At 37.1% G+C, this 270,228-nt stretch overlaps 4 protein-coding genes and 1 long non-coding RNA gene across 12 annotated transcripts; 4 read left to right on the forward strand and 1 right to left on the reverse strand.

Annotated features, from left to right (window-relative positions):
* Positions 1-202: 202 nt before the first annotated feature.
* On the reverse strand, positions 203-86,055 carry CAMSAP2 (calmodulin regulated spectrin associated protein family member 2). Of its 5 annotated transcripts, none has more exons than XM_057429276.1 (18): positions 85,285-86,052; positions 74,045-74,304; positions 44,262-44,423; positions 43,513-43,596; positions 37,774-37,806; positions 33,562-33,703; positions 30,242-30,381; positions 21,002-21,095; positions 19,853-19,946; positions 15,540-15,610; positions 14,989-15,058; positions 11,791-14,002; positions 10,533-10,669; positions 9,767-9,987; positions 8,649-8,748; positions 6,598-6,713; positions 4,943-5,061; positions 203-3,432 (listed from the first exon to the last, which is right to left on the reverse strand). In XM_057429276.1, exons 1-18 carry the CDS (start codon positions 85,421-85,423, stop codon positions 3,127-3,129), a joined length of 4,500 nt encoding a protein of 1,499 aa, XP_057285259.1. In that variant the 5' UTR covers positions 85,424-86,052; the 3' UTR covers positions 203-3,126. The 5 variants fall into 5 exon arrangements, 4 of the variants coding, with proteins under 4 accessions (XP_057285259.1, XP_057285260.1, XP_057285261.1 ...); XM_057429277.1 differs by having other exon boundaries at positions 8,649-8,721; positions 85,285-86,051; XM_057429278.1 differs by lacking the exon at positions 37,774-37,806.
* A 5,868-nt stretch (positions 86,056-91,923) lies between these two features.
* Positions 91,924-102,780, forward strand: LOC130609777 (uncharacterized). 2 transcript variants are annotated; one of them, XR_008974868.1, is made up of 3 exons: positions 91,924-91,986; positions 96,726-96,892; positions 102,712-102,780. It is a non-coding gene; the product is annotated as an uncharacterized LOC130609777 (long non-coding RNA). The 2 variants fall into 2 exon arrangements; XR_008974867.1 differs by lacking the exon at positions 102,712-102,780 and adding an exon at positions 100,089-100,425.
* A 2,017-nt stretch (positions 102,781-104,797) lies between these two features.
* DDX59 (DEAD-box helicase 59) lies at positions 104,798-116,026 on the forward strand. Of its 3 annotated transcripts, none has more exons than XM_057429081.1 (8): positions 104,798-104,919; positions 107,384-108,210; positions 111,243-111,410; positions 111,817-111,906; positions 112,310-112,561; positions 113,347-113,499; positions 113,950-114,078; positions 115,688-116,026. In XM_057429081.1, exons 2-8 carry the CDS (start codon positions 107,395-107,397, stop codon positions 115,949-115,951), a joined length of 1,872 nt encoding a protein of 623 aa, XP_057285064.1. In that variant the 5' UTR covers positions 104,798-104,919; positions 107,384-107,394; the 3' UTR covers positions 115,952-116,026. The 3 variants fall into 3 exon arrangements, with proteins under 3 accessions (XP_057285064.1, XP_057285065.1, XP_057285066.1); XM_057429082.1 differs by lacking the exon at positions 104,798-104,919 and adding an exon at positions 105,648-105,820; XM_057429083.1 differs by lacking the exon at positions 104,798-104,919 and adding an exon at positions 106,262-106,336.
* A 3,535-nt stretch (positions 116,027-119,561) lies between these two features.
* Positions 119,562-145,232, forward strand: KIF14 (kinesin family member 14). The gene is made up of 29 exons (XM_057429167.1): positions 119,562-120,721; positions 121,072-121,326; positions 122,833-122,920; positions 124,234-124,332; positions 125,777-125,829; positions 126,175-126,205; positions 126,554-126,661; positions 127,745-127,861; positions 128,518-128,636; positions 128,948-129,120; positions 129,462-129,609; positions 129,713-129,776; positions 129,928-130,112; positions 130,867-130,969; positions 131,198-131,355; positions 132,578-132,725; positions 133,509-133,661; positions 134,301-134,427; positions 135,060-135,153; positions 136,233-136,371; positions 138,411-138,511; positions 139,344-139,438; positions 140,180-140,401; positions 140,532-140,716; positions 141,295-141,453; positions 142,007-142,126; positions 143,780-143,854; positions 144,454-144,589; positions 144,728-145,232. Exons 1-29 carry the CDS (start codon positions 119,628-119,630, stop codon positions 145,117-145,119), a joined length of 4,941 nt encoding a protein of 1,646 aa, XP_057285150.1. The 5' UTR covers positions 119,562-119,627; the 3' UTR covers positions 145,120-145,232.
* Positions 145,233-187,541: 42,309 nt separating this feature from the next.
* On the forward strand, positions 187,542-192,653 carry ZNF281 (zinc finger protein 281). The gene has a single exon (XM_057429109.1). It carries the CDS (start codon positions 187,833-187,835, stop codon positions 190,494-190,496), a length of 2,664 nt encoding a protein of 887 aa, XP_057285092.1. The 5' UTR covers positions 187,542-187,832; the 3' UTR covers positions 190,497-192,653.
* Positions 192,654-270,228: the final 77,575 nt, after the last annotated feature.

Here is a 270,228-nt window from a genome sequence, read left to right on the forward strand (position 1 = left end):
AATGGTCTCCTCCAATAACATCTGAAAACTAAACTGTCTGTGAAAGAAAGACAACGGGGAACAAAAGGAGAAATGAAAATGGTACAGATTTCCTACAAGTTCTATGTTGCTGAAATATGAGAAGAAAAAAAGATCTAAATATTAATGTGAAGTATTTATGGTTTCAGTTTATATTTAGATGTAAGCAAGAAAACAAAAAATGTAGTTTGGGTGCCATGCTTTTATTTAAATGAAAGGAAAAAACTACACTGTACCACATAAGTAGCAATGACAATATTTTACAGCACAGCATTTGAAAAAATATGGAAGCTATGCTCCATAGAAGTGGACAAGTAAGCACACAATACACTGTACATTATTCAACAGTGCCCATTAAATCATAATTAAATAAGCTGAATTTGGCTTTAAACAGCCAAATAATAAAAACTAACAGTCATACTAACATAAAAAAAAAAAAATTCAGTAGCTATTATGACTGTTAGAATATGAAAGTCTACTCCAAAAACTAAGACAGGAGTTTGGCAATACAATTGTAGCAACAATAATAATACCCCTGATGAAAGCACCAGTGTGTTCTGAAAAGGTCAGTGATAAATACTGGCCTTTATGGAAAGCTTTTTTTTTTCTTTTTCTTTTTTTTAAACATGATCCCAACCAAAGATCCACTGGAATTAGAAAAGTTGCAGGCTTAAAAAGGAAAAGTGTATCTAGCTTTACTTTTCCTGTGGTAAGTAAAACTTTATACTGCGAGCAATGAAATTTTCAACTGCATTATTCACATTCTACTTTTCAACATTGCACAAATCTTTAACCTGTTGACAAATGTAAATTTCATGATACATTCAGGTATATTTAAAATTACTTGGAGAATATTCCTGTCATTTAAGCTCACTTTGATTAGATTGAAGCGTGTGTCTTTGTGGTGTTGCAAATCTTCAGTTAAATCAGAGTACAGGTTTTAGAAATAAAAAGCCTCCAATGATAAAACTTCTTTTGAAGTTGTTCACCGCACGTGTTTCACTTAATTCCAACCTCCGGGTCTTTTGAATCACTGTATATTGTACACAGTTTCATACTTTTATTCAGGATGTTCCTACTTAGTGTTTGTAGGAACTGTCTAACAGGCAGAATGTGCAAACCCTCTTCCCCCATTTTTAATATTATTTATATCCTATATACATGATCTGTATACACTTGAAATATGAGTTACATATCCTGGTGATATACATGCAAACAGTAGGAATCTGCTAACCACAAACAGTTTTGAGCCACATACATATTAAACATGTATTTTAAAGTGTTTTTCTTTTTTTTACAGTTTTAACAAATATACATAAGAACATAAATTACAGTAAAACCGACAGCATTTTTGAGAAAATGTTGATAATCAGATGCATTGATGCCTAAGGCCTTATAATAATTTAAAAAAAGTACTGTTCTAACCTGCTTAATGATATCTCATTCCTGTGCATCTTTTGTAGAAGTAAATGAGTACATCATCGTAGTGAGGCAGTTTCTCTCAAAGCAGTTTAATGAGAGAAATATGGACATAGTTTTAGTCTCCTCATGAAACAGAATGGACTACATACTTACAGCACAATACTGTCTTATGTTTATGTAGTTGTCACAACACTGAAACAGAACAGAATCACAAATCATTCAAGTCTTTTCCTGAGAATGAGATTTTTTCCCCCAGCAAATCCTCTGGTGTACACTGTGTACATTATGGAAACAGCCACAGATTTAAGGGAGGTTTCAAGTTTGTAGTTTCTTTTTGTTTTTTTCTTTTTCTCCCAGAACAGTGCTATGTTAAAAGCAAATTATAAGAGAAACAAACACTGAAACGGAGTAGTGATCTATAAAATAATCAAATACTGTTTTGACAGAAAATGCAGCCCTTGGTAAATAATACTGAAGTATGCCTAGAATTTGGTTTTGTAATTGGCCATATTATACATTACTGAAATGTCATTTAGGCTTTTTTTGCCACGTATTTAAAATCACTCAGTGTCACAAGACATCGGCTATTAGATCGTGTCAAGAAAACAGTTTACTAGGACATACTGAAAATTCTTGTCAGATGTACTTGTCTGAGCTGGTGGGTCTGAAGGCAGGAAGAACAGACAGTGGCCTGGATAGTAAAATCAATGGGAATAAGATAAATGACTTCTGAAAGATCTGTGACTTAGTGAATTCTGTGATTCTTCTGAATATTTTTAGTGTTCTGTCAGGCAAACATCAGGGACCTAATTCACAAGTTCCTATTCCTTCCCTGGAGAAGAAGTACCTGACTCTGTGCTCGCTCTTCATCTGGCACAATGCAGAATAAAGCACATTTGCTTCAACTGTTTTAGAGGCCCATCAAATTTTTTGCTTTACATTTTAATGCTATTGTGAACACACACATGTTCAGTCATTACATCTCTCAGATGGCAACTTACTGAAACAGGAATAACTGCATCACCAAACTATACCCTGAGTTGTTAAATAATTTATCTGAAGGAAGCTTCAAGCAGTTCAAAGGGTTTTCCTTTACTGTTTAGTCTATGAGCAAATCAGTATTATTTAATTGAAAAAGAATTGTAAATACTAAGGGGAATGAATCTTGATTTTGTTATAACATACAATAAGGATATTGCAGAACAGACCCATTCAGCTGTTCTTCGGTAATACACAACTTCTCATTTATTCTTTACTGTAAGCCTGTATGCAAAGTTCAATGGTATTGAGAATATTAAGAAGTATTCTTTTAGTGAAAGAAAAAATATTTCAAGACAAGCACAAATACAAACATATAAGGCAACAGATGTAAAAAAAATGTAGTTTGAGTCACTAAAGAGGAACATTCAGTGCTTCAGTGTTTCTAATCAAAATACAGAGCAAATATACTCTGTATTAGCACATACAAATCTCCACACAAGTCAAACATTTCTGTAATCACCTAAGCGATAATCTTCTGCACTCCTAAACACTGTGTTTACATTCCAGTTGGACATGATAATAGAACTTGGGTGTCCAGTTTAAGTTCTAAGAGTCTTGTTGGCAACTAGAAATCTATTTCCTATAGGCAGTAAAGATGAAGTGCAAGTTTATCATAATTGTCTGAAGGAAATTTTTTCCCATCTACTATGCCTTGGTTGGTAGAAGTTTCTTAGGAGTTACTGGTCTCTTGGTTTGCCACAAATGGCTGTGAATGGTAATTGCATCAACACTGGCAGACAAAGTTTTAGCAGGTATGTGGCTAAATTGCTTCCTGTCAGAGTTGTATTTATACAGTCCCTCTATCATTTTCTTTGTGATAGATTTGGGACCTATTCCTGTTAATTTATTGATTTCTTCAGTATCAGGGCAGTATGTATACAGAGATCTGAACTGGCAGCCTGAATCCCGGAACAAGATTAAGAAGTTATTGGCATCGGATTTTTCCATTTCCTTTAAAAGAAAGAAAGAAAAAGATTCACAAAATGAATTTTGCATCGTCATTACAAAACAACCAGAATCATTGGATTGTCATTTTCAATTTGCTTTCTACCAGAGCTGAAACTTGTGTCTAACTCTATCCACTAAAAGACCTTATTTTCCATTATTAGAATTTACTAAGCCTCCCCTACCTGGATTTTGATAAGGCAGTTATCTTTCTCAAGCAAAATCTTATTTACTTAGACAATTTCACCTAGAGGTGTTTAGTTACACCTCAAGGACAGACATCCTAGCTAATTTTTTACAGACCCAATGAAAATCCTTACATCCATTTCATTAAGCAGGTCTAATAGTTCCAAGTTTGGGAACAGTAAATTTAGATAAATCTAGATGTGCATGGAAGATCCTCCAGTGCCAAAATGAGATTTCAGACCTCCCTAAATCCATCCAAGTTTGGTCAAACCATAAAGTCAGTTGAGGTGTACTAAGTAAAAGTTCTTTATTAGATGAAATCTTCAGATTCCTATTCCACCCAACACAACTTCTGCTATATGGGATATGTGCCCTGAACATGTACAGCTTCTATCAAGTGATATATTCTGCATCCTAGAGTTAAGCATGATCTTTTAACAGCTGTTTTTTTCCGGGATTTCTGGGGGTTCTTACGCTCTCAGTTACTTGAACTGAAAGAGGCTGTCTTGATTTCTCACTTATTTCCAAAAAAGTAGCTGGAAAGACAGAGAAGGCAGCATCTAGATGTGAATGCAGAAGAATCATGAAGAGAAAAAAGGGCAAGAAATACTGTTGTGAAATTTGTTCCAGAAAAGAAATTAAATCCAGATTCCAAGTACCTGTATTCTTTGATGTATTTAATCTGTCAAATTTGTTGCAGTTGGTAAAAAGGAACAGTCCCATTACTCTTAATGCTTATATTATCTGTTATTCCTTTTGCAGGGAAACATATTGGTCTCCGAGTTCTCACCCTTACAGTGTTTGTGTATATTCAGAAAGGTTTGTACCAGGGTAACAGAAAAGGTTGGAAGGCACCTTTTTTTAGCAGAACTCCTGAATTTGTCCTACTGCTTGGAAACTGGAGAAAAGCCTAGGAGTGATGTTTTTCAGTTCCTTCTGTTCATGAGTGAGCTATCCCACTGTTGTAAAGGTCCTAATCTGAGCAGCTGTGTAAGATGGGTATTTTTCATGTTAGGTAGAACAAGTTCGTAAGCAAATTACAAAATTCTACATATTGAAGTTCCCACATTAAGCAAGCAGTAATGATTAATCAACATGTCAATTAATTCAGCTTCCTATGCTGCATGTACAATGCTATTGTTTCTACAGTACTAGAGAACCTCTGTCTACACAGGAAGTAAGGTACAGAAGTTACTTAAGCCTTTAGATAAGAGCTGGCATAACCTCAGAAAGACTCCTTTCTATATCCGCATTTATACTTGAGTGCCTTCCTAATGCCTGACTATGGTTTGACTCAGGTGTTTATGCTTTCAGGGGAATATATCCTTACCTCCAGTATCTTTTTCTTTTGACCTTCATTTACTTTTCCAGCCAAGCAGCAATGTGCCAGTGCATTCTGAATTATATACTTATTGGATTTAGCACTGGGTTCTTTGAAGAGCTTTGGTCCTATGGAGGAAGAATGACAAATAAGCTAAGTTAATGAACAAGCCACCAAAGAGTTACTTGAAATGCTGTGAAGCACCTCTGGTATGGATCTTATGCATGCATGAAAATACAAATACAGGAGTAAAACAGAATTAGACTAGAGACCACAAGTTTCACAAGCAGGTAAAATGTCATTGTTTCAACTGTTACTGATTTTGCTTACAAATATACCTTTCATTATTAAATCATCATTATTGGCAGTCTTGGTAAATATATTTTTTCTCAGAAGACCTTTTCTGTGAACAATAAAATGTTTTGCATTTTCTTACTAACATTTCAGTCTTTCAGGAGGGAGCAAATTCTTTCATTTTCTTCACATACACTTGTGATTTCAAGGGTGAGGGGAATAACAATGAAACTGATGTGGTGATCAGAGTTACTGTAAGCTATCCACCCTGTATTCCAGAAATGTTTTACCCAAAACCAGGGATGAGATCTGGCCCGACCCTGGCCAGATTATTCTGTTTGTAAAGAGATTTGATTCATCTGGTTGAAAGAGAAATCTCCTCTATTTTAATTTCTGAAAGATACGTGCACTTGTATCAAGACCATTTAAAAATACCACCAAAACCATGTAAGTACAAATTTGAAGTCTTAGAAAGGAATATTATACATAAGCAATTACCAGTTAAATTTAAGATAAAATCTCAAGTTTGTCTAGGCTTTGAGGAAAAAAGCCTAGAATCAACACAAAAGATCCATATGATATCTGACTGAGTGAAGATATTAAAACATGTGAAAAAAGCTGCCTGTTCCAATTCCTAGGAACTCCGTATTCCTTCATTTAAAAATAAGCTCTACACAGTAGCTATTAAAAGATGTTCTTCAACAGTATGGGTCTTTACGAGAAAACTGAGCAAGACCACCCAGGCAAAATCTTGCTATCTGTCCTGTAATTTAATTTCACGTGCAAGTGGCACAAACTGACACAAACTGACTGAAGTTTCATGATTCAAAACTAGTTAAGTAGTTTCTGATGTTCAGAATGTACAATTTGCCCTCCCAGACTGTAGTAAAAAAAGCAGAAAGGAGATAAGATTATTTTCAACACTAACACTTGCCAGCAGGCCCATCCGTCAAACCTGATCTCCATAAAAGTTTATTGAAAACACCAACATTACTCTTTTATCAACCAATGAGATATTACGTGGGCAAGAAAAGAAGCTTTTGTTTCCTGCTGCAATTTGGTTTTAGCCTTTTGTAACTCTAATCTAAATTTAGCTTAAATTTCAACTCCTCTTGCCTTGCTGGAGTGCCCAGTGGTATGTGAGCCCGGTTGCTGTTTTGAGCCAAACTGCAGTTTATTCTGGTTAGTACAAATGCTACTGACTCGGTACTTTTATTTTGGATTTAAAATTTTAACCTTGTGTTGTTCCCATCTTCACATTTCTATGAAAAGCTCTCAATCAAGTTTTATTAAACCAAAGATAATTAAAAACTTTTCATGCATAGAACCACTAATAGTCAGGTTCTTTTCTGAATACTGCTGCCCCTGACCTGTGTATTCTGTAGCAGAGGCGACTGAAGAAGTTGTAGATGCGTTTTCCCAATCTTTTTCTCCGTTACGACTACCACAGCGACTTGGAGATAAGAATCCTTCCACCGACTCGGACCTAAACATTAATTTTAAAGTCTATTAAAGAAATTACAATGTTCAGCAGAGATGCCTTCTAATATGAAAGGAAAGCAAACTGTATTAAGGTAGAACACAATTATTTGAAGTGTAGACTATAAACCTAAATGTACAATATTTACAGAAGAAATTAATGGATAACTGAGTTCATGTTCCATATAAAGTGTTTTGAGTGATCCAAGAAGTTGGTATTTACATGAGGTGGATGTTAGTAAATTTTCGGGTTACATCTGAGAAAAGAAACCCAATAGATAATCTAAGCTATGGAATATTATTACTAAGTGGGAATCAAGGTTACATTTACATTGATACTAACAAAACAAACAAAGCAGTTCTTGATAGAATGGTGAATGTGAAGTAAAAATTTAGTTCATTTATACTTATTACAACAACTGGCAGCGAGAACTGCTGTATTTAAGAAAGCAAAACGATTTCCTTTCTAATTTTTGTTTTCACAAGCAGTAACTTCTGGTGCTGTAATTCTTCAGGCTGTGCTTGCACTCAAATGTGAGTAGCAAGATTTTCAAGTTATTATTAAATTGTTATAAGATATTTAAACATTTTTTTGACTGCAGCTACTGCAAAAGCCAGCCAAATTTGCAGCTTGTAAATGAAAACTTTTCTAAGTGAGAAAGCACTACCAGCACAGAATACAAAAAAGTAGTATTATAATAGCATTTATATACATGCTAACTTCCAGTAAAATAAGAAATAGATGAAAATTCCATCTTTTATATATCCTACACCTTTTTTGGGATTAGCACCTGCATGAAGGAGACCTCAAACTTATCACTGAAATTCACTCGGTGTGATCATCAAAAGATAATTCTGATGCAACAAAAAGCTGATAGCATGCGTCTGGAAAGATACTGAAAATTCCTTCAACTCTGTTCCTTTCAGCAATTTGTACTGAATTTTATCATATTTTAAAAGTCTCAACTCCGTAAATCAAATACAAAGTACTGTTCATTACAAGCATAGCACAGCACTATACAACTAAAACTACGTAGATAAGGGCCATCTCCTTTAAGTTCTGTGTAGATAAGCTACATCAATCCTTTTCTAATAGCTAATACAGTTGGGAGAAATCCTCCTATCAGTTAAAACAGATAATTTTTAAGAGATGTTAGAATACTTGGGTCATTTTATTACAGTTTCTAATGTAATAACCAGTTCTCAAGTCAGTTCTCAAGACATCCAGGAAATTGAAAAGTCAACTGAAACCAGATGCAGGCATGTCAGAGTTGGTAAGTGATGCATATTGGCCATGAAAACTTGTTTTCCTAGTTTCCCTTTCTTCTCTAGTTCTTTCCTATATATATAAAAAAGTATTCCCTGAGTATAATTACATAGTTACACAGAAATAATAATTTTCATCTGAATCATAGTATAGATTTTGGAAATAAAATTTAAAAAAGTATCTTATTTTAATCTCTTCTTATTTAATTTCCACATGGTTTGTAATGCAAACTAAATTTGGGTGTTTGGAAAAGGCTGAAGTCCTACTGAATGTTTAATACTTCCCTGTGCGACTGCTAAGGGGAAAAAAAGCCCAGCAAAGAATGTTAAAATAAAGGAAAGAAGCTATGTGGCTGCACGTAGCATATAGGTTTAATGAAATATCCACAAGTTGAGACTTAAATCCAAGCAGGTGAATTAGAGAGGCTGTGTGAATAGCATTTTGCTTTGACCTCATTTATAGTTGCTCAACTGGTTTACTTAGTAAAATTTGTAAAACAAATGATCATGGCTTGGTTACCAAATGCCTGACAGTGGAAATTATCAATGTTTCAAATCAGGAAAACATACCTGTTCCTGGAGTACACAATATATACATGACCTCTTTAAAATTCATGCTAGTTTTACATAGCTGATTATCAAATTTTATTAAATGAAACTGTTATTTTAGCTTTACCTTGGTGTTCTCTTGCCTGACTGCACACTCTCATTGTCCCCTGTATTCAGCGATGCCAATGAAAGACTAGATACTGAAAAAACACGATAAAGCTGTGAACCTGGATAAAAACAAAGTTAAGGCGTATAAACCTAAGCAATAGAGTCTGTTCATTAGACCCAACACCAGCATCAGAAAGTCAGTAAGAGCTTTTATACATGAGACTCTTACACCCATACATGATATACCTGCATGCATATGTGGTGCACTGCATCTAAATACTTGCTGACACCCAGCCATTTGCAGCCACCTGGGATGGTCTCAAACTAAGCATTAACATGAAGCATGGATGTAGGAATACTGGCACTATGCAAATTGAAGAATGCAATCAAAGTTAGTAAGTCCTCATGAAAGAGAGCTTAAGAGACTTAATTTAAAGCTTGGAATGGAGTCTTTGGAAGGTGTTAAAAAACTTCAAAGTATACTGGAAGATGGAGGGAAGCAGCTAGAGAAATTACAGCAGAATAACAAGGCTATACAATGCTATAACAAAAAGGATCACTGAGCAGTCTGGTTACTTTTTCTCCAGTTGTAAATGGGCAATATTTTTTCCAATCAATACTGCAGAAATGTGGTATCTTGAAGAATGCCAAATTGTTCCATGCGATTAGGGCTACGTGCAGTAGCTAAGTGAGCAAAGTAGAAAAACTTAAAATACAAAATTTACTTTTTATTTTCATTTTGCCTGCATCAAGTGGAAGTTTAAGTACTCTTACCTTATAATCACCATTTTATTAATTGATCTCTTATCTCCCAACTGTTATTCATTCTGAGCTCTACAGGTGTAAGAAGAAATTAGTGAACAATACATGGGTGTGTATGAAACTTGCAACACACATTAGTGCTTCCACTGGGTTTTCATACAGTTAACCTTTTTGTTTGTCGATATATGCATGCACGCATAGCAGGTAAGTGACATTCATCTTTTTGTTTCTATTGGCAGATTTTGCTTTCCAGTTGAGTCACGTGCAGCTTCAGCTTAGCCCAAGACACGAATAAACGCACGTGCTTGTTAGTACCAAACCCCAAGCTGGTGTTTTAGCATGAACAGACTCTTTTTCCACATGAACATTTGTTACCTGGTGGACCTTTGATTGGTGTCTTAGGTGATTCAATATGATCTCTATGAATAGATTTTGGACGTGGCTTTTTTTGTTTGATTGAGAGGGAACGTGGCTTTATGACAGTGTCCATGTCTTCCATTAGCTTTAATTGTTTCCTTCTCATATATTCCTGCTTAATAAATTCACGCCGTGCTCGCTCATCCTCCTTTTTCTGACGTTCTTCTTCTGTTTTTCGTCTAAAACAAAAAAAAAAATCATCAACTAAATTTAGCAGTAGGAACTTTCCACATTAACAGTTTTAGCAGTGAGGGCAACACAGGCATTGGACTTTTTTCAACTTTAAGATCCTCAGACAGCAGTAAGAGGAACTTGCTTTTATGATTTTCAGTTTATTTAAGTTTTTCGGCATACTTTTACTAGTAGAATCAAAACCATGTTTATTAACTTGACTGCTGTGAGTAAGCATTTTGCATTTGTGCAGAAAGAAGCCCAAAGTGATCTGCTTTCCCTCAGAATAGAAGGTACACGGTGGGGTAGTGCTCTGAGCAACTTCACCCAGGCCAGCAGGACACAAGCGTTGAGTCTGAGCTACAGACTGATGCACCTGCTCATTTTGCAGGGCCAGCTGACATGTGTCTTCAGCTGAAATCCTCAGCACATCTGGATTAAATATCTTGGATATTAAAATGGAATTTTTTGACATGAAGTTACGCTTTTAACTGAAGCAGATATTTCTACATTCACTGTTACTGATCATTTGCATCAGGACATGTAGTTTTACCTTGTCTCTTCCTTCTTATGTTCTAGTTCAGCTTCCAGCTGCTGCTTTCGAAGCAGAGTCTCTCTTTCTCTTCTCAAACGCTTCTCCAACAATGCTGCTCTTTTCATTGCCATATCATTTTCTGCCTTTTGATCATCCTGGCAGCAACAGTATTTGAAGAAAAAAGACCCAAAAATATCAAGATCTCTGAATGCAGCAACTGATTTTGCCAAGTCATAAGACACTTAATTCTATACACTGGGTTGCAATACCATAACATACTTATACAGTATTTGAAACTAGTTTATTTTAAAAGATTTCTCTTAAGACTACGGAAAACTTTTCATATAGGAATTTTTCCTTCCCAAGTCAAACATAAAATTCAGCTCCAATAGGAAAAAAATTATTATGTGAAATATTTAAGTTTACTGTCAGATCCCACAGTGCATAAACTTCTGTGTTCAGCTTTGGAAGACTGTATCTGTATACAGATGAAGGCAATTTATCACAAAAAGCAGTAACTATGTAACATATAGAAATAATTTATGCTAAGACAGCTGTTATGTTAGAACTGAGGAATGCTTCCAGAGAAGCAAGGCACATCTCAGATGTGTGACACAAGATTTTGAGGCATTCCAAGACAGAAAAATCAGTGTCTGTCCATTACAGTTAAATGCACAATACAATGTGCATCATAGTTAAAAGCCTGTCTGAATATAACTCTTCAGAAAGACAACAGGGAGTGCTCCCAAAGACCAACTTTAAAAGGGAGTCTTGGAAGACTATACTTCCTTAGCCAGCCAAGAGAGGCAAAAAAGGCTCTCCCAAGTGCAACCTGGAGACATTCAACATTTAAAAAAATGTGTATGTTATGTACTTCAAAAACCTGTAGTTGAGTTTGGGGGTAGGGTGGGGAAGTGACTGTGAGATGTGAGCATATTTGTTTAAGGTCACCAAAGCTTATGCTATAAAGAAATCTTTCTCCATGCATCTTCATTCATTCAGCATTCATCTTCTTCACAGAAAACTCCAAGTGCTCTTCAACAGCTATGAATGGAAAGGGATACTCTGGTATGCTCAGAACTGCAGTACAGTAGAATCTCACCACTCTTATGATGTCAAATTAATCAAGTGCAAAGATATGCTTGTACATTTAGAGTTGCAGAACTATCTGCTTTGACATCAACAGAAAATCATCACTGAAATCTTCATGTTAATTAAGAAGTGCCCTTTCAAAGGAAGCTTAATAGCAAACATACACATCCACTAGTTCTCTTACCTTAAAAAAGAATCCACAACAGACTTTCTGGTCATCCTCAAATTGCTCTCTGTCACTCTCACCTTCATATTTCTCAACAGATACTTCATTTTTTTCTGGTGGCTTCAAATCTGATAGAGAAACTTCAATTAAATTAGCTGTTTTGGGAGCTGGTGGTGGTAGAATCGGTTGGCTTAGCTGATCTTCATTAGGGGTGAGGCAGACCGTTTCTGTGATAGGCTGAGATAATACTTCAGAAACATTAGATTCTATAGGCTTAATCTCCTTTTCCTCCAAATTCTTTTCACACTGTTTAAGCAATTTTGGTCCTTCTTCTTTTGCTACTTCTTCTGTAGGTTTGACTTCCTTTGAAAGATTTCCTCTTAACTGAGGTTCACTTATTTGTTCACCATCGTCTCCAAAGCAAACAAATGATCTAGTTTGAATGGGAACCTGACTTGGAGAAAATCTCCTCAGACGAGGAAGACTATCCACAGACCGCGGGGCAGTCAAGGTACGATTGAGAGGTGTTATTTTCAGTTCATTTGGCCTAGGAGTCCTTTGCATTTTAATGTGAAAAGAGGCATTCTTCCTGTTGGAAGACTGTGGAGACTGATGTGTAGAGCGAGGAGATTCCTGTGAGAAAGGCGCAATCGGAGCTGGCGTTCCCGTTTGCCTTGATGAAGACTTAAAATCCCGAATCTGCTTCTGAGGAGAAGGCTGAGGAGGAGAAATAACCCAAGCCTGTTGCTCTCTCATCTGCATCAACATCTCCTGTTGAAGGGACAGACGTTGCATTTCTTGTTGCAAAAAGTGTAGGGAAGAGTTTAGTTTTTCAATAGATTTCGTATATTCTAATATATCTCCTTCATTCAAGTTTTCTTCTGAGGGGCTTGCTAAACTCCATTGCTTTTCAGCATCCATAGGAGTAGCAGGAGATTTGAACCATTTACTATGAGAGTTTTCAGGGGTTTCTTTTATTAATTCTGAAGTCTTACTAGTTTGTTCATCTGATTTTTGAGTTTCTTTGTCTTTCAACTGATTACTGTCAGTGAATACCTTCTCATCTTCAGCTCCTGCTGCTTCTTCTCGCAGAGGTGATACTCCATCACCTTTCTTTTTCACAACATTAAGAAATGCTGTTCTTCCCATCTTCTGACGCTGCTTCGTGAATGCAGCTTCAACTTTCTTCTTCTGTGCTTCAATGGCTCGCCTCTTTTCCTCTAGCTTCATCCTAAGATGTACCATTTCAGAAGCCAGTAACTGGGTAGTGTCTCTTCCTTGAGGAACAGATGCCTCCTCAGGAATATTAGTCCAAGCAACTACATGAGGGATGTTCAGCTCAGAACCTTCTGGTGTGGTTTTCTGAGAACTACTTCCACTGCTTCTACTATCTGTGTGATTCAACTTCCTGAATTTCTGCTCTGCAAAGCTAGTCATCTTAACCCCCGAACTTGAAGAAGCGCTGCTGCCTGCCTGTGATTTAGTACTTACTGAGCTGGGGCAGGGACTTAACTGATCTCTGTGATTGCTAGCCCGCATGTCGTAATCCTGGAGAAATTTAGATGGTTCTTCCATGTCAGAGTCCATGCTTACAGTATAGTCTCTCAAAGAAGAATCCTCATCCATTGTCTCTGGAATATCTTCTGAAGGGACATGTATTCCAGTATCTACTTCTGTAGTGTCAGTCATAGGACTTAGAGCACCTTTTGTGTCTGTAATTACATCAGGAGTAGACTGATTTGGTTTAATGTTTGAATTCAAGATGCTCATTTCCTGATTGTGAAGAAAGAACCCATTTGTAATTTGGTCTGATGGGATAACTCTGGGAGATTTTTCAGTGTTATGAATTATCTGCAAAGCCTCTTCAATGCTTGGTGGCTCAATCCGATTGCCAAAATCATCCAGAACTGCCCTGTTTTGCAGAGCTCCGTTTGGAAACCTGTAGTGGCTACTCTCATTGGCATTTTTTTGATTTGTATTAAGAGACTGATTTGCCCTCCTGTCTTTATGAGCTACTGTGTCCTTTTCCTCTTCAATATCTTGATTTTCCTCCTCTCCATTTACTGGTTTGAAGGACAGATTTTTTCTAGTATGTTTTGGCATGCGGTTGGTGTTTAGTGTAAGGCCTTCATTGCTCACAGATCTAGTAATTCCTTTGTCTGGAGTAGATACTGGAATGCTTTTTTCTTTGTCAAAAGAAATATCAAATGAAACTCCATGCAGCGATGACCTAATAGAGATTAAAGGAAAGAACTGAGCAACTCATGATTATTACTACTACTACTACTACTGAAACATTCATATTTGGGTTTAAAATTACTTTAAGACTGTAGTATTAAAGGCACTGTTAAGTATACTATATATGCCTATCTTCAAATACAGTATCATAATTATACATAAGTACATATATTTGATAAATATAAATAGAATAAATAAAAATGCACATCAAAATGGAATATAACAACATTTTCTTCAGAGACAGACGGTGCTTCATATTACTTTGGAATAAATTCTGAGCATTTTAGGAACATAGGGATTACCACAGCAGATGAGAAGGAAGGTGTGAAGAGATGCAATTTACACTTACTGAATAACCCATCACTGTAACTCTTACCATTTTAACTTTGGTTTACACCTGACAGATTATTTATGACCAGCCTAAAACTCAAAATATTCAACTTGATTGTTATTACTATTCACAAAATAATACAAGCCCTGAGCTTGTATTTACTGAGCTCATTAGGGATGTTACTCTTACCACTCTTAGCTGATTGCAATTAGTAAATGTGAACATATTTACTGTCAACAATTCAAATACCTAATGCAAACAATTCAAATACATTGTGGCTGCCCCATCCCTGCAGTATTCAAGGCCAGGATGGACAAGGCTTTGAGCAACCTGGTCTAGTGGAAGGTGTTGCTGCCCATGGCATGGGGTTCGAATTAAATGAGCTTTAAGGTCCCTTGTATCCTAAAACCATTCTATGATCTCAACTATATCTCATTTCAACGTAAAAGCCTTACATTGGTTTATTTCTGACGTTTGTTTCCTGTTACTGAGTTCTTAATCCATGATACATTTTCTACTTCTGCAAGTCACTTACAAGAACTCTTATTAGGGGATTCTGAAAATCCGAACTACTATGGAGCATTTACTACTATTTATGACAAATAAGTAATATCTTTTTAACCAACTTGTACAGTAAGACTACTTACCTTTTTTCTTTGGGCCATGTCCCTACATACCCATCTACGTAAGACATTGATGTGGACCTTCTGATGATTCCTAAGTGAAATTAAAATAGAACCCAAAGTAATTGCTATGAAAAATGATTTTAACATCACCTTCTGTTACTTTAATAAAATTAGTTTGCTTCACTACTTAGAACACTGTGATGACAAAAAAGTGTTTCTATACTGAGATTACAAGTAGAACAACTGAGTCAATTTCATTCTGAATATATATTATACCCCTCATTCCTCAAAGAATTTACTATAAAAATATACTACAAATACTTGTTGTAAGCCATATTCTACAAAATCAAAACAGAAGTGAAATAAAAAAAAAATCATGCACAACAGGTATGAACATGAACCTCCCATCCAAACATTTTAGAGATTACAGAACTCATTAATTAGCCTCTCATGTGAAGCTTTCCCAGTAATTTCTGCATAAATAATGTTTGAATAAACATAAGCAAGATAGCAATTAACTCAGAAGACAACATCTTTTCTCACTGCCTCTTCCACCCACTTTAAATTGTTACCTGGAACAGATGAATGAGGCTGCTGGGGTGTATGCAGTTGATGAGATGGTGTATAAGTTGGACTTTCTAATCTATAAAGCAAGAGACATTAACTTAGAAGTAATGCATCAAAAGCCACATTACAAAAGGACAACCAGACTTCATGTCCTGGACCAACACAAAACCAGACACATTTTTTGTGACAAGGAAGAAAGAGAGGTATAATTCTCTCCTGGAAATATTAATTTATTCACTAAAAAGAGAACACTGTAATTACTTTTAACTGGACCTACTGCAGATAGATCAAGAAGTCAAAAAGGTGTTTGTTTCTCCTACACAGGCAGCCACAGAGTGCCATAGTTTTGTTAACATTTTGTCTCCCCATATATTCCATATGAATGTCATTATTAGAAGATTCTCATTTTTAGGTTTTATTTTAGCAAAAACCCCAAACATAAAAACGAGTCAGAACCTGCTGGCCTCAGAACTAAGTATCAGATGCAGGTAGTATCATATACTTTTCATGCACCTCCCTTTTCATTTGCTTAGTCTGAAAATCCTACTTAGTGTCTGGACTGCAATATGCAGTAGAAGTGGATAAAGGAGATTTTGTAACAGATGTGACTTTATAAATACGAACAATATATTCATTACTGAACCACTAATTACAAAGATTTCCTCTGTTTCTACTTACAACAGATACTTTACTTTTTTTTTTTTTTTGCTTCATAGAGAAGGTCTGTAATAGATTGTGTCAATCCTGAATAGGATTAACATGATTTCATGTTTCGATGAAGGTGGTTCTTCAGTAACAAAGACACATGCATAAAGATGCATGCATCTGTATGTAAAACACTTTTAAAGAAGCCAGACTTCACAACCACACTGGATTAAATCCTTTCATGTTTTCAGTTTTGTTCACCGAGTTGAAGAACACACTCCTTAAGTCCCTTTTTTAATCAGTAATTTTCAAACTATTTGTTTACTGCTTCTATAGTTTACATACAGTGTGCTGTAGGAATGTTTCTAAATATCTGTGGGAAGGATATTCACATCAATTTAAGAAAAATACTCATCTGACAATTACAACAATTGCAAAAGCACCTTTCATAAGTATATGTTAAATTACTCAAAATAAGTTCTCATAAATTCCTCATTTTTTGTGTTAGTAACACGACACACTAGCTACATGACCTATCTTTTAAATGGCATTTGAGATGTCTGTGGAGGTTTCAAAGTCGGAGATATAACTCTAAGTTATATTTAAAGAAAAGCATGCTTTCAAAATTTCATCCAGCAGCCTCTGAAAATTTACTACCACAAAGAAAATCTGTATACTTTATTTTTTTCTCAAGACATGACTGATTTGGCACCATGACTGTAGTTCCATGGCAACATCCTAACTACTCGCCGCCACAGTCCCACTCCCTCCTCTGTGCTGGATCTGGATCTCCACCCAATCCTCTGAGCCAGCTAAACCAGCAGAAAAACACTCACTTTTTCCAGCAGTTAGTTTTTAACTTTGTGCACTGAAATGACAGTGTCAGACACTCAAGGGGGTGGAAGCGTGCAATTGTTGTCCCACTTTTCCTGGAGAAAGGCCAGGACCTGCAGGGAACAGGATCCTACAGGGAACCTGCAGCCTGTGTGTTAGATTTCTGTCATCTGAGGTTAACTTCTCAGGCCCCTCCTTTGTCCTACAATGCAGTTAAGTATCACCAAGCTGGGTGAAGTACATTGGTTTATAAGGAAAGGTACAGCTCTTTATATTACTCATGGCTTGCTCTCATAATACTCCAACACGAAACCATACCCATCAGTTGTAAAGATACTAAAACAGTGCTGTGATGAGCTAGTACAATATGCAAAACACCACCCATAAGGGGTTCAACCAATGGTTTTTACTGTATCTCAGGAAACATGAGCAATTTGACAAAACATGTTGGTGGTAATTTACAGACTTGATAGTTAAGTTTGGAATGGTAATGGCATTAAGAAACATAAAGGGTTTTGTAAGTGTTTATGATTTGAATTCAGATGCTTATCGTAAAACTTCCCATAAGCCCTTTTAAGTTTAGAGGCCAAAAATCACCTGCACAGACAAAATGTACACATTTAGAGAAAAGGTAAGTTTATTTGGATGAAGAAGGTATTATGTTACTGGCAGAAATTTGTAAGAGCAAGGATAAATGCACAAAGTTAATGCCTTCAGCTGTGGGGATTTTTTTATGGTCAAGGTTACAGACAGACTTCTCTTGTGTTGTCCAGTATCCTTCAACTAACTTCATTTACATTTAAAGAAAATCTTCTCCACAGTTCTCTACAGCACAAGAATAAGTATGGCACAAAATTCTTCAGTTTATTTTGGCTTAAAGTGTAACTGACACATGATTTGCTGTCTTCATAGACCTTCTAAAAGATAAGCCACTCAAGTTTTGTTCATGAAGAGCTCTAAAAGGGGGACATCAGGTTGAAAGCCACGTACAAACAGTGATTTTTACTGCTGTCCTGGGTTCAGCAGTAGCAGTCATGTTTCTCCTCCTTGGTAGCTGGTGCAGTGCAGTGTTTTGACTTTCAGCTCGGGAACAGAGCTGATAACAATGATGTTTTGGTTTGGCCAAGGACTTTGTGAGGCTCATGCTCTGCCAGGGAGGAGGGGAAGCCAGGAGGAAGCAGAGACAGGACACCTGACCCAAACTGACCAAAGAGGTATTCCATACCACAGCACGTCATGCCCAGGAGGTAACTGGGAGTTAGCCAGAAGGGCTGGGGGACTGCAGGGTTGGAGGAGGTATCGGTCAGAGCTTGGTCGGGCTTGGGGGGTGAGTTATCGGTCGGCTGGTGGTGAGGTGTTGTATTCTGTTCCCTTGTTATTTCCTTTATCATTATTATCATTGGTGGTAGCAGTAGTGATCTGTGTTATACCTTAGTTACTAAACTGTTCTTATCTCAACCCGTGGGAGTTGCATTCTTTTCGATTCTCCTCTCCGTCCCTCCGAGAGCAGGGGGAGGGCAAGAAAGGGGGGGGAAGTGAGCGAACGAATTACCTGACTGGGTTTAAACCACGACAACTGCAAACCTTTCTTTGTTCTGTATGACAGTCACAGTTACAAGCCCTCTGTCAGACTGTATGCAGTGGCTCTGCAATTTGCAAACTGCCTTGGGAACCCCTGTTGCAAAAGACTGCTTCTTACTCTTCTGGATTTCAAGCTCTGTTTATACTTTAAAGGCTTTTTTTACCATGTCAAAGAAAGATTAAAAAGAAGGCCTAACATACAATTTCTGCCCCTTATCATAGGATTGTTTAGGTTGGAAAAGTCCCATAAGATCGAGTCCTACCATTAAGCTGGCACTGCCAAGTCCACCGCTACACCTAAACACCGCATCTACACATCATTTAAATACCTCTAGGGATGGTGACTCCACCACTTCCCAGGGCAGCCTGTCCCAATGCTTGACAGCACTTTTGGTGAAGAATTGTCCCCTAATATCCAGTCTAAGCCTCTCCTGGAGCAGTTTGAGGCCATCTCCTCTTGTCCTACAGCTTGATATTTGGGAAAGAGACCGACTCCCACCTCATTACAACCTCCTTTCAGATAGTTGTAAAGAGCAATAAGGTCTTCTCTGAGAAATGAATCAAAAGTATGATCAGCTAGAGAACACAAGAAAAACAGGATGTTTCTACATTGCTTCCAAATCTGTAACAGTAATACTAAAAATAATGTTTCACATAGACTTATAAAAAATACAAAACATGCAAAACATTTAATAAAGCAGTTAGCTTTCCATTTCTGATGCTTACAACACTTGGGAAGTCCATCATAGCATAAGTGTCTACTTTTTCCTATTTGACCTACATGGTAGTTAAATAATGTTCTCAGACCAAACTAAACTCATCACTCGCTGGTTTTCTTGCCGTTATCTGTTCACTTTCTTCAGTTTTGGAAAATTTGCTGTGAATTGAAGAAAAACGCTTATTTCAGAGCAGATTTGGTCAGCAGCCCCACATGGAACTGAGGAGAAGGAGGCCGTGTGACACGTGCCGAATGGTAAGGGTTATTTTGGAAAGTGGCAAAACAATAGCACGCTGTCCAAGTAGCAAGTATGAACTGTACAAACATGAACGCGTAGCCTGCCATGCAACAGGGCAGTGCAGGAAACAGCCGAACTATAGCACCTTCCACAAAATTCTACAGATTGGTAATTCAACCCCTGAGCACTGCAAAGAAGCAACAAAACTAAACAAAAACCTCTGGGTTTTATGTGATTTGTGTGGTTTTTGTGTGATTCTGAATAGAAAGGATAAGATTGTGAAATAGTACTAGTGACATTACCTGGCTACAAAGTCAGAACCAGATGGGCCATCCACATAATTTCTTCTGTTAGCATTCAAGCTGTGAGCAGAAGCTGCATCTTTTGCAGGCTCAGCTGCCAGAAAGAACAAAGCTCAAGTTATTACAGTTCAGTATTCAGTTAAAATACATAGTCAAAAACCTGTCTGAAATAAATTGAAGTAATGATTTCCAAAGATTTAAGACTTTTCATTGGTTCAATTATTTAGATTAAAACTCAGTCACTTCCTTTCAGCTCTACCTCCTCCCAAGTTCCCATATTGGCACTATTTAAGGGAATGGAGAATGACAAAAATGACTAGAAAAGGAAAGGGAAGACAGAGAAAAAAACTGAAAAAAAGCAACAAAATTAAAAACAAGCAATCTTTTTAGAAACAATAAATATGCTGCTTCTGGAAGAAATTTTTCTGATAAATTTTCCCCAAAACTCTTGGACTGACTTTTCAGCTAGAAAATAGTATTTTGGTCATACCCTGAATTAATTAGCAATACTTAGAAGATTTAAATCAGATCTCTATGTGCTATAAAGCATATAAATTAAAAAAGGTATAAAAGTCACATAATGAAAATCTCTCCCTAGCTCTTGGAGACACAGTGCTAGCCCTGTTGTATGAATGTTTAAGTTACCATGACTCTGGACTCATTAGCAGATGTGAAGATCTAACCTAGAGGTGGATTTTTAAATTTGAGAATTTACTGATGGAACACTGTGCCTTTGTACCGAGGTACAAATGCAATTTTAAATTAACTATCTGTTTAGTTTCCCCAGATTTATAGTCCTTTCTCTTGGTATCTTTTCCTCAGCAATAAATTCTGTTCTTGGCTCCCTATTGTGTCTGTAATCCCTATATAAGCATAAATGGATTCCAGGCTTGTTTAGGTCAGGAAAATTTGCAAGTGATTATACCACAACAATTTGCATGAGTTTTTGGTAATAGACAACAAAACCTAATTATGGTTTATGAGATGAGACGAAGATTAACACAAAGAAAGAGTACTTTGCTCCTTCTTTAAGGGGGTTGTACATTGCCAAATCCTGTTAACTAAAATACTCACTGTATTTGTGAACACAATGGCAATCTATTCACATACATACAAAACCCATGGATGTTAAAATCAATCCTTAATTACCTTGAGGATGCACAACAACACGAGGCTGTACAAATGATGGCTTTACCACCTCAAACCACCAGAACAATTCTGCCATGAACACCATGTAGTTGCTCTAGCAATTAAACAGAGAGAGAGAGAAATTCATATTAAAACACAATCCTGCAAATAAATAGACTAAGCAGCATTCTGGATATGCCTCTCCATTTCATCCAGTTTAGAATCTCTTCTCTACTGATTTCTTAGAAAATGAGGTCAGTAAGTCCAACCCCCAGCACCAACTATCCAATACACATAACTTGACCAGATTTTAACTTGTTGGGTTGAAGTGTTTCATAATAAGCATATGCTCAGGCCTGATGTCTTGCAGGGCAAAGAGTACAGAATGGGTGGAAACAGATGCTGTCAAAAATATTATCCATTTCCATAAAAAAAAAAAAAGTAGTGAAAAGCCCACTGTTTTGCAAGGCTAGGAATTAAATTTTCAGAGCTTTTTATCATGAAAAACTGTGGTTGCCCTTAGTTCCAGTGTAGGAATTTTGAACCTGATTTAGACTTTTGTGTCAAGTATGTGCTTTTTGCCACATTTGTAAAGATTTACCCAAATTTACAAGTCTTTAATGCAAAACAGCATTTAACACTACCAGCAGCAGCATTTGTTCAATGCAGGTCAGAAGAAGGTTTTAGCTCCAAAGATCTATGCACACTTAAAATTTTGTGGATGTATCTTTCTACCGTATTTTACATTACACAGCTATGAATCACAAATGTGGGAGACATGACATTTAAATCTGGGGAAGAAAAGGCGTAAAGGAAGAAACAACAGGAGACATGAACTGCAACAAGAGGAAGAACGATCAAGAGAGGAAAACCAGGCAGAAGCAGTAGTTTTTGCTGCAAGAGTATATAATAAGGAGTGAAAAAAGTCCAGAAGGCTGGTTGACTGGTGGATGAAGAATTCAAAGGCTAAATGATCACAGTCCTAAGGTGCTACATCCATATGGTTCAGTGCTACTTCCTATCTAGAATATCAGCGAGCAACCAGGCCTGAGCTGGCTCAAGCAGGTGCTCAGACTTGACTTGTTTTACAAAGTCTGAAAACAGTACAAGAGAAGAATACAAACGTCTACTTAAGCATTAAATTGAGAAACCATAATTAAACGACTCTGTAAAAACTGTTTGTTTAAAACTGGATGAAGAGTTTCAAATGGCAGCAATGTCTCTTCTAGGTTTTGTGGCAACAAAGAAATCAGAGCTGACTTAGAAAAATGTGAACAATTACCTAATTTCTCTCTTTTTAAACAAAGATAAGGAGAAATCTACTTATAAATAAAGGATATTAGTTGAGAACTTAATATTTGTTGGTATGGGACAGAATTCTTAAACCTATTTATGATAAAACCTGTGGCTTTCCCTGGTCTTCTCTACTTCCTCTGGCTTCTGCCATTGCTGAACTGTTGTACGAAACGGCATAGAGTGCCTGGGTGATGTTTACTTTGAGCAAGGACAGCTGTAATTTTGGTTTTGGTTTTATTTTTTTTAATAGATTTGGCTTCCACATTTTCTATAGGACTCAAGATGATCTTCAGCATAGACTTTGCTATTATAGATGTTAAGAGAGCTATGTTTATACATATAAAACATTCTCATAGCAGAGCATGGGATATTTTCCTAATTTCCAGCCCTTTGTTAGCCATAAGACCTTCAACTTGTCTCCAAGAAAACCTTGCTGCAGATTAAGAATTGCATTTGGGCTCCTTAAATAAATGCAGAGAGTCTTTTAAAATTAAACTTAAAAATAGTTTACTCATTCAATTTCACAGAAAGAAAGATGTGATTCTGAGAAAGTAAAGCCAGTGGTAGACAGTTTCTATATTAGCTTTCTCTTTGTCCAACAAAAAATGTTCTGGTTGATTGAGGCATATACGGCTGCAAAGTCTAAGCTTTCTGCTGTCAATTCACCAGAGAAAAATCTAAGCAGGAAGATGAAGCTTTTTGTGATGCATTAGGAAAAAGAAGAAAACTGCTTTGTATTTGGTGATGGACACATTAACTTTCCATTCCATAACTACATAAATAGGCAAGACTGCTCATATTCAATGTTCAACACTATATTCAAACACACCTGGTGTGTGCCCACAAAGGATATACTCAAATTAAAGATTGTATTGACACTATGTGAGACTTCCATTTCAGACTTCTTTTGACAGCTTCGTTATGTTTTCAGTCTCTAAAATGTCAAATTCCATTGTAGCCGTAACTTTACTGCCTTAAAAATGCATACTCAAATCTTGGAGTGTGAGCAAATGTATGCCAAAATTATGAACAAAATGCTATTTTATTTCAGAAATACACCACAGGCATAGGGCTAAGAAGCATTTTTTTCTTCCTTTTTAAATAAAACCACAACAGAAATATTTAATAATAAATGAGATAACCTCAAATCTGGATCAGTAAACTGAAAAAATTTATTTTCAATATCTGACACTTTTGATTCAGATTTATTTTCTGAATATTTCTAATGTAGATAAATCTTTACTCCAGCAAAGAGTTACTCTTAAACTGAAAGCTGCTCAGACTCTTCAGTACGTGGTGAGGGGATCAACCAGATGTTGCCATAGTTATTACATATAAGCTATAAATAGACTAGGAAAAACCCTGTCTCTGCTTATATAGCATAGAGTAATTGAATGAGGAAAAGTTCATAGCAAAATCTTTTCCACTGATTTCATCAGGAAGTAATTTACATAAAGAAAAATATCAGATGTACTTCTCAGACAAAATATGATTTTTAATACCCTTTTTGAATATTACAATTTCTACAATTTCTTTTAGCATTTCCTGCTCCCCTTTTCTCCCCTCAAACTTCTAACTTGATTTTTTTAAACACAAAAAATGAATTATAAAATGTTCTAATCATAGCTTGTCCCCATCTGAAATAATACAGGTTTTAACACTCCAATTCTTATGTTTATGTTGAAATGCTGCCTTTAATAGTGTGACTGTTCTATGAAGGACTCAGACATTCCTTCTGAGATTATCTTCTACACAGTCTTGAGCTACTGCAGGACACCTCGTTCTGCCAAAAGTCACCTAAGCGCTGTTTACTAAAATGAAACTGCTGGTTGCATAGCAGCTTAGAACTGAGGCTACTCTAGATGTTTGATGGTGAAATGTCATGATGGAAACTGCATTTTCTCAAAAGTTATTATTAGTCAGAAAGGAATGTTAATCTTGGTGATCAAAGGGGAAGACTGATGATCAGTAACTTAATCTTTTGGAAAAGCTAATTGTGTGTCTGTAGCAGTCCTGCTACCCAGGGCTAAAAAGCACATAGGTATTATTTCCACAGATTTTGTCTTGATTATGCCAACAGAACTTCTAAAAGCTAATCATGATTATCACATGCACATATATACAAAAATACTCAGAAGCATAACGGTATTTTCATAGTAGTAAAAGCAAAACCCTAAGCTCTGAACAGTTCAGACAGGCTCAAAATCACTTAACAGCAGATGGCAGACTTGCAGCTTTATAGATGCTTTATTTGCTAACCATCCTGATTTAATTTTTCCAGTTTGTTATGTGCAGACTTTTCATTGGATGTACGCAGTCAGCTGTACTACTGCTTACATTTTATGTATTCCATCTTCTGGTGCTGTGCCATAAAAATCCTTCTGTTTAACTGCTTACCAAATTTTGGAAGGCTATCTTTTGGAAAACAAAACAAAACTACCTCCCGTATTCTGAGTATAAAATCTAAAGTCATTACTTGCTTCTGTAACAAAGAGGTATCAGCTAGCTTGCTTTGTAAAATTATATACAAAGAAAAGTTATTTTAATACATCTATTACTCTTCCATAATTTTAAAATAATGATTAATTTTTAAATCAAATGAGCTAACAAAAATAGTACTTCCAATCTTGCCACTTATAATAATTTTTAACCCTTCTAATATTTATAGGTTCTAGATCTGCATATTTATAGAATAGTAACTACAAGGTCATATATACAAATGACATAAATAATTTCTAATTGGGCTTTAAACCACTAGAATTAAATGCAAAAGCACCCATAGATGCTTGTAGAAATTTTCTCAAAATGAACGTAAGTATACATTGTAAAATTTCTACCACAATGCACATTAAAATCTCTCTTCAGTAGGCCAGGAAAGTGAGTTACATCAAATGCAAATCCATAGTTTCTATGTTATGGAATTGCCAACATAAATGGCATCAAGACTCAAGGAAATTGGAGTGTTTTCAAACTATCTTGACAAGGCCATATTACAGTTCTGTGTATGATCCCTGCACTACCAGTTTCTCGTATCTCCTGCTACGGGTTAATAAATGCCACAGCAACTCAAGTTGAAAACTCCCGTATATCTTGTTTCAGACCAGAACAAAGAAGAGGGAAAACTGGCTGATTAACATAGGTGAAAGCAAACCATGCTGCTTCTCTTTAAATAATGAGTCAGGAACATTTGGTCCCTCTCAGGAGAGACATCTCCTCTTACAGAACTGTTCCCTGGTTGAATCTTCCTCTTCGTTCCTGATCCTGAATCCTTCTGAACCAGACAGATGGGAAACAAATCATGACTCCCACCATGCATACCTAACTGCCTCACCAAACAGCCAGCTGCTCTCCCAGGTCCTTAAGGAATACATATGTATGCTTACAGGGACTTCAACTGTAAATTCAGGCTTGGGTTAGCAGCCTGATTGCAGTGGCTTTTTTCATTGAGATTGGAGGGAAAGCTGCACATGTGTGGTTATTGTTTAGCACTTAATTTCTAGGATTTATCTATATGATGAATCATATAAAAACTGAACACAATTTTTCACATCTCAGAGGACATGATGCTGATTCCATCTTCTACTTATGTCATCTGTGAAGTCGCCATCAACATTACATCAGAAAGTGCAAGTATTCAAAACTGCTCAAGTGCAATAAATATTTTCAGCATAAAACAATCCTTTAGATATTATATTCTCCTGTGCAATTTGGGGGGGGGGGGGGGGGGGGCAAAAAAAGGAAGAAGAAAGCTCAGGAACTAGCCTCTCCATCTTTGACAGTACATGTTTGTTCTGTCTGCTCTGGTTAGTAACTTACTGCAAAAATAAGGTACCTATTCCATGTGCTTAGCTGTGGTTCTGCACAATTTAGAGTCTGGTTCACATTTAGGTCAGAGGAAAACCCTTCACAGACAAGAAACAGCAATCATCTCTCAGACTTGCTTCATTTCACACTCAGAAAGCTTTCATTCTGAACAAATGTGCCTTCTGCATGAAACAGCAGGCCAAAGACAGGGAGCATCCATCCTGTGACCACAGGACAGTACCTCTTACATGCAGACAGAGAGTACAAGATTCTATGCAAATACACACGTGAAGAGACAACTGAACACCTTGTGGGAGTTTCTAGACACCTTCCCCAAAGCTACTGGTGGGCCAGTATGACCCCTTACTTCTGGGAGGCCACTGGGTTTGACCCTAGCTCAGTAAAAATTATTGACAGTGTGAACTGTGTGAGCAAATTAGTGCATTGTTTGACTAGTTCTCTTATTAATAATGGATTCATTCTATTGATAACAGCCCTCAAATTACTAAAAGGTCTTCTAATATTAGTTGTGATCTGTGTCTCATCCTGACTCAATCTTGTGTCAGTGAAAAGACAATGTACAGTATGTGTAGATTAAATGAGTAACACAAGTTTAAGATCACTATTTAAAAAAACCAAAACAAAACAAAACACCCAAACCCACATGTTTTTGACAGCTCAGCTAAAGAAACACTTACAAAACACGATTTAACTGTGCGTCAACTGATTCAATGCCAAGTTCCTATGTGCGCTCTCAAATCATGGCAAACATCAAATAATTTAATCTGTCAGTATCCACTTTGAAAGTTAACCTCAGAAATCACTTCCTAGACTCAGTTTTTAGATCTGAAATCTATGGTCCTACTGACACAAATTAGCAGAGAATGATCTAAAAATATGAAAAGTTTAACCAAATACTATCAAAGATGTGTTTTTCCTCTTATAGAAATACTTTCAACATGCATCTCATGACAAATGGAACATATGAGATGGACTTTCTCTTCAGGGACCATACATGTCCATTATAACATCCCTTCAGGAATCACAGATTCCATTCAAACCAGAAATACTAAATACTACTACACTGCAATGCTAATAAACAGTCAGGGCAAAATTAGTAAGTAGTCTCAACCGTTCTGCAGGGTGGTTTGTGCTTCCTGTGATAGCACTTCATGCAAGTTCTTCTATTTCTACAAAATTGTTCTTTGCATTGGCTGAACATGTGTGTGTCAAGACACAACAAACCAGCTCTTTAAGTTCTATGCAATTTCCTATATGTAGGTGAAGAACAAGATACATAAAAAGAGAAAAATCCCATCTCAGGATAAAACTTCTTAGAAGGGAAGAGGGAGGATCAGGTCAAAAAAGCAATCTGCACAACTGGGGAGAGATACAAGATTTTCTATTCTTTCCTCTTGTTAAGTATGCAGAGAGGACTCAGAAAATACTGTGATTATTTCTGTGTAATCTCTCTTGACTTGTGTTTGCCTGTCTCAAAGGCAAACAACCAGGAACCAGTACAGTCCCTTGGTGGTGCCTCCAGCATCCATGGAATGTATTCAATATTTTTTCTTGAACCTTAGTAGCCCTGCCTTAGTAAACATCTTATGAAGAACTTCACTAATGTATTTTTCTCAGGGGAGGAGAAACGGGCAAGTGAGAAGCGAGAAAACTTACTTTCTATTTCCTTTGATTACGACACATTAAAGCTGTCTAGAAATCCAGACAAAGCCTATTTCTTCTCTGTGCCAAAGCAGAACTAAGCAACCAGTTTCATCTGCTGCAAAATCTGAGCGCCTACATTAAAGGCTCTGGATGCTTAAATAAAGTTTTAAATTAACCTTTGTTTCTGTGCATTTTGATGGGAAAGCCAAAAGCAGGCACAGTCACCTTGGTCAAGTCCTGCACTAAATTTCTGTATCTTGTAGTATCTACAACCTACCTTGATTTAATGTAATTGGACAGTGAAGTGTGCCAAGTGAAGAATGTAAGGTATGCACTTTCTGCTTGATCACTTTAAGAGAAAGAGGCGCTGCTCTCTTCCTTCTCAAGGACTAGCATCAAGTCAGGACACTCAGTGTAATTTCTAGGACCACACAAGGCACAGCACTGTAATTTGAAAAACTCAACTGTATTTTTTTCTCTTGAGGCTTTTCACAGTAACATATCAGCAGTTTCGTTCTTTTTATTCTTTCTGTCACCACTATGACACATAGCAGACTTCTAAACGAAAGCACAGTGCCACCTACTGTGCTTATGGGTCACTCTGAAAACAAATAGACATTTTTGTTGATAAACAAAGTCACCTGAATATAAAGACCAATGCTTCTACAAATCTTAAAACTTGGTATGTATTTTGTAGATGGAGATAAAGGTGACTGCTACTAAGCAGTTTAATTCAATGTGTAATATTTAAAATATAAATTTAAAATGCAAGTTTTTTCAAAGTGACAATAAAATTCTTTGGCGAGTATGTACATTTATTAAAACTTACTCTAATCAGATGCATTGGAAAACTAAGAAAGAGCTCCTTTAACTCTGAATTTATTTGGAAAGCAAATTAATTCTCAAAACTGGAAAAACAGAGTTTAGCACTAGCCAAAGTTTACGTGCCAAGCTTCAGAAGAAAAAATTGGCAGCTTTTCTTTGTAGCATTTACGTCTAAGTAAGTAACCACACCACAGCAACTTGTAAGAACATGATCACAAAAAGGCTTTCTCAGTTGCAGAAATACTCTAAAATATTTGAAAAAACTCTAAACCCCCTCTAAAAACAGTGTTCAGAAACAGCAAAATTACTAAGTCAAACCATTACTATAAAAATGGTATTATTGTCACAAATGAAACTGAGGAATAATGAATTCCATTTATTCCACGTATCTGTAATCAGAGACAAACAATCAAAATGCAGTGAAGGAGTCTTACTCAAGATCACTGAATATGGTTGCAGGACCATGTGCTGGGAAACTACAAACAAGAGGTTGCAATGCAGCAGACATTTTACAAGGATGTAGGTAATCACTGAATTAAAAACCCCCAAAAGCTGACTGAAAGCTGTCACTAGGCAACTTTGCATATACAATATAAAAAAGCAACAGCTAAGTAGTCTACACTTAAGTCTTACTGCCCTTACTCGCACTGTCAGCTCGAAAAGGATTGGGTTCAACCCTACAGAAGACAAAGCTATATTCAAGCTCTGGCCTCTGTGGCTCTGCTTCTGAGATAGCTATAAAAGCATTGAAATGGCTCTAATATCTCGAAACCCGTTACATCCCATCTGCAGTGGATATAACTCCTCCATAAAAATAATATTTCATTCCCTAAAGGCAGACCAACAAGAATCTTAAGCAAACAAAGGTTATTTTATATAGAAGAAAGTCTTATAGAAACACAAAACTGAAAAACTAAAGTTACAATCAGGCAAGAAATAATTTGATTACGCCTTGTCCTTTCACACAGGCTTAAAAATGATAGAATAAGCAAAATCAGTGTGTTCCCCCCCCCCTTCTAAAAGAGTGAAATCTTAGAATGACTGAAAACACTTAACTGCTTATTCAAACAACTATAGTTCTTGGGATCATGTTCCTGCTGTGTTCCAGGCATAAAGCCGTTAGATATTATAATGAAATTAACTCAGAAGTTTACATTTTCAGAAAAGTGAGAAAAAAAGCTTTAAGGTTTAAAATCATAAAGTTATTCTGTATGCAGAAATGATTAAGAAGAGTAATAATTCCATAAACAACTCTTAAATATTCTGTCCTTTTGTTAAAGCTTTAATAAATTTAAACTAATGCAGAACATTATTACATGTTAACAGATATACCACAGGTTACATTCTTTAGCTAAAAATGAAATTATAAGAAAAGAGACAAAATGTGAAATAGTTTCCCCAAAATCAAAGGTTTTTATAAATACTGTCACAAGTGCTTTTTAAAAATATTTCAGAACTACTATAACAACATAACTGCCAAACAAAGCTGCAAGTTTTACTTGCTGCTGGAATCTACATGTTGCATGCAGTGCCACACTTTTTCATTTAGCAGAAGACCAAAAAAGACTAAATATATCATTAGCAAAACAGTCCTGTGGACACTGCTCTCAGTTTCACTTATCTATTTACTGGTTTTTGTTGTTTTTGGTTTTGTTTTTTTTTTTTTTTTACCTTTATTGAAGAAGCTGCATAGAGCATATCCTCAAGACTGAAATGGCAGCACTGGTTAAGGTATTCCTGGCAAAATTCTTGAATCAACTGTAGATTATACAGACTGTCAGCCAAAGACATTGTCTCTTTCAAACAAATATCTAGAAAGGAAGAACAGAAGCAAGGATTAGATACAGGTGCAGATTTGCAAAAAGTACTTTTTGCTTTGCTGGATTCTTGAGCATTTTCTGGATAAATTCCGGCCTCTGGCCCCTACAGCTTTTATTTTTCTATTTCAGAAACTTAAGAAATGATGACTATATTTTATCTTTGCAGTATTATATTTTTAGACATTTTTCTAAGCATTAATTTTTTTACCCCCTATTAACAAGTTGTTGGGTTTTTTTTTCCTGTTTTGCCTTTTGTGAAAATGGGAGTTACACTCTAACTTCTGCTATTCCCATATAATGAAAACCCATGTCTGATCACAATGTAAGTTTTTTTCAATTAGCTTTCCTATACGACAACAGCAGTAGGAAACGTAATCTTTTTCACAAAGTTCTCCATACATCCTTGCTCTCTGTCTTTGCATACAGACCTAAGAGTACAATTTAGTGCTATTAATCCCAAATCTTCCCAAAAATACCAGTATTTGATTTTGTGTATTTAGATGTTTGATATGAGATTATACAAGGATCATGAATTATCACCTTTTGTTTTAAAGTGCCATTTAAAGACACGGAAGTGGCAGCAGTGAACAGACTAGTGAAGTTATAAAGTAGTATCTGAATACTATTTTTGCCCAGCTAACCTCCTCCTGCTCTCTTTTCATAACTGCTTCTTGGAAAATTCAGTAGCTATAATTTCCAAGAAAAAAAAAAGTCCTTGAAAAAAGGACAGAAGAAAATTACTGTACTTCCAGAGCATGCATCAGATTTTATTCTTAAAGCAACAGTGTATGACAGAACTCCACTTAACTTTTAAAGTGTTTAGGATAAAAGGTTTCTTCAGACTAGGAACCTATTTTGACGCTATCAGGATAAAGATTCCCATCCTGAGGATATCGGACATATTCCATCATCCCAACCCCACAGATGATGATCAATATAAAAAAAAAAGTTTGACTAAACTAACAAAATGGGATTAGGTTTAGTAATACTAAATGTGAAATCATGCATTCTGATCTAACAAATTCTAATGTGATTCACTGGTTGCAAGTGATAGAGAGTAAGAAGATACCATGTATTAGCCAATGTAAAGATGTTTATGAGCTTTCCATGCAGCTACGAAAACCAGCAAACATGATGCTAAAATGTATCAGAAGATCTATTTCCAGAAGTGACAAAGAAGCACTGTATGAAGTAGTATTGAGATGCCAGTCTGGGTACAATTATGACCATCCATATTCAAGGAAGATAAATTGAAACTGGACTAGTTGCAGAGAAAGACTACTGAGGATAATAATGAGAATGGAAATCCACCTCGGAAGGGGAGACTGAAGAGGGTTGGTTCAGTAGCCAGGGCAGAACAAGGAAAAGAAAATATATCATAAATGTAGACATCAGATTAGAAGCTATTGAAGCCAAAGGGCACTGCTGGAAGAGCAATAAAAAGGCAGGTAGACAGGCTACAAGCACATTTGGGTAGGAAACCAGAGTACGATTTAAAACCTTGTCAAAAAACATGGAGCCCTGCAACACTGGGTAAGAAAAAGTACAGATTTTAAAGAGCTAGACAATTTTAAAGTAGAACATTATAAACATGATAAATTCATGAAAGTGATTATATAATTTCATACAATAGCCAATTTCTTGACACACTGACATAACGAGTCCTTTCTAATCCTGTATTCCTTGAAGGAAACCTAGATTTGAAAGTTAAATAAAGTCTTGATGAGAAGAAACACTATTTCAGACTACAAAGAACTCTAGATTAGTATTTTTTCTTTTTTGTTAATGCATTTTTAAGCATTTTTGCATATGTATTTTTGTTAGCTGCCTTCCTCAGTTCTAACACAGAACCAAATCTCAATGAAATTAAACATGCATCAAAAATTGTATTATTTAAATACAGGGAAAATGGGCAGTCTTTTTGAAAAGCTGCTAGTCACTTCAGAGTACCTTTGAATTTACTTCTGAGACAATGACAGGCACATTTATGTATATTTAGGGAAGACATTGTCAGGACACCTAACAACATTAACACGAAAGTTCCAAAGACAACATATGCCTTGTCTGTTTAAAGTCAGATGCTGGAGCAATCTGCTGGTAAGTATGTATGTGGTCATGCGAGGTATACAAGATCTTTCAGACTGTCCATATTTTCAGCTATGCTAAAACAGTAAGATGGAATTAGGTGTTAGCCCTATTCAACATTATCCCAAGTTCTAATTCTTGCCTAATCATGTACAACAGTATTTGGCTACAACATTTATGTAAATTGGAAGTTACATTTTTCAAAATTCACAAGACTAAGAAGAATGGTGAATGCGTGCATCTTGGTGTCTTTCATCTTCAATGTCTACTGCACTGCAAGCTTCCTACAAAGTGGTTGTGTATACGAATTCCAATTTGAGTCCTTAGCAAGCTTTATACTCTTGTTCGTATTCCTGGATTTCTCAGGATGCTTCTTTCAAAGTGTTCCCACGACATCAAAGGCATTATGGACAGAACACAGGAAGAAAATGATGGGTGTTAGCTGACAAGACATTTTATAACTACATGAGGCTCTCAGTTGCCAAGATATGACTTTAACTAGGACACTGAGCAAAAGAACAAGATGAAGCTGCTTATTATCAGAGACAACTGTTGTTATAGAACAGCACATCACCAATATGTACTAGACTGCATGTTTTTGTTTACTTTATAAATTATATAGTTAACTATCAGATGAAGTAAACGCCCCCCCCCCCCAGAGAGCAACTATCTGCCATGCACTGCAACTATGCTGGGCTTGACTAACTCATTTTCCATGTTTTAAATCTGTAACTTCTCAGATTCACAAGAAAGCTTACGCAGCTTCAAGAATAAAAGTTTTCCAGGTGGTTTTAAGTTTCAGACACAAAGGCAAATATGTTGTCACAGTCAGATTCTATAATCATATGACCTACTATGTTTATATTAGTGTGATAACATAAGCACAACATGGAAGGACACCTTGGTTGCTTTTATTTAAATGTAAAAATAAATGGGTACAAAGGTAGTATTAAATAAAACCCCACTCAAATTTTGCCTCTTCTGTATCACATTTAAGCACCTTTTTTTTCCCACATAATTATCAAAGACAGACATTTAAACTTTCATGGACATAATTTTACAAGCATAGAGACATGTTAGACGTACCCTCTAGTTTAACAATATCTGGACAGTAGAAGTGAATCAGAGCTGCTAGAGCACAACCATCTGTGCCATCTTTAAGCAGATTCTCCACCAACGGAATGCAGGGCAGCTGTTTAAGCAATGTCTGCTCCTTCCTGTAACGAGCCTACAATACAGAATGAAGAAATTCAGAGAGACAAAGACTCTGAAACATATGAAGAAACATTTATACTGTAGGTTTTATGCCCTGTTAGTGGAAAAGCAGTATTCGAACAACTGAATATTCTCAGTGTTAAAACCCTTTAAACTATTCATGTTATGCCCCCTTGTGAATGGCAGAAATAATACTTAAAATGAAAGGAACCTACTATGCTAATATTGAGCCTCTCCTTCAAAACTACCAAATTTTGATGATCTCTGTATAGCACGCTGAATTAAATCATATTTTAAGCCTTATGTAACATTCAATACTCATTGTTATACAATCAGAAATGATCTGTGTGTAAACACAGTGAGACAAATCCTTAGCTGGTGTATAACTTCAGTTTACTGGCAAGTCAAATGACTCTGTGAACTTAACACACTTAAGAACCTTGCCCAAATCTCATTCATATGACAAATTCAGAAACTAGGAAATCTGCATTTGATCAACTCTATTTTTATTACTGGCATTTGCACTACAAGTAGTCATAAATATAGAGAAGCATTAATGGTCAAGTGTGAGGACCATGCAGTGGCCCATTATAAAATGAAAGCATTTTGAAAACAACTTGATGTATAAAGAGATCATTAGTTCAGAATACCAAGATAGCATTTATCTGCAGTGAATATATTTTTCATGGGGTTTTTTTGGAGGGGGGAGAGGGAGGCTTACTTAAAAAAAGATATTCATTTCCCTTATTTTTTCACTTCTTCCTGGGAAAACAAATGGAGGTGGAAGAAAGTGATACAGATTTTAATTGGTTAATATAATTTCCTAAGATTTATTTTAAAACAATATGAAAGATTACTGTTGCATTCATATCACAGATGCCAAGAGGATGCCAAGGTATTTCTAAGTTAAATTTACACTATTTTTGTTCATCTATACATAATAAACTGGAACATTTTGTGCAGGGACTCTGAAAAATCTTCATGGATGTTACTTTTCCAGCAAAGCTGAAGCTGACAGTCCCTATCTCCTACTCTCCACCTTTTAGATATGCTGGAGCAATTGCTGATGGGGCTGCCTGGCAAGACCATTGATGCAGCTACAACATCTCTCTTCTCCTTTGTTTCAGCTGTGAATGAGTGAGCACAGCTGGAGGTTTTACAGGTGAGAATTGTTTAAGCTAACTTTGCTAGTGTGGAACCACAGACTAACCCTGAAGGCTTTACTTACTGTCACTGGATTTCTGTCAAGAATCACATGCGATTATCTCTAGTGCATGTTAGTCTCCTCTAAGTGGCTCAAGAAGTACGAGTCTAACCTGGCAGCAGCAGACACACCAGTTCCAGAAAAATAAAGGGCTTGTATTTAGCCCACAGAACTTAGCCTTTACCCAATTAAAATAATTATAAAAAAAAAAGCCCAACCCTGAGAGTTAGTCTTTATTTCATACTTGTCACATCCTGGTGCTTGCATGTCAAGTATACTGTATAAATATGAAAATGCCATTTTTGCATTCTATTGGAAATATTCACTAACACCAAACAAAATCATGTTAATGTTTCATGCATTATTAATATTCCTTTCTCCACATTAGTAATACTCCCTACTATTTCTAACAAAATAGACCACTTATCCTTGCAGCAAAAGTTTGTTCTTTTTCACCCTATGCCAATCCAATGCCCCACTGTAAGTTTCAAATACCAACCTAATATATCCAAGTACTTCCTCCTCAAAATGACTAAAATTAAGTCTAGGAAATATTACATCATAAAAAATACAGAATACAGATGGACTCAAACCATGGTCCAACAAGCCCTGTGTAATTTATATTATTTTGAATAGTGTCTTTTTATTGGAATATTCAAAAATACTAGAAATGGATAATACAGTGGTCTTGTACACTAAATCCTGTGAAAAAGTCTACTGCCACTTTAACGATGCTTTGACTGGCCTTATAAACAGTGCCTGCAGATGCTGGAAACTGTGTCTTATCATTAAAGAGCTAGAAAGAGAAATTAATTCATTGGAGAGTGTATGCCAGGCATGTTACTTCAAGAAAAATAAACTTATATAACCCAACATGCTATGTTCATTAGGGTGTAACAGGCATCATGTTTCAATTTGCCTGAAAAGATAAAAGTAGTTATACTGAAAAAGAAGAGACACTGATAATCACACTGCATTTTAAATAAACTTCTTTTTTGAAGAAACCTCTCATCAGTTGTAATGCTTGCTATTAAATATGGATGCAATAATGCAAAAGATGAACTTCTACGTTTATTATAAAGCTTTAGTGCTAACTGAAATATAAATGATAACACAGACATCTTGTTTCTGAGATCCTAAACAATCCTGATTTAACATCTTTGAGCTTATTCCACTTAAAACAAGTTTAGGTGTAGTTGAGACACTTGGATATGAACAAGGTCAGTTAGAGATGAACCAACAGCACACCAGCTACTCTGTCTTAAGTGCTCATGTGTATTCCAAGTTAATCATTAATAATGAATGCTCTTATCCACTTACCATACAGTAGATAACATGTTATAAATTTACTTCTCAAAGTTTTCAGCTGCCTGTATGCTCAGGAATATCTCACTATGAAACACTTGCTCTACATAAAAGGAAGAGATCAGAAGCCTGGCTGCACTGTTAGAGTAGCCTGAGCCACTGTCTTCCTACTATATTATCAGTAGCACCTGCATTTCAACTGTATCTACTAAACTAACAAGCTCAAAGTAACATAAACATCACTACTTCAAATTGTTTATATATAGCTGGCAGGCAAACTGGAGTTAGCTTTTCAGGAGATGAAATACCTTCTATTTGGCATCATTTTTATGCAATGGAAGAGAACCATTAGTAAACTAACACTTTTGGCAAAAATAGAACAAAAACATATTCTGAAACTACTCTGAAGTAGCACTTATTTTGTAGGAATGAAACAAAAAAAATGTGTCTAAATTTGTGATCAGTTTTTTTTTTTGGGGGGGTGTTCCATTTTTATCTCCTTTTAATTATGCTATCTTAACTAAAAAAAAAAATAATTAATTCAGGGACTATACCGTGAAGAGCAGTGTATTTGTGTGTCACAACTGTAACAGATAGCACTACAGAGAAATTGCCTACATAGCATAAACTGTTATGAATTGGAATACTGACTAGTCTGCTGAATACAGCACTCAAAACTGATTTTCCAGACACCAAGTAATTTCTGTTACCTACATGCAATTGCCTTGTTATTTTTAATTCTTTTTGCAATGTATGAACAATCTTTTACCAGTTATGACAACAAATACCTGAAGGATTGCTAGACCAGTTATTTGGTAACCCTTAAAGATAGATCAATATTAGTTCTTTGGAATTCAGACCAGAAGTATCTATATACCTAAACAGCTGACTATTTTGTTCCCAGCCAAACCTGTTAAAGTATAAACAGTCTGAATGCTTTCAGGGGTGAACTATATGATGAGGAAAGTAACCCAAGGTGACACAGCACAGCGAACACAAACTTTATTATTGTTGCAGACCTTAACAGTTAACTTTTTATCACTTTTAGTATAGTCTCACTAAAAGTAGACTGCTTTGGGTTACTTTGTGTTGGGAGAGATTAAGAGTAGTCTTGAATCAGATGATAAATAAAGCAATTCTAGAGAAATGGTGTGATGGCTGCATATTGTTAAATCAGAAAATTTCAGAGTCCATGTAGCATAAACAATCAAAAACTATTTCTGCATGTCTCTTACAACAGAGTCAGAATCGAACAGAGTATGTCTACTGAAAGCTGATGAAAAAGTAGTTTGCAAAAAACTTGATCATTTGACATTAGTTAGTAACAGGTAGCACTGCCTTATACAAACCCATGAAGAACTTGACTGCCTTATCCAGCATCACATCTTACATTTATTTTGCACAGACTACCTTGCAAAATAAGCTCCTGAATTATGCACACCTTTGGTAGAACAATCTCTTATAAAATTATCTTGTAGAGACAAATGAAATGAATGCCTAGACCAGCATGACATGGACAAAGCCATTCCCAAAATAAGCTATTTGATCAAAGTGAAGCAGTTGGGCAAACTTACAGGAACCAGTTTCCAAAACCATTTGGTAGGAGACTTCAGAGGAAGCAGTAGAAAAAAGAATAAAAGCAAAAAGCAAAAAAAAAAACAAAAAGGAACATTTTATCAGATTTCATAAATTAATTTTACAAAGCAATTTTTTTAACATTCTCAGTTTTATATAACAGTGAATTTTAATTTAACATAAGCATTAGTGCACTGTAGCCTCAGTGTATTGATCTAATTAGCAGAAATAACACTGGTGAAATGTCTTCAGTCTTTATAGATGAACATTGTAATTTTCCCACATGAACAGGTAAGACTGTCAGATGAATGCCATTTAATATTTTCACCCAGCTAATTGTACCCTACATATGCAATCTGACTGAAGAATTCATTTGAGACTTTAAGTCATGATATCACAAGTATCAAAATGAACTCCAACAGCACATACGGGAAAGCAGGGAAGCTAAAGCAATGGAAAAAAGGTATAAACACACTGTAGTATATAGTACAACCAATTGCAGTGAAGTTTGCATTAGCTACTTCAAGCCAAACAGTTGTTTATAACATTCAACAATATTTTTTAACAAAGCATATGACAGTTTTCAGAACAAGAAGAGGTGCAGGCAGTTATATTTTTGCAGTGACAAATCACATTAGCATCAGCTGCATGATGTGCAATGACCTGAAATGCAGACGGGGTTTTGGCTACTGGCAGAGAAATTATCAGAAAGCATATATAAAAATCTAAACTCTAACGTGATAAAAAAAATCTAAATGAAAGTTTTGCAAAAAAAAAGTTTTACTTAAAAGCTTAATCCTAAGTACAATGAAGTCAGTGATTTTTTCTGTAAGTCTATACACTAGTCTGGCATAATACTTTTACTATTAAGAAAAAACCATCATGTAACAGTATTATAAATACACATAGAAAACATCAACACTGTTGGTTTAATTATAGGAATGAAAAAAAAATACTAATGTGTAGAAAAGCAGTTCTTTCTGGGTTTTTCTTAAAAGAAATACTTTCTGGAAATGGTGAAAAAGTTTTTTAGTATGGAAAAAACTGTTATGGAAGCTTATTATTTTACATAGTTGTCAAAATACTGGGCTTCTATAAGCCCTCTGAAGTAACCACAGCAATGAACCAAGCTTTTATGTAAAAAAGCAATCGTACACAAAAGGGTGTGTATGTGTGCATAGTAACATGACTATTCTCAACATTATTCTCCTCCATTCAACCGGACTGTTACAGTGGAAAACCCCAAAGCCACTTAGAATGTACTACAGAATGCATGCTCATGTGTGGCTCTAGACATTTACCCAATTTTTCACCAGTTTCTTGTCACCTTACTGAAATATAGTCAAAATATGGACAAGTACATGAATTTGAAAACAAGCTGTCTTAACTCTCAAATGCCATCAGGAATTCTAAAACGTATCATAAAGCAAAGTTTTAGATAAATTGGGTGAGATCAGATCTGGGCTGCCTATTGGTCCCGGATAGAAAAATTCTTTGATTTATCAAGGTGAAGTGTATTTCATACCTGGACTCAAAAGGTCTGTCGATACCTATGTAATGGTAGGCTGAAGAACTACTCTTTGAAAAAAAACCCCACATATTTGTTTCAATTCCAAAGACAAGCTCTCTGTAGCAGTACAGACTGAACTCAAAACTAGCAATGAAATATAAATTTTTACTTGCCACTTGGCTGAAACTATGGTGGAGATGACTATGAATATGCTTCAAGAGGCTGAAAGACTCAAGATAATGAAGTTTAAATTCAAACATACTGTAAGATTTATAAATACATACTTTGTAAATGCACTTGGAAAGAGATAAAGAAAAGCTGAAATCGTTTGGAGAACATAAAGGGGATTCAATGGCTGCTGAATTGGTACTTTATGCCAACAGGAAAAAAAACGTTTTTCCCCTGAACTTTGTAAAAAATAACATATTATAAACCAGATCAAAGAATCCTGACTTCTCAAAAAAAACAAAAACAAAACCCCAAGCAATAAAAACCTGAAAAACCTAAACATAGAGCCCCCCCAAAACTAACCAACCCTCCCCCCCCCCCAAAAAAAAACACAAAAACAACCCACAACAGAATAAACAATAACTCAGGTTGAGGGCTTACAGTTTTACAAGATTGTTTAATCCCCCTAAAAAAAAGTTTTAAGCATGACTATTATAAATTTAGCTCAGTATAAATTCATTCTATGATGCCAAAAAGTGGTAGTCCTGTCCTTCATTAAACACTTGTTTATGCTGTCTTCCTTGCACCATCATTTGTGTTCATGCAGCTGTGCATTAGTTGCATTAATTGGATCAAGCTGATCCGGCTGCAAAGTTTTCTTTTTGACAGGTTAGCTTTTGCTAGCAGTGTGGATTTATGACACATTGAATTGAAAGTAGAACTATGGAGTTAGTGTTTTACCTTCACACAAGAAGTTGCACTGTTTAAACTATTAAAAAGATCCAACAACCCACATTTAAGGGATCCATGTCTTTGGAAGAATACTCTTACATTTGTTTCTCTCACAAGATTTGCATAGATTTGGCTTAAATCTTTTAAAATGGATTCAGTGTAAATCATAAAAGCAGATGGAAAAGTTACAGGTTTTTGAGAAAGCTTCAACTACATTAAGAATCAGTAGTTTAACCAGTGCAACCATACACTCACTGGATATTACTCAAGGGAAGTCTGAAAACCAAAATCTATTCACTACAAAACTTGAAATCCTAATTCTGAAAGAAGATGCAGAGACACTACCAGAGAAAGATGAGGTTACCACAAATCACCAGCTGATCAAGATCCACAGAGGACTACCTGGAACTAAAAATCATGCATACTGGTTCCTCTCTTATCTTCTACAGAAAGCTAGTGGCAGAAGAAAGTGAAAGAAAACAAAAGAACATCTCATGATCAATTAATACTGGTTTTATCTATCCAGAAATAGAAAATAGGTGTATCTTATCAGTTTTGTCATCTATTAGTCTGTGTAAATAATGTTGACAATTTTTTAGAAATGTAGAGATTTACTATTTATTGCAAAAAGATAGTAAAGCATTAATTTGGCAGGCTTGAGGATTATGTTGAAATTATTTTTCCACAACTGATAAATTGGTGAATTTATGCCAGTAGGAAGTCATAACATAATTAAAAAGTTCACATATTAACCTTTGGTCACCTTTTAGGCATGCAACTTTGCTGCTTCTTGGCCAGAAGCTAGAACTAAAGAAAAGCTTTCCCTAATGACTAGAATGACCCATTCTCCCTATGTTTGTTTGGCTGTGTCTGTAAATCAGCGTAAGAAACATCCTTAAATTTAGTTCGGGTTCAAAACCTGACCACACCTTAGAAATTCTGAAACTTAAATATCCGAAGGTGTTTGTTTGGCTAGAGCAGAAGGGAGACTGCAAACTTTCTTTAATTTTAGAATGGAATCATCACTTTTTGAACTGCTGTTGGTAACAAAAGACCTAAATTACAAACGAGAGCCCCAGCCTGGTGGAAGGATGGTGGAAGGCAGAAAAGATGAATAAAGAAACATTCCAGTTCCCCTTCATGCCAAGTTTTAAAATAAAAATAGAAGCAGCAGTTAGGAGTTTGAAAACACCAAAAAAAGAAAATAAAACAAATGAATTCAGGTACTGAGAATTAAGCTACAACTGAAATGCGAGCATGGAAATGCTATACTTAATATATAGAAGTATAATTTAATTTACCCATAAAAATGGAAAACCATGCAATATTACTACTTCAGTTAATACAAAGGCAGAATACAATCCCCCCTGATTAGTATCTGCTGATACTAATAACTAACCCAGGCATAGCATGAAGGAAAAATAAAAGGAAATCATACTAATTATTATTCAGATTAAAATATAGACATATTTCAGCAATACTGAAACCTGATAGAGGAATTTAGCTATAAATATTTCACAGCTCTGCTGACATATAAAAGGTAAGGTAAATTCCATAAAGTAACAGGCCATATCACTGATTCTGAGCTATAAAAAGAAAAATGCATGGCCTGATGCAGTATGAAGACAGTTAGGGAAAAACACCTGGGTATCTGGGAATAAATACTAGGAGATGCTTGACAGGAGCCACAAATGCATTTGTATATCGACCAACAGACTAGGGCTTTGATTGTGTTACAGCTTCACAATTCATACGAAAATACTACAAATGCATATACCATTTTTATGTGAATTTGTCCCATTTATGCATTCAGAGGTACAGACTACACAAGTCTCAAGAGTTGTTTCAAGAATGTTGACAATAAAGTTATAAACTAAAATTTATAAAGTTTATAAACTAGAAATTTTATCTTGCTATTCCTAATATAAAATGCAAACTATAAAGGAACATAAACATTACTGAATGTTTACAAATACAGATAATTTTATGACATTGCTCTGAATTTTCCCTTTGATATATATTTGTTTACCAAATTAAGACTCCCAAGCGTTCTATTTTAAAAACTATTATCATATTTCAAAGTGACCTAAAATCCACACAAAACTTCCCACTATTATTTTCAGGATAAAGAAAAATCACTAGAGGACAGAGGACCACAGGTTATCTCCCTATCCCCCATTTACTTTGTTTTATCTAAATTTGAGAGATGAACTGGTCAATGATATCTTATTCTCCAGATTTCTATGCTATTATCACTACTAAATACAGGTTAAATTTTCCATATCAAGATATACGCAGTAGGATCACACTATATTGTGAAAAATACCATTTTCTTTTGCTGAGTCACGTACATAGCAATTAGCTTTCAATTATTCCTTATATTTAAAAAGAAGCCACAAGTGGAAAGCCATTCCTTGCATTTATACTTTTTGAAGCTGAGCTTCTAATCTAGCCAGGTATCCCACAACTCCTTCACAGTAGCATTCAAACTGAGGTAGCTGCTTACATGAAAATGGAGCTAGGATTACAGCTTTGCAGTAGCTAGGAGATTTGTTCTGCATTCAAGAGCAGGGTTAATACCAAAGGGTGTTCAAATTGATTACCAATTCCCCAATACTAATTATATCACAATAGGATAAATGATCTCATTCTGAAGCAAGCATTTTAACATACTCTGGAACAGTATTATATCCTTCTGTGTTTTGATGGGTATAATGCTTTTTAATTAACTGAGTTCCACAAACAAAAGGAAAGAACATCCTGTTAGGAAAGAGAATCCAATGTAATCTGTTTTTTATCATATATATAAAACCTGTAATCAACCAGTATTTTGGATCATAGCCACAGCAATGCTTCCCATGATGCAACGCACAGAATTTTCTTTTGAGGTACATGCAACTCACAAGAAAAAAAACATTAAAAACGATGAGTAAAAATGTAGGTTTTTTTTAATTAAAAGATCTGACTACAGTTTTAATTAATTAAATAAATAATAAATAAGGTTATTTAAATTATAAATAACCTTAATACATTCCTTAGGACTAACATAAAAGATGTTTCCCTGATATGAAATATTTATTTGTCAAAAAGGATAACTGGGAATAAAAAGTGCAACTTGATTTGTGTTACATTTAAATGGGTATATTCATGGAAACAATAAAACTAATAGCAAAATGACTGAATACTAAAACTTTGCTTTCTTTCACGTGCAGTCAAAAGTTCAATGTCTGCAAATGTATATTTACCTGTACGTACTACATGCAAGTAGTTTTTGTTGACAGATGAAATGCTTATTCTTTTTTTAAAGGATTTTAAGTCTTACTCCTACCTTTTGAACTCCTGCAGATTCTGCACCATGATGCTCTTTTAGTTTTTGTTCCTGTTCCATTATGTCTTTCAAATGCTCATTTACCTAGACACAAAACAGTTCATTCAGTGGTCTGTTCTAAGAAAGAAGTAGAAATTACAAGTTTCCAAAAGATCTCTAGATCACCACCACCACCAACTGAAAAGATGAAACAAAATTTTCAGACTATAGCCCTGAAGCCAGATCAGAAAACATCAGTTCAGATACAGTCTGGGGTCACTACTTGTTAGCTTTACATTGTACAAACTAACCTGCCCCTTATTATGTTTAATCATATTTGATTAACAGCACATCCTTGTTACTTCATTTGATTATGCAGTGAAGGGAGATCGCTTCAAGCAACATGTGTTTGAGTACAAACAGAATACCTTGCTTTTAAATCATGATAAATTACACAATGAGGTAACAACTCTCTGAGCCAGAGAATCTTAAGCAGCTGCTGTCATGACATCTCAACATGACAATGATTGCTAAGATGTCGTATGTAATGCGTATGACAGTGTTTTATTTAGACGTCCCACTTTTTTTGTTCACTTAACTTGTTTATTCCTTGAAACTTTGCTTTTTATTATCCAAACACAGCAGATGTAGGAACAGTCTATCAGACAGTCTTCATATACCTACATACATACATATCCTACCCACTAATCTCTAACTGAATCATATAGACTACAAAGAAAAATCACAGCTTGCTTTTCCAGTACTCATACCTTGTTTATCCAGTACATGACAGCATCTTCAATGTCATAAGGTAGATCTGTAGGTTGGAAGAAGGATGAATACTGCTGACTGCATGCAATGACTTTGTCAACGCTGATCATCTCTACAGTGTATGCCATCATAAGAGTATCGATCATGGCCAAGTGAGCACTCTACAAAGAGAAGCAGCAATTGAAAACTACCTAATTAGTTTGCAAATCAAAAGATCACTTTCTTATAAGTCATTTCTGAACACAGCTAGAAGCTTTCCGTCTGGTTGTCAGCATTTGAATGAAAGACAAACGAAGACAAACATACATAACAGATTTGAGAACGCAGCACGGAACACAAGGACATAAATAAAAAAAAAAGCTGATTGCAAATTATAAATTCTGCAACAATATTAACACCAAAAGTAAGGAACTGGAAATGGAAAGAACAAGCAATTTTAATGATTCAAAAATTACTTCACTTTTAATGAAGCTGAAGAGCTCTCTTAAGCTTGCTACCTGAGTAAAAACAAAAAGCCCCTGCCTGATGAGTGTTACTAGTACTGGAAATAAAAGCTGAGACTGACTGGTAAACAACCTTCATCATCATGAAAATGCTGCATTAATAAGTGGAAGTTGATCTGGTTTTAAAGGCATAATACAGGAAGAAGATGCAATTATACTATTCTTGAGTAAAACCCCAACATTTTAGAAAGCATTAAGTTTTCTTCTAGTAAACTGATTATGTTATGCAGATGCACCTCTACATGCAACAGTAGATTTAAAATAAGAAGATACTGATAAATAAAATGCAGCTGCTGTTAAAAGAGGAGATATATTTCTCCTGGTGTCATTATTGAAAGACAATGGCTATTTCATAATTTGCAATAATTAAAAATACCCCCCAGAAGTAAAAAAGCCAAAGCCAAAGCCAAACCCAAAACAACAAAAAAAGATGACAACCAGGATTTACTTTAGATTCTTATGACTGAATAAGAAAATAATGGCTGTGTGTAGAGGCAGTGCCTACAGCTAAACAGATTTGCTCCTGCTTCACAGTAAGAACAGCAACAGCTAAGTATTAAGCAACATCTCCCACAAGCCAGAACAATTTCAAAAGACAGTATTTTTTTTTAAAAACTGGCTTTAAACAGCTCATGATGCAAACAAGATCCCAAACACTTAACACCATCACTTCAATTCTATTAACAAAATATTCATATAAACATCTCCCAAGGTAGCTGTAACAGCCATGGCAACAGCAATGAACAACATGAGTCACACAGCAATATGTTATCTAATCATTATAGTTAAGGTAGTATATGCACAGCATTTATTCCAGAATGCCCAACAGGAAAAAGATGCATAGACCCAACCTGTGCTGCCCTTGGTGCTTGTACCGCCAATGAAAGTGATGATGCTTGCCTCAGAAGCAAGCACCACACATTTAAGTTTCTTTGTTTGACCAAAACCAGGGGCAATCATTTTATCTACTAAAGACATTCACAAAACTGTTCCTGACAGCCAGCCTTCCTGGGATAAGCTCATTCTCTTTGGACCCTGGATGTGACCCGAGTGCCCCATCTGCCACACACCCCCATCCATGCTCTTAGCACAAATAGCAGAGCTGAGCTGTGCCTCTTAACTCATGCCACCAAAGACCAGCTTATTCAGAATAAACTCTTTTCACCAAATTTATCTGCCTTATGGATTTATTTACAGACCTTCAGTTGACAACTACTGATATGAGTTCTTATGAGTGAATGAAAGAAAGAGCTGGGGAGCTGGATTCTTGTCACCCAAAGTATTTAAGAAGGAAAAGACAGAGTATTGCCCATTAAGAGCCTCCTGAAGAAACTGCACCCCAGTGTGAAATGTGACAATTCTATACACAGATACAAAAGAGTCACTCCTTTGTTGTCCCAGCAATGCAGTGCAGAGAAGGAATTCAGGTAAGAGAATCACATTTACTATTAATAAAGTCCTAAAACCTTGTGAGGGATTGCGGAGCTTGGGTGAACCATACAAATCCATGCAGTTTTACAGCAGTTTCCAGCTCAGATTGCAGTATCTTCAGAGTATCAAAAATGACTTAATTATTTTCTTTAAAATCCAGGCAGGATTCTCAAAAGGAGATATTTAAAAAAAAATAGTAATAAAATGAAGAATCTGAGTCAACTCCCATGTTATCACCCTGAGAAACAAACTGCAAACCTGCTGTTTTTCATTTAGACACCCCCCCCCCTTATAAGTAATTTAATACTAAAAAAATTAAAAACTGCTAACATCTATGGATTTCTCCCCTAGAAAATAGCAAGCAACAATTGAGCACGAGATACCTTATACTTAAAAAAGTTGTGGTTTTGCATTTTTAAGGAGGTACAATACAAGAGAGAAAACCATTTAATTCCACAAACAACTCTGCTGAGTTTCTTCCAATTATTCTGCAAAGAGTAAGATAAACTGCATTCTTTTACATCTTTTAATTCACTAAGCTCAACAAGACAGACTAAATTAAAAACTGCACTACAAAAATAGTATCCCACTCTTCCAGATATAGGGGTTTATCAGCAGTAAATAGTACATAAAGATCCTATTTTTTGGTACATCTCTCACTGAACAGTATATTTTAGATACAGCTAAAAATGCAGAGGGAGAGGTCACTTTTACTAGTTGGATCCAGAGTTCTGACTGAATTATATCACAAGGAAGCAACTAAGGGGATACTGAGGGGAAAACAAAGATTCTGTTCTGAGCTGGGCAGAAACTAGAATCAGTTGCTCAGCAATATCTTCTTTTTCTGGACAGGCCTGTAATACAGTGCTTGAAGGATCTCCCCTGGCACTGCTGATGACTGGTAACAATATGGTACCCTAAATGCTGCCATTTCCTCCAAGATGTCAGAATTCTGATGTACAGCATAAAAAAAAAAAGCCCCAAGGCAGGATTTCACGCTGTCACACACCTCCCACATCCAGAACTGCAGCAAGGAAAATTTGAATAAGGACACATGATTTTGAATATACATATATATATATATATTAGAGAAATAATAATAAAAAAAAATCAGTAACATATTAACTTACACAGAATAGGATACAAGTCCAGTAGAGAAATATCTTAAGAAAATCAACCTCAACACAGCAGTAGTAAACAGCACAGGAAGTAATACACTGTTTTATCACGAAGCTGTTATGCAGAGATTTGGTTTAATCCAATTAAAAAGAAATCTTTTCTTTCTTTGCTCAGTATACTGCAATGGTGCAAAGTACTAAAGTCTTACATGGCACACCACAAAATATAAAAGAAATAAAATACCAGATGCTGGATTTTTTGAGATACTTTTCCTAAGACACAAACATGGCTTTGTCTTTCCCAGCTACACCCTGCACAGAACACAAGGGTTTTAATTTACTAATCTTTACAATCTCATGTAATTACTCATTAGTTTCTGTCCTGTAATGTAGGTTACACAGCACTTAAGCAGCTTACTGAACTGTAGAAGAAAAATTATTCTGAGCACGACTGCCGATCTGCCTAATTTTTGATTACAGAGGTTGCTCCATCTCCCTTGAAGGACTGCAAACAACTTCATTAAAAACTGTACTAAGCAAAAGGTGTATGTATTACAGTACATGCAGAGACATATGGATAAATATCACATATTATATGCAGCTCTTACATTAATACTTACTGCTAAGGATATTTCTCATATTCCATTAAACAATATTCAAGACAGGAATTCTCTTTTGACCTGCCCTCATAGACAACACCATTTTCCACTATGGTACTTGAAGAAAGGGGTAGAAAGAAAACTGAGGATATAACTGTTATCCTCGTGCTGAAATAAATGACTCTTGAGCCTTTAACTGAAAGAAAAAGTCCCATAATTTCACTATGCTTTGGAAAGATTTGATCTTTGACAGAAGAGTACAGGGATGTTGTCCAAGAAGCTAGGGACCAGGTTAGGAAACCTAAGGCTCAGTTAGAATTAAATTTAGCTAGAGGTATTAAAGATAACAGGAAGGGATTCTACAGGTACATAGCAAATAAAAAACAGACTAGGGAGAATGTAGGCCCCCTCAGGAAGCTCTCAGAACTGGCTACACAGGATTTGGAGAAGGCTGAGGTTCTGAATGACTTCTTTGCTTCAGTCTTCACTGCCAAAGGCTCTGACTGCACCACCCAAGTCTTGGAAGACAGATGCAGGGACTGTGAGAATGAAGACCTTGCGCCCACTGTAGGAGAGGAACTGGTTCGAGACCATCTTAAAAATCTGAACATGCACAAGTCCATGGGAAGTGATGAAATCCATCCGCGGGTCCTGAAGGAGCTGGCAAATGAAGTTGTGAAGCCGCTGGTCATCATATTTGAGAAATCATGGCAGTCAGGTGAAGTTCCCAATGATTGGAAAAAGGGAAATATAACCCCCATTTTCAAGAAAGGGAAAATGGATGACCCGGGGAATTACAGACCAGTCTGTCTCACCTCTGTGCCTGGCAAAATCTTGGAGCAGATTCTCCTGGAAGGCATTCTAAGGCATATGAAAATCAACAAGGTGCTTGGTGACAGCCAGCATGGCTTCACTAAGAGGAAATCCTGCCTGACCAACTTGGTGGCCTTCTATGATGGGACTACAGAACTGATGGACAGGGGTAGAGCAGTTGATGTCATCTACCTGGACTTGTGCAAAGCATTCGACACTGTCCCACACGACATCCTTGTCTCTAAATTGGAGAGACATCAATTTGATGGATGGACCACTTGGTGGATAAAGAACTGGCTGGATGGCCACACGCAAAGAGTTGTGGTCAATGGTTCAATGTCCGGCTGGAGACCAGTAACGAGTGGTGTCCCTCAGGGATCAGTGTTGGGACCGGTCTTGTTTAACATCTTCATCGCTGACATGGACAGGGGAATTGAGTGTGCCCTCAGCCAGTTTGCTGATGACACCAAGCTGTGTGGTTCGGTTGATACGCTGGAGGGAAAGAATGCCATCCAGAGGGACCTTGCCACACTTGTGAGGTGGGCTGATGCCAGCCTCATGAAGTTTAACCATGCCAAGTGCAAGGTCCTACACCTGGGTCGGAGCAATCCCAGGCACAGCTACAGGTTGGGCAAAGAAGAGATTCAGAGCAGCCCTGCGGAGAAGGACTTGGGGGTGCTGGTCGATGAGAAAATGAACATGAGCCGGCAGTGTGCGCTTGCAGCCCAGAAAGCCAAGCGTATCCTGGGCTGCATCAAAAGGAGCGTGACCAGCAGGTCGAAGGAGGAGATCCTGCCCCTCTACTCTGCTCTTGTGAGACCTCACCTGGAGTATTGTGTGCAGTTCTGGTGTCCTCAACATAAAAAGGACATGGAACTGTTGGAACAAGTCCAGAGAAGGGCCACGAGGATGATCAGGGGACTGGAGCACCTCCTGTATGAAGACAGGCTGAGGAAGTTGGGGCTGTTCAGCCTGGAGAAGAGAAGGCTGCGTGGAGACCTCATAGCAGCCTTCCAGTACCTGAAGGGGGCCTATAGGGATGCTGGGGAGGGACTCTTCATTAGGGACTGTAGTGATAGGACAAGGGGTAACGGGTTAAAACTTAAACAGGGGAAGTTTAGGTTGGATATAAGGAGTAAATTCTTTCCTGTTAGGGTGGTGAGGGCACTGGAATAGGTTGCCCAGGGAGGTTGTGAATGCTCCATCCCTGGCAGTGTTCAAGGCCAGGCTGGACGAGGCCTTGGGTGATATGGTTTAGTGTGAGGTGTCCCTGCCCACGGCAGGGGGGTTGGAACTAGATGATCTTAAGGTCCTTTCCAACCCTAACGATTCTATGATTCTATGATCCTATGTAAGCATGCATTTCTGTTCTTACTGAAGCTAGTCATGTTTCAGTAATTTATTTTTTTTGAAGATTTTTTATGAAGGAACTTGGCCTTCAAAACAAAACAAATAAGGGCCTTCACACCAGTTCTCACTTGCACAGTAAGCACATATTATTTCTAGCTAAATTCCCTGAAGATTTTGCCTACAGTAGATCAGGCACTTAAGCAAAGAACAGAGATGAGATCCCTATAATTAGCTTGGTATACATTTTTATCACCTTTGTATCAATGGCTTTCCATGTTACCAACTATTTCTACCTGCTGAGAAAAGGGGCTCTGGATCCAGATACTTCTCACAGTACAGTTTGAAACAGTAACTTGAAACAGTTACTTCGAGTTAACAGTAAGGTACAGATTAAATATAATGGGCCTCATGAAACTTAGTCTGAAGATACTATACACAAGTAAGCACTAAGATTACAGATATGTTGAATGTTCCTAACAATAATTTGTCTGTTAATGCTAACTTTAAGTAATATTTCTTAAACTGAAATTCCCATAATGTTCTGCCAGTATATGCTAGTTCTTAAATTAACATGACATTTCCTTGTATGATTATTACCACAGATTGTTATCAAGACAGAGCAAAGATAACTAGAAAGAAACAAAGCAAGAAGAAGAATACAATAATTAAAAGACAGGGATCACCCCACAAAAACAGGCACTGAATTTATAACTGCTAGAATGTGCAGATCACATGGAATAACCATTACAGGACACATACTTGAGGAGAAAAGGAAGTAAAAACAAAGTTGTTGATATACAAAATAAAACAAAGACAGGAACAATAGGCAAGTAAGGGATTAAACATGCACAACAATGCTGTTTAAGGAGGCTGAGTAGCTTTAGTCCCCAGGCACCCTTTTCCAAAGACCCTCCCTTAGATAACCAAAGTCTCAAAATGAGATACCACCTAAATTCCAAATCTCAACTAAGAGTGGAAAACTGCAGAATTCCATCTCAGGGAAAGCACAGGCCAAGTCTTGATTCCACAGGAGGCAAGGAAGAAATTAGTGAGCAGAGCCAAGAGGTGATTACTACAACCTTCAAAGCTACTGCTTCATTTCATCAACATTCTTATGGTAAAATCAAGATTGCGCCGGTACTATAAAGGAAACAACAGCTTAAAAAGATTTCAATCAACAAAACAGAGCAGTCTGAAGTAGTCAGTTCCACCCTTTGTGATGATTTTCAGACCTAGTTCTTCTCTATCTTTACAGAGTACTTATGCCTTGCACAATTCTAAAATAACCTCAATTGTCTAGTTATTCTTGTCCTGCAATGGAATGATCACATCGAATTACCTCCTTGCTGTATTTTCATGAAGAACAAGCCCTTGACTCTGATAAGATGCTTGTTCAACAAGAACAGGCATTACTGAGTCATGTTCAACATATCGTAGCAGGTTCTGCAAGGTTTTTACCTTCAATATTTATTATAGCCATCTGTTTTTTGTTAACTTTTAAAATTTAGTAATCAATTCTATAAATATCTATAAAACAAACAAATAAAAGGATTTGTTAATGAGATACTTGCTGAGATAAGCATTTTGACAGCACTTTTAAGTTTTTTTACCTAAGGTTTCTTCGTTATGCTTGCCAGGGAATTGAATAATTTGATCTATTAGCTCAATCCTAACTAAATACATAACAGAGATTCCCAGATTCCTTCTGAATCACATAACCAAGCAAGACCTTGCCCCACTCTAGGCCATAATGATACAAAATACCTGCATGACTTGCACGGGAATCAAGAACCAGCAAATGGTGCTAATCACATTATTTTCATTTTGGCACATTTTATAGTTTCACACTACCCACTTGGGATTTTTCTCCCCCTTTTAAAATATATTTAATTACTCCAGAAGTTGCATATTATTTACTGGAAAAAGCAAGTGCCTAATTAATGGCTAAGACCATGAAGGCATTTCAGTGCCTTTATGCCAAGTGTTAAATGTTCAAACATACGATATTTCTAGTCAAAGTAAAATGAGAAATTAATGAAGGATCAGTAATAACAAGATAATTATAAACATTTAGATGAACAAATACCACTGGCCTCAAACTTCCCAGAGTATTTTGGTTTTGCAGATAATTAAGGACTTTCCCAGGTCACACAGTCAAATCCTGTCCAAATAAACCAGAAACAAAAATCTCTTACAAAAAATTACATTCTGTTACATAGGTGCATTTTCTCCCTGATCTTAGACACTTAAACCAAGAACAAGCAGTAGACATAAAAAAATATCATCAGAATTTTTTCTGCCACAACAATCTCCACCAATCTTTGATGAATACAGGAGTGGGATAAAGAGAAACAGGGTTCCATTTATAAACCAAGTATATCCATATATAAATAAAAAATAGTTCCTTCTTCCTGACTCACTCATACCTGCATAGTAATGACACTGAAAGCAGTGTTTTAACTTCTCTGGCAGCTCAGCTAAAATACCTGCAGAGGCAGTTATCATCAACTAGTATCCAAGCCTGTTCTTTTCAAAACATCTGCTCCAGGAACACAGCCTTAGGAGAGGTGCAGAACTACCACTTCCTTGTGGAGATGCAGGAGCAATGACCAAGACAAGCTGGGTTGCTACAAAATTTGGGGTTAAGAGTTCAGGTTTGAGGGATGTGCTGTAAGTACATAACAAAGGAAGCTTGAAAGGAAGAGAGAAAAGAGGCTGTGGTCCTCCCCCCCCCCCCCCCCAATATATGTAAGGCTGGGATATTAATTCATAGAGATGAGAGTGGAGGAGGAAAGAGACATGTCTTCTCCAGTGTATGACTTGTCCTGGCACTGTGTCACAGTATGCTACAAGTCCCACCAATAAAGTCACTCAGAACCACTGCTTAGTATGTTATCAGAACAGACTAGTTTTGAAACTCTGCAACATAAGACTTGTAGTTAATTGTCTTCTAAGTTAAATATTGATGGCCATTTTTGAACAGCATCTTTTTTGCCCAGGTAACTGATAAAACATGCTGACTAATCTACATTTCTGTTTTGTCTTTTTCTTAATAAGAAACTAGTTAGCTACTGTCACACTTTATCTCAGAATCCTTATAAAGGATTAATGTAAAACGATAATCTGGTGGAAGTCATGCCATCAACTTGATATTACAACAATAATTTATGAGATTTTCCCTAAAGTAACACAGACGATGATATTTTACATAATTCTCAACATTTAACACATCTCCTACTGCCAGAGACCTTGGGTTCTTATGAGCTAAGTTTTAGTAATGAGCTTTTTGGCACATAGTACTAATAAGGAAGAGAAACTTGATGCTTAAATTAGTACAACAGTACTAATAGTAAAATATCCTGGTTTGTTCAGGTTACTTCATTTGACACAAGAGAGATTGGAAGGTTGATTACTCACTGCAATAAAGGATGAGTCTGTTTGAGATGGAATGTAACAAGTTGTTACTTTCTACCGTTTGTTGGAGAGAAACCCATAAAATCTGACAGAAAGAGCTTAAAAACTTAGAAAAACTTGTATCAAGCCCCTTACCAAAGGAGGTCCAACTATCTCAGGTTTCAGGGATTTCTCCAGCACTTGAAATACCAGAGAATCTACAGCCACTCTGGGTCATCACCTAATGTCTCCCATCATGTTTAAGTTAGCTGGTATTAGCACAAAATCCTTCCTCATAGTAAATAAATGGCTAAACTAAAATGTAGAGAAAGACTCCACAGCTCTCATTTGCTTCAAATACTTAGATCTCAACATCACTATATTTGTATTGAGGTTTGTTGTTTTTTTTTCTAATAAAGTTAAACTCAGAATGCTGCTTTCCTGCAAACAGAGAGATGAAGTTAGCTGCAGTTCCCTTATTTCTCAAACCACAAAATGATCAAATTATGAATGGATATCTCCAACTAAATTCCAGGATTGTTTAAAAAAACCCTGCAACTCACATAAAGCCCAGCTGAACACTGAAATTGCCATACTCCTCTGATATAGTATAAATGCAGAACACCTTTACTAGAAGTGTAGAAACATGCAGACTTTAAATTAACATAACTGAGCCTACCATATTGACCTCATCAGACATTTTCTTCTAAAATAACAGCCAAGGTTAAAATTTCCCAGTGTCTTACTTAGATTAACTCTATCAGCAGCATTAAAAAAATTAAAACAGACACAGAAAATCATACTCAGCACCTGCTTTCCTATGGCTGTTAATGTAGTAAAACCTTGTAAGTGACAAGCTGCTAACTAAAGCATAACTAAATTAAACAGCTGATCAACATTTTTTTTGGTCTAATTGTTAAAGGATTGTGACAGGCTAGCCACAACAGTTGTCTGCTAAACAAGGACATGAGGACACGGTCCACAGTGGTGTTATAGTAGAAGTGCATTATGATCGTTTTGATAAAAATATTCAAATATTCAAAAGCCTTTCCACTTGTTAGGTTACTCTGGACTAGAAGCCAAGCTTTGAATGTATCTCAATCCTCTAAAGTAAGGTAGGGCTCCTTCAGAGAAAGACTCATCATGTACATGCACACACACAGGGAGAACAATTATTTTACTGTAACAATTATTTTATATATAACTTATAAAGAAAGAGCAATCCACACACCATCACAGAGATCATTCTGCTCTACCAATAATCCTTCTTAACAGATGATTTGCGCCCAGGAATGTTAACTTCATCCACTGCTGTAGATTTCTGCAGGACATCTGGCTGTAGCTCCCATCACTTAAAGCTTCTGCTAAGCATGGGGTCATACAGGCTATGCCTGCATCAGGAACTGCTGCAGATCAATAGGAGCAGATTGGTAGACAGAAAAGGGTTGTGCTGAGGACAAGATACCTACGATACAGGCTTCTGTTGTTAACCATTAATCCACTTTGAGAATAATCTGGAATTTTAGCAGTCTACTAGTAAGGCAACGGACTGTCCTATCAGTTTTCACAAAAATGGGAAGGTGAATGAAATCATAACTAAAGCTTTTCTTAAAAAATACTTTGGTGAAGGCATAAAAAATAGTTACAGGTACGGTACCATCTTCAGGAAGTACATTTTCTTTCTGTTCAAAAATGAAAAGGGTAACTAGCTTGTGGCCTACACGAAGACTAGAAAGTTCTTTTCCGAAGAACTAAGAACTAGAAGCTACTTCTCACTTAACTGGCAACCAAAGTAAAATGATGCCAGTTTTCATCCTTCACAAATACCCGTTTGCAAACTGGTACATTTTATGGCAGGAGAACAAAGTGGAAAAGTCTCTTTCTCCCACCTCCCTTTGGTAATGAAATAACTCCCAGTTTTCTATGTCTATTTAAGGATTAAAACAATAAACCAGACAATCATGTTCTCATTTCTCATGCCTTTTTGGTTCATAATGTTATTCCAGGAGGTGTTGCATGATGAATAGCTCTCAAAACAGTAAAGTCAGTTGCAGCAATAACCTATTCACATTGTAATAAACAACTGTTTTCTTTGGTAAAACATCACTCCTTTTCTTCCCAACTTAGCCAAGCTGAGTAAAGAGGACACTGTGATAAATGGAACAAAACAGAGAAAACAGCTCAGCGGAAAAAAACAATAAAGAAACATGAAAAATGGTTAACTCCTTTTGTTCTTGAAGTAATACATTCCAATGATCTAAGATGGTGATTACTAGATTGTAAGTATTTGCTGTGCTCCCATGAACAGGAGTAAATACCAACAGTATTATTTGAAACCTCTGCTACAAGCACAAGATATGCCAATGCATGCTGTCCAGAAACCACACAACCCCTTCTCATAATGATAAAACGTTTGTTTTAGCAAAAGGAATGACCCCCATTTATGAACCTCAACTATTAAATCACCTTGTTAACCAGAAAGTGGAGGGGAAATAAAGGGAGGAATGAGCAAGTATTTTATAGCTGCCTTTGAATGACAGATTTGGAGACCACCAAGTATAAACATCAAGTCCCATCAGCAGTGACATATACTGCCATGGAAGGGTCAGTACAGGCCCCATGCAAGTAATAGGTAGGGGTGTAGCACGTTTCATTGATTAGCTACACGATTTTTTGACAGTCAGTAGGGTACAACCACAACACAAAGATCATTGCTGAGCAGTTTGGGTGTGGAACATTTAATGGAACTAAAACCAGGTTTTTTTTGGAAGAGTTGCAGAATAAGATGGTGTGAATAGCAAGGACTGCAGAGCAATGGTATCACGCCAGGCCAAAATCTGGGGAGAGGTACTGCTTTAAGAACTTAATTGATGGGGTTTTTGACTGGACTAAATAAAGCAGGAATTCTTGTTTCCCGATTTTTCTTAATGCCTTTTTTTTGCTCTGTGCTTTAAGTCTGTTTGTGGTTTGGTTTTTTTTTTAACTCTCTCTCCCCCCTCCCTTGTTCTAATTAAAATTATAAATTGACATCTGTTCTTTCTTTTCAAGCATCCAAACACTGTAATCCCATAATCCTTAACTAGGGTGGACAATTAATGAGAAACTTCTGTGAACTGTGTGTGAGGCAAATTGCTGGACATTTTAGCAAACAATTTAAAGTCACCAGACTCAAATATGTTACATCAGAATTGAAGGCAGCATCTGTAACTTCTGTTACCTAAATACCCAAAAGACTGTTTATCTAACTGAAACAGCTGGCTGTCTGCATAGGCAGGTCAATCTGTAGTATTTAAAAAAGTAAAAATCAATATTGTGAGTACAAGATATAATGGACACTTAGAAAAGCTGGTATATAATCCTCAGTAAGAAAGAAATATTATAGCACATTTACTGGTCACAGCTAACAGGCAGTATACATCACAGTCCCTACCCGATCATTGAAAACTTGTGATAAATCTAAACCAGTAAGCAATTTTAGCAAAGAAAATTCTTACAGTACCCATTATAGATATAAAGATGGGTCAGAAGAACTTAATCTGTGTTAAAAATAAAATCTTTTCAATATTTTAAAGCTTGCTTTATAAAATAATTTAGACAATTTGGGGAATCGCTTCATAATGTTAACTATTCTCAATAATAGGAGGCATAACGGTAAGTTGAACTGTGGTTGCTCAGCTGGTTTCTTACATCTTAGTATTTTACCCTATTATAAACAATGACGATTTTTATTTACTTATTTCCTATACTTTTCAATTGCTGGCAAAAATTAATCTTATAGCCAGTGAAAAATACAAACATACCCCCAAACTACCATACAACTGAATGCCCAGTGATACAGATTTTGATGCTAATCCATCCTTCGGTGAAATTGCCATCTGCAGCATTTTCATGGTAATTGAAATTATTTTTCAAATCATTATTAACATGGACATACACCTCACTGCATTCATGCTCAAACACTGAGTAGGTGCCATTTTGAGACTTATTACTTAAGAACTATAATAAAAATTCTTTTCCAAGTTGTGTTGGATATATATGCACACGCAGCAAGCAAGGCAAAGAGGTGCTACAGAGCTCCAAGAAACATAACAGGCTAGATGAACGCCAAGCCTACAAGAGAACGTACACATGGTCTCTCCCTAAACAGAGGGCATTGTGATATTTTAGCTTCCAATAATGTGTACCTAGTATATTAAATGCAGCTACAGTGGATATAATTAAAACTTCATTTTATTATCCCACAGCAAATCAAAGGAACAGGTACAGAAGCGAGAGATCTCAGAACAACTATTTCACAAACTTATAATTATTGACAGAGATCAATCACACATGCACCTATAGCATTACTTTAAGTATTAAGTTTCATTTCATAAAGACAATTTCAAATTTTCATATTGCTGCAAAGGAAAATGACAAGAGGGGACTATAGGGACTATAGTGACAGGACAAGGGGTAACGGGTTAAAACTTAAACAGGGGAAGTTTAGATTGGATATAAGGAGGAAATTCTTTCCTGTTAGGGTGGTGAGGCACTGGAATAGGCTGCCCAGGGAGGCTGTGAATGCTCCATCCCTGGCAGTGTTCAAGGCCAGGCTGGACAAAGCCTTGGGTGAGATGGTTTAGTGTGAGGTGTCCCTGCCCATGGCAGGGATTTGGAACTAGATGATCTTAAGGTGCTTTCCAACCCTAACTATTCTATGATTCTATAAAACGAACTGATAAAAACATTCATATCAGTACACACACCTTATGCTGTGTCTGGCATTCTTCCCATTCTCTTTGCACCTGAGTACAAAATAAATACTGGCCATCAAAAAAGCATATGGTGTAACACTTGTATAGTTCAGGTACTTCAAAATGAAGTATCAAATCCAAATCACTTCATTTTGATTGTGGCTTTTGCAGATAAGAAAGTAGCTGTTTAATTCAAGTTACTCATTGAAGAAAATAGACAAAACAAAAATCAGTTTTGCACTTGCAGTGAACAAGCACACAGAAGTTGATCTGACCAGACACTACAGACGAAAGGAACATTAACATCTTTCACTCCTTTGTGCTTTATCACTTTCAACTTCCTTGTACTATCCCAGGATGTGTTGTCACACAACAGGAAATATGCTTCCAGCTCCATCCTTCACCCAGGCTAGAGACCAGCAAATCAGGCTGCATGCTGGGACTTCACGGCTGTGGCAGGAAGTACTTTGAACACAGTTTGCTGTTCAGATACCAGTTTCCCATGTCCACTGCAGAAAAGGCTGCAAGCTAGCTGGCAGCTAAGTGGACCATACTGATCTACCAGACAGCCTTGACTTAACTATAAAATGAATCAAAGTAAAGAAAAGGCATGATAAAAGTGATTCTTCAAGCTTTTCACTTAGATTCTACTTAAAATACTTTTATCATTCATTAACACAACCTTTACAATGGCTTTTGAATTAATCTCTAACGGACTATACTGGGATTCTCTTCACAAACTATAAATTCTTTCGGCAATTCTAGGTGTATCAATGACAGAACACAAAAGTTACTTTGAATGCTGTCTTTACCTTAACTCTTTTGGTTTTGAACAAAAGTGAAAAGGATATTACAGTGTAGGACAGGCCATGGACTGGAAAAAATAGGTACTGGCCCTAGTAAAGGAAACGTGCTGTCACTAAAACACACTAATCTGAACAAGCCAATATAAAATCCAAGATTCCTTAAGATTCACCACTAAGGGTATGCCAAACACAATCTGCAGATGCCTCTCTATTAAATGATGTACAAGGCACATGACAACCTACTACTCCATCAGTTACTGAATTAAATCAAAAAGTATAGATTCACACTGTGTCAAAAGTTCTGATGATGGATGAAGTGCATGCTCATCTAACTTAATGCAACAGGATTTCAGATCTTGTTTTTATTGCTGTTCTAAGATTATGATGGGAGGGTAAGGAAAAAGAAAATAAATTCATGACTTTCTCAGAAATCCCCTGGTAGACAGCTCATAGCTTCACTCCTGTGTTCAGTAATTTAGTGATCTTTAACTCCTGGATGCTTGCCTTCAGACGATCATGTCTGTCTTAACACCTCATATTGCAGACACAATCAAAAGTCAATAGAAGCTAGTTTTAATACGTTACAAGAGCTACCTAATGCTAAATGAACTAAAAAATAATGTTCTTTGCATTGTTAATGTCTTATTTCCCTACTTGCAGATTCAGCCCAGTGACACAGTTGTTCATATATACACACGTACAAATATATCTATAGGAGTAAGATGTCAAAGTAGCTTTTAATGCACATAGAAAATCATCATAGAATCATAGAATAGTTAGGGTTGGAAAGGACCTTAAGATCATCTAGTTCCAGCCCCCCTGCCATGGGCAGGGACACCTCACACTAAACCATATCACCCAAGGCCTCGTCCAACCTGGTCTTGAGCACCGTTACAATAGGTTTTAAAGAGAATGAATGAGTCATTCAGACATCTTTATCAGTATCCCCTTGGGACGTGCATGAGATATGTTGTCATATTCAGGGACTAATAATCACAGAACGAAATCAACATCATGTTTTTGCCAGTGCCTCAAGACTACTAGTGAAAATGTCACTCCAGCTTCCTTAGCTTTCCAATATTTGGTATTGCCATTTTTTACTTTTTTTGTGCACAGTAAGTTATAGAAATAATATTCCCAATTCAGTTTTTACAGATACTGGTGTCTATATTAAAACTTCTTTGGTTTTAAACAGATTATTTTTACAGAGTAATCAATCATTACAAACACCAGTTGCTTATATTTCCAGACATTTGCTTAATAAGTCTTGTTCACCTGTTTATGAACTCGGGACCTTTTCATTCCACTGCTACCCTGGTCCAATATGAAAACTTATTACACTCTGGTATTTCAACAAGACAGTGTATACAATTATTTAAATAACAAAAACTCTGTCATAAAGACTGATAATCAATGTATTGCCAAGATATAGTACCGAATATATCTGTATTTTGAAATATACTGCATGTAACTACAGTAAAATATGCTGCTTGATGAGATAAAGACAAACCATTCTTTCACAAAAATAAATAAAAATTATATATAGGCCAAATCATAGTTTTCTCTCTCAGTTTCCAGATTTTATTCTGTATTTGAAGATTATAATAAACATTTTCAGTGAAATAGTAATAAACCCTACCTTAGCTACACAATCTAATCCGGGGAAAACAAGTGACCTACCAACTTTTCAAATTTCACCTCAAAATATCACTCAGGTCTTTCAATGAAAAATGTCACAGTTGGGGGTAAAAAGAAGGGAAAACAAGTGAAGTTGTGGGGTAGACATAAAAAAAGGAAGAATAGCTTCAAAATCCAAGAACTGTAGATGAAGCTTGTTGAAATTTCTTCAGCTAAAAATATTGTAGAAAACAGTGATTAGCATGTAGTCACAGTATTTGTAAACACATTTTAAACACCAACTAAAACTTAATTGTTAATTTCAGCTGGAATAAAACTGGAAAAGTTCAGAAAAGGAAACAAGCTGGTATGTTGTTTTAGAAAATGCTATCTGCATAAAAACATTCAGCCTTTTCAAGTGAAAATTAAGTAGCAGTTTTAAAGTCTACGTGAACTGTACAACTTTGTACAATTGTTAATGTATTTGTCACACTAAAACAAAGTACAAATCTGTTATTTTAAATTAGTTTTTCTAATAGATCTTATTTGAAGAGTTTGGTAATACCAATTCCAGGTCATAGATAAGATCTGGGATAAACATTCACTTATATTTTCTAGTACTTAAACATAGATTTACATAACATTATCTTTTCCTCAGCAAAGCTTACACCTTGAGACAGTTTTTAGCATATTTGTAGGCTTGAGACAGTACTTAGTGGGGAAAAAAAAAAAGAAATCCCACCCCAAAAAAAAAAAATCAACAAAAAAACCCACAATAATAATTTACTCCTCACTTCAAGGTTTTTTATTCCTCATATTGAAGCAATACTTCAAGATTAACTTCTCTGAAAGCTTCTAACACTCTTGACAAATATTCCCATTTGTCAGTGTCAGTTTTTCTGTTCACAGAAGACTTCTAATAAATCTTCCTATATATGGACCTGCTACGAGTACAGTGAATGGAAGTCCTGAAGGTACTTTACTACTACTAAACTTGAAAAGCAATTTCATCATTTTGTAGGTCCTGTACTTTGCTATTTAAAAATAGAACAGGTTCCACACACACACCCCCCCCCGCCCCCGCACAGTGCACATCAGCTGCACACTTATTCAGTGGAAGTCCTGAGCTATGGACTTCATCTTGTTACTTCACAAAGTTAACCTTTGCTTAAACATTTTGTGACTGAACTCCACTTGAAATTGGTGCAATACTAGTAAGTGGTACCAGTTATCAGTTTAATGTATTACTAAACTAACATTAATAAAATTTAGAAAGTTCAATTATTATAATCCATAGTTCTCTTTAGTATTTTCCTGTTTTAATCAAAATCCATTATTTTGCCCCCAGAAATTATGACAATAAGGTAAGAGATAATGGCAGGTCTAGCTGCCAACACATTAGCAATGTATTATTTTAATCTGTAAAGTACCACATACGCTGATGCCACTGCAAGAAGCAGAGGAGGAGAGGTGGGAGTTATGCTGTGGGAGAGAAAAAAAAATTATCATCCTTCTGGAAAAAGATATTCCTGGCAATAGGTTTTATCACACCATGCCTACGTATAGATCTTGAAGTCTCTGCTTTATTGGGGTTGTCACAGATTGATGGTGCCCTTTAGATAACATAACTGAAGCACTTTCAGGAAGAAGCTCTACACACTTGACTCTGGTTAACCTTTAGTTTCAAAAAGGAAGAAAGTGGAAAGAAGTTAAGTTGCTCTGTGACAATGAAGCTTTGTGCATTGATGGACTGTGTGTTCTGGTCTCAGTAACTTCACTTCCTTTCCCACCCAGCCATCACTCTAAATTTCCCCAAAGATCCAGTTCCCATTGCAAGCGCTTTGATATCTCCCATTTTTACTCAGACCTATATCTTGAGGGTTTGCCTTTAACTTACTTCAATATGTAGTAGCTCAGGAATTAAGCTCATGAGAGTCTATAGCTGTTTGATCTGCACTCCAGCCTTTGCTTTGGCAAAGGGGTGAATTTGACTCACCTTTAGTTCAGAGTTTATCTCCAATAAGACCATGTACAAGAAAGAATTTGTAAAATAAATAACCAACAGAACATACATATAGGCCATCCTTAAGTGGAATAAAAGACAAAATTAAAATACCATTTAACTAGGATTAAACTTGCAAAATCAGATAATCTTTTAAATATCTTTTCAAAGAAAGGTACAGAAGCAATGCAGAGAACAAGAAATCTGTAGTGCATGCCTCCAGGAAAACTTAAAGGCAAATTTAGTCGGTGGTTATATGAAAATAATGGTATGGTTCCAGATAAAATAACTAGCAGGAAAAAAAATTCTAGATGGCTACAGTCTGGGTAAGACAACAAAAGTGACAATATGATAAAAAAAATATACTTAGAAAAAATACAAAAAATAGTCTTGCATGATTTCGACTTCAACTTAGCCATCAAGATGGTAGCCAAGATGAATATTCTCTAAACGTAACTATGAACCAAGAGCTCTGTGCAGTAAAAAAACAATATAACTGGTAGGAGAGACATTAAGGTATCACCCCAGTGAATGGAGTACCTTCTTATGTGACACTAAGTGCTGGAAGGCTTTTGTGTTGCTGTCCAAGGTTTCAGCCTTAAAAAGATGGCTGCTAGCTCAGTTCTTTGGTTAACTGAGGACTCTCATTGTGTTTAAGGATAGGAAATAACAGCCTACAGAGAAACACCTTGCTTCTATATACAAGTATAGTGACCTCCAAGCTGTTACTAGTACCTTTCACTTTATTCAAGAGAGTTCTAACTCCGCCTTCCAAAATGTTTATTAATTACTGATAACCTTTGGATTATCTGTAAATCTGCCAATTTCAGGTATAACCTAATCTTTATCTCAGAGTCTAGAGCAAATAAAGAAAAAGTATTATATTTTTAAACTCACAAAAAGATGTAAAGACAAGTTCGCTGTGCATATTGAGCTATTCTTTCCATACCTAAGAACACTGGGAGCATTCCAAAAGACTAGAAGAAATGCAACTATAGATATATTTTTTCTTCAAAGTCAAACCGAACACAAATAATTCAGGCCCCACATCCTTCTTCTGATCTCATGCAAAATGATTTCAAAGGCAATATACAGCTTGATATAGATATATATATATAAATGATTAATATAAAGATAATGCTAATTAAAACATGAATTTATAGAACATAAGACATGTTTTCAATTCACTCATAAGCGTAACTGAGAAGTTTAAGACTGCCATTATGAGTGCAATGCATTTAACATGATACTAATACATTCTGATTAAATAGGATTTTTAATGCTAGATACATTAAACTTTTCTATAATCTTGTTAACTAAGCTGAAAACATAACTCTGAGCACAGAATCACCAATGAGTATTTCCAAGAAAACTCATCCCTGTGGTGTAGAAGCCTGACGTTTCTTACTATTTTTACCAGTGACCGGGAAAGAAAACCTCACTGCTGATCAGGTTTAAAGAGAAGGCAATTTATGGGTAAAGCAGCTAAGGAGGAAGATGAATCAGAGGAGTAGAGGGATCAGTTCTCCCTCTAAATTTGGGAGGGTAAGAAGAGAATCAAATAAGGCACATGGAAATGGAACCACCTTACCTGAAAAAAAAATAAAAAAAGCAAGCTATAGTAATCAAAAAGGTACCATCTACTCTAGTAGAGGAAAGGTTTAAAGTTGTTTAAGTAACCTAAAATAATTCACACTACAGCCGTATGTACGATAGGAGCTTAGCTGTATTTAAGTCATTAAGACATTAGATCTTGTTAGAACAAGCAAGGCTGCATTATCCTTCACCCTCCTCCATAATCAGTACAAGCCAATAATACCAAGCCACATGCACCCTGTGACATAAATTCTCAGTTTCCCCATGTTTAGGGAACACCAGAGAAATTATCTCTATGCCTAGAGGCATGCAGGTATTATTACTTTAATCTTTTTGTTTTGTTTTGTGGTGGAGAGTACATACGACTTCAGCAGGTTTGGTTTTTCCACCCACAGCTTTGACTTGGAAAAATAAGAATTTTTAGGCATACGCATGTGCTGACTTAGAGAAAAGACAATTCAGGATGCTAACTAGCAATACAGAGAACAAAAAAAAAAAAAAAATGTACTAGAGACTACCTGCGGACACCCTTAACACCTTAGAAGACACTGGAATAATTTGACTGATGCCATTATTGCCTAGTTATTATACTAGAACTGACAGCAAGTTCAGCAGGTTAATTAACTGGGAGGACTTCCAGCATCAGAATTTTCTTCTCTCTAGCAGTTTTTTTGCTAGTGTCTATATACATATTTCTTCAACAACTCCATCATTACCATACTATTTTAAGTTTTTTCTCTATTTGTTCCTGTTGCTGAAGAAAAATAATAAAAGCAAGAATTTAAAGAATCTATTTCTTTGCAGGTACCTATCTATTACACACATTTTACCATGAAGAAGGGCAGTCACACCATTTTTGATTTGTTTTACCCAACATACACAAACATGTCTTTACAGGGAACATCTAAATATCATTAGACAGGTCTGGTTTTGCTTCTGGGAGTGGGGGAGTTGAGGGTAAGGAGGAAAAAAGAACCCCAAAATATTAAAAAAAAAAAAAAAAAAGAGTAAAACCTGTTCAAAATTGTGAGCTGTAACCCCACGTAGTCCTGTATTCCACTTTAATTTTATTTCGGTTTTGCACAGAACAAAGGTGTTAATGTAACATGATTCTAAAAAGTGAATCAAGCTCCTTATAAAAGCTGGCTGCCTCCACAAAACTGTACTACAGAAACATAGCACACAGATTTACAGGATTCTTTCTATGGAATTGACAACTCTGACAAATGCTTCAAAGCATGCCCTTAAAAAGAGAAATCAAACACAGGGTATTTTCCACCAAAGCACATGTCACTAATATATGATATATTCCATTTCAAAATAATCTTATTATGATGGAGAAAACTCAAAGTCTGCATTAAGCTCCCACGTGGAGAACATGTAAGTAAATCACTGATCAGGTGACACTATCTGACATCAGCCAGTATAACCACTCACATGTGGGCATACAATGAATGCCATGCTCTCACAGCAGGGGCAGCTCACATACAGGTCACTGGCAACTGCAGATACTAGTTAGCAAAAAATGCATCAGTATCCATTGTGCCCTACAAGCCCTGACAAGGTCCAGTTAGAATCCTGGGTCCAGGGTTCAGCACAATCTATTAAGACAGACTAGCACCAAATGGAGGACACCTGGAATGAAGATAAGGTTTGGGAAAACAAGTGAGGGAGAGAAATTACCCACTCACACATCAAAGGCTGATGCAAAAAGGAAGGGAATAAGCCTGTTTGTGTTCATAGTAGACACAAGATAAAACAAAGGGCTGATACTGCAGAAAATATTTTAGAAGAAGGAGATGGCAGAGTTCTTCTGACTGTTGATATGACAAAATAGAGCCCTCACTGCCCCCGAGTCCCAGAGATTCATTTTTAACCTGCCACTTCTTTATCAAACCACTTTAAAGAAATTTCAATACACACTTCACATTGTACATCCTAATTTCATAAATACGATTAGATATTCTAAATTGTGTTTCAAACATCCAACTTACACTGTATAAAGAGCTCTTTTGCGCTTCCAATTTTTGGGAGATGTCACCAGTCTTGACAACTGACTGATCTGGATCTCTAGCTACTGCTAAATGATTATGTAAGTTACGATAAAGATAGCTTTCTCCAATACACAAAAAAAACAACAGGTTAAGTTGTAGGACATCTTTCTGATACAGACTTTTCTATTTATCCACTGGTCATAGATTCATGGCTCAGGAAAGCTAAAATATGTTTTATATTGAGAAATACCCTTCCTAATGACTTTCTGATGGATGGGAAAAGCTAACAATCTTCCACATTTGTAGCAGACAGACAATTTGTTAAACAGCCAATTTATAACTCAAATAGTTTAACAAGTTACCAGATAAGGTTTTAATACAAGTGTCAAAATGGTTTATTTACATAGAACCGATTCTACTGCATTTTGCTTTGGGTAATTAGGAGATATATTTCTGCAAGGTAATAAAAGCTTCCTACTAGCTCACTGAAAACCTACTACTTCATATAAATGACTCAAGTGCACTGCTATTTCCCTAAGTGTCAAACAAAGACCAGACATATTACGTAGACCTTGCAACATTTTGTTCATTCAACTTCAGGGAAAAAAAAAGATAATCCCATAATGTTGTTAAATTCCACAGTTCTTAAGAACAAAGATTTTAATGTTATGATGCATCCACTGCGATGACAGTGTGCTCTTTGCTGACAAATGAGGGCAGAGTGCCAGGACTCTGTGTGTAGATTAACGAATGCACATTCGCAGTGTTCTTTTGTACTGTAACTGGAGCAGCTGCTGGATTATGGTGAGAACAAACTACATTCCCTCAACAGCCAGTACAGTTTTGTCCCCTGGTTGCTCTATGTACTACAGGGAGCTGGTAGTGAAGCTCTCCTTATGTTTACATGACAGACACACACCTCCTGCTAAAAGCAGCTCACTATTTCCCATAATAGGAAGAAAGCAGTGCTCTTAACTAAGTAACTGCCCGCTTCAACCATGCAAGAGTTTTAGCTTTCCCCTATACAGCAGACTTAATACACTTAACCAAGCAGAAGTAAGACCATTCCTAAAGATTTATTCAAGTAACTTTTTCTACATGAAGACATACAAACATAGTTCACAGTAGCAAACCAACAGCCAAAATCTGAAACACATTAAACAGTGCTGTTGAAACAGGAAGAAAATGTTCGTAAACTGTGTTTAACAAAACAACATTTCCTTCAAGGCTAATGAAAATACTTCCTGATGTGTTTGACCCTTTTCTACAAGGCATCTGGCATTCTTCACAGAGTTTAATTCATACTATCAATTTTCATAATTCATACCTCCTTTTAACTGGTTTTCCTTATTGGGCTTCGGGAGCCAGTACTTTTGGTCTGTTTTTCAGGTTTGTTTGTTGGGTTTTTTTTTTGTTATTATTTATTGTTGTTTTGGGGTTTTGTTTATTTTTATTTCAAGAACCATCACCATCCCCTTTTTATTTCCCCCCAGGTTAACAGCAGCATAAGAAAGAACACTAACTAAGAATATTATCAGAAGCCCTTTGGTTCAAAACTGTAGTTTGCGCTAGGCAGAAGAATACCGACTATTCTTTTCAGCCCTCACATGCTCTTAAGTAGCAAGGAAGTGAGTAAGACAGACAACCGCCAATAATGACACACTGCTTAATTTTCTCATGAAAGGCACGAGACTTGACTTTGGGAGGTATTACCTTGTCTTGAGGTACACGTACACTTTATCTCCTGTCATCATATCAACAGCAACAGTTTTGCTTATTTTGTATATCATGTACCTCGATTGGAAGATGAGTTGCAATATTCCCATTTTAGTAAAAAGTTCATTAGATGTAACCGTGTCACAGTTTTACATTAAAATACACATGAGAATATGTTGCTATTTCTGAACATTGCCTACTATGTTCATATGGCAAAGGCAAATGTAAGGCCAGTTCTGTATAGTGCGCAGATTTTATGTCAGTTCTAAGAACACGCTTTCAGTGCGATACAAGAAGCACAGTCTATTCAACAGCTCTGCACTAAAATGAATCCTGCAAGAGTTCATAAAAAGTTCATATTTTGTTAATTCCCATGTAAGAACCCTTAGGGATACAAAACTGAAATGTCAGACACATTGCTGGAACTCTGAATAAGGCCAGACTCCTACCTTGATTTCTGTAGTAAAATTAGGGATACAGGAAACAAAAAGAATTCACAAAAATAAAAAATAAAGCTAGAGAAATATAAAAGGCTTTTGGTTTTCTTTTGTGTTGAGAGTTGCAAACATGAAAGCAATGGATAGGGTCAATCTTTTATCAGAGTTGCTGGGAAGGAGCAACAAAAAAAAAAAACATACTTTGTGCTCCCTATGACATAACTTGGGTGTCAGTAGCTCTGCTACCTTCCGCACTAGTTGCCACACTTGCGCACAACTTGAGCGGACAACATTCCATGAAAACCCGAAGGATGCTGCAGAGGATTTTGTGTTTACCTATGTCTTCCACAAATTCCTGAGACGGGTATCTACATTAGCTTTTGGAGTTAGCTTCTACCTTTATTTGCAGACAGTCCTTGTTAAGCAGATTTCAAAACTGATGTTCTAAGAAAAAATGGCGATTTTCTCCCACGAAAGATCTTTCTAATAAATAATGGTCCTTTACTGCCATTTTCTTTTCAGCTATTCATACATTATGATACTTATGAATAAAAGTAAGCATAGAGCCATTTAATTGTGTATTTTTATTTCACCTGCAGCTTCTTTCAACTGGCTTGGAGAAACACAGAAATGACTCAATTTGACTGCAGTCAAGCTAATCGTTTACACATGCCAAAGAATGGCATAGGTAGTACATATTCAGAAGTCAGTTTCAGAAAACAGTAAGGCCCAGACTAAGATATTCTTCAATCCCATAAAAATTACAGAAATAAAACAAACCATAGTTATGACTAACACCAATAACCTGTATGCTTTGCACACACTAAAGCCTAGACAAACATACCACAGAACCCATGAAGTCGCTGCTGTTATTTACATGACACAGAGAAAAAGCATTTTCTGGATACAAGACTAACAATTAAAAACAAGCAGCTGGCAAAACAAAATCCCCAGGCTATGAGTCAACACAAGCTGTGTGAAACAAGCTAATAGAACATATAAGTTAAGATGGTAAGAGCAGAATAAACTTTCTGAAGAGTTACAGCAGTTACCACGGCCAAAAGCAGTTACCGCTCCCTCACCTTGTGCATGAAGGAGCTTGGTTTCCATGTTACTGTATCAAACCGATGTTTGTGCAATGCTGACTAAAGTGTGATCTTACATCTAACACAAGACCAGCAAAACCACTGGATCATTATTCTCAAGCAAATGAGAATCTTACAAGAAATGTGTGAAGAGATGAGTCTAGAAACAGAACATCTAAAGATTACATTATTCAAGCCCCAAACCACAGCTGAATGGTTCTGTGCAGCACATTAGACTAAACTCAGGTTCTGTTTCACCACTATGTTTGCTTATTATAGCAATCTTTTGTAAAACATACTACTATGCAAGATGCTTCAATATCACAAATCTGTTAATATTAGAATCTAGAATATTAGAATTTAACTAACAAATTACGGTACCTATGGGATTAAGTCAAGTAACTGCAAATTCTTCTTACATGCCCTCATTAACAAGTGATTCACAATAGCACAGGAACGAAAACTTGTTATATCATGCCTTAACTGAAAAAAATAAAAAACATTCTTCAGGGCAGAAGCCACATCTTCTCTTTGTTCTACGAAATGTTTAGTACATGTTTTTGTTGCTCTACAGAGTTAAAGGAATTCTACAGCACGAAAACGCAGAGGCTGCAGCATGTAGCTGCAAGCTAACTGGGTCCTTCATCAAGGAGAAATAATCCACTGATGAGAGACACTGTCATTTCAAATGAATAGAGTCTGTCAGAGACCAAAAGTCTGGACTGCCAGAGGAGTTAACCACTCACTGTCTGCTATCTTACCCATAAAGAGACCCAGATTCCAACTCTGGGTACAAAATCAGCACTATCAATCCCCCTTACTTTCATTTAAGTTTTGCTTAGCAACTAGTACTGCGCAATACAAAAGCAAAACTGGTGCAAAGGTCCCAGGAATCACCTCTAGTCCCTCAGGGGATTCACTTCAACCAGCTCTACTCTAGTCTAGTGAAATACGTACACCTTGGCAAGCGGGCTGCATAATGTAGATGCAATCCTAGATCCAGTCTTCCAGTGCACTGGCTGAAAGAAACAGTTTGTGGTTGCCAAGATGACTTAACAACACAAGCCAAAAGGGCAGTAACTGCAAGCAGTATGAAAATCTGCCTCAAATGCACATTTCTGACCACCACTAAAAAGGTAATACAGGCATGCCTAATTATAACTCAGTTATAGCCCAGATTCACAAACTGCTACAGACAGAATTACTGCCAGACTTTCTCACAGAAGACATCTTCAAGTAAGGAGGTAATTTGCAGCTAAATGGATAAACAACTTGGATGACAGCACACTACTTTTTATATTAAAACCCCATACACATGAACTACATTTCAAAATTAGGGAGGTAGCAATATTCCATCCCACCAGCTATCATGGACTTATTGCTGGGGTTTTGCTGGAACTTGTTATTCCCTTCATATCTTGGCTGACAATTATGGAATCATATGCAGGATTTAGAAGTTCTTGTTTTGGGGGTTTTGTTTTTTATAGTACTATCTGTAATCACTATACATGAGTGTAAATTGAAGGTAGCTGCTCAGCTGGTTGACGTTTTTACACAACAGTATTTTTCCAAATCAGAGTTTGAATTTTAACAAAAGTTACACTTTTTGATTGTATTATTCTTAGTCCAGCTTCTATTTTTTTTCCACACAAAGAAATATTTAAAAGTATGGCATATTTTCATAGAGACAGTATTTATATACTCAGTAATCACTTGTATTTTTCTAGTCACTAAATTTTAACAACTGGATAGTTTTACTCATATTTTTGCACCTTGCCTTTCAAACTTTTTAAGCATCAGGTAATTCCTTTTGAACTCCCGACCTGAAGTACAATTTTCATCAGAAAAATACACTGGTGCTTGGTTCAACACCATTTCAATTCCAAGCTTTAGACTATTTCTGCCCTGTTTAAAGTCTAAGGCCATATAATATTCAACCTGCAGAGTAGTAAGATGGTATTTGGTTCTTTTGCTCCCCTACCAAAAATAAAGGCAGTAGAATGATCCTATCAACTAAGAAGACTTAATAAAATCAACACAGAATTAAGTTTTAATAGCTTGCAATACATGGAGAACAGAAACACAGATACCACTGAATACTTCTGTAGTGTTAGCACAAGCTGCAATCTCTCAGGAACAGTTTCAATTACAAAGTTTTTAAATCAGAACAAGCCTAAAGGCTAACCTAGCTTTCAATTTTACCCATGAGACAAACATAAGACATGTGAACAATCCTAACAGAAGAAAGACTAAACCAAAACAGACTCTACATGGACTTCCCTATCGCTATGAAGAGGAGGGTTTAACAGAAGCTTTTGTTATCATTTGTTAATTTCATGAAATTCCTCTTTCCTAATCCCATTCCACTAGAGGAAACTTATTTTTACACATACATACAATGTATATGTACATATATACATGCAGTGTATATGTACACACATACACACAAACGTAAGAATTTGCAGCTTCTCAAACTGGATACTAACGCAGCCAAATCAGTCATGACTAACAAGGAAATTGCCATCTATTCCAAGCCCAGTGCATAAAGAAATACGTCCATTTCCTAGACTTTTCAAAGACTTCAAAAATATAAGCTGCTCCCTAAAAAAGACTGTTTTAGCTATCTATGAAACAGAAAAGGTCAAGATTTAACATGCCTGCTTTAGTAAGTAGTCACACATGAAGTAAATCAACAGTCAATCAATAGCAAGGAATTCCAAGTCTGTTGACCATATCTACACACGTTATAAAGCACAAGTAAAATTAAATCATTCCATACTCAAATCTCTTTCCATAGTTGGTTGTCATAATAAACTCACCCTTTTTTCAGCAATAGAAACACAGTACATCTGAGCAGATAATAGTCTCTATTACTAGAGGTGGTGTCCTCTAACAGCAGCATCTCTCCCCTATTCATGGGGAAGTCAGGCTAGTAAAGACAAAGACTACCATACTATTTTTAATTACGTTACTCTAAATTACACTGAACACAGGTTCAACACCACCTGGCCTGCTAGAGGAATGAATGAGTTAATTACATATGCAACCTTTATGGTCTACTTTTTTTAAAAAGAAAAATCATTCCATGCTCTAAACCAGGATATACATTTTACTTCGTAAGACTTCTAGAAACTGTGACACACGGAAAAGTAGGAAAAGTTACAGGAAGACATCAAGAGGATAATTTTAAGACTGGCAATACTACAACAGCCATATTTGAAATTCTTTGTCAACCTTATTAATTGTATAGTAAGGAAAAAAGTTGAAATTTCCCAACTGAAATGTAGTTCTCCTGCTAGGAACTTGCATAGGGATGTGAGCATGGCATGACAAATAAAAACTTTTGGGCTCTGATTATTAGTACTGAGACTACAATTTCACAGCCATTCCTTTGGTAGCAGTTGTTTCAGACATGGCTGCTCTTCTGCCCAAGCCAGTTGTGTTTCCACTCCAGTGTTCCCTCCCATTGTCACAGCCCAGCTGCTTGTGAACTAACTCAACAGCATCATTCATCTGTTGGTGGTACTAGAGCATGGACAAGTGACCTGGGCAGAGCAGGAATCTGGGGGTGTCAATCTGCTAAAACACTGATGCTTGAATAACTACTTGCTGGGCTATACCTAAACAACATGGCAAGGAAAGACACAAACAGCTGCTCAAGCACAGAGGAAATACAAAATTGCTACTGAAATGCATTTTAAGCAACATTAATGATTGAATTAAAAAGCAGAAAACCAAACTACAGAATACCAATGTATTTTTCTCAACTGACAACTCTGAGAGCAATGCCGCTTACAACTACTCTAGAAAGGGATCAAATGGGAAAACACTTCATGTTTATATATTTTCTATATAAAGCACTAAACAATAAAAAGGCAAAAAAATTAAATACTTCAAACACAACTGAATATCATTCTATCGTACTGTTATTTTATAAACAATCACATGTAGCCATCCTTTTTACAGATTTTTTTTTTTAATTCTTCTCTAAACAAAGAAAATCCATCACTTAGGAGCTTAATGATAAATCATTCATTTGTAGAACTAATGTTTTAATTAGCAGCTGTATAAAGCAAAGACATTATTAAGTCCCCATGAAAGAATATAGTTATGTTTTACATTGACTTAATATCTAACTGATGAATACTGAATGTTCTTAATGTTATTATTGACTTGCCTATGTCATTAAAACCTTTTCTTTTTCAATTGTAACCAAAGATGTTTATAAGAAGCAAAAACCCCCAAACTATTTTCTAACCACTTTTCCAACACAAATGTTCAATGACAGTCACTTCTGTAAAACTGAAATCAAAGTGATCATATTGTCACTGCTATATTTAAAAATTTAACACTTAAACAGAATGACAGGTGGTTTCAAGCATTAGTACAGAGGAAATACACCTGCACTGAAAAGTATAAGGGGATGGAAAAACAAACCAAAACAATCATAACCCTGCCAGTAATAAATCACATTTAACTCTTGAGAAAAATTCTTCAGCATAATGATGTAGGTTAAAAGATAGGTATGTAGTTTTGGGGAGTACACAGAAGAACAGAAGAAATATAACATACAAGTCTTAATCACTCACCATCTGAATTGGTTTTTTGTGAAGATCTCGTTCAGTCACCAACTTTTCTTGGTCAGTAACATAAAGGCCTTTTTGTGCCAGGGCTTGAATAACAGCATCATGACCTAGAAGTGGTTTTGCAGCATCACTCTTGAGAATAAGGCTACCAGCACGACAGTAGAGTTCTGCAGACAACAGCAAGTTAACAACAGGTGGTTTAATGTGCTCCTGGTCATACTGGTCTGTGTAAAATGGTTCTCGTAGTTCTTGTGGAACGTTTTCTACAAAGAAAAGATACAGCATTAGGGTTTTTTTATATGTATGAACTCAAACTTATGTTAAAGAAAGCATAGTCAAGGGAAGACCAGAGTCATTATCAGTCATCATAACATAAAATGCTAGGGAAAATTGCATACAAAGGTAGCATTTGAGCTACAAATAGGAACTTAAGAAAAATTCAAGACCAATTGCACACTGCAAAGGCCACACTAGAAGGCTAACCTGTGGTTACAGCATTGTTACTTGAAAGTGTTCTGGGTTCTCCAAACACATGCCCAAACAGTTTCATTTCCTTTGGCATAACATTATATAGTCAGACATACAAAGGCAGAACAACACCCATTTAAATACAAACCCCTGTCCCTATTACAAAAATAGAATTGACTTTGAATGTTCTATTTTAGCACAGAGTAATTTGAGATAAAAAGGGCACCTTCCACTCAGCATCCTTCTAGGTTTCATGTATGCAAGAGAAATTTGATTACTATACTATGTATTTCAAAGATCATGCATCACAGACTGATAACAATCCAGTGGCTCAAAATAATGGGAAAAGTTAAAAAATATTGTCAGCTTTCTTCTGAAAAAATAATGAATTATTATTTGCCCATGTGTGTAACTGACTTCCCTTAGAACTGTGGCTTTCCTTTTTCAGGTAAGTGGCTTAGCTCCCACAGAAAGGTATGCAAGATTCTGTAAAGTTTATGCTGAGATTTTACCTCCCAAATTAGCATTGCAAGACAACGTAACATTTTTTCCAAATACTGTATATAACACAACACAGGCGGACTATATTTACAGTTGTCTGCCATAAAAATAATAGTTATAAATTAATTCTGTATGGTACTAGATCAAATTAAATTAAATCACCAGAGAAGTGGAAAGTAACTTAGACATGCTTTCACACTTCACCTTTCTTGACAGAGATACTGCAAGATGCTCCATTTTCCTTGCATAAGAATTTCACTCTCCACTGTTGTCAAATTAGTTAAGCCAACAGCATTATAAGCATGGATGAAGACCATGTGTTTCTTTTCCTGGGCCCAAATGGGAAAGTCTATTTAATTGTTACAAGGAAAAAAAAAGTTTTAGGAAAATAGCTATGCAACTCTAGGTACCTATCCCCTTTGCCTTCATCTGGATAGATGGTTAAGAGACAAGGTTTGAAGCAGAGGGTGGAGTAAACAGCCCAATAAGGGTGGAGCAGGACAGAGAACAAACAGAACATGCCATCACAAGATAATGACAGATTATCTTCTTCCTTATACATATTCTATTGCAGTTTATGTGCTTCCATTATAGGCTTTGGGAGAAAGAGCTAGCTGCCTTCTAGCTATGAAAGGAAAAGATACACATTACAGAATGCAGAAAGGGAAAGAAATAAGACATTTAAGAAAGTACGTGTTAAGAAGGATAGTAAAAAAAAAAGATATCGCTTCTTATTTGCTAATTCAGAATATCAAGGCGAAGAGAGGTATTATAATTTGCTTAAACCAGAAGCCTAAATTGGGCTAGAAACTTGACAGCTCTATTTCAGAATACAGACTGAAAACACACTGTCAGCAAAATTACATCGCCCTTTACAATACAAGCCTAAAGCCTAACAACATGACTTTTTCTCAAGATAATAATAAAACTACTAACAGAAAAACCCACACTAGTGTCAGGCAATGATACTGCCGTATTCTCTTGCCACTTCCCAGCCCCACTTACTGGGTCTAGAGGACCTACAGTCATTCAAGACTAGAAAAGGCACTTATAATTAAAGAACTCCATGAGCTGCTAGTTGCCTCTTTCCCTAGGTATTATTTCCATCTATCACAATTCTTCCTGTCCTTTCTTTCCCTTGTTTGTCCATATGTTGGCTATTTCAGTATTAAGCTTATTATTTCTGAAGTCCCTCATGATCCATCTCCATCTTGGAATCAGAAGCTCATTCTTCATATAACTTAATCCTCTCCAATTCCAAATACCAACTTTAAAAGCATCTTCATGCTATGTCCTCAAGCTAGAGAGCATTAGAATTTTATTTTTTTTTTTAACATCACACAATGCACAGGCAGCAGATTTTGCCTTCTTTGAAACATACCAACCCACCATTTTTTAATCGCATAGGAAGTTAGATGGAATGGGGGGGGAACAGGGAGAAAGATTAAAGCCATCGGTGATTTCTTAGAAGACCTAAAAAAGCCTAAATGACAATGACAGGTTTCAAGGTTGAAAATTTGAGCCAGAAAATAAAACTAAAGACAGAAAATAACTCATCACCTGTCAATGAATAATTTCTGATCTTCAGTATCACTGAAACAGACCTTAAAGTGACAACGTAAGATGCAGTGAATGCATTTATCATGAAAATATGCTATTACTGGGGTTTAGTAATGAAAAAAACCCTCAATACACTAAAAAACCCCAAACCAAACAAGATGATAACTATCCAGGAGGAACAGAATTATTTGTGAACAGCATTTCAACTTCTGAAAAATACAGCAAAAGCAAAGTGAGATGTATGCCTTTTTTCCTTTTTTTTTTTTTTTTACTTCACTGGGGTTCACAAAAAACAAATCTGGAATAGAAACTTCCTGATGTTCATAAAAATAAAACAAGAAAAGAAATTTATTAGAGAATCAGAATACAGAAACAAGGGGCTAGGAAGATAAACTGTGACTACAGACATACTCTGAATTTGTAAAAAGAAAACGTGAAAGCACGCAAAATCCCTGCTGTAACAAGATCAGAAGTCTTCACAAAAATTCCTGTCACAACTCCCTTCTCACAGACAGAACCACATGTACTTTTCCACATTTATAACATGTATCAAACTGTTTGGTATCAGAACAGATCTTGATAGAAGTTTCAAACTGTGTTCTCATATCTGTTACAGTTTAAAAGGGGGGGGGGGGGGAACCCAAACGAAAACAAGCACAGCACCTAGACATGGAGGAAACTCTTCCTGTTACTGGTCTCAAACTAACAGCCCTTCCAAAGCCGGTATGTGTTGCCTTTGCAGTCCTGTGGAGGAGAATTTCAAGGCTATGTCCAGTTTGTAGCAGATTCACAGACCAACCAACAGGGTCAAAAGCCTTTATTGACAATTCCAGCAGGACTGCAGATTGTTAAATAATTCTACTAGGCAGAGAAGAATTTTAACACTAATTCCCAAGATACACATTTTACCAAGCCCTTTCCTTCACCCATTTGACAAGCATCTTTTAAGATTAAACTTGAAGTCAATGAACAGTTTTGAAATAAATACCTTGTTGCACATGCTGCCATAAACTGCCATTTGGCCTTGAAATTTGTGGCAAAGCACAGGATTATGCTAGGGAGATACATCAAGGACACAGAGTTCAGGGAGTCGAGCACATAAAATACAGATGAGACCATGGGAACTGGGTCTACTTCTGCTGGAGAGGTGCTGGGCGGATCCCTTCCAGCAGTCAGTGGGCAGGTTTTAGAAACAGACTTGGACTGTGAAGTGGCACAAGGCAGTGGCCACACGCTGCCACAGGGAAAATTTCAACTGGATAGAAGTAAAAACAGTTCTTCACTGCAAGAACAGCAGAGCACAAACACAGGGTGCCTGAGGACCCAGCTGTGAAACCACCACCCATGAGGACTTTCAACGCTTGAGTGGACAAGACCCTGAGAAACCTCTTCTAACTCTGAAGCCTGCTCTTCTTGGAGAAGAAGGTTAAACTGGACAATCTCCAGAGACTACTTTTACCCTTTTTTTTTTTTTCTAAAATTGTCAACAGCACCACAGGTTTCAATTTTGGAAAACTTTTTGGGGTATGCACTTAAGAAAATGTAGTTTAACAATGAATTTCATATTGAACTGTGAAGAGAATAAATGAAGCTATGTACAAGTTCAACACACAGGGAAAAAAAAAAGAAATACCACATTAGCCAAAAACAACAATGTAAACTTAATAATCAGGCTAACTTTAAAAGAGTGTTCAACATATATTCAGGTGTTTTTTCCATATATTACAATGGACTGAAAAGTTCTGCATATGCTCTCTTTAGAGAAAAAAAAGCTTTAATGCAAACAAGGGATTATTATTTCTCCCCACGATGAAACTGAATTGTAAATGAACTTTCCATTTAAACAGAACTTTTTAAATGGAAGGAATATTCTAAAAATAATTCATGGCTACCACCCCTGAATTTACCTTTAAAATCTGTTTTATAAACAAAATTCTCTGCTCAGTTCAGTGTGAATTACTCCTTAGAGAATAGTCTGAATTCCTCTTTAGGAAAAAATTCTTTTATTAATATGAAAAGTCTATACTTTCTTTAAAAATAAACTGGTTGTTTTTTTTTTAAAGTTTCCACACATGACTACAATCCCTTGAGTTACACGACTATCGAGTCTTTCAAATTTACAAGACTGAACCCTTCCAAGTTTATGAATGTTTGATTAAGGAGGTCCAAAAGTTTAGAAGTCTTTGTCAACAAGGTTTCATTTTATTTTTCTTTTTTTAATCCTGAGGATAATATAATCAATTTAAAATGTTTCACTGTAGGCTAATTAAAATATAGATCATTCCTGAGAGCCACAAGGCCACATTAAGCCTCAGCCCAGAAACCTTCAATTTTTACAGGTTACTGACGTCAATCAACAAAGACATTAAGGAAAAAAATTGTGCAAGACTGAGACTTAATACAGAATTATTTTATGAAAATTCTGACTAATACCTTTAATCACTTCCTAGTGCAAACTAGTTGAAAAATGTATGCCAAATCTTAATGGACTCAATCACTTGACAGCTTTCTGCAAGGCAGCAAAGGTATGCTTTTGCCATATAGCAACAGTGTTAAGTTACTTCATTCAGACTCCTACTTCGCAACAAGAATTCTGGTGCCCCATTTGCCAACTGGGCACAAGAGAGCATAGCTTTGCATGAAAGTCAAGAGTTCAAGGACTGAGAACAGGTCAGAGAAGCAAGCTTTGTATTATTTTGTTTCTGATGATTTTTTGTAGTTGCCTTAGTAGAAGAGGAAGACATTTCAATTTGCTATTTTACTTTGAAGCCACCTTCAATGGCGCTGATGAGTACTCCAGTTCTAAGTTTTACATCATGTTAGTAACCAATGAAGCAAGCTGATGCTACCAAAAAGAGAAATCATGAAACAAGACTTTGAATTGGGAAGCAGAAAACCAAATGACACAGTTGATATAGAAAGAGTTTTTACTTTTTGGTTTGTTGAATCAATTTGCCACTTACATAGTTCTTGGCTAGCATGCCGTAAGCATAGTTCTGCCTATGGGCAAGTGTCTAAATGGTCAACCTCTATAAATTTATAGCAAGCAATTTCACTATCACAATTCTTAACTCTGTTCAGCTAACTAAAATGATCTTGTGAGATTCTTAGATTTAACATCATGGAAGTACTATGAATGAACAGACCCTACCCTCTTGCCTCTAGATGCCAAAAAAAATTAACCACTACCCACTGCTTTGACAGCAGTTTTGCACTTATAAAAGATACCTTATGAAAAGCAAACAAACCAACAAACACAAAAAACCAAAATCACAAAACATCTGAGGAAAAAACATGCACAGGCTCTCCCTTCATAGCCCACCCAGATTTCAGTTATTTATTTGAACCCTGAGAATCACATCAGAAATGCTCTACTGGGTCACACTAACCATCGACCCCATCCAGTATTCTGTCTTCAACAGCACAACAGGAAGTGCTACTCACAAAGCATAAAGAATTTGACTGGCAGAGGCATTTCCTATTAAAATGGGAAAGTTTAACATTTACTGTACTGAAGCCTACATACCGATTTAGGTTTTGATAAACAAAAGAATGACTTAGAATTAACCCTAGCAATAAAGAAATAAATTTGTATAGCATTAATACCTTCAGAATTTATTTTTGAGAAAGCCAAGACATTTCAATTCTGTAGAAAAATAACAAATTTACCACCCAAACCAGTAGTTAAGTATTCTCCAAGGGGGAGGGGGAAATGCGTGTGCATGTGTAAGAAGGACTTAGGCTATCTTTTGAATGCCTTGCAAGTTTTTCAACCCAGCCCCATTTTCCAGAACAATCAGCAAAAATACTCAAGAGCCCTGTGTTTATATGCACCAACTACAACCTCAGATGGCTGTATCAAACCTAATAGTTCCAAAAGCTCATACAATTTTATTTATTTACTTTTAAAAACCGATCCACAGTCAAACCATGTTTTGAATGTATTCTACAGAAAGGAGTGATAGGATCAACTTTTAAGTACACCACCTCAGGAGATTATTAGTCCAACCAATTTATTTTAACAGGATTGACGAAAGCACCAATTTGCAAGCACCTAATTTCAAGAAATGATGGAAATCTATTAAAACAATATTGCCTCACAAGATTCTCAAAAATTTGCTTCTGTACTTACAAATCTCATGCATTTTTGTGTTAGCTGCCAAACTGAGTAAAAGTAAAGATATTTGGTGTGCTAGGAAAAGATTCAAAGCTGTTCTGGCCTGCAAAAGTCAGCAAAACAAACGAGACTATTTAGTTAAAAATCGCTGCCAGTAGAACCATGAAGGGAGGAAATTAACATTGTGTATCTGACAGAAACATCTGCAAGCAGCAATAAATAGCTGCATATGAATTCTGAAATATAATCAACACTAGAAACCTATTTTTAAGTTTCTTGAGTAATGTTTCATTAAAGATGATTCAATTTGTAATCAATTGCTTCAGACATCTATAAAGGATAAATTTAATGTTGAAAGGTGGATGGGCTATTTTATTTGACTGCAGAAAACACAGCATGGTTTAGGACAAGCATTCACATTTGTGCAGCTTTTATTTAGTTTACTGCTGTCAAAAATACTTTATGCTAAACCAATGAAATTTACTACTGTAGCAGGATAATATGTTGTATGAACAGTAGAACCGCAACAGATTTGAGTTTAAAATTACTCCCATAATTTTCTGAGAATCATGCATGTCACACATAGTCTTAACTCAGTAACTAAAAATTGGATGCAAAGCTGCCTGAAAAACAATTTTCCAAGAGTACTCGGATATCCCCTATCAAGCAGGAAGAATGTGTACGTCAAGGTTCAAAAATTAGTACCTTCATCTGTACTGTGGTTCTAGAGAAGCAACTCCAAGCTACAATGGGACTGAAAGCATTTTCCAGGATAAAGTTATAATTCATGATGATTTTGATAAGTGATAGAAGTGATTTGAAAATAGGATGCAGTTATATAAGTATAGCTGCAAAGCAGGAACCTACAACTGTGCAATTACAAGATGGGAACAACTGAGTAGGCAGCAGTTCTGCAGAGAAAGATATGGAGCTACAGTGAATCACAGACTGAATGAGTCAACAGTTCTAGGCTGATGCAAAAGTGACAAACATCATATTCTAGTGAATAAACGAGAGTATTACAGGTTGGAAAGATGAAGTAATTTTTCAAATCTACCCTGTACTGATAAGGGTTTAGCTTGCCCATTAGATCTAGATTTAAGTACAGAATTCAACCTACCACAGAAAAAATACAGGTAAAAAACCAACCAAACAAAAAATAACAAACAAAACTGAAACACCCAAAAAGAGCCCAAAAAACCTTGACTTACAAAAATGAAGTTGGAAAAAAAAAAAGCCTGTTTTGTCTAAACAGCAGAACAAAGAGAAGACACTTTATCATGTGAAAGATGTCATAAACAGGTAAGATGCCCACCAGGGAATAGGATACATCCACCAGGAATAGGATAACTAATCGTTTACAGTGTAGCAAAAGATATCAAGATTATCATGCTGTTCTAACATCTCGAGGTAAATAAGGATTCAAATTGTCTAGCAGACATACTGAGGAATCTCTGTAATTAGAGATTTTCAAAAAACAGGCTAAACAAACATCTGTCAGGAATGATGTATATTTAGCTCAGCATGTCTTTAGGATAGTGGATGGGTAACGAGCTTTCCAGCCACGTTTTGAGAAGACAAGAACTTCACACTACAAAATAATGAAATCTACATCCATTGTTTTAGTAATACAAAGGAAAGAGTAACACAACATCAGGACCTTTTTTAAAATACTCCTATGAATTATGTCCCATTATACTTTTAAGCTGAAGCATAACAACCTCCTCTTTGAAAAGCAGCTTTTCCATACTGAAATGGTTAACTCCCAGCGCTGGAAGTTAATGCTGCAATTTAGTGTCTGCAATTTTAATTCCTAAGGTCAAACATTCCCACTTTCATACCTGCAGCAAAACACCAAGGCACAAAATCCTGCACTCACTCTACACTTAAATATGAATGTTGTCTTCAACTGGCAGTTCTTCAAAAATACATAAATAATAATCATACAAGATGCCTTTGACAACTGTCAGTATACCCTTCCTCTCTTAAGAGACCTTATTAATAAGACAACTTGCTTTGACTTGCCTTGTTGTAGGCCAGAGTCTACTCTTGCAGCTTCACTGAAGACAACAACAACATGCAATTGGTGTCTCAGTTTTTGGGCACTGAGAGACATCAATTAAACACAAAAAGTCACTATAAAATGTCAACGAACAGTACTTATATAAAAAAATCTTTTTTCCCTTAGAAAAAAGTTATCTTCACAACACCTAGCAAAGCTGTATCCACAATTTTGTTTGTATTAAAATTTTGTTTTTAAGAATGTGAAATGTCTATTGAAAAATATGCCCACTTGATATATAGATTTGATATATAGATATAAAGATTTAGTTTTTTTTTCAGTAAATACATGATGGCAACAACTCAGACTTTTCATTAATCAAAATGAATGGCATTAATTTATTTCAGAGAGGGTGGGGAAAAAATTCTTTGCTTCCCCAGCCCACTTAAGGAATTCCAACATTTCAGGGATAAAAAAAGAAATAAAATGCAGCATCCATAAACACACTAATCATCCTGTCTATTTCCTTCATACAAATGTATATCACAACAGGGATAAGACATGACTGAGGTTCTGATCTATTCCAAAGAACTAAAATAATTTAGCAACCCCAAGCTTCCTTCTTGAAAAAGGCGAAGGTCAGTTCTGTTTTGCTCCAAGTATAAAGGAACCATTTGTATTGCAGACATGCAGGTCTTGTATACTGTCTTTCCTAACTTCATCCACAAAGTCTTCTTCGAGGCTACTACTGATATTAACCTAGTGGAAGAACTGTGAGATCAGAAACACTACAATTGCGTATATTTACCTCTCCTCCTACTATTACATTATGGCAGTGTTTAGAGGGCAGATGGAGCTATTATCTCCTCTAATCATGTTTCATTTGTCAGTCTCAGAACAACCATGGTAATGAAGAGAAAGACTAAAGGGAATTTGTTTTGGATCATGCTTTCTATAGAAAGTAGGAATAAAGTACCCTGCAAGTTGCTTTACACATCCAATAGAAACTCAACCAATATAAACCAAGACATTTCAACCACAGGCTGATAATCTGTAAGACGCCAGTAGAAAACACTTCCCAGGTTAGAATGCTGGGTTATATAATGGCATAAGCACTGTACACCCAGAATCCCATGAGTAGAGTCCATAGAACCAAGCTACTTAAAAAGACAGCTACCTAAAAAGATCTCTGAAAATGCTGAATCAATGTCTTCCAAGAATTTTCACTACTATGATTTTATCTCTTATGTCTGCATAGCTAATAAAAGCACACATAAAAATATTATATACTTGACCAGATTTCACAAAAGAAATTAAACAGAGTTAATTGACAAATCTTTATATGAAAACAGTATTTTGATCCTTTTCTTCTTTCTGAAGTGACAAACATTATTTCCATAGCTACTGACCTTACTGAAATTTCATTAAGTTCAACCACTTTGAAAGCAGCTTTTGGGAAGCATCATGTAAAATATAAACAGCTCCCTGAGGCACCATAAAGGTACACCTTTAACCCCATTCAAATACATAACAATACTCTGACCTTAAACAAATGCAAAAGGTGCAAAATTCCAGAAAAAGGAACCTTTTCCTCTTACTCTATAAAGAATAGGGGTAAAAATATTGACTGTTACTTTGTAATTCAATTTCAAAGAAAAATCTTATTTTTAACCTGTAGAGCATCAACTGATATACATCAAGTGATATACTACAGCTATATTCAAACAAAAGCAACAAACAAAAAACCACAGACAAAATAAAACAAAAAATCCACAAAGAAACAAACAACAACAACAAAAAAACAACCCCAAACAAAGCCACAGCTTGGTAAGTTTTCAAAATCCTTCCCTCAGAAGACTTCTGTAAGTCTGGTGTATTCCTCAAGGCCCAACAGTATTTCAGGCATAGAATAATAGGTCTGGTATTCCTCAAGGCCCAGGTTTTCAAAGACAGAGCAGTGATGCCTTTCGGAGGCATTATAATCAATTCCATTTAGGCTTGCAGACAGGGAGAGCCTTCTGTATTGTGCAAGCCAAAACCTGGCATTAAACACTCTTTTTTCGTGAAACCCTTCTTACTGCTTAACCACTCAAATAGCTACAGGCTACTGTCACACATGTCAAAACAGCACACTTCCATTTCCACTGCTAGCCCCCAATTCAGCTCTTAAAGCAACACTAGGAAAATTATCGAAACAGCAGACAAACACGGATTACATGGCTGTTTAAGACTTTTTTGCATTCTAGAAGTGTGACCCGGGGAATAAATAAAACACCATTTACAGAGTTTGGGTCCTCAAATAAAACTGCAGTAACGCCAATACACAAAAATTACTTGCCAACAGAAACTGTGGTTTTCCAAAAAGACTACAGGTAATTAAAACACACACACACAAAAAGGCAAAATCAAAAGCACACAAAAAAAACCCACAAGGTATAAAGGGAACTAAAGATGAGGGAATAGACCAAAGCCATTTCCTACGCACCTCCTACCCCCCTTTCCCAGCTCCCCAGGGAAGGACTCGCACGTCCTCGGGAGCGAAGCAACCAAGCAGGAATCAGCATCAAAGAAAGGGAAGAAGAAGACGCCACCTACCTGTCCCAAAGGCTTTGGCTACTAGCCAGGCGAGATTACAGGCGATTTTCGCTCGGGAGAAATCATAATGGTCAAAAGGTTTGATGGCAGGAACAATGAAAGTCTTCCTCATCTCCTTGGCGTCTACGGCATCCCCCATCTTCTCACAGGACCCCTGACAACTGGGAACTTACATGGTTCTTCCACGTCCTCCTCCTCCCGCGGCCGGGAGAGACGTCTGTAAATACGCCGACAGCAGCTGAGGCCAGCGCTGAACTCAGCTGTCCGTAAAGGGCTAACGCCGCCTCCCGCCTTCCTCCGCACAGGAATGTAGCAGAGCCCGAGTGTCTTCTTCTTCCTTCTCCTCCTCCTCGCTCTTTGTCTCAATTCACTCTCGCCGCCCCCCACCCTCCGAAAAACGGCCCCCGGTGGCCCCGGTCCCCGCTTCCCTGGGGCGACCCTCGGGCCAGGGCTGAGCTCCCCAGGCCGCCGCCAGCCCCTCGGCGCAGGTCGGGGGCCGCTAGCAAGGCCCCCGCAACCGCAGCAGGCCGTGATACGGCCCTACCCGGCCCCGGCAGAGACGCCGAGATGTCAAAACGCCGGGGACCAGCCCCAAAACCCTGCGCAGCCCTCCGCGTCACGTCTCAGCAGCGACCTGCAGCGCACCGGGAACAGTGGCGGCTCCTCTACCGCTGCCCAGCGCCCGGGCACTGCCCCGCCGCCTCTCAGCGAGGCGACGCGCTCCCGTCAGCCGCCGCCGCTGCGGTTCTCCACCCGTAGCTGCCGCACTGGACGGGCGAGAAGCGGCTGCGCACGCGCTAACGCCACGGCCTCCCAATTCGGGCGCCAGAAGCAGGGGCGGAGCGGGGCGGGCTGCCTTCAGCCGCCCGGTGGTCACATGGCGCCCCTACCGCAGCGTTGGGCTCTTGGCGCCGTGCCGGGTGTTGGTTTCGGGCAAGATGGGCATTGCGTCAGGTCTGGGGGTGCTCGGGCGGGCTGAGCTCAGCAGGAGAGAGAGGCGGAGTGTTTCCCGCCGGTAAGGGGGCCCCCGGCTGTGGGGAGAAGGGCGGTGTCCGTCGGGCGCGGGGCTCTCCCGCTGCCGGCGCCGCCGCTTGCCCACAGCGGGGCCAGGCGGGCTCTCCCGCGCGGCCGTTGGCTTCTGGTGGTGCTCTTGAGGGAAGGTCGGGACCGGGACCGGGACCGGCCCCAGCGCTGGGTACGAGCGGGGCTGAGGGGCTGCGGCCACCTCTGCGGGCCGGGCCGCGCCAGCGGGCTTGTCCCTCTTGGTGAATTGGTCCCTCCTCTTTTAAACTGCGTCTATATATAACTTCTCGAATGCCCGGGTAGAAAAAATGAGAGAGCCTTAAAATGGTTCAGGGCCTGCTCACGTAATAACCGTAATAGCAGGCAGTGGTAACAATTAGCCCTAGAGACCATCTGCTGCCCAGCTCACCTGTACTTGGGCTGGTTTTGGAAATGCGTGAAATCACTTTAACAGCGGCCTGTGTGGAAATAAGTATTAGTCACAGTAGGAACTAGTACCTGGGTGATTAATGACTTGCATTTGTTGGGATGAGTTGGCTTGGAGGTGCGGGTCTGTGGGCGTGGCAGTCTTGGTGACAGCCTCAGGGTGGTGACCCTGATGGGGAGGCCCTGCCTCTGCTCTGCATGGCCACTATGTAACTGTGGGAGCCGCAGTGCCAGGGAGTAGTAAATTTGTGCTTTTTTGGCAACAAATACTTATTACGTTGGTGTAATGTAGAAATGTGCCCTCCTTCCCTGCCAGCCTGGGTGCTCCAGTAAGCTGTGTGGTGACGCAGTTAAGGAAGCTGATCTGGACACGTACTGGGTCACTGAAGGACCACTTCTGACTTACATCAGTACAGCTAACTTGCCTGTAGAATGGGCTTTTTCTGTTGGTTCACCTCCCCGTCTTATGGTAAATTGTGTCTTCCCACTGATGCAGTCTGAGGTGGGTTGGATTTTGGTTTGGTTTATGTTGGGTTGGGTTGGGTTTTTTTTCAGCCCCACTGAGTCTGGAAAAGAATATTTAGTCACAGTCTTAGCATTATACTGTAAGGTTTCAAATAGTATTTTATCCAAACTCTTATTTCTTTGTGTTTAAAGTGGACTATGAATTGATCTAGACAGAGATTTTCCACTGCTACAAGGCTGCGTATGCTTCTAGCACTTCATGTGCACAATTATACAAATACCGTGATGATGAAGTCATAGTGTACTTTGCAGATTTACTGACATTAATCTACATTTACTAGGAATGAGAAAATTAAAGGGTTATGGAGGTCAGCATTTGAAGAGATTATTGCTGAGTATTTCCCAATGTGCTCTCTGGGATGGAATTCCCAAACTGTCATGCATACCTCTCATAAGTGGTACATAGCTAGTTACAAAACTAGGAGCTGCTGCTGGCAGTAGTCAGCAAATGGGAGGGGAGAAGGAAAGTTTAGAAATTCTTGCTTTAGCACACTTATGACTGACATTCCCAGATCCTCTACAGTAGAAATGGGACGAATAATACCAAATTAACATACAGGTATGACTTGAGAAAATGTTCTCTGTTCAGGAGGAGTATATCCTTAGTTTTCAACAACTAAAGTAAAACCTACATTTGCACATTTTCCTGAATTATTTTTATATATACTTTTGAAATAAATTATATTAGACATTATTTTAATTTCTTTTTTTTTTACAGTTGCCACTAGAAAATGAGTTTAATTCTTCCTGTATATTTAACATCAAACACTTGGAATTCTTATGCTTTAAAACCTCACATGATTAGAGCTAGAAAAAAAAACAAGTCCTAGATTCCAACTCATTTATTTTTCATATGACTGATAAAATACCAAAAAATTAGATCAGCCTACAGGACAACATGTTAGGAAGACTATAAGCTGATCATTTAAGTATGATGGCTATAGGATCCTTTTACCTTTAGGGCAAAAGATTACAAACTAGTGCTTATGAAATAACATGAAGCTTTCAGAAACAGCTTTCTTACAGAAACATGTCATAATCCAAATAAGAAGCCATTGCATATATTTAATGTACTCCTGTATTTGTCATCTGTTCCTGTGCACTTGCAAAACATCACATATACAACTGCACTGTACCAGACACTGACACTAGTGACACTTCCCTGAAGCAAATACAGATATGTCCTAAATTCTTGCAATCACAAGCCTCTTGTTACTTTAAAAGTGAATATTGTTTTAGGGGATGCATCTCAAAAGTGGCAATAGATACAACTATGGGTAGGTACATACAACATTGCTACCAGTCTAATTTAAAGTGCAGAAATTCTTGTGGGTGCAGAGCCTTTGTGCCGATGGAACCTGTTCGGTCACAGAACAAAATCTAAAGAAGCTGTGTTGTGGTAACTGCAATCTAAGTGGGATTTTTTAATTTGTTCAGTGCTCTTAGAAGTGAACGTATGAATATAAAATCAAATATGTGTGAGTGAAAAAGAAGACATTGCCACCAGTTGCTGGAGTTCTTGTGCCAGATCTTCTGCTTCTGCAGACATGCTAAAATGCAATGTTGCTTATTGCATCATCAAAGATACCAGCAGTCAACATGGCAAATTATTAAAATTTGCTCTAATTTTTCAGAGTAGATAAACAGAAAAACTGAGTGAGGAGTCGTCCACTTCTGCTGCTGTTTATCCTCAAATATTTTAAATAGCGATAACCTTTTCTGTACGCAATCTTTCTGCTGCTAAGTGTTTTATACTTCGAAGTTCATTCCAAGTGGAAAGACAAAGTGTTACAGATTAAAACAGGCAACTCACACATACATATTTTTTTTTACCTTCTTTCTCCTTTCCTTTCCTCTCCCTCCCTCTACCCCAAATTAGAAACCCATTTGACTAGTTTTATCATGTAATTACATCATAAACCTGATTCTTCACTGTCATGTGTCTAGCCATTTACACAGTGGGTGTACCAAGCCTGTAGTCAGTGTGGGCCACAAATACGACCATGAAGCTATGAGTAATAGTGTGGATGGCAGTTGTTACTAATAGTCATAACCTTGGGAGATAGTTTTTTGTTTTGTTTGGGTTTGATTTTTTCCTACTTCTGTTAAGATTTACTTGACTTCTGAAGAGGTCATGTACAGAAGATGCCCTTAGACTAAATTCAGGCCAGTGCTAGATTACAGTGTGTGTTCAAACTGGAGTAAGATTTCATGCATAACTTCATTCTTCACAGTAGTTGATGATAAAGGTAAAATGTTTGAAATTAGAAATGCCATTACTGTCTTTGCTGTGGCACTGTCTGTAGCCAGACTTGGCCTTAGTGAACAATTTATCATGCTACCTACAAAAGGTATTAAAACATTCCCCTTTCAGTTGGTTGTATTAGGGCAAATCCACAAACACAGCAGTTAACAAGTATTCTGCTGTGTAATGCTTCAGGCTTGGTGGTGAAAAAAAGACTAGGAATAACACTGTGGGGATAATTATCTTTAATTGCTGCTATCAGATGTGCCTGTTTAAGATGATCCCATCTATTTGCCTTAGCTTAGAGGATATCAGTCACAGTAGATGTGGTAGTGGCTGATGGGAGGGGTGTGCCCTGTGGCCTGTAACCTCTGGCAAAGAGGCAGCATGTACAGCTTAATGTGGTACTGTCAGTCTGTCAACATACAGACCTAGAAGCAGTCATGTCCCAGTGTTAATCCTTCATAAATGTGCTTTAGCAGGTTTGGTGTTGGGTATGTGAGGTTGAACAGGTAATCTATAAATGATTCTGTAAGGCTATTACAGCATAGGATCACTTATGAACTTGAACTACTGATATTCCAGTCTCTTAAACTTATGAGTAATGGTGAAAACAGTAGAACTGCAGGAGTGAAGAAATTATTTTTTAAAGTATTTATTATCAAGTGAGTCTCTGAATTATTAAACTTTTTTTTGGCATTATTACTGAAATGCATGTATGTGTTTTTTTGCAAGTTAGGAGTTTTCTCAGTGCATGATTTTAGAGGGGAGTTATGTTCTTCCTGTTGCAGGACGATAATAAAAGTACAAGAATAGTTACATAATTATTGTCTCTTAAATTCTTCTATTAATTTGTAACCAGAAAATGCTGAGCCATTTAAAAGTGGAGAAAACAGCTTATGAACTTTTCAGATTTCAGTAGTCATGTGTCAGAGGGAAAATAAAGCTTTGTGTGACAGTTTAATTAGATTGCCTGTGATTTTTTTTTTTTTTCCTTTATACAGGTAAAAAATGGAAAACAGTGGAATAATAGCTACTTCCGCTCATTTACTACTGAAATCTGGACAACCAAAAAGCTGACCAATGAGAATTAAGTGTGGTATCTAAGTCACTTCTCTTAATACTTGGATGCCATGGGTTTAATTTCATGAACTTGGCTTTGACCTAATGTGGCTCTGTGAAGGGAGGAAAAGAATTTCCATCCTCCTCCTGTCGATTCCACTTGGTCTAACCAAGGAACAGATCTGTCCCTTTCCTGTGGTCTGTGAGAGGCAGTGTCTTTCATCTCATCTGACGCTTGTGGCTTGTTGGTTTGTTTGTCTTTTTCTCTGGTCACTTGGGCATCATCTTTTCTGAGGGTAAATTGATATTTAATTTTTTTAACCTGGCTTTCACACTGGCTGCTCTCATGTTCTGCTCATCTCCTGGAATTGTGCTCATGCTAGGGGGTTTTAGATTACTTTTCTTCCCATGTGTGCTGTGCAATGCTCACTAATTTCCAGTCCTTTCTCTTTGACATTCCACTGTTGCCAGGTTCTCTATGAAGAGCATGAATACCCTGGTATAACTGGTATTTTCTATTATAAACTTTAAAACATGTGGAATAGATCTTAGCCTCTTTCATTAGGTGAAATCTGTGTACTGTCTCTTTCATGGCCACTTGGTGCCTCACGTGTTTTCTAATGAAAATCCTTAATGTGATTTTATGAATATAACCTTTAAATAGAGCTGTAAAATAAATGTCTGGGGAGAAACTTACATTCAAAAGACCACTTCGAGCAACAACAACAAATGTAATCTTATTATCATTATGGTAGCTGTTGGATAATGCTTTATTTGCACATCAGTTCAGAGAAAAATGGGCATGACTCTAGTTTTCCAATTTGGCATTCAGGCCTAAGAATAAATCAGTTAGCGAGAGTTAGTGAAAAAGTCTGAATGAGAGTGAATACTAAATAGTGCACTTTTTCCTGTTGAACTGTAGTCCATTGAAGTGACTGGCTGTTTTGTTTTGTTTTTTTTAATTCTGATTCTACATGTGAAGAAATATCGGAATGTTCATAAAAGCTCATTTGTTTTGAGCATATGCATGATTTCTCGGTGGGGCATGAATAGACTTCAGTTCACCATCTTTTGGCCCTGCTTTCAGTTTTCACTGAAGCCCATGTGTGTCTGAATGAGAACAGCACTAAACAGGAGAGAATTCTGTGTTCAAACAGTAATGTTCTGGTGCCATTTAATTGCAATAAAGTTGTTGTTTGCAAGGGCTGGTTGTGAAGATGGCTGAGGAGAGAAAAGCAATGGAACAACGTAGGAGACTATCTGATGAAGGTTTGGGTTTTTTTTTTCCTATGTATCTTCATGATCCGATTTTTCACTGATTTATTTTTGTTTGTTTGGTTTTTGTTTTTTCTTTTGGCAGTTTCCCTCCCTGAGAAATTGCATGTTATGGATGAATTTTTGGTGACTACTTTAGGGAGCAGGTGTAAATAGCTGGTACACTGTTTAAAATGTGTCTGTGGAAAGTGCAGCAAAGATGTTTATTGTAACCATTTATACACAGTGACCCTTTATGGCTTTGGAGATTTTGATTATGCATGCATGGTAAGGTCATCACAACCTGAATGCATAGAACTGTTAAATTTAATTCTTTTTTGGCGTAGCTTTTTTTATTTATAAAATTTTCTGAGTAGCTTTACAAGATGTATGCTGTAGAGTTCATTTGGAAGCATGTGAAATATACAAAAATGTATAGGATGTCTAAGCCTCACATAGAGCATTTGATTTAAGTACTCTCCTATTTCAATATATATTAGAAACATGGAAAGAACAATTATTTTAATAGTTGCCTTAAACTAAATGTGTATATATAGATATATATTTAGTAATGAAAACTTGGCTCTAACAAAGATTTATTTTTTAAGCTTTAGTTTAATCAAATGTGTGGTTCCCATTTGAAATCTCTGGCGCTACAGACGTGATTAAATTTAAGTGTGTATGTAACTGTGTTTCTGGATTAGGGATGTTATGCAGAATATCTGTATTTAAAGAAAAAATCTGCATGATTTCTTTCTTCTAGAAAGTCTCAAAAGATAAATTACATACAAAAGGTTTATACATCTCTCTGGTTATTCTGTCCTCATATGGTATTCTTGCTTTATAATATACATGGCTCTGCTAAAGCACAGGTTGTTATCCCAGCTGTCTCACTTGGGTGGGGAGCAGTCTTGGTCCCACTTGTTGGCAATAGGAGTGTTCATCATCATCATGGGTGTCAGAAAGAGAACCCTGTCATTGTATTAGCCAGTGTAGTTGGATACAGATGAAGGAAGGGGACAAGCAGGCTGAAACTTGCTGTTCAGGGAATGTCTGAGCCCTTGTGATGGCTGCTGCTCTGGAAGCAGTCTGAGACAGGCAAAATGCACAAGAGAATCCCATTTCTGCACAGTGCTTCATAATCCCCCATAATCCAGGGTCTGTTTTAACGGCCACAGTACAGTCCTTACAGATTATAATTTACTAAATGAGGGAAGAATTAGCGAGGGAAGAGTTAGTTAGCAGGCACTGTTTCCCTTTGGTCTGGCAAGTCTCTGTGTCAAACTTTCTTACCTTTTCTATTTGTTCTTAACAGAAAGGAACCAATTGCCTGATTGGAGAATGTGGGGGAACAGAACAGATTTTGTTGATGAGGGTTCAGTTTGTTCAGCTGAGTATTTTGCTATGCACAGAGTAACTGTTGAAATTGGATTCTTGAGAGTCTTTGCCCCAGCTGATATGCTCTTGAAAGAGGGGGAAAAGAAGTAAGTCCTGGTCAGAAGAGATGGGGAAACAAGTGGATTGAAGGTAGAGGGCATGCTGCCATGTTTTTTCTCTTTTACCACCATTTTAAGTGGGGTTGTACTGGTATAATTAGGAATACTATTTGACTTCTGTGAGGAAAGAGATGAGCTGGAGGCGAAATATTTCATTAGAAGCAGATGAGAAAATAAGAATTATAAATGCTATTTATGTTGTAGTAGGTCATAGAAATTCTAGTCAGAGCCCAGGATATCATTTTAGAAATGCAGAACAAAGTGATGACCCATTTTAGTTCATAGTCAAAATGATAAAGTTTTAGATATTGTAAGACCAGGCAAGCAATAACAAAAAAGGCTTTGGTATTATTTCATTGCTCTTGATTTCATTATTTAAGAGAGCTATGTCCCACAGAAACATCCTCGCTGCTGCTAGAGAGCAGGCTTCCTGTGTATCAACAGAAGATTAAGAGCCATCTGCATGGAGATGTTCTGTGTCTGTGCTTCTGCTGGCTCTTTAATCATTAAAGGAAGACATGTCATGCTTCCCAGGGCCAACACCCTCTTGTAACCATTGACTACCTTTGTGGCTTCTTGCAGAGCAGACAGCGTCAGTAATGCAGGAGCCTTTTCTCTACCTTGTCTTTTTTTGCTCTATGTTCCACTGATCTGGTAGGAGCTCTTTGTTCTTACATGTCTGTTGTCTGGCTAGCCATGTTATTTCTTTGTTCAGGTTGTATAGTGCAGTAATACTCTATTTTTCAAGTATTTACATCAGTAATGTCAAGGGGAGCTGTTTCCCTGCAGCTTTGCTTTACCCTGGAGCTGAGCAGAATGAGAATCTGAGTATGATGCCTTACTTCAGTTTGTAAAAACTCAAGAATGCTAAAGTCCTGATGTACTTAGCATGTTTTGCTGAATTACAAATCTTCTCAGAGGAACTGTTGTTCCATAGGATTACTTGTTTACTATTTGTGTTGAACTGTAAGGTAGGTAGAGATATTTGGGGGGATAATGTGCTCTGGACAAATTTTCCTGAAGGAAAACTCAAATTAGTCAGGAAAATGAGCAGAAACACTTCTAAGCTGCTCTGTCTCATGGTGTTTGCTGACTCTGTTCCTTTGAAATGATCTTACTAGATATATTCAGAAAGGTTTTATAATTTTTTGATAGGTTTTTATTGTCTCTCTTAGTTTTGAATTGCTGGGAGGTTTCCTCCTTTTAGGTATAAACCTAAGCCACCACTTTTTCACAGCTCAGGCAACTATCATAGTCTTCTTGCTTCTTGACACTTAGCTGTTGCTTGAAAGAGAACTTCCTTAGCTTGGGCTACAATCTGTGTTGTGCCTGAAATCTAATTTCTACATATCTTGCTGGTTGCCACAGGAAACAATATTTCTTTGGCAAGGAACTGAACAAAATTACCTTGTCCTGATGGGTCATGTGCAAGAAAAGAAAACAGGAACTCTGAAACTGGACTTTTGAATAGCTCAAATCTTTGAAGCATTTGGTTAAAAACAAAATAAAAACAACCTGACATAATTTAACATGGAAAATCTAGGATTATGTTTTGTAACAATGGTGTGTTAGCCAATTTTTTCACAACCTGGCCTTATACTTAGGTCAGCTGAATTGTATTAAGAATTAGCACAGATTTAATCCACTGAATTGTTTAGCAGATAGAATCCCATGAGTGATTCATGTGTGTTTTACAAAGTCCTCCTTAAAAAGAAAGTGCACGTTAGTGGAGATCTGACCATACACACACAAGTCTGCTTTCATGCTAAAGTTCTTCAGACTTATTTAATACCAAGAGGTTAGAAAACATATAATGATCTGGGGTGCAAACTTGCTAACCAGAGTGGTTTTTCCATAAAGCAACTAAAAAATACATGAAGTGCTATTTTTTTAATGTTTACTCTAAATTTAATGTATTAATAGTGAAAATGTATTTTAAAACTTGTAACCTGAATTCTTTTGAACTGGGCATTATCATGTTGGAGTTTTTGCAGCCAAGTTACAAATCCCAGAAAAATAAGGTTTGCATGGAAAGTTCTTGGCAGATCTCTCTTGGAACAGCACAAACAAAACGCTTAACAAGGAGGCATTCATTATTTCTGTCTTGTTACCCTCTGTTATTGCAGTCACCAGCTGTAAGGTTACTGGCATCTTTGAATCTTTCTAATAGAAAGCATAGGGAGCAGTCATTCAAGGCTGGTAGTGAGAGGTATGTTGAAGTTTTGAGGCTTGCTTTCTTTTTTAATATCTATTGTGTTTTATCAAGCTGAGCTAATGCATTGTCTGCATGTTCTCACAGCAGACAGTTAAGGAAACTAACTGAATTTCAGCAGGACAGATCTGTTGGTTTAACTTCAATTGTCTGTGGTCCTAAGTGTGCAATTAAACCACAGATGGGCAGTGTTACCATGTTACCATGTCATGAGAAGTGGAGGTTTGTCTGCTTAGTGTTTGTAACTACTAATTGATGAATTCTGCAAGCGATTAACAGAAGCAGAAGCTCAAGAGAGAGTTAAAGGATTTATGTTTTTTTTAACTTTTGGTTATCTTGAAAATGTCAGCCTCATATAATTAGTGTTTATTAGTATTTTCACTTAGTGCTTTGAAGTCCTCAGTTTTATCACACCTTGACTGTATCTGCTGGTTTGTCTAGCTTAAAAGAGAAAACAAAACATTTTCTGTCTTATGCTGTAAAACTTAATTACACATACCGGGCTTTAAATGGATCCCTTAAGACAAAAGTACTTTAATTTTATATTTTCATATTTAATAGTATACTACCTTACAGAGCTTTATAAAAACATTTATGAGAAAATTCCATACAGTATCCAGTGTGTGGTACAGTGCCATCCTCTGAATGATCAGAAAAGCCAAGCCATGTTCTGACAATGTCTCTCCATCTCATTTTAGGTAGGCGGGAGTTTGCCTGGACTTACATGAAGATTTTGAGTGGCAGCTGTTTCCGGATGAGTAATTTTTGCTTCTTAGGTTTGGATTTGAAGGGATGTGTTTTAATTGACGTGCTGGTACCAGCAAGGGCTGATTTAGCTGGAATTGAACTAGGAACTCAGTCAGTTTGTCTGAACTGGGTTTCTCAGACTTACGTAAATAAAAAAGCTACCTCAGGAACCTGTAAGAAGAGCCCAAGTTAGACATGGTAAATATTGAGAGGTAGACTATTCAGGCTTAGGGTAAGTTCAGTTTTAGATTTACACAGACTTGGTCCCCTCCTTGTTTACAAAATCTGTCTTCTGACCTTGGTATTCCAAGATAGGGATATGTCCCAAAGTCTTTTGCTTCCTCACAGACTAGGGACTTTATGCCGGAAGACAGGTATAAATCATACTGAGACCTGCTTTTCAGTCCTGTTACTTGTCATTTTTTAATCTGTGCTTTTTTTGTCTCTGTAGGATGACTGTTAAGGAGAATCTGACTGGAAGGACAGTGCATCTCTGCCATGAGTGAATATCCAAGTGAGAGGATGAATTTACTTTAAATATATGATCAGATTAGTTCTAATTCTTTTCATTGATGGACAAGAAACATAAATTAGCAATGGAATTACTAGAATTTTAAGGTATGTTTTCACTTAAATATTACATAGGTGTTTTAACTCCTTAAAATTTTCATAGTATAGTGGTTCTGTAATGACTTAATATGGCATGTTTAGCTATATCAAATGCATTTTTAAAAAAGAAGCTCTATTACTTAGGAGGCTACTTTAGTTCATTTTTACAAATAAATGTTTAGAAACTTGTTTGCTAAAGCATTAAAGGGGTAGAACAGTACTTCAAATGATCATTAAATGACACAGTGAATCATTTCTGAGGCTAACAGTACAATGTGATGCAAACCATTTGTCCAGTATATAATCGTTCTGCCATTGCAAGTTTCAGCATGATAACTTTCTGTTCATATGTTTTACCCTGAGTTAGGTGTTGTCCGTACTAGTGCAACCACCACGAACACTGTATTATGACTAATGAGACAGAAATACAGTCATGCTAAGACCAGATCCAGATTTCTTCTTTACCACTGTTTTATTTTCAAGAGCTAATGAAAACCAAAGCCTGCCAGGTGATAGAAAAAGCTTTGGGCTGTTGGAAATAGCTATACATTGTTTAGTAGGGAGGAACTGGCAGGAGACTTTAGCCCTACTTTTCCAGCTTCCTGGGTTTATGGGTTTTAGAGTTCATGAAAAGGAAAATGAAGGGGGAGGAAAAGCATTAATTGTAGCAAATGTTAACAGTCTTTTCACTCATTCTTTTCTATGCATAAGAGAAGTAAACAGGGAAGAAATTCATCTAGGGAAGGAAGAGTGAAATTGATGCACCTAGTTTAGAGATAAGAAAAAGTAAAAAACATTTTGCCTTTTGAAATTAAAGCCATCTGCTGTACTTTACTGTTAAAAAAAGTCATGGATAAATGGCCTGCCTGGTGACCAGTTATTTGTATTGCATCACAATCCTTTTGGAAAAGATTTTAGCTGAAAGTGTAAGTTTTATTTTTGTAAACTAATTTACAATTCTTCTATCCTCTATTTTGCTTAGCAGTCATGTGTCCTGGGTTGTAACAGGCATCATGTACAACGTCTTTTATACCACATGACAAAAATCTGTGCTAGTGAAATTAATGTCAAGTATGCCAAAGGTCTGCTAAACTAATACTGAAGACCTGCAATATGAGTCAGTGGAAGAAAATATGCACTGTATATAAGAAGGTGTATTTTTTTTAATTCAACTATTAAGACTGTAATCAAATGCTCTGTACACAGGGAGTGATGTTTAAGAAATTTAAAAATCTATTGGGCTAGAGCCCAACAACAACAGACACTTAGAGCACTGGTTCAGGTTGACATAAATGAGGCCTTTAAGACCTGAATGCCGCATAGCCACCAAGCCTGCTGCTAGCAGAAAGTACAGGAACTGGAAGGATCCTCTCTTTTCTAACAGCTGCCAGTGGCTTCCAAAGGCAACAGTCACAGCTGGCAGTCTCTCAGTAGTGGGGACATCCTGAATTTGGCTTCTACTCTGGCAGCAGTGAGTTGGCTTTTTGCAGATACAGTTATAGCCTTTCCATGTCCTTTAATAATTTTTGTGTGAGGGATTCAACTCGACTAATTTAAGACTCCATGCAGAGACAAATAAGGACCAAATGTAATTTTAGGAAGTACTCAGGTTTAACCTAATGATTAGTATTGGCATAGATTTTAACAAGATGACTGGTAAAAAGTCTAGTTTCTAACAGATCTCTTGCATGTTTTCCAGACCCTTTATAGTACAGTACTCTCTGTTCTCAAAACTAGAAATGCTGGTAGGAGCTTCAGAGGTGGAGAGAGAAATTTATTATCCATTTACTCAAAAGGCTTATGTTGTAATTTTTTCCTTCATTCTATCGCATTAATGGATTATAGCTCTGTGCTTCTTCTACCCTGTAATGCAAATGCAGTGTACCAGAGCATAAACTGCTACGTTTATAATTCTTGTTGATTAATTAGTAAGGTCTTAATCTCTTAATAAGCAATAAGATTGGAAAGAGAGTTTATTGAGGGGCAGGTGGTAATACACTTTGAACACTGGTCATCTGGCAAGCTGGAATTTAATGATTTCTGGTGTCTTCTGTGGATTTTCTTTTCTTCCTTTCCCATCCTTTCGTCTGGGACCCTGGGGTAGGGGAGAAGGGAATATGGTTTAATTTCAGTAAGTGCATGTTTTGGGAGTGTTACCTTGTTTTTGAAATAAATACCAATCTTATATGCTGCCAAACAGCCTTATTAGTTGGAACACAAATCTACATGGCAAACTGGTAAGCAGCTTTTAAACATAATATTTTAGATCCTTTCAGAAAGAAAACTAGATTACATGAAAGCAGAGATTTTTAATTCTTAATTCTGCACCTCTAATTAAGTTATTTCAAGACTTATTTAATCCTGTTAGTCTACACCTGAATTCTCTAAGAATCTGGGTTCTGGTTTACTGCTTACTGTAGTCACTGGAAATTTGTGATTGTCTTTGCAATCTTTTGATCAAATATTTGTTCTGTAAATCTCAGACTTTACAGAGATTTTTAAATTGGTTTAAATGATTCTTGTACATTAAAGTCAGTCCTTTTAATTAGAAAAAACTACTCTGTGTCTTCTACAAAGAAGTTGGTAATTGTATTTGCTCTATTTTTTACAGTTGTGCTAAGGCTACAGTGAAATTAAATCAGAGATTCCATTGATTCTTAAAGTACATGTTATACACAGTATTTGAGCATTTAATCACATACATTAATTATGTTCATAATTATTGCATGATTTGCCCCATGCAGTTATTTCCCTATGGACTAGTGGCATTAAATGCCAGAGCTTCAGGACAGGGCTGCTGGGTTTTTGGTTGGTTTGTTCTTTTTTTTTTTAAGCACTCAGTAATATGCTTTAAGAATGCTGATTTAATTTTTTACTTCTAATTTTGCCACAGATTTCTTCAGAGACTAATACTGACCAGTGTTTCCTTAGGGTATGGCTCTTAAAACAAAGAGAATGCTCAGGAAGCCTGAAAATCTTAGTCTAAGACTTCTTTTACTGATTATTTACTTTCAGAAAGCTTAGCAGGTTTTTTTTTGATTAAGCAAAATGAAAAATCCTAGGCCTCATAGTAAGTATACTCTGTGCAATATCTGTACTAATCAGGACATTTCATATGAATGTTAGCAGCATTGACTAGTTAATGGTTAGCCACCATTATTTGTTTTTAGATTATCTGGATTTTTGTTGTGTGGTTTCTTTAAAGCTGTGATTCAGAAACCAGTGGAGTCACTGACTCACCAATTCCTTCAATCAAAGAACTATTCATTAAGTGTGGTTTGGGTTGGAGCTGCTGTTGACAACCTACCTACAGATCTGCTGAGTGGCTTCAAATTCCCAAAACATTAAAGAAGCAGAAAAATAGTTTGTTTCATAGCACCAGGTGGAGCAGACACAGATGCCAATCCCCTTGCTTTGACTCCCATGCCTTCTGAATGGAAAGACATTGCCCCTCCTTTTCACCCAAGCAGTGGATGTTTTCTTAACTCCAATTATAAGTATTGTGGCATGCTTTAAAAAAAGATTAAAAAAAAATCAGGGAATACTTTTTATTCTTTAAGTGACGTCTTCATAAATGTCTTGCTCTTCATCCGTTATAACATTAAAGAACTGGGATTACTTAGTTTAGAATAATGATGCATAACATGTATCTTGAGCTATTTAAAATAGTTAATAGTGTAAAGAAAAGCCCTCTAGCCCCCCTAGAACCTCTTCCTCTTGATGAGACACATTCTTTTGAGGGACTTTTTATTTTCAGATTCATTGGTGCTGACACTTGACACTTGAGGGAATGATGCATTTGGTGCTATTTGGACTCTTGAGTCCATTCTCAGTAGTTGTGCGTACACTGGGAGCTCACTCTAAGTGGAAATTTGGACATCACATGAGGCTGTTTTGGCTACAAAGGGAACTTTAAATACAGTGTATTAAAATATTTTGGACACTTTCCCTTTGGGATGTATTTATCTGTTAATGAAATCTGTGTGGAACTTCGGAACAGATTCATGGAGAAGTGCCCACAGGTTGTGCTCTAGTACAGGGTTTAATTAATGCGGTCACTCTGGGAGGTATTGTTGTGGAGAGCCCAGGCATATGGTACATTCAAGCAGCTCTTTGAAATGCTTGTGATACCATCTCTGAATTAGTATGCAGAATGCCTGTTTCTTATGGGTTTAGTGTGCCTGGGAGTAGAGGGATTTCAGTCTCCTGCTTTAATCCAATCTTGTTTTATTGAATTATTTATTATTTGCAAGTGATGGAAAAGGTTGGTTCATGCTTCTAAGGAATGGATGTGAGATGTTATAGAGCGAAGCGCCTGTTTTTAAACTGGGGGCAGGAATCCAACATGCCACACTTGCTTTCTGTATAATTGAAATAGAAACCATGACTGAATATGAAAAGATCTTCGTGATATAATTTAAAATAGACCAAAAAATTGAATACCTTAGTGTTAATAATTTGTACTTCGGTTGTTTTAATTATTTATTTTTACTTTTACTCTAGTTACTTTCCTAGGCATCTGTTGTACTGGGACATATGCAGTATAAACAAGATGATAAAACTGTAATTTCTTGGTGTTTTATCAAGTAAGTCAAATAACAATAATACAGATGCTACTTTTTTGGGTTTCTTTTAACACAGCCTGGAAAATTTAAGATTTTTCCATGATGACATCCCCAGATAAATTGCCCAGAATGTGTAAAAATAAATGTCCTAATTGTTCGTGATTTTTAACAGAACTTAAACCCAACTTTATTTAATCAGCTTGAACTAACTAGGTTTTATAAGGAAAAGTACTAAGACAAACCCTTGTAGGATACCTGAGAGCATCTTGTCTGGGGACTGTTTGTACAGTCTAGTGAACTTTAAATGTACAAAACTTTAAGTTCAGAAATCTTACTAAAATGTCATTTGCCTCAGATCTGATTAACAGCATCAAGAGCCGAGAGGATGGGAATTACATTCACAAAGGCTACCTATTACTCTTACATATTTCAGCATTCTAAAAAAGCTTAGGGAAGTGACTGGACTAGAATATTTATGCTTCATTCCAGGAAAAAAAAAATACTTATTTAGTGAGCTCACAAAGCACTGTGTTCCAAAGGAGATTTTGGTATATGTATCCTGATTAAATTCTCAATGTAAATAAAAAAATAACATACTACATTCAGTGGAAGCTTGCACTCCTTTTTGGTAAGTACTTACTATAAAGGATATTACAAGTTTTATTGGAAGAAAGAATGAACTATCAATAGCTGTATAGCATCTCTGAGCCACTCAAGGTACAGTACATCTATTGTATCTGTTCCTCAGTCATCTCGTTTTCAGACTGAAGAGTTTATGTAATTATGTCTTGGATGGAAGTTCTTTCGTACCTCTGAATATCTGTAAAGTCCTTTTCTAAACCTTAATTTCAGTATCTATCCCTCAGACAAGGGAAGTGAGTGATGGGAAACGCCAAATACAAGGTGCATTCCTAGATGTGAACTGTCAGTTTACACAGTAGTGTTCTCTAGACCTTTCTTGCTATTCTGTACCATGTAGTTTTGGTTTTTCTGACTGCTGTTACATGCTGAACTGATGCTTTAACAAAATTATTCCTATTAATCCTCACATCTTTCTTATGAATAGTAAAGGCCAATTCAATGCTTATCATTCAGTACTCAGTGTCAAGATATCTGTCTGTGTAGGTTTGCATTTGTCTGTCTGAATTTTACCTGTCATCATGACCAAATCCTCTAAGGCTCTTGTAAAGCTCTTTTGTTGGCCCTTGTATTAAATATCTAAGATCTCCTTGCTGGCTGATTTGTCACTTTCTTGGTCTTTAGGTTGCCATATCAATCTGCAAAACGGTACCCAGTTTTGCAGAATGCACTGGTGACTTCCCTCCCTCCATCGACACGCTTGTGAGGTGGGCCGATGCCAACATTATGAAGTTTAACCATGCCAAGTGCAAGGTCCTACACCTGGGTCAGAGCAATCCCAGGCACAACTACAGGTTGGGCAGAGAAGAGATTCAGAGCAGCCCTGCAGAGAAAGACTTGGGGGTGTTGGTTGATGAGAAAATGAACATGAGCAGGCAGTGTGCGCTCGCAGCCCAGGACGCCAACCATATCCTTAGCTGCATCAAAAGGAGCGTGACCAGCAGGTTGAAGGAGGTGATCCTGCCCCTCTACTCTGCTCTCGTGAGACCTCACCTGGAGTATTGTGTGCAGTTCTGGTGTCCTCAACATAAAAAGGACATGGAACTGTTGGAACAAGTCCAGAGAAGGACTTACGAGGATGATCAGGGGACTGGAGCACCTCCCCTATGAAGACAGGCTGAGGAAGTTGGGGCTGTTCAGCCTGGAGAAGAGAAGGCTGTGTGGAGACCTCATAGCAGCCTTCCAGTATCTGAAGGGGGCCTATAGGGATGCTGGGGAGGGACCCTTCATTAGGGACTGCAGTGATAGGACAAGGGGTAACAGGTTAAAACTTAAACAGGAGAAGTTTAGATTGGATATAAGGAGGAGATTTCTTTCCTGTTAGGGTGGTGAGGCACTGGAATAGGTTGCCCAGGGAGGTTGTGAATGCTCCATCCCTGGCAGTGTTCAAGGCCAGGTTGGACAAGGCCTTGGGTGATATGATTTAGTGTGAGGTGTCCCTGTCCATGGCAGGGGGGTTGGAACTACATGATCTTAAGGTCCTTTCCAACCCTAACCTATGACTGTGGGACCCTCTATTTATGAGGAACATAATACTTATATTTTAAAAGTGATTTTTAAAAGGAAAAAAAAAAAACAGTACCTAATCAGAAAGTGTTGATGAGTAACAAAATAGTGTTCTCATGAAACAAATCCAGGGTAGGGCAAAAATTGAAAGTCATGCACCCAGAAGTGAATCATGGAATACACCCACTGACTACAATTATACCTTCCACACAAATACGTATGCTAGACTTCTGCATTTGCGGCTTAGAACAGCAGGAAAATGTGCTAAGAGCAAAAATGCTCAAGTTGCTGTATTAGAGTATGGACAGTATTATTTAATCTTAAGACCTTGAGTATGTCTGCATAACCAAAGTGTGCAAACTGTTCTCTCATGGTAGGTGAGGGCAGAATGGTAGCTTTCAACAAAATAACAATATTCTTTCCATTATAAAAAAAAGGGACTTTAATTTTCTTTAGATTCAGTTGTTTCCATTAGGTTAATATTAACAGAAACCTACTGTTAGGAGAAAATGCCACTACCACCACCACCACCAAAATACCCAATAAAACACAACAGAAAAAGCTGATATATAAGGATGTTTGCATTTTGGTATATGGACTTACAGAGTATGAAGCCTCTCATATCATACTGAATATTGTTGAAATACTGGTCTTAATTTAGGAAATGATGTTTTGAATTCCAGGAAATGACCCTGTAAAAATGGAAGTTAAGGAAAGGAAATCTGCCTGTGTTAGAAACTCTCTGGGAGGGAAAATGAAGAAAAGAAAGTCGGTACAAACAAAGGAGAATGACAGAGGCTGAACCAGAGAAAGGTGGGGATTTTATCAGAGAATGAGGAATTTATGGAATGTGGGTGAAAGATGCCTGACAGTTTTTCAGGTCTAGAAAAGCCCACTTAATCTTTCCAGAAGCTCAATAGTATCTTCTGATTGCACTAGTTAAATAAAAATCCCCCACAGACCAAAAACCCCTATTTGCACTAATTTTGCCGTGCTACTGTGGTAATCTAATGAGGAATCCAGCATACTTTAAGGTAGACCACATTGCAAGCGTGACAGGACTTTAAATGTTACAGAATGCTGTGGCCAGCTGCTCGAAAGCCCCCAGCTTTGTGTCTCTCTGTTTTAACCCCATTCCCTTTGGTTCCTCTGGACTGCCATTAAACTCTGTTTCCAAAGGGGCTGCTAGTATTTATGGATTTTCTCTTTTAGCAGGAAGTGATGGTGGTGGTCACCAGCAAAAGTAAGGAGCCAGAAAGAAAATGGAACTCCCCCTCTATGTGGATGCTTTCAGGCTAGCAGGATCATTGTTGGAGTAGGAGGGAGGTAAGGTACAATCTCTTTTGGAGTATCTGGAGTGCCTGGGACTACATCAACCCAGAGAGCTCCCAGCAAGGTATCTTTCCCATGCTCCAAATCATTTATGGTCATAGGGTGTGCTCTGGGAATACTCTGGTGTTCCTGCTTGTGCTCAAATACAGGAGCCTTCTGCAAACGGTGCAGACACAGGGACACCGCCTCAGGGTCCTGCTATTCCAAGGGAGTTATCTTGGACAGGTTGACTGACCTCCTGGTAATGTGAGCCCTTGGGAAGACAGGGAGTAGCAGTGACCACCCTTGCTCACAATGGCCAAGCAGCTAAAACCATCAGCTTTTACAATGGACATATATCCAAGCCTTAGTATGGTTTTCCATGAGCTTGGTTTGCTTGCAGCAATGGCACTGGTGCAGTTGTCACACACCTAGGCTGTCTTTGTCGAGTCCAGGATGAAGTCTGAAAGTCTCTTTCGCCCTGCACTGAAACGTGATAATTCTCAGTGTTCTCATGCATTGTGGAGCGTAAAAAAGATGTTTATTATTGAAAAAAAAACCAGTTTGCAGTATCTGAACAGGGCTCTCCTCATGGCCTTGCGTTTTAAATGGGTCAAGGCACACACTGGGCATTTATATGGCATGCCTTACACCTCCATCACGTGCAGTAACCTGTGCATGTATGGCAACTCCGGCGGTAACAACGGGAGCGGTGGGCCAGCCTGCCCCGCAGCCCCGAAGAGGGTCAACAGTCGCCCGTTCGGTCCCCCAACACCGAAACGGAGCTCGGCAGTGACGCCTCCCGGCGATGCGGTTTTCCCTTCCCAGGCCGAGCGCGCAGGCCCGGCCGCCGGGGCCTGGCAACCCGCGGAACATGTCCTTAGGCTGCGGCCGGCCGCGCGGGTTTCGGCACTTGGTGCGACCGGCGGTGAGGCCGGTCTGCGCCGCGCCGCTCCGCTCCTTCTTGGGCTTTCTCTCCGCTCGTCCCGGCGCCCTGTTTCCGGCAGCGAAGCGGTGGCAGCTCCGTCCTTCCGCCGGCTGCTCGTCCGGCACTGTGTGCGTGTGGCCGCCGCCATTTTGTGAAGAAAGGCGACGGAGGCGAGTCCGCGGCCGGTTGGTAGCGGTCTTGCAGTGCCGTCCCTCCGCCTATAGCGGGGAGAAGGGGGAGGTGGGGTCGGGCTCCGCCTCCCAGCATTGCGGCGGGGGAGGCTGTCGGTAGGATCGGATCTGTGGCGCGAGGTAGGTATCGCTGCTGGAGAGGCGGGCCGGGGCGGGCACAGGAAGGGACCGGGACTTCCTGGCGCGGTGGCGCTAGCGGCAAGACGGGGCCTCACCAGGAGCCCCTGAGGGGCGCAGCTTTCTCGTGTTCTTGGTACTTCTCGTGAGCGCGTTGTGCTCCCCTCGCTTGGAAGGCTGCTGAATTTATAAAGAGGTTTGTTGTGTGATGTTCTCGTTAGGGGTGAAAAATAAGCGATGAGGTCTGGTTTGATGCAGTGGCGATGGCGGCAGCGACCGCGTAAGCATTGCGGGTCTGCCCGTGCTCCACAGAAAGTTCATTCGATGGCGAGCTTCGCACTCGTGAGTTACCACTTTGGGTTGCTTCTATTTACGCAGAAAAAAAGCTGTAAACACAGAGATAGTTGCGTGCATATTTAGCTGATACGGAGTTTACAGAGACTGGTATGCACGGTGCGATTAATTCAGAATAAAATAGCGATATTTTGTGTGTTTTCTTTACTGATTGTGCCATATGAAACGATTGGTGAGAACACCTGACACTTTGAACTACTGAAAGTTTCAGAATATAAAAGTTAATATTATTTATAGACACTTCATTCGCCTTCCTTGTGTTACAGTAGGGATTTGGCAAATAGACTCTGTAGGTCTTTGCTCTTTCTTTGACGCCCTGAACAAACAGCTGGGTTCTGAACAGATCCCAATCCACAGCATTCTTAAATACGAGTGGGCTTTGAAAAGGACAACAAAAGTGGAAGTCTTGGGTGGGTTCTGCACTAAATTTGCCATACTTTTCAGAATTTATATTTTGCTTGGTTTGGGTTTGTTTTTTTTTTTTCATAGCTTGGAAGAACGCATGTTTTGCCTCTGTATCTCATCTTAGAAACAGTTAAACTCTCTAAGGGATTTAAATATGACTGACTCTCAAAATGGATACATTCCCAAACAGATAGTGAAAAAATCAGTTTGTATTTAATTGCGCATGTCTAATACCGAAAACTAACTGTAGGTGGATCTCTCTCTTGTTCTATGCTTCTGCTGTTATTTTAAATTATTTCTTTGCATTGCATCAACGTTGTAAAGACCAACATCAGTTTTGAGCAAGGCAGTTTCTAGATCTTTCCAGGGATCGAGAGTTGATTTCTAGGTTTGCAAATATGTTTCATAGACACTTTATGTGGTAACAGTAAAACGTACCTTTCTCGATGGTAGTAGTTTCTAACTGTAACAATTTTCTTTCTAGTGTACTGGAGCATGTTTTTACCAAGATCTGTTAAAGTCAAGAGAACTGCTGCTGAGGATGGAAGTTGTACAGCTGCTAAGAAAAATAGATTGTCTTCTGGAGGATCTTTGCTAGAGGAGACCACCAAGTTTGAAGACTGTAAGTCAGTTAGAACAGAAACTTCTGCTTCAAGGTGCAGTGAAGTTGTACAAGAACACGCAGAAGCTGCAGCTGCAGACCCTGGTGTTGCTAGTACAGCTTTGGGAAAGGACAACCAAAATACTGATGAAGGCAGCTCTTTGGAAGAACCCATAAAATCCTTCAGCAAATCCCAGCGCTGGGCAGAACCTGGAGAACCTGTATGTGTTGTGTGTGGTCGGTATGGAGAGTATATCTGTGATAAAACAGATGAAGATGTTTGTAGCTTGGAGTGTAAAGCCAAACACCTTCTACAGACTCAAGAAAAGGAAAACAAGCTAAAATCTGATCAACTCACCAAAGCAGATTCTCAGTCAGAAGCACAACTGCCTAATACACCTTATTTCTACAGGGATCATTCCTTTATTTTAAGTTTGCAGGATGAGCAGATTGAGAATCTTAAACTGCAGCTAGGTATTGCTGTCCAGGGCCAGCAAATTCCAAGACCTATTTTAGAGTTTCAACACTGTGGTTTTCCTGAAACTTTAAACTACAATTTAAAGAACTCTGGCTATGAAGTACCAACTCCTATCCAAATGCAAATGATCCCTGTTGGACTGTTAGGGAGGGATATTGTTGCTAGTGCAGACACAGGTTCTGGAAAAACAGCAGCCTTCTTGCTCCCTGTTATTATGAAGGTTTTGAAAGAGGTAATGAAACTTCACATGTTTAGAAAAAGTGGTTTGCAGCGTTGTCTCTTGGGTTCCCGGTGTAGCTGAGGATGTAATTGCAGTGTTTTTTATTGACATCCAAAGATTTATTATACTTTTGATTGATGCTTGCTTGATTGGTTATTGAAGTGGGGGGAGGTGCAGATTATTTTTAATGACTTTGAATATTTTTTTGCTTTTGTTAGGAGATGAAGTAACTCTGTGAATATTACTTATTATACTGTTTCTGCTTAAGAAAGATAACTAAATTCTGTGGTAAATTTCCTAAATTTAAATGACTGCTACTGCTGAACCCAGGACAATGACTTAAAATAGAAAGTGAAAATAATTCCACGTCCTCTGCAAGAAGTTGTTCCTCTGTCTTTACATATCTGATGACTGAGTTTTTTTTTGTATTGACATTATTTCGCAGATTAATTTCTGTTGGAATTATGTTCCACTGACCATCAAATAACTACAGGAATTTGGGATATTATAATTTCTGAAATAGTCACATAGTCTCTCAATCGATACTCTGGGATAAAAACAATTAAGAGAACTTGCTTCGTAAGGATATGATTGTATGATGAGAGTAATGGCAAACAGTATTCTGTACCTTGTGTGTGGTTCAGTATTGCATTTTGCTTTCATGGTTTTACTTTAAAAGAGATGTGTAAGAATATATTTGAAAATTCGGAACCCTGATCCTAGTTGATGTTTTGTAGTGTTTAGATGCCTTGTAGATACACATACACACTAATGTCTATGATGTTTTTTTTTTTCCAAATTAGTAATTTAAAGATTATTTAAGTATCTCTCATAATCTTTAAAGTGCTATAGCATTAGTTGTAAGAACAGAAGCATTATATAGAGGCATTTAAGAACTGCAGTATTACGCTTCAGCACCTCTCAGATTATCATTAAAGTCTGCAAGACAGTCACACACTTATAATGGCATGCACAAAATTGGAGCCTTAATGAATAATACTTAATTTTTCTACGTGATCTTTCTCATTCTTCATCTTCAGAGTACTTTATAGGTTAATGTATACGTCAGGAGAGAATTTTATTTTGTTGTTTAAAGTATTTAATTTTTAATGTTAAAGAGACATGAGATATTGAGAGCATGAGGGTAATCTGATTATGAGATACTTGACAGTTTCTGGCTTCTCAACACTGATATCTTTTCTGTGTGGTAAGTTGTTAAACGCTGTTGCCCACTTGAAAGCAACTCAAAAAGCTCTTATTGACACAAGTTATTTAACTGTGTAGTTCCTTTGATGATGCAGTGGGAAAGGAACAACCTCCTGTTGGTCACTTGCAAGTATTCCAGTGGGGACCAGAAAGAAACATACACCATCCAGAAAAACATTCAGAAATCTGTGACTCTAGCATCAATATCTGAGAGCTTTGTTTATTTGCTGAACAGGTGATTATTATTACCTTAATAATGTGTCTTGGAGCTAGGCAGGGAGACGTTATTCTGTCTCCCTGCCCTTTCCCGTTTTACCTTATGTTCATAGAATCATAGAATAGTTACTGTTGGAAAGGACCTTAAGATCATGTAGTTCCAACCCCCCTGCCATGGGCAGGGACACCTTACACTAAATCATATCACCCAAGGCCTTGTCCAGCCTGGCCTTGAACACTGCCAGGGATGGAGCATTCACAACCTCCCTGGGCAACCCATTCTAGTGCCTCACCACCCTTACAGTAAAGAATTTACTTTGTTCTTTTTACAATGTTCTTTGTTAGTATGTGTTAACTGGAGTTAGGAATCTATATTAATCTGAGAGGAATTACTGCTCTGTAATTTTGTGTTTTCTGGGTTGCAGAAGTATCAGGTGAGAATTTGGTTAGAGATCCTTATATAAGGAACAACCAGAAAAAATACTTAAGACTGCTGCTTTAATGATTCATTTGTATTTGGCTGACTAATAGTGCGTCAGAGGAACTACTAATTTTGTTTTCCAATTTGAGATGTGGTTTTTTTTTTCTGTATAAAGTTTCTATCGCTGCTTATCTTCTCTGGCTAATCGGTAATGTTTTTACATAGTGTGTGCAAGACAGTAAAGGGAAATAGTCTGTTTTATCAATGCTTCTAAAAGTGTTGTTTTTTAATGGTCTCTAGATTCAACTAGATCTTGTGTTTTCCGTTAATGTGAAATTTACTCTGAACTTCTGTTACAGATTCAGTGCAGTAACTAGAATAGAAAAACACCAGTATTTACAAATGGCTGCTAGATTTCTGGGTCTTTTTTGTTGTCAGGAAGCTATTCTAACAGTGTACTTTGACATGTATTAATTTTTTGTTTTCAAAAGTTGAGTAACTCGGGGATAGACTTTCTTGGCCTGCATTGTTAAAGGTATAATCCCTTTCTACCTTCTGTCTTAAAAAAAAGGGTATTATCAGTATATGTTGTATCCACAGTAGCTGTGCTATATCATTTATATAATTTATATCAATATATTTATTTATATGCATATAAAATTAAAGTGCAATTTATAATTTATAGCCACAGTAGCTGCACTATGTAAATTAGTATAATTTATATGAAAAAAAAACTGGGGCTGTTCAGCCTGGAGAAGTCTGTGTGGAGACTTCATAGCAGCCTTCCAATAACTGAAGGGGGCTTGCAAGAGTGCCATAGAGGGACTCTATATCAGGGACTGTTGTGGTAAGGCAAGGGGTAATGGATTCAGACTTAAAACGGGAGATTTAGGTTGGATATAAGGAAGAAGTTCTTTACTGTGAGGGTGATGAGGCACTGGAACAAGCTGCCCAGGGAATTTGTGAGTGCTCCATCACTGGCAGTGTTTAAGGCCAGGTTGGACAGGGCCTTGAGCAACCAGCTCTAGTTTGAGGTATCCTTGCCCATGGCAGATGAATAAAATTAAGGTCCTTTCCAACCCAAACAATCCTATGATTTTATATAATACTAATAATTAGTATTGGGAGATTTAATTTTGAAAACTTGTCATCTATATAATAAAGCAATTCCACGTTCAACAGAATTTTCTCCTCTTTCTAGACAGAAACTCCATCTGCCCTTATTTTGTCACCAACAAGGGAGTTAGCAATTCAGATAGAGAGACAAGCTAAAGAATTGATGGCTGGATTGCCAAACATGAGAACTGTTCTCCTGGTAGGAGGCTTACCACTGCCGCCACAGCTTCACCGTCTCAAGCAAAGTGTTAAGGTAAGGACTGTAGTGGGTAAAGATCTTGGGGAAAATTATGTTTCCATGACATATGTTGACATATGTGGTCACACAAAGACGTGAACAGACAAGGAGTTCTAATTTACAGCAAAACCAGTAAAATTTTATTATTATAACCTGCATATATAAATGCAGGTTATATTGCCTGTATTTAAACGTTTCCATTAGAGTTCTAAAGGGTCCATTTCTTTTTGAGGCTTCACAGTTTATTAAGTTACATGTAAGAGTTTTATGACTTCAATGCAGGTTGTACCAGCAATTACCAGCCTTCTCAGCTATGTGTGGTAACTTTGTATTTTTTCTGAGTCATCTGTCCTTTCATGGAATTTCTAACTCCTGGGTTGTTTTTTTTTTTGTTTGTTTTTTTTTGTGTTTCTTTTCTTAGGTTATAATAGCAACACCTGGAAGGCTTCTTGAGATTTTAAAGCAAAGTTCTGTTCAACTGCATGGCATAAAAATCATAGTGGTGGATGAAGTAAGTTTTCACTTATCAGGGCTGCATTCTGTACAGAGGTCCTTGAAGAGTCAGTGTGAGTGGCTGGTCTAACTGATTAAACATACACTTTCTTTGTTATAAAGTATATGTTTTAAGAGGAAAACCAGAATTTTTTAACATGGTTTGAACTGTGTTTGAACAAGCCATGTTCTGTTGGCTATAACAGACTTAGATGACCGACAGGGTAATACTGCTAGACCAGTGTGAACCAATTGTTTTTAATTTTCTCATTTAGCCTTTCTTCTGAATTAAAATGTCCTGCATTTGGGTTATTACGTGCCAGTTAATGCACATTATGGTTCTTCTGTCAATCTGTTCAGGATTCTGCTGCTCAGGGAAAAATCTGGTACAAATGTTGGTTTGTTTTTTTCTTTTCACTTAGGTGGATACCATGTTAAAAATGGGTTTCCAGCAGCAAGTGTTGGATATTTTGGAAGACATCTCTCATGATCATCAAACTATACTGGTGTCAGCCACGATTCCAGTGGGCATTGAACACTTAGCAAATCAGCTTCTGCATAATTTTGTAAGAATAACAGTTGGAGAAAAGAATCTCCCGTGTTCCAATGTTCGCCAGATTATCTTGTGGGTAGAAGAGCCATCTAAAAAGAAAAAGCTGTTTGAAATACTAAATGTAAGTTCAATGTTTTTCGCATAAGAACAACTTATGAGTCATGTCTTTACGCATCTCTGCTAGGTTCTCATCTTTAATTGTAATAGGTAGTGAAGAGGAGGAGTGAGGTTAAGCATGTAACTGCACTAACTAGTGCACCCAGCAACTCCTTCTGTGCAGCAGCAAACTAGATTCTTTTCTTGGGATACAGATGAAGAATTAAGATTTTGATTTTTTTTTTTGTGATTTGCACTGTGTCAAACCAAAGATCTGTACTGGTTATCTGAGAGCGGTAGAGGAACAGAACTTTCTTAAACTGCCATAGCTGCTCTGTGGCCTGGGAGTGGTTTGTGATTTTAGAAGTCAGAAGAGAAACCAGTGAGAAAGCTAATTTAGTTATTTCTTGAAATTATTTTAAATTAAATTACTCTTTTATGAGTATCTTGGGGGGAAATTTGGAGTCTTGGCTGAAGTTATTCAAGAAGTAAATTAGAATCTTTAACTGAACCTCAAAACTTTTCAAGTTTGGAATTATTATGTAACATTTAAAGAAACATAAAAGCTGCTTTTAAAAAATGGATTTATTGGGTTCTGATTCTACAAATCATATGTTTATGATGTACAGATGTGTATAGTTTCCTGGCTGGTATCTTGTTCCTTCTTATATATAGAGTCTAAAAACTTTTAATCATCTGAAGGTCTTGTTAATATTAGAGATAATGAGCAGAAGAAATTGAATCCAAGTTGGTGATGATGAGCAGCAAACTGTTGTAATACCTTCTTACATAAACTGTTTAATTTTACAGGATAAAAAACTCTTCAAGCCTCCAGTGTTGGTATTTGTGGACTGTAAGCTAGGAGCAGATCTGTTGAGTGATGCTGTTCACAAGATTACAGGATTGCAGTGTACAGCTATGCATTCTGAAAAGTCTCAGGTGGAAAGAACAGACATATTACAGGTTTGTGCCTCCTAATGCTAAATTTAAAATGGCTTTTCTTTTCTTTCCTTTTATTTTTGTAAGTTTTTTTTTTTTTAACAAGTTAAATCATAATTTATTGCTTTTCTACAATAAAACCTGGAGTATTGTTGAGACAATGAAGAGACAGATGGACCAAGCAAATTACTGGAGACTAATTCCTAGATTATTTGCTTTGAAATGGGAATTTAAATATACATTTAAGTTTAATTGACAATGTTTTAATTGAAATTGTGGTTTTAATTTCTTTAATTACCTCTGTAAATTATATTTTTACTTAAATCAGAATACAGGGAGTCATTCTGTCTTCTGCAGCAGAATAATCCCGCGGGGTATGTTCTTGCACTACATAACTAACCCCAGCCTATCCTTGGAGAGGTTCAAAATATAAATAAAGGAAAAAACTATTTTTATTTATTCTTCCTTTGCTAGGGATTACTTCAGGAGAAGTATGAAGTTATAGTAAGTACTGGAGTCCTTGGGCGAGGTCTGGACCTTGTCAATGTTAAACTGGTAGTAAATTTTGATATGCCTTCAAGTATGGATGAATATGTACATCAGGTAAGTAAATAATTGCTAAAGCATTATTTGAAAAGTATAATGAAATGTGACATCCACCTCTAGAAATTTAATTGTAAGTGTAAACAGAAAGATTAATTTCCTCTTCCAAATATTGTTCATATAAGAAAGGTGCTCAGTATCTGTTCTGTCTCTTCTGTAAATTATTAAAATCTACAATGCAGTTGTTTTGTCTCCTCTATATTACTATAGACTAGAACAGTGTTTTTTGGTCAGTTATGTTTAAAGTATTATTCTTCCTGTTTTGTACTCTTACATAATTTTGTCTATAGAAAGCAAAGTTTACTGTGTTTTAACTATCTGTGTGAAGAAAGGCCAAATGCCCCTCTTTCTGCTGCAGCTCATCTGCAGTGTGGGATATGCATGTGATATGGCTGGGAAGCCAGTTGTGAACTTAATGTTCATTCCCTCTTCTTACTCCAGTATCTCCTCTGTTTTTTTTTCCTGAGAATTTCCTGCTTTAGAAATAAAAAGGTGGGTGGGTTGTGTGTGTATGTGTAGTTAAAACACCCTAACCCTAGTTTGTGTAGCAGATGAAGAGAACTAATTATTACCCTCTTTTTGGAACTTAGAAAGCCACAGTACTCTAATACTGTGACAGTTTTGAGAACATCAACTACAAGAAAAGCCAACAAAGGGGAGAGAGTGTACAAAGTCAGGGGGCTGGCTCATGTGACATGTGAATAGAGACAGAGGGAACTGGGCTTGTTTGGGCTGGAGGTGAGATGTAATTGCTGTTTTGTTTTGTAATGCATGGTTACATAGGAGACAGAGCTAAACTCTTGGAGATGCACAGTGAAAGAACAAGAGCCAATAGTTACAACTTACTGCAGGGGAAATTCTGGCCTTATAACAGGGAAAAAAACCCTTTGTTTTGTTTTTCACAGTGAGAGCAGGCAGTAGAGTGAGCTACCCAGAGACATGGTGGCACCTTTGTCCTTGAGGACACTTGAAACTCACTCCATAGGACAAGACCCTGAGCAAATTGGTCTAACCTCTCTGGTTTTTAATTCTCTTTCTGCAAAAGTTTCAAGCAAGTAGTAAATAAATACAGGTGGTCTTTCCTAGCATCAAAACTGTACCAATATTAGCATGATATCTCTTCCTAAATAGAGAGTCTTTGTATATACCTTTCTAATTTGTTCAAGCACTTTGGATAATATTGATAATTTTCAGTTACTAGAACACTGAAAGTAAAGGGCCTTTTTATGTTCATGCTTGTACGTCCTGTGCTTCGTACAAGATACATGTATGTGGCATTGCTACAGTAAGCATTTTTTGAAGTATTTTGTTTGGACCAGATTTACTGTAAGCCTTTGCTCATAGGCTGTATCATACATTTCAGCATCAATATTGAACTTGAGGTATGTCCCATAAGCAAGTTGTGATTTTTGATGGATTTAAGCTAAATCTTCAGATCTGCATGTTCTGACTTTAAGAAATTTATCAAAACTTTATGCTTAGAGGGTGAGACAAAGAGATTTGGCGTCACTTAGGTTAGTCAGTGTTTTATAACAGAAAGTAAACTTTATGGATCACTGAAGAACTTGCATTTAATACCGATAACTTAAAATAATTTTTTCTTTTTCAGGTTGGAAGAGCAGGAAGGTTGGGTCACAGTGGGACTGCAATTACTTTTATCAATAACAACAGCAAGAAGCTCTTTTGGGATGTTGTGAAGAGAGTAAAACCAACAGGCACCATTCTTCCCCCGCAGCTGCTTAATTCCCCGTATCTTCATGACCAAAAGAGAAGGGAACAACAGAGACTTAAACAATTACAGAATAGGCTTGTAACAGGAGATAATATAATGGACATTATTAGAAAACATGACAAAAATAATTCTCAGAGGTAATAAAGATATATTTATAGTTATGTAATCATAATTAAAGTGTGATTAAAAATAAACATGGAATTTTGATGCCTTGTATATTGCCTTTTTTGAAGAAGTTTATATATTCAGTTTTTTAAGGAGTCTCATTTTTAGCTCATCTTTATTTTGAAATACAGGATATTGTGTGTGTTTGAATTACAGTAGTGCCTAGTAAAAACACTTCAGCCCTTTCTCGAAATCCAGTAGTCTTTGATCTTGCTTATAAATGAATGGAGGAGGTACAATTTTGTTTTAATATTTCTGAATAATCACCTCAGACTTGTGAAACACACTCTTCTGGTGATTTTTGTGTTATTATATTCAGACAAGATCTTTGCAAAGGACACTCTCACAAAAAAAGGATAAAAATACGCTGACAGATTGGTGTCTGAACACAAGCCTCAATCTCTTCCTGTTAGTTCACATAAAAGTGTCCACTGGGAATATTGCTCTGAATCCTTGGTATGCTTTCTGGGGTTTCTTGTGAACATACATTCAAGTTTTGCTTTTAAACAGTACTGAAAGTTTCTCTTTTATTTCCTGTGGACCAGTTAGAAGTCCTGCTCAAGCATTTGCAATAGCAGAAAACCTTGGTTATTAGTACAACTTCATTGTAGAGAAGTAGGATAAACCACCTAAGGTAAATAAAAAAATTGTGTTCTGAATAAATGAAACAGTGTAGTTCACTACATATATGTTATATATGTAATATATTGATACATGTATAGTATGTGTAACAGACATGAATATGTAAATCATTACTACTTAGTTAAGCACAACTTGCCTTGTTCTGGCACCGGATGCTGTTTATTTTTTTGGAGGGTAATAAAACCAAAACCATATTAAGACAGTGTTACACAACTTCCATCCAACGTCTGAGATGGGTTATAATCAAGACTTGCTTTTTTTTTCCTCTTTTAAACTGAAGCTTGAGGAAATTGGTTTCATCATAGTTTTCATGTTGTTGTGATGCATCATCCCTTTTTGGCAGAATGAGGTGTCCCAGGTAGTTTAGATGTCAGCTCTGTGCATTGTATATTTGCTCTTTGGCCAAAGAGCAGCAATACGATAGCCTGGCTTTGTTTAATTTTTAAAAGCTCAGTAGCTGGCTATGGTTTTTTTTTTTTTCTGCAACTGGAAACAAAGAGAATGAGTTTTGCCTGCTGGGAGACGGATGTCATGACTGTCATACTGGTGCTAGATTTATATAGTTAGTAATGACAAACTACTAATGTTAATTTTGAAAGTCTGAATTATATTTATTATGATGCCTACTATTTTCTAAGCACTTTTGCTACTACTTTACTCTGATACAGGGAAACCTTTTTAACTCGCCTCTTCTTTCCCTTTTGTCTCCCTCTGCTGGGTTTTTAATCTTTTCCATATTAACCAGTTGTACAGTATTTATAAATGCTGTGTATTTTATAAGAAGCATGTATCCTTCGGCAAGAGACCAGTTTTTCTTCCATGAGGTGGCTTGGCCATATCCCTCCTGTCCAGTCCTCGGCATCATCAGTAGCGCCGTTTGTTCCGAAGGGTGAATTCCTCTCCCCCACCGTCTCCCGCCCGCCGTCGAAGTCCCCGGCGGGGCCGGGCTTCCTGCCCGCCCTCCTTGGGATCTTCCCGAAGAGGAGGAAACGCTTCAGGACGCAGAAGCCGCGGCTCTGGAGGCTGCTGCCCGCCCGTCCCTCACGGGGCCGCCCTTTCTGACGCAACTCCCTGCAGGAGCCAATCCCCGCGGGCCCGGCGCATTCAAACGGGGCACGAGATGGCGTGTTCGTTACGGAGCGAGACCGGTGCGTGAGGTGAGGTTGCAGTGAGGTGAGGTGAGGGGCGGGGGTTCCCTCCAGGGCCCGGGGTGCGCTACCCTCGGGCATCCCTCGGGCATCCCGCGGGCGGGCTCTTCTGGGAGCCGCAGAACTGAGGTGCCGGTAGCCCCTGGCTCCCTCAGTCAGCCGCTGCTTTCTTCTCGCTTTCCCCTAGGGGTGCGGGAGGGGCCGGCAGGACTGAGGGGCTGCTTCGGCTGGGCGGTCCTAAAACTGGTCAGTAAGGCGTATTCCCCGTCTGATGGGAGCTCTGCTGAAGAGGCTGGGTTTGCTGAAGGATAGTCAAGCTGTAGAGTTCCCCTGCGCTTTCACCCAGCTCTGAACACTTCGATTTCATCCTTACTTGTTATTTGTCATGATTGAAAATGATTAATGAGCGTACTTTTAACAAGTCTTGAACCTTATTTTAGAATGCAGGCGGTCTTAGTGGGAGATTAAGAAAAGCGTTGTGTATATTTGCAAGCACAGCTATAGAAAAGGGTGTGTGAACTTCTGTCCTTACGCTAGGTATTTCAGTAGAGTTCCTTTTCCTTTGAAGGGGAAATACGGACTTTCAGGAAACACTAACGCAATTCACGGCTTACAACCATGTTTATTTACTGACTGCTAGACGGAACCGCAAAATGCGTGTTTTACAGAGTTTTCTGTATCAGACTTATTGAGCAATAATTTTCCTCACAAATTTTGACCTAGGAAAGCTTTGGGCAGTCATGACACGTAGAAGTGAATGTAACTGCATAAATTCTGAGAGGACTCTGAAAGCTGTAACTCAAAAGTGCAGTATTAAAAAAACCTGCTGTCTGAGCAATGGTTAAATGGTTGCTTCTGTAGCACTTGCTTTCATCTTTCTTCCCTTTCCTTTTCCCTTTTCTTTTGTCCCCTGAACATTTGCAGTTCTTAATGATAGATGAAGTTTTTGAAGGATCTGAGACAGGTGACTTACTGCCTTGTAATAGCAAATTAATTGAAGCTCGCAAGTTTGCAGTAGGTACTGATGTCAAACCTGTAACAACCCAATAACTATGATGCATATGAAACAGTGAAAACATGCTTTTTTATACAGGTTGGGTATATGCACCTTTCTAAATACTTGTATGTAGAAAGGACCCAGGATACATTTTACCATCTTCTTTTTCTGTCCTGTAGGCTATCTTTTTGCTATGCATCTATGTACTATAGTGAATTAAAATCATGTGCAAACATGTTTTAATAGTTGTCTTTTCTAACTGTCCTGTTCTGATAGTGGGATTTACGTTATAAAATCCTCAAAAAAACCCAACCCAAACCCACTTTCTGTGTTCACAGATTTCCTACTCAATGTTACTTTTGTTGTTCTAATGGAGTCTCTTAGATGTGAAACACAAAGAGCATAAATAATTGTGAGTGAATGAAGGCACAATCTTGAATTTGCTTTCTTTGGGCATCATTGTAGATCATTTGAAAGAAACGTCCATGTTGATCTTTGTTGCTAAGTACTTAGATTGTTCTTTGTACCAGCTGGTGCTTCATAATGTTTGGTTTATTTTCTGGCACAAATAGAACTCAATAAATGGAATCAAATAGCCTATTTTTGGTAGAAGCAGTCATTCAAATATTAATGATTTTTAAAGTACTGGAGGTGAAATAGGCTACTAACTGTTATTAATGTTTGGAATATGTATTTATTGCAATATATGTAAAGAGCTCCAAAACAGAAGTTGCACTGGGTATGAGCATCATAACAATTTTTCCTTTATCTCCCCAGATTGCTTAAGAAGATGCAACTAGAAATAATCTTTTAGGAAAAGTGTTGTACATTTGAAAAACCTAACAGTAACTTGCTGGTGGACAAAATGCCTATTTACACAGTTCCTGCAAGAAGCCCCTCTGAGGTACGGCATACTACCGCTTTGCAGAAGGCTTCTTCACAGAATACCTTTACCAGCAGCAGAGTGTCTGGGCAGCAACTGCAATCAAATGAATCGGGGGAAGAAAAGGGAAGTCTACTTTCATGTTCTCAGAATAAGACGGGGGAAGTAAATAGGACCTATGTGATTTCAGCCTGTAAAAAAGTGTGTGATGCATCAGCAGCCTTTAAACCTGAAGGCAGATTAATGCTTCAGAGGAGAACTGGAGCAAGCAAAAAAGCAGTGTCCGGTAGTGAACAGTTGCATGCAAACACAGCACAGGGCATGCAAAATATACAAATGGAGAAAAGACTTACTCTGCAGAGGCGTGTGAGGACTGACTCCATAGAGAAGACTAAAATTACTCGAAGTACTATGCCTGGAATAGAAAATAACTTTGCTGCACAAAGAAATGACAAGATTGCACTTATGCCAGAGATTAATCCTAATGATACCTACAATGTTAAACCAAGCTTTAAGTTAGTTGAGGGTCAGTCAGATATGAAGTTGCAGTGTAACCTGAACAGCAAGGTTTCCTTTGGCTTTGCTGATGGTCTGTGTGAAAATGACAGTTGCATGTGTTTAAAATACAGGACAAACGCTGCTGACACAAAGTTTCCAAATGAAGTTGCTAAATCAGAGCAATTAGTTACCTCAAAATATACGAATAAGCTGTCAGGAGAGCAACTGAATGAAAATGGAACTGGAAAGCAAAGTTTACCACATTTGATGATAAAGCATAACACTTTAGAAAGACTGAGGACGCCAACAAAAAGTTCAACAGAAATATTTGAGCTTGCACCAAAGAACAACGCTTCTCAGGACCAGCCATCATTGTCAGCTTCAAATAAGCAAAAACCTAATCTTAGAATTTTAGCCAAAACTAAAACTAGTGTCACCAGCTCTCCTATCACTGGAAGTTTAAAACCAAAAGAGAACATGGAAGCTCTTGCTGACAGCAGTAGCACAGAGAAAGATGTTTTCAAAGTGGAAAACAGCAAAGTGATTGTAGCTGTGCGTGTACGGCCTTTCAAAAACAGGTTTGTATCCTGGTTTTATTTCTGATGGTAATGGTAACTTTTATAGCATATGTTAATTCCTGCTTTGTGTGTTTTGAGTTGTTTAATCATAGACCCAAGATTTTATTAAGAGGTTAAATTCACTTTATAGGTGTTTGGGGCTATTTGTTATATATTCACTAGATGAAGTATATTGAACTTGAATGCTTTATATGTTCACCAAGTAGGTGTGGGTTTTGTTTTTTGTTTGCTTGTTTTTGTTTTTATATGATTACCAAACTTTTTATCTTCCATTGGGAATTGATTGAAATGACGAACTTAAAGCATGTAGCTTATGTTTTTCAATTTTTAATTTTTTTCCTCCCATTCAGCGAGAAAAATGAAAACTCACTCCCTGTAATCTCCATGAATGGGTCAGAGACATCTGTACGAAATCCAGCCACAAACCAAGCTTACAGCTTTAGTTATGACTTCTCTTTCTGGTCTTTTGACAAGTGTCATCCTAATTTTGCAAGCCAAGCAACAATTTATAGAACTTTGGCAGTGCCACTCCTGAAGAGAGCATTTGAGGGCTATAATGCCTGTCTTTTTGCTTATGGGCAGACTGGTTCTGGAAAATCATACACGTAAGTTTCTAATAATAGTTGTTAAAATTCTTTAGGAGTCAATTGTGCAACATGAAATGACAAGAAGAGGTTATATGGAATAGACTTAATTGTTACTGAATTGTCTTAAAATGATTTTACATATTTGAAACCAGAGATTACTAAAACAATATTTAGAAGTAAGACAAAGATATAGAATATTTTTATGTGTCTAACGCTGACCTTTTTCTAGTTATAGTGAAGAAAATAAAAGCTCTTTGTAGAGACTTTAGTCAAGAAAAACCTTTATAAATGCTGAGAGCTTCTTGGAGTCTGCCAGTGCTATTGTTTACCACTGTTGGTTATTTTGTGCATGAAGTGACATGTTCTAAAGTATACTGTGTTTTTTGGATGAGACCTTTAGGAGATCATTCAAATTATGGTTCTGACTGTTTCAGAACTTTAAATAAATAAATCTGTTTGTTGCATCACTTATTTGAAATCTAATCTTTACACAAAAAAATTCCAGTCAAGCAACATTTCAAGGGTTTATAGCCAGCTTTATATATCTTTTGTATAATTTTCAATAGAAAGCCTAGTGAACTGGTTTGTTTCCACACAAGAGTCTATTATAATCAGTTCTATTAGCTTTATAATTCCCATGATGTACTATAGACTTATAAATACATAGTTAATGACCAGAAATAATTCCCATAGGGTATTATAGAATTATAGATATGTAGTTAAGGGTCAGAAATTTTTCTATTCAATATTTTGATGTTTCTACTTAATTTATAATAAATATAGAACTTACACAGAGACAGTTTTCCTTTTTAAGTGGGAACTCAGTTTTTACTTAAAATGTTTATTTACCTTGCCATAAGAGAGATATGCTCAGTATTGCAATTGTTATTCTGTTTGTAAGTTGGTTTGCTTTTTTCTTTGGTTTTCCCTTCCACCTTCAGGTAAACAATTACTTGCCTTCATCCCCTTTGTATTTCAAAGAAGGCTAAAATGAACATCAGTAATAAGTGTATCGTCAGGTCAAGTGTACCCAACAAATTTCTGCTCATAACTATGTTGTGTAGCTGTGTCAATCTGTCAGCTAGCTGTATTAGTCCAGTACTCTGGTGTTCTGCAGTGGCAGAACTACATGGGGGGGAAAAACTACTTCAGAGGTAGAGAGAGGCTTAGGTTGGTACACTGTCAGTGTGCAGAGCATATAAAATGCATGCATGTTATTAGGACATCAGGTGTCTATAGGTTTACTGTTTATAGTACAACTTACTCTTCAGTTGCAGTAGAGTTTTCATTTTACTTAGAATTTTCGACCCATTTTTCAACGGATGAATTGTGAAAGACCTCTGGACATAATAGTCTCCAATTTCCCACTCAAATAAGCAGCAGCATAGGTTAGGTTTATTTCCATTGCTGATTACCTCTGTGGCTTAGAAGGATATGGCATTTCAACTTCAGAGTTATACAATTAATATTAAAAATAGCTATAGAGAATTACAAAACAGAACTTGCATTTTTTTGTAACTACAGGATGATGGGATTTGATAAAGACCGAGGAATAATTCCAAGGCTTTGTGAAGATCTTTTCACTGAAATAGCACAAATGGACAAGCAACAGGTGATATGCTTATGCTTACTTTGAATTATGAGGAAACTGATGCATTTCAGTATTTTGATACCTGTTTAATTTTTTCATTTTATACCTTAGTGCTGGATCCATTTATAAATGTATGGATGCTTTTGCTGATTCAGATCTTATTTTTGCTAGATCTGGTTAGCAGGCTTCCGTAAATAGTGACGGTTAACGTGGTTTTGCTTCCTTAATGACAATAACATAAGAAAGAAATATGGGCATGATATTTTTCATGTGTCCACAGACTATACAGCATGCCTTATAGGGTAAGATTTATGTAAGGAAAGGTAAAAGGAAATCCTAGGGGGTTCCATACTTTCAGTGAAGGCATATATGATAGAACTCAAAATACATAAATTTATTTTAAACATTTTCACTGCAAGTCAGTCCTTACAGGTATTGGCAAACATGCAGAGAAAAAGAATTCCCCCAAACAAACCCCAGCATACCCACATTTTCTTTTTTGGGTCTTTTTCTCTTAAGACATGAAATGAGTAGTTAAAAAAAAAATAAAAAAATTATTAGTTAAAGGTAATTGTGTCTCCAGTTATGATTTTCTAACTTGACTATTACTACATCAGTTAATTGGAGCAGAAACAATATAACCCTCATTAAATCTGAGAAATCTAAGGTTATTTATTACTGAGTTTGGATAGAATATAACTTCTAAAAAATACAGAGCTGCTAGGTATGCATGTTATTCCTTTGCTTATGCACTGTGAATAAGTGGGTTTGTGGCTGCAAATTGTCTTGAATCTTGTATTTCTGACTTCTGTTAGGTTTTTTGTTGCCATCTCCCTTGTCTCCTAAAAAAGAAAATTTTATTTAAAAAAAATAAAACCTTCAGAGAAAGGAGATGTGTTTTCATGAAAAGTTTGGTTTTGTTTTCATTAATTGCTGTGTGTAGATCAAGGTTCAAATTTTCCTCATGAATGAGACTAGTGCAGGTGCAAACAAAACTATTTTTGGGTACTAAAATCCCAACACTGAAACTTCTGAGGTCTATGTATATACTTTTTTTTTTTTTTTTTCTTGATAGCTATTATCTGGGAATGGCTGTGGATGGAATTCCAGTCAATTATATTCTTGGGGTTTGGACGAGGTGAACTTCTAAAGGTCCTTTCCAACCCAGACTAATCTATGATTTTATGATATGATTTTTCCTGGAAAGTCCCTTCAGTACAAATGCATGTAACAGTGAATAGCAGGATCTGGTAATCTAGGTTAATGTTTGAAATAAAGGAGGATGGAAATATTTTGTGGCCTATATTAATAACTCTTACAATTTATCTTATTAGGTTTTGTATCATCTTGAAATGAGCTTTTTTGAAGTATACAATGAGAAAATTCATGATTTGCTTGTATTTAAAGCTGAAAGTGGACAGAAGAAAGAACCGGTGAGTTGGTCACAGAAAAAAGTATATGCATAATCTCGAAGCAGTGGCATCTGTTCTGTACACAAAAGAGTGTAAATGACAAGTGCCGTGTTATTGAAGAACATAAGTTGTTGTGAATAATGGATGCAAGTAAAAAAATCTTACTATATGACTTCAAGCAAAATGCTTGGCACTTCAGAAATGCTAAGCAAAAAAAAAACCCACACCACCTGCTGAAATACAAACAAAATGATCCAGTAGAACCTCTCAAGACTGTTAACATCTTCCAAAATGCAGATGATCTTATCAGCTTTTATAAAAACTCTTAGAATATTATTTATATAAGTCTCCAGATTATATTAAGAACCTTCTGTGCAATATAATTTGTTATAATCTTGTAATAATCTTGTAATTTAGATGGAGTTCTAAGATGGGAGAATGACAGTGTCAGGACGCTTCCAAGGGTGTGTGTGGTGGGGGGGGGGGAGGAGGGGGAGTATTTGCCTAGTTGTATTTGATCCATCAGTCTTCTCAGTCCTATTGAAATGTCCATTCACTTTATGAAAATATCTGTGTATTTTTATGTACTGGGAAGCCTGTTTGCCACTGACTCTACTGGTGTAATTGCATAGTCCTTTCATGAAACAATGTTAATACTTGCAAAGGGAAATTTTTTTGCATAGCTGCAGAAAGCTATCATGCAAGGGATTAGCACCTGTTGGATTGTTGTTTCCTAAGAAGCTTGGGGACAAGAAATCAGTGCCCTGCTTAACTAGTGAAGGATCACAAGTTAAACTAGTTTAGCTAGTTTTTAATGGTTATGTATTAGAATATGCAAAACCATAAATTAAAGAAATTTACGTTAAGTTGGGGAAGTAGGGAAGGAATTTATTTAATTTATTAAAATAAGTACTTTCTGTTCTTTGAACTATTGACCACTATACTGGCCACTTGTTCGTAAACTATGAGTATTATCTTATGATAAAGAAGGTATACTACGTTCAGCTTCTTGTTGAAAAGTCTTTTATCCTAAACTTGATACTTATGTGGACTTGTTACATAGAGATAAAGACTACACTGTCTTGTTTATACTAGGAGTGCTTTCATTGGAGTTTGTCAGTGATTTTAAGGTAAGGTATTTAACTAAAGCACATAATAGATTTAGGTTGCAGAAAATACTTTTATTTTCTTATGTGAATACCTTACCTAAGGTACCTGTTCTGGCAGTTGGCTCTGTGAGCAGTGGCATGGAGCAGTGTGCTGTGATTACTTGGGCAGCTCTAAAAAATCAGTTGTAGGTATTCTCATGAAAATGTTGTTACAGATGATTCATGCTAAGTTTTATTGATGATAAATGTCATACTAGGGATATAGACAGACTTTCTCTTAATTTTAAGGTATTCCTGAATGGTAGGTCTAACTAATGCAAGTCTAAGAATTTTTCTTTAAAAATTACTCTCACCAGCTTCGTGTAAGAGAACATCCCGTATTGGGACCATACGTGGAAGGCCTGACAGTGTAAGTCTTATCTGTTCTTATTTTAATAGATGTATAGTGTAATCCTGAAAAAGTGTGCTAATTATTATCTTAAACTCTGTGAAAGCTTGTGCACTCACTGGTAAATTAGGCAAGATTTTAGTATCGTGTAGTTTTAGAAAAACACATGCCCATGCCTAGCTCAACTTATTTCCTTTCGTGTAATGCTTTAGTGAAATAAGTGTATGGAAGTATTAAGACAACTGGAGCTTTCATGGTATATTTGTATTTTGTCTGTAACTGGGGAAATGTTTCAGAACTCAGGCAGCAGGAAAAACTAGGAAGACAACAGTCTGAATCCAAACTTTTCTTTTTCCCCTACCTTAGGAATGTTGTCAGTTCTTACTCTGATATCAAGGTAAGATTTATTTGGTTACTAAAAGTGTATGTAAATATTTATACTTTACGCCTTCCTTCACTGCTGAAAACTAAATTCCATGGATGGGAAGAAAATGCTTTACAGACTGCCCAGTAGACTATGATATTTCAGCTGATTTTGTGAAAGGATAATGAGGACTAGTCCTATATAATGGAGCTAAATAGATGCATACAGGCAAGTGTCACTCTTCACATGGTTACCTCTAAAATTTAATTTCCTCCCTTATAGAGTCATCATTTGTGTTAATTAAACTTGGAAACATTTTAATCTTCAGTTAACTGTCCAAAAATGGTTTTGGTTTCCCATCCTTACTTTTATCTTTTATAGAGTTGGCTTGAACTAGGAAATAAGCAGAGAGCAACAGCTGCTACAGCAATGAATGACAAGAGCTCTAGATCTCATTCTGTCTTCACCCTTGTCATGACACAAACCAAGGTATTGCTGGGTGTTAGATATCTCTTCAAATTGTGTAAAAAGTTTTGTGTGCTGCCTAGAAAATTGTTGTGAAAATATACTTGAAGACAAGTAAAGCACAAGGCATTTGAACATGGCTTTCTACACAACAAAACTTATTTGTTGTGCTTTGAGTAGATTCTGATGTCTATGTGGTACATAGATTTATAGCAGCAATAAAAATATGTCCTCTGGCAGATCTAGGAGTAGTTCTAAGCTTCAGAGTGATTTTTGAGATGTAACTAGAATCCAAATTGAGGTCTAACTGCTGTCAACACACTTATGCTTCTAAGAAGGTTGGCCTATGCAAGCTGGAGAGCTGTGATGAATTTCTACAGGTGATGAACTGGGACAATGATAAGAGGTGCAGTTTCTCCTGAATTTCAACACAATTCACCAAGTAAATATTTCCTTGACTTCAGGATGAATTTCTCACCTATGTGCCTCCAGGATATAGGGACTAAAATTTCAAATCTGATTTACAGATGTGTAAGAAACAAAACCTGACTTAGTGAGATTAGCCTGAAAACAGAAGTGAAATAGGTAGAGCTCCTCAGAAGTCTACAGTCAGTTTTCTCCATTCACAAATAACTTTTGGTTTGAGTATTATTGTTCTTGGTTGGCTTAATTTTTCAGTCCAATATCCTAATAGTCTCCTTCCTTCTTCCCCACACCATTCTCCCCACTAGATTATTTTTTCCCTATTAGAAATAGTCCTGAGATTTTTTTTCCACTGACTGCTTAGCTGATTTTCCTTGGTTTAAGTAAGTAAGAGCTTAATGATTTCCATGGTTATTAGATAGCTGCAACAATCAAACGCGTGGTTTGGTAATCTATTATGTTTGCGGTTTATGCTTATACAGTTATTCAACTGCAAACAGTTGATACTGTGGTTAAGAAGTCTGAACTTAGTCTCCTTCGAGGCATGTACAAGAAGGTATCCTGTCAAAAAAGTAAATGAGAGTGTCAATTTCTTCATGTTTTTAAAGTGAACAGCTTGTTAGATTTCTGCTTCTTGTCATTCTTGTTATTTTGGTCTGAATGTAAACAGGTCTTTTTTTCCAGGTGGAATTTGTGGATGAAGAGCAGTGTGATCGTAGGCTTACCAGTCACATAAATCTAATTGATCTGGCTGGAAGTGAATGCTGCTTAACAGCTCAGACCAGTGGAGAAAGGCTGAAGGTAAATGAAGATGGGAAATCTGTGGAAAAAGAAACTGACTCTAAAGAATGCCCCTAAACTTCAATGTAACTTCACCTACTAGGATTTTTGGGCAGGAACTGTAGTTATAAGCATAAGGCCTACGTATCTTTTTATAAGTATTGCATAGCATTTTGCTAGTGAGGATGGATGGTGCTAACAAGCTGTTTTGACTATGCAGTATGGCAGGCTAGGTCTAGCGTAGGACAGCACTCCGTATCCTATGTAGGCCTAATGATCCATTAGAAGGAATGAGGAAAACTATTTGCGTGATTTTTCAAATCCTGAATAAGATTTATGCCTCAGATTTGAACTCCCATGGAGTTGGGGCTTGCCCCTTTTTTTGTGGGGGGGATTTAAGTAAATAGCGTTTCTAATAAGAGAGTTTCTTTCAAGCTGCCTTTGTAAGTTTTATGTGTTTTGACATTGTGTATTTTAAAGCCAGGGTCTTTGCTCTTTCCAAATGAGAGTGAGCTTCTAGGCTGCTCTTTCAACTTATTGTTGTTTTTTTAATCAGTGGTGACAATTAATGTGATACAGCTGTACGTTACTGCATTGAATAAGCACAATTAAATCAACAGTACAATCAATAACATCACACAAGAAAATACAAATATTTTTATTTTTGTTTTGTGTAGGAGGGTGTGAGTATCAATAAATCACTATTAACCCTTGGAAAGGTTATTTCTGCCCTCTCTAAACAGTCTCAAAATGGAAAGAAAGCTTTCATTCCTTACCGGGAATCTGTCCTTACTTGGTAGGTATGCTTCAGAATTTCTTTACATAGAAGTAAATACTTTCTCAGACTGTGAATTCCTTTTCTAATCTGGAGGACTCTCTTCCCCTCCTTACCTCCCTTTCTCTCTCAAGTGACCTGTGGAGGGTAGAAACTAGCCTCTTGTATTAGATAAAGAACATTCAGGACCTTGGTTTGTATTTTAAGTAAGCTAACAATCACTCTTAAATAAGTAGCAAGACCCTTGTATTTAATCTCTTCAGAATGGTAAACTTAATTTTTCTTTCAATGTGAGGGCTGGAGATTGACTTCTACTCTCCTGTCAAATTAAGGTTGTTAAAGGAAAGTCTTGGTGGAAATTCACAAACCACTATGATTGCCACAGTGAGTCCAGCTGCTAGCAGTACAGAAGAAACCCTCAGCACTCTTCGCTATGCAAAACAGGCTTGTTCAATTATCAACACTGCTAAAGTAAATGAAGATGTGAATGCCAAGCTAATCAAAGGTGAGGTTAGCATCTGCAGTCTTTAAGGGTTTTTAATTTGCCTGTGTATTCAACTTAATGTTCCATCAGACTTGTTACTACTAATAGTTTATTGTGTTGACTGCCTGCTTGTCAACTAGGTCAACATTAATCTTCCGTTTAATATTACTCTTCTTTGTGAGGTTGTGTGTCCCCCCCGCAAAGTCCAGACCGTATCTGAGGCTATACTTAAGAACCTGGATTGGCAAAAGGCATTTAATTTTTAATTGAATAAGGTGAATTTTCTAGTATTGGACTGAAATGTGTAAACTGTGTTTTGATTGTTTTTTTTATGTATTGCTTGTCTGGTTTGTCTTATGGAGAATTGAAAGCTGAAATTGAAAAACTGAAGGCAGCTCAGAGGAGTGCTCTGAAGACTGATCCGGAAAAATACAGACGTTATTTGCAGGAAATAACATCTTTGAGGGTAAAATTGCACCAGCAGGAGAAGGACATGGCAGAAATGCAGAGGTCAGGCAGTCATTAATGTCTTAATTCAAATAGAAATAGTAAAGCTTATATGTTATAACTTTTCTCATAATATATTGTGTTGGTTTTGCCTTAATATATTAAGGGCCTGGAAAGAAAAATTTGAACAAGCAGAAAAAAGGAAATTGGAAGATGCAAAAGAATTGCAGGTATGAACCTTGAAGAAGAATTAGAGTAGTTGTAAGATTTGTTTTCTTTAGGCCAGCCTTTTAACTGTGACTTTATTAAAAAATCAATATAGATATTTCAATGCATGAAGTAGATTGTGGTTTTTTTATACAGAGCTCTCTTTTTATTTAGAAAGCAGGAATTGCATTCAAAATGGACAATAATTTACCAAACCTTGTCAATCTCAGTGAAGATCCTCAGCTTTCTGAGGTGCTGTTGTACATGATCAAGGAAGGAGAAACTACAGTTGGAAGGCATACACCAAATTCAAAACAAGATATCCAGCTTTCTGGAGTGCTTATTGCTGATGACCATTGGTATGTAGTGTTCTTACACTTGAAGTGAAAACAGGAAATATTTCTCCTCACCTTTTCCTTTCTTTTGGAGTCACTCTTTCTTCTGGCAGTAACAAGATTTGGTTTTCTAACACTGAAAATACTATTTAGGGATAATCTTTGTACTGTTCAGTGATTCAAAGTAATTTCATCCTGTTCCCTCTAGAAATCTGTTAACCAAGGTAGTTTGGTTTCTCTTTTCATTTCATTCATTCATGGAGAGAATTTTCTAGTTCAGAAATGCTGGAGAAGGACCTGAGCAAATGATGCTATATGGTAACTCTATTATATTAAGTTCAGTGGAAAAGTGAAATGCCTTGAAAGTTCTTATTAAAACTAAAAATAGAGAGCAGTTTGGCCATATTGTAGAAATAGTGTTTAAAGTGCATTCCATGCAATTGAGTCTAGACAAAGTGCTCTAAGAAACTTAATTAATCAGTTAGTAAAACCATGAAAGATGTGGGTTTGTTGGGAAATTAAGCATTATCAAAGAAATGCTTGGATGACAGCATACTGTAGTAACTTTTCAGAAGTGGATTCTTTTTAGATTTAAATATCAAGTCTCTTCTAAAATGTAGGTTGTTGCTTGTTATTTTCGTGTGTTGTAACTAAAGAGTATGAAGGCAATCCACACCTGACAGAGCAAGGACACTATTTAAAGCATGAATTTTAGTCTATTAAGAAACCTCATTTGCAGTTATGAGCTACTGATACCGCAATTGTTTCTTGTTTTCAGTGTTATAAAAAATACTGTTGGCAAAGTGAGCATTATTCCACTGGGAGAAGCGAAGACATATGTAAATGGAAAATGCATTTTAAACCCAACAGTTCTGCATCATGTAAGTAATTGATTTGGTAATATTAATATGTGCATGTGTGAATTTTTTTTGCTTTGTTAATATTGCAACTTCAGACTGCAGGTTTTCTTAGAAGGCTCTGAAACTGTAAATACTTATCTCTTGAATTTCTAGCCCCACCTGCTATCTTTTAAGCACAGTAAATTTGCTTATAAATATAAAAGTTATAGAACCAACTTTTTCCTCCCCCACTTCCCTCTTTCCCCATAGGGTGATCGAGTGATCCTTGGGGGAGACCATTATTTCAGGTTTAATCATCCAGTAGAAGTTCAGAAAGGTAAAACGTCCTCTTGTGGGACATTTTTACATGATGGTCCAAAAGATTTTGAATTTGCAAAGAACGAACTGCTTATTGCACAGAGAGCCCAGTAAGTATCTTACCTTCTTGTTCTGAAAATAAGCTCAGTTGTTAATGCAACCTTGAAATACATTTAAAAAATAGGAAACTTGAGATTATAAATTATTTCTCAATAAGGGAAGTTGGAAAATTTCAAGCTTATTGTTAACTCCATTTTTAACTGAAATGCAACTCCCAGACTTAGCTTAAATGAAGGTACCTCTAAGTTATGATCAGCACAATCTAGTCCAGTTGTCAAGAATATAGACCACTATTAAAGAAATGCTGAGGTCCAGAGGCTCTCAGAGTAACGTATCTGTTCAGTTACCTTTCTTTCCAAGCACATAATGAGTATGAAATTAACTTTTGATGTTTTAGAGAGATGTAAAGCCTCAAAAGCAAATGCCTTACAAAAATGAGAAGAATCCGAAGTTACAAACCTAGTCTTCTGTGGTGGTGGAGAATCTGGGAGACAGAAAAGTGTTATTTGCACTTGCTTTGCTCCTGGAAGTTATTAACCTGCAAGACTCATTGACTTTAAATTTTACTTGCCTTCATCTTAATGTGGTTTAGTGAATTTCTACTGAGATCTTAATTTTGAGAGGTACATTGTTGACACGGGAGTCACGGACAACGCAGAGACGATCAAGCGATTGCCAAATTTATTACAAAGCCTTAACTCCTTATATACTATTTCTTACATGCACTTACAGTTATTTGGCATATTATGATTGGATACATGTCTTGAAGACCCTTAGTGACTAACATATAATTGGTTAAGCACAGGTGTGAGAACTTGACCTCAAAAGCTTGCCAACAGTCCACAGTTCTCATTAACTCAGTGAATTCCAGCTTCTTGTTATCTTGCTTGCTTAAGCTTCTTTGGGCCGCTTATGGCCTTGCTGTATCTTTCAGGATTATCCAGAGTTTATGTACTAATTATGCATTCTCCCGTGAGAACACTGTCTCCACAGTACATAATAAAATAAATACGGAAATTGAGTGGACTTTAAAATTCTGTTATGTTTTGCATCTTTACCAGTGTCTACATTTTCCCTAGGAGGTGAAAAATACTAAAGTGTAAAGTAAAAATAATAAAATAATATGACATAATAAAATGAAACCCCAGCAAAATCAACAAACCCTCATATTTTTATTTTTACTGTTAAATTGGATGCTCCTGTCATGATAGAAGACATTTCTCTCTATGCAGCCTATATAAGGTTAAAGCCAGCATTCTGTGATACTTGTAGGCTTGAATCGGAAATTGAAGAGGCACGACTCAAAGCCAAGGAAGAAATGATGCAAAGTGTCCAGATTGCGAAAGAGATGATTCAAAAAGAACTGACCTCACAAAAAGAAGCTTATGAAAGCAAAATAAAATCACTGGAGGCAGAGGTGGTAAGTTGCCATTGCATTGTTATATAAAACATATCAATAAAATAAACCAGAAGCTGTAGTATGAGGTTTCTATTTGGTTGGGTATTTTTTTTGTTGTTCTTTTGCCTTGCTTAACAGTGTGTTAGGGAATGCTAAGCCCCATTTTTTGTAAAAAAAAAAAAAAAAAAAAAAAAAAAAAAAACAAACAACAAAAAAACAAAACAAACAAAAAAACCCCACAAACCAAACAAAAAATAAAATAAAATATCAGTATTACTTTAACACAAGAAGTTGTAAATAGGTATTCCCTACAGAATTATTCTAGGAATTTTGGTTTATAGGATTAGTCATGAACTAAAATGTTAATCCAGTGTGCATTTGATCAGGGTATATGTAAGAAAAATCCCTACAAAATATAACTTACTCTTGAGAGTTTTCAATGACTACAGTATTTTAGTTAACATGGCTTCCCCCCCCCCCCCTCCAAGTTTGCATGCTGTTTTGTTGTAAGCCTTTTGAACAACTTTACAATATGCATAAGTAAATATTGAATAGTACATCATGGCAAACCAAGTAATAATGATGGAGTAGTGTATTTCTTAAGTGTGCTATAGAAGACATAATACAATGCTTGTGAACTGAGGCATAACCTTTCGTTGCTGACTCTGGGCTCAGTAGTCCCCAGGGACTGCATGTTTTAAATGTGTAAATGTGAAAATAAACCTTAATATCTGCCAAGGGGATGGGTTAGGAAAGCTGTAGAAGTGGTAATCCTCCACTTTTCTGTCCTTTTTTTTGTATTAGAGAGAAGAATCTCTTAAGAAGCAAATCCAAGAACAGAATAACCAAAAAGCTGAGACTAAAATACAGGAGTTAGAGAAGGCAAAGCAGAATCTTGAGCTGGAACTACGCTTCAATAAGAAGCGTTTAGAAATGGAGACATTAGCTACCAAGCAGGTAACTTTAAAAATGGCAACAAAAAAAAAAACAAACAAAAAAGGTAATAAACTGTGGTTGGTTTGTGGATTGGTGCTTTGATTGTTTGTTGGTGTGCTTTTTGTTTTATTTTAATTTAATTGCTTCTGAAATATTTTTTATGTGATTTTGTGCAACAGAACAGATGTTTTGTTCACACTCAGAGTGTGATATTGCATTGAATTCAGGGATAAATTAATGCTGACCTCATTTATTATATGACGTGGATGGTTTTGTACATCCAGCAAACTTTAATGACAATTGCCTGTACCAAAAGTCATGCCTTCAGGCATTAATGTAAGTAATGGCTGGTGTTTATATATATGACTGCTGCAACAACTATGACTAAATTTTTAAAAAGGAATTTCTTTTTAATTTCAGTAATTTTTTTTAAGCATAACAATATCTAAGCAAAACCAGAAGATTGTCACAGTTTGAATATGAAGGGTATTGATACAGCAGATGTCCAATATAAGTTTTATGCTGTTCTGGGAATTTTAAAAATACAGCAACAAATAATTTTGCTTCAGCAAACAGCATTAAGTGTTTTAGGGGGTTTTGGTGTGTGTAGTTAAGTTTTTGTTTGTTTGTTTTTTTTTTTTATTCCACTCTCTCCCTTAGGCTCTAGAAGATCATACTATTCATCATGCAAAGATACTTGAAGCCTTGGAAGCTGAGAAGCAGAAGATCGCTGAAGAAATACAGAGTCTTCAGAAGAATTATGAAAGTGGGAATAAAACTATGACTGGTATGTGTATACCTAATGTTGGAAAGGCAGTGCTGACTTCTCCCTTGCTTGGTAGGCTTGGATTTAGGGGATGCAGATCCAAGAGCTTTTTCTCTTCCACTAGCACTTCTCTAATGATCCTGAAGGGGAAGAGCCTTTTGGCTTTAATGATCCTTTTTGTTCATACGAACAAAAAGACTGTGCTAAAATATCTGTTTAAAACATGCTAAGGGTAGTTAGGTGGATATTCACGTAGCCTGTATTTAACCTGATTACCAAAAATTCCTACCCCCATCTAGCTGAACTGGTTAGGCATTAACTCATGGGGGAAACTGGAGTAGCAGAACTGATTCTGTTTAGTTTCCTACCTCAGGATAATGTACAGTGTCTGGTGTTATGCCTCAATCTCTGGAATACCCTTTACCTGACCTTTTATAGAGGGTTATCTTGGTCAGGAGGGTCATTTTTCCCAGTGTATTGGGAATTCACAGAACTGTTGTTGACTAAATTTTATTCAAGGATTTTGATTGTGGTTTTGTTTTTCGCCTCCCTTAATTCCCTCCCCCTCCCCTTTTTTTTTTTTAAACCTGAAGTTGTTTGTTGCATCATGTTGTTTGATCCACTTAATCATTATGTGCTATAATCTTTATTAGTTCCACTTAACTGGAATTCTCTGAAGCTATCTGTGATGATCGAAGAGGCCAACACCATTAGTAATCAATTAGGGAAAACCACTGTTTTCTATAGGTGAGTATCTCAGTTATTTATAAGGGGGTTTATATAAAATATATATTTATGCATACATAATTGGTGGTAGATTCTGCATGTGCAGTGAGCTGTTTGTTTATATTTTAGCTCTTATGTTAGGCTGAACATGATAAATCACTTTTCCAAAATGGTTTTAGGTGAGTGTGTAGTTCAGCCTCGTTAGTTTGAAATGTGAGCTTCAAATCTGAATTTTAGATCAAGGCTTTAAATGTATGTCTACAGACAATTAATTTCGGATTGAATGCGCTTTGGAGGTGAATCTTCTGATGCTCATGTCCATCTTGCTTTGGTTCACATATTGAAGTGGTCCTAAAACACCTATTTTCTTTTTGGGCAAAACTAAACCAGGGAATAAGTGACAGCTCAGGGAGGTGTTTGGTTCACAGGACTGCAACAAAGGTAGTTCAAAAACTCAGATCCTAAACATTATAGAATATATTATAGCAGATATTGAGTGTTTGGGACCAGTTGTTTCACTCCACAGATCTCTTGCTATGCCATGCTACTTGGTAGTTGTAACTCAAGAGCATTCTAGAAGTGAACCTGTATATTGGTCAGATGTTCTTAGTGTGAGCAGAGATACATCAGTGAAGAGGAAACTCTGTATCATTTAAAAAAAAAAAAAATAAAATGCTGCAGTAAACGTAAGTGAGCTTGGAGGACTTCCTAGCAGGTGTATATATTCCTGTGGCTTTTCAGATGTCTTATCCTTCAACAAGAACTCTGCCAGTAGAATTCTGTAGCATATATTTGGTTCTGAGTTTCTTCAGCCAGGAGATTGTATGTTAGTATCTACTTTTATCTCTGAATGCAGGGATTACTTTTTTCCTTTATATAAAAATAAGTTTAATGGCTACACTAATATTTGCCTTGTGAGATACATGATGTGTCAAGCAATTTCTGTGTAATGACATTTTTGTTCTCTGTATAATCCTGCCTACAAGTACCTTGTTTATTTTTTCAATGAATAATGGATTTCTTTTTTGCTGTTTTTTTCCCTTTTTTTTGTATGTGTTTTTTTAATTTATTTAATTTTATTTATTTTCTCAAATTCCTAGGCACGACAAAATTGATGATAAAACAGGAGCAGCGTCTTCTGTTCAGGTGCAGGTTCGTAACATCAGACTGGGAATAGCAACTTTCTGGAGCCTAGAGAAGTTTGAATGCAAACTAGCAGCAATGAAGGAACTATATGAGGTCAGTAATACTTTGTCAAAAATAAGATTGTACTAATCTATTCAGGAGGAAAATCTTAATTTTTTTGTTTTATGTGATGTTAAACACCAGGACGCATGATTATTTTTTGTTAAATACTTGTACACGCACTTGTTAATCACACAGAAAGAAGACAGGAGAAACTAGTGATTTTATTCAGGTAATTTTGTGTGCAGAGGGAGAAGTAGTGAAACAAGAACTGCTTTCTGGTTCTTTTGTTTAATTATTTATCTGTTCTAGAGGAAAACATGACCTTTTAAAGCTATCACTTGAATTTTCCTTGATACATTCTATCTATTTTTCTTTGGCTCTGGTATATATGTTTGCTGCTGCTTGCTTTCATCTTTGCTTTAGGTTCTTCAATGGGTGCTTTTAAAGGCGTTTTTTATCAGTTTTTGTTTAATAAACTGACAATTAATGTGCCCATTAATCGCTTTTCCTAATTCCATTGATTTTAATCAGACAAAATGGGTATTTTTGTATTGCATCTCTCTAAATGTGCAGTAAATTGTTGCATATCATACTAGCTTTTGTATCAAAGAGGGGGATATAGAATAGAAGAGAGGGAGAACTGTGAGCAGTGCCAACACCTGATTGTGTATCCACAAAAAACCCCATAACCATCAGGTAAAGTCTTTTTAATTACATAAAAGTAGCCAATGGTGGCAAATTATTGAATACAGATAAGATTACAATATCAGCTCTTGTTGGGAGAATAGTATTTTATTTTCTATTTCTGAGAAAGAAATGTTGCAAGTTTATCTTTATTGACTCCATGTGAACAGACGGTGTTTTCATTTTATTCCATTGCAATTTTTTTCCCTGAGTTGAACAGCAAAGAGGCCTAAGAACTACTTGGGAGGGTGGAATCTCTGGTCTGGTGGCCCTTAAAAGTACTTTTTTAGTGGGGATAGAGTATTCTGGGATTTTCCAGTTTCCAGGGGTGATCATGGTGGGTGTTTTTGTTTCTGCCATATGAATTGAAAGTTGTTTTAGACTACAGTGAAATAATGAAAGAAGATTCCTGGAGATGGGTTAACATGAAGGAGGGATCAAAAGAAACCTTGTAGAACCATAATGATCTTGTATTTTATGCTATACTAGTGTAGAGTCTTTTTGATTGAAACACAAATGAGAAATAAACATTTAAAACTAGTTTTAGACTGAGAACAGCTTGTCTAAATTTATTCTCTGCTTGAATTTGTGATTATCCAGATAATAAAATTCTTTTCATTCTGATACCTGTTTAGTCTGGAACAATATTGAAAAATTAATACAAATTGCTTCAAATAGTATATAAATAAATGTTTGGATGCTTACTGTCTCCAAACTTAAGTCACGATCTGGCAGAAGAGGAGATCTCAACTGTTGGAGTATTCAAGGTGATAGAGAAAAATACAGTCATTTTATGCTTCAGAATGCTTTATTTTCTATTGTAGAGGTAGTAGCATGTCACCAAAGAATTAGTTTTATTTGAAAGAATAACTATCTATGAGTATATATCTGAAATAAATAAATTTTCAGTATTATATCCAAAAAGAAAAATGTCAAAGAAAAGCCAGAAAAAAAAACGAGGAAACTCTGCTTTATGATAAAACTTTGTAAGAGGCAAGTGTTTCCAGTGAAAGGACAGTGTTGCCATATTCATTGCTAAAACCTGCACACAAATCCAGTTATAAAAATAAATGAAAACTCTAAATTATGATGCCAGGGTTTTAATATATCTGGCATGTGGTGGAGACAGCTGTGGAAACATTTTGTACTTTTGTTCCTATATATCAGGTGCTGGATAACCGGGTGACTTCATTAAATGTTTACCTTTTTTTAGTTTGTTTTTAAGCTCTTGCACCTCAAGGTGGTTGGCGATCAGTTATCTCCTATGTTTCATATATCCTAAGAAAAAAAACATTAAAACTACTGATAATAGAACATACTGTCTTCATTCATATGTTAAATGCCTTATTATTACTCTATTTTGGTTTAACCCTCTTATTCCCCTGTGTTTCCTTTATATTTCTCAGAGTAATGACAGGAATAAAGCTGCTGATGTATTTTATGACCCTGCTGATGAGTGGGAACCTGACCTTTCAGATGCCTCTGTTTCCTCTCTTTCCAGAAGAAGGTGATACTAACTTGTAGCTCCTTCATCTACACTTAAAGCAAAAATTAACTTGCTTAACTGTCTAAACATGTTTCTGTGCCACTACCATAGTCTTTTATTAATTCTTATTTTACTTCATCAAAATGTGAAACTTATCAATTAATGAGAATTCATGTATATGTAAAGGAGGAGGGGGAAAGTTTAAATTAAATGTGTTATTTTACTGTGCTTCACTGGCTTCACTGAGGAAATGTGTTAGTATGCACCAAACATTGCTCACCACCCACTAGAGATTTTTGGCATATTAAACAGCAATGTTTCTGAGGTTGGACATAGTATATATGCAGTGTATGTCTGATCAGTGCCAGAGGATTTTATGTATGACCATTGACAACCAGCTGGAGGTAATTAAAGGCTGTTCTCAATTATTTCATAAAGCTGTCTTAAAAATGGATACATTTGTCTGTAGCACAGAACTTTTAATTAACCTGCACAGGATCCATAGGTTAAGGTTACAAATACACACCTAATTAATTAGTAACACAAGCAGTTTTAAATAGGCACTTGGACATCTGTTCCTGTCCTTACTTAGCACATACACTGTGCCAAGTGATGAGTTCTTCTATTCAGTCGTTCTCCTATCTTTCCTCATGGACAAGAAATAATAGGAGCAAAAGTTTTTCCAAACCCATAAGTATATTTTGACAAAACACGTGTAAGGCTTTCTAACCATTTATCCAGTTATTATCAGAGTTTAATGTTTTCTTCAAACTTCTGTCATATGAAAGCATTGTTTTTAAGGAGTAAATTGTGGTTGTTATTTTTATGTTTTCACTTTATCATCCTTTCCTAGAAGTAGAAGTTTCATGAAAAACAGGAGAATTTCTGGATGTTTGTCTGAGATAAAATTACAACCAATTCAGAATATGCAGACTTCCTATACATCAGGTACTTGCTATATGATAAGAACACTTCTCATTTAATACTGAGAACTTGAAACTACTGCATGTGTAAAATTTATGCACTTCTAGTGGTCGTTTTTAAAAAAAGTAAGTGTGGTTTGGGAAAGAAAATAAAAAATGTCCTGTTTATAAGGACAGTTTATAATGCCAAGCTGTTGTCAGAAGATTTTTGTACTTTTTTTATTATCCTTTCTTAGGGCAAAAACTTCCTGACAAGCACTGATGACCCTTACTTAAGCAATTTGCTTAAAACATTACTCCACTTAAATGTGTGTGTTAACTGAAGAAAGATGACAGTCCATGCATCAAATTGCCAGAGGCTGAATTCTAGTGTCATAATTTGAAGACTGCTTGAGTTGTTGCTATTCATTCAACTACTGAGGCTACCCCAAGCTTTTTGTCAGGTTTTATATTTTTTTTTTTCTGAAATACTAGATGCTTCAGTCTTCCAAATATTTTGATGCATTCAGTTATTTTCTGTCTCTCTGTAGGTATGATTGTTGGAACAGGTGGATTAATGTTAAAGATTTTCACTATGGAATTAGTCTTTTGTACTAAGTGAATCTAGAAACTATTTAGAACGTTGTAGCCACATGTTTTCTGACTTACTGTCTTGTAGTTGAACGTTGCAGAAGAAGCAGTATAAAATACTCGCACAAAGACACATGGACTGCTCAGTCATAATGCAAGAATGTGTTTATGGATGTTTTGCTTTTACATCATACAGGTTTACAGAACAAGTCCAGCATGTGCCCAAGCTTTTGTGAATCTTTTCTTCCTGGAATTTGCAGGGAATCTATAAATTCAGCTTTAGATTTACTGGAACAGAATCATGAAGGAGGAAAGAGCATAGCAGATAATGTCCTGACTAATTTGTTTGTCATTTTCTCTGGAGCATCTGCCATTTCAAAAGCCTATGAACAACAAGATGAAGAATGTCAAGAGAACTGTAAGTTTGATTTTTCATAACAGTTTAAGCATCACTAATGACTTGTCTTTCGGATGTATGTTCTTATCTTTGTCTATCAGAATTCACTTGCAAAGGGAAACCTTCTGATAGATCTCTTTTTCTCTTGTAGTTTTCTCTCTTGATCATGCTGCTCAGTCCTACAGCATCAGAATTATCTCTGCTTTTGACCAGCTTGTGATTCTTACCAAACTTTGGCTTAACAATATCCAAAAGTGGCCTGGACCTACAAAAGTTGATGAAGAAATAAAACAGGAAGTAAAGAACTTGGGAGGTTATTTACAGCTACTGTTGCAGGTAAAGTATATTAAGGGATTCATCTGTGTGTTGAAAAGTCCTATGCAGTGTTAATTACAGACTTGCTAAAAATACTCAGAAGTCCAAAGTATGCAATGACAAATGGACACCCTTAAGGAAGACGAACAGCAAAGGCTGTGTTTCTGCTGGCTAAACCGGTACTTCCAATACACTAGTTCAAAGCAATACAGACCTTTCTGTGCCACAGGCTCGGATAATACCATAGGTTCTTAATCGTAACAGGGGACAATAAAACATGGAGTAGCAAGAGCAAATGCTAGTTTATATTGTGAAGTGCTACTGTTAATAAAGTAGTGTTCAGTAAATATTACTCTTGTTCATGGTGCAGCTTTATGAAGAGTGAATTTTTTTTTTAACTGTGTAGTATTCTGATACCTTTCTTCTCTGGTTGCAAGGTATGATCTTTTAGCTGTGGTAGAGAAACCATTGGAAGTAGGAAGATAGAAAGCTGAAAATGTCTCAAGCTATTGTGTGTTATGAACTCTTGTGTTACAAAAACTGCCCTTTGACTAGAGATGCCTGCTAGCTTCAGTGAATGATATGCCTTTATTTCTCAGGGATGTTCTTCAGATATATCCTCAATGGTAACAGAAGCACTCAGCAAAGTAAACCAAACAGTAAAACAAACAATGAAATACATAGGACACTTGGCAGTAGTCACAAGAGCTGATATTTCATTTTCTGAAGAGAACAACATTGCTGCAACCAGTCTACAGGTGAAAAATTGTTTATTAGAAGTAATGATTAGAATAGTAATTTTAATGTTGGTATCACATTTATTTTCAGTAACTGTGTTCAGAAATGCATTGTTACATATAACAATTTGATAAACTGACTTGTTTTTAGAGTTTATCTAATACTTCATTTTTATTGTGAAAATGGGTGTGTGTTAATACCCTTGAAATAATTTTTACTTAAAAAAAATGCACTTTAAAGCTGTTTAACTTCCACAAAGAAAAATAAATACTATGCTTTCAGGATTGTATCTGCACTGAGATTGTATGAGTCTACTTAATTCACAGAAATTCAATGATTATTTCAGTAATCTGTGATTAAGTACCACAATGGATTTTCAGAAATCTGAAGAGAGTTAGGAAAAGGAGAACAAAAGTGCTGAGCCCTTGTGGTCAAAGAATGAGATGTAACTGAACAGACCATCACTGAATGGTTTGCTCACAATTACGTTTCTAGCCCACTGCAGAAATTTATTTTGATTCAAGGCCACATCAGTTCCTTCAATCATTATGTTTTGAACCCTTATTTTAAAAGGACTTTGTACCCGCTGTTTACCATGGCGTATGCTCAGGGCTGGAGTTTCTCATTGGTACTGTACAGGAAAAAGCAAGAATGGTGCAGAAAGAACTTGTGAAACAATATCCACAAAATGAGGTGAGGTGAAAGTAAGATTAAAAACTACTGCTATATCTTAGAGGCACTTGATCATGTCCTGTTATTTTTCAGTAATTTTGTCTAGAAATTTTATAGTAGGAATAGAGTTATGATTAGTAACAGGGGTTTGAGATGTGTGGTAAGTTGGACTATTAACTAGGATCTTGAAATTTTTAGTGTTTGCCTTTCACCATATGTAGACCGAATGTTTAAGTAAGTGTATTTTATCTAGAGTGGTTTATATGTGCATTGCAGGACATTTATATCATTTCACAGTGTTACCATGAAGGAGAGGGAGAATATGAAAACTGGCACAAAGGAGCAAGTGGGCCTTTTGCTCTGTATGCTGCTGTTAAGTTTGCCTTGCAAAAAGATTGAATATTTAACATGTAGTAAAGATCTATGATCCTGAAAGTTGTTATATTGATAATAGTAATCACCTCTGCTATTACTACACTCACTGTTGTCAGAAGTATTATTAGAAAGCTTGAAGACTTCGTTTTGTCATACATTGTTTTTATAGTCCTAGTCCTAAACAGCATGCTATCTAAATATTAAAGTAGTTCAGTGTTACCTTTTCAGAGCTTGTCTTGCCATGTGCTTAATGCTCAGGGTACAAAGAAGCACTTCCATGAATTGGGGACTTTAGAGGGAAAACAGTTGACTAAAGTAGCTATTTAATACTGCAGAAGCTAGAAATTTCCTGCTTGATTTTGTGTGTTTCACTGAAATCAAAACTGACCTTCAAATACTTTCCAGGCTGATAAGCAGCAGTGGAGTTTTCATTTGAGCAATTTCTTTGCAACACTTCATAGGAAGGTTGCAGCAAATGATTTATGTTCTATTAATGAGTTGTTCCTGTCACCTTGCAAATTTTTTGTAATATGAAATGCAATTATATCAATGGAAATCTCTTATCTCATAGCAAGACCTCAATTTAGTTGTAAGCTGAAAAACTTGCAGAACTGTGAGCAATAAGAAAATCTCCTTAATGAGTTGGGATATATAAAATATTTATTTCTAAGAATTTACTACTCAAAAATCTGTAATAAATGACCTGGGATAAAAGGTTCAAATCTGTTCAAGAGGAGTGATAAATTGCTTGCTTCAAGTAAACTTCTTAATCTAGTTTTTACTTGTTGTTATTCTTAATCCCATAGATAATAGTGAAACTGTCTAAAATTTTTTATGTACCTATCTGCTTAACTCCCAAATGCTTCATTTTTCCAGCAAAAAGAACCGAGCAGTCTGTTTTCCAGATAATGCTGTTCACTTTCAGCGGATTCCTATGTGTCTGTATGATTCCTGTGTATTCTTGTCATGGGTGAAACTAATGCGAAGCTGGGAGACAACACCAGAGTGTTAACCAGGAGATTACCCGTGACTTTTAGAATGACAGCGATACAAAAATTACAGGATGATCTTTCTTTAGTGAACACTTAAATTTGCTTGTTGGATCCTCCCTTATTAAGGTGTTACTTAAAACCTTGCAGATAAAGTTAAGATTTTTTGAAAAATTGCATGTTATGTTGCAGAAAACATGACTTCTGCCTTTGAGCATTTTTCTCATTAGCATGCCAATGTTCATTGTTGGCTTTCTAAAATATATAATATATACAAATACATACAATATAATATGAAGTCTCTTTGCAGATTCAAAATCAAATAAAGGATAATGTTGTAGCAATAGCCAGATTCCTTGAAAATAACCTCTCTTATTGTGGAAAGGTAAGATAAATTTTTCACAAAATACATGCTTTGAGTTTGAGGTTTAAATTTAAGGGATGTGTGTAATAAAGAGGAGGATTTGAAGCTAGCTTTTAAAATTGCGTGTTAACACTTCCTGTCTCAGTCTTGTGAATGAATGGGATGCTAACTTTTATGGCTACTTCATTTCCACTAAAAACTATTAGATTTTAATTTTACATAAAGTATTTATGGAGATACTAGTATCTTATTTTTCTCCTTGTGCTCAGCATAAGCAGCCTAATAGTCTAATTATAACTAATGCAATAATTTATGGCCATAACTATTGGTATTTTGAATTAAAAGCCAGGATAGATTATTTAACCTGCCTCCTAAAATAGATTAACTTTTAAAGCAAAAATTAGCCAAACCTTTTCTGGATTTTACTGTTCTGCTTGCCTCCCCCCCCCCCCAACTTGTACTTCTCTTCAAATCTATCTTAGGCTTTGTGATTTGGCATTGCTTACATCTTGTGTTTCAGTATTGGCCTGTTTTACATGACTCAGTCCATAATAGGCATGTTTACTAGTTAATATACTTCCATGTATTTGATTCTATTTAAATTATTCTTTTTAATAAAGAAAGAAATAGACTCTCAATTACCAGAAGAATCTCTATATCAGGAAATAAAGAAAAGCACTAACATCGCTGCAAAATATTTGGAATTGGAGCAGTGCTTAGCTGAAGTCTGTCAAATTGTTTCTTCTGTCTTACAAGGTATTTTGCTTGGTTATTACCTGTTTTTATAGTAACCTGTGGATCACAGGAAACTGTGAAGCAAGAGGGAAGGAGGGCTTACTTGGTCTGTCTTTACAAAATGTTGCATTTGAATCTTCTTGCTTTTGTTTTTCATAGGGTCGTACAGAAACACAAGCCCTCTTCGGAGCTTTGCAGAAAATATCTGTGTCATAGCTGGGTATTTTAACAACTATTTCCATTTATTTGCCTTGTCATCTTCTTCTGTAAACAATCCCATCCAGGAAAAAAATATGCCTTTTATGAACTTGGATGAATTGGACTCTCTAGTTGATTCCCTTATTATAAATTTTGAACTTGAACAAGGACAGTTATTACTGAAATCTCAGACTCTTCGTAATGAAACTACTGAGACTCAAGGAATACCGGTTGTAACAGATGAAGTTGAATTTGCTTGGAAACAGAAAGTGATTCCAAAATACACACAGAAGCTTCAGTCTTCACCTCCCTTTTCTGCAGAGCTTTCACCTGGTAGGATACAGTGGGTATAAAATACTATTATCAAGAAATGCAGGGGAACTCTTAACTTTTATTTGAAGGGAAAGCAATATACCACAAAACCCTAAAATTTATTGGTAATATTATTAAATGGTATGAAAGTAAATGATATGATTGTACAAGGATAAGTACCCTAAATTTCACAAGGAAAAATGCAATTCCTCAAGGAGCTGTTAAACTTTAGTGCCTTTTGTTTTTAATGAAAGTCTATTTTTACCTAAGCCTATAAGAAATAATTCAATGCAGTAAGTAAAAAAACCTACTGGAGGTAATGTGAGTAGGAAAAATAAAAACTATCAAGGAATAATGAGGAAACACAGCAGACACTTAGTAGGGCATTCATATCTCATCTTAAACATTCGACTTGGATTTTGCATAACAGTGGAAGGAGATTCCTTTGAAGGACATTTATAACAAACATTTATGTTGCATACATCTAGATGAAAAGATTGCCTTCCTATCTCAGATACTCAAAGTAGATGATATGGGTGCTGATGTTTAGGTGTTTTTTTTCTTGTTAAAAATGTTGCCTTATCTTTGCTGCATTGTGGCACAGTAGCGCTACTGCAACTTTAAAGTGGGTTTTATACCTTTTTTAACAGCAAAACCTGTTTCTGTGGGGTAAAATTGCTTTACAACCTTATTTCTTATGTGATTTTGTAGTCCATTGAAGAACCTCGGCTTAAAGTTATCGGTGATGACATACTTCAGCTTGATCTAAAGTAAATTATATGAGTATCCTTGCTATCTTTTGATTGCTCAAATTATTTTCAGTACTATTTATAGTGAATTGGAAACATAGTTCCTCCTAAATAATATCTAAGTTATCCCATGAGGTTGTAGATAACTTTTCCAGTCAATTACTTCCATGTGCTTTTTACTGTAGTCATCATTTGACCTCTGACCGTTAGCATGCTGGATGAAGCCAGTGAAAATTAACAGCAAGGATAAAAATCAATATGAGTTTTTGTTCTTTAATAATGGGTTATAGGACGCTTGGACCTACCACATTTTACTCGCAGCAGAGCTGAGAAATTTGTAAGATAAACCTTGATAGATAAACCTATTTTTTTATCTATCAAAGCTTCCAAGCCAGATATTCATAGCTATCTTCTTTCCTTCTGAGAGAAGATGCTCAACATCTTGAGAATTCCAGTCTTCAAGAACCCATTAGGCTTTTGAAACTATTTTGAATGAAAAGACTACACTAAAGAGTCAATCATCCTTTTCCTTTGAAAAATTTCACGCTATAGTTATGTTGGTATTGAGAAATTTTGTGCTTTTATGTTTTGGAGGAAATAGGAAAAGGTAATTCTGCTGAACCAGTAACCCACTTATGTTTTTATTAATTCCTTATACTTTGTCAAAAAATGTCTTCCAGTCCTGTCATCAAAACTATTCAGTTTTTATTGTGGCTAATAGGTTACTTATCACATGAAGTGTGCTGTTGCTGAGAATTGCTTTCCTCTTGTAAAGGCCTTCACAAGTCTGCATAAGGGTTAAAAAAGTATATTCAGTTGTTCAGATTTTTGTGCTTTAGAAGTTGAATAGAAACCTGTTATATTTCTACTTCTATGAATGTATTATTTTGTATTTGGCTGTAAGTTTTTAAAACATAACTGGTGGTTCTGAATCATGTGACTAAGGTAAACACTGTAAAGAATAAAACTACATCATGTAACTGATTTTAACAACTTTAAATGAAAATTCCCTGCCAGTTTCCTTCTGTGTAGAGTTGTTTTTGAGACCTTCCTTTGTCACCAAACGTACTGCTTTTTGCTGAAAGTATTGTAGTGTAAGAATCTGAAGTACTAGTAAGAGGTGTTTTCTGTAGCTCACAAGCAAAACAACAAAAAATCTGAAACAAAACACACTTCTTACTTACGTTTCTTTCTTCTATTAAGACATCTACCAGCACACATTTAGAGGCTGAACAGTTGTGGCCTAATCTCATGTTTGGTTTTGTTCTTGTATTTAAAGAGAAGCATTGCTCAGAAAACATCCTTGGTTTTGTAGTTCTGTGTGTTCTTATGAGAGAGTTTTTTTTGTCTTTCTGAAACTGAAAGACAAGTCCTTCATACACTAGGAGCTCAGTAACTGACTTTCATTTTTTAGTGTTTCTGAAGCTCAGAAAGATACCAAGCAAACATGGGTTTCAGATAGATTTTTACCTGAGGACACCCTTAATCATATAAAATCTAGCTTTTGCAGGATGAGTGAAAATGTTGCCAGTATCTTCTTGCTGCTCGGTTGGTGTTTGTTTTTACCATTCCATGCTAACCAGCCATGTCTAATCAGTCGTGCTCGGGTTGTTAATACTGTATTCACATTTTAGAGTTATATGCTAACAAAACCTACTTCTGCTAGTGTTTTCTCTTTGCCCTTGTTACAGTTATACATCATTGAAGTACTTCATTCTAACGATATATAGTGACCATACATCATAAGAGTGAACTAGTGCTCTCATAACATACTGCATTAATACATCAACAAACCTAGCGGAGGCTCCAATAATCTATTGGTGTAATATACCATAAGGTAAGGTATATTTATAACTATAGGCTAGTCTGTCCATAAATTGTGAATGTCAAGGAACTGGGATAACAGCAGGCAGATTTTGGGATGGATTGACTTGAATGGTATGTTATTTTCCTAGTAAGGAGTTGGAGGTAGTTGTGGATTAGGCCTAAGTCAGCAGAGGAGTTGTCTTGGCTGAACACAGTTCCCTGCATCACCTGCTAGGAAGACTGGTGCAATGAAATAGACCCCAATATTGCTGAGATAAAGGACTGCAGTCCAGATACTTTCACCATCTTGTTTTTGCAGATTTGCCTGTAAAGTCAGGGTCTGGATAACTGCTGGCAGATAGTGATAACACACAGAATATCTTCTTGTGATCGTATCTTCAGAGTTTCTTTTAAACCATAAACTAAAGAAGACACCAAAACAGTGCAATTTAAATAGAGATTTTAGGTTGGTATTTTACAAAGTTACTCTTGCAGGAATGTATAATGATGTTGTCAATTTCTTTGGGGAAATTGAGGTGGGAGTGGGATCACAGCCAGTATTTATTAAAACACATTTTATTAACTTATTAATGTAATTAAAATGTTTACTTCCAGCAGATAACTGTTCACATAGTACATTCACTTATCCCTTTACACTTCACTTGCATCCATACATAAAAATCTCTTATAGCTACAAGATTGGACTGTGAGCCTTCTGACTCAGAAGTGGAGGCTCATGTTGGCTTAACAATGAGACTTTGATGTGTTATACCCCTCAGCATGTATGCTTCCTCTCTGCTAAAAGCACTAAATTTGGTCTTGAAAGATTTCAAACCTATGGTCTTCAGATCTGTGTTGCTGAAACACTGAGTGAACAGTCAGGAATGTGCATGGTGGAGGGGTGTTATGAAGAAATATTCATAGAGACCTGAATGGGATGTGCTGTTTACTGAAGTTATGATGGGTTCATTTTGTTATATGCAGCGATGTAATCTGTAATTTGTGCATTGTTTGTTGTGGTGTTTTTTATGTGTTGGGGTTGTGTGTTGTTTTTTGCTTTAATGTCCTTCCTTACTCCCTCAGGAAAATATTTTTTCAGATTTCAGGTAAAAAGTAATTAGAACTTTTATGAACTTGACCCATGGATTTTATTGACTAATAGAAAAGAAAGAATGGGCGACTTGGTTCTAATTTTAAAATAGAAATTGGGGAGGTGGGTATTCAGACTTCTACTCCCTCGGTACATTTGAAAAGATAAAACTAAGACAAACCAAATGAAACTTTCTTCATAATAGAAGTGACTTGAAGTTAATAAGAATTAGTTATTTCTTCAGTTCAATACTTTATTTGGAAAACAGTACCACAGGAATAAAAATACATAATTATTCTTAAGAGTATTGACCTCTTACTACTTTTCTCAATTTCTATTCTAGTTTTATTTGTTTAGTAGTACTAAAATAAATTCCAAATTACACATATGAACATCATCCAGCATCAGTACACGAGGTGAACTACAGCACAAAAATATGTAAATTGACTTCTGTTTTGGAACTTGGTAAAGCCATGGTAGACAACTGTCATGCACTAAACTGTTAATTTTCATCCCTAATCAGGAATAAGAGACACCTTTACTTCAGTTAAAGGGAAGAGTCCTGGGAGGAACTATATCTTCAGAATATAAATGCTGGATTACTTGAGAATATTTCAAGCAACATTACTCCATCTGTATTGAGACATATTGTATGTACACACACTGGAAAAAAAGAGCAGTCTAGCTGTGCTTTTTAAGGAACGTGTACCAGCATTAGACATTCAGGTTAAGTAAACTTTTCTAGCACTCACTGACTCATGAGAATACTCTATATGAAGAAAAATATGCTGCAGTTTAGATTTAATTTGATCCAGTAATGGCATCTGCAGGCAGAAGAGGAGACTACATCTGATTCACCTCTGCAGATACAAGCTATTCTTTTTGGACAGGAAATTTCTTCTCATTCTTTGTAAACTTTAATATACTGTCTTTAGATGAGTTCTGTTGCTTTTGTATGTTTTGCAGCTTTTCTGATTTCAGGATAGGGTGGGTTTATTGTTTTTGGGGTGTTTATGCATTTTCCCAAGGAAGGGCTCTTTACTTGGTGTTCGGGAAGGTCATGGAGCAGAACACCTTAAGTTCTGTCTTGTGGCATGTTCAGGACAACCAGGTAACCACACCCAGTCAGCATGGGTTTGTCAAAGGCAGATCCTGCCTGTGTTGCTGACAAAGATTTTAAGCAGTACGGCTCCCAGTACCAACAGCTGCAGAATGCCACTCGTCACTGGTTTCTACTCAGACAGCTGTTGACTGCAATTCTTTGGGTGTGACCACCCAGCCAATTCCTTATGTGTCAAATCCATACCTTTCCGGATTAGAAGTAAGAATATTGTGCAGGACTGTCAAATGCCTTGCACAAGTCCAGGTAGGTAATGTCAGTCAGTCCACCAAAGTTACTGACCAACACTAACCCTCTTATAGAAATCTGTCAGACTTGTCAGGCATGATTTGCCCTTAGTGAAACCATGTTGGCTGTCACCAATCACCTCCTTATTTTGCGCGAAGAGATGGATAAGTGTGGAATAAAACAAATGCAGTTTCTGAACTCCAGAGCCATATTCAACAGTGGATAGCAAATTTTAATAAGCAGGGCTCTGTTTGTTGGTCTTTTGTTTTGCCTTTCCCTTTACAAGGGAATTCTTTCCATTCTGTTTCTTACCTTAAAATACCAGACAATAATATTAAAAGCATTTGTTTAAATATTTGATTAATGAAGAGGAAATCAGAAAAGCTTCTGTCAGTGTTAACTTAGCTGGCCTTCAGTTCTTGTTTATGACCAGCAGTATACAAACTTCATCTCCTAAACTCAGATCTTTCTACAAGATAATTAATCAATGAAGTGCATGTATAGTGTGTATAAACTTTTTATACTATGCTTACCCCACCTTGAGCATGTAACGCACAGTCCAAAAGGACGTATGCAAAGGTGCTCCTTTGTACTTCACATTCTGCTCTGCAACAGTACAGTACTTACTCTAATTTTACAGGTTATCAGGAGAAGGAATCTGGACTGCAACGTGAAAGCTTACAGGGTGTCGTTTGTTAGCACCGTGAGGTTTGTTGTATGTAGCAAAAGAGTGATAAGCAATGGACTAATGCAATGAGTCTGTTGGATCATTTATTTGCCATTTGCACAAACCACTTGTAAATGTCTCTAAGTAGTCTCCTTAGGCTGCTGTGGCTAACAATTCAGGATTGAACCCATGCTGTTCCCTGTATGGCTGATATTATGAGAGGGTCCCTCCCTTCTGTGATTAGGCCAGAAAGGTTGCAGGGACCTGGCTCTAGCTTTGTGGGTTCTGAGGGGTCCATAACAGCATGCTGTCATAACAACTTTCAGTAGACTGTGGACCCCCAAAACTACTGCAGCAGCAAGAGCCCTTGCTACTGTTCTGTGCTGGTGTGCTGCCTCGTCCTTTGACTACTTCAGGAGATAGCTGTGGTGGAATCCTTCCCTGCTTAGTTCTACTGTAAAATTAAAAATGAGTTGCCAGGTCTGACTGAGTAATTCTCTATCCAAATCCATTTATCATTTATTAGTATTTGTTTCATGGTTCTCTTAGCTGTCTTAATTCTGCCACTTGCCAGCACAGTCCCTGAAAAGCATTCTCAGAAAAAGACGGATGGTAACAAAAACTTCTAGGCCTTGATAGTTTCGGATTTTTTCTCTTCAGTAAAGTTCTGCTGGCTATACCTTCCTTTGATAAGGCCGTGAAAAAGTCTGGTCAAATATTAAGCTCTCTATTAGAGGACTGTGCGTATCCCAAGCCGCAATTCCATTCAGCAGTTGATGGCATGCCCCCTTAAGGCCGCTAGATGGCAGTGTTTCCCAAGGGAGCACTTGTTCTAAGCCCTTTTGGGAGCCTCTCCTGACAAGGCGTGGAAGGCGTCTCATCCCCCGCTGAAAGTTAACACTTCTACCAAATTCGTAAAGCGTTAGTGTATATAGAAAATTCTGGCTTTGGGGTTGTATAGTTTATAGAGTAACTTTTGTTATACATTCCCTAAAGTAATTATATGACAAGGCATAGTGTAGCTATAAGCATAAAGGTAGCTATGTTATTATATGCAAAAATACGTACTATTCTAGAGTTATTTTTCACATTTGTAGTTTACCATTTCCAGTGTATTAAAGTTGCTATTAAGAAAAAGAAACCTTGTGCAAAATACAGTTCAATAACTGATTTTATGAATATCACAAATGTTTATGTAGTTAGGACCACCATTTTATAAATAATCTTAAGGAGTAACTTTTCCTGTGATGATTGTGTGAATAGCACATAATTTTTTTTAGCTCAGATTTGATATTGTAAAATATGAAACTAGAGAGAGGAAACAAATCTTATGCCTGTTTAATTTCAAATTCATTCTTCTGCCAATTTTAATCACCAGAATGCTTACACTAATACTTTGGTGCACAGGGGCTGGCTCCCTACTTCTCCTTATCTCTTCCATAAATCACGTAGTGGGTTGAGGATGAAAAGAAATTCTGCTGTTTCTTCTAACTGGTAGGTAAGAAATAGCTTACAGTCTTCTGGGTTTTTTTTTTTTTAGAAGTTTAATTTTGTAAATAGAAGTTGCTGTAAATGTGCTCTAATGGTAAGACTGAGTTTTTCATTAAGGTTTAGATTTGTATTCAAAGAGAGAAATATTGGTAGGAAATGGTCAGGAAAACCTGTCAATATCTTCAGAGAGGCTTTATACTCAAGAATGATTTATTTAGTAACTTTCCTGTTCCCCATTTAAAATAACCCCTGGTGTTTTTTCAGAATGCCTCACATTGTAATTTCAAGCTGCATCCAAATTTCTACCAAGATCTGAGAGGGACTGTATTTGTCTTTTTCCAGCCTTGGCAAAGTTTCTTGTGAAAGTGAGGTTATAAATCAGATAGTGAAGGGGGGGAATCGTTTGGGTTGGTTTTTTTTGGTTTGTCTTTTTTTTGAGAGCTATTCCTTGTTTAATGAGCAATCTGCATTTGCTCACAATCTCACCTTTCCAATAAAAGCATGAAAAGGGGCATGAAGCAATCCAGCTTGTCAATTATTCTGCTTACTAAGGTTCAGACCACAGGAATTAGGAACTATTTTATTAATGGTGTCTTGCTAGCATGGCATTTTCCAGAATTTTGTGTTTTTCAGTGGCATTGGAATAGAATAAAGGAGTTAACAAAACCTATGAGTGGGTGTGAAAGTGACAGCAGTAAAGCAGTCTTATCTCTAAATAAAATAAATAATGAAATAATCTTTTTTCAATTAATGAATAACATGGAATATTATGCATTTTGCAGATGGATCAGTAAGATCACTATAGGGTATATCTCCTGATGTATATATAGAGTCTGGCGCTTAATGTTGGTGGTTGCCTTTGTTTTGTTTTTGAAAGCTAGAAGTAGGTAAATTTCTTGATATAGTTTAAAGAGAGGATTTCTCTTGCAGAGTATTAATGTACTTGGATCATAATTGCTGTGGCTTTATCTCTCCAACTTCTGGTGATATTGAGTCATTATAAAACTATCTCCCTTTCTGCTGCTGTGGCTGGAATTGCATGAAAATCTACAGTGTTTCTTGTCTAGTAGATCTCAAAGTGCTTTGCAAAGGTGAGAAACTATTTGTCTTTGAACAGATGGGAGGAAAAATTGTTCAGATTAGCTGGTTGCCAGCTCACAGCTGCAAAGCAAATCAGTGGTCTAATTGTATCTTTATGAACAGATCTTATTCAAGAAATAGATTCTTAACTTCAGGAGGATCTGTTTAGCTGATGTGGTATTTTTTAACCTTTAGAGAATTAGTCTATTTATCAGTTGTCTGAAGAATTTAGCTATTAAGTTAGTGCACACTTTGCGTTTATATAGTTAGAACACTGTAAAGGAATTTATGGTTAAGTACAAACCAGCTTTAGACAACATCCCTGTATATAGTAATAGGTGAAGTAGGCTTTATTGAACTTCAGAGAACTGCATATAAGTGAGCCTTGCAGTTTAGCTTGCTTGTGCTTTTTAATATTGATGTTATATGAGGATGTATGGCGGCTGTTATAGTACCTAGAACCCTAGTGGAACCTGCTTTTTAATCTGTCAGTTTAATGGCCCCTTTTCACTGCACTTGAGAGAGCACTTCCATGCTATTAGTTTACAGAAGTGGTCTAGGAAAGATGAGACTTCAGTAAGATATACAAGGCATAAAACACATTTATGACACATTGCACTGGCAACAGTATTGGTAGACTATGATGTCCAGAGAATAAAGGTAGTTCTCTGCTACGTGTTTTAACCAAGTGATGCTGTGTCCTGAGAGGGCATTTAAAGCATTCTCTGCACAGAGGAGTAAAGACATCAGTGACCTGTTCTTCACAAATGCACAGAGGTGCAAAATATAGTAGTCGGCTTTTCTCCAATTTCTCAAGTTACTTGGGCTTTCACAGAAAAACGGAATTCTAAACACAGAAGAAGAAATCCTTCAAAGAATTTGTTCACAGTACCTAGACAACTATTTTATAAACAGTATTTAAAATCACAGTATTTTGGAAATGTTGAACGTGGCATACAAGAAGTTAAGCCTAAAACTAGGTTCTTGTAGCTGGTACATTTAAGTTAAATTGGGAAGTTTCTTTGAGGATAAAGGCATAATATGAGCCAAAAGTATTATTCTGCCTTGTCTAGGTGTTAGAATGTGGAAGCCACATATTTAGCAGGATACTGATACTTTTTACAGCTATGCGGTGTTAGGGTGGTTATTGCTCAACAGAAAGTCATGAAATGTCTGTATTCCCTATCCTTTTTGTAAGGAAGAAGTAATCTGCCAGGCATTTTCAACAGAAACTTAATAATCCAGTAGGCAGTGCCACGCGCCAGCTCCTTTACCCATTTCTGTTTGGGCTGTATAGTCACAACAAGATGCACTAGTAGAACTACTGTTACTATAGAATGCACAAGGCTGGCTTTTATGTTGAATAAGACTATTTTATTTTTGCAGTATTTTTTTTCTGATTGTAACATTTGAGTATTTGCATGAATTGGGAGCTCTGTGCATCTATTTTGACAATTTATCAATGTTCTTTTTATGATCAAAAGAGGCAAATAAAAGCCATATTCATATGGTATAGTGGTTTATGACTGACTTATTAGATTGTTGTTGAATACTTCTAAATCTGGTATTTAATGGATTTCTGTGCTACTATCTTTTCTTTAAAGAGTAGGTGCATTCTTATGTGTGCTCACATCTGATCTGTTTTCAGATTATTTCTGTACTTCTAAATGTCAAAATATTCAGAGTATATTCTGTCTTCATGAGATGCAGACTTCTAGGATGATGCTGTCTTTAGTTTCTTATTGTGTGGTTTGTCTTCTGGAAGCAATTTTTTTCCCTTCAGTTTTTCTTGTTTATTTGTATGTGAGAAACATATAGACGTTTCTGTTTTTAGTAAATGCAAAATCAGGTTGTTAAAGTAGTTTGAAGAGGCTGAAGCTTTTTTAGTTTGCTACTGCAGAGGCTACATCAGGAATTTGCTTAGGTAAAGATATTTGTTATTTAGATTGTATAAATGCTCACTACTTGGAAGGCATTTTTCAAATGCAGACAAAACCTCTGTCCCAAAGAGTTTAGAGCTGAAAACAAATTAGCAGGAGGAAAGAAAGGGGAAATTTGGAAATTATAGCAGGGCTTGAGAATCAAAATTCCTTTACACTATACAGGTAGTATTTTTATGTTTTGCTCTTGTTCCTAGAAATGCCATCTAGAAGAAGAGTGAGTTGTACCCATTTTGATGGGGGAGGTCAAGAACAAAAAATAAATCCATAAATCTCCAACATGATGAAAGTGACAAAAGGTAAGAAAAATGAATATGAATAGCAGTTGTGTTGCACTTACAAATGTTCAGTAGAGTTAGAAAAGTAGTTAAAAATACTGCATCACTTACATGATTTGATTCTAAATTCAGAATTTCCCCAGCATGTGTACTGTGTCCATTCTGCAATGCCAATACATATAGTAGTCATTTATTTGTCAAAATAACGTTAATAATAAGCATAGGTGATGTGATATTACATGATAATATGTATTAAAAGAACAGCATATAGGATCTCTCAGAATTTCAGCCTGGGAATTGAAGAGATTTAAGAATAGCATGGAAGTTCTCTCTTGACACTTAGATGGTTGACATCATCCTATTAAAGGAAGCATTCAAAACTTAAGTGAATTACTTGCCAATGGTAATTATGGACTAGTGCTTCTTTATATGAGTAGTATAAATTTTGCTGTTTGATGTTCTGTACAGGTATACAGTCCCAGGTTCTTTCTTTTTCTTGTGTATCAACTAGAAAGCTGTTGATGTTGTATGAATAATAGTAGCTCTCAGGAAATGTTTTGAAGCCCTGTAAGCTGCATGCATTTGTAATGTGGTCATCAGAAAATATGTGTGCCATTTTCTGGTGGTTCATAAAATTCCACAAATGTCACAACAGACATCTAGCTCCTGTAAACTCATACTGCTATTAAAATACACAGCTTTTCATAAAAAGGTTGAATACAACTTTTTGATGCCGTGACAGCTGCATGAATGAGAAAGCTGTTGAAGTACTGTATTATACCCAGAGATTTTCCAAAGCCTGCTATGTTCTGTGGATGTGCAGATACCACTGTATATAATAAAGGGACTCCAGCTTCTACATCTATTTGGTTATTCTGAAAACCTCCTTCCAGACTTTTAACTAACATTGCAAAGAGATAGACAAAGTGCACTTAATCCTTCCAAGTGGTAGCGTTAAGTAGCCAGGCTTCTGAATAAGTGCTTCCTTTGATGCCTAGTTGAGCTTAAAGCTTCTGGCCTGTCAACACAGGACTAAAGTCTATGTAACTGGGAGCACTGGGGGTGAGAAATTCGGGTATCTTCACTCTTTGTGCAAGGAGATCTCAGTAGTCAGGTTCACCTTCTAAAATCTATGAAAATGTCTTCCTATGTTATTCTTTAACATGTTATTAAACTTGCAAAAGGTAGAAATCTTTTTCTTCATTCTGCTTTTAATTAATTGATGTTATATTCTCAGAAACTGCAACTGTGGTTTGGTATAGACAGATCTGGGATCAACAAAAGCAGTAATTGTAAAATAAAGCATTAGCAAATTAGTGATCAAGCAAACAAATGACAGAACTGCCTACTGAGATGTTCTAGCAAACAAATATTAATGCAGCTTATGTACAAAACAAATTAGACTACTTCTTCAAAACCTGTGGAATTTGACATCCAGATGAGCTGGTGATGTATACAAATAGTGGTAAGTGGTGTCCCTTCCGCCCTTTGCTCAGAATAAAACTCAAATTCGTGGTAGCTTTAACATCAATGGGAAGTACCCTTATTAAAGCAAATGTTAAAAATAATAGGAAATATGCCATCTACTAGAACATACATAATTATGTTACAGTTAGTGCAATTTGATGCATTTTGTGTTTCTATGTATTGTAATTTTTAATGTAATTCCAGCTTTAATTATTTCACATAATGAGAACTATATTTAATGAGACTCTCTAAAAAGAGAGACTTATGATAGGGTAAAAACTACTTATATTGTAGGTTGTCTTGAAGATACAGACTTATTGGTCTACTGTTGGCCTTAAATTCACTAAAATTAGCATCTGTCACACAACTTGGAGAAAGTAGAAGGGAAATACTTTGTTTTCATTTAAAATTACATAAAAAAAAAAGTAAGGGAAATTTTGAACAGTTTTGGGAAGAAAGGCCTGTGAATATTAACTGTTGCTTGACTTTTTTTAAAAAAGTTTTTCCCCTTTTTTATTTTTTTTTTAATAAGTATATAAACTGTCCCTTTAACATTTTTCAAATGAACAATTTTTCAGAAGGATTACAAGGCTGAGTAGTCAGTTTTTGAGAGGTGGAGTACAGTTTAGTTGGTGGGCCTGCTGTGATTGGAATTGATTAATGGGTGTTGTGATAAGCATAGAAAGAGATCAGTGGCAGCTTATCCTGCTTTCAGCTGTCACAGCTGCGCCTCTTCACTCTTCTAGCCCTATCACCCTCTCTGGCAGCCTTTAAAGTACCTCTTTCCCTGTGGAATTTCTGCAAATCTGTTACTCAAATGCCAAGATACCACAGAAGCAGCTGTTTCTGAGGAAATTTGTTCAGGCTTACATATTTGTTGTGATGAAGAATATTACATTGGAGAATCCTTTCCTACTGCGCTAGGAAGCGTGCTGTGCTTATACCCTGAAGAGAGGGTTAAATGACAGTTTTCATGGGCAGGTGTGCTCCTTAGCCAAGAACTTTCAACCCTGGCATGCACAGTGACACAGTTCACAAACCTGCTGGCTAAGTGATATCACTGTTTCTGTCTGCTGGTTGCAGTAATTGCTAATTTTATTGCTAATGGCTTGATAGAAGCAATGCTACTATGTTTGTAAAATCCTGGTAGCTGCCATTTGGTTTTGTGGTAATGTTCAGTAGATTTTATAGATGCTTCTAAAAGCAAGTTTTAGAAGTTCTGAATATGTTTTGAAACTATTTCCTGGTTTCCTTATTGGGAACTCTGATCTCCAGCATGATCACATACACAGCTAGGCAGCTTGATAGGAATCATACAGTTTTAACAGAAAACTAGAGGTGTGTGCATTTGATATAAAATAAGGGCTCGATCTTGGCCCTTGCCAAGAAAGGCTGGACCAGACGGTCCTTGAGGTCCCTTCCCAACCTGGTATTCCATGATCCAAACTTTCTATGTATCTTCATGGATTTGACGAGGATTGTGTAGTAATGAAATGGTTTGCAGGATATGAGGCATACTGTTCTGCAAGATCTCTCCTATTAGTTACAGAAATATTTTGTCAATTTTAATGGAAACTGAATAAGCCTAGAGAGTGAAAATAATTGTACTACTTTTTCTGGACATTTTCTTAGGCAGTATATAATATTTTTATGAAATATTTGGGTATGTAGATCACTTCACTTCTCTGTGCTTTCAATGCTTGATGCAGCTGTATCAGCAGTATCAATAAATATAAAAAAAAGTTGGAGCAAACTCAGGCAAGTTAAAGCTAAACTTAAAAGTAAATAATGCACAGAGAAGGTCTCATCTCTGGCTAAATCTGCAAGATGTCTAACTGATACACTAAGTTAGTATACAGTTTATCTCCTGTGTCAGTCTGTAAACAAGCATAAGTTTAGACAATTTGGAAAAATACATACTTACAAACAAAAAGGCATGTTAAGTTTCTATTATATGTGTATGTACAGTTTTTGTTATTTAATGAGTCAAGTCAGTCATAGCAATGGAAAACTACTTCTCAGAGATTCTTTTCTTTTTAAAACATGTATTACAGAAAGGAATATATCCAAGAACCTTTTTTTGTTTTAAAACCATGTTGTTTATTTATTCGACAATTATATTGTATGTCAGCTATATCTTGTAATGTCTTCTGTCATAAAAAAGCAAACAAAGTCATGTTACGTTAATGACTTGTCTGAGATCATATGATTGCCTGCCTATAATTCCATGCTCCTTTGCTATAGAAAAAACATGACCCTGAATCTTAAACAGCTTTTGAATCTTAAACAGCTTTTGAATAAAGGCACCTACAATTATGAATGATAAAAAAGTTCATGGGTTTATGATTTAGTTATGTCAGTTTTCTTTATTTAGTGGTTTTAGATGCAGTTTTCATTTGCATGTTTTGCAGTTGAAATATAGTAATTCTGAAAGCATTACTTTTTTCCAAAATGTTAAAATAATATTAAAATAGTGGATAAATAACACCTATAACATTGTACCTGTACTTACTCAACTGAGAATTAAACTTGCTTTTTTTTTTACACATTTTTAGATATTTGAAATCAGTACAATTTAAAAATGTCCTATTTGCATATTGTCTAGTGCTCTGTAAAATGAAGATTTTAAGTGAGAACTGATCAAAAGGAAAGAGAAAATGTGATTATATGTTGTTCATATGAAGTGTGGTTATTGAATTTTCCACATCTTGATCTGCTGCAGGGGGACTTGTTCTTTGGGGATCTAGCCTGCACTTTTGTACTTCCTGCGATTTCTTATTTCAAGCTTGATAGAGAAAGCATCCACTATTGTATCATTTCCTTCTGTTCTAACAGCTTTTATTCTCAACAAGTGTTTACAGAAAAGTGTTGATGCTTATTAATCTGTTTCTTGTCTTGCAAATGTGCTTATGCATGATTTGTGGTAAAATTGGCATTTCTGACAGCTCTCAATGTAATCTGCATAGCACAACAAGATTGTTATACTGAACAGATGTGGTTTGGAGTTGTTATTCTTTGTAATTACCATCATTAAGTGAAAGCATGTGTCAATCAACTTTGTACTTTAAACACACCAATCGTTTGTGAGACATGCATCTGCATTTCTCATACAGATATAAAATTGTTTTGTTTTAAATTTATTTATGTTGTTTCTATTTAATACAGTACTCCATGAAACACATGACTAAAAATGTCAAAGCAACAGATCAAGTTAAGAGAGACTTTATTGGGGCATCATCTGGATACTTCTTTTTTTTTCTTTTTTAAGAGAATAGAATTTTAATAGATTTCTTTTAATTCCTCTTTTCTGATGTAAAAGGAAGACTTTTAGGTTTAATTTTATAAATTAAATTTATGCTACCTTGATCTTGGACTAGGACATTGTAGCTTAAGATAAAGAGGTTCTCCCTCATTTTTAGGAGGTTTTTTAGTGTGAATATTTGGGGGCAAAAAGGAATTTGCATCAGTAAACCGACATACTGCCCTTTTAAGAATTAATGTTTGGGTCATTAAAGTAGGTAGGATACCTGTTTAGGTCAAAAATGGTTTCACTGTTAATAGACAGGATTAGATCAGGAAATTATATTTTGAGTGGAGTTGAAAACAAAGACTGACTGCATAATAAATTACAGAAGTCTAACCAAAGCAATGATAGAGCTGACATGATTTTTCTCCTTTTTTTCTTGTATACTGACATCAGTTACTTGTATTAGAGACGGTAGAGATGATGGCACTTGTTTTTTTTTTGTGCTTTGGTGTGTTTTCATTTGATACTTCTTCTCTGTGCCAAATAAGGTTAAATTGTATGTAAGCTGCCAAGTGTAGTTCACGTGGTGAGGTGGAATGGCCTCAATCTTTAAAGGTATTTTAGACTCTACCTTTACAGTGAAAGTGGTCATTCTGTGACTTTTTTTTTAAATATATATATTTTAATATCTTCCACCAATTAAGAAAAAATGCACATTTTTACCCTTCAGTTTCCCCAGAATGGATTCTTGTAGAACTTTGCCTGCCGCATTAAAGATGATTCTGGTATCCTTTATGCGGTCTGTGCCTTGTATCTGCCCTACTAACAAATAAAGCATTGTATAACTCTCCTTTGGTATCTTTCATGAAAGTATATTGTTTCGATCCCATCAGACTTAGTCTGATTAGGACTTTTTATGGAAGTTGATGTCTGATATCAGGCACTAATCATCAGATTCTGAGTCTTCTGCTAGAAGTACTGTAATAACAAATTATGAAGTTTAGAAGCCAGATAAGCTACATCGAAAGAATAAATGATACAGAAATGATAGATGGATGAAGAAATAACTTTTTAAGGAATTGTGAAGAAAAATAGATTGATTAGTGCCGTTTATAGAACCAGAAAACCCACGGAAATGCCAGAGGGAGCATAGCAGTATGGTCTGACAGATACTGAAATGTTTGTTATAAACTAAGCCCTTTCAGATAAAGAAGGAACTTTGTGAAAGTAACTTCCTAGTTATCTGGTAGCTGCATAAAACCAGCCACTAGGACACATGAAAATCAGGTCTGTGCTGATTAGTACTTAAGTACTGCCAGACAATACTGAGGTCCTTTTGTGGAAGAATGGTGTTTGGTAATTCTCTTTGCCTTTAGTTTCTCCACCTGTTAATAGGGATAATATTTGGCTACTTGGAGTATATAACCATGCTTGCTAAACAGTTTAGAAGTGTTAAAGTTCACACAAATGCCCAAGTTAATCTAGGGGCAGAGGAAACCTTAGCAGGTTTAGTGACTTCCTTGGATAATTGTCCATTATACTTGCAGACTTCCTTCTGCACTATGTGGAAGTAGCTAAGCTTCCATCAGAGCCAAGTGCTGGGAGGAAGATTCCCTAATACATCTTATTTTAATATAATTTTATTTGAAATGAGGACTTGAACTGCTGTATAAGCTGGAGTTGAGCGTCCTGTCATCGCTAGAAGAGCTGGTTGTGTTACTAATGCTAGTAACACATGTTGATCTATGATGTAAAATATATCACTGCAGTTCATAGAAAGAAGGCTGCAAAACAACTAAAGCATCTTGGTATGATCCAGATGTATGAATTTTAAGCCTTGCCTGCGGGGTGCCAAAAACTACCTCTAGTAGAACCAAATTATAAATAGATATTTGAGGTGGTAAGGCAGCTTAAAATGATGGTGTGATAACTGTATCACTCCCTTGCATGATGAAGGGTGTAGAAACTAGTCTGGCTTGATTTTATTTATCCCTGTCCCTGATCCTCTGGGCCAGAAAAATTCAGGATAGATATTTTGATATTTCTTACCTTGGTTTAGCTTCCTCACTTGTAAGATATGAACAATGACAACTTCCCATTTTCTTCAGCGTAAAGAATTTCACATGAAGTAGCATATGAATGGCAATTACCAATTATTATATTTTCACATATTATCCTGCTAAAAGAAAACTTGATTTCAATTAGAAAGTGTTCATTTCTGGTGCTTTTTCCTAATCGGTAGATTTCTTGCCCTTAGTGGTCCTCATAGCACATCTTTGTTGAAGATTGTGATACATATGCTTTTATATTTTGTAGAATATTTTATTTTAAATATTTTAAAACATCTGATTTTTACTAAGTAAAGAAATGCAGGACTGAACCTTGCAATTCCTAGTATACAACAGATATATTCTGCTTCTGTGGTGAAACCCCAACATCTACCTAGATTTCCTTCAGGCACACCTATTCTTTAGCATATCGTTACTTTAACAGTTGGACTTTCTAAGGAAATTAACATTTGCCATTTTTATCATTCTAACATGCTTGAAATGTAAAGAAATATTACACAGAGATAATAAATGATATTTAGCTTTAGAAAGTGGCACATTTTTACAGATTTAATATTATTTTGGCAGTTTACTTAGATTTCAAAGATCAGTTTAAGTTTTTTGTACTCTGCTTTAGAATATGATGATTTGTTTCTAGAATTTTAGGATCTTCTACTTATTTAAACATATAAAATGGACACTTGTTTGAACAAAACCTTTGCTCGTAAAGATAATGTTTTCAAGGGAATGATGGCAGAAACAAGAGAAGTGCACACTACATGCAAGTGGAGCAGACATTTTATTCAGCACAGGTTTTAACACACAATTTAAAAAAAAACACCCTGTTTTATTTTAGGGAAATTGTACTATTGTTCAGCTGGGAGAAGCTTGTAGCTTCTTGAACTGGCTGAATTGAAATACAGAAGTCTTTTGATAAAGAGAGGTAGCTTCCTGGCCTTTTGACTGCTGAGTTCCTTTGAAGTAGAAGTTACATTATAAAGAAAATTTTTCTCCAGATGCTCCCCAAATTATTGTTATTTAAAACAAGTTGAGGGCATATTTTAAAAAAGCTTTGCTTTGGGTTCATAAGAATCACTGTTATATTAAAAAACAACCACCTATATCCTTCTTTGAACCCTAAGTGTTTATAATTTGGATAAACAGCTCTCATTAACATCCAGTTTTTGAGAATTTATGACTCAGAAGAATTAACTATGAGCAAAGGTTTCATATCTCTCCATGGAGTTTATATTTCATACTAAGTTGGTACATTTTTGGTTTGATAGTAAAGGTTTCAATTTTATGTAATCCCCCTTTTCCCTTGCTATGCTATTGCTTAACTGGAGAAAGACAAGTGAAAATATCTTTGGTTTTGTTTAAGTTAATTATCAGAGTAATTTACCATACGCTACCTTAATTAGAAGTGATGACTAGACTCAGTAATCTTAAAGGTCTTTTCCAACCTAAACAATCCATGGAAAAAAAAAAAAATCTTTGGCCAGGGACTTCTTATTTTATTATTATCTTTGAAATTACTGAGATTATTTGCTTTAGAAATGGCAGCAAGAAAGACCATAAAGCCATATCACTTTAACTTATTTTCAGTGCATAAAATCAAGAGGTTTTTTGAGTAATTCAATTTACTTCTATCCCCTAAAGCTATATATATAGGCTTAGAAGTTGAGAGAGGCATAGAAGGAAATGTTGCCTGTAAAGGTATTTCACTGTTCCTCATATGCTCAGAGGTAGGCTTTTGCAATCAGAGTCAATAGTATTAGTGTCTCTTACATGTATTTTATTGATTTGACTTTTTAATGTGGAACCATAAAAAAATTCAGCAGCAGCTATTTAGGGATGTTGGATGTCCTTAAAATGGGATGTGTTTGAAATCTGGAACAAGCATATGCTGTGTTGAGAATAGTAAATTTCATGTAAAAATCAACATAACCGGCATTTTCTCCTCCTGAGGTGCATATATAGTTTTTATGAATGTTAATGAGATGTGTAGAACTGCAGAGAAAAATGTACAGCAGAGTATATATTGTGTATATGATATTAACATCCTGTATGATCTTTGTACTCTTCCCTATGTGTTGTGGAACCCAGAGATGTACAAAAAGCCTACCTTAAGACTTTGATATTTTGTTTGTTATGTAATTGCCTATGAGTGTAATTAGCTAATTTTGACAAACCCGTTCCTGTCTTGTTTTGGCAGTGGTCTAGACATTTATTGATAGAAGGACATGTAATCAACATTATTTGCTATATATGAATTGACAGCTGAAAGAAAGCTGGCTTTCCTCATTGTTCGTGCTCGGTTGAATGGGTATTAGTAATTATTTTATTTTGCGTTGAAATTTAACTTTGTGTATTCCCATGAGTTTAGACTTGTTTTTGCTTGAATACTAAAATGATATTCAGAATACCAGCCTAGTGCCTTGAATTCTTCATTCAGTATCTATCACTCAAACAGTTCTGCTTGGATTTAAGATCTATTTCAAAATACGAAGGAAGCACTTTAGCTGTGGAAAATGACTTCTGACAGTACCTGAGCTGCAGAAGGAGACGAAATCACTATCTATAGAAAATAGTATTTTTTTTCTACATATTCAGGTTAAATGTGTGCATATCCTGGTAGCTGAAACATCTGTTTCTAGCTTGTTGTTCCTCATGGCTGCTTCTCAATTGGATTTCCTCAAGCAGGTCCAAAACTTGTCACCTTAGCCAGGGTCTGTTAACTATCACCACTGGCCCCACATTAAGTAGGAGGTTCAGGGCTAAGCTAATAACTCTCCTGCCTTTCTGACTGATCACAGTGATTCTCCCTGTGGCTACTTATCATGCTGTGCTCCTATGGAGGGGTTATCTTCTTTGTCTGTAGTTCAGCTGGGAATTGTTTTTTTTTTTTTCCTCCTTCCTAAGTTTTCAGGTGGCAATGCTGAAAGCATTGGTGCAGTCTGAAGCAGCTGTTTGATTATCGTTCATTATTTCTCCCTTACCAGTTTAAGTAATTCATTCTCACATATCTGAATTTTGTCTTTTGTTTTCTCTGTCCATAAATATAACTGCTAATTTTCAAAGCAGAGACTGTAACTAGACATGTGTGGGAGAATGGACATAATATGAACACATAATGCTGGTTTGTGTGAACCTTGACTCAAATTTTACATTGTCACAGGTGAAGTGATTTTCACGATGTTTAGTGATGCATAACATTTTAATACTTCTTATGTACCATATTAGACAGTACCTACCTGTGCACTTTTTAGGACATCTCAGAAGAGCTGAGTGAGAGAGAAGAACCTACAAAACTGCTTATCCGATTAATGGTCCCTGGCTACCTCTGTGCCTCATGTAAAATATTACCAAAGTCTGTGAAGTTGTCTTAGTTGGCTTTAGTTGGCACTGAGTAAGGCCCAGAATGAATATTAGGGTATTTAGTGGGGTTTGTTGTTCAAGATTTTGAGGAAAGATGGTGGAGTGCAGGCAAATCCACATGTCTCTCTTGAAAATCCTTCTGTGGAATCAAGGAGATTATTGTCCTTAGCATAAAGCTAAGATGATTGAGGAGAAAAAAAGGTTTTAATCAGATTTGAAAAGTGCTTTGGGTTTGATATGACATGCTAACATTTAAACAACATGGACTGTTAAAGCTAAGTTCTGTTAATCCTTGCACTGTAGTCTGATGTGCTTCTTGGCTTTTAAAATCCTTTTAAACTGTGATGCTTTAACTCACCTGTCTTAACTGTTCAGTCAATAAATGGAAAAGACACTGGTGTGAAGTGTTTGATGGGAGTTTGAGTTTCAGTATGGGAGGGAAAACATGGGAAAGAGAAACCAAATTGTTATTTTCTGAATTTAGGTCTGGAACAAAAGCATCGTGGGTCGCAAATAATATTATAAAGAATTGAAATGTTTTACTGATTGAAACTAGTCCATCATCCAGTGTTCAGCTTTGGCTTTTGTTTGCATGTCAAGAGATCAGCACAGAACTACAGTGTGTTGTGAGTTTGGTAGATTGTCAAGTTGAAAACAAGGGTAAACACTGAATAACCCTCACACAATTGTCTTGCTCACCTTCTCTTTTATCTTTACTGTACTGTTGGTTAGCTTGGCATCAGTCAGTGTATAATCACAAAACTTGCTACAGGGAAAGACATGGAAATACAGCAGCTTATTGGAGAGTTGGTACTTGATCCTAATGGAATTGGCTTGCTTTCAGTGTCTCATGCCAATGATTGTGAAGTCTGAATGGAGTTATTAGGCACTCTTCAAAGACTTTATTTAAAATAAAATTCTCCAAATCTATGAAGCAGCAACTGTATTTTCAGTGCAGGATCTAGTACTGGACAGTCTTAAACTTTTTCAAGAGCTATGAAATGAAGGAGAACTGGTGAATAGAAGTGGCTCTCCCCAAGACGTAGGAAGCAGCAGGTGAAAAAAAAATTATGCATAGGGATGGAGCCTAAATAGGAGTGATCCCCAAAATGATCATAAGTCTTGCAAAGTAGCATAGCTTATGTCAGAAATAATTTGAAGTGAACACAAGAAAACAGCACTGTGAAGGACAGATTGGAGACTGAAATGTGAAGAAAATAAAGGCAGAAATTAAAAGGGAGCAAGAAGGTGACAGGAAGAGGTAGATATTCCTGGGACATATAAGAAAATATATAAACATCCCAGAACCAAATGAACACACAAACTTGTGTGACAGTGCACTCCACACAGGCAGACAATAGGGGAAGAGAGTAGGGATTGCTATTGTAAGAATTCTCTTACCACCAGTTAACAAACTCATTCTTGTTTTCAGTTTCTTCCTCTAATTTCTTCCTCACATAAAGGCAATAATTTCATTGCTTCTTACCGTCTTCTAGTCATAGTATCATTTTGAATCTCATCCTTCCTGGCCCATCCTTTTTTTCCACTTTTAATTTTTTGTTCTATTTTGCTCAAACATCTGATGCTGTCTTCTTTAAACAGCTTATTGGGTCATAAATGGTGTGGAAATAGTTGGTTGAAAGGGCTAGCAGAGGAAAATTCTTACCAGAATTCTTTCTCCTTTTTTATTAATCTTTAAAAACTTAGACTATTATGTAAATATAATATAAGTTCTTGTGTTAACTTACCGTAAGCAAGTCTGATTCCTAGCCCATTAAATTAGAACAGTGATCTACATGGTCAGCTCAGCTGAGTACTGGCAGACATGAGATTTATTTAAACACTAAAATTTGCTGGAGAATTTCGTGTAACTCAGCTAATGCAATTGCCGTACTCCGGTTTAAGTTGCATGTAGTGTATTGTTTTAAGAGGAAATCTGAAACAGGCCACTTAAAATGAACAAAATTATGAAGCTGAGAGGCCTGTATTTCTTAGCATTTTTTATCTGCAACATAAAAATTAATTTAATAGGAATAGATACAGCATTAAAACCTCAATGAAAAGTAAACAAAAATATTCTTTGTCTTTCGGTGGTAGTCTGTATTGTCACTCAAGCAAACAAAATACTAAAAACCACTGTCTAGAATAAAATTGTTGCTTTTTTAAACATATTTTAATCCATTTTACAAATAGAAGATGTATGATTCTATGATCATGTAGAGGAAAGCAAAGAAGGGAATAAGCATAAAGAGAAGAAAAAAAGACAAAAGTTATTAATGGGTCTGTAATGATAGGAAGTTTATTCTAGGGTTGAGGTAAAACTTAATGGCTCATAAATAGCAAACTCATTATGTTTTTAATACTCAGGTTATATTAACACTATATAACATCTTTATGGTACCATTAGTACCACTTAATCCTAAACTCAATTTAGAAATAAACATTTCCAGATCTTTTTTCATGGAACAATTGGCCAAATAAATAATATTAAAAATAAATATTATCTGATTAGCACATGGCTCATTCAATCATAAACAGACTTACAAATGCTTTATGTCAACTCTTACAGAGAGTTCTTAAACATTAACAAATTAATTTATTTTAAAGGCCTTATCAAGGTGAAAACACCAGGGCCCTAGAGAGCAGGACAATATATCACAGAACCATTTCTCATTCAGTCACAGTAATGGCAAAGGATATGTTAAGACATAAAACGTGATATGGTTTGTTAAATATTCATTTCTAATTTGCATTCATTATTAAATCATGTGTTAGAACTAATCTTTAATCTCAAAAATACATAATGTGTCATAAAGTCTATTTGAAAACATAACAATAAATACTTTATTCTTTTCATGTTGCCTTTTAAAGGTTGACTAAAATACACCAAAATGCCTGTCACTAACATAATTTAATTATTCCAAAGAGATTTGGTCTACAGTGATGTTGATTTCAATAATTTATTTCAACCTTTAGGTCAATATTAAATAAATACCTGCTTGGGAGATGGTCTGTTCTATGATTAATGACAATTTAGATCCCCCAGTACTCCATGGCAACACCGTAGTTCATTGTCTGAGGCATTTGCGATGTAATGTGGTAGCTCCAAGAGGCTTATTTTATAGTGGTCCATAACAGTTTACTTAGTGATAACAATGAAGCTTCTGTTCTACATGTTCTATTTCACTGCTTGTGATTGCTGGAGGTTTTCTTTATACAATACAATCATTTAAACATTTTTACTACTGAAAAGTATACTGCCTAGAATGTAATATTTGCTGACTTTCCATAGAACTGCTATTCAATTTACATTTTGTACACTGAAAAGAAAGTCCTGCATAAGAGGACGGAGTGTGACGATGAAGTGATTTGTATTATAGGAGACTAGGAGCTACTCAATGAACCATGTAAAACCAGTTCATTAAAATGTTTATGTGCTTAGGTGGTTAATGCAAAGAAAGCGTTATTGCAATCTGATAAAACCTCAATAACTTCAGGTTGAAGTTGGATCAATGCATCTGTAATAATTCAGACAAATACCCAATTCAGGTTAAGAATCACCAAATAACATGTCAAGAAACAGTATTCTTCAAAATCTTCTTCTGAACTCAAACACGTTTTAGTATTTAACTTGTACAGCTACAGAACTTCCTTCCTTAGTGAAAGATTTGTGGACAGAGCTACCATCTGTCTAGATTTCCCTGGATCTTTTTGACCCTGAAATGTCCATGAGGTGGTACATGAGGTGTTTGGGCATTTGCTAACCCTGCAACACTTGTGCCAAGGCACTGTGAATGTGTGGCATGTACTAAAAGAATGGTTTGTGTCCTGTACATGCACCATACACCTCACTTTCTATACCGTTCTGGAAGAATACTGGTTATCCTACTTTTGAAGACTGCAGTAAGGAAGTTAAGCCTCTAAATTATATCTCCCATTTAATTATTGGCTTGTCCTATGAGTAAACGCTTATCTGCAGGTAAGGATGGCAGAGAAATGGCCTTTTTTTTTTGTGGTTTTTTTTTTTGTTTGTTTTGTTTTTTTGGGGTTGTTTTTGTTTTTTTTTTTTAAATCTAGGCACAATAGGTTGCCATAAGGATCCTAAGCAGAGATTGTGATTGGCCTAGTTAGATGCTATATATTTAATATTAGCAAAAGTAAAACCCTTGTAAGATAAGGTTTCCAGGTTCCTGTCAGAGACAGTGGCAGAGAAAGCTACAAAGCTACAATTCTTCCTAGTAAGCTTAGCAGTTGACTAGTGAAGAGCCTCTGCAAGGAATGTGACATCCTGGAGATTCTCCAAAAGCTAAAATGTTGGCCTGTGTATGAACCCTAAGAAGAGTAGGTGGAGCTGTCTCAGCAACCATGCTCGTCTCCCTAAGAGCTTAGAATGAGTTGGGTGATGGTTTTGATTAATCAAGTAACAAAGCAGGCCTCCCTACCCTAAAAGTGATATCTTAGTTGAACAGCGCGGAATCTACTTTTATGACTCGCATTCTCCTAAAAATAGTGGTAAAAGAGGAAAGAAATATATTTAGAAGATGCATAGTCAGAGCAAACTGTGATTCCTAATCAGCCACATCCTCTCCCTATCCTTTTGGAGAATATGGACCATCAATTTCCCCCCATAAGATGAAGGGGAGGCAAAGCAATAGTTTAGCATCCTCTGCATTATCTCTCTTTTTATGATTACAAATAGAGCATTTATGTTCACTGACCCATATCTCATACCAGACATCTGTAGCCACATCCAGATTTAGGTTATTGTTCCAGCACTGGATTAGGCCATGTGATCTGAATCAAATTTATCTAATATGATCACTTGATTGTGACATTTCATATTGTCACTATATGTACGCACAGCCAAAGCTTGAAGACATAAAGCAAATGCTCTTAAGGCCCAAAAGAACAGTTTGTCAGTGCTTTTACCATAAGCTTCAGAAAAGTTCAGGAGACACTCTCTATTGTGTTAATTAAGCTGTCCTTTTGCTTGCAAGTTTAAAAGGGAAAAGCTCCCCATGTGGCTCTCCCAAACTCTTTCAGCTGTAGCTGTAAGCTTAAATGACCCTCGGTCCTGCAGCATATCAACTTGATGTGTATAATTGATTGCTAAACATTTTTTACAGCCTGTTAAATGGTAAGGCTAAAAAAAAAAGAAAGTAATATATGAATGTTGATTAAAAGTGCTTTTGAACAGAGGGGTCACAGACATTAGCAAGTTAAAAAGACAGTGTGAGTTCTGCTGTGGTACTTCTAACCTGTATGCTTTATTTCGCATAATTGGTCCCACATGTCTACTCTAAGGTTTTTTTTTTGTCAGGTTTCAACTGCAAATATTAAAATGCATTTAGAATAGAGTGTGCTTCAGTAAGGACATTATGCAGAATGCCCAGCAATGTAGATTGCTGATATTATAATGGCAATGATTATAAAAGGAATAACTTAAATCACCATGGTAGTTTGCAATTGTGTGGTAAGGTGGGAGAAAAAAATAGTGAGGTGTAAAACCTGAGAGAGCAGTAAATCTGAAATGGATTAAGATAGACATTCAAATGATAATTGTGGTAATTTTGTTTTTCTTATAATTTGTGTTTTTTTTTTTAATAACTGACATAAGACAATGTATTTTTCAGGGTTCTGTGATAGCTAGCCAACAAATGGAATCTGTCAAAATATTTGCAGCTCCTGTTAGTGAGAAAGGTATGATGCTGTTACAAGTATAGGCTGAAAAACATTCTGAGTAAACATCCATGAGGCTTTTGACTTAATAACATAATGACTGGGTACCTGCAAGAGAACAAACTGTTTGTTTGTAAAAAAGCAAATAATAAATCCTCACCCCTTGTTTGGGTAACAATGTCTCAAGAGTTTAACAAGTGCAACTTTTTACTACCAATATGATAATCCTTTTTTTTTTTTTTTTTTATTTAGATCATTAGTACTGTTAAATAACAGCTGTAACTTCCCAGAGTTGCCCTGCCAAATTCACAGCATTAGAAGAATATTTTGGCTATTGCTCTTTCTCTGCTAATTATGCCAGTTAATGCTAGTTTAAAAAAAACCAGAATTACTATGAATTGTACACAGCTGCATCTGACAGTCAATAGACACCAAGAGCTTTGTGTATATATTGTTGAACCTCCAATGCATAAATGTAAGTTTTAATCTGTACCAATCCATACAGGATTCGAAACAGTCATTTAGGGGTAAAAAGTTTAATGTTCTGTGTACAGAACTCCTGAACTATCCCTTCCCTCTACTTAGGTTGGTTTATCTATTTTTCCTAAAAAGCCTGAATGTAGGATCTTTACTTTCTTGTAATCCCTTTAAATACATTTAAACATAATTTAATGTAATTCTCTGGAATGTGGTAATTTTCACAAACAAGACATTTCAAAAGGATGTTTTATGTTTGTATCTAAGCTATTGGAAACTAGATAGAGTATTTGCCTGGATGATAAACTCTAGCAGGTATTTATTGCTTTTTTTTCTTTTCATTATTAAAGTTCTAAAGTTATTTTAATTGCTAATATTACCTGTTAAAGATATGCTCCACTGCTAAGAGTGAGATACTAAACTGATTTAATAAAAAAAAATTGCTCAAGAAGATGGAATTCACTTTTGAGATTTTAGACTAATTTATTTTTCATGTAATCTAAAACCAGACATTCTACTAACATAACCATAATGTTATTTCAATTCCCCTATTTACTTGTAAATAGGATCAATTATCTTAATGCAGTGTGGAATTTTTAATTTTTTTTTTTTTTAACAAGAAGATAAAAATGGCTTTAATTAAAAATAAACCAGTTATTATTAGGTTACTGCTTCTAAAATGTTTCAAGCATATCACAACTTTTCAGCTGCATACGACAATATGAGTTAGCTGAAATGAATTTAGAATCAAAACCGGAAAAAAAGCCCCTGGCTATAAATTGTATTGTAGTGGTAAAATGATGAGAAAAGTGACAAGAGGAAAAGAGAAAAGAATATCTCTCTTAACAGGAGAAAAGGTGTGTTTTGTTCTTTAAAGTGTGCAGAAAATTACCAGTAAAACCAGTTACACAAAATTAGCTGTGTGCCTGACTTCAACTTGAAAGCTATGTAACCTCGACAGAACATTTCTGGAATAAGTTTCATTTAAGACAGCACAACAACACTGAAGTTAGAATCATGTTTGTGTCTTTTTTTTTTCATGACTAGCCCATGTCTATTCTCTATGAAATTGATGTCAAAAAAGTATTATATATTTTCAGTGGGAAATAGAAGGCTGCCCTCTACTATCCTTGTCAGGACGTCGTATCCCTTTAATCATACTTTTCATTTCAGTACATTGAAATTTCCGTTACCAAGGACAACATCATAAATAAAAGTGTTTGTGAAATTTTTACCTGCAGCTTCCTAACTTTGTGCATTAAGCATGAGACTAGCAGAGAGGTGGTCAAATGTGAAAATTTATAATCATTTATTACGTACGGCTGAAGCGAGAAGGGAATAAAAGCGTGAAGGCATACATCTATAAACTGGAGCAGAAAAGCTTAAATGAAAAGTAAAGTGAATTTCTGTGTCTTGTCATAAAGTAATGAGAAGCTAGAGCTTTATTCATAGCAGCCCAAGATGCATTTACTCTCAATCTAGCTTTAGCAGTAAATGCTTCCCTGATGTATTGCTTTGGACCTACAAAGAAATATTTGTGCTCTACATAATAGTATAGTTAGGAGAATTACTGCATGGCTGAGGAGATTCTATAAAGGTTTATAGCTGGTGGTGTTACTGTAATTTAATCACAATGTAGCTAATGTAGTACTTTAATATCACAGGTTACTTTTTTATTTACCATTTATTAGTAACTGACAGTCAATCATCACTACATCATAAACAAATCACACAGGGCTCTATAGGAACCCTGAAGTTCCAGAACAGATGCGCTGTAGCTCTTACACATGCTCCATAATGAGCTAGATATCAAATTATTTTTTAACAGAGTAATCATGTAAGTCAGGGTTCTTCTTTTCAGTCCATCAGCCAAGGAAAATGTTTCGTCATGAATACAATTAGCGTTGCATATTGTGCATACGTGTCTGAGGTAACCCACCAATCCATTACAAGCAATGCTGGAGAATGTTTTAAAAAATATAAGGAAGACTCAACACAGTGTGTATAGGAATATGCACATATTGATGAATGAGTTTATAGAATTATAGAGTTTATTGAATTACACAGAACAATAATCATACCCTCTTAATTTCAGCCACCTTTTTATTAGCATTACTCTGCTTTGTAAATTGAGAAAGTAAATGCAGCTAAAAGCTAAATGTAGTAGAGTCCATTCAGTGCTCCTGAGGCACTAAAAACCCAACATATTTTTTGTGATAAGAATGATTTATATATTTTTTCTTTATTGCCCTTTTTATATACATTGTAGGATCAACTTCCCCCAGTTCTATCTTTATGATCAGCTTTTACTACAGAATCACAATATTGCAACTCAAGTTGCTTTTGTTGGCAAAATTATGTGTTGATTGGAATTCTGAAAGCATTTCCTCTTTGCACTGACCCTAAAGACACTGTGGGTTTTTTAATTGCAAAAAAAATCTTTGTTTTTCAGTACCCTCTGGCTGTAGGGGAATAACCAATATCAGACAGCCATGTTGATTAATATGTAGTAGCAATAAGCCACACAAAGATGTATGTTCATAGGCTATTGATGCATGTCCTGGGTACATTGCAAAGAAACAGGCTGAGGACCACACGCCTTCACTCAGGCAACTTGCCAGTAAGTCTAGTAATGCAAACCCTGGCATGGTTTATTGCTATTAGAATGTACCTCTCTAAACTCAAACTTCATGCAATCTACCCTTTCAAGGAGAAGGCTGCATGGAGACCTCATAGAAGCCTTCCAGTATCTGAAGGGGGGCTATAGGGATGCTGGGGAGGGACTCTTCATTAGGGACTGTAGTCATAGGACAAGGGGTAATGGATTAAAACTTAAACAGGGGAAGTTTAGATTGGTTATAGGGAAGAAATTCTTTCCTGTTAGGGTGGTGAGGCACTGGAATGGGTTGCCCAGGGAGGTTGTGAATGCTCCATCCCTGGCGGTGTTCAAGACCAGGTTGGACAGAGCCTTGGGTGATACGATTTAGTGTGAGGTGTCCCTGCACATGGCAGGGGGTTTGGAACTGGATGATCTTAAGGTCCTTTCCAACATGAACTATTCTATGATTCTATGATGAAAAATACTTCCTAGAAGTAAAATGCAAAATATTTGGAGGAGTTATATAGAAAAAAAACAACCCATGTACTTTGCTATTAGGTAGGTTAGAATATGGGATCTCCTCTTCCATTCAGCATTGCATTGATTATGTCTGCAGGTTCTCCAGACTAACCAGACATTTCCAAGTATTAAATCTGATGTAAAAGGAATGCTGTTGATTTGACTTTTCTTAACTAAAAAAAGCCAACCCCAAACCAAGAAATCCTAAACCAAAACAAAGCCCCAACTTTACTATTACAAGACCCCATGAGCATTGTTTTCCCTAAAATTACTGTACAAATCTTTCAGGTCGCAGTCAACTCTTGAGTTTATTTGCATATTTATTAACCCTCTGATATAAGAGGCTTTCAGGAACCTGAATCGCTATAGTTTGTCCTTGTAATTAGCTCAAGTAAATGGCAGTTGTGCCAAGCACTGCCAAATGAAAATGGCTGCTGAATCTTTAAACACAATTATTTGCTATATGTAAGAAAACAAAAATAAAACATATATATAGTAAAATGAAGAAACTAGTAGAAAAACATATTCATTTCTATCTTTGCCTTCCTTTTGATTTTCAATGTTTCTATCTACAGCCACTTTCAGCGCTTCCTCGAGTGTTCAGCAAAGACCTGACTTATATCACACTGTGTAGAGATGAATTACTTTTAGACATCATGGGATATTCTGTTGTAACTTTTAAGGATGTTTTCTGGTTAGATTAACAATGGATTGAAATGCAGGCACACTTCTATTTTTAAAATATTCAATACTACATGCATTCAGTTAATACCTTATTTGTGCAGATGTCCTATTCATAGTCTATATTGAATCTTGAAGCTGTAAAATCACTGTTTCTTTTCACGGTTACCTTTTAAGAATTGTTCTACTGGCCAAGTTTAGGATGAAGTTTCTGGCATTTAGCTCATCTGATGTATTTTTATCATGCCTGTCTGTGCAGCCTGATCCAGTCTCCTACTTGACACTCTTCTGCTCTTCTTGTTGGACTCTCTCCTTACCTGTTGTCCTCCTTACGTTTCCTCACAGACCTGCTGATATTGTTGCCCACATGGTCTTTGCATACCCTCTGGAGCAGCTGCTTTTCATTCTTTGTAACCACAGGTATAATAATAAGGAGGATGATGCTACTAGAAGAGTGGGAAGGCTGGCACAAAAATGTTTCATGATAGTTATGGATGGTCAATAAGAACTGAAAAAGTTGATGAAAAGGAAGGAGAGATGATTCTTTGGAATCCTAAGGACTTAAATGACTACTTTTCATAAAATAAGTTGTTTGAGCACTACCTCATTCGCAAACTGATGTGGAAATAGACTTTTTTTTTCCTTACCATTTTAAATTTGCTTAACTGAATCATGAATTATTTAGTGCTAGGCAGAAACGAAAACTCAGTTCAACAGAAATGATGCATGCATGAACTTGCATCAAATTTTCATACTGGTTTTCTCAGAAAGAATTGTGAAAATGTTGGTTGGTCTTGGGTATAAAGGATTTGTTTTAATATGCTTATCCTCTTAAAATTCACCGTTTAAAATCTACTTTTGTGATGGTTTTGCAAATTTCCAAAATTAAATATTGTTGGTGGGTTTGGTTTGTTTTGTTTGGCTTTATTTATTTATTTTTTTCTCTGTGTTTTTTTTCTTTTCCTTAACACCCCCCTGCTCCCCTCAATGAAATGTTTATTTTTGCCATAAGAACTGGGAACATACGCATTTTGGTCAATCCTGAAATTAATTTCAGTGCCTATTTTCAGACCGTTATTGAAAAATAAATTATTTATAAAGCTCTATAATATTTTTGTAAGGTAAAGTGCTGCAAGTTCCTTTTATTAATTATACCTGAGATGATAGTTTTCTATATTTAATGTTTCTCAGATTTTTTCTAAAGCCAACTACCACCATCAACAGAGCAGTTTAAGGCTTCATTGCATAGTATGCAGGAAAACCGTGAAGAGTTCTTCAAAGCATATAAACATAGTGGGTTTTACTCTAACTGCAACAACACATGATGGAAAGCAAAATTTCAGAGGCATATTTGGAACCCAATATACAGTATAAAACTAAATACTTGAGATAGCTTGATTATACATAAGCAATCAGAACCCACCATGGCTTTTACATTCATGTGGCAGGGCTAGCTCATAAAAGAACTCAAATTATAAACTGAACATATTTGCTATGGAACAATCAAGAGAATGTAATCATGACCTTTGGAAACGATTTTCACACTAACATTTTTAGATCTGGAATGTATTTCCAAGTTTCTCTCTCAAAGCAACTTAGTGTATATGTGACACCTGGATCTTTAGTTTGTAAGCATCTATGTTTTACCTTTTTTATCTGAATTATCCTTTTGAAAATATAAATTGGGATTTTATATTTTGTACAAATGTACAAAACTAAATGTACAAAAAAAGCATTTCTAACATTTTTCATATTGTTATGAAAACCAGACCCCATCTTGCAAGTAAGGATTTCCTAGTAAAAGACTAGGGAAAAAAAAAAAACTGCACAAGAAAACACAACCCTATTTCTGGGTAGTTGCTCTTTCTGCTAAGAGTTAGATCCACAACATAATATCACCAAGTTAATACATGGGTTTGAATATAATAGCTTATTATCATGGCCCCATCAAAGATTTCCCAGATCTGCAACAGCACTTAAAGTCTAACTAAGTTTGGAACTTATTTTTAAATCAGTACAGCTGAGATGTCTGACGACCTCTGTAAATCTGGGCTGAAATGATTATTACCTCTCACAGAAATTCTGGTAAGAGGTGGCATTCAAATAATTTCTGATAAAAGGATTTTTTACAAACATATTTTATATATGCTTTTAAGGAAGTTATTCTTTCATCAGCAACACAGCAACAGTGTGAAAGGCTGCAGATACAGTGATCTTCCTCTAGTATTAAAAAGTGACTATTATTCAAGTGAAGGATTCACGGACCTAGCACTGAAGGAGCTACAGACAGCACTTAAGGCTGTCTTGTCTTTATGCCTTTTTCTAATAGTTCACAAAGGAGTTTGTACAATCAATGTACTGTTGTGCACTAAGACCCTTCTCTGTACTCAGGCGAAAGTCACATTTGAAAGCTCAAAAGGGCTTCTGCTAATTGTAGAATCATAGAAGGGTCATCTGGGCCCGGTTGGAAGGGTCATCTGGGCCAACCTTCCTTGGCAAAAACATGGTCTAGATTAGATGGCCCAGCACGCTGTCCATCTGAATATTGAAGTTGTCCAGCTGGGGAATCTAACACTTCCCTGGTTATTCCAATGACTGATTGTTCTCATTGTGAAATAGAGGGCAGCATCAGGAACCTAAAGTAATAGGAAAAGATGCATTTGAAATGAGGCCTCAAATGCTGTGTTTCTTTTACAGTGTATCTCCATATCTAATCCAAACAGAACTAATCTGATGTGAAAAATGGAGAGGATGTTGCAAAACTGTTCAGTCATATAATAAGGAGATTAGCTCTATGGGAAATAGTGTCTGTCATGAATTCATCTGACTGGAGAGAATTCAGATAGAAAGCTTTAATAAGGTTTTTTTTTTAGGCTAGTAATGAAATCTAGGATGGCTAACACTACATCTAGATTGTGTGAAAGTATATGTGCATCTTGACATTTTAAAGTAATATTCTAAGCTATATAGGGTCTGTCTAGAGTTATGGCTTAGAAAAAAATCCAACACATTAGATTTTTTAATCATGAGTTATTAGTATTATACAGTTTCTGTTATAGTAAAAGAAAGCTCAGGATAGAGTCTGAGTAGCTGTTCTAAATGCTTCCCAATATGTGGAAAGATCCTGTTGGTTTGAATGGGCAACACTCGGGTGGCTGTAGGAGCCTGAAAAAACATAGAAAAGCAAATACTGCATTCAGTATAGTTCATCTAATTTTTCCTGGGGTCTACAGATTCAAAGAAGCTGTAGCCTTAGGCTTTAAATTACTATATAGCAAAAAGGAGGGCAGTACACAGGAGCTTCCAGCATGTGGTACAGCCTTGGGATCTTTGTCAACACGTGTACCTGTTTGTTTACATAAGGTGGAGAAATACTTGCAAATATAAACTTGCAAATGATAGTAATACCAGGATTACACTTTGTATTCTTACTTTCTTGTAAAGATCTTAGTTAGTCTTACAATATAAGCTGCACTGTTGTAATTCTAAATGCTTCCTTTAAGAGACAGTTTTTTTCTCCCTTTTAATCACATTTAATAATACTGCAATGCCTGGGAACGGTCTAGATTAAATTGGCTAACCCTGTTGTGGGATGCTAGTAAATGTAAGGAATATAGAATTTAGCTCAATTTGGTGTGAATCAACATTTTTTTGCACCACGTAACACATTACAAATAGGTTTTGTGATTATTTGTATGCTTCTTGTTTTGGGTAAAGCAGACCAACCTTTAGAATGAGAATGTAACGCCAAATTTTTTTCAATACAAAAGGTTCTAAAGGGTTGTTATTAAGAGGATGGATTAATTCTTTGGGTTAAATATAATCCATTTACCTGTATGTTCCCTAGCTCAGTAAAGCTACTTGAAGAATTTTTTTATAAAATGAGAAAAAATGGTTTAATAACAGAGAAAGTCATCTCTGACAAGCACAAGGAATGGATGGCAGCTGGAAGAAGTTATAAGCTAGTAAAAGTAAGCAGGCAGAATGAAATCTGCAGTTCTTTCCAAAGCAGCCAGTATTATAAGTAAAATGTTGTATAGAAAGACATGTTTTTGTACAGCAGCGTAATCATGCAGTGGCTCTGAGTATGTTCGGGGTCTTCTAAACTGCTTTGTGTGTATGTGTGTGAACAAGATTACTGAAAAAATTGCACATAAGCATGACAGTCTCCGTCTCTCAGTGACTGCAACTGTATCTCTATTTAGATTTTTTAGATATATGGTGATGGTGTGATTATGGTAATTAATTTGATCAGAAAAAAAAACAAACAACTGGCTTTATGTCTTGGATTTGCATGCAATCAGTACGCCACAAAAGAATATCTGGATTTGTAAAGTATATTTCTGAAAAGAAGAAATAGAAACCTTGTTATAGTATGATAAATTTCCATTAATCAAAAAATTAATCCCATAGCCCTGACTGTAATGCTTCTAGACTTTCTGCAGAGGTCAAGTTGTCCTCTTTAAAGACAGGTGGACAACAGGACCCTGATCACATCCAAAAGCAGATCAGCACAAGCTTATCTAGGTGCTCCAATAGGATCTTGGTAGGGTGGTTAAAAAGACCTGTCTGACAACATACTTAAGTCACATCAGAAATTTGTTATATCTGCCATGTAAGAGCTTATTTTAACACCTACACTGACTATTCATGCTTAAGCAGAGATGTAGACGGATTACCTCCCTTCCCAGCTTTTTTTTCTAAACATAAAAACTTCCTATCATCCTAAGCATACCTTTGTGCAGAGAGGCTATTGCTGACTTTATCTAAAACAAACCAGGGTAGGCTTACGTTTGGCAACATGGAATGCTAATTTCCTAAGGCTGTGAAGAATCCAAGCTGCTCTTTTGATATACTAGATAACAGTTATTCTACTGCACATATTATACATGATTTCATCTGAAAATTCCTATATGGCTCCTTAGTAGCATGTGCTTCTGGGAAAGAAAGGAGCTATAGCATTCCTGGTACCCAAGATGGCATTTTCTTTTGTCATTAAGCTCTAAGAATTCTGATAGTAGACCACTCATCTGGCTAAAATCAGATTTGTCATCTCTTTCTGCTGCTTTTCCTTTTCCTTTTAAAATTCATCATCGCTATTTGTATCATAAAAATTTCTATGGATAAAAGACAGACTTTGTTTCAGGCTATTTGTTGATATAATTTTAATTATGGGATAGATTTGTCTTTGTGGCAATACGTACAGAACAAAGCCTGAGAAGATGCTTGTTTACTTCATCTCTTGCAAAGGTTCTTGGTGTGGAATCAGAGTGATACTCTACCTACCCACCTCCACTTCATCTGACATGAATAGAAGTATCTAACACAGCTCTGAACTCAGGAAGTATTACCTGGTTCTATATGCAACTGAGATAAAGTGGAATTAATTTCCAAGGCCATACCAAAGAATCTTTTACAGGGTAGGTTGCAGATTTGCTCCAGGGCCTTTGTTATGAGTTTATTACTACCAAATTTCTAAGAATCTGTTAAATTAGTAGCATTACAAAATTTCTGCTTGATCTTTTTAACTTCTTCTTTATGGGCAGAAAATCTGAATCAAAGTCACACTGTCTCCTGTTTGTCAAGTCTGCAAGTACTAATTTAAGTGATAACTACAAGAGCTGAAGTAGTTGCCTGTGAGACAGCAACTTTGAAATTTCACAACAGTACTGTTTCAAATGTCACACTTGTTAACTGTTGAAATAAAGATTTCTAACTTCTTCATCTATGGTAGAAAAACCCTGTGATTATGCAATCCGGTATCTTTTGCATTAACACTGATGTAGTATGACAAGTTTCCTGAGGCTTATAGACTCCGGCACTTGTCTGGATTTAAAAAAGGAGTAACCCCCTAACCCATCCTTGACATGACAACTTTCAGTTTGTAATTCTTTCAGGATTACAGGAAGACTGCTTGTGTGAGTTATGAGTTCTATTTGTAATCTGCATTTTCCACTGCCATAATAGTTTTTAATTTATGAAAAAATAAGCAGAATTGTTCACTATAGCTGCATATGATCTGCTATCTTTCTCTCATATAGCAAAAAACTTCTTGCAAGATGAATTTTGTCAGTGATGGAAAGTTTTAAGCTCATACTAGAGGGATGCTTTAAAATACTATATAAATTTATATAAATTTACAAAATTATATAAAATTTATAGATTATAAATTGATTTTATTAGGATTTACCAAGAATATATTTAATTGATTTTAATACTTCTGTGATTTTTCTATATGGTGTTTATAATCATATTTTGCTAGTATGATTTTATTTAATTGACCTTTTGAAGTATTCTAATATGGATTTTAGTAGGTAGGAATTCTTAAAAATCCTTTTTAGTAATGTGAAACAAATGAAAGATCAAAGATTTAAAAATTAACAGGAGAATGATGAAGTAATTCCACATATTTGAAAATGTGTATGTTGAAAAAGTGCTGAAATGTGAAATATTAAAAGTGACAGTGTAACATTTTCATCCACACCAAAAAAAGTTTGTAACTTATAGTATAATCTTTAATGAAATTAGCTGTCTATAAACGGAAGCTTTTAGGAAATGTCAAATAGTAACAGATTGAGAGACAAATGCTAAAATCAAGGAAAGAAACTTCTGATAAAAGAACTGTCATGCAGGTTTCTGTTGCCTAAAGCAGAATGAACTTCTGATAAGAGTGTCAACTTTCAGTGGTACCACCCAAATTGGAACAGATCCTGACAAACTTGCTCAAGATTAGAACTGTCCATAGACTGATTTATTCAAGATAGCAAGGACAATTCTGTTAAGACCTGCCAAATTTAAACCCTGAGCAATCCGTTCACGCCCTGCACAGAGTGACAAATAGAACTGTAATTAAGCATGCAGCAGTTCTGTTCTTCGCTCTCCAAAAACGCAGGATTCGCACTCAGCCAAAGGCTTTTAAGTTCTTGTTGAAGTCTACCAAGAGCATGTCTTCCTTTTTGACGAGACTTGAAAAATGACAGGTGTGCTTGTGTGTTCTCTACAGATGGCCAGGATTTCTGTTTGGAAACCTTTACCCGTTTCACTGGATAGATGGCTTTATTCTGTCTCTATATGTTACTTAGCATAATGTGGTTACAGTTCCTCTGTTTTTTCACATGTGCTATTTTAACATGCTTCTTAATGAAATATTTATTTATTTTAAACAAAAATCCCAACATGCAATAAAAAGTTGTGGCTAAAATTACTGTCTTGATCACAACACTACTTCATTCCTAGAAGCCAGAGACCATCCAACCAGCCTGAGATACTGAAGGGTTGAGGCAGCCATTCATGAACCATACTGCAGGTAAGACCACAGCCCACTGAAGAAACAGAGAAGCTATTATGTTTTGTAAATAATGAGCTAAAGAAACTGAGCTCCCAGTTATGTAAGACTGTATTATTTTTAACATTTCAAACCACCCAAGGAACTTTATTTTCATCTCAGACGGATGACAAACTACCCTGTACAGGTAGCTGGTGACATGTACCCGGTACATGTCCTCAACATGTTGGTGACAGTGTTGTGTCCAAAATGACCCCTCATTATCAGTTATGGGTGCCAAGACCTGGTAACTTGTTGCAAGCATTAAGTAAAATCCTTGTTGATCTGATACTACCAGCATAATTTATAGATGTTAAAGGAAAAAAATCCTACCACCACACAATGATAATACAAAAGAAGAAAAAAACTCTCAGAAGTCTGCAAGAAGAATCGAGAATGTTCACAGCACTTCCTGTCTCTAACACTTAAATATTTAAATGTGCTGATATCAAGCTCAAGAAAAGCACAAACTTGGCATGTAATTTAAAATTCAGAATCTTTAACAATTTGTTCCTGAATTTTCTGTGAGATCACCAAATATCCAAACCTAAGTAGCTAACTAGTCTGTTTACTTGTGATTATATGAGATCCATAGATTTCAGAAGAGACTGAGAAGTAATTAAAAACATTATTCATTCATTTCTAGGTTAAAAAGAATGCCTTTCAATGTGATGGAAGGCTTGAATGTGTAATTTTTTTTTTAGTCCAACTATCACAGCAAACAATATTGTTTGGACTGACGGTTTTGGCAAGACTTTTAACTCATGAGAGTACCTGAATAACAAGCAGCATGTGCTTTTACTCACTCTTCTGGAAGCAGCCTGAGAAAGGAACTTTTATTTTCCTTGATTTTAACAATAGCTGTTATTCTTTGCCTCCTTCTATATAGCATCCACTCCAGCCTCTTTCCAAAACCCTAAAATTCTGGGAACATGAAGTGGAGATAGGAGGAACTAAGTGTGTACGGTTTAGACTTCCTCCTTTTTTTATGCATGTATAAAGCCAGCCCTGATCAGATTAATAAAAAAACTTACGTTATTTATTTGTACACTATTTACACTGATGTTGTTAGCATAAAAATTAAATGCTGTCACTTGCAGCTTTCATTACTAACAAAAACTTAATCATTCTTTAAAAGATTTGTACTAAGGGACTTTGTTACAATGAGTTTTTGCAGAACATTCAGTAACAAAATACCCGTGATGCTGCTTACATTGCTGTATGTTGAAGAATTTCATTAATCAGCTGCCAGGTACCTGTATCTGATGCAATTACGATGTGCTCCTATTAATTCCTGTAACTTCAATATTTCCTTTTTAGATAAAACTAATATTATTTCAGTGTACTTCAGAGAAAGTTTCTGATCTTTTTTTTTCCTCACAGTCTAAACGGAGATTTCAGGTGATACTCTGAAAGGATTCAGAATGGCCACTAACACTGTATTTAGAGAGAGAACTGGGATTTTCTTCGAGAATAGTTTTGCATGTGAGTAATTCACTTATCTGCATTGCCAAGCTTCTGGATTCTGGTTCTTCCCTTTACAAATAAGCAGCACAGTATATTTGTGGTATATTTCATATGAAGGCACACTGGAAAATGTAGCTGTCTATTCTTTGAATCTATTCTAGCTTATTGTTGAGGTCATTGATGTAATCTGTAAATAACTTAAAAGGAAGTACAAAGGAAAATACTTTCTGTCTGAAAGTGATGGGGCTTTTTTCTCTCTATATTCAAATGGCCAATTTAAATATTAATATTACAAGACTGGGTTATTTTACAAATAAATATAAAAATAGGTTATAAGCATGTGGTGAATCTGAGTTACAGAACCATTTTCTGAAGAAAAAAACTTGATCTTCTATATTTTATTTCCATTTACTCTTCTGTTCTTCTCTATTCTAGTAATCTGCCTGCTCTTTTCAGGATTCTGCCTGCAGATTGCAAGAACCGGTAACATGTTGCACTGTTACCCTAGATCCTGGGAACTCATCCTTCTATAAGGTAAAATCATTCAGAGAAACTCACTGAAGTGTTTTGTTCATTTTTAGCTTTTGTCTGACAGTAGACTGGCTTCAAGCAAGCTGATAAAAGAACTTTAATAAATCATATATACTATTTGCTTTTTCTTTTTTTTCCTGTCTTCATACATCTCTTTCTTCCTAATTAAATTTCTAAAATAATAAAGTGGAATGTATATATATGCAGGAATGTATTTTTAGTGTAGAATTTGGTAATATGTATTTTCCTAATTTAAGTTAAATCAGTCAGAAGTACAGCTGTTTGCTCCTCCTCAGCTTGCATCAGTATCTTTGTGCTTTCATTTTTTTTTTCTTGTGGTTTTGTTCAGAAGACCATTCAAATAGAAAAATTATTTTTTCTAATTAATGTTTTAGATCCTTTGGTGGTAAGTTTTTAATTGCCAAACAGCTGAATACCACAAACACTGTAGGTGATGCGCTCCCACGTTATCAAATAAATGTTCAAGGTACAGCTTATGATGTTGAAAAATAGAAAAATAAATTGACCTTGATGAAGTGTGTCTTCTTTTGTCTGTTCCCAGGAAAGTTTATTTCAGGTATTTCTACTGCTGAAATGATTAGAGTTAACAGCTTTTTCCCTCCATTTTATTTTACAGGGTCTCTTCATCTTCCTGATATATGGGGTGTACAACACAGAGGTAAGTCTGCTTGGAGTATCTCAAGGCTGACAGAGTGAATGAGAGAAATGACAGGTTTCTTATCTTGATAACTGAGGGACAAAGTTGGCTTTCCATATGAGTGTCCTACTGCCCTTCATGCTTGGACTAGCTTATATGCATCCCAGCTTACCATTAAACACAGACACCCTCAATAAAGGGACAGACTCATTTCTCATAGGCATTGACTAATATTTTACTGCTGCTTTAAGTTTTTTGAATTTCAGGTCTGCCTTTTAACACTTAGCTAAACCTGACAGTCCAAACTTTCATCATCTAATCTACATTTTAAAATGAACTGTGAGTTTACATGCTAATTAAGCTCTTTCAGTTATAACGGGAACAAATTTTACTTACTTCAAAATTTTGCTGGGTATAAAAAAACTGCATGAAATTGGTCTATGGGGAAAGCACTTGATCTTTGCAGGTTGAACTGTCGAAAGGGGAAATAATTTTGACAGATAAAGCATTAAAAAAAGGAAATAAAATGAATTTATGCACCTTGTTAAGTTACCTCCACTATGTTAATGATAAAAATTATTGTTAATATGTTCAATTCCAAGTTTTTAAGCTAAGGTACCTCTGCAGTTTACATTTTAACAGAATTTGGAATTCAGTAGTAAAACCCCATAGAAATGGAAAAGATTTTCAAAGTCAGTGATTAGAATTGAAGCCGAATTCTATTCAGATTTTCTTACCATTCAAGGGCTCATACCCTATTAGAAAATAACTTTCACCAAAAAAAAAAAGCTATTTCAAAATAATGAACCTTTGATCTTGGTTGTGGTATTATTTCTGTATATGCAGCTAAACCCACAAGCATCATTGGTAGCGTGGGGTTTGTTGAAATAGTGGGCCATAGGATAAAATTACAGAATCATAGAATGGTCAGAGTTGGAAAGGACCTTAAGATCATCTAGTTCCAACCCCCTTCTGAGGGCAGGGATAGCTCATGTTGCCCAAGGCTCCATCCAACATGGCCTTGAACACTGCCAGAGAGGGATCCTGTACTTGAGGACCACGGTGGGAAGCCGTGCTGGTGCACCAGCTCACCAGTGCGCACTTACTGTGACAGTGCTGTGCTCGCTGTGCTCTCGGCTGGCACAAGGTTGAGTTGTGTGGACGCACTGGCCAGCCTTAAATTTAAGCTTGCAGCACCGGTGTGCAAACTGCGTGTGAAGCACAACCCACTGACAAACCACCCTGAAGTATTTCGTTTCTTATTGGCAGTACCTCACTTGTGATAGCAGCTTTGTTGACTCTGTGGCATTAAATGCAACGAATGGCATTGTTTTGAGATGAAAGTAGCAATGGCCACCTTACAATCTTTGCTAAAAGCCTCAGCATCCCGGCATTTGCATCATTTCAGTCAGAGCGCCCATCGCACAGGCGCTGCGCACATCGGATGCTTTGCACGTACTCGGGCTGGGCGATGACATTAGCACGGGCGAGGCTGCACCTGTGACCGCGAATACCAGTCGAGCCTGTCCCGCGGCGGGAAAGCCGGCGTGCGCCCGGTCCCGTTAGCCCCGCGAGCAGCGCCGGGGGCCGGTACCGCGATGTGCCGGTTAGCGAGTACCGCACGTGGAAACCGCAGCGCTCTTTGATGGCAGGAAGGATGTCGCTTGCGCTACTCATAGACCTGCGGCGGCACGTCTGAGGCCTCCCCCTACAACCTCGCCGTGGCGCTGCCCGGGGCTTCCACCTTGCCCGTGCGGCGGAGCCGCGCCTCCGGCTGCTCGCGACCGACACCCCGGGGCAAACGGGGCGCCGAGGCGCACCCTGCCCACGCGAGCGCGGCGCCTACGGGCGGGAGCGACCGCGTCGCGCCTGCGCGGTGCTGGCCCGCTGGCTGCCCGTGCGGCCGGGCCGTACCCAGCGTGCCGCGCGGCGCGCATGTGCAGTGCCGGGCGCAGAGGCTGCTAATTCCATTGTGGAGCGGACGCGGCGTTATTTTTAACTGGAGCCGGCGGCGGGAGCCGTAAGTGTAGCCCGGGCCGGGGGCCGCCCGTCGGCGCGGGTGGGGGTGGCGGCGATGCGCCCGGGCGGCGGCTGTAGGGCCGCCGCGGGAGCCAGCCGTTGAAGCGGGCGCCCGCCAGCGAGGCAGCGAGCGGTGTCCGGCGGGCGGGCGGGCGGCGGGTCCCGCAGCCCCTCTGGGCCGCGCCTCCTCTCCGGCCCGCCTTCCCGGGGGATGAAACTCGGCAGCGGTTTCCTCGGCGGCGGCGGCAGCGGCAGCAGCAGCAGCAAGAGGGCGGCGGCTATGGAGCCCAGCTTTACCCCCGGCATGGTTATGTTCAACCACCGCCTGCCCCCGGTCACCAGCTTCACCCGGGCGGCCGCGCCCCCCCCGGCGGCCCAGCACCCCCCGCAGTGCGTGTTACCTCCGGCCTCCGCCGCCGCTTCCTCCGCGGCGGCGGCCGAGCCACCGGCGCCTCCTCCCCCTCAGGACATGACTTTCAAGAAGGAGCCGGCGGGGGCTTTCCCTTCCGTGCCCTCCTCCTCGCAGAGGAGCCCCTGGGGCTTTCTGCAGTCCCTAGTGAGCATCAAGCAAGAGAAGCCCAGCGAGCAGGAGGAGGAGGAGCAGCAGCCGCAGCATCACCACCACTATGGGGGGCTCTTTGGGGGAGTGGGGGAGGAGAGGTCCCCTGGCCTAGGGAGCGGCGGCGGCGGCGGCAGCAGTGAAGGAACCGGCCAGAGTGTGATTCAGGACCTCAGCCTTCTTCACCACCTGCACCAGCATCCCCACCGAGAGCTGTTACTGAGTGGCAGAGGCGAGGGCACCCCTGGGAGCTCGGGTGAGCCAAAGCACGATGCCCAGGTCAAGAAGGCAAAGAGGCCAAAGCCAGAAACTCAGGGAATCAAAGCCAAGCGGAAGCCAAGTGCTTCATCCAAACCCCCCCTGGTGGGAGATGCAGAAGGTGCCATTGCGTCCCCCAGTCAGAAACCTCATGTCTGTGAACACTGCAGCGCTGCCTTCAAGAGCTCCTATCACTTGCGCAGACATGTGCTCATTCACACAGGGGAGAGGCCTTTCCAGTGCAGCCAGTGCAGCATGGGTTTCATCCAGAAGTACTTACTGCAGAGGCACGAGAAGATCCACAGTAGGGAGAAGCCTTTTGGGTGTGACCAGTGTAGTATGAAGTTCATCCAGAAGTACCACATGGAGAGACACAAGAGAACGCATAGTGGAGAAAAGCCATACAAATGTGACACTTGTCAGCAGTATTTTTCAAGGACTGATAGACTGTTGAAGCACAGAAGAACATGTGGTGAAGCCATAGGTAAAGCAGGGGCTGGAATGGAGCCCGGATCATCCAATAACATGGGTAGCTTGGCTGCATTGTCTCAGGGAAATACAAGTTCCTCAAGGAGAAAAAGTAAAACAAAAAGTACATCCAGTGAAAACAAAGGAAATAAGTGTAGCAGTAAAGTAACTGAATCACAAATTACAAGTAATGTGGCCATGCCAAATTATGCAGTTGATATTCCTATTGTGTCTTCCAGTGGTGGTCTAGTTGGCACAGGCGTAGAAGAACTTCAGAAGAAGGTGCCAAAATTGGTCTTGAAAAAAGGAAGCAGAAAACAGACAGACAAAAACTACCTTAATTTTGTATCACCACTGCCAGATATTCTGGGGCAAAAACCACTGTCTGGGAAACAGAGCGGCTCTCTTGGCCTAGTAGCCAATACTGGTGTAGAAACTATTGGCCTTCTCCAAAGTACAGGTGGTAAACCAGGTCAAATAAGTAGCAATTATGATGATGCCATGCAGTTTTCAAAGAAAAGAAGATACTTACAAACTGCAAGCAGTAACAGTGCCTTTTCAATTAATGTCGGACACATGACTTCCCAGCAGTCCGTCATCCAGTCTGCAGGTGTTAGTGTTATGGATAATGAAACTCCATTATCTCTTATTGATTCTGCATCTTTAAACAGCGAAATAAAGTCTTGCCACGACAAGTCATGTATTCCTGATGAAGTCTTACAGAGCCTTTTGGACCAGTACTCTCACAAATCAGAAGGCCAGAAAGAAGATCCTTTCAGTATAACTGAACAGCGTGTGGACTTGCACACCTCAGGAGAACATTCAGAGATGGTTCAGGAAGAAAACTTGAGCCCTAACTCTCAAACAGTTTCAAATGATAAAGCAAGCATGTTGCAAGAATACTCCAAATACCTCCAGCAAGCCTTTGAAAGAACAACCAATAGCACTGGTTTTGCTTTTGGACCCAGTTTCCAGTTTGTTAGTTTGTCTTCAACTCTCCATAACCACACTCTGTTTCAAGACAAACAGATATATACTACGTCACCACTCGAGTGTGGCTTCAGCCAATCTGTTACCTCAGTATTGCCAACTGCGTTGCCAAAACCTCCATTTGGGATGTTGCTTGGATCTCAGCCGGGCTTTTACTTGTCTGCTTTGGAGGCTACGCATCAACAGTTGACTCCTTCTCAAGAGCTGGATGATCTCATTGATCCACAGAAAAACCTAGAGACTTCATCTAACTACCAGTCAACATCTCAGAAACTGACTGGCCAGAAGGAACAGAAAAACTTAGAATCCTCAGCAAGCTTTCAGATCCCATCTCAGGAGTTACCTAGCCAGATAGATCCTCAAAAGGACATAGAGCCTAGATCAACCTACCAGATCGAGAACTTTGCACAAGCGTTTGGTTCTCAGTTTAAGTCGGGCAGCAGGGTGCCAATGACTTTTATCACTAACTCTAATGGAGAAGTGGACCATAGAGTAAGGACTTCAGTGTCAGATTTCTCAGGGTATACAAATATGATGTCTGATGTAAGTGAGCCATGTAGTACACGAGTAAAAACCCCAACCAGCCAGAGTTACAGGTAAGGTCCCGACTGTGACCAGGCTGTGGGGTCTTCTTAATGTAATTTTGTTTTACTTTGACAACACTGCCATTGGAATGTTTCTACACAGTCCTATCAAGAATAATGTAACATGCCCTTTCAATGCAACTTTTCATATTTAGTTTATTTTTAGTGTGATTTTTTTTAGATCTGTTTATTACGGTTTTTAATCAAAAAATCAATAGATTAAAATAGTGGTTTTGTTCAAGTGACGATGTTTAGCAATCAAATTTGCATTCTATAGATTGTCAGGGAATAGCCCAAAAGATTAAAATGCAAAAAATTAACTTTGTTCCTAGGACTAAGGTTTATTCTAATTGCTTTACTCTCAGGAAAGTGTAATGGAACATGGGAATTCTATGCACCAGTAGTGTATTGGAACTTCCAATTTACAGATAGTGACAAATATATATCAGCTTTTTGAGGAAGGGATCTATGACATTTCAAATTGCTGTCTCTTATGTCTGGGCTGATATGAATTTTGCTACCTAAATCTTGTTGATTTTAAAGTACCCTTGTTCTTCCAGGTGATGCTCATTCCAGGCAGGTGGAACAAATATTCTTGGGTCTGTATGAAGAGCCCAGAATGGTAGCTTTAATATAAACAATAATGTCCCCAGAACTCCTATGTAAGACTGTAATTCCAGAAAGAGATTCTGTTGACACAAACCACGAGAGCAAAACGTGTGTGTCTGGTTCAGGTCTTTAGAACCCCAACTTGAAACTACAGTCATAATCCAGATAGGCTTTTGGGATACATTATTTATTATACATGGTTCAAAAATGTTGGTCTCCTGCTCTTCCCCTTTTCTGTGTCCTTTTAGTGTATAAGGTTCCCTCTCCCTTGTTGTGCTTCCAGGTCCTCTGGACTTAATCCTGGGGTCTGTTCTGCTTCTTAATTTACACCTTTTCTTCCCCTTCTTCCCTACTCACTTTCTCATCTCAATAGCTAGCATTTAAAAAGATTTACATTCCAGAACGTGCTTATCTTATTATGTACTTCCTGATGTCTTATGGCATCAGATGATGAACAATAAACACCCACATGTTTTAAAATTATGTCAAGGTTTCCATGTACAATAAGAAATAATCTACTCCCAATTGTACATACTAAGGCCCCTGTCCTGCATCAGGATCAGCTAACACTGACCCCTCTGCCCAGCAGTCTACCAGTGGTGTCTCTGGAGCTCTTGACAGTAGGGGTGTAGGGGTTTGCAGCAGTTCATCATTGCAGGTTCTTAGGGCCTAAGGCTGCAATTCCATCAAAGGCTTCTGGTGATGACATCAACTACAAAAGTAGAACTTGAGTGGCCTGTTAATATCAACAGAACTTTTCTTTGGAATTATTGCCTTACTTTATGTATATTTTGTGGTACATTATTTATTATATGTGAATCCTGATAAATGCCTGTGGAGCCACGGAAACCTGCTAGAAATACTGGTGGCCATTCAAAGCTGCTGAAAGGCAGTGGCACTGTTCTAAACCACTTTTTGCAAATGTATTTTTTGATTAGTTTTTTAATGTAATTTTGGTGATGTTTATGCTGATGGTTTTTTATGTACTCTTGGTGATGTTGCAGTCTTACATACTTTCCTGGTGTCAGGAAAGTACCAGTGGTTGTTTGCAGTCTTATTGTGTAATCAGCCTATTACAGGCTTCCATGTATAATAAAGTTATTAACATTGTGCAAGTGTAAAACACTTCTGTTATGAAAGTGGTGTATTATTAAATGAATTGTTACGAAAATCCTGGGTAATTTTTCCTGTTGTCCCTCACCACTAAAAATTGAAACCTGAGCCTACTTGTAACCTGTTTTACTAGGTCAACTATCTTGGGTTTTTGTTTTTTTTCCTTACTAATCTAGAGTTTGTTCTCATAGAAACCATGTAACTCCATTAACCTTTTCTTTATACTTGATTATGTATTTCACCCTATTTCAGTTTAAATAAGCAAACAACGACTGTTCTCTAAGCCCGGAACCCAGCCTGTTATCAGGGATGGAAGAGTCCGTAACCTTTTCATTTGTTTCACAGAGGTTATAATTTACATTCTTTATATTGTGTGTAGTAGAAGTTGCATATGTATTGTTCTGGCTGTTTGCTTTAACTTAATAAAACCCATTATTTAGAAAATCATAAAGGTATCACTTCTATTATCCAGTCACACTTTTGAGAATCTATGAAGAAAATATTATGACATTAAATTTTGAGAAGGAATAATATAATTTACTGGCATATTTTCAGCTAGTTTTCTTCTTGGATGTTTTGAATGCACTGTTTTAGAAATCAGGACTCTAGCTCATGCCTTCAGCTTCCAAGGCAAAACCTAAGATTCTTTTAAAGTGTTCATATAGGTTCATCTTTTCAAATCTTTTGTCTTTTTAAATATGGCTTTGGTTAAAAACAGGGAAATTGCTCATTGTTAACTTCAAAGACATTTTGCATTTACTGGAAATCCAGAATGACACATAGAAAGTACAATTTTGTTTAAAGTAAAGATTTTAGAAAGTCCTCTATCTGTTTGTTTTTATTGTGTTGCTCTAGCTTCTGCATTGTAAGGAAAGCCTAGTAAAAATATTACAGCAAAATACTTTAACGCATTTTAAGTAATCTGAAGATAGTTTGTGAGTTCCCTTCATCTGTATTTCTCTTCAAATTTGCATGTGGATCCAAGTGTAGCAGTGCTGAAAGTCTCACAAATGGGTGAAAAGTGGAGTATTGAAAAACAGAAGATAGCAGATTCAGTAAAGGCAATAACATGGACCTGAGAAAAATTGTTGGCATGCTGAAAAGCAAATAAGGATGAAAACTTTCCAAAGTAAATCTGAAACATGCTAAATGTTTAATATTTATAACATTCCTAAGAATCACTTAAGAAAATCTGCGGGGGAAATTACTGGATTTTTGACCGTACTTTTCACAGCATAGTGGTTGTTCAAAAATATTTCTAGATAGAACTTTTCCTCATTTAATTTGGAGTTCAAATTTATTTTTCTTCACATAATGAAGGTTAAGGATATGGTAAAATGCATAGGAATCAGCGTATAGCTTTGCCTTATGAATGTTAGAAAGAACGTAGTAGTAGTAGTAAGACTATAGACTAAAGCTTTTAGGGGTGTGCCAGTGAGAGAAGGTAAAAAAGAAGGCCCTCGAGATTTTATTTTACCACTGTAGTTCCTGGTTTAGTTTTTTTGTTGTTTTTAAAGGATGGAAGAGGAATAATAAGCTGTTTCCTACCACTAACAGGAGTGTAAAGAAGAATTTATATGTATGATGATAGAAAATGGTTCATAAACGGTTATGCCTCGTATTATAGTAGTTTACATGGTAAGTTTTTGATTTGGAACTAGTGCATTATGGTACCCTGAATTGTGAATGAGGCTATATGCCCCAAGCCACTAAAAAAAGCTTGCAGATGATCTAGAACATCTTGCTAAAACTTCTGGTAGTTCCTGAATTATTTAAATTTGACAGCGTTTTGGGTAGTGAGTGAAATTTTAAGAGTAAGAAATCTGTGAAATGAAAGGGAGTTGAAAAAAAAGTGAAAATATAGTGGTGCAAAGGGAGATCACAGTTTCAGGTTATGAACTACTGATGAAGAGAAGCTGCCCGATGCCTCATGGAGACCTTGAGAAGATACTGGAATAGTTCAATGTATTCCATCAGTGGTTTTTTTGTTGTGTCAGCTGTACGGTCTTCCCTCTTCCCCTGGTCCTCAGTATTATATTATGAAAACTGTATTTGTTTGATGCTTCTGCTTTTTTCACCACCAATTAGAAATCAGTGTTGTTCGTGTGAAGTTGCAGTTGTGACTGTGAAAACGTTTGTTATACCTGAAAAGATACGTGTGCAAATTTTTAAGTTACTACTTCGCAGTTTTCTGTTGTATATGTTGAAGGTCACTTTAAAATGGAAGACACTGATTTTAGTGCTGCTGACTACCAGCTTCAAACATTTGTGCTGGAATTTTCCAGGCTTTGTCAGTCTCACACTCCACATACTATCTTTCTGTGGGAAACTTCTGCAAAATTGCTCACATATTTCCTAAAATAAGATTAAGGAAGAAAACTCTCTTGTTCCACTGGTGTTTTTGTCCTATGCTTCTTTATAAGCAACTAGGAATCAACCCCCCCAAGCTAGGACTTCATACTGAGTTGGTGGGTGTCCCTTGTTGAATCACTGTTTCTGAAAACCTGATAAAAATCAATTACGAATTTTTGAAAATGATTTTACAGTCAGAGATTTGAAAGTTTGGTGGCTGTGTCTCCAAAGATGATCCCTCCAGGATAATGGATCAAGCTATTACAGTTGTTTGGTATGTTAGTCTAAGTGGCAATTACTTCTAATGTGTCCTACCTATATGTTTTTGTAGAAACACTTCAGAAAATAAGGTTTAATGTGCACAGAATTTAGAACACAGGATGTATGCCCTGTTTACCAAATGAACAGCTGTGATACACTTTGTTATCCATGTTGTTAAGAGACCTATTTATTGCTTTTCCTTTTCACTTGCAGTTAAAGCCCAGATTTATTTCAGCATTGTTTGTTTTCTCACAGGTGGTAATGTCTGGCTACATTACAAAAGAAATTGTATTTTTTCATATTCTTGCACTGATATTCTAGTTTATGGATTTTATAGATCCTGACACTAAATATTTACCAGTTTCATTTTCACACCTATGACCTGGAAGGATAGGTACTGGAATTTGATCTCTTTGACAGTGACTGTAGTTGTTCCTTGGTGTAAGACCCATACTGTTCCAGACTGTGTCTCTGTGGAGAGAAGCTGAGGAATAATTACCAGCTTAGTAAATGTATAATTGCTGATTTTCTAGAATGAAATAGAAAACTGTGGGGCAGGGTCATGGGGCAGTTTAATTTCTTAAGGTGACATTCAGGAGCCTCAGTCACTACTTGTCTTTTTCTTGTGTTCATCTTGTGTAAATCTGGCACCTGCAACAAGTGAAATGAGGTCCTGCCAGTAGCAGCCTCATTAAACACAGTCCTGCTTCAAATGCTGTTGTCCTATTCGGTGTGGATGCAAAGAGCAAGTCAGTGTTGCTTGGAAAAAATACTGTGTCATCATGTAATCAGTCTGTCACAATGTATGTACAAGATTAAGGATTAAAAGGAAGTTTTAGTTCTGGGTTTTTTTTACTTACAATTCTTGATTCATGATCTTTATAGTAATGTAAGCTTTTGTATATATCATACTACCGTATTTTCATACTGATATTTGTCAATACTTTGTTTTTATTAAATGCCTGTGAATTTGGTAATTTTAAACCCAAGGCTGTCCTAAGTAATGGTATGATGCTGTGTTAGAAAGCTGTTTGTGTACTTGGGGACTTGATCTGAAATGTGATAAAATGTTATCTAGCCAGACTCAAAGAATTAATTAAGAGCTAATTTAAGAATATATTCCTTTGATTATTTTAATATACTGTATCTTACCTTAAAATGTATTTTAAATAGTTTCTTATTTAGTGCTACAAATATCAAGACATTCTGTGCGTAAGTGTACCATATAATGATGGTTATGCAGGATCTACAGCAAGCATCAGGTATTCTGTAGCAGCACGTGTGCCACCTTCAAGGCTAAAACCTGCTGTATCTATACCTATGTTATTGTCATTTGGAATATTCCTATATTCTTCTTCAGTAGGAACCTTAACTTTGTGCTATGGGCAAAGGAGATTTCATTTTGGTTTTTCTCAATGGCCAAAAGACAGTTTTAAACCCTACAGTTTTTCCTTAGAGTGTGGATTTCTCTCTCTGCTTGTACTCTGGTTTATATCCAGAAATTGCACTGATGATTGTAAGGATGGTTCAGTCTGCTCAAAGATTCTGAGTATTTTTTCTGGAGGGGGAGAAAAATCTCACAGGTGGGAGGTCCTTTGGATGTTCATATGTTCTGAGATATGTGGGAATAAAACCAGGCTGAGACCTGTTTTAAAGAGCAGAATTTACAAATCCATGTACAACTCCATGAGCGATGAGGTTTAGAATCGCTTTAATTTGCCATCGTGTAATGAGGAAATATATAGATGTGTAATAAAGCATTTTGCATGTTTTGCTGAGGTGCTTTAAATTACGGTGAGTAAAATATGCCTATGAATCTTCTTATCTCTTAGACAAAATGAATCTTTAGAATGAAAAATATCTTAGAAAGTGCTTGGTAATACTGTAAAATGAGACTAATAAGGATTAGCTTATGCAGCTGAAGAGTGTATCTGTATTGTTAGTTTACGACTTGGAATTTGGTCAGGGTGTTGACAACACATTTACTTACAGAAGCTCATGATCCTCTGTGTCTTAAGCGGTAGTAGTCAACCACACGATCTTGGTAGGAGGAACATGGCCTTCCTGTGGCAACTGAGCTGTGGTCATTGATTTGGAATTGTGAGAGTGCCGCAAGCTCCATTTCTTGGAACACCTAGGATTTGTTGTTTGTGTTTTTTTAAGACCTTTGAAGCCATTTCCAAATATTAATTCACTTTGTGGCAATTAAATGCAGGTGTCTGTGCCAGAATTCTGCTGTCTTGTGTGTGGTCAGCTTTAGTCCAGAGGGTTATTCAGCAGTGATCAACGGAGATGTGTTGCTAAAGATATTCCACTATTTAGTTTAATAAATTTGTCAACCTTAGAAAGCTAGATCAAATTATATCACGAAGCAGTTGATGTACTTGGTCCATCAAACCTATAATCAAACATATACACTTGGTGATCTTAGTGTAGAGTTTAAGTCTGTCTGAAAAGTGTAGGTGATTTAAAAGTTTTCCTCAGCATTTCTACTAATTTTTTTTTCCAGGTTTAGTTATATAATAGTAATTTAATTATTATGACACATAATAGTCTGGGGAGATGAGGGTTAAACCAATTACTCATCTTGAGATGTTGGAACTTGGAATTTTTAAGAGATATTTGTGTAGGTACGGTAAGATTGATTATGCATTTCTCTTGGAGTTTAGAGAGGCACTTTAAAGTGTCATATTTTGTTTTACATTGTTCTGGAAATCATACGTCATGTGTTATCTTAAGGATGGATGGCAAATGGAGTAAGACTTCTGGTAGCTAAAATCATCATATTTTAATATTTTAACGCCGTATTCTGGTGCTTGCATGTTTTGTTCTTACAATGAAGCTAAATTAAAACCTCTGAGAAAGAGGTCCCTCTAATACAGAATAATGAAGTCTTTAAATGAGTACAGTTATAGGTCATCATGAATAGGAATGCAGTGACCTTTGTCTTGACAATGAAGCTGACACAAGCTTCTCAAAGAGCTGTTCTTTTATTTTATTATTTCTCCGCCAGAAAGGACACAAATAAAACAGAGGAACCCCTTTCTCCCATCAGTGAACAAAATCAAAAGATTAGAAAATGTATTGTAAATTGTCCGTTTGCAAAATCTAGAAGTAACTTTGAGTTCTTTCTCAATACAGATATTGTTACAGGAATGATGTGTGGCAAGAAGTTGGGAAAACCTGGTTTCTGAAGATACTCTATAATTGTCTGTTTTAATTTTTGGATCTACTGTAAAGAGGTATTAAAAATTATCAGTGGCTTATAATATTGAATCTAGAAAAAATCACAAATCCTTGTGTCATTAGTTTTCTACTTACTTCTATGTGTATCTGCAGGTTTGTAATAGAATGTATTGAAATACAGGAAGGCTCAAAATTCTTGGTGGTCTGCAGAAAGAAGCCAAGCGTTTTGCAGAAAATACATAAACGTGGCTGTTCCTAATGGGGACACCCTGTTGCTTTGTCCAGCTTTAGCAGAGATTTTTGAATTGCAGCGCTCAGCATTTTTTTTTTAACCATAGAGAATCATCTGTCATTCTTAAATAATGGCAGTACCTACTAGTTTAGGACTTTCTCAAGGTTTCAGCAATGTCAATCTGAATTGTGCTGTCTCTTGTAGAGGTGAGGCCTGTAGCACAGAAAATGCTAGTGTGTGCAGTGAAGGTAATGAATGGGGATTTGTTCTTTAAGAAGTCATATCTATAGAACTGTACCATCTGTATGGTCAGATGGTGACTTTTCAATTATTATTTTTTTAATTCTGTAAAGGAATAAAAAGTTGTTGGACTTTTCATACTTTTTATTTTTTTTTAGTGAAGGATGTGACTACTCATTCTTTTGAAGAGCAGGTTGTTTCCTTGATGCTGGTGGGTGCTACTCCCACAAGGCCACAACCTGGGTGAGCACCTGAATTGGGTACTTTGATTGGGAGTGTGTTTCTGTGAGAATATGCTTCAAAATGGATGGCTGTTTAAGAAAAGATAAGATTAGAGTATGGACATATTATTTCACAGCTATGTAAACTAACAAGGTGAAACAGCAGTTACAATATAGTATTATAAGTCTATAAAACATATGTCAGTTAAACAATATGCTAATACGTATAAACAGATCTAGTGAGAAGTGGCTTTAATGTGCAAAGATGAAAAGATACGTGAGCAGTACATTAATAGTTGGTTAGAAAGATATAGTTGTTCTTCACTACAAATGAGAAGACTTACCTATAATGCTTACTTTATAAGTTAGGACCTGCCTGTTTTGACACCACAGCCTTGTATTTTTGCAGGTTCATGTCAAATTCTCTGGGGATTAGAAAAAAAAAATTATTATTTTTTTTTTCCAGGGGAAAAAATGTACCAAGGAGTGAGGTGAACTCTTAGTGAAGATCAAGTGCTATGCAGTTTTTGCACATACTAGCAAAGTAAAGGTAAACCAATGCTTTCTACTTTTTTACCTTGAAGTCCTAGTATGAAACAAAAGCTACAAGCTGCCATGCCATGCCATGTAGGCTGCCATGCCTAGTGTGCAGGCTGAAGAAGTGGGCTGATGGGAATCTCATTAAGTTCAGCAAAGTGAAATGTTCAATCCTGCATCTGGGGAAGAATAACCGTATGCATCAGTATGTGCTGGGGGACAGCTGGCTGGAAAGCAGCTGTGCTGAGAAGGACTTCGAGGTCTTGGTGGATCACAAGCTGACCAAGCAGTATGCCCTTATGGCAAAGGAGACTAACAGTACTTGGGGATGCACTGGGAGGAGTGTTGCCAGCAGTTGAGGAGGGTGTCCTTTGAATCTGCTCAGTACAACAGACAACCTACTGGAGTGAGTCTGGTGCAGTGCCACAGAGATGATTAAGGACCTGGAGTCTCTCTCCTATTAGGAGAGAGCTGGGAGTGTTCAGACTGGAGAAGAGAAGCTTAAGGGATCTCATCAACGTGTGCAACTACCGAATGGGAAAGAATAAGACAAGGGAGCCAGGGTCTTTGCAGTAGTACCCACTGACTGGACAGGAGGCAGTGGGCATGAATTAAAACACATGAAATTCCATCTGAGCACAAGGAGACACTTTTTTACTGAGGGGGTTGTCAAACACTGATAGAAATTGCCGGAGAGGTTGTGGAGTCTCCATCTGTGGAGATACTTAAAGCCCAGCTGGACATAGTCCTGGACAGCCTGTTCTAGATGACCTGGTTTGAGCCAGGTTTGCTGAAGATGACCTCAAGAGGTCCCTTCCAACATGAACAGCTCTGCAATTCTCAGTAGATTTGTTTGATTGTTGATCTGTGCCAAACAGTAATGAAAGATTTTCTGCTGAGGACACAGTATTTGTCTCTAGGAAGTAGTACACCGGGTGTCTGAAAAGTGAATTGTTTAATGGAACAAATGGGCTAGAGAATTCTAGATGTTTTTGGGAATCCTATCACTCTGCAGTGTTAAGTAGTTAAATGTTATTTTGGATGTCTAGCTGGGACCATTGAGTCTGCTTTAACTTGTAGGCATTTTCCATGGCAGGTCTTCCTTATTCTTTTATTAAAGATTAAGAAGGAAGGTAATGAAAGCATTTTTAAATAAAATCCTCTTTTTTTTTTTCTTTTTCTATTTTCCTAACATTCATTCTTTCCTTTCTTGTTACCTGTGGAAGATTACCATAAGGAAGCATCTAGCTGATGCTCACTTGTACAATCTGGGCGATGGTAACTGCCTTTTTATCTCTTTTCCCAAAGTTAGCTTAAACGGCCTGACTTGCTGCTCTTCTTCAGAGCTTATGCAGGAGAAAAGAAAAAAGCTAAGCAGGGAGAACACAGCTTCTGATTTTGTTGCAGACTAACTTGAAATCATTCTGCTGGAGAAAGGCAGGGACAAGAGCATTATCTTATCAGTCTGTTGATAAGTTGTAACAGCATTAGGCTGTTTCAGGCATTCCTGTTAGCTGTTGTTCTGGTCACAGGCTCTGTTGTTGAAAAAGATTGTCTTGACTGGTTGAGACAGATTTATTTTTTTTGAAACAAAGCAAAAAATTATAAAAAAGGATGTGGATTAAAATGTATATAGTGAATGGATCACACCAGGAACCTAAGTTTTGTATTCCAGGTGTTTTACAAGGCTTAATCAAAGCTGGATATTACGGCGATGTCATTTGGGTCTCTTTGGTAGGTCTAGTCTGTCTGTTTCTCTGGATTGGGGCAGTAATGCTCAACGATTTTCCAGTGAATCTTGTGTTTTCAGGTGGTGATAGCTATCAGTGATAATGGGAAATTTCATACTTCTCAGACACCTATTGTAGGACTAGTTCCAAGTAATGTTTTTTAACAGACGTAAGCTTTTTTCTGGCATACCAGCAATAGGCCTTTCATTTCTGTGCCTTACGCTTCTTTTGTTTGTTAGACTTGATTTCATCACAGTCCTTGGGTTTTATCAGTGGGTGGTATTTACACAAACTCAGTATTTCATCTTCAACTTTTCTGGCTTTTATAAACACTAAGCCTTTGTTGATTCATGCTTCTAAACCCTCTTCAGTGCATACTTTATGTATAGTTAGTTTGTCAAGTATACATAATGTAAATGCACTAAAAATAGCTGTGAAAATCCCTGGTGCTCTGAGATGTTGCAATAGAAAGATGTTACAATTTTTAAAGGGCAGGTACTGGAGTAATGTTCTAAAGTGTCAGAGGGTACTATCTTCTTCAAGATGCAAAGCTATATTATTTCTGAACACTCATTATTGATTTTTGTGAAACTTTTTTGCTCTGATAGTGTAGAAGGCCAGCCCTTTATTCATGTGTGTCAGTCTGGAGTTACTGAATTTAGGGAGTTTGTCGGAAAAGATTTAATAACCAGCTTCAGGACAAATTTATGACTTTGAGTTGTAATCTTGATGTTCTTGTACAGTTTTTCTTCATGTTTTTCCTGGCTTTTTTTTTTTTTTTTTTAAGATACAAAGCTGGATACGGGCAAAATGCTGCAAGGTGGACTTGTGGACTTTCTGTTGATGTTCTTCTAGTTCAGTAGTTCAGCGTCTGGTCTGAAGCCCTGGGATGCTAGGACCATTGTGACTCAAGCTTGCAGAATAACTGATGATAGCAGCTGCTTGTCACCATCCATGGAAAAGGACTAGTGGAGAAAGCATCTTTGCTAGTTGTTTTCATAGGTAGATGCTGATATCTTAATAATGATGTACTTGGCTATTCTGATCTTTAGTGGGGACCAGGAAGCAGTAAGTCTAGCAGACGCAATCTTACTTGTTATCTCGGACTTGACCTTTGTTCCTTCTACCTTGTTCCAATCCAGCTGTTCTTAACTCAGTAAGCAAATACCATGATAATTTTATTCCGATCTCCCTGCTCTACAGGTCTTTGCCTCTTCTCTCTTGGCTCCTGCTTTGGTAATTTCATTACCTTTTATGTGTACCCTTCTTCTTCTGTCGTAATCTTGTTATTTCTGTTCCTGCATTCCTTGCCTGGCCAGTTTCTGCATCCAGCTACACATTCTGTTCTTCCCTCCTGTTCCAGTTTCACCAGACTCCTTGTCCCAGTGTCCTGTTTCCTTTTGTTTGTGTGTAGATTTTATTTCTTCTGCATGAGATGCAGAGGATTGGTATTTGCTTGTAACCTGGAAGTCTTACTGCTGTCATGATACAGAGCTGTTGTAACTGGCCTTTACATAGATAGTTTGGTTTTAACCCTCTTTGCAAGGCAGGAGACATGTATTGTAGCATACTGGAAGAACAGGGCCAGTTACAGTTTTTTAGAAATTTATATTGTGTGGATGAATTTAGGTAGATTTTCTTGAAAATAATCAGCAGGGTACCCCTGACGCAAAGGATACATTCATAGTGAAAGTCAGCTGTCCTTGGGAATACCAGAGATTTCCAAAGGAAAAGGGTTTTTTTTTGGTTTTTTTTCCCCTCCATAGTTAGGACAATATATCATTAGCATTCTTCATAGAAGTGAGCAAGGCTTTCTGAATAAACAGCTGACCTGACAGTGTCAAATGTGGTTGATGAAGACATCAACCTGAGTGATCAGCTTTGCAGTCACAAGCTACTGACAGCAAGATCTTGAAAGGTTTGAGGTAAAATTTTGGAAGACAGACTACACACAAGTAATTATAGTAGAGTATATCAGTTGAAATAATATTAAATGCAATGAAGATAGACTCGAATTTTTACGACTCCCATTAAAGTACCAGGAATTGCATTGCCTTGGGCAAGTTATGTGAACAGATGCAGTAGCTTAGTTTATCTGATGTTGCAAGTTCCATATTCCTATAGATGAGCTAGTGCTGCAAATTGTCCAATTATAATACAATAATCCATCAGACATCTACTCCTTTTGAAAGCTATTTAATTGAATGAACTGCAGCATGAGCAAGTTGTATGGTTACATATATGGAAGTCCCAGAAGGATGGGACTTGCTGGTTCTGTTGCCCCTCCAAAACCATGTGGGTTTTTTTTCCTTTTTAAAATTCCTTTTCTTTATTTGCAATGGAGAATTTCAGCGGCTATTTCAGTGGTGTAAACATTTCTCTTTTCTAAACATCTATATATAGAGTAAATACCAAATTACTTTCCCCCAGCTTTTTTAAAAATAATTAGAGCTTTAGGGAGGGTATATAGGAAAGGCACCTTCCTCTTCTCCTAATACCTACAGCCAGAAATTTGTTTAGGTTTGCATGTTAAATTGGTAGTATGGCATAGATGAAATAGTCTCAAACTGCAGGGAATACTGAACAGTAGTTTTGGAAAGTGTAACCATAACTGCCCAGATAATGAAGTAAATGCTTGTGTGGTCTTTTCCCACTGAATAAAGAAGATGATTATGGCAATTTTATTTAAAATTTAATTTTAAACCTCTTCAAGAAAACTTCCACAAACTGCTATTTTGAGTTAAACCACATGAACTTAAGCTGATGAGTTATCTGTTTTAAGCTAAATGGGAATAACCCTCTCATATCGCAGATTGAATGAAGGAAAGATCTTATAGTTCAGTTTGATTTTAAAATGTCATCATAAGTTAAAGCAATGCGTCACATACAGTCATGTGTACACTTTCCAGTCTGTCATAAGCACTGTCTTCTTGGCAGGTGCAGACTGTAAGGGTACTGTAGATAAGCTTGGTAGAAAATGGCACTTTTTTATTCCACCTTTTTTTTGTGATGAAAGTAGTAACAGTTTGAGGGTTTTTACTTAGACTTTTTCTTTGTAAGTGGTCTTGTGTTCTGAGGCTGCATTTTAAATACTCTAAGATGGCACTATTACTGAAAAAAGCCAGCTTGCGTTTAGCAGTTCTTGGTTGCTTGCTCTCTCCAGTAAAATAAGAAGGTTCATTTTTCATGTAAATCATACTCTTCGTCCCATTCTTTGCAGCTTAAAAATAGTTATCCTGGCACAAGTGTGCATGGGGGCACTAAGACAGGGCTGGTGTTTTTCTGTGACAAACTTGATATACATTGATCGTCAACAGGTTTTTCCATTACTTTAATTGCTGAATGTTCTTATTCTTTTGTTGTACTCTATCTAGAACTTCAGGTCAGGAGGTCAAGTCAGCTGGCGTATTTTCTGTGCCTTCAGAATAGAGTTGCCTCTGGCCCATGCATTCATCTCCCTCGTGTCAGGCCATTAGTACTTTCTCTGATATACTCACTTTAAAAGCGGTATTTATGGTGCAGATACGTTCTCAAAACATAAACATGAATATTTTAATTTATGTGTGACATCAATGTGATATAAACATATGTAATTGTATATAGTATCCTAGAAAAGAATTATTTCTGTATAATACCTATTCCTTCTAACTGATTACACTGTCTTTTTGCTAAATTCATATAGAAGTAAAGAAATGGCAGAGCTTAATTTGCACTTGACCTTTTGGAAGTTGAGTATTGCTGCTTGATGTATGCACAGATTTTTCACTTTTGACAAGGAGAAATCCCGTGACATCCACATTTATAATGTATAGACCTTTCTTTTCATATTCATATTATTAAAATAAAGAATACTCTGAGTTCTCAAAAATAATGCAACTCGAGTGCAGAGTATATAGTACTCAGCTTTTTGTATGTATAGTTTAGGAATATGGCTGTCGTCATGCTATCTTAATTACTATGCTGCTACTTTTCTGAATCATGACTGAAACCTTGCAATATTGGACAATTAATAACCATCTGAATTTCACTGATTTTGAGGACCTGCAGTTTTTACAGATGAAGAGAAGGAAAAATAATTGACATTTTTGGCTAAAATTCCCTAATTCGTCAATTATTCCTTTTGATTCTGGTGATCTTGCTGAGAGAATGTCTATAGATGTGGGAAAAATGAGTTTTCTCATTCTAAAAGAGTAAAATAGTTCAGTCTTATTTAGACACTATATTAGTAAATGTTACATATATATATAAAAAAAACTTTTTCATTAGTAACAGTTATAGAGGCAAAATAGATTGCAGAACCAGATTCTCGGCAAGTTGGCAGCTTTCTTAATTCCAGGTGAAGCACTTGTGCCCATAGTTATGACAACTACTGATTCTTTAGCACCTTAATTGATTTCTTAAGGAAGGGGATTTCTAACAGTAATTAGGTCTCTGAAAAATAGATAAATTGGTTAAAAACAAATCAATCTCATAGGTGTGTAATTTTGGGATCTTACTGGAGTTGTAATATTAGAAGACCATCTGGATGTTCTGTGGGGTCTGATCCTGTAAACTGTTAGGTAGATGCATAATTATCCATGTGTACATAATTGGAAAGCCTTTTATAGTCTTCTACTTTTAAAATTACCTATAGGTTGTATAGCTGTTAAAGGATAGTGAATGCATAAACAGTGTCACTGAATCCTAAATCAAACTCACCTGGCTGTTTTCATGCCTTAAAATCTAGTTTAGTTTACAAGACTTTATTAATAAGCTCGAATTTAAGTATTCAGTTTGATATTATTCTGATTACCTTACTCTAATATAGGACTGCAATATTTAATATGACAAATACAGCTTTATTTAAATGAAACAGCTTTCTGTGAAATTGCATTGCCTTTCTGTTATTAAACAGATTTATATTTGGGGACTAAAACACTGAAGGTCTTCAAGTCCAGTGTTATAAATGTGACTGTTTCCACTAGCTAATATTTATGCTTTTTCTTATTTTCTGAAAGGTAATATTACTTGTTAGATGCTCATAGAGAAGACTTGAATATCCTTTTCTTTGTATGAAAGTGTAACAGTCTTCCTCTGACTGATTGTGCAGTCATGACATAGCTGAGGTGAAGATCCAACTTCAAACATGGCAAGATAAATCATTTCCACATTCTTGCTTAAGTGGCTATTTTAGTGTAGAGAAGCACATTTTCTGTTGAGTGCTAATGCCACTGTCTCCTTGACCCAAGGTCTTAACTGTTTTGAACAAAGTAGATTTGGTAGTTAGTGAAAGAAAGAGTTCGTAAGTAAAACAGTTGTACCATGTAGAAATTCTGAAATTTCTGTACCTCATGGGATTGTCCATTGATAAAAACATTGACCGAATGAAATGTGCTTTATACAATGTATTAACAGATGTATCTTCTTTCTTACTTAGAAGAGTTGGGCGGGGGGAAGGGCCTGTGATCACAGAATTGTATAGGCTTATGTGAGGGACCTGTGAGAAGGGAATATGTTCACAACTCATTATTTTGCCTAGCTGATTTGCTCTCATTTTCAGCAATGAGCGCTATTAGCATGAGGCATTCTGATTTTGCTAAAGGGAAAGAAGTAGGAGCATTTAACGTTGCTTAACATAAATAAGATTATAGCTTTGTTTCAGTTTTGCTGTTTGAGGGCAGACTAGCAATTTACTTACAAGAAACAAAGCCATGGAATTATTTTTATGGTCTTAAAACCTACTTCTATAGCTTTATTGCCACTAAGAATCAATGGAATTAACTACAGTCAGGTGCACTTAACATGAGCTAATGCTACAGCCATTTCTTATTTCCATGTGCCACCTCTGAGATGTGTTACTGCTTTCAGTCTGTGTCGCAACTCCTGTGTCCTGATGATGTTCCCAAACGTTCTGCACAGTGACAGTCCCTTTGCGGAAGAGCCTCTTTTGCCCCTGGGTTGTGCCAGTTCATGGCGTCAAATTTTTCTCCCCATGTAGAGGGGCCTTGAACATCCGAAATGCCTTCTAGGTTTCACAGAGGAGGAACATTTGCAAAAACAGGGAGACAGTATATGCAATTATTCTGCTATTCTTTTGGCTGCTCATTTTTAGTGGCTGCATGAGATAATTCTAAACTTGAGCATTTACAGGGGAATAAAAACAAGGGGGCTCTTCCTTGGTGCTACCTGGTGATTCTCACTTAGACCTGCCCATTTTTTGCCAGAGTAGGAGGAGTGTGGAGCAAGGTCTGTGTCTGCTTCATGCTGTTCCTCCCTTTTGCAAAAGTACTCCTTTGCCACTAGAAGAGATGGGCTGTTGTTTGGAAAAGCCTCTTCCTATTTCTATTGTTTCCTTGTCTCAAAGAATAGCCTTGGATAAATGGCATTTAGCTTTAAATGAATTTTTGTTGTTTTTAATTCAAGCAGCAGCTTCAGTGAGCCGTTATCAAATACCATCACGTTGCTTACTTTTTAAAGGAAATGGAAAAAGTGTCTGACACAAAGGCATCTGAAATGAAGCACTTGATTATCATAGTATATCAAGAACACACCTACTGGAAATACTGTGTGAAAGTGTTGAAAATAAAACATAGACTTATTTAGTCCTGAGCCCTTAAGACTGAAGAGAAAGGATGGAAAACAGGTTTTCCTGAGAAATAAGCTTAAGTGCTTCAAATTGTGCTACTTGCTCTACCTTGCAATAGGTATTTTAGTCGTGTGCATAATAAATGTGAAGTTGTTATTTAGTAACATGGACAATAATGTCAGCAATAATAAGGATAGGTAATGGCAATCCAGCAGCATTTTGTGGCTGAGGTTACGGGGGGAAAATTATTATTAATCCACAATGGGCAAAATATTGTTTATATAGTTTCTTATTTCCTTCAAGCTGCCTGTCCGTCAGCTATTACTGTCCTCTTTTATGTCAGTGCATTATAGGGCAGACTTTCAAAGCTACTCATGGAAGATTTAGCTACATAAAAGGATTTGCTTAAGAAAGAAATTCCCTACTGGCTTTACAGGAATGCCCAAAGGACATATGTGGATGTGGCAAATAGCTAAGTGGCAGAGCATCGGGAACCAAAAAGATATAAGTATAGTATATTGAATCTTAAATAGAAACTGCAAAGTAAAAGCAAGTATTTTGAATGTTTTATGGAAAAAACATCTTTAAGGATGCAAAGTAACTGCAGAAAAGTCAGTCAAGAACTTGCCTCCCTTCCCATTCCTGTTCTGCTGACATGTACGCACAAAATTGGATTTCACTGAGTGAAAAAATACAATGCTTTTTTTTTTCTTTGGAAACATATTCAGTGACACTTGCTCAGCTGCTTCATATGTCTAGTCTTCCTTCCTTGAAATGGAAAGATTTACAAAGCATTTGCTACTATATGAAACACAATAAAATTATCAGGTAATTGTTGCTAGCTGCAACAGAATGCTACCTGCAGTGAATATATACTGAACACATAAAGCTTCATGTGACAGTGTAATGTAGTAGCTGCAATTGAAGATAAATGTATATTCACATACTCTGAATAATAACTGGTGAAGTTTTGGTTGTGCATAGTGTGTCCCTTTTCCTTCCAGCCTTGATAATGTTCTCTATAGTGGAAATGGAACGCTGGTTTACACTTAAATTAAGATTTTTTTTATATTTCATTCTAATAAAAATAGATGTAGGTAAAACAGAGGGCTTGTTTCCTTGTTTTCCAGCTCTTTGAAAAGCAGTTGATTTTTTTATGGCTGTTTCAATTAAACAGTGAAATCAGAGTTAAAACCAGGTTGCATTGGAGGATGAGTTTACAGTTCTCAGGGTTACTAACTGCAAGTCATTTGCACCCAACAGTATTTTTGATGATTTCTTCAGCGCATGAAAAATGTCATAAAGGAATAACTTAAATTTCACAAAGTGTTTCTGAATATAGAGTAAATTTAGTGTTAATTTACATATCCAATGTCATAGAACTTTCAATCATCACAAAGATTTTTCTTTTTAATTTGATAGTTCTTTTCAACATTGTTCAGAAAAGGAAGGGGTAGGGGGAAGGAAAGCTCTTTGAAGCAAGTAGTTATAGCCTACATTAGCATGGACTGAGTTCAATGTAACATGGTGTCAAATTGGAACAGAAGGGAGGATGATTAGCTCTTAAAAATACTTCATGCACTCAAAATATGTGGTTTGAGGTTTTGATCTCTTTGCAGAGAAGACTGAGATTTGCAAGGGGCAAAATAGAGCCTAAACCTTATGGTACTTTGAAAACAAAAAAATTGAACACTTATTAATTGGACACTAGCATTACTTATTAATATCAATAGAAACATGATTAATTGGGTTTTTATTTCATACCTTTGATATCTAGAAGAATTCTTGAAAATTTCTTGTGATATTTGCCTGAAACTCTGCCTTTTTTTTTCCTTCAGATTTAATACATTTGTAGTAAATCTGTAGGTTTTCAAATGTAGAATTTGATTTGCCTCAGTCTTTCTCTGCTTAATTTCTTGCCTTCCTGCTTTCTGCATCCTTCCACTTACCTTTTTCTTCTTCTGAATCATTGTCTGCTTATAGTTCTTGTCTTTGCTTTCTCTGCTGGTCCAACTATTATTATGACCTTTAACAGAGAAGGATGATGTCTTCTTTTCCTGTGTCATGGGCTTATGTACAAGGTTGTGATTGTCTTTGAAGAGAAACTACCTTTTCTTTTGTTAGCTTGAGCTGACTAAAGCTCTGTTTAAATTCTTAATTAAATTAAGACTTCTGTGCGCGTAACTGCTTTTTCTCAAAATAACACACATTCATTCCAAGTGAGGAAAATGCTTGCTTGGTATTTCCTGGTATTTCCCTTTGACTGCATCCTAGGGATTTTATATAATTTAATTTTTTCACTGTGAGAGATGGCTTTGCAGTACGTGGTGGCAAGAAGCACTGGGGAGCAGAGGAGCTCTGAGTTTAGAGCAGTATCAGCTGTGTGGTTGTATGACCTAAAAGCACAAATCAGTGAGGTGCGGGGAAGGTAAATTGTTGGCTGAGAGAAATATCTGAGGTTATTCTGAAACATCATTGAATGTCTGAAGTAAATATTTGCTTAATGTCTCATGAAAGCGCTCTGACATCCAATTAGTGGAAATACAAATTTTTTTATAGCCAAAAATCCCAAATTTGATGCTTTCTGGATGGCTCTAAACACACAAGGACCAAGAGTTCTGCAGCTCTCATGGTAAACTGATTAAAGAGACATATTCTGGTTTAACTTCTTGACCCTAATTGCATCAGCCTTTGAAATTTTCTTTTTATTGCAGCATGTAGCTTTGACACGTTAATTTACATAACCTAATATTTTTAGGAATAGCTGTTGTAGAGGAACCTACTCCATGTAGATGCCGAGGGGAAGGATATTAATTTTTTTAGTTACCTCAGAATTAATATTTTGATGTGTCCTCATCCTTTTGGAAAGTTCAAGGTCTGTTTTAATAAAAATAAATGCATGATTCATACCTGTAATTCACTGATTTGCCCAGCCCATGAAAACAAAATAAGGCTACAGATGGGTCTCAACTGGTTTAATTTAATCAGTTTATTAAATAGGGAAAGCTTTTGTATGAGGATATAAACAGTGGTCTTGGAAAATCCTAAGCAGAGGAAAAATGACTCTTTTTCAGTTTTCCCATGTTTTGCTTTTCCTGTTGTGGCAATGGATTCTATTTTCTAAAGCTTATTTAGGCATCAGTGTCACTTTGTTGAACCTGAACAGCTGAATAAACCACCTCAGCTGTAAACTTACCTTTCTCTCCCATGTGAAGTTCGAGGCACCAGGCAAGGTTTATAGGAATGAAGCCTTACACTGCATGCTAGGGTTTGCCATGGCGATGTGGAGGCTGGGGGCACCTTCACGAGGTGCTAAGTGCCATCCTTGGTGAGCAATCAGAATGGAAATAATTTAAGTTGCTGCAGCAGCTCTGTTTTCCCTGATGAACACCAGCATTTATAGCAGGGCCCTCACACAAGGGGTGAAAGTGCTGAGGACTGAAGGCCAGCTGAACGGTGGTGTGCTATTCCTCTTTGCTGGCTTTGGAGGCTCTGAATACCACATTTCCATTGCATCATCTGTCCAAGGTTTTTTTTGAGGGAGCAGAAAGCCTGGCTTATTCCTTGAAAGTAATCAACTTCAGCCTTCTGCAATTTGAATGAAAATCTTAAGGCAGATTTACAAAATAGCCAACAGATGTGTTTTCCTTGCTGTCAAACGGGAAAACAGTCATGGTTAAGATGCGCTTTTGTCGCTGTTGGTTGTGTGATTTTGAATTAATTTTTGTTTTTACTATCCAGTGTGTAAGGGTGTTGTCCAGTCGACAAACTGGAGTGCATTGGGAGTTTCCATGAAGTTGCCTTTCAGTATTCTTTTAAGGGAATAATTCTTATTACTAAAATAAATGTTAGGTATTTCCTCATATTGCACTTTGCTGCCAAGCAACTTGATTTTTCAATCAAGCTGGTGCCATGTGTTTTTAATTCAAATATTCATTGTAATTGAATACTGTGTTATCTAAGTGACTGTACTTGTTCCCATTTACTAACAAAAGTACATAGCTTGCTGACATCTGCATATGGATAAGTTTGGAACTTCTTGTATCCTGTAATCATTCCTCCTTAAAGAAAAGGCATCGTGAGGAATGAGCCCTCAGGAGTTACAGGCTTGATGGCATTCATGGAGGGGTCATCAAAATTCCTGTAATAGTTTATTATTCAGTGGAGTCGTAACCCATTGTTTCAGGGTACTGTCTTAAACTCACATTGCATCTGTACATATTTAATTTAGAGCATACTGTTATCAGTTCAAGGATTCTTGGAGGTTTTTTTGGGGAGGGGGGTTGGGTGTTACTTTTTTTTTTTGTTATTGTTTGAGGGGAACTTACTTGTGTTTTTTGTGTGGGGAGCGGGTTTCCATTTTTTTTTTTTGTTTTTCCTCTTTTTTCTGTTGTTGTTTTGATCTGATTGCATCAATCATTTCCACCAACTAGGCAATGCTATAAATTATCTAGGTTAAGCTAATCATTGTATCCCAGTGATAACAGGGTTGTTCCTTTTCCCTATCATGATTCTGGATGTTATTCTTTCACTCTGTGGCTAACAGCTCAAGGGGAGAATTTTATTGCAGAAATGATAACTTTCACGTGATGCATTTGAACTGAGTTTGTGGTGGCCGAGATGTTTTGGTATTTAAGTAATTCCAGATTCTTGGAGTTAAGGAAATGTGGTGCTGTATTATGAAGCTGCAAAATGAACCACAGTGGTTGAAGGAATGCAGTGAACCTGGCAAATTATTTTCTTGATGCCACTATGTGTAAGAGTAAGCAAAAAAGAGAAGCTCATTTAGCAGCGTGTATTTAAGTGTGAGTTTCCATCCCGCATAGAGGAGCATCTGATAAGCCTTAATTGTGCTTAACGTTCCCTCTGCTACTGGGGCTAGGAAACTGTAGAAAGGGAGATATGGAGAAGCTGGCCACTGCTTTTCCAGCAAGTCGGCTGTTGTAAATAGGTAGGAGGTAACCCATGATTTGTCTTTTAATTTTGTCTTTCATGATGACATTTGAGTTTGTTTCAAGTCATCACAGATATAATTCACGAAAGGCTCAAAGACTCTTTTTCTTCTCTTTCTCTAAGAAGTGTGATCTTTGAACAGACTTTTCTGTACTTTGTCTTTCTTTTTTGGTTTTTATTACTCTGCCCTTTTTGACCTGAAGGTTTGGACCAGCTGTCTACTCTTTTGGCTTTCTAAACATTTTACAGTGGTGGTATAACTGGGTAATGCATGTAAGCTGTGTGCCACAGGTTGAAAACAATGTTGTTACTATATCAGCTGGTTATAAATGCTACTAATTTCTGTAGTACTAGTGTGGAAGGAATAATTTAAAATAAATGTATTATAATTTACAAAGCCATGTGTCCTGTACAGGTGTTTAATACATAATCCCATCCATCAAAAGTCCTGAAATCCTTTGAGTCAAAACTGCCATTGGTTACAATGTTCTGGTTTTTTATGGTGGGTGGAATTTGCAAGTTTCACTCAGCCAGATGGAAAACATGGTGATTGAGTGATGTGTTTGTCTAGTTGTTTGCTTGTTTGACTACTGATGTAGTTTAAATTCCTTTGTTCAACAGTGTGTATAGAAAATTCCTAAGAAACATCCTGAGGATCTGCATAGTTATTATATTGATATCAGTAAGCTTATACTGCAGGATTAAATACACCAGCCTCCCACCATGGAACTGGGAGGTAAAAGGATTTTCTTACATGATGCTATCTAAAGGACAGAAAGTGGAAAAAAAACCCAGATGGTTTGGCTTTATGTAGTTGCTGTAATATAGGCTTTTTTAGTAATAAGTATGTGTTGTTTATGAACTCAAAAGATTTCATTGGAGCTATCTTCCCTTTTCTGATTGTAGCATTGAGCACTCTTACATTGGATATTTTAATTCTACTACTGTTCTAGAAAGCAAGACTGGAAATGGAGGGCAGCAGAACCTTTCCAGCTTCTCAGCAGCTGATTTCCTTGATGAACTACTGCCTAAAATGATTTGGAGCAAGCACTATTCTATTTTCACAGCCAAAAGAATGGTGGCTGTTGTCATGAGGATCACGATAGAAGAGGTATAATATATGCATACTTGGGACATTGTCCAAAGATTCCAGAGGAGAAAATAGAAGTGACCTGAAACACTGAGTGATCTCAAGCTGCAGTCCTAAAACACATTATTCAGGCTTATAAGTGCTGGCTTTGTTTTCTTTTTTAATATTAAACAATTCTTGAAAGCAGTATTCAAGGATCATCCTTAACAGTGTTTTTAATCTTTTCTGGATTACCAGATATGAAGTGGATAAAATAGCTGGAGACATTATATCTATGCTGCAGTGGATATCTGATTCACACACACACAGAGCAGTGTCCTGGTTTTTCTCTTATGTCCTTTCTTTTTTCTGTAATAGGTTTATAATTTAACGTGTCATTTTTCCATCCAATATAAAGCTAGATTTATTTCCTGAATTTTGCAGATTACCCTCATCAGAGGAGTAAGTTTGGATTATTATTTTACTTGATGTCAGTATTCATTATGTGCTAGTCGACTTAGAAACACGCAGAAAAGATGTTATCTTCTCAAAAAAGGCTAAAATATGATGCCACAGCCAGAGCTCCACCACTCTGAGTGACATTGTTAGCATATGTTCTCATACATTTGCTTTTAGTTGCAAATAACTGCTCCACTAAAGCCACTGGTCTGAAATTTTACTTGGCTACTTGAAAAAAAATCAGCAGGAAGCATTTGGGTTTGGGTTTAAAATGAGTGGAAAATGGAGAGTTTTGCCCATTTTGACATTCTTATGTTTATTTTCTTTGAACTAATACACTCTCATAGATGTATTCTGGAAGTCATTGATTCACAATTGCTATGAAATTTAGTCTGAATTAAAAAAGTTATAAATTTTGGGAAACTATACTGCTGCTGTACATGAGAGGGTCACAGCAGTAGCTACAGTGGTCAAAAACTCTACCTGCACATATATGTGCTGTGGCCAGAGCTGGTGTTCAGGGCTTAGAACAATGGCAGCTGCTGGCTTTTGTCAGAGCATCAGAGCTGAAAATGGGGAATCCCAGTGGGCAAAACACTGGGGGGGGGGGGAGAAAAGACAGCACAAGTGAGCTTTCTGGAGCTGATGTTAAAAATGAGAGTGGGGAGCTGGAACAAATGCAGAGTGTGAAAACCAATATAATTATAAGCTGGTACGTAAGGGACAGCTGGGCCTGATCTGGGAGAGAGGTCAGCATAGAGGTTTGGTGACTAGGTTTTATATTTGAATTTGCTGAGCTGAGAATTGTATGTGATTCCCTCTAGGGCCACCCTTCAAACATGGGGCAGTGACAGTCATGTCTTCAGTTCTGGGTTGGAGCCTACTTGTAGGGAATGGGTGGAGGCCTGAAGTACTGGGGATGGGGATGGAAACAGCATCATTATAGATGAGGTCTCCTGGTTTGATTCATTGTGAATTTAAACTGGACCTGGGAGATCTGGGTGTGGACACACAGAATAGCTTCTGAATACACACTATGCATGTGTGAAGGGTGTATACAGAGGAATAAAGAATGTGTGATCTGCTGCTCAATCCCATCCTCCTGTGTTGGTGACATCATTTTGGCTGTTGTTCAGAGCGGAGTGAAGAAGTTTCAGTGAGAATCCTGGAGCTGGCAGGAAGGAGTTGGGGCCTAAGAGCTGGTGTCAGCAAGGAAAGGGAGTCGTGGATGTGGGTATGTCTTGCTGTCCTTTTAAAACTGCTGCTGAGAAGTCTGATTCTATGTCAGAGCAATGATCAGTGGGCAGTCAAGTAAAAAGGAGATGATCCATAATTCCATCAGGCTGGCAATCTGTAACAGAACTGTTGCACCTCATCTTTCCTACTGGAAAGCTGACCTTCAAAATCCAGTGTCACTGTGTGTGCCTCAGAGAGTGACATTCAGTTCTGAACGAGCTGTATTAATATTTTTGTTTTCAAAAGCATGTGTATTCTTGATCCCTCTTACCTCCTGTGTTAAGATATGGTGGCTCTGAAGTTTGGGATTTTGTTAGATTAAGCTTTACTTCTTTCTTTCTTTCTTGATGCCACTGGCAGCTGTGCTTTATGAGACAGCTCCCTTGTGTTAGCCTGCCACTTTATGTATGATTTTGCTTATGTATCATAGAAGTGAGTAGTGCATTTTAGGATGAGTAAGACTTTGTCATCTTCAGCAATTTGGAGTACCTGTCTCTTCCTGCATATTCTTGTAAAAATCCCCATCTGCTTCATGACTGAAGACATGCATTAAGGATACTGCAACCTTTGACTATAATCATTAAATAAGAATGTGATGGTGAAGAAAATCAGGAAAAATCATATAGTCCTGTAAGAAATTCTACTTTTTGATACTGAGATGAGCTTAATTCACTAGTCTAACAGATCTCTGGCTTTTTCTGTCCACAGATGTTGAAACAGTTGGTGACTGGTTTTCATTGTCAGCAAGTAACTTTCTTGCTCATATGAGTGTATCAGTATAACCAGGAGCTCAAAGTAAGTTGTTATGTAGTCATTAGTTGTATAGTTTACTAAGCCGTGCACTGATCTTTTTGTATTCCTATTGGTTAGCTGTGTAGCAGGTTTCATTAATAGATCCTCTCCAATGTTTGAAAGTGGGCATCTGATGAAGTACCTTACTTCATATGGACTTTTGTGGTACCTGCCCAGACTGACTTTGGGAAGAGTCAGTTTTGAACTGTTTCACTTTCTTGTGAATCATGGAGCCTGTCATAATTTTAGTCTGCAGTATATTTATGTTCTTAGATTAGCAGTATCCTCTCTTGGATTGGGTTGTTACACAAGGACAAAACTTAACCGACTGGGAATGCCTCCACGGAATGTGGTGTTTCTGCTAATATTTTAGGGAGCCTCTTAAGGGGTGTTAGGTTATGCATCTGATCTCTTAATAACATGCAAAACACATGAGAAGTTATGATTGCAAGAAACAGTCCCAAAGTAACTTAATCCTTATATTGATAACACTACGATTGGGTTACACGGTTTTAATCCCAGAGGAGTTGTTGCCTGACATTAAACTGTCCAAATAGTATTTATATCTGCTGCTGCCCTGCAAGATCACTTAACCCTGCACAGCAGTTTAAAAGTAGTTAATGACAGACCCAGCATGACTTGCCCCTTATGAATGATCACATAAGTTCGACCTGTGCTGTCATGGTTTATGGAGGAAGGCAGTTTGTCCATAGCCTGCTTCAGCCACAGCAGGTAATTTGAAATGAAATGAGACAGTTCCTACAAGCAGATTGATTTGGGAATCTTGCCTGTTCTTCCCTTTGACCCTTGACAAGTTGACACTACAAAGATTGTCACTTTAAAAAATGATTGGGTGCAAATACGTTTAGGTAGATGATTTACTATGTGTTAAAGCAAGGACAGTGCATTTAGAATGGAGCTGTGAGGGAAGGTAATTGTAAACTTTAACAACTCATGTTTTATGTTTCTGTATCTTATAATTATCTGACTATGTGAATCTGGTAAAAGTTGACCAAGTACTGTGTCTAATAAACTGTATATGAGAGTCTGCAGACTGCATACTGGCATTCAGAATTTTAGCTATGCAGAAGTAAGTATATATAATTTAGGAATGCAGCTGGAAAGCTTTCTTTGATTGAGCTGCAAGGGTTAAGTCTGAAGATGATCATCTGAATGTGTAGGTTTCCCAATCTGAAGATGTCTTTATTTTGTTATTCTTTTGTAAATGCAGTCATGCAAATACAAGTATTGAAATAGCAAGATCCGCCATAGGTAACTGGCAAATAGTGAAATAATGAAAGGATGCCACAAAGAGATACAATCACAATTATGTGTCTATAAATATTCTGGTATTGCAAAGCATACACCTTCTTATTTAAAAAATGTTATGTGGACATTATAGGATACTATACAAAGATTTTTTTTTAGTGCCTTTTTCTGATTTATGTAATTGGACTCTTCCTCAGACCATTATGTGATTAATTATGTCCTTTGAAAGTAAATACCTAAAATGTATTGCTTCTGAAGAATTATCCCACTATGATCCAGGTTAGTATGTATGTAAAGGAAATGTACAAATACTGCTGCAGGAGGTATCATATAAACTTAATGATAATTTTAATGGAACATTGAATTAAAAAATATTTGGAGAAAGCAGAAACTTATCTTTGGTAAACCACCTAGCACTAAATGTGCTGTGAGTATGCAGCTGTAAATGCATAATACAAAACAAATGTTTGCATAGAGTCCTTTTTTCTTCAGGTCTTTACCCAACTGTCTGTTTGAAATGCTTTGTGTGCAGCATAATTTTGAAGATACTTCTAAAAAAATTCTTATTGTTCTCAGTTCAAATTATTTGATACCCTTTTGACTGTGTCTTCACTGAACTATGTTAAAGATATTTTGCTGAAATGTTTCTTTATGTTGTCCATTGGGTTTAATAGACGTGCCATTTAATAAGCTCTCTACCTGTAAGGATAGACTATTTGACCTTTGTGACCTGCCAGTGGTAGACATAGTATAAGATTGCTTTGTGAAATAAAGCTGTCGGTAACATCAACAAAATAAAAAATGATCGTATTCCAATACTCTCTGCTGAGTACTATGACAGCACTGAAATATGGAATAAAATTGAAAGTAGATTAGTTTTGGGTCCTAAGTCATGTTTTGACAAGATATAAGAGAGGAGAACATATCTTTGAACTTTTAGTTTTAAAGTTTTTTAATGAAAATATTTATCATTTTGTAAGGTTCCTTCTTTCTTTATCACAACTGGGCTGTATAACCTTAAAACAATCCATTCTCTTATTGTGAGGGATATAAATACTGTACTATCTTTTATATTAAACATCATAAAGGATACATGCACAGTATGAAATTGCTTGACACTTGCAAGTAAAGGACTGTCATGTTAATAAAAAGCTTATTGGAGAGGTTGAGGAATCAGTCATTAATAAGCCACATATTTTTAAACTATGTAAAGCATGTAGATACTGCAGACAAGAAGGCAGTTTTTGCCATATTTTCTCCTCTCTATTTGAAATGTTTAAGGTGTAAAGCAATAGTGTAAATAAGAACAATCGGATTGTGTCTTCTGTGCTTATCATAAATGTTATATGGTTAGAAAAGAAATTACTATTTTAAGTTATGATTAATCAAATCAAATGAAGAGTGCTAGCATGACTGCGGATGCTACAATTAATGCAACTTACTTTCAGTCTTTGCTGGGAAAAAAGATAAAGAAGCCTCGTAAGTGTGGTGGGGAATCCCAAATCACCAAAATCCACTTTGTATAACAGCTACAGTGTGGAAAGGGAAGGGGGAGGTGTATTAAAATGTCTGTCTTCATCTGTGTGTAAAATAAATACAAATTCAATTAACTTAAACTTCTCAGTCCAGGATTAACATTTTTGACTGTTTCTCCTTGTTCAATTTTTTTCAAATTATTTTTTCAAATTATTGTTTTTAATTTTTTTTTTCAAAGTTTTTAAAAAATACAGTGAGTAAGTGACTGCTTTTGTTTTTCACCATGTATTGGGGGCAAAAGCGGGGGGGAAGCTGGTCTATTATGATTGCAGCAGGGAGCAAATTATTTGACGTAACTCTTATAAAATGCCTTTTAGTTTGGTTATTCTCATTTGGCTTTTCTGTTCTTCTCAGTGCTTAATTGTTAGTCCAATACAAATGCAGGTTTCTGTATTTTATTTATTTATTTAATATGTTCAGGTTAATGAATTTATTTTTCTTTTTTTTTTTTTTTTTAATGGCAGACGGTTGTTTTTTAAGCCATAGAAATAAAATACCTTTCCTGAATGAAAACACAATATTTCTACAAAGGTATTTATTATTCTTAGTTTAATTTCAGCAAATCAGGATATTCGTTAAACATTGTAGGAAGTGCAAGATTTTTTTCTATGCTACCTCATAAACAAAAAAAATCATATAAAAGCAGGGAGCAGCATATAGAAATGCTGTCTCATATAGTGCCTGTAAGAGGACTGTTAGGATTGGCTTTTAGCAGATTTTTACCTTCCTTGGAGCATTATGTAACTGAAAAGTTTAGTAAAATAATCTAACGAAGTAATTTTATTAAAAAAATTTAACAAAGGATGTTTTTAGGACCATCCTGAAATTGTACCTCAAGTAGTTTGAAATGAAGGAAAGTAGAAAAGCAGGATTTTATGTTTTTTCTTTCAGACTTATGTGCTTTTTTTTGAATATAGCCTATAATGCTGTTTTTTTTCTGCTTTCTCGTGATTTTGCAGGTGAGGCATTGTGAGACAGTGAACAGCTTGGTGTCAAAGCACTTGCTTCAAGTCCTGGTTGTTTTCTGTAGGTATTCATTTGCTGTTTCACTTCACCATATATCTTCTTTATCCTCCTTAAAGCATTTCTTGCCCGAATTACAGTGATAGATAGAGTTGCACAGAAAATGGGCAAGAGAAAGTGATGTCTAGCTGCCCAGGATTTGCCAGCAGTTCTTTTGGATTTGCAGTCATTGTCTGGCTATGCCAGATGGTTTTTTAGTCATTGCATTGCTAATCATGTGAGATGGTGGCAGTTTTAGCAGTATGTACAAGCTTAGTACAGTGGGATTCTAGTTACTAATCTGAACCACTTGGAATTACTGCTTTAGGACAAATGGACTAATTCTAAATGTTTCTTCAGAGTCAATAGTTGTCAGTGCCAAGAGCTGTTGCTACAAAGGTGATCAGAAATTTGTGAAGTTAACCTTAGATTTTCGGAAGCCTGTACCTCAATGAAGCATTCAGCAGCCTGAGAACATGACAGAGGAGGTTTTCTTACCTTTCAACATGGATAGAGTTTTATGCCTGCATGACATGTTATGTGTTTCTTAAAATTTGTTTAGAAAGCTGCTTAATCATGTCTCTTGGAAGGTGGAGAAAATAACACATAAAACTGGGTATTAAACAAAAATTTCAAATTAGAAAGGGTAGAGGGGAAGACTAGGAAGCATCAAGAAAGGAGGGGTGGAGCAGCCTAAGAGATGATGGCATCAGATACACTGTCTCACAGATCTAGGTCATTCACAGAGCTGAATATTACTTACATGGACAATTCTGGGTGATCTTTTGAAGTAAGTGTCAGTGCAGTCCAAATATATTTGTAGAAGATAGCTATCTGTCACTGTTTTGTTAGGTCTTGGAAGAAAGCCTGAGACTGAAGTGTGGGTAGATGTAAACTTTGGAGTATGGATCCATTGTCAAGATGTTACAGGGAAGCTGCCATGTAGTCCATTGTACCCTTTCTGAAAAGAAGCCAAATTCTTGCCTTCTCAGAATACAAACTTACCTGCAAATCAACACTTGCAGTGAGCTCCAGTATGGGTTACTTGGCTGAAGAGGGTTTTGACTAGCAATGTGCAAAAGCCTTTCTTGTAAGTTGAAAGTCACTGCACACTGCGATAGAAATTTTGGCTTAGATTTGAGTGTCACTTGGTTACCCTTTTGAATAGACTTACAGAAGCGCACAGAGTAGAAGTGGTGAACACAATATAAATACATATATATTAATGTAGTATAAAATATATTTAAATTAATCACCAGTAAGTGCATTTCTTTGGAAGATCTTCAAATTTTACTGCACAATACAGACTTGTAGCAGTTGATTAACTTTCCTTTTCTTCCCATTCCGATTCCATCTGAGATCATTTGCGTTCTTTTTCTTTTAAAAAAAGAGAATAGTTGAATTTTGCATATTTAGAGGTTCTTAATTACTAATTGCTTGTCCTTAAAGCTCAAATCTCAAAATCTTTAAGTTGCATAAATAGAACTAACTTGAGAAACAATATAAACAAAAGATTTTTGTGATTTTTGTATTATATAATATACACAGTGATTGAAGTTCAAAAGCATCATGTCAGAAGTGATTCCACGGTCAGGTTTTCAGCGCATCTGATTTTACGTTTTTCCCAGCCACGGTTATATGTGGCCAAAAGGTGGCAGCACTGTCTCCGCTGTCCCTGCGTGGCTGTATATTACCTTGTCTCGTGTGTAGAAGAAAAGGGAGGGGGACTCCTTGTTAAAAGGGAGGCTGCATTTTTGATTACAATAGAAATAGTTTGTTAACGTAAGTAATGGGGTTATTAAAGAGCTGTGCTTTGCTGCATGCTCTGTGCAAACAGACACAGAAGCCATGCTAGTGATTTTGAATGTCACATGCAGGCTCTATACACAAAACTTCAGTGATTGAGCAAATGTCTGATTGTGTAAAACCAAATATTCTCCTACCCAGATCAGGGAGGGGCAGTGGATAACACAAGTCTAAATCGGCTGCATCAACCCATGCTGCGCTCTGCTAGTTGCGCGCTGCCGCGCCTGGGTAGAGCAGACTCTACAGAATACTTTACTGGCTGGCTGCCATTCGCTGGAGGTTTTGATTAATAACTTCCAAGGGAAAAAAAGAGCAGACTTTACAATGATGGTTTGTCTTCAGTTATTCTGGTAATTACTTTCATGACCAGGACGTGCTGGAGAAAAGTTCTGCATTTTGACCAAGCCGGATTGCTTTGGAGATCAACCTTTTTAGCAGCTATTACTGCTACATATCACTTTTATGATCACAGTGAAATCATCTGAAATACAACTTATTTGTGTTGTACTGAGGTTTACTTCTTTTTGAGGATATAGGTTTATTTCTTTCTTTTTTCCCTCTGCACATTGAATAAAGTCAGTGCTACTGCTAGAAGGCTGCACATGAAGGCTGCACATTTTTTTCTTCTGTTTCTGGCAAGTACTTTGCCATTCAGTGTTTCTTGACCCTGCCTTCATGGTGATTTTGGAGGAAGAGGCCTTGTCGTTATTCCCTTCAAAGGCCTCACCAACTACTTTTCACCTTTGCATTGGTAATCTGTGATAGATTAAGTGCACCTCATTGAGTGTGTAATTCCATTCTAGCAAACTCCAGAGTTTGTTGTGGAGTTAAGCTTGCAAATAGAACGCACATGCTAGTGCTAGTAGAGGTCTGTTAACAGCCTGGATCGCTCTTCCACTGTGTTTCTAATACAAACAAAACTTAAAGGGGCTTAAAAAAAATGACCTTTATTTTTCAAGAGTCACAAAAACATTTAATATACTTTGGCACTGGGAATCGCAGGAAACTCCTTAGCAATGGGAAGCATGCTGCTTTCCCCCATGGATGAATGAGCTGCTCCTCACTGCAGTTCAAGTCGCACTTGACTTGGGGAGAGGGATGGGAGACCATAATGATGAATGAAGCTGAGTATCCCAGATGGCAGAGCAGTGCTGGTGTGTTGTTGACTTATAAGTTGTTTACTGTCACAGCCCCTTCCCCCTCCAAGGTTACATTACTGTACATAACACAGGTCAGACCTGTGCAAGAAATACTATAGACTAAGGTGTTTCTAATAGTTTGCAGTTGGTTTTTTGCCCTTTCATCTCCTCTCTCTTCCTTCTTCCTCTTCTCCCCACCCACTTCCAGTTAGAGGTAGAGTTTAGATGATGACAAACCCCATCTATCAGACCAGTGCTGGATCAGCTTGCAGAACTCTGTGTTCCTGCAATGCAGTATGCAGCAATTGTGTGTCAGCTCTAAAACAAAGTTTATTGTGTTTCTGAAGACTCTGTTAGTCGCTGTCAATGTTAACCTAGAAACAGCAATTCACTGCTCTGTGAAGTTAGTTGATAGATCTGGTGGTGCTCGCCAAGAGAGAAGACTGTAACCCATAAATGGTGGCATTGTGCAGAGGACAAATCAAAAAGGAGTGGTATGGATTTTTCAGATTAAAAAGCTGTGATATTGTATGGCTTCGTCAGTGTCACCATTGTCATGCTCACCTGGAACTGCTCTCTGCCATCAGTTAACAGTCAGGGGAGCTGATTAGCATACAAATGCAGCAGGATTAGTGGCTTCTGTGGCACATCTATTTACCTGGGGCTTGTGTCTTCCTAATTCTGAAAGGGACTTCTGTTGGATGACTTAAAAACACAGACCAGAATATGAGTTATATGAAGGCTTATGATGTATGCTGGTAAGATTGTTTCTTCATTGTATTTTGATTGTAACTTCTTTTTGCTTTGGCAGTCGTGACTGTATGCGTTAGTTATGCATTATCCTAACTGCTGAAAAAACTGAGAAACGCTGTAATCCTTTCTCTGAATATGTTAATTATTTTCTACCTCATATGGCCTTCAATCTCATAATATGAGAGCACCTATAAATCGTTTATGTGTTTATTTTCATGGTGGTTTGTGGAGGTAAGGAATACTACAGAAGGGCAGCTGAAGTACAGGGAACTTCAGCAGCATCACACAGGATATGAATGGTTGGCGCTGGAGTTTCTGATTGCAAGACCCGTGTACTTCTCCAATATAGAACCAGAGATAAAGGACTAAATTAAAACAAACAAACAAGAAATCCCCCAACAAACTAGGCAAAGAAAAGAACCCTCCAAAAAAACCAAACAACAGCCCCCCCTGCCCCAACCCCTAAATGTGCATCTTGGTTGTTGTGTGGAAGCAATGGACACTTGCAATTTGAATAAATAACACACAAACAAGATCCTGTGCACAGCAGTCTGTCTGTGTAATGAAGAGCTGTTCTTCATGCTAACAGGTTTTTGTACAGAACTGTAGCACTCTTCAAAAACTGTATTATGATGTTTTATTATAGTGCTTTCATATGAACAGGAGGCTTGGCCAGGGTGATACTCATCTTCTGTATTCAGAAGAAATGCATCTAAGTCTTGCTAGACTTGTGCGAGAGATTTCTATGCAGGGCAGCTGGATGCAGCTCTCTTTTTACTTTTACTATCTGTGAAAGTTGTAAATATTTGTGTTTTTTTTTGTAGCTTCTGGCCAAAACTCTAAATTATATAAGTTGTTAGTGGTTTTTTTTTGTTTGTTTGATTGGTTTTGGTTTTGTGTTTTTCCTCTTTTCCCTGAGAGTTAGTGCTGTATCATGGTAGCATTAGATTGACTTCAAATATTTTGTTGTTCAGCTTTTCTTTGGACTCTCAGGGCAAGCATTCTGCCACAGGCATGGTGCTGCTGCAGGTTGGCATATTCTTGGCTTGTTTTGGGTTGTATTGTAAAATGCATTTCAGGTATTCCTTTGTTCTTATTTGTAGCTGGTTAACACATTTTCGAGATGACATGGGGTGAGTGGGTGCTGTTCTGCTGCTGCCAGCTTTCTTTTGCTGCCATAGAGTATTGGCTGACCTGCTTTGTTAGTTGGCTTTGGACATGGTGGTTTGTTGGAAGATTTTTGCTGGTAACAGGTCACAGTAAGCTATGACCTCCTTCCATCATCGAGGTGTTGAACTATTACCACTTGTGCTGAGAGAAATCCAATGCCCAGTCAGTATGGCTGAAGTGTGATGTGGCTGCATTTTTGCCCCTCCTTGTTGCAGTATAACTTCTATTCTTGCTTTTCCTCCCTGTTGCGGGATAGCCCCATTGTGGGGGCATTTTTTGTGGCTGGAGATGTGGTAGCGGTTTGTGCCAAGATTCAGTATGGTGCTGAAAAAGCATTCTTGCTGTAATCCTTCTGTTGCAAGTTTCAAGGAGATTAGCAGAGGCTCATGTGTCTGGTGAGCAGGAATCTCTGAAGAAACTGTTCTTTAATGTTTGGTAATGAAGCTTTCTTTTCCAGAGGACCATGCCATTTCTCTTCCGAAATCCCTAATTACGTGACACTTTGGTAATGAAGTGACAACCTGTTTAATTGCAGACTCTCTTTCCCTTTCCAAGGAGCATCATCTCCTGGTTTAGGATTTTTTTGGGGGGAAAGCCAGCTCTTAGCTTTGTCAGCTGGTCTATCTTGCATACTTCTGTCATAAAAGCTCCTGCTGCCCTGGTGTTCCCAAAACAAGGGCAAGCTCTTATCTGCAGACATTCTTTGCTAATACTCTGGAAAAATTGAAAATCAGACCCGTTTGGAGTAGAGCAGTGCCACAAACATTTCCTTGTAAACCTCTGTTTCTCTGCTGAGCAGGCATTTACTTATTATATATATAATGTTTATAATAAAGTGGAAAATATATGTTAGTATGTAATACCACTAAAATTTATAAATATATAGGGACTCTTTCAGTCTGCTTCTCATCGGGTACTGAGTGAGAAATGGAACATAATATTGAGATGGCCCTTTGTGTTTCTTCCAAAAAATACAACAGAAATAATCATGGAATTACATAATACAGTTTTATTTTTAAGCTCTAGAATAGTATTCAGATTCTTAGGACTTGCTGTCCGGGTTTGGAACCTGCATGATACACTTACACTGTTTCCAGTCATTTTCTATCTTATCAAGAACTTTACTATCTTGGGATCCTTCTGTAATCACGGCTCTGTATGACCTTCATGTTAAAGGGAAATATGAAATATCTTTCAACTTTCAGTGATACAACTGACAACTAATTAGAGGTGGAATTTGATTTGTAATCTGCTTTTAGAAAGCAATCACGCTATGTGATGCTAAACAAGAATTAACTGATATTTTTTCGTCTGTGTTATCTGAATTGTTCACAGGTTCAGTGTAGTGGTAATGCAGACCCTACAGAAAAAAACTCACAGCCCTATTATTCTGTAAAAATGGAATACAAAATATCCTTTACTTCATTCTTGCTTTTTCCTGGCAAAAGGAAATTATAAGGATTTGAAGTTGAGCCAGTGTATGCCTGCATGAATACTTTATTACAAGTATTTTATATGAAGTAAACTGCTGCATTTGTATATCAAATGTCATTTTTGGTAGGGTGTTTTTAAAAATTTTGCAGTGACTGGTTCTTGGTAGCAAGATTTCCTGATTTCTGAGTTCAGTATGGTTTTATATGTCATTAACCTTGATTGTTTTAGGGATGCTGATATTGATAGGGGAAAAAAAAGAAAAGCTACTTTGATATTTTTGTGGACATGTTTCAAAGGACCTCTCAGCAACATCTGAGAAGTTTTTGTCAGCTTAATGCCTTTCGTGTTTGCTTGCTATGATTTCAGTAAGTATTAGCCATTTTAACAGAAGAGCACGCATGATCAGTATGTAGGATAACTCCTGTTACATCATCTGTGCTGTGGTTGTGCTACGTGGTCACAGCATCTTACCCTCCTTTTGTTCCCTGACCTGCATGTCGATGCAAAAATGACTTTTTAAGTGAGGAAGGAGCACAGCAGCCGCTGCCCTTTTTGCAGATCAGGTTCTCAGTCTGCAAGCGTCCTTCTCCTATTGTTGAGTGTACTTGCTGCCTGCTAAGCAGGAGAAGAGCCATGAGGTTCATGCATCTTCCTCCGAATCAAGTGTCAAAGGTGGTTAAGAGCCAGCACTAAAACTCCTTGTCTGTTCTGGGGAAAAGAAGGGACAGATTACCAGCATGAGGGGTTTTTCCCCTCTCCTTTTTTTCTAACTAATCTATCCTTTCCTCAGTGCTACCAGGAGGGTTTGTATGGACCTTGACCCCCTCGCAGCCACATACTGTGCGTAGTTGCAGTAACTGGCTATAGGGCAGAGGGTAGGACTGCCTGTTTGCCTTCGACTGACTGTAGAGCTCTTGGCCACCTTTAAGCCTGGTTGAGGCAGCACAGACTTCTCCTCCAGTCCGCAGCCCCTGTAATGTTGTCTGTGAATTCCAAGTGCAAAGGCTGTAATAGTTTTGCAGTAATGTGAGGTACAAATGCAGTGTCTGTTGCATTGCAGAATCCCTGACAGCAATACCCAGACTGGGAATTGTAATTGCGGTCCTTTAGCAGTAGCAAGTTTCTGGATCATGTCATGCAGGGGTAATAGACTGATTCTGCAGCCCAACTCTGGGAGCCAACTCTGGAGGGAGGGGTTCCAGATGGCCGAACATGGTTCATTTGTCTCTGATTGTTGGAATTGCAGTGACCAAATGACTGAACTCTACTTTAATAAAGCCTTGTGGATACCAGAACAAAGGAGTTGAGGAGAGTATAAGGTATGACAAGACAATTGAGCCAGGCTACTTAGCTGTTTATAGCCCCCAGGAGTAATTGCTTATTCCGCTTTGTCTGATGGTATATCACACATTTATCAGGTGCTTATGCTTCAAATAAGGAAATCAGATAGAAGGTTAAAACATATTCTTAGGTTCAGATATATTCTTTTGCTGGTGGAAAGTTATTTTCAAATATGCAGTTGCAATAATTTCTATATATGTATTCAGATTTCAAATAATGACTGTATCCCTCAGGTTGAGTGACTGATCTTCATTTTCTCTTTGAAAATTGAGAACAACCAGGCAATTTAAAATGTGCTGCTTTCTTGAGGTCCTGATTCTGCAATCCTTACATGGAACAGTATTTACCTGAATGAATAGTACCATTGTACTTATTTGCAGGAATAATTGCTCTTTGGTTTAGTAAGGGTGACAAAGTTGAGCTTTAATTTGCAACAGCTAGGACATATGCTAGTGATTTTCTCTTCGCTGCATATAAACAAAGAGTCAGCACAGAAGTATATGGATAGTTTAAGGGTTTTCTGTGTTGGTGTCTTCTGTTTGCTTCTGTGGTATTAAAGGAAAAATGTTCTTGGGACAGCATTTACATTGTATGAAAATGTTTGCCTAGACTTGTTAAAAGGTGCAGTTCTTTCTCTTCTCCTTTAAAGAAGCAATAACGCCAAGTTTCTGACACTTGAAACTGCTTCTCGTCTTGGGGAAAAGGAGAAATGGGAAGAGGCAAGTACAGATGTAAAAAAAAAAATGTAGATAAAAGGTTAGAATGAAATACTTGCTTTTGAAGAAATCGTGAAGTCAAGTTTTTTTCATGGAGATTTTGCAGTGATCGCACTTGAGCATACACGTGATGTAATCCTGCTCCTTTTTCACACCTTTGAGCTGTATCTGTTCAGTTTATTCAGATCAGTGGGCAGGTTCCTTCCAGTCACTCCTTCCTCTCTATCTTTCTTGAAAATGTCAGGTAACATGTAAAGAAACACCCCCTCCCCCAATGTAATATACTGTGATTATATATAATGTAATATACTGTGATTGCTTGCTGAAGCAACTCAAAAGTGATCAAAACTTTATTTTAGAGAAGGCAAATCACTTCGCAGCTCCATTTGTGATTAAGAATGGTAGGCACTCAGTCATCTGCCAAGGCTTTAATAAGGTGTTTTAGTCCTACATGTAATTACTTCAGCCAGTAATACGCTATTTTCTAATTGTTGTTGAATGCTATTCGAATTCATGTTAAGTATTCAAACAATTATAAGCAACATCCCCTGCAATGAATGGTAAACATCAAAAAACATTCATTCTTTCACAACACAGTTTCAATTTCCTCAGCCAGTTTACACATTTTTTTCCGTTGCCTCTAAGAAGAAACTTCTGCCTCTGAAGAGGTCATGAGATAGGAAAATTCAGGGGCTTACTTACCTCGGGTAAAACCAGTATGAATTAAAGAGACAGGGACACTGGGGCTGCAGAAATTGCTATTAGCATTGAATAAATGACAAAATTGAGTGTCAAGACTTTCACTGTCATGATGCGTTATGAGGGCTTTTCTTATTAGTAGATCAGAAATACTTGCTCTCAACTCCTACTGTTCTTGTTTGTAGAGGAGCAGGAGTTAGCAACAGAACACTGAACTTCGGAGTTCTTGCTGTCGAGTGCTTAGAACAGAGATGCCTAACTAAACATGTTGAGTTTACCTATTAAAAACTCCCACGCTTTTTCTTGAGGGGGAGTGAGAATTTCTGTCATTTTAGTTTGAGTCATTTTAGTTTTGGTCCCATTCTAGTCTGGCTTGCCAAAAGCCACCCATGGAAGAAAGGACCCCAAATTCGGAGGTCTTGTGCTGTCATGGTGGAAAGGTTCTTCTTTCCTCCCCAAACTCTGCAGACTTTTGTAGAGTAAATCAACTGCAAATAGTTTATCCATCATGAAGAAAAAATACAAAATACAAACAAAAGTATCAGTCAGTGCAACTTTTTCTATTGTAACAGCTATTAAATGTCACCTCTAAGTTTTTCTTAAGGAGACGTGTAAAATAGTGTTATGGCAAAGTAAATGTAGCTCTGTTTCTGAAGAAATACTTTATTTGACATTTTGCTTGTCATATCAGCTGTCCTTTATTACTCAGTTTGCTCTAGTTACTTCGACAACAGCCTCTTTTATTTAGTATTTGTATAATTTGATGTAATTTAATTTATTTTTAAGTTAGATAATATCCTTGCAGGTATTAGAGGGTTTGGAGAGATTGGAATATGATGCTGTATTCATGACATCATAGTTCATAGTTTGTTATAATCTGGTCACCTATTTAAATATGCTGTGCTGTTTAGAGGTGTTAGGTCTCCTGAGACCACAGTAGTTTAGTTGCTGGCAGTGTGCTGTGTAGAAGTGATAGCTCTAGTTCCCCTGTGTGTCTTGCACTTCAAATACAGACAAATGTGATGTTCACTTTGAACCTGCATCCCCACCTGTGCCAGGTTTGAGATTACCTGTTATTATGTTTGCAGGAAAGGTGCCATTTAGCTCCAGGGGTTGAGTGGCTGCTTGTGCTTTCAGTTCCTCAAAACCTTCTCCCTAAGACCCACTTGGAAGCTCCCCTGAAGGAGTAGCTACAACATCCCAAATACCACGCCAGGAACCATTTTGGCTCCTGCTTGCTTGGGAAGAGGAACCTGCTAAACTTCCACCTGAAGGGACCAGGGAATTTCAGCTGTTTTCCAGTCATCCCAGCCACATCCTTTGAAGATCTGTTAGTTCTGCAGGCACGTGCAATGCTTTGGGACAATGAATGCATCTTGAAACTTAGACTGGAGAGAGTATTTACTTGAGCTGTCTTTTGCAGTTGCAGAGAAAACATGTTTTTAATTCGTAGTCAAGTTAATATTACACAACCTTTAAACAGAACTCTTGAAGGGGCACGTTTAAAGCTGTATTATCTTACGGTGCCTTCACAAGGGAGGAACTTCAGCAACAGTGCGTGATATAATTTCAAATTCAGATTGTCCCTTAAGAGACTTTCAGTTCTACTGCACTGACTTGGTTGCATGCAGCCTTTTGTCTGTGAGAATCCAGGCCAAAGGCATGGGGAACACTGAGGGACGGCAAACACTAAGGCTTCAAAGAAGAACTGAAATCTTCTAGCTATGAAAGTATTAAATAAATCTCAGTGGCATTTTTAGTAAGTGGACTTCCTTGTGCATTAAACTGCTTTGTAGGGGTAGTAGTACATTTTCTTGTCTGTGTGTTCTCCCTTTCTTCTGCTGAGACAGTGGTGTACCTATTATGATGGAACATTTATTCAGCTGGACTGAAACCATCAATTCATTTTTGCAGAGGTCACCAAAAATCCATCAGGTGGTAATGACACTCAGTCACTACTGATGTGGGCTGGAAGTGAGCCAGTGATCTAGAGGAGAAAGGCAGTCTAACCCATTACCAATCCCCTGGAGCTACTGAGTCCCCCACTTTTTTGCTCATCTTTCTGCTTCTTCAGCTCTCATAGGTTAATCTTTCTTCTTCTATGTCTAATGTGATAATCTTTCTTCTCTTACATAGCTGCTTTTGACTTTCATGACAGTATGGCTGACAAACATCTTCAGCATTTTTCCTTCTGATGCAGAAGATAATAGTTAGTAGTGCAATGGTCAATAGGGGTTATTAAAAAAAGAAGAAAAAATAAAGGGGGGGTGGGGAAGAGAGCAAGAGAGAAGGAGAAAAGGCCCATGAGACAAAGGGAATTCTTTATTTTAGGCTTCCATGCTAGGGAATAATTCCATGTTTTAAAATATATATCTTTTAATAAGAATATGGATATGAAGACCTGCTCCCTATATATGTGCTTTTAGCGCAGTGCCCTGTAATTCAGGGTACCCCATAACAGGGAAGCAAAAGCACTCAACTCAGCTGTTTGATATGAGTACTTTGGCAATTTGTGCTTTTCAGGCTCTAGTGTTCCTGGCAGTGATGTGGAGATGTCTCAAGTTGTCTGAGTGCTGAGAATAGTCCCACTGTACTAAATGGCAGCACTCTGTCAGCATCTCAACCCTGTGGTAATCAGGTTATGTTAACTCAGGTGCAGTGCTATGCTTGGATGTCCATACTGCTTCTGATGTTTGAGTTGGATTGTACTTTAAGGTATGGCTGAAAATATGTCTATGGGCCAGGTGAGAAGAATTCAGACTTGGATTCACAAATGGACACTGGTGAGGATTTGCCTCGACTATGTTCATTTTGAGGGAGTAAAACCCAAGAATTCATCCTGATTTTTTGTTTAACTGCATAATGCAAAAGAGTGTTTCTAACAAAAATTGCAAGAGGGGCTGTAAACTATTAAGTCACATAAGTGCATGTTCATTCTGGAACAGGATTTGCAGCTATCCTGAGAAGACTTTGTTGCTGCTGCAGTGTACCCAGTTTGGAGAGAAAATATCCTGTGACAAATTAATAACTTGGAGGAGTTGCTGTGAATACTTTGGGAAGAGTATGTGTGCTGAGATGGTTTTTCCCTAGCAAATCAAAGTCTATTTTTACATGCATTGTCAACATCAAAACAAAAAGCTTTGTTGCTTGAATTAAGTCTTGTTGCATCACATAGGATTAAAATGGGTCCTTTGGCCTTTATTGTGCAGTATTCCGATGAACTGAGTTATAATAGGAACATCTCCCCTTGTATCCTGTGCAGCTTTCCTCCCCTCCTCCCCTTCCAAATTAAAGAAACCAGGGCCTACTGTTTCTATTTAACAGAAATTGTTTTAAATTAGCCTGGAGGTGTGGTTACTCCTGTAATCCAGCGCTTGTAAACATATGATCCTGCCAATAGAACAGCATAGGGTATTTTAAGCTGATATGAGATGGATCTACGCCAGGAATTTTTTGTAGGAATAATTAAGTCTATTTTTCAATGTCATGCTTTGCTCTCTATGCAGCCTCAGTTATAAAATAGTCCTGAAAATAATCTTGAACCTTCTGTGAGGAAGTAAGTTGGAAGTGTTGAAAACTATACTACAGCAAACACAGCAAGCCTTCTTTGACTGTGTAAGCAGCCTGCTATTGGAAATTTCCTTCAATTTACATAAATGAAGTCTGAAATTACTGTAAATGAATTGGCGCAAAGCTAATATTACCACCACTTCCCTTTTGCATTTTATTACATCTTGTATCTTTTCAGGCACAGTTTGCACTTATCTGTAGCGCTTTAAATACTGCCCTAGTGAATAAACATTTCACTTCAGTAAACAATCCCCAGAAATAGATTTTTACCGCAAGTAGTTTGTTTTTAATAACACATGCTGCCTCTTGGTGTTAGATTCCGAAAGGAACTAAAATGAATTTCTATCGCATCATCTGACTTCCCTTCTTTGTCAACCTTTTAACAGATGTGTTGGTTTCTCTGTAGTTACTGGTCAGCTTCTATTTATTAAACCCACAATCAAAACAAACCAAAGGGAAAAAAAACACCAAACCAAACAGTGGGCAGTGGTGGTGAAAAAAAAGGAGTGTACGTATAGCAAGACAGGTATTCAAATCCTAAATTGCAAATTTTGAGTCCAAAGCAATATTTTTCAAGTAAAAACTGCTGACTTCTAAAGCACGAATTTCAAACTCTGAGTGTGGTGCAAAGGTTGCTGTTAGGAAGTCAGTGTTATGGTTCTTTATGGGGTCTTTTATAGTCAGAGGATAGTTTTCACTGCCATTGTGAGGTTGCCGGTATTTTTCAAGAATGAACCTAATTTCTGGTATTTGCTTTTTGTGCATTTGATGTTTTACGCTTCTTTTAGTGGTGGGCTGTGGATGTGTGTTGTATGAGCTAGTCATTTTAGAGATTTGTATAGGGCATGGAGGTGCTGACACATGAGTTATGTGATGTGGACTGGGAGGAGTGTGCAGGGCCTGCTGAGTTTAAGTGGGACGATGTGCTACCCACCAGGTATGTGGGCAGCACACCAAAGGCGTGCAGGGGCCCAGAACCTAAGTTCATTTGAGGGGTAGTTGAAAAATATCTCCCCGCAGTGAAGGCTTTGCCTCCACTGTTTTCTGAGCCACAGGAAGGCTATGCAGAAGCTAAGGTCTTTTAGCAGATTTGGAACTCAATGAAGTTATATGAAACTTGAGCCTGGAGCTTTGAACAGTAGCCTTTCTTACCAAAACTGCATTCTGGGGACCAGGTAATTTTGCACCCAAATCCAGCGATGTGTTTATCAGTGTAATTTAGATTTTATGTTTTCTGAGAGCTGGGCACAATCAACATGATCAATTTTTTTTTTTTTTCATTTATTTTTTAAATCCCCTTTTCCCCAGCTTTTCTTGTCTGAAACAAATTGTGATTCAACAATATATTGCATTCGGCACTGATATGTGGCGAACAACTATGAGCACTGTTGCTTGTACCTGGGAATCTGAAAAGAATTTCTGGATTGGGCTGATCTAGTTGTAAGGTATTTACATCAGTATAGTTTACAGCAGAACTTGACCTATTAATATTTCATGTGTCTCCCTTCCTTCTTTTTTTATATCTGGTAGCATGCCATATGTAATGTTTCCCATATATTTATAGCGGATAATATTCAGATCTTCTTTAAGGTAGCATAAAACCAACATGATTTGCCCAGAAGAGGTGACAATATATTCAAATCTGGTTCTGCAGCAGAACGCTCCCCTACAGCTTGTACTTCTTTACATATGTATTTCTTGAAAACACCTAGGCCCGTCATCAGTTTTCTGCAAAAATTTCAGCTGTGAGATTTTTGTGAACGAAAGAGGAAAAAATCAATTCTCTGTGGAATCATAGTGCTTGTATATGAGGATTAGACTAATGTAGATTCACAGGCAAAAATCAATACGGGTTTCAGAAATCCCTTCTGCTAACGATGGAACTGATCATGCAGTTCACAGCCTTAATTATGTATCTTCTTTATGAGACAATAGTAATATCTCTTCACATGGACGTACAAGTTGAATTTAACCTTCACCCTATACTAATTTTTTTTCTTGCTGGGAAAATATAAATAAAGTACTAAATATTATTTGCTTGCTCAAGGAGTAATGAAAATGATAGATCGTTGTATAATTTGTTCAAAATGATCACAATGTAGGGCATAGATTAACTTCTCCCATCTCCTGTCCTCCACAATAACAAATATAAAGAGTATTTCCAAAGTAGTGTTGTCTATAGAACTTGCAGAATTAGGTAGATTAGAATAGTTATCACTCAGATTTTATGCTTTTATGGAGCAATATTGCAGAGACCTTGTAATCTGAGGGTAATAAACATTTCTCAAGAGGAACGAAGGACCCATTTCTTTTAACAGGTTGTGTGTTTCACGTGAAATCACCCACCTTATTCTGATAGTTATTGAAGTGCTGAAATGCAGTGAAACCAGTCGGTGACTATTAGGTTCCGGTTCATACAGACTGCAGAACAGTGCTCCAGGATGGAATTGTCTGAAGGCACATAGGATGCAAGGGTGATGCATATTCCACTACAATTTATGTTCACCATAAGCATATTGGTGTTTGTAACAGCTGGGGCAATCCTCACCAGCTCTTGCGCCACCTGCCACACTTCAATTTGAGTATTGGTATTTGGCATATTTCTTTCCCCAGAAAGCACTTTCCTTCCTTCTTTCAAGTTTCTGAGTAACGTATCCCAAGTTCCACTGCATATTCTGTTGAATATCAGATAATATATTAAGTCAAATTTCTACCTTACCATTCTTTCCATCTTTCTTTCTTCTTTCTCTTATCTGCCCACCATGGTAATAATTACTTCAGCTGTTCCTGCAGTGATATGTGGCTCTGCATGAAGGTGAAATCCTTCCTGTGGTCTTAAACCAGGAGGATACATTTGAAAAGAGTGTCTCTTGTGATGCTCATGGATTAAGTTGAGAGTTTTTGTTATCAGCCTCTCTGCTCCGATGCATGTGGAAAGGACAGAAATATGGTTTTATTGGTACTCTGAGAGATAAGTAAGGTTTGCAGCAAGCATACATCAAAGAAACAAATTTTGCCACCTATTAATGACATCTTTGGTTTGCCTATTTTTTAAAATGAAAAAAAATGTGAAAAGAAACACTTGGGTTAATTTGATGTGTTGCTGAGCTGGAGATGGCATCCATTCTTTGTTGCTTCTAGGATAATACAGCATATGGTGGTTATTGCTGGATTAAAGGAAAAAGCTCAATTTTAATTCCAGCTGTGGTCATGTGATTTTTTTTTTTTGTGACTTGCAAAGGCTGATGAGGAATGGGTTTAGAATATGGGATTTGGATTTTATGACCTTGATAGTCTCTTAAAAGGGAGCTTTAAATTGTCAGTTCTTTATAGATTGTGAGACTGTACTGGAGCTGTAATGTTAAGAGCAGTTGGGCACAGCTGTTGTTGGTTAGGACCATCTTCTCGAGGACACTTTGCCATGTGACTGCAGAACAGAGAGAAATATAATTTGTTAGGTGTTTAGAGTAGTTGAAATTAACCAATTAGGTCTGAAATTGTCATTTTGAAATGTAATGTGTTTATAACATAGAATGTGCAAAAGATGTTTTAGCTCACAATTAAGAACTAAAATGAGGAGGGAAACCCTAGAGATGATGATAATTAAGCTCAGATGGAAGAAAGCTGTCTAGATGGAAGAAATTTACAGCTCTACAGCTCTTTCAAACTAGTTTTAGTTTGCGTTGTATCCTGCCATGGAGTGGCTGAAGTTTTGGTGTTCAGAGGGAGATTTTTCTGGTTTTGAGAGCTTTGTTCTTTCCAGTGTTATGTTGAGTTAATAGAGGAGGGGATTTACAAAGGGAATAAAATTCATGGATAGGAACTTCCATGCACTTTCAAGTATACTCAGTATTGTCTAAAAGAATAAATAAAATCTCTTGACCTCATGAATGCTTCCAGATACTTTTCCCATTTCCTTCCTACACCTTTCAAACATAAATTTTGCTTCTTTTCTTCCTGTTTTTTTTTTTTTTTTTTCTGAATGATGGATACTCAGATTCTTTCTCTCTTCACCACAATCAGATTTTCCTTGAATAAGGTCAGTAACAGTTTCTTCAAGGTAAAATCTGGCTGGTCTGTTGCCCTTTGTTTTTTTCACAAGCAGTATTTTCTCTCTATTTAAACTTCCATTATTTGGCTTCCAGGGTTCAGTCAATGCTTTTCTATTGTTCTTTGCACATTTTGCTACATTTTCACTGTTGCTGGTTTCTATTCAGTCTTCTCTGCAATTCTTCCAAACTCTCATCCCGTCTTTCTGTATTTTCTCTGTGGCTCCTCCTGCATTTACAGCTTTGAACTGTATTTTCATGTTGATGACTTCCAAACTTCCCATGAAAACTTTTCACATTTCTCTGTTTTTTTTTTTCATTCCTTGTTCTGGTTACCTCCAGCTCAGTCCAACATTGCTGTTTTTTAACATCACCATTCGCAATACTGATTACTTAAGTATGGCTCTTGACTCTTGAGCCTTTCCTCCTTTATCTTGGTAGACAAACCTTGTTGTTTAAATTCCTGCAATAAGATGCCTGTCTTTGCCTTAGTAACTAGCTTTCTTAACTAACATAATTTCTCCCAGTTCAGTCTCTCTTCTTCTCTCTGCAGCCCTGCTCAAGCCTGTGCAAAATCTTGCTTTCTTATTTGGTACCTCAAGATACAACAAAGCCTGTCTCATTCTTTCCAACTTCCTTATCAGTGATATGACTGTTGTCCTTTGCCTTTTATGCTGTTGTCCCAAAGTCCCCTCTTTTTTCTTCATCTTTCTGCGATATTTATTTCCTTGTTTTTTTTTCCCTGTCCCCTTGAGGGCATCTTCTGCGGTTGCATGTCCTGTTGAAGTTAGACCAAAAGGCCTATATGGTATATAAAAGAAAAAGAAAGATTTTATTATTTCAAAAGAGAAAAACATTTTTTATTAATTTAGTAAGTAGAGGTTATCTGTGCAATTCAGGAAACTGAACATGAAATTTTTGAGCTTTAGAACTTGGTATTGGATTGCAATAAAGTGATACTCAAAGTTTCTTATGAATAATAATTCACATTGAGAAATAATTTAAACTCCAACTTTTTAAGATTATTCTGAATTGATATTAAAGAATCAGTGAATAGAACAGAGAATGTTTAATAAGCATACTGAAGGTCTGCAGTGCTGGGACCTCTTCCCAATGATTTAAAATGCATTTCATGTTGATTTTTCCAAGGTTTAGGGGGATTTATACATGAAACAGCCTTCTCAATGTTTATTCCTCAGACTTGGCATCTCCTTACTGCTGTTATAATGCCATCTATTTGGACTGAATACAAATTAAAAAATAAAAACAGAACCAAAACAAACCTCCTATTTTGGTTCTAAATGCCTCAGTGGTTTACTAGCAGTATGTGCTTGCTTCCTTGTTTAGAATTCCAAGTAGTTTTGTGATTGATATTTATGGTAGAACATTTTCCCCTCCAGTAGTTGTTAGTACCATCCTGTAGCAAGGGGAGTCCCTGCTAAAGTTTACATTGACTGCTAAACGATGTGAAAACTATGTGGGGTCTTGTTCACAGGAGAGTTTTGCCATGTGTTAATTACTTCTGAATCATGGTTAAGTTAGACATCTTCCACCCTCCCTTTTTCCAGTGGGGGCGCACCCCTATGAAGGGTAGAAACGTGGTGTATCAGCTTTCTCTTAAGAAATACCAAAGCACTTCTTGGAATTGCTTCATTTGAAGAGCTGGGGGCTTTAGAAGAAATGCAGAGCTGAAAGGGAAATTCTTATATTGGGCAACGTGTGATAGTTTCCATTTCACACCAAATATTTTTTTATACATTCAGGAAGTAACAAATGTAGCAAATAACATCAATGTATACTGCTGCAAATGTTGAAACGCTGTGTTAACTTCTGGCGTTTGTATTGATTGACTACCCTGTGCTTCATGTAGTTTTTAAATCTATTTATTTTGCATTTCTCTTAAATTTCATGGGCTTGTGAAGGTCTGAACACTAAAAATATTAGCTATTAAAAGTAACTCTAACCAAAAATGCTCTTAGGATGCTTGTGGAAAATTAAGCTTGTTTTCACTTTCATATATTACTTTTCTTCATGCCTTCATATCTGTTTAAGATACAGAAAGTTTTCCAGATAAGGAGTGTAAAAAATCTGCCAAAAATATGTTTGCATTTGGAAACATACACACATATAACTGCCCACGCAGTCCTGATGTTAAATGTCTTCTCATCATGGCATCTGAGGCAGGCATTTGATGATAATTGTTTACAGTTATAATTTTTTACAATAACAGAGAAGTTACTCACTTTCAGGAGGATAAAGTACACCAATTTGAGTGAAATTGCCATGAGAAAGCAGTCTGTAGCCTTCCTGACAGGCATCAGTGCCGCTAAGGAAAAAAAGCAGCTACCATTGTGCATTAGCAGAGTACCTTGCTTTTTTTCTCCTCCATAATTTCTAACTGCTATTAGTTTCCTGGTTAAATGAACTAAAACATTTCTAATTTCTCCTCATGCTAAAAGGATAAGCTTTTATATCCTTGTACAGAATCTCTTAAGTAATACTGTTGTTGCCCCCCCCCAGTCAGTAAGATCCCATTTGCTTGTGCTTTAAAATTTCTGTGCGTCTATTTAAATCATATCAAGGTGGCATTTGCTGGTTCTGGCAGATAAAACCAATTATGGTTATAGCTCTGTTCCTGAGGAAAATGAAAGAAGTCCATATTGCTGTATAAAAATGCCCCAAATATTAGTTATCTGGAAAACTTTACCAGTCTGTCTTGTGGGATATCAGGCTGTTCTTCTTCACTTTCAGTGTGAAGATACACCCTATGTAGCTGTGGCACTGCTGCTTCTGCTGGAGAATTGAGATTGGCATGAGTGTGGAAACTTTGAAAAACCAGGCAAGAGATGATCCATCAGGATTAAGAGATGGTTTCTTAATATTGAATGAGAACTTGTAGGCAGCATGTGTGTGGGTTTTGAGGGACACCAAAAGTGAAGTCTTTTTATTATTTATATTCCAAGAGAAGCACATTCAAGATCAAAATCCTATTCTGCTACCTACTGTTCCCCTCTGAAGGGATACTTCCTTGCCTACCGAGACCCTGTCTCTGTTCTAGTGGTTACTTGTAAATTTATAGGATATTTGCTGATTTCCTGATTTCCTAAGGATAATGTGATTTCTCTTTTCAAAAGCAATTCTCACTTGGAAAAGTAAATCAGAATAATTTACATTGGAGAAGACCTTTAAGATCATCAAGTCCAACCATTAACCTAGCACTGCCAAGTCCACCACTACAGCATGACCCTAAGCACCACATCTCCATGTCTATTAAATACCTCCAGGGATGGTGAAGAATCACTTCCTTAGTCCTGCAGGCCACAGTATTTCTCATACAAGTCAGGGTCCTATTGGCCTTCTTGGCCACCTGATCCACATAGCTCTCATTCTGAATCATCTACAGTCACTGTTTTCAATCTGATCCCTTATCTTCTCTAGTAATAGCTCATTGAATATATAGAGAAAAAGGAACTGGAAACAGCAACACCTTCCCTGTTCAACCTCCTTGCTTATGATGAAATACAGAAAGGGAGAGCTTGCTCTCTAAAAATTTTAAAGGGGAAGCAAATCTGTTGTTCCCACAACCTTACTGAAATTAAGAATGGAGAACGGGACAAAAGAAAAGGCAAGGAGATAGCAAATGGGTACATAAGAAGCCCACGGGAACTTGGTGAGGAGAGGGGCATGATAGCATCCATCTGCTTGAAGAGGGGTTGAGAGCTGCTGTAGCAGGGCTTCCTCTTCTTCCTGGTTTTGCCTGTATTGCTAATATTGATGGCATGAGTGAAAGCTGTGTGTATGGAGATGAACCATCACCCTTGCTTGATGGTCACACCAGGCACAGTGTGTTTGGCTCTAGCCTGATGAGAGACTATCTGAGCAGAGGAGGTAGTGGAGATCAGAGCCAAGCCCTGCACTAGTCAGTCAGCACATGTGAAGTGGGGAGATTAGTTTATTTCGTTCGGTGTGTGGAGTACAAGATGAACCAAACCAGCCATCTACAGTTGCCTCATTGATACTTTACAATTAAAGATTAATTTACTATTGAAGCTTGTAAAATAATGCATGCAAAATGCTGATATATAGATTTGTATTGTGGAATGACAGGCGGCATACAGCTAAAGACAGTGCTGTCTCATGCTGCCTTTTGCCAGCCATTAAAGGTGCCCATTTTACATAGCAGACATGTGAATATCGATTAAAAGGAAGCACTAAAAAATTTAATAGTTTGTTAAATGAGTATTGAAGGAATTGTTAAATTTGCTTAAGTCCATTTTGTTAATTGTTCTGTATACTTCGAGTTTGCCTGATGCTACCTAGATTGTGTGTTCTATTGTATTCTAGTATTTTTATTGTAATAATGAATAATTTCATATACTACTTTAGCCGTTCCTGAGCTCAAAGTGTATGTGGCACATAGTGCCTTCTGAAAACCTGCACTCTTTGCGGTAGACTTTTCTCTCTTATATTTACTCAAATAGAAGTGGATATAGTGTTTTCTTCTCAATTTTTTGGTCTGACTCCTGTGACTCTGACTCCAGTAAGTAATGCCAGTTGCATGGGTAGATGGATCTGACAGGGTTGAGAACTAACAGCATGTCAGACGCTTTTCTCCAATGAAAGCTATAGATCAGAGCTAGGAATCTGCTGGAGCTGGAGAGGGTGACAGGGGAATAACATCCCTTTCTCTTCCATCGACAGGGGTAATAACTCCTGGCTCTCTAGGGACAGATTGTAAAAGCCAATAGCCAGGAGCTGTGAAGCAGGGAGGGTAGAAGAATTGAAAATTAAAGGGGGAGTGAAAATTTTGTGGAAGGCTTTAGTGAGACGTTGGAATAAACCATCAAGTGCCGTTCATTTAATTGCATTATTGTTGATAGACAGGGTTCTTGGAATATTACTTTTTTTTACTTTATAAAGTTAAATGTTAGTAAAATACTAGTTAAAATGATTAAGATATATCATGCATGCTTTTATTTGTAGCTAGGTGTCATATATTCTGCGATAACTGCTGTTATTGAAAGTGTGTGGAAAAAATGCTGCCCAAGCATTGCTTTAAAATTAAGAATCTGTTAATAGTAAAAAATAATAGTTAATATCACTACTGTATATAAACATATTTTGAGCATAATGATGCACATTGTATGCAAGTCAGATCATTAATTCTATGTGATTTATAGCTGATATCTCTTCATATGTAAAATTTCACCTTGTTCAGTCTTTCATAGTTCACAAGCATTTAAACTTTGGCTGTGTTTGTGTCCAGAGGGAGTGTTTCAGTACTGCTAGATTTCACCAATGTTATAATACCTGCCTTATACCATGAGTCTTTCATTCATTTCTTTGTGGAGCAGTAGCTTATAACAGTTTAATACAAACACCTAAAGAAGCAAAACCATAATAAAAAGGCATAGCTCCCAGACTCTTAAGAAACAGCAGTGCTTAAAAGCGGTATTTTTTGTATGAGTTGTTCTTGCTTAGTTTTTAAACTGTGACTGGTGTTTAGTTAAATCTTTTACAGACTCAGTTCACTGAAGGTGACAGAAGTACTCACTTGAGCTCAATGAAAAGTAGACATGACAGTAAATTTTTCAGTCAGAGACAGGAGATCTTGTTATAGGAGTCAGTATGGGGGTCAGGGCAGAGCCTGTTGATGATTGAGGAAAAGAGAAGTAAATTCATTCTGCTTCATGCACTTTGTCAAGTGCCAGTAGCTTACCATTGAGAAGTAGTCACCCGTTCTAGTCTTACGGCCCTAGAGGTCACTCATTTGATATAAATCATAGCACTGCATAGGCTCAGCAACCTATTGCCATTCGAGGTGAAATAAAAAAAGAGAAATGCTTCATTCTGAATTGAAATGACTGTTAATATCCCACCACATGTTGCTGTTTAATGCAATATGTGGTTAGATATTGATCTCCAAAATCAAGTCATTAAAATGTGCAGTTTTTGTTTATTGGAATGAAGCAATTAAATGGTTCAGTTATGCCAGACCTTACCTTTTCTGATGAAAACTATTGATTTCTTGCCACAGCTTTATAAGCGACAATGTTTTTGATTACTCTTGACAAACCTCCTTGGAGTGTTAATTAAAATTGTACCAGATGAGCAGGTGTGGGAGATCATTAGATCGCCCGGATCACACACTGCACTTCATATTCTGCAGCCTTGCATAATGAACAGGGCACAAGAGGGGAAAAACAATATCTTCATCAGCAGAATTAGCATCTTCTCTCTCTTTTCTTTTTTAACTAGGTGACATTACGTTTTACAGTACATCCATTTATCAGCTATTGAATAACTTCTACTACATCCGATTAAATTAAGTTTCTTTTGAAATACTGCATTGCTACACAACCACAAAAAATGAAATACTTGGCTGGTTTGTGTGTGAATGCTCAAACTTGTGATACCCACTGCATTCTTTCAAAAACAAAGCAGAAACTTTAGGCGTTTTCCTGTATAAGGCATTTTCCTGTATAAGACATTTTAATAACATCTGCATTTTTCTTTAGCCTAACTACATGATGGTATAAAGTAGCATGAGAACTATTGATTATATTGGTTTTGAAATAGCAAATTATTTCATGATTTATTAATTTACAATAGATTTCTTGTCTGATACAATATTAATCAGTTGATAATTTTTTCTTACCTTAATATTATACTGAGACAATAACAATGTATTGCATTTGTTGTGCTGTAAAGTACATTTACAAGGATGGAATATGATATCAATTATAAAGCCTGCTGTGATGGGCAGCTCTATCAACTAGATAATGTAAAGGGAAAAACGGGAGTTAAAATAACTAAGAAAATTAAGGATCTAATGTATTTAAGGATGGAATATTTGTTTGGAACAGCAGAGCGAAATGTGCAAAACACTTGATCATAAAACTGTTTGGCCTGTAAATAGATAGCTTCAATTTCCATTAACATCGTAGGTGAGTCCTAGTCATTAACTAACTGAAAGCTTGTGTGGTATGTTTGTAGCTCAGCCCAACTCTTATTGAACTGGCAGTTTGGGATTTAATGGTTTTAAACTAAAAAAAAAGTGGGATATCTAAAAATAACCAAAACAAACAAACCCCCAAATTAAGTGATAATTGGAAAAAGGTAGTGCCTGAGCATCAGTAGCATTTGGGATAGGTGTTCTCTGGAGAGGAACCAGAGCTAGATGTCATATGCTCTTTGACTAAGTTGCCTTCTCTGTGCCTGTTTATCTTTCTGGAAATTATATAAAACTTCTTGGGTAGGACTTGCAGTTCCACAGTATTGCTGTATTTATTTAATGTTTATAAAACTATTTGGAAGCCTAATCACAAATCTGATATACATTTCTTAATGCTTAACTGACTGCATGATGCTTTCCAAAAACTTTTCAAAATGGAAATAATGTTGAAAAGAGGCAAGACTGTGTTAACTGTTGCAATTGCAGAATTACAAAGCTAGGACATTACAAGGATGGAAGAGAAGGTTTAGAAGTTACCTGCATACTGGAAATATAGATATATTATTGTCTTCCAGCAGAAATCCAGCTGAATAACTTGAGTTGTCCCATTGATTTAGGCAAACTATATAAATGAGCTGGATAATAACTCCAGCTGGAGCAGCGACTCCTTTACAGTATAGTAGTCTATATTTGAATATTGCCTTTTGATCGTGTTTTTTTTGGGTTGAATGCAGAATGTGTTGATCACCTTTATGGTTTTTTTACCTGGTTTTGTAAGATGTGGATACTTTTGAAATTAGGTAAAGCATTCTTTAATTGAACGGATTTACTACTTGCTGACTTCACTTGAAGATATTGCTTCTTTTCATTACATTTGAAAAGGATGACATTCATTCAAATGCATATAATTTGTAGGACGATTTTCCATAGACTTCAAATATAATTTGGAGGCTCTCTGTAATCTTTTGAGAAGAAGGTATTTCTATTCCTGGACTATAATTTCTTTTGGGTTAGACTAGAAAAAAGGAAAGAGGATGTTATTTCCAACCAGTGACGGAAATTGCCATGTACATAATGTTCAAAGTGGACAAAGCAAGATTGATTCTCACAGGTTGGTTTAATGTGGATACCTCTATAACAGTCAGTATCGCCCAGTACCCTTTGGAATAGCCTTTGTGAGAGGCTGTTAAACAAAGTGAAATGGAAACTAATACGTACTCTCAGCCCCTGTCAGAGCTAAGGGATAACATGAGAAACCTTGGAGTGTTGCTTCTTGTACGCTACCTTTTTAGCGGGTAAATAGGTTGCTGCAACAGCTTGTGAGAGTCAAACTTACTAGAGCTAAACTTTGCAGGAAAAAAAACAAGTGACAAAAAGACTAAATAATCCAAGAGGTATAACTGAAAGAGAAAGAAGATCATATGCTGTGAGCATCCAGGGTGTATTTTCCCATGTTATTCAATACTTTTGTTCCTGCTGATTTGAGATTTAGAAAAAAAAATAAATTAATGAAACTAAGATTTTCACTGGCATTTCAGATGTATCACATGATTTATTAAATGATAATACTTCTGGAGGTAGATAAACAGTTTTGCACTACATGGTCAGCAGCCTAAGGGAAAGTGGAACTAAACTATTTCAGTTTTGTACCTTAAAATCTAAAATACTTTTTTTGGGTATGTGAATTCATCTAAATAAGCCTTTCAGATTTATGATTTTTCTGCTTTCTGAAAGTGTTTATTGTATAAAGCTGAACAGAAGTGGTGGTTATGTAAAGATGCAGGATAGCAGCAATAATAATAATACTACTTGTTTATGTAGTTCCTTTAATTTGAGGAGTCAAAGCATTTCACAGTCAGTGATTTAACATGAAATGCCCAACATGCCTGAATGACAGCTTTGATCGCTCACAGAGGTGGCATCACCAACACCGGTCCAAAATGTAAGCAGCATATAATGTAGTATATTATTGGATAGGCATGGAAAAATCTCAGTGCTTCTAACTGTCAATTTCCTATTTTTTCTTCAGAACAATGATATCATTATGTTTATTAGTAACTTTTTTGTTTTGTTGCATTCAGATGGCTGTTAGCCGCACTGCATGTAAAATGAGTGAAACCTGGAATCTCTCAGGATTAGTGGTTGTCTTTATTCTTTGCTCCATATTGAAAATCATTCCTGTCAGCTGATGCTTTCCAAGCTGCCTGGAAGAACTTTGGCATAGTTTTCCTAACCTTTCAAACAGTAAAATCAAAACTCTGCTTTGATTTAAAAAGAGAGGAAAAAAAAAGCTAGAGGACTTTGGCCCAGAGCCATTAAGGATGCAGGCGACTGTGCTGCAGTCTGACAGCATATTCCACAAAACACTGAAAAGTTCTCCTCGGGGTCCCTGGAGTGGGCTGAGGCACTTTGCTTGTACTTAACATATATCAACTGTCACCCGACGGCAGTCAGTGTTGAACTGAACACAATGGAACATCCAGATGGTCTAAACAAAGCGAACAAATGTTCACTGCTATTAAAAGCTGTTTACATCAACTTCCAGTATTTCATGTGCTGAAGTTTATATTGTGTCACTACTGGGGTGCTTAGCTCCATCCTCAATTCGTATCAGGGATTTCTAAACTATTGTTGCTTATGTGTTAAAATAACATTCTGAATATGCCTTAAATACACGCCACCGAACATTATTTTTTTTTTTAAATAGGAAATTGGTCATTGTATGCTAATCACATGTTTTCAAATATTGTAATTGATTGTCCCATCTAATTTCCCCTTGCTCTTAGCCTAGTGTAGCCTCCTTCCAGCACCTCCCCCACCAAACACGTGTCGAGCATGCACTGTGCCCTGCCGGCTGCTTGGGCACTGAGCTGATCGCTGCTGGACCAGACTGCCCTGCTGCCTTAGCGCAGGGAGCGCCACCGGTGCTCGTTGGCCAGCTGATGGGGGTGTTTGCACATAGCGTAGTTTGCCTTCTTCCCTGGAAGACTCTGAGCTATTTACTGCTGTCTTATTAGTGATTAAGATGTGGAAGTGACAAATGGGCATTTTACATCTCCTTCCTCTGACCCTTGTTCCTGGTATCCACTTTACTGAGAGTTCAGATTCCTGACGCCTTCTTGCTAAAATAAATTAATTTTAGGGACACAAGAGTAACTTAGTCTGTTGTTTTTCATGAAGCTGCAATGAAATTCTTAGGAAGACTGAATGAGGAAATCTTTCCAAAACAATGCTGTATCTTGCAAGCATGGTTTCTGGTTAATTGTATAGCATTCTCGAAAGAATGACCAAAGGTGGTTGAAGCACTAAAAGCCCCATTAATTGCAGTGTTTTTAAATAGTGGGAGATATAATATTCTCTTTAAATATATGACTGAAAGATCACATGCAAGCTGTTATCTTTCTGCAGAGTGTTTATTTCCAAAATACAAATCAATTGTTTTTTTTTCAATTAATTTTAAAATGAAACCTAACCAGCCCTCGCACCTCCCCAGAACATTAGATTGTAAGGTCTTAGAGAAGATTGTATTGAACCATTAGCTTTTTCGGGTAAGGACATTTTTCTGTGTTTTGTGACCTGTAGACCTAGCTATTACTGGTCACCATGGTATGTGTAATAAAATGGGGAAAAAAGGAACACGAAAAACATTTTTAAACCACACAAATCTAAAAATTGGCATTCACTATTTCCTTATAATACTAGCTGTATTTATCCTAGCATGTGTAATTCAGCTGCTTGTTAGTGATAGCTCTAACTTTCATAAAATGGACAAAACCATGCATGTTTTTTTCTGAGGGAGAAATCGTACCACACTTTGTATGTTTTGAATAAATAGAGCTCTACAACATCAAAACAGAGCTACTGTGAACATGCTCCGAAGGTCTATATGGAGTATTCTAGTGATATTCTTTCTACGATTTTTATACCACGCAGAAGATGATTGAAGAACAATTGTAATTCTCAGAGTTAACACATTTACAAAGTGGTTAGGGAAATTATCACTCTGAATTCAGGAGTTTTCTTTAATAAGCTGTTAATATTTTTCTAAATGGTAATTTTATAATGCAGAATATAATTTTTTTTCTTGTTTAGAAATAGCGGTTGTTACTCTCTAAGCCTGTTTATTGCAGTGTTGAATGTAAGAGTTCGGATACTGCAAGACTTTTATTTTAGCATTGAAAAATATGATATGATTTTAGCTGTCTCTAGAAATATATGAGTGGTTGAAGCTGTCTCAGTCTTGCTTGGTGTGTCTTAAAATCTTATAAAATAGAGGTACTTATAATGTTTTACAGAGCTATTTTCCTTTCTGACAACAGTATGGGAGCATAGTGTAAGATAAAAAATACTAAAATTTAATCTCTGGTTTTAATATTAGTTGAGATGGTGATGTGGCAAATAGTGGTTTTTTCCTCGTGCATTCTAGCTGATAATCATTATGTTGAATACAAGACCAATTCCTGTTTTCAGAAGCTTTGAACATGAGGTTCCCAGGTCCAAATTTGTTATGCATAACTTTTCCAAGTCAGTTCCATTTAATTCTGATCTTTAAAAAAATATTTAACTTTAAGCTATTGATTTGACAGTCTTGTTTGTGGACTTCTGTTTGTTGCAGAGAACCGGAACAAACTCCCAGGGTTTTCATGCTCTTCACACTATTCTTTTTCAGGTTACATGGCTAAATCTCTTTAGTACTGTGTCTATTGTACAAAGACCAGATTCTTGGCTTGGCAAACATCCTTAGGAATAAAGTTACTGCTGGTAATTTCCTTTGAGTTCAGCAGTGCCCACATTGTTTTCAGAGATGAAGTGGCTCCTTACAGGCATCTTTATCTGTGCAATGTAATGGAAAGGGTGTGATACATCTGTCATGAAAGGTTTATTTTTCACCTTATTGTCTTAAGTTTTTCTGTCATTTTCCTGTCCACCAAATCCTTGAACAGGTATACAGCACTGCTCTCTATGGATATCACCTCCTGGCAATATGGTGAACTTGGCTTGCAGGACACATGCATTAGAAACACTAGGGTAAGGTATTACACAATGAACTTACAAAATGTTTAATTGTTATGGGGTCAGTGCGTCAGAAACATATGAAATCTATAGCAGAAGTAGAGTTGGTGACACTGGGGAGCATAGCATTTGAGGCTTATTTTCTAGAAGATAAAGTTAGTTATGTTGGAACATGACAACAAAAGAACCAAATATTATTAATCAAAAAATTTATTAATTTCTGATGTTTCCAATCCAGGGAAGTTTACTGCCAAAATGATAGGAAGCAGATGCAGGGGGAAATATTTTGCAATAAAATGAAACCTTTCTTGACCATACGGAATGATAAAGATTTTACTTTATGTAAAGGAGCCCTGAAAGGTATCAGGACAGAAGACTCTTACAAAACCACAGTTCTCATGTTTGACAGGGGTCAAGCATTGTGCCCGCTGTAGATGAGCCATTTGGAGCCAGATTGTCAATCCAAATGCAAGCTGCTCTGTTTCCTGTTTATGCCTGTGCAGAGTTACACATCCTGACTTGCTCGCCTTCAGCTGCAGGTTTTTCCGCACTCCCTAGGAGATTTCTTCCTTAAAATGGTTTGTTATTTATCATTTATGTAAGCCATTGGAATTTTGTTAATTCCTGTTTTACTTAGCACATGCAAAATGGTATCGTTAGCTCAAGGAAGATAATATTAAAGTAGTAAGAGTTACTGATACTACTAATTAAATGACCTTTGCAAACTAAAAGTCTGATCAGACTGTGCCTGAATGTAGAGAACTGATGCCAAGTTTACTGCTTCACAGAGGCCTGGCCTATTGTATGTCTGACCTGAGGTTATCAGCAATTAAAACCTGGTCTAGTAATTTAAAAATAAGCTTTTTGTATATTGCATATTTACATTATTTCACCTTTCATAAGATTAATTAAACATGCTTGCACTATAAAGTGACATTCTCAGCAAAGCGGTTTGCTTGGTACGTTCAGGGAGTTCCTCTGTTGACAGAGATTGTTAGGACTTTTTTGTTGTTCAACAGTATAGCTCCTAAGTAGTTTCGGTTTATTTTTTATATCTCCTCATTCAATAAAGAAAAAAAATTAACACCACCGCCCGCCCCCCCACCCCCCCGAAAAACAAAGAAAAACAAACCAAACAACTGAAAACGAAACACACATGACAGTTCACGGAGCTTTGTCCTTTCCCCTTAAATTGGAGCACAGTGAGGAATAATCTCATTAATAGCCAGGTTAACCCTGTCAAGAGTTCTTCTGCATTGGCTAAATCATGCCTTTCTTTAAAGCTAAGTTTTACTAAATTTAATGGGCTTTTTTAGAGGTAGCAAAGAGCTTCTGTTAATTACCTACATGCCTGGCTTAAAAGCTAAAGGAGGGTAGTTACTGAGGAAGAAGATTGCCAGTTAAGCCTTACTTCCAAGTGAATGTGGAAGCTATTTGATAAAATGTCTGAGAATGAAACTACATTTTCCTTCCTCCACCTCTTTTTCTGTTTTACTGTAATTAGAAATTAGATCCTTACACATGCTACACTGGTTTATATAAAACTAACATTGAAATTGGAAGGGATTTTGTTAATCTAACAGCAGACTTTCCCATAAAATAACTGATATATGGCATGAGCAGAGTAAGTCCAAGTATATCAAACCAGCATAATTACAAGGAAAAGGAAGAGCGTTTTGCAGCTTTTCTGGAGTCATTAGTAGGAGTCATATTTTCACTGTACTCAGTAGGAGCAGGATTGGATATGATCTTCAGCTGGGGTTAGTTGGCCTAGTTTTAAAGTTAATGGCCATTTTGCCCTTTACGCTGTCAAAGAATATAACCTATGAGATACTGACAAAGGCTGACAAAACTATGTAAGCGCCTGTAATGAAAATTGAGTTCTTCCTTTGATCGCTTATTCCTATAGTTTGTGAATAACTCAATTAAACTTTGAAGCACTATCTTTGCTTATTAATTTGGTTTATATTGGCATGGTATCTAATTACTTGCCAAGAATTAATGGGTCTTAAGTTTAGTGATACCACTATGAGGCAGAAAAGTCTAATTGTTCCCATTTTACAGACTGAAACTGAGAAACTTCATGTAGTGATTTGTGTAACCTAGTATGTAAGACTGTTTGAGACATGTTGAGACCAAGGCCTTGGTTTTTGCAGTCCAACTCTGAGGTGGCCTCAGCCACGTGCCCGACAAATTAAGTACCAAAGATTCACAGCTGACACTTGTGTTCTAAACTTCGTCCCCATTCAAAACTCCCTCCTTTCCAACAGAGAAAAAAGAAACTCAAACAAACCACCTGAAGCCACAAGTCAGCTTTGGAAAACTCATTACAGAAAATATCATTCATATACGCAACTGAATGAATTCCTTTACTCCCAAGGGATGATTATATTTAATGATAGAGTAGAGCTGAGGTTTGGAAATTTGGATTTAGTAGATGTTAAACTAATCATTAAATATAATCAAGTTTATTTCCTACATTATTTGAAGTCAAAACAGTGGCCAGAATCTCTTTCCAGACGTTCCCTGTTGTCTCGATAAATTTTGTTAAATAACAACCGATGAGAGTATTTATATCTTGAGTAAAGTGAGTATTGTTTGACTATAATTTTCTACTCTTATAATCATTTATTGTTTGCTTCTTACATTATAGATGTACTTGATTTAAATTGCAGAAAATTGCATCTTAAACCTCTTCCTCAATTGTCTTTTCAGTCCACCAAAGATCATGAAAACACTCTGCAGTACCCAAGTTAACTTTAGAATGGTTAAGCAGCAATTCCCTTGATGACCATGTTCACATTGTGAGATGCATCAACACACATGTTTTGTCCATCAGGCCAAAAGAATATCCCATTAGGTCTTTTCCCCACAGTAATCAAGGGTGAAGACAGCAAAACAGAATTCCCTTCAGAGGATGCAGCAACAAAATGAACTCAACATTTGTTAAGGACTAAGGCCTGGGACTAGTTCCTTTTTTGCAATATATTGCAGTGTGACTTCAGTTTGCTATAGCAAAGGGAGGTACAGTAAGAAGTACCAGAACACAGATTTATTTAGCAAATTGCATTGTTGTGCATAATGCTTAGGTTCAGACCTGTTGCTGGTTGAAGCTGGCCTGTTGACCCTTGTCCACTGCAGCTGGGTAAAACTGCAAGTCTTTGCTAAGGTAAGGTCTTGGGCTAAGCATATAAGGTCTTGGGCTCTAATTAAATGCAGAACACATGTAAATAGCCTTTCCAGGTGTTTTAGTTAATGTAACTAGTAGTTAATGTAATAGGAGGTGAAAGAGTTGGTGTAAAATATTTGTGTATTTGAAAATTTTAAAATGTGGTATTTGTTTCTTTCTTCTGATTTTCACTAATTTTTTTCTTTCATTTTGCCTACTAGAAGCACATCAGCTGCATTTTCCTAGAAAAAGAGCCCCAAGCAAGCGTGGCTGGCATAAAAGCAAATAGCCTGTGGATTTGGCAAGATAATAAGCAGAAAAATTGTCATTAGTGTCTAAACATTTCTCTTCCATTTGCAGTGGGATATTGCATTATGCCTCTATTTGATATATGTAAATAGTAATCTCACTTTCATGCACCTTGGCATGCTTTGCTGGAGACCACTCAAAATCTTACTTTAAAAGCCAAACAAACAAAACCAAGGCAAACAAAACAAGCTATGTTCACAGCTTTGTTTTAAAATATCATCACTGTATTTTTACCAAGGACCCAGTTTTACCAGACTCTTCTTTGTAAAATTCTCATCCCTGGTTATTTGATAAAGGCTAATTTTGTCAGGTTGCTTTGCCTTTGTTTAGCTTATTTTTTATTTTTTTATTTTTTTTTTGTCCTAGAATTTTTAACCTTTCCATACTTTCAGTGTATTTTTATATTGCAGAAATTCCCCTTCCTTGTCCTGTGGCTAGCAGGAAGCCAGCAGGATACCAATACTGCTTACTCACGGAAATTAAAAACAAAACTATAGGTAAGAAAAATAAAGAAATAGAACAAGCAAGAGGCACTATCTTTTCTGTTAAGCTTAATGTGATGTGCATTGGTTATTTAATATATTGGAGCTTAAAGTATTGAAACATCCCTGAGAGAGTTTCTGCAGAATTTGGCTCCTGGTTATTTCAGTTTCTGGAACTGGAAATGTGGTGTTCCTGAAACTAGAAAGCTGAAACTAGTCCTGTGTGTCCATAATATGTGTAAAAAAGCAGTAAACTAGCAAGTGTAGCCTTGCATCCCAGAGTCCATATTCAAGGTGTGATAGTTGATATGGAGATGTGGTCTGTTTATTAACTCATTTTTCTTGTACCCCTGCAGATGCTGGCACTTATGGGACTCACCAGGCGGGCACAGGTGATATCAGGTTGTCTGGATGTATAACTTCATTGTACCCTCAAAGTCTGAGGTCTCTCTCCTGTCAAGTCTTTCTTGATGTGCTTGAACTACTGTGCACTCCTGCTCCCATGCAGGAGTGCAGTGTGTGTCAGGGGAGCACTTTTCTTTGAGTGCACCAGCCCAGAGAAGAGCACCACCAACTCCTCACTACCCTGCTTGTGCTGTTCAAAATGACCCTAGTATAAAGGAAAAGGTGAAAGTATGCTTCCATCTTTTCTCTTTCTCCTAGTGATGGTAGTGATATGAATATGTGATCAAGTTGTCTATTTCCACTTGAATCAGAATGTAGCTCTTTAGGGGGTGTCTACTTAAAACATTCTTTTAACGCAATTACTTAATTTTCATTTCTGTAACTTCTAACCCACCCCTCCTTCACAAACATTGATTTCAAGATCTCAGCATCATATTTGTTTCCAAAGTTGCATATCTCTTATTTTCTTAATTCTGTACTCTAAAATTCATCAGCACCATGCACATATGGTCAGAGACTTGTATCTAATTCAACTGTAGACAATGGGATAAATAGACTTTTCCATTTGCCACTGGCACGTGTGTGAAGAACAGCTCATAACATGATTGAACTCCATTGATTTTTCATAAAAGTTTAATAAGATGATACAGGTCAAAAGCATTGCAAAATTTGCAATAAATTCCTGCGGTGATCCGAACAAGACTTAGTGGGGAGAGCTGATACCATAGGATTTTAAATACATGTTGAATTATACAGAGGGTAATGAGGACTTGAAACTTTTTTGTTAATAATTTTGAACATTAGACTTCAGGTGATGAGATTTATAACGTTGCATGGCCCTCCTTTTTTATGTTTTGGTTTTATTAACAGGTGATTTGTATGCAACTGCTTTAGTAGGCAGCAGATCTCAGAAAAATACTTGAATCACTCCCCCCAAAAGTAAACCTCAGATCTACATGTGAGTAAACAGTTTCTTTTTTTGCTCATTTTCCTCTGAAATAGTTGGCTAACATTGCATGAATGCATTCAGATCGGGTGAGGCTCCAGCTGTGCTACAGTTTTTAACCAAGTCCAGGGCACTGTCTGATCCCTGAGCTGTTTGCAGTGCAAGTTAGATGATGTTTAAAAATCATCTGGGCAAAATGCAGCCGGTGGTACACCAGTTACAGATGCTCCATGGGCTTAATATAGAGAAAACACCTCTGCAGAAAGCATCAGCAGCTTCTCCAAGTGCTTGGAGGTTGTCCCTACATCCCATCCCCTCCTCTGTGCTGCTCTGGGAGCTCTGACCACCAGTGGGGAGACCTTCTGTGACACATCGCTGCTGCCATGCTCGTGGCTGCAGGCCAGAGCTGTGCGCCGAAGACTGCGGGCTGAGAAGTTGTCCCTCAGGACATGAATTTTTAATGAGCAGCAAAACCTTTTTATGGCTTAACTTTGTTCCCTGAGCTCGCAGACTGCAGAGGAACAGGATGTTTATTGTATGTACAAAGGCTGTTCCCGCTGAAGAGGGGCTGTGTGAAGGGTGGTCACAGCTCCCTTCTGGGGCTGCACCACCATACCTTGCAATGGTGGTGTGGTGGTGCCGGTGCTGAGGACATGCAGTGGGAATGGGGGTTACACCTGGGAATTCTGTGCCTGGTTGTCCTTATTTCTCTTTTCAGCAGCAGGAGGCATGTTATTCTTTCCTCCCATGCTTAATACTTGCCTCTTCCCACTGCTGGCAGGTGTGTTGTCTGTTTTTGGTCTCTACACTGAACTCCACAGAACTCAGTGCAATCTGCTCAGAAGGAGGGAACAGCACAAGGATTCAAAACCTGGGTTTGGTCCTTGACTCTGAAGTACCTCAGGGCTCATTGCCTGTCTTAATCTCCAGCAATGGTTTAGGTGCTGTTATTTTCTAATTACTATCTCATAATTAAAATATGTTTTCATGTGATTTCAATTTATCCAGTACGTGTGTCAGGCTCTACATCTTTGCGCCATATCTGTTGCTACTAAGACCCTGTAATTTGTTAGTGCTTGAGCAGCTGATCTTTTCTACATTTTCTTCACGCAGGTGAGTCTTGATGATGTTTCCCTTAGTATTTATTCTGATAGAGTATTTATGTGAGCAGGTTTTGAAACTCATCATCCTGAAGAGAATGATACTTCAGCTATGTCAGCAAGCCACAGTGGCTCACAAAGCTAAAATCATCTTCTGAGCTTGTCATGGTCCCAGGAAAAGGGTATGGAGAACAGGGCTCTGTTGCCCACTGCTGGGTGGACAGTGAAGGTCTTGGCTGCTGCCTTCTCTTTGCTCCAGCTCTGCTCTCAGGGGTAGCTGGAAGGGCAGGGTCCTATGGACCACCCAGCCTTGTGATGTGTGTTGAATAATGGACTAGGTAATAATGGACTAATGAAAATAGTTAATTTCTGTTCCGCACTCCCAAAATTACTCCATAGCTTTCCGCAAAATCACTCAGGTTGGATAGGTTTTGTTCTCTCCACCTACCCTACTATCTGTTAAGGGGGGATTCACCTAAAAGAAATATTTTTGGGACCTTCGGGAGAGAAGGACTGTACATATGCAAAGCACTGTTTTTTTTTCAGGTCTGTTATATAGCAGTTGATTTTATACATAAGAAAAGTTATTTTTATGAGGCCTTTCCCACCCTTTGAAAATTGAGCAGCCCTTTTTGAGGTTTTTGGGATACATTTTTCTCATGAATCTCTCATTCTGCTAATGTGTGTTATTTTTTTTCCTTCTCTGCAAAGACTTGTGATTTTCAAATGTGTGCAAGTAGCATTTATCCCCCCTCCAGTAATATTATGACTAATGTTTTATGCTTCTGAAGAATTCAGCACTGTGGGAAAACATAGAATGCTGTGTACCAAAGAAACATAATAATATTGATGTATTCAAATGAAGGGAAATAAAAATTGAAGCCAGACTCACATTTGCCTGTAAATTATTAGAATGTGTACAAGTGTAATTTAATAGAGAATAACTTAACTGTAGCCTAGTAATGGCATATTTTATTCTGCATGCAAACAATAAGAAATGTGTTTTTTCTTCAGACTTAGAGTTGATCTGTTAGTCAGGGAAAGCAGTGTCTCTTAAAGGTTATATTATACCATTGGAAAATAGTAATGTAGAGAATCTTAGAGATAAGACTACAAGAAACAAGCTGACATTCATAAAATTGGCTTATTTATGTATAAATGGATTTCTTTATAGGGGTTGAGTGTTTTTGTCTTTAGGCAGTGATTCAAGGGATGAGCTCGGAACTTGGGATGCAGTTAACCCCAAAGACTCAGGAAACTGTAAACACTGATTTCTGTTGGAAGCCTTTGTGTGTAAGGCCCTGTAGCCCCAAAGAGCAATCAAGTGGCTTTCATTAATCTTATGTCTTTATTTACCATGTAATTTGCACAGTCAGTTGTTTGTCAGGGTGTGGGGCAGTAGTCTGTGGAGTGACGGGCACCTTTCCTTGTTCAGCCCGTGTGTGGAATCCCCTCCTGCCGCCACAGTCTTTGAGACAGGTCTTGGGCTTCTGCTATGCTGCCTCCTGTGACAGTCTGGATGCCTTGCAAGGTCCATTAGGAGAGGGATTAAAAAGGGATTAGTTTGTCCCTCAGAGTAGAGGGAAGCAAATATCAAAATACCTAAAATCTTGTAAGACCTTGTCTGAAACTTCAGATACAGCGCTCACCATTACTGATGCTTCTAAGCATCAGTAAGTTCATGCTCTAGTTTCTGCTTTTGCTTATGCTAGAGGAGTGACATCAACGGAGAACCATGGGTCTGAAATGTTCCATTGTTGATAGTGCTTGGATTTAGGTTTTCTGAAAGATTTTTGAGGAAGGCACTTTCCCCTCAGTTTCTTTTTTTGGGGAGGAGTCTTTTTCTTTTATTTCTGTGTTGAGGTTTTTGGCTGTTGGTTTGTTTGTTTTCTTTTCTGTTTCCAGATGATAATTTTGTTTTCTCCTTTCTGCCTGTATTTTACAGCCAGTAATTTATTTTAGCTTTTGTGCTCTCTCTTCTGTTATGTTCCAGGGTGTCTTCCGGTTTTGACTTTAGAACATATGCAAAATATCCCTTCCTAAGTCACGCATGCACGTGTAACTGATTTCCTTTGTAGACATACAAAGACTCATTGGTCAGGCTGGTTTTGGTGTGGTTTTGGCAATCATGCAAGAAAACGTCTAGGGGAAACCTACATATTATGTATGAACAGTGGAATGCAGATTATGCAAATAATTTATGTCAGAGAAATTAGATTGATTTATTTGTCCAAGCATTGCCTGTGATTGGTGTTACTGACTGAAGTCTTATAATATCATGGAAAGACATGTGATACAGATGATCAGTTAAAGTTTATCCTAAGGGAACTGGAACAGGGTGTAAGATCTCTCTTTTTAAGACTTTTCCTCTGTCCTTCTGCAAATAATCTTTGTAGTATTTTAACATACAGCTCACTAGTATGAGTCTATGTTCTATATTGCTGTCATGAAATGAGTATGCTGTGATGTATTAAACTAATATATCATAAGCTTTGATGATGTATTAACGTAATACATCATTAAGGTGACATTGCTCTTATGCTGCATTGCTCCAAACATTACCAAGTGGTTGGGTTAGCACACAAGCATCTGTGTGTATGAAGTAGTGTTTCTACACATAAAACTACAGCAAAACTTCAAGTCTTGCATCTGCAAGAACAATTTAGGAAGATCTGAACACCAAGGGCTTCTGAAGAGAGGGTTGAGCTAGGTGGGGACTGAGGTCAGAGCTGTGTGCTTGCAAAACCGCTATCTGAATGTACAGCAAATATGGGAAGGGGAGGAGAAACTATGGAAACCAATGGCAAGTTTTCATTCTCTTTCAAAGAACAGCATATGTTCTATTTTACGTGAATGAGTTCAGCATTTTTCCCAAATGTCTTGACATGATTTTTTTTTTAGGATACTTTTTGCAGTTTTCCCTATACCTTGCAATTTGCTGTCTTATTTTCTGGGAAAATTAGGTTGAACAGGTTTTATGCAGACGTAACAGCTTTTTTGCTTTGTGTATGTCAGACATTTCTGGTTTCAAAAAGGAAAGGAGAGTAGGTTCTGGTAAGGAGTGGCTTTCTTTCAGCAAGGTTTGTTTTTACTACGTTTTCAGACATACCCAGTTTTGGATGACCTTTACAGAAGGATTCTGAAGCAAATTGAAAAATCCCCCTCACACCAAACTGGAAATCAGACTGGACCAAAAGGTATTACAAAACATGTTAAATACTGATGATGATGTTAAATATTCATCTGCTTGTTTTCTAACAAAAAGACTTTAGGTGTTAAGTGTGTATTTATCCTTATGAATTTTCTCAACTTCTTTAAATGCACTGTAATATGACGGATGTTACAGATGTTATTGGCTGCATGTATGTCCTTAAATGGACTGTATTTATTGCCTGGTTTTGTTGAAAATCCAGCTCACAAATGCTTCAGTCTTACATATTTACTAAATCTAAATATTGGTGTTTGACCTAATTTATCTCATTTTTGCTATTCATGCAGCTGGGTGCAGGGTTTGCCCATTATTGATATATTTTTTCCTCTATAATATTTAAAAACAGAAGGATGCAAAGGCACATGTAATATACCGTTCTTTGCTGAACCCACTGAGAACGAAGTTCAGGAGTATTTCCAGGTACTGAAAAACAGCTTTTCCAGTATAAATTGCTCTTTTGTTCTTTGTGATGAGAGGCGTATCCAGTATAAAAAGCTGTATTTCTCTGGTTTCACCCCAAGCAATATTTGCATAAATTTACCCATTTTTTTTACATCACAGTTATCTTGACCACTAGATGGCATTGATATTGTTGGGGGGGGGGGGGGAGATGGAGGATGCTCAAAGCTTCTCATTTCAGTGGCCCTCATCTTCCTTCTTGCCATTCCAGAAGCCCAGCTGTACCCACAGTTAAGACCATACCTTGGCTTTGCATAACATTTTTGTCTTATTTATGAAAGCCTTGATGGAGAGCTTAAAGAAAATTTTGGGAATCTGGTTGTGAGAAGTAATTTGTCTAGGAAAGAAAAATATGATGAGCAAAGTTACGTTTAAAAAAATGGTTCTAATTCTTTTTCATCTGTCACTTTTTTGGTATTTTTGAAATTGATATTCCAGTGGTGTGCTCCAGTTTCAGGACTAGGAAGTTAGCTGGTACATTGGGCATCACATCCTCCTCCCTTAAGCAGAAAGGGAATTTATACCACAGGCTTCTTTGTATTTAGTTTGGGAAACAGTGAGAGTCTTCTACTGACCTGTGTAATACTCGAGGAGCATTTCACTGGGTGAAGGTCCTAGGAAAGGTTTTTGCTGCTGGATTTGTCTGTTACTGATACAGAAGTGCTTAATTTTTAATCAGCTTTTGCTGATTAAAATTAAGTCAGGAGGCGGCATAAGAATGAAAGTAACAGAGCCTGAAAAACTGAGGGGCAATGAAGCAACTAAACTCTTTCATATGGGTAGTAGCGGAGAAGTATGAGAGCAGTGCTGTGTCCTGCTTGCTATTCCCTTATTAAGCATTAAACCTTTCAAACACATGTTTTGGTAGTAACTAAGTACTCAGTCAGGTCAGGACTTTGTCATGCTAGTGATAAACATACAGTTTCCTGTCCAATGAATGAAATTTGATATAAACCAAAACACCACTATCGTATAGATAACATCAGTGATATTATTACAGAGCAGTATCTCTCTAGAGCAGTATTGTAGGCATGCTGTATTTCAACCTCTCTGAACACAAAAACATTCACTGCTAAGGCAAGGTGATAGAAAAACTCATGGAAATGATTTGACATTGCATGTTGCTTCTTCACTCTTAATGTACTGTATCAGCCAGCGCTGGAGTGTGAGCGCACTCTTCTCAGTACTTGAAATTTATTACTTTGAGGGGGGAAAAAAAGTCGTAATTGAGCTGTAGGAGCTGTGCCCTGTTGCTTTACCCTTTACTAAAAGATACACCACCGGTGAGGTCGATCCATTCCGTATGGGTGTATTTGAAATGTCAAGTGTCCCTCTGAAATGGAGATTCCTGTCTGAAGAAGTAATAAATGTAAAGCATGTGGGGACCCTCCTCACGGCTTAGTTCATCAGGAAACTCTTGGTAGTGTCAGAGAAGAAAGGATACTCATTCTTACCTGTGGCTGAGGTCCAAAGGAGGATTTTCTTAGGGGTATACATCCAGATTAGTCTCCTTTCTCCAAGGAAAGTTGGAAGCTGTGTTCCAGGACCCTGTCTCTTCTGCAGCTGGATTTAGTTAGTACATTGTCAACACCTGTTTTTCAAATGTTGTTAACCAACCCATCACCGTTCATGCTGGTTTCACAGGCTTCATGTTTCTAAAACATTTGCTGTTGTGGTAACTTCCTTGCCACCCATGGCTCTTGGCTGCAGCTGGGCGCAGTCATTTCCTGCTCACTGTCCTGACCAGTGCTGGCCAGGGCAGCCGCAGTCCTTTGAGGGGAAGTTTCAGAGCAGAGGAGGTGGGATAGGGGGAAGAGGCTGGTGGCCTCTGTGACTCCTTACTTGGAGATGTAGCTGTAGTAATGAAATAGCTAGTCAGCAGCTGCACTGAGTTTTGCACATTGGCCAGCTAGTACCCAGTTTTCTAGTGCTTGCTATGCTCCATGTAAGGCCTGAAAATCAAAGTAGAGTGATCTTGTTAGCTGCAGAGTTAGGCCTGAGCTAGGCTTGAGGGTCTGGGGTACAGATAGGTGGGGAATAAATAGGACAAAGGTTAGAGGAAAAGTGAGAAGCACAAACTTCTGGTAACTTTATAGGTGATATTATCTCACTTTTGGAAAGAAATTGTGTTACTGGTATGTTTCAATGGATTTGTCTGACTCCAAGGTGGCAGTGGATTTGGAGAGAGAATTCCTAAAAATCAGTGAAACTCAGCATTGCCGTCATAAAAGTACACTGCAGGTCCCTGCAAGTTTTGTAACATAAATTTATTGATGCCTGTGCTGGTTGTACATGCCAATGTCCTAAGTATTATTGCATCTCTGACAGTGATAGCATGTGGTCTTACTGAAAATGCCTTAAGTTGTTATATGTATTACTAGAAACTGCCATGTATCTCTCTTTAAAAAGAGAGACTGGTTTTGGAAATCAAAAGAGCTCATTTTTTTTGTCTATTAGCTTCACAAGGAGTTCCTTGTAACTCTAAGCACTGACCCAATGAACCAAGTACCTCCATCAAACGTCTCACTTAATGATGTCTTTTATTACAGTTCAGCAGCACGATAGACTGAGTATCTGCATGATGAGCTAAATGCCTTCGAAAGCTCAGCAGTAAAACTTTCTGCACCGCAAGTGCTGTTGAAAATGTCCTCCCGTGACTTGAGTAGGCTTTTTTTTTTTTTACCTATATATATAGTGTAGCTTAGAAGAAATTACACGGTAGCAAAAAACATCACAAGAATCAGAGGCTACAAACCTACAGGTATTAATCACAGATCAGTGTGCTCAAGAGAGATGTTTTGCAGTGTCCATATTGCTAAGCACATGCCTGTGCTCAGAACTTCAACAAATACAGAATGAGACCAACTCCTAAACTAACTGCTAAGTTTTATGTTTGGAAGTGATTGTTCTCCTAAATGCAGTTATACCTGGGTTGCTTTTCTTCTTCCCCCTCCCCCCCCCCCCCTTTTTTTCCCTTTTCTTTTTAATGATTCCATGCAATCCTTCTCCCTCCTAGCTTTTGCAGAAAAACACATTCTTGGATCGATTAACTTCTGAAGTTTATATTTTGCAGTCTGTTACAGTGACCAGAAACCAGAAACACACTGTTATGTGAATGAGCTGTGGAAAAAAGCCTTTTGTGCAATAGAGTGAACTGAAATTACTCAGTCATTTTCAGCTTCTTTCTTTGCTCTAATTGGAATGAATTCCTTTGCAGTTCTGTTGTAGCTTTGTATGGCTTCTCCAAAAGCCTTGCCTTGTAACTTTTCTATCTTATCTGTGCAACAGGTCTGCTAGCTACCTTTTAACAGCTCAACTTATGAAACGAGGATGATTTCCATCAGCAATGTATTGTTGGCTGTTCCCAGTCACACATATGCCAGGTATGCGCTGCTCATAAACCAAGCTGGGCTGGGACACAGTGATCCTTCTGTAGTTTCTGACGTATATGGTGCCTACAGGGATGAGGCATGGCAAAGGTCTGACAAGATTTTTATTTCTGGAGAAGTTCAGATCCTTAAAATCAGTTTTGTAGCAAGATCAGTTTCTTGGAAAAGGCCCCACTTAGTTTTATGTTAATCAAAGATGTGTATTTGGCTTCATGTCAGAAATACATATTGAGAGAGTTTGAAAAACCTTTGAGGACCGTTACAGCTGTAATTGGTGTGTTTTGTCTTGGGTGGAGAATCTGAAAAGTTTGTTTTGAGAATATACACTCTTAAGGACAGGAACTGTTACTCATCTGTGTTTGGAAAGCAGCACCAACACAATCTGGATAACAATAATACTACAGAAGGCTGAAAGAACAATTAAAAAGTGGAAATAATGACTTAAGGGAGGAGTGAGGAACACTTCACTTAGCACGCTGATGACTGCATATCATGTGTTTGGGGAAATCAGAAGGGAGAGACTGAGAGTTGTTAGAAAGGCTAATACTCTCAGAAGAAACACGTTGAAATCTCTGCTTGCGTTTGAAATGATATCAAATAACTTGAAGAAAAATCCTTTGAAACACAAGGAGGGAATTTGTCCTCTTTTGTGTTTCTTCCCAGGGGAGCTTGCCTTGTTCTTCAGTTCTTTCTCTTTCCTTCCTTAGTACCTTGGGACAGGGGGAGTCTGTCAATAAAGCACCGTCCCCAAAGCCAGGCTTTGTTTGTGAATGCAGGAGATCTGCACAAAAGCTGCCTTCTGCCTCTTAAATCCAGCATTGCAAGGCTGCCCCTCTGCAGCAGCCTGGGTGCTCTTGAGGAAGTCTCCCACCAGTAACACCTTGTGTCCTGATGGCACTTATCAACTATTTCTCACGTTTGTTATGGGTTTTAAGTGTTATTGTGACAGGTAATCATGTTTCTGGAACAGCGCAGGATGTAGGTCAGCCTTGGCTGTGTTATAGGTGGGAAGATGAAGGCAGCGCATCCTGGGGATTTTTCAGGATTACAGAGGCGTTTGCGACTGAAAAGAATTAGGGATTCCTGGGTTGTCTGCTCTGGATCTCCAGGAAGCATCTTTAATATAAGCTGTATTACTGATCTGAGCCTCAAATGCCTCATGACTAACAGACCTATTGAAATAGAACAGATTTTTTTTTATGAGGCTAAAATTTGTTGCTGTTTTATCTATCTTCTGGAACACGTGTGTATGTCTGTACATCATTTTTTTTTCTCAAATAATTCTTTAAACTCCAAACAAATTATCATTTTCTTCCTGGCTACACTAGTGTGTATTGTATTACAGCATTCATGAGAAGGCACTAAAACAAAGCAGAACAACTACAAAGTGATTACCAGGAAGAAAACAGGGCTTTTCTAGTGTCCTTGGCCTCGATTTTATCACCTTAAAGTGATCACTTCCTTTCTATTGCTTTTTTCTTGTTTTGTGTATATTATTTCTCTGTGAAGTTATTCACATGAAATCAGCCTCAGAACAGTGCCAAATTGTAAATTTAACAAATTAGGTGAGAGGTGAGTCTGGGTGAAGCTCATAGCATCAGTGTACGGATCCTTTAATAAATCATTTGTAGTCTAATTATTTGAAAATACCTGTTATTAAAGTTCTGCTGGTTTTTCACAACTCTCATACTTAATAAATGGATGGTGATTCTGCATTATTAATTACTTCCAAGTATATTAGTTGGGGAAAATAGTCCTAGAGCAGCAGTCTCACTAAACCTACCTCTATCTATCACACAGTCAGGCTGTGCAGCAAGCACCCCTGTTGCCTCCTTGGAGTTGTTGCTCCATGCTGAGCAAAATGTTACTGAGACACTGCTGATGGTGCTCCACCAGACTTCCTCAGGATCCTGGCACAGCAGGTGAGGTACCAACCGGTCTTGCTGACAGCAAGGAAAGGTGTCTTGGATCTGTCACCTGAGAAAATGCAGTGGGTTTTCTTTCTAGTTTTCTTTTTCCCTACAGGACTCCCAAGGGGTAAAGTTGGGTCCAAGTTTTATACATTAGAAAAACCCTATAAACAAACAAAAATATTAAAAAGAGAGATTTTGTTCCCTTTTCTCTTCTTGGCAAAGGCTGTTTTCTTGGTTGAGTACTGCAAAGTGTGTTGGAGCAAAATTGTCTTAAAAAACTAATCCTAGCCCTAGTGCTGCTCCTCTATTTAGGTTTCACTGTTAGTATTTATGTGCTCTTCCTGAACTGAAATTCTTGGATGTTTCCTATTTTCCCTCTGAAAACAATGTTTGGTAAGAATTGTTGATTATTTAGGTCTGTAGAGCTGGTCATCGTAAGCTAAGGCATAGTGGACTAACTGGTGACCTTGTCTTGCTTTCGGCTGGGGTTTCTTCAGCTTGGTCTGACTAGGTCCAGGAGTGCTTTCCTGTTTTGACAGTTGTGGTCACTTTGCAGCTTCGAAACATGCAGGCAGTACTGTGTCCTTGACTGTTCTCCCTCCCCAGCATGTTGGTAACTCTCCCAAAAATCTTGATGCCTTGGGTAAAGCTGACTTGTGAGTTTTGTTTGTGATAGAAAGGAAAATTAAACCAGAAATGTGTAGCATGAGTTGGGGTGGAGGGAATCCAAGTGGTATGAAAGGATCGGAAAGGCAGCAAGGGGCTCACATGAAGAATGAGGGCTGTCACTGGGGAGATTCAACTGGGTTTTCAGTAATGTGAGTGAGCAGAGGAGGAAGACTAAAAGGAAGAAACAAAATCATGAGGTGTGGCCCAGTCCCACCTTCCCAGGGCCAGCACCTCAGCTTCAGCATCTGAGGTTCTGTATGCAAAGACATCCAGGGTGTTGCAATTGGAAACCCAGGTGCTGTGGGACTCATGGAATGTCTTCTCAGGAAGAGTAGGGCATTGCTGTAGATTATTTCCTCTGAATTTGCTAAAGTGCAAAACAATTTGACATGGTTTGTGAGGCAGCCACAGTGTTTGATTTTGAATAAAACCATACTCCAATAATAAGCATCCTTTTTCACAGCATGAGTTGAATGTATTGATAAAACATATTCAATCAATTATTCCATGCCATGGATTTTATCTGAAATTTATACACATGGTAAACTGAAACTATGTTTATTAAAACCAATATCACTTACTGTGGCAGGTCTCTAAAATACATAAATAATAATTTATTCAGGCCTTGTTAATACTTTAAAGCAATGATAATAATCCAGCATATTTTATTGATTTTTTTCCTTTAGATTAAAAGTTAATCAAGATTAAGTATTTATGAGACACAAATATCCTCCTGTCTCCTCCATGTCCATGTACTAACTTTTTATTTTATTTTGGAGCTATTCCTCCCCTATTATCTCTGACTTTCTACTGTGGTTTATGGGCTGATGATAATAGACATTTACAATACTCCATATTTCTTACTGTGGAATTCCAATGCAGGCAGTCCTCTTAACATGCAGTTGTAACATGCTGCTTTGCTATAGGAAGAACTTTCCTTCTTTAATACATGTAGGTTGAGATCAAGTTGTAAAAAGCAGGACAGCTATAGTGATGTAGGGCAAGGTATAAACACCACAGTATTGATTAGAAAGGCTTGCCTCGCTTCTCTGCTTGCACGAGCGGAAGGATGTCACTGCCAACCAGGAATCGAGCCATGCGGATGACTGCAGTCCCTGGGGACTTGTGCCTCATGAAGTATTTTATATAGGAACAGAAGTACTGGATGTTTGAATGTGCTTTAGGAATTCCCATCAGTGGCATGTGGCTTGTGTGCATGTGTCTGTAGGCTTGCCAGCAGCTACTAAATGGCCGTCAGCAGTTTCTATTGTACAAACAGTGGCTTGTTTGGGGTCCTTCCCACAAATACACTTTATTCCCTCTGGCACAAAGTCTCTGTTTTACTATATAATTACAACTGACAGCCTGGATTGGTAGAATCCAGCAAACATTCAGCAGCATCAGTCACGGCATGATTGATGTGAATGCTGCACACGGAGGCTCTTGCTCTGTGAAGGTTTTGGTTTGTGGCAGCTTGACAAACAGTTGGTGTTACTGGAAGGGCCCTAACATCCTGCATCTCAAACTGAGAGTGACTTCACCTGTTTATGGGGAATTCACCGATTCTGAAACACAGGAAGTGCAAGATGTGAACGGGCAAGACTGTGACTCCAGCACTAGGTTTTTCTGTGGTTTGTTTCAGCCTGTGTTTTATTACTAACTAAAGTTAAAACCTGTAGTCCGTACTGAGGCAGGGCACCAGTAAGGTCTGAGCAAGGCAGTACACCCGAATCACCATGAATATAGACAGCATCAGAAGTCTGTATTCCACCATCTTGCTTTACCTTGTGCATGAATTATCCATTTGGGTGTGCAGAGGATGTTCATAGCAGAAGCTGCCATAGATTTGGTAGTCAATCTAGGACTCAAGGAATGTACAGGATAGGGAATAGGGGTCAGAAACTTCCTGCGGCAATGGTGAAAACTCACCTAGTATTGCAAGTCCATAAATTGGAGAGGGTATTGTTCTACAGAGGAGAAAAGAGGTTTGGAAAGCATGTTTGATTAAGGGAAGCTTTGTCTTATCCGAGTGATGTATGCTGGACCAGATTGTATCTCTCAAGTAGCTTCTAGCATTGCTCTCTTCAGCTTGGGTCCAGTAGCATCAGGGTAGGCATCTCTGTGCTTCATCTGAGGGTCAGGCCCTCTTCTGCCTTTGTCATTTAGCAAAGGTTTTTCATACTGCTGGCAAATTGCCCTCAGAAAATGAACCTTTTCTGTACAGGCTTGCAGGCAACTGGACTTGCACAGAAATATTTGGGCTTATGCCAGCATCACAGGTTTATATAGCTCTAGAATCTGATGCTCCTAAAAGTTTATCTGTAATTTTCATGTCTTCCTGTTAGTTTCATGCTCTCTATCTGTCATTCCAAATTCCAGCAGATGCACCTATAGAGAATTTCCCTGGAAAACAACAGCAACTATATTGGAGATGGTAGAAATATTATTGGAACTTTTGTGATGTACCTAGACTATGGGCTTCAAATTTAGGGGTTAATAAAAAGTGTTTTTCAGTATTCCAGGAAATTGTCAAGATCACTAAGTATTGTACTGACTTGACCTGTATTACATTGAACTCACTCTTTCCATGTTTCCAATAAAAACACACAGCAGATTGTTCCAGAACCAGTGTCAAACTCAGTTAAAAATAAATCCCCTCATTATTTAAACAGGTAGTGTATATGCTAAATATATCACCCCAAAATATACCTCATAAGGAAACCTACCTAGAATACATCAACCCTGAAATCTCCCCTGGGTCTTAGGCAAAACCATAGGTTTCAGTTATGATTCTTAAAAGTTAAATAATCTCTCTTCACTTGTCAGCCTCCTAAAGCTATTTGTTTTATTCTGTTTTTATTGCAACGCTGAACCAACTTTGCTTCATTCAAGTGCAGGATTTGTAAATAACTAATTATAGCCCTGTTTTTTCCCCTGGAAGCATTAACATTTGGCACTTTGGAGAACAGCGCCTTTTCAACCACCAGACAGTTGAGGGGAAGCGGTGGACTGTCTCTAAACAGTAGGGTACCACTGATAAGCTCTCTTGGACCCCTTCAGCTCCATCTCTGGAAATGGCAATCAGATGAGCCAGAGGGCAACTTTAGGAAACTGTTTTTCTCTAGTAGCAGTAACATCTGCCTCCTTGGCAGCCTCCGCTGGCACTTGTGTTGGAAGCTGTGGGTTTGCCCTTGGCCCTGCTATGTATTTACATTGCTGAGAGGTTATCCTGAGCTTCACTGGATCCTGTTACCTGTTTTTCTTTTGTTCTGTCATTTTCCCTCTCTGATGCTTTGGTCGCTTAACTCCTTATGGGTAACATGTAAAGCAAAAGTTAAGTGTGCAGTGGGGGATGAAAGGTACTAATCTGAAAGTGTTAGCTGGTAAATTCATTTTTGATTGGAGATTAAACTTTTCTAACCTGTTTAGCTGTAATTATTTGGCTTTATCCTAGGCAATTTCACCATCTCTGTCTGAGCTTTCGAGGGTGCTGCTCTCTACATTTGTGTCTTCTGCTCTGCGTCAAGTTCTCCTTGATGCTCTTTATTTCTCCTGCTTTTTACTCTCCTCTTCTGAGTCACAGATTTTTGACTGGTGCTTCATTTCAGTGGAACGATGTTGTTATAAAGACAATTATAAAGTAATCGGCACGGGCATATCAATATTTATTGAAATACTGAAAAAAAATAACTCCATTGGTGATGGGAAACTCCTGGCAAGAACTGACATGACAATATGTATTTCACCAATACAGTAAGAGAACTTCAACTTCAACAAGTAACTCACTGCACATTCTAAGAGTTGCATGGATTTAAATCCAAGGCAGCTGCAGAACATCTGTAATACAAATAGTCAGACTTTACGGATTGTCTGTTTACAAACACGGAACAACTATAATAAACCAGCCAAAGCCAAACCCTTTGAATTTTAGTCTGCTTTTACTAATATGTCCTGTAATCAATAAGGCAGTCCGAAGTAAATGTCTGGTTACAAAGTAGTTAACAACATGGGGGGGAAGTTTGGTGATTTATTTATTTTTCTTTAGTATATTTTTTTTTGTTCGTGTACTTTGGGCAGTCTGCTGGGATTCTTGGAACCACAGATGCGAGCAAATATGTGTTAGTTTATCTGAGATTGTTTCCATTAAAATGTACGGGAAATTGTTCCTTTCTTCTACACCCTTATTTTAATTCTTTTGTCCTGTACATAGATAACGGTGCCGTGAATACAGTTAGCAACACTTTTTTAAAGCTTTGTCTTAATATTGAGTGAGATTCACTGTAGCATCTCAACAGGAAAGAAAGAGAAAATACAGAATGCAAACGTTTGAGATGTGCTCTGTTTTTCTTTCAAAAAGGAAAGGATGACCACGCTTATCTTGTACACATGGGTTTCACAGCTGCCGGCAATTGCCACCAGCACCTTGCTTTCTGTTAATCTAGGTTTTTTGACGTAGAATGCTGTTATTTAAATAACTCTTGCACATCTGCCATGTGGGATGGCTAAGGGAGCGGTGCTTGGTTTGCTTTTGGTCCGTAGGACAGTATGTGTGTTCTGTGATACAAGACAGGCATCTAGAAGCTGCAGACACTAGGCTTTGTTGTGTTTGTACCCTGTGCATGGACAGAATATTAGAGCTGATTAATACAGGTGATTAAAACAGTGTTCTTTGTACTGATGCGTATGTAATAACTAATGTCTTTGGTGTATAATGTGTGAATGTTTGGAAAAAAGAGAAATGAACCTCTTCAAGTTCCCATGAAACAGGAAAAGCTAGAACTCACATAATTTACAATAGATTTAAATAAACTACATTTAAGATTATGAAGATTTACAGACATTTAATCAAGTGAATGATTTTAATTTGTAAAGACCCTTGTGTGTCCCTGAACTATGTTCCACTGACTTGAAGACATGCTACAGTAAACACAGATATTTGGCTTCTTCATTCTGGCTATATCTTATATAAAGATGAAACCAAAGAACAATAAATTAGCATCATAATTGTCTACAGTGAAAACTATAATATACAATATAAATAAACTATTCAAAAGCCAGCAATCTTCATGAAAAAAAATTAAAGGATTAGGATTTTATACAGTTTCTACAAGTGATTGTGCAGCCAATAATCTCAAAAATTAAAGTCAAAATGGAATACCCCTATTGATTTTAGTGTCTCACGACATACAGTAATTAAGTACTGGTAAAATAATTACCAATTTAAAAGAAATAATAAGGAAATCACTGCTCTGCAATTTTATCACAGTTTTTTCCCCATAGGACCTAAAGAATGTAAACACTATGTTTTTGTTAATGTTAGAGATTAATACTTTATTTTAAATGTATGTTGATCCACACCTGCACAGTTACCTTTAAGGATAATGATATAAGGCAAGACTTAACTGTGGCACTACATGTTAATACTGATATCTTCATTTGGACAGAGAGAGAATTGTTTGTTCTTCTCCAATATTTGTTCTGCAGCAGACTTTGGCCTACACAGACACAGCAGTATCACTCTTCTTTCTTTGCGTAAAAGATGTGTATTACCTAACTTTAAAAGGGAAAAATTTCATTAGATATTGGATGTTTGAGCTGAAATTTAGTTTCTTAATTGCTGGCAATTTTAAAGATAATTTCTTAATAAGCTCCATTTATTATTAGGTCATAGAATTCATTTGTGTATTCT

Source organism: Pezoporus wallicus, unplaced genomic scaffold (genome assembly GCF_028554395.1).
Source record: "Pezoporus wallicus isolate ANWC-B61680 ecotype Strahan unplaced genomic scaffold, APGP_CSIRO_Pwel_v1 contig_593, whole genome shotgun sequence".
Lineage (NCBI taxonomy): Eukaryota > Metazoa > Chordata > Aves > Psittaciformes > Psittacidae > Pezoporus > Pezoporus wallicus.

What these genes read in the sequence shown, in the direction of transcription:
- CAMSAP2 (XM_057429276.1), bottom strand. Translation starts at nt 85,423, where the DNA reads ATGGGGGATGCCGTAGACGCCAAGGAGATGAGGAAGACTTTCATTGTT. An exon ending in TGTTGTTGTGCATCCTCAAG is followed by an intron (nt 19,947 to 21,001) that starts GTAATTAAGGAT and finishes TCTTTCTGGCAG; the next exon opens with CTGAGCCTGCAAAAGATGCA. An exon ending in AAAAGAAAAAGATACTGGAG is followed by an intron (nt 3,433 to 4,942) that starts GTAAGGATATAT and finishes TTTCTTTTAAAG; the next exon opens with GAAATGGAAAAATCCGATGC.
- DDX59 (XM_057429081.1), top strand. Translation starts at nt 107,395, where the DNA reads ATGTTTTTACCAAGATCTGTTAAAGTCAAGAGAACTGCTGCTGAGGAT. An exon ending in TTATGAAGGTTTTGAAAGAG is followed by an intron (nt 108,211 to 111,242) that starts GTAATGAAACTT and finishes TCCTCTTTCTAG; the next exon opens with ACAGAAACTCCATCTGCCCT. An exon ending in TGGATGAATATGTACATCAG is followed by an intron (nt 114,079 to 115,687) that starts GTAAGTAAATAA and finishes TTTCTTTTTCAG; the next exon opens with GTTGGAAGAGCAGGAAGGTT.
- KIF14 (XM_057429167.1), top strand. Translation starts at nt 119,628, where the DNA reads ATGCCTATTTACACAGTTCCTGCAAGAAGCCCCTCTGAGGTACGGCAT. An exon ending in GGTTCTGGAAAATCATACAC is followed by an intron (nt 121,327 to 122,832) that starts GTAAGTTTCTAA and finishes TTGTAACTACAG; the next exon opens with GATGATGGGATTTGATAAAG. An exon ending in AGACATTAGCTACCAAGCAG is followed by an intron (nt 133,662 to 134,300) that starts GTAACTTTAAAA and finishes TCTCTCCCTTAG; the next exon opens with GCTCTAGAAGATCATACTAT.
- ZNF281 (XM_057429109.1), top strand. Translation starts at nt 187,833, where the DNA reads ATGAAACTCGGCAGCGGTTTCCTCGGCGGCGGCGGCAGCGGCAGCAGC.